General features: G+C 31.6%; 13 protein-coding genes and 2 long non-coding RNA genes across 37 annotated transcripts; 9 read left to right on the forward strand and 6 right to left on the reverse strand.

Moving 5' to 3' along the window:
- The first annotated feature begins 6,656 nt into the window (after positions 1-6,656).
- Positions 6,657-66,192, forward strand: LOC121127922 (uncharacterized). Of its 10 annotated transcripts, none has more exons than XM_040723503.2 (10): positions 6,657-6,787; positions 8,515-8,637; positions 42,908-43,025; positions 61,607-61,721; positions 61,777-62,256; positions 62,327-62,483; positions 63,654-63,820; positions 64,248-64,613; positions 64,836-65,207; positions 66,026-66,192. In XM_040723503.2, exons 2-10 carry the CDS (start codon positions 8,515-8,517, stop codon positions 66,099-66,101), a joined length of 1,974 nt encoding a protein of 657 aa, XP_040579437.1. In that variant the 5' UTR covers positions 6,657-6,787; the 3' UTR covers positions 66,102-66,192. The 10 variants fall into 10 exon arrangements, with proteins under 10 accessions (XP_040579437.1, XP_040579438.1, XP_040579439.1 ...); XM_040723504.2 differs by having other exon boundaries at positions 62,330-62,483; XM_040723505.2 differs by having other exon boundaries at positions 61,807-62,256.
- A 4,407-nt stretch (positions 66,193-70,599) lies between these two features.
- On the forward strand, positions 70,600-103,213 carry LOC139907012 (uncharacterized). 2 transcript variants are annotated; one of them, XM_071892958.1, is made up of 6 exons: positions 70,600-70,758; positions 101,170-101,347; positions 102,063-102,523; positions 102,578-102,730; positions 102,852-103,009; positions 103,072-103,213. In XM_071892958.1, the coding sequence occupies exons 1-3, from the start codon at positions 70,722-70,724 to the stop codon at positions 102,442-102,444; spliced, it is 597 nt and encodes a 198-aa protein (XP_071749059.1). In that variant the 5' UTR covers positions 70,600-70,721; the 3' UTR covers positions 102,445-102,523; positions 102,578-102,730; positions 102,852-103,009; positions 103,072-103,213. The 2 variants fall into 2 exon arrangements, with proteins under 2 accessions (XP_071749059.1, XP_071749060.1); XM_071892959.1 differs by having other exon boundaries at positions 102,578-102,726.
- Positions 92,221-101,170, reverse strand: LOC121128450 (uncharacterized). Its single transcript, XM_071892957.1, is given in 9 exon segments — positions 92,221-93,464; positions 93,525-93,784; positions 93,854-94,144; positions 94,212-94,251; positions 94,253-94,679; positions 94,681-97,039; positions 97,439-99,525; positions 99,584-99,875; positions 100,544-101,170. Coding segments are annotated over 8 exon segments (6,192 nt in total). The 5' UTR covers positions 99,838-99,875; positions 100,544-101,170; the 3' UTR covers positions 92,221-92,990.
- Positions 102,783-104,164, forward strand: LOC121128452 (uncharacterized). The gene is made up of 6 exons (XM_071893111.1): positions 102,783-102,799; positions 102,852-102,959; positions 103,072-103,220; positions 103,297-103,461; positions 103,515-103,778; positions 103,831-104,164. The coding sequence occupies exons 1-6, from the start codon at positions 102,783-102,785 to the stop codon at positions 103,911-103,913; spliced, it is 786 nt and encodes a 261-aa protein (XP_071749212.1). The 3' UTR covers positions 103,914-104,164.
- Positions 104,165-104,363: 199 nt separating this feature from the next.
- Positions 104,364-107,242, reverse strand: geminin (geminin DNA replication inhibitor). Its single transcript, XM_040724036.2, has 3 exons — positions 106,718-107,242; positions 106,369-106,660; positions 104,364-104,698 (listed from the first exon to the last, which is right to left on the reverse strand). The coding sequence occupies exons 1-3, from the start codon at positions 106,775-106,777 to the stop codon at positions 104,493-104,495; spliced, it is 558 nt and encodes a 185-aa protein (XP_040579970.1). The 5' UTR covers positions 106,778-107,242; the 3' UTR covers positions 104,364-104,492.
- A 1,559-nt stretch (positions 107,243-108,801) lies between these two features.
- LOC121128051 (adenosylhomocysteinase-like 1) lies at positions 108,802-111,023 on the reverse strand. The gene has a single exon (XM_040723618.2). The coding sequence runs from the start codon at positions 110,479-110,481 to the stop codon at positions 108,946-108,948; it is 1,536 nt and encodes a 511-aa protein (XP_040579552.1). The 5' UTR covers positions 110,482-111,023; the 3' UTR covers positions 108,802-108,945.
- Positions 110,997-115,827, forward strand: alphaCOP (coatomer subunit alpha). Of its 3 annotated transcripts, none has more exons than XM_040723617.2 (7): positions 110,997-111,472; positions 111,522-112,173; positions 112,416-112,655; positions 112,727-113,074; positions 113,136-113,860; positions 113,920-114,142; positions 114,207-115,827. In XM_040723617.2, exons 1-7 carry the CDS (start codon positions 111,393-111,395, stop codon positions 115,644-115,646), a joined length of 3,708 nt encoding a protein of 1,235 aa, XP_040579551.1. In that variant the 5' UTR covers positions 110,997-111,392; the 3' UTR covers positions 115,647-115,827. The 3 variants fall into 3 exon arrangements, with proteins under 3 accessions (XP_040579551.1, XP_040579550.1, XP_071749276.1); XM_040723616.2 differs by having other exon boundaries at positions 111,182-111,472; positions 111,522-112,221; XM_071893175.1 differs by having other exon boundaries at positions 111,182-111,472; positions 111,522-112,215.
- A 900-nt stretch (positions 115,828-116,727) lies between these two features.
- Positions 116,728-185,252, forward strand: LOC121127646 (uncharacterized). Of its 9 annotated transcripts, none has more exons than XM_040723066.2 (22): positions 116,728-117,063; positions 128,654-128,894; positions 156,584-156,709; positions 170,183-170,315; positions 173,089-173,315; positions 174,235-174,358; positions 174,414-174,593; positions 174,657-174,807; positions 174,872-175,065; positions 175,120-175,209; positions 175,280-175,479; positions 179,912-179,972; positions 180,051-180,454; positions 180,530-180,785; positions 180,847-180,965; positions 181,057-182,043; positions 182,167-183,427; positions 183,478-183,781; positions 183,854-183,942; positions 184,006-184,198; positions 184,278-184,402; positions 184,782-185,252. In XM_040723066.2, the coding sequence occupies exons 1-22, from the start codon at positions 116,886-116,888 to the stop codon at positions 184,899-184,901; spliced, it is 5,763 nt and encodes a 1,920-aa protein (XP_040579000.1). In that variant the 5' UTR covers positions 116,728-116,885; the 3' UTR covers positions 184,902-185,252. The 9 variants fall into 9 exon arrangements, 7 of the variants coding, with proteins under 7 accessions (XP_040579000.1, XP_040579001.1, XP_040579003.1 ...); XR_011783434.1 differs by having other exon boundaries at positions 116,741-117,063; positions 184,278-184,653; XR_011783435.1 differs by having other exon boundaries at positions 116,741-117,063; positions 183,499-183,781; positions 184,278-184,653; positions 184,782-185,027.
- On the forward strand, positions 122,930-125,480 carry LOC121127647 (uncharacterized). Its single transcript, XM_040723070.2, has 2 exons — positions 122,930-123,127; positions 123,203-125,480. Exons 1-2 carry the CDS (start codon positions 123,055-123,057, stop codon positions 125,272-125,274), a joined length of 2,145 nt encoding a protein of 714 aa, XP_040579004.1. The 5' UTR covers positions 122,930-123,054; the 3' UTR covers positions 125,275-125,480.
- On the forward strand, positions 176,905-179,392 carry Mvl (solute carrier family member malvolio). The gene has a single exon (XM_040723071.2). The coding sequence runs from the start codon at positions 177,636-177,638 to the stop codon at positions 179,268-179,270; it is 1,635 nt and encodes a 544-aa protein (XP_040579005.1). The 5' UTR covers positions 176,905-177,635; the 3' UTR covers positions 179,271-179,392.
- Positions 185,253-186,139: 887 nt separating the features above from the next.
- Positions 186,140-188,588, reverse strand: SerRS (Seryl-tRNA synthetase). Its single transcript, XM_071893176.1, is given in 7 exon segments — positions 186,140-186,332; positions 186,387-186,516; positions 186,578-187,347; positions 187,350-187,629; positions 187,897-188,130; positions 188,194-188,264; positions 188,369-188,588. Coding segments are annotated over 7 exon segments (1,740 nt in total). The 5' UTR covers positions 188,505-188,588; the 3' UTR covers positions 186,140-186,213.
- Positions 188,589-188,629: 41 nt separating this feature from the next.
- Yod1 (Yod1 deubiquitinase) lies at positions 188,630-190,133 on the forward strand. Of its 3 annotated transcripts, none has more exons than XM_040723061.2 (3): positions 188,630-188,981; positions 189,054-189,224; positions 189,277-190,133. In XM_040723061.2, the coding sequence occupies exons 2-3, from the start codon at positions 189,072-189,074 to the stop codon at positions 189,940-189,942; spliced, it is 819 nt and encodes a 272-aa protein (XP_040578995.1). In that variant the 5' UTR covers positions 188,630-188,981; positions 189,054-189,071; the 3' UTR covers positions 189,943-190,133. The 3 variants fall into 3 exon arrangements, with proteins under 3 accessions (XP_040578995.1, XP_071749278.1, XP_040578996.1); XM_040723062.2 differs by having other exon boundaries at positions 188,675-188,924; positions 188,982-189,224; XM_071893177.1 differs by having other exon boundaries at positions 188,658-189,224.
- A 13-nt stretch (positions 190,134-190,146) lies between these two features.
- Positions 190,147-192,753, reverse strand: LOC121127644 (uncharacterized). Its single transcript, XM_040723064.2, has 5 exons — positions 192,419-192,753; positions 191,975-192,349; positions 191,015-191,829; positions 190,692-190,932; positions 190,147-190,629 (listed from the first exon to the last, which is right to left on the reverse strand). Exons 3-5 carry the CDS (start codon positions 191,220-191,222, stop codon positions 190,512-190,514), a joined length of 567 nt encoding a protein of 188 aa, XP_040578998.1. The 5' UTR covers positions 191,223-191,829; positions 191,975-192,349; positions 192,419-192,753; the 3' UTR covers positions 190,147-190,511.
- A 23,706-nt stretch (positions 192,754-216,459) lies between these two features.
- Positions 216,460-217,795, forward strand: LOC121128088 (uncharacterized). The gene is made up of 4 exons (XR_005868033.2): positions 216,460-216,599; positions 216,665-217,077; positions 217,139-217,426; positions 217,487-217,795. It is a non-coding gene; the product is annotated as an uncharacterized lncRNA (long non-coding RNA).
- Positions 217,796-228,238: 10,443 nt separating this feature from the next.
- Positions 228,239-233,127, reverse strand: LOC121128258 (uncharacterized). Its single transcript, XR_005868117.2, has 2 exons — positions 231,738-233,127; positions 228,239-229,605 (listed from the first exon to the last, which is right to left on the reverse strand). It is a non-coding gene; the product is annotated as an uncharacterized lncRNA (long non-coding RNA).
- Positions 233,128-288,358: the final 55,231 nt, after the last annotated feature.

Here is a 288,358-nt window from a genome sequence, read left to right on the forward strand (position 1 = left end):
TCTTTGCTCTTACTCTCCGTTTTTTATGAGCCTACTCAAATGTACCTACTCACTCAATACTTATACAATTACTCAAAAGAATAACAAGGAACACTGGAATTTTATTCTGAGTCCAACATGTATCCCTTCCAAACAAATCCGCAGTATTACTCCCTGTTTTTCATTAGATTTTAGCTAACATAATAAAATATGACAGATAAGCTTTTTTCCTCCGAAACATTCTTTAAATTGTCCGGGTTACCCTTTCATTTTTCGGTTTCTTCTTTATGCATACCGTACCGACGGAGCTTAGAAATTACAACTCTAGGGATACCCCCTCCAGAAGCTTAACAGGGTATTCATTTAGTCGTTCAAGTCTTCCCTCCTTTTTAAAAATATTGTTATATTTTATTCCATGATCAAAGCTACACCAAGTCATGAAACGAAGAACACGTGATCAATTTTTGACCAAATTTAGTTGGGTACGATAATACATTTTTGTCGACTAGGAGTACTGAAATTACAATATAAATAACTAACCAATCTCTATGAGTTCACACTTAATGCCATAGTAATGTCAACTGAGGTTGGACCAAGTACCTCAAAAGAGATATTTCGCTAGGCAAATGTCGTAGGCAACTAAACTTGGACTATAAAATTGATCACGTGCTCCTTTTGTTTTGCTCACAAAAATGAACAAATGGGCATTTGATGTAAAAATTTTTTAGAAATTAACGGGCGTACAAAAGAGTTGGGGTCTTTTGTAAGCGTTAGTTTAACTAATAAACTTTTTAGGACAGGAATAAATGGCAAAAAAAAAAAATAGGACAATCGAAGAGCTGGAAAAAAAAAAGAAAGGACAATCGAAGAGCTGACAAAAATGCAGTGTACTATAAAAGTTATGTATATATGTACAGGGGCGTCTGCAGGGTTATATTTTTGAGGGGTGCTTGGTTTTTGGATTCAAATAAAAAAATCCAAAATTCTAAAATTTTTGAATTTTTTTTCCTAATAAATATTCAAATATTAGATTTTTAAAAAAAAAGTCCTTATCTATTCACGAAAATTAAATTTTAATTTTTTTAGTAAAAAACCAAAAATCCCTTTTTTTTGGGGGCTGGAGGGGATACAACCCCTCCAGCCCTCTTCCTGTGGACGCCCCTGGTGTATGTATATACATAAAGCAGAACTATGAGTGTACTCAAAATCATAAAAATCTATGTAGATTTGGAAAACTCATGACTTGGCATATCAAATTTGTTCACGTCCTATGGATGTATTTTTAAGACCCACATGATAAATTGATTCTTGATATCATGATTAATTCATGCGATTTGTACTACTTGGTTATCTTTTTATCTACCGCATTCAAAACTAGATAATATTATACAGACCCACGATATCCATAAGTATTCGTAGACTTTTATTTTCTGCAAAATCCAAATGACAAATGGACAAAAAATGATATAATTACTAAGTAAATTAAGTGCCCTTTTTATACTTTGGAGCTAATTGTAAATAGTGTTTTGTACCAATAAATTTTAGGGGCTCCAATTTCATTAGATAAGTAGATGAGTTAATATCTTCTCCCAGTCACACAAACCACTTTAAACGAGAAGCAGTTATTATTAAAGTTAACTAGTACTTTACGTGGCTAGGTCTTGCAATTCCAGCATACCTATTGGCTGGATAAACTCAAGGGAAGTCAATCTTCATTTTAGACGCTTTTAGGGGGGACGGCTCTTGGTGAGTTTGTATAAAGCTTAACGACAGACGAGGGAGTTCTCTAGAGATTCGATATCGATCTTCTTCGTTGCTATTGAATTAAATAAATGGACAAGATTCCCGCTTCGTGACGTCAACGTTTATCAATACTACGTCATATATGTAGTATGAATGAGAATGAGCGAGGATCTATAAAAGAAAGAAAAAACGCGCCTTCAAAAAAGAAGAAGAAACAAAAATTCAGGGGTGTCTACTGGATTATGTTTGGTAGGGGCGGTTGGTTTTTGAAATTTTTTTTGGTTGGTTTTTTGAAATTTTATCGAAAAAAAATTTATTTAGGAATTAACAAAAAAATTTAATTTTCCGAAATAAAAAAATATATTTCAAATATTAAATCTTTATAAACGAAATATCAAATATTACATTTTTTTGGAGAAGATTTCAAAAATTTATATCTAAGCAAAGAAAATTAATTTTTATGCTAAAAAAATTGAAAAATTAAATTTTCTCGAAGAAAAATTAGAATAATTAAATTAAATTTTTAGAAAAGAACTTTTGAATATTAAATCTTCTAGTAAAAATACTTTAATTTTTTTTTGGGGGGGGGGGGGTATAGCCCCTCCAGTCCAACTCCTGCGGACGCACCTGATTTTGCAATTCCACTAACTGTAACTGCATGCTAATGACAGTTATTCGCTAATGTTTGACTCTAGTAAAACAAATGTAACTTGTACGAATATTTATGAACATGATAAAAAGTAGTTATAAATAAATGAAAATGTTATTGAAAATAGATTAGACATTGATTTCTAAATGACAGTCCTACCTCGTATTGGTGATTAGAAAATAATAATTATATTTAATGTTTTATTTAAAGTTAAAGTTTTTCCACTTTTAAGAAGAATCTATGGACAATAATCAAACGTAAATTTGTAAACAAAGTCAAGACCCAAAACTTTTTTTCATTTATAGAAACGGCAGTGTAATTATTTTATCAACCCTGGCCGAAAGAGATAATTACCTGTTTAGATCCTATAAATGATTTTTTTATGTTTCAAAAAAACTTTGTATTTTTTCTATCCCTTTAATATACTATGCATATAAATAAATACAAAACAGGTAAAAAGGGATTTTAGACTATGATTTTTTGAGGTAGTTGCTTTAAATATACAGAATGGGGATCCAAAACTTGCAGTAGTATTTAATAACGATTTATTCTGTTATTTTTAATTTCAACACTTCATTACGCAACCAAACAACAGCTGAAACAAAGATAAACAAGTTTGGTTTTTATCTCATGTCTCTATGTGTAAAAAATGCCTGAGCAACAACAAAAAGTTTAAAAGAGAGACTCGTTCCAGACTGTCTACAATAACAAGAAGTCAATTACAGCCAATAAGAACCAAAACTTCTGCAGGAAACATATAGCTGACTTCTGGTCTGCCTCTATCTGGCCCTCCTTCAGCTCTGATCTCTAATCCGCCTGGACTTTGCAGTTTAGAGCGTCTTGAAAAAGAATATCTACCACAACCCTCATCCAAATTCGGATTATCACCGAGCTGCCATCATGATAACAGGGTACGCTATGGACACAACCTTTATCGACAAGAGCAGCCAATGTGTTCGCAGGCTTTTTGAGGCTGTTATTGTGTGTAAAGGAAAACATGTGGAATAAAGAATAAAGCTAAATTGAGTATTTAAACATATTTCAAATTGGTTTTGAGTTGTCTTCTCTAAATTCAATAGAAATTCCGCTTTAATAATTTAGTCATACTCCTGCAAGTTTTAGGCTCTCACTCTATACGTTTTATGCACGTTTTAGAAATAAATATCATATTATTAGAAATGTAAAAATGCGCGCATGTTTAAGGGTGCAATGATGCAATTTCATAGTTTGTTTATACAAATTTGTATATCCCAATATAAATAATCAATATAAATTAGCATTATAATTAGTGATGAGACGATTCTAATCGGAATCTAGAATAGGAGAATCGGGTGTAATATCGATCTTTTGGACCTGCCCTTAGTACAAACAGTCTTATGGATTGTTTGTACTAAAACTGATTAAATAAAGAAGAAATTAAGTTAAGTGACGTCATCAAGGATCGAACTTATTAAGTTTTTAGGACAGATATGCAGTACTGAACTGGACCGTAACGAGACTGAACTAAAACGGACTGAAGTCTTTAGTCCTAACTAAGGATCGGCAAAATACTATTTCTAAGTACATCTAAAACTGTACTTTAAAGGCAAAAATCGCTAATAATGCTGTAACATCGGTTGACCTACGAGTGTGCAAGCGTACTTATTACGCTCTAGCCACTGATTGTTTTAGTTAAAAGATGTAAAATAGTCTAAAGATAATGAAGAATTAGAATCGGGAATTTTTACTGTAATCGGCCTCGGAATTATTATTTGGAATCGTCCCATCCCTAATTGCAATTACTCAATCTGACATAGGAATGGTCTTTGAATTCCATATTCAATCAAATCCGGATGTAATAAAAATACGTTTATAGTTTACGTTCCCTCAGATACCAATTTTTATTACATAAAATACTTTGGATATATCAAACATGAAGTAATAAAAGTCAACTTTTTCTTCCCTTTTTTGTTGTCAACTTCATAGACATTCAAGAGATTGAAGAATAAAGATTTTTCTTTTTTATAGGTATAAACCATAATCTGGCTCAGACATTTTTGTTCCATACGTTTCTTTTTAAATTCAAGTCATAATGTTTTTCAATCAATAAAGATGAGTACCCCTCAAAAACACTTTTGCTCAAAGATAAGCTAAAAATCTTCAATGATTTATCCAAAACAGGATCTAATCAAACACTGATTGCCTTGAAAAGGGATGTTTCAAAATTATTTATTTACACAAGTATAAAAAAATTGTATTGTTTTTTTATTTATTTTGTATATAAGAAAAATCCAGATATAATCAATTTTTCATCTAAAAAGTAGCAGTTTCCTTTATCCGGATTTGACTGTAAATAAGTTATATTTCATTCGCCGCGAGAAGTCACCGAATATTGAACCTACGCACATTGAATTAAAGACCATAGCATATCTTCAATACTTTGTCCAGTGAGCTACGTTGTTCCATACAAATTAAAACTGATATACTTTACTATAATGTTAGTCAAATGATGCTATTCAAAAGGACCTGTAATATTTGGAGTATACTTTATTTTATTTAATGACCGTTACATATTTAATAAAAATGCATTTTAACTAGATATAAAATTGATGATAACAGTTTGAGAACAAGATCAAACGTCAGATAAAGAAGGGATGATATCTTGATTTCCATTCAACCCCTAATTTAAAAAAATAAAAAATGCATATATATAAATATATTTACAATCTCTATAAAAGTTTTAAATATCTCAAAATTATAAAATGAAAAAAAAAAAAACACCTTAATTGGACAAAAATATATACATATGAACATGACATAAGGAGTCATCTCTATAAACGTTTCCTTAAAAAAAGGTCCACAATCAGTAGGTACATAACGAATAGTTAGTAGTTACCAATTACATATTCTTAACGGCCACAATATCTCATTTTATGAGTAGTTACTTTGGCTAGTAGATTTCGAATTTAATTATGTTCGAAGAAGAGTTATTGATAATAAATGTCCTTGTTTTCGTCACTTTCAAAAGGTCATGTTATCTCTCATTAAACCAGTAGATTCTTTACCTTCTCATCAATCCAGAGCTCCCAGCTGTGTTTTTTGAAGGAAGTAGCATATAATTTTCGGGAAATATTTTTATTATTTTTAAAGTTTTTTTTTATGATATTTTTTTTTGTAGAAAATACATTTTTTTGATGAACTTGCTAACCTTGCCAAGCCCCGGTTGAGAATCCCTGCCTCAATTTAAGATTGTGTTTCTTAAAATCTGGGGCTTCTCAAATTTTACTCTACTCAATACCCCAATGATTTCGTTATTTATATTCCATTATTAAGATACAGCAAAAAGTTCTCATTTCCAGGCTTTTTACATGACGAAAATCTAGTTTCTTCTGATAATGGGACATACCATGTACCAGTAGCAGGGGCGTCCGCAGAGAATGGGCTGGAGGGACTGTAGCCCCCCTAAAAATCAAGGAATTTTAATATCATTTCTAATGATAATTTTAAAATGAAGAATATTAATTTTGTCAAAAATTAAAAATGGTCACATTTTTTAATCTATAAAAGGTAAAATTTGCTTTATTTATTAAATTTTGCTCCTCTAATAAAAAGTAATGCAAAAAAGTTCTGTCAGAATTGTCAAAAAGTCATTATAGTAACAACATTTCTTTGGATATAGCAATCCTTGATGAGTAAATACCCAGCTAAATTCAGAATGATAGATATTGTATTCCGTGAATGAAAATTGATTTTGGTGTGGGAATTATGAATATTGAAGAAACTATATATTAAAAAAAAAAGTTGACTCATTATATAATAAACCCGTAGGATGAATAGAGGCACACAATTCTGATCCATCTTACCAATTGAAATCCTTTTATTTTAACTCTAAATATTACAAATGTATTCAACAAATTATTAGGGACAAATGCTACAAAATTGAAGTAATTAAAATTAAATATTACGAATGATACAAGGAAGGAAAATGATCATATCCATTGAGAGATCTATGTCATTCACATAATGTGACATGAACTATTACTTAAATTATACTGCACCTTACAAAACAAACTCACTAGCCATATTAAAAAGATCAAACCACGTTGTTAAACCGCAATCATAATTTAATAATAAGAAAATCTCATTATTAGATCTATGTATTAATGTTATTGTCAAACACCCATTTACGTCTATAGTTTTTTCTTTGTGAGAAAGAAGAAATTCACGAATAGGATCTCATCAAAAAATGGGCGAGCGCCGCAAGTCAAGAAAATAAATAATCCGACTCAAGAACTTTGTATTCTTTTAGTCTATTAAAAACATTTCGTGTTAATATTCTTAAATCGGTTTTTCCTTCAATAATAATAGTGCATTTAAAAGATCCTGGATTGTTTCTTTTGGTTCGTTCGTTTCTCATAAATACCTCTTCTTCAAAAGGTAGGATATTAAGAAACCCTGATTAAAAGGTGCATATTAAAATATTTGACTATATATCTGTTACTGAAGAAAATAAATAAGTTTTTCAGGATATAGAACCAGTTTGAAATTGTTTTTTTAGTGTTTTACACTGTAAAAAAAAAATGCCTAAATACAATTTTGGTTTGCCTCTTTATTACTAAGACATCTTTTGTATGAATGCTAAATTATTATAGATAGGCTTATAGATCTACTTATACTAGAACTATACTTTTTACGAGTCTTATTCAAGTATCCAGTCTTTACCACGACTCGTTTTCGACTACTGAAGACTGTATGAGTCTCAAAGTATGATTCAGTTATCATCATTAGTAGTATCAAAATACAACCCTTTCAAAAAAAAAATTACTCAAATAATAATATCAAGAATGAAGATTCAGTCTTATTTGGGACTTGAAGCTTCATTGAGCCTTAGTTTAAGTTAGTGCAGTTCTAGCGTAACTTTTTATAAAGGGACCGTGACTAAATATTGTAACCCCTCAATACTCTGTTTTATCTTTTAATGGAATAATTTTTTAATAACCTTTTGGGGTTCTTTAAAAATAAAAGTAAGCATTTCTGTCTAGTTTATTATTTTTCTTGTGGAAATTTTCAATTTGCTGGCTGTTTAATATATCAGTGGGACCATGAGTTCTTTGTCCCCATATTGGCCTCCGTTGATACAGGGGAGTCGATTTTTAAAAAAATAAACGTCTAATTAATTTATTTTGATCTAACTACTGTACTTGTACATTCTATGTATAATTATAAAGATGTTATTCAAGTATCGATTCTTTTCACTTCTAGTCCGAGTCGAACTTGAAGTTGCAGTTTAATTAGAATCAAGTGGGAATCTAATCCGAGTATTTGAGATTCCAAGAACCCAAGTCTGAATATCAAAATCAATCATTTAAAAATGTAATGAAATAATAATATTAATAATTGGTGAGTCACAATAGAGGTTCGAGTCATACTCAAATATTTAGCCTTTTTACTTCAAATCCGAGTCGAGTTTAGTATCAATATACATTATACAATAATTTTTTTTAAAATGTACTAAAATAAAAATAATAATTTCTGCGTCATTGTGAAGCTTCGAGTATTGTTCAAGTATCTAAAACTTTTCACTTCGAGTCCGAGTCGAGTTGGAAGTTCTACAGGAGAGTACTTGAGAGTAAAAGTACCCATGTCTGTTTAGGTTGTCATTATTAGTCTCTCAATTCAATCACATATTCAAGTATCAAGACTTTGAGTTCGAATCCAAGTAGAGTTGCAAGTCTTTGATAACAAATATTAATGAGATATATTTTGATATATATTAATTAGTGCTCTACATTGTAAATGTGTCATTTGTTACACCTCTCCTTAGTGTTATACAATAAGGACACAGTGTTATGGGTTTCATGACGTTGAACCAAGGAATGAATGTTCGTTACAAATTACACATAAGTACATAGGTACTTGAAAGGAATGTAAAATTTATAGGTATTAAATGATGTGAGCACATACATAGATGGGTAAGGCTTTTTGTTCCTTTTTAGTCAAAGCAAAATAATAATCATAAAAGTAATAACAAAAAACTAATTTTGAACGTGGGAGTATTAAAGGTAAATATACATATATGAATTTCTTTTAGAGGTCAAGTGTCTGAAATATTATTATAAAAAGTCATCTTTTTTATTTGATATAAATATATCTATTCTTTTCAGATGGAGTATTCACATCTTTGTTTAAATTTGGATAATTTTGAGGATTTAGACATACCGGAGGATTGCCCTTTTGTTCTAACATCCCCTCGTTCATTAGAGGCATGTCGACGACTTAATGTCAAAGTATGTAAGATGCCAAGAAATTCTATCATTTACGTTATTATGATCAGTTGATTATATTTTTGGGTAGTATCTATCATAATTTGAGATATGTTTTTCTTCGTCAATAGAGGAAATAATATGTTACCTCATAGTGTGTGTTAAAGACATTCCTTGATTTATATATGCTGAGATATGGGTATTATTGGGTCTATTATTATTGTATTGACACAGGGGTCCAATTCGATATAAGATAAACAAAATAATAGAATTGTGTGGTAGAATTAATTCATTTCTTTTAATATGCTTGATTAGAAAAATATATGTATCTGTTTTTCTATTTTATAAAAGAGATTGAAATCTCTTCCGTAGTTTGACACCTAATAAGAGATCCGGACATATACCAATATAGATAATACAAAGCGAGGCTCAAGATTCATAAGTAAAAGTGTGCTCACGATTTTGTATCGCCTTTTTCTCATTAAAATTGAAAGAAAAAAAAGTCTTACAAATTGAGGTCCAGATTGAGCAAGAGCCAGAAGGGCACTCATTGGTTTTAAAAACAAGTGCTCAAAAAATTGAATATTGAGTGGTGGTGCTTTAACTTTAGAAGATATGGTTCCATAGACGTTAGAATAGAGGGATCCAAGGGACGATTCTCCACTTTTAATACACAAAAACACTGAAAAATTGCATTATTATATATGTGACGTCATTTTATGAATAGAGCATGAACAAAATAAAATAAAATTATATAACCCCCAATTACATCAACACTAAATGAGCTGTAAGAAAGTTTGCCTTTGTAAAATTTGCTGTGGATTATATTTTGCCGTTTTTTATTTAATGTAATTACTTAGGTTTAAAAGAAACACGTATTATTGAGCACTTTTAGGCCATTTAACAGTAATTTGGATTGAATATCTATATCCTGATATGCAAATGCTGATCTGAGGAGATTATTTAGCGGGTATTAGGATAACACATAAGAAAAAAAAATTGTTAAATGTTATCTTATATACATTTCTAAAATTGATTTAAATCAAATAAACAACAACACTTCAAAAATAAGTTAAAACACACTGAATGTGTCTACAGAGGGTGGGCGGGCTGGAGGGGCTGTACCCCCCCAATTAAGAAATTTTTGCATTATTAAGATGAATATGAAAAACTCATTTACAAACCGATCTTGGTTATATCAATGTGATTATTATTTTATAAGTAACATTTGGCAAACTATTTTTAAATCGTGCATGAAGTAAGAGATGATTTTATCAGAGGTTTCACACAAGTCTTTGAGGTCAATAAATGATCATCCTTCATCGTTGTTAGAAAAAAATTCACAAATATGTTCACAAATATCCCTCAGATCAGGAAGAGTATAGATATTCAACTCAATTGGCAGTTAAATGATTTAGAAATTATCAATGATAAGTTTTTTAAAACTATATTATTTATACTAATTTAAAAAATGTTGAATTTTACCCACGGCAAGTAATATCACGTCAAATTTTCCGACGGCAAACTTTCCTAGATGTACTAAATATATGATTATTATTTAAATATATAAATCCAAATCCTCATTTCATGAAGTGAAGTCAGGTATTTTCCTACATTATAAATCATTTTTCTTAACAAATCTGTTAAGAAAGATCTCAAAGTCAAAATCAGTTTTGTATATTTTCTAAAGGGGCTTAAAAATGATTGAGTTATTCTTTTTTAAAGAGTGATAACATTTCTAAGGGGAGTGATAGGTTTTAATTTTGTATATGTATCCATTATGTAGATAGGCTCTTAAAATGATTGTTATAAAAAAAAAAGAAAAAAAAATTGGAGGAACATCTTCCAAAAGTGTTTCTTTTGTATAAAAATACATATGTCCCCTCAACATTTAGTAAAAAAACCCTATTTTAAGAATAAATATAGTGTACAGTGTGGGGACTCAAAACTTGCAGTAGTATAACGCAATTACTTGCACTAATATGGCTGAATCATATTAGTGACGAAAAACGTGATTTTTATGGAATCAAGAAAAGACAACGCAAAACCAATTTGTGATAGGTTCAAATACTATATTAAGCTATAATTTAATTAAATATGTCCTCCTTCATAAGCAATAACAGTCTTGACAAACCAGCAAACAGATTGACAAGTCTTGATGAAGAAGGTTATGCCCATGGGATACCACGCTGTCATGATAACAGCTCGGAGTGAATACAAATTTGGATGAAAAACTCTCCAAACTTCAAAGTCGAGAAGATTGAGATCAGGGCTGGAGAAGGGCTATATAAAGGCAGGCCAGAAGTCAGCCATATTGATGCTGCAGAAATTTTGTTTCTTATTGGCTGTAATGAACTTCTTGATATTGTAGGCTGTCTGGATGGAGATGCCAACGATCTCTTGGTAGTTTCTCCGATATTTTTAACACATAGAGAGATGGGATTAAAACAAAACTAGTTTTTTTGTTTATTTCAGCTGTCTTTTGGTTGCGTAATGAACCCTTATAATCAAAGATAGGGAGGTAAAATTGTCACTAAATCTACTGCAAAGTATTTATTTATGTACAATGTACATAGCTTATTAATGGTTTGGAAAAATTTGAGGATTCCAAAGTCTCTTTGTACAAATATAGTTTTCGAACTATTACCCAATATTTGATGTGTTTTTATTAGAAGCAACACGAGAAAATGTATTTAGTTTTAAAAATTATTCAGATATTAGATTCATTCTCAAAATATATGAATAATGGCTTTATCATTCTTATTTTGTCAATTTTTAAAATATTGAGTAATTGAGTTTACTCAACCTACTATTATTGAACATATATGTAGCTACGAGGAAAATCCGTAAGCATATCTCTAAAATTATATAAACTATAAAGTGTAGTTGAAGAGTAAGAAAACTTTAGATTCTATATCCAAATGATAGCTTTGCCAAGACGACTCTGAGTGAGCCCAAATGACTTCAAGTTTTCCAAGTCAAGTGCAAATTCATAAACATAATCGAATACTACACTTCTGCTTTTTAATTTATTTTAATCAACTTCAGAACGCAGTGGACGTCCAAATGAGGCGGTAACAACAGAAACATCAAAAATCCACAAAAATCTTTTTAAATACTCAAAAAGTGAAGTTGTGTGAGTTAGCTGACATCGTTAAGATATGAAGCGAATCTGTTGTTTTCACATTGCATGAACATTTCCCCTGTTCAAAGTGGATGCTCACTATTCTTCAAAGATAAAAACCATTTCGTCTTTGAATTCTACATTGCTTCTTGATGGGAAAGAATACAATACACGCTAAGTAATAGCTTGAAAATTATTTTAAGGACTCAATTCCATAAAATGAATAAAAATAATAAGAAAAACTTTAAAAAAGCAAATTTTGAATGAAAAAAAACGTGTTTTCATTGTTAAGCACTGTACTTTTCAACCCATGGGTTACATACATTTAGGGTTGCCAACAGTCCTTTTCAAAACGGAATCTTCCTGTATTTATGGAAAAAAGCTCCCGTCCCGTACTGAGCTGAAATGGGACGCACATTGTCCCGTAATACCAAAAAAAGGTCAGTAAAATGTCATTGGAAAATGAATTACAATGCACTTTATATGAAATGTTACGGTAAACGTGTTCCCTGGCCATGTCCTGCTCTTGGACCAATGAGCTGACAGCATATTCACACACGTGTATTATGACATAGAATACGCTCATCCCATTGGCCCATGAGGTACTCTTGCATGCGAAGAAGATAGTAAAAACAGCATGGCTGTCAGTGACTTGGACACTGCTCTACGCCAGGTCCAGCTTTAGAAAGTCATTCAACTCACACTCCTCCAAGAAAAAAAAAATGAAAAGGATGCAAAAATACCGTGAGTAATAGGAGAAAGCTAACACCTCGGTAGAAGAATTCACAGGACAAGGAAAAGTAAAGGAAATCCCATTGGCCGACCCTGCCAATGAGGTGCCCCTTATCTATTTTTCAGAGAATTGACAACTCTAAATATATCTACTTGAAAGTTTTGTCAAACAATGGAAAAAAGAAAATAAACCATTTTCCAAATAGACCCTTCATGATTTATTTGAAGGTATGTGAGTTCAATTATACTTCAAATGATGGGTGGGTCTCACACAAATCAAACCGTAATCATATATAAAAACAAAAAAGTATAAATTGTCGTCAAACTATAACATATTATTATATGTAGAGGTGGGAGTCCTGGAAGAGGATTGTAGGAAGTATATGTACCTTGTCATTTAAGGCCATCTATGTAAGCCATATTATTCCTCTGAGTCACATCCCCCAACATACTCCTTTTCCACAATTTAAAAAACTCAATAAATCTCCATATCGACTTTTTATATGTATATACTATTATAACTAGTGATGAGTTACGAATAAAACTCGTAAATTGGTCTTATGAGGTATACAAAAAAAAAAAAACAAAAAAAACTCGGCTTGTGTGTCAAAATATGATATATTTACTCTTAATTCATCAAAAATTATATCTCTTCCCTTTTTTTATTTTGAAAATATTAAAGTACGTAAAAAAGGTATTTTTTTATTTGGATTCAAAAAGTTTTCCGTCAACAAAAGGAAGAAGGATGCTTCATCCGAGAAGCTACATAAAGTGAATCTCATTGTTACTAATTAGAGAAGGGAAAAATCATTTTTAAATGACAAATTTTAAATAATCTTATATTGCAGCAGGATTATACATAAAATGGGCTTGGTTTAAATTTTTTTGATGAATTTTACATAAATCTATAGCTATTTCATAAAAGATTATTTTTTTATACTATAATTCTACATATTAAATTTTTCAAAAAAAAAAAGTCAAAAATACAAATAATATTCACAAAAAATCAAAAATCCACAGCTGTTTACAAAAAAATTCAAATATTACTTTTTTTGAAGAAAAAAGTTCATAGGTTCATAGCTATTCACAGAACATTAAATTTTTTGGAAAAAAATTAAATTAAAAATGAAATAAAATTTTGGAAAATTACAAATTTAAATATTAAATTTTTAAACAAAAAATTCAAAAATCCAAATTTATTCACAAAAAAAATACTTCTTTTATAAATTTTATTCAAAAACCCATATTTATTCGCAAAAATTTTTCACAAATCCATATCTATTCACAAAAAAATTGAAATTTTTTTTACTCTGCTGCATAATTTGCCAGAATGAACTTTTTTTTAAGAAAATAAATCTCTTAAAAAACATTTTTTATCCTTATTTTCACGTAAAATTCTTTTATCCTATCCAAAAAAAAAATCTAGAAAAAGCCACCCTCTGCAGACACCCCTGTATATAAAATATGGTTTTTTTTTGACTGACAAATTTAATAGTCTGCAAAAAGTGTAAGGTTGTGTCAGAGGCCTCCGTAGGGGGTGGACTAGAGAGGATGTAGTCCCCCTAAGTCAGTAAATTTTGTCTTTATCACACAAAAATTATCATGTAGGCAATTATTGTAAGTTTCATACGCATGAAAGTAGTGCGTATTCAAGCTATTAATAAGTATTCCATCCACTAGAGAGAATACCTCGTAATTTTTCGAGTTTGCTTTTTATAAACTCGAAAATAATGGAGCATTAAAATTCTGCTCGCGGCACATCACTAATTATGACTATTAAGAAGTGTTTATTCTCTTAAGAAACGAGAAAATTGAAGGTCGTGAAGATGGAGAGAGTTCCCTGGTTTTTTTTACTAATAAAAATAATACTAACACCTACGCAAGAGAAGAGACATAAACAAAAAAATCTCAAGAGGAAATTTAATCTTTAATATTATTCATACGTGGTATCTACTTATCAATAATAATATCATATATAGTATGATTGTGGATGATTCAAATCTGATAAAGTCCGATGCTCCATTAATAATTATCTTTTATACATACATTCATATAATATTAATATTAGGACTTTACTATCAGATTTTGTAATGATTGCTCAAGGAAAAAGAAAAGTGAAAACGTTTCATTCTTTTTTAAGCAGCAAAATGATGTCATACTTGAGATAAAAACGCAGAAGAAAAGAGAAGCAACTAATATGTAAATTGTATGGTCAGTCAGTCCATGTCGTATCCTTTTTGTCAAGGATCAATTGTTTAATTAATGTTTCATATCATCAATAGATATGAAAAAGAAGAAGAGTAAAAATACGCGGGAGTTTCGAAACTATCAGGGTTGCCAAATGATATAATTAGAATGGATATTATCGTAAGGAAAAAAGAAAAGGCGGGAGCGAAACAACTAAATTAAGATATTTTTTAACATCACCTCCCTGATGTATGATTTTGGGGGAAGAAAATTATTTTCTTTAAATGATCCTTTAATTGGTTGGATGGAGTTGCACTGATTAAGTATAAGTAAACATTATAGTATTACAATTACTCCATCTAACCTAGGAATCTTTTGATGAAATCCCTATATACAAAAAGTATACTTCTTAACTTAAGAATCGCCTGGGCGCGAACGCACCTTAAATTTAAAAGAATAATTTCTCTCTAATCCATGAGCTACGGCGATTCTATTTGCAACTCCATCTAAACAATTAAAGCACCATTAAATAAATGAATTACTACTATACAGAGGAGATCCTTTGACAGTTAAAATAGCATAAATACAACTCTAGTTATAACTAGAGTTGACATACTTGTAATGAAAAAATAACCTCTAAAAATAAGAAAAGGAAAAACAGTTGTTGCGTGTGCTCTTTCTTCTTTTTTGCTCATTATTTAATAGGTCGGAGTGGGGTTCATTTATACCTCTGACGTAAGGATTCTCCCCTATCTTTGGTGTAAACTGTTTTAAAAATGCATATTATATTAAATATATATGAGTTTAAATATAATTACAATATTGTCCCTGCAGAAATGATATTTTAAATGTAGAAGGTTCTCCTTTTTATAGCATTAATTCATTTTTTCCACCAAAAAATACTATACAAGCAGCTGATGTTAACAAGGATCTAATTTCAGTGGTAGTATATGTCTCTCTACTACCGTCTCCTTTGCTTTCTTATTTCCTTACAAATTACTCCATTCTATTTATAACAAAACTTATATATAAAATAAAAAGTGCCCTCTGGAAGACATCCTTTTTACTAATATTCGGTTGCAAAGGGGTTTCAAATTTTTGCCGGAACTGTCTTTGACGCATGTGTGTCTGAAAAAAAAAATTGATCATAGCCAAATAAGAGTTAATTCAAATTAAGCCAATACAGGTTCGGAACACTGATCATGGCAAAAAATACCATGTATTTTGTTTTCACTTATGGATTTTTTTGCTTATTTTACCATAAACAGTGTTCTGAACGTTGATTGGTGAAATTAGAATTAGTGCTTGTTGAGAATGGAGAACACTTATCATCATTAATTGAATTAATGGGGATTGCTTAATGTCCGGCACGACTAGTCTGCAGATACCCGGCCACCGTAAGACGCAAAACTAAATAGGATTTCAAACGATAATTATGACTGAAAAGATAATAAAATGTGAAAAATATCAGCTCAAACCAAAGTGTATATCACAAGAAAATGATGCAATCAACTAATTTGAACTCGTTGACAGAAATGTGACTTACTCTTAGTATTTAAAATTTGAGATCCTTTCATATTTTGATTTAAGAGAGAGTGCACAGGTGGCTATACTTGAACATTAAACTGTCCCCATAATAATCAGGAGGTCCCCGTATAAAGCGATTTCAATTATTTAAATTTTATAGTATGGTATTGATCGGATTAAAAATGAAGTAAATGCCCGATTAAAATTAAATTTTACAAGTTTCTTGTCTGTTATACATTATTCTAAATAACTTATCATGAATAAAATATTTTTATTGCCCTAACCATAATAAAAAAACAAACACAAAGCAAAAACATTAAAAAGTGGACTTTGAAAAATAATTTCTCCCATTTTACGGGTTTTAGTACTAAAAAGTCCCCCTTACAACACGGATTTTTCTAGTTCGTCCCCTTTTTTATTATCAATATGACATTTGGACTTGATCTGTTCACAATTTTTCTGTTTATTTCTGAAAAAAAAAATCCGATCAGGTGCTCATTTATCTTTTTTTTAACTAAAAGACGAAAATTCGTTCAGTTTTTATGAACAATTAAGTTGGCTACAATTGAAAGTGAATGTCTTTATTTTTTTATCTCTCTTTAATTGATGTTTCGAAAGTAGTTCATTATTGTATATTGGAGATGAAAATTCAAAGATTATTAACATTTGTGATTAGCTCTCCGTGACTCACTCATAAGAAGTCAGCGACTCACCTTTTTGTCAAACCCAATCAGTTGAGAAACGCTCATGTTGAATGTAGACCAATGGATCATCCATAACAACACTCATTTCTCCGTATTTCTAGACCCTTTTTTACTTGAATTTCATTATTTCGATCAATGGCATCCGCTTTGGCAAAACAGAACATTTATTTTCGTTGATAAAAAAAAAATAATAACAATATTAATTTCCCTTTTTGGAAACAAAGTTATTAAAAATGTATGTACAAATTGCAACGCCTCTTTTTTGTTTTTTGTTTAAGTGTGGGACTTTGATCATATCGATATCTATCTTTTTGCGTCATCTTGGGGACTAACATATAAACAGAGACAAAAAATAGTCTCCCTTCAACTTTGTTGCGGAGGTACATAATAGATGAAGCAAAAAGTTCTGAGTCTTTTATCACTTTATTTTGACAATAAAATTAACTTAGTTAGAATTATCGATTATAGATTGATCCAAACGGGTTTCTGGCTAATTTTCTGTCCTTGGAAAATGGATTAAGGGCTCACATACCGATCCAACTCGATAATTTCCATTATTTTATCAACATTTTCGACGTTCATATTACCAGAACGGAATCGTTGGAAGCACCAATTTACTGTTGGGTCCATAAACAGCAGATTTTTATCGGTGCCTGCTCTTCCTTTTCACCTACGTCGTAGGGATACTGAAGAATGTATCGAATTTTCTCTTTTGGAATCCTGTAACAGACAACTATCTTCACCAAACAAAAAACTGTAAATTAACATAAAATGTATTAATCATGAGATATAGCTCACTAAAGACGTCTAGCGAAAAGCCCTCAGAACTTTTTACTTAACCTAATATCCTATTTACTACCATTTAATATATACCATGAACACTTCTCAGAGATCTTAGATTTTATTGAGTTCTAGGTATATTATAGTTGTTTTTTGTTGTTGATAGATTAAGATGATCATATTTGGTGCCTATCTTTTAAACACTCCTAAAACTACCCACTTATTTATCTTTAAAGATGATCTAAAATTTGGCAAAAGGTGTTTTCTCTATGTATATCGCCCAGCAGATAATACAGTAAGCAAAACAAATTGACTCCCAATCCGGGCCACTCTAAGCCACACGTATGGGAAAGAAAGAAAAACAAAGACGGAAACAAAGGAGTACAGTATTATTAATAACTTTTTTTTGTATCCCCAATGACGTGAAAAGTAAAAGCTGGACAAATAAACCATAAAAAACTACGTTCTTTTGAATACATTCCATCACAACGCCTCCCAAAACGTGACTTCTTTGCTTTTTTTTGCGTATAAAAAAACATTCATCATATCATAAATATATTTAAATAGAAATGACGTACTGAAAATAAAGGTACTCTGTTGTATTGAAATCATCCAAACTCAAGGATAAAACAATTACGGTTATGTACGAGTTTAAAATGGGTAAATTTCCTTTTATAGACATATTTTATTATTTTGATTATTACAGATGCACCATTTTTGGCATCTTTTTTTTAATCATTAAAATAAATTAACTTAAAATAGAGAAATTGGCAAAAGAATGATCGTTTATATATTTATTTATTGATACTCTCAAAGACTGTTCCGGTCTAAATATGAAGGAATTAGGTATCATAAATATATTCAATTATACGATTTCTTTCAATCTTTTTTGTGCAGTTTGTAAACTTATTTCTTTAGAAGGGTACATGGGCCTAGCTACCGTATTTATTACGACTAGTGATGTGTAAATATAAAAAAAAAGTATATCCACGTTTTCACTCAAGGCGGAGCTCTGTGTAATCACAACTAGCCCTTCCTGAGAGATAACTGGCGTGACTGGAGGAGAGGGGCTGTTGGACTCCTCACAGGAGTGTCCAGTCTAAAGAGACTTCCATCAAGAAGGAGTTGACTAAGTTCGAGTCTGATTACATAGTCAAGGCCTGCTAGTGATTTAGGCCTCGTATTGAGGAAATTATTAGGGCTGAGGGGTCATATAATGAATTAAAGTTGTACAGAGTACTATTTTCAGATGATTTTGTTAAAAAAATGTCTTTATAAAACCTCTTGTTTCAATTTTATTCTGGACAAACTTTTAGAATTTTTTTTTAAATATTAATTTTTTTGGAAAAAATTCAAAAATCCACAGCTTTTCACAAAACATTAACATTTTGGAAAAAAAATTTAAATATTAAATTTTGTCGGGAAAATATGTCAAAATCCATAGTTAAAAATAAAAATTATTTTCTTTGAAATTTTTTTCTAAGTCTATTACTTTTCACCAAACATTAAATATTTTTGAAATTTTTTTTTTCATACCTTCAATTTTTTTTGGAAAGAAATTCAAAAAAATCACTAATATTAATAAAAATTAAATTATTGGAAAAATAATCAAAAATCCATGGTAATTCACAAAACTTTAAATTTTCCGAATTTTTTTTTTGAAAATCCGCAACTGTTCATAAAATAAAAATAGAAAATTAAATAATAAATATTAGAATATTTTTTTGAAGTATTAAGTTTTAGAGAAATTTACAGCTCTTCCAGCCCACCACCCTGCGCACACCCTAGGGTACAATAAAGGTAACGACGTGTACTATAAAAAATATTGTGCTCCTTACACACTAATAAGTTTGAACTATCAAGATAGGGCAAATAATTAATATGAGAACCAATATTTTGCAGGTTACCAACTGTTACTTTAAAATATATATATATATATGCTCACGACGATTTCAACCATTTTCACATCCCTAATTATGATCATAGGAATATGCATAATGCACATCCCACGCAGAAACAATCAATCATAATACATTTTGATGAACAGTATTTCTATTGTTACCTGTGTATTCTCTATTATAAAATTTTATCACAAATATGTATAGAAATTATTGAAAATAATAAAAAATATTTTATTATTATCTTATTATGATAATAGAAATATATGTACAGGGACGTCCGCAGGGGATGGGGCCGAGGGGCAGTAGTAGTAAATTATGCAACAGGCCAAAAAGTTTACTTTTTGTGAATTGCTATGGGGTTTTCGCGGGTCATACAGCCTACCATTAACTTATACATATCAGTCTAACCTTTTATACAATATATCAACAACATCAATGATAAATAAACAAAAAATAAAGAAATAAGAAGTTTACCTCATTATATGTTGACGCATGTGTTATTTTTTATTCTTTTTTAAAATACTGTGATAATATTTCTGATTTATTCTAACTATGTACCTGTAGCCTATTATAACTATATCTTATTTCGATAGCTACATGTAATAACAAACAAACAAAAATTGAAAATCTCTCTGGGTTTAATTACCTATATGAAAAAAAATCAAAAAAAAATCGTTATAAGTTTATAATCAATAATAAATAAAGCAAAGTCAGGGGCGTTCGCAAGAGGGGGGCGGCTGGAGGGCATGTAGCCCTCTCCCATCCCAAATTAAGGATTTTTTGCTTTTTAACTACAATTTTTTTTTCCATAAACATTAATATTTGTAATTTTTTATAAATAACTGTGGATTTTCGCAATTTCTTTGAAAAAAGAAATTTAATACTTAAAATTTAATTTTTGAAATTTTTTTCCGAAAATATAAATATTTGAAATTTAACTATTGAAATATTTTTCCAAAAAATAATTTCCTGTAAAAACTATGGATTTTTAAAAAAAAATCCCAAAAAGTTAATGATTTAAAAATTAATTTTTTTCCAAAAACTTTGATTATGTGTGACAAATTGCTATGGATTTTTCAATTTTTTTTTTTCCCAAAAATTTAATAATTGAAATTTTAGACTTTGTGATTAGCTGTCGATTTCTGAAAAAAATAAAAATAAAAATATTTGAAATTTTTTTCCCAAATTTTTTTTTCGAATAAAAACATTTAATCACTTTTTATGGATAAATAAATGTCTATCAAAACTATTTTATGCACAATAACTAACAAATACTTGTCAGTATCTCTATTGACTAAGTAAAGATGTGTGACTTAAAGATGACCAAATATGACAATGCAATATTGCAAAGGTCATTTTCATACTATATTAGATCTTTTTTGCATTATCTGTAATCGAAATTAGAAGAAAATTGAAAATCAAACCGCTCTAGTATACACGTTTGATACATGTGGTAACCTACTTTAAGTGTCTTTCTAATTAATCACAATTGTATCTTTTAATTTATAGTCCCAAATTTTATTTCATAGATATTTCCTTTATATATACGACTTTTTCTTGCAATTTTAAGGATTTCAAATAATAAAATAAAATGTAATACCTGAGCGTCCTCAGCTGATGGGCTGGAGAAATTGTAGTAAATTTTTTTGTTCAGGAATAAAATATTTAACATTAAATTAGGGGTAAACATTTTTGTGGGAAAGATTAATTTTATTGAAAAACAAAAGTAATTCTGGCAAATTATGCAGCAGAGCAAAAAAGTGAATATTTGAAATTTAATTTTTTGTGAAAAGTAACGGATTTATTAAATATTTTCCAAAAAATTTAAAATTTGAAATTTTATTTTCATATTTTTTTCCCGAAAAACTTAATTTTGTGTGAATAGCTGTAAATTTTTTTTTTTTTAGAAAAAAGGTAATATTTGAAATTTTTTTCAAAGAAATTTTATTTTCTATGTAAAGCTATGGATTTTTGAATTTTTTTTTCAAAAAAAATTAATATTTGAAATTTAATTCTTTTATGAATAGCTCTGAATTTTCGATTTTTGTTTCCCAAAAAAGTTAAAATTAAATTTTTTTTTCCCAAAAATTTAATTTTTTGTGAACATCCGTGGATTTTTGACTTTTTTCCCCAAAAAAATTAATTTTTAGAAAATAACAATCGAAAAACAAAGAGAAAAAAAACTGTGGATTGCTGTTAATATATTTTCAATATAATTGAAAATTATTATAAATTAATATTTGGCCCGTGCCCACGTGGCTAATTAATATTTTCTCGTCTATTTTCCCATTCATAATTTATTAATCAAGTTGATCATTAAAGACTCGGTTCAAATCGACACCATTGGCACAACACTAATACTTACGTCTACTCCCATATGACTCTTTATGGCTCATTACCTCCTTTTAAAATGAACCTCCGTGGGTTTAATTACTTAATGCTACCAAATTAGAAGTCATAAATTGATGTGAATTTTTTTTAGTGCTCCTCATTTAAACACCATTTTTTCTTTACTGGAATGACTCATATATTATAGACACCTAAAAAAATATATATAAATGGGTAATTCTATAACAAATTTTCACGAGAAAATTGATTTAACTCTAATTATCATTGAAAGTATTTATACTCAAAAATAACATGAAATATCTCTAACTCAATCTAATTTTCTGAGTTCTGAGGTCTTAAAGATGAAACAATTATCCTTTCGATGAATCTTTGACTGGAATTATTATTGATGATATCACATACCAAATCGGAGAAAAAAAAAAAAATTTCTGTAGGAAAATTGTCATGGAAAAGCCCATATACGAGGGTTGTCCCAGAAGAAATGTCAAGAGTTTAAGAATCATATCACTGTATTAGAAAGTAAACAATTTAGTTGTTTACTATTTGTTTGACAGCTATCAATAGTGAACGTTGTCAGTGAATTTGTGAACATGGAGAAAATTGGTCATTGCTATGTGATACAATACTTTTATCTGAAAGTCCTCAGCACAACCAATATATAAGCTGAAAAAGATTCTACTCTAAGTGAGGTTTCAGAAGTAACTTTGTTTACATAAGTATAGTTTTAGATAGCTGAGTTTAACCAACATCAAAAATAAAATTTAAAAAAAAACAAAGTATAAAATTTCAGAAATCCACAGCTACTCATAAAAATTTAATTTCTTGGAAAAAAATTTCAAAAATCCATAGCTGTTCACCAAAAATTCAATTTTTAGAAAAAAAATTTCAAAAATTTAATTTCAAATATTAAATTTTAATAAAAACACATCCAATATCAGAAATCTAAAGTTACTGATAAAACATTAAATTTTTTATTAAAAAGTTTGAAAAATTCATAGCTGTTCCCAAGGAATTCAATTTTTTGAAAAAAAATTTACAAAAGTTTGATTTTCAATATTAAATTTCTTGGAAAACAATTTTCAGAAATCCACAACTACTTTTAAAAAATTAAATTTATTGGAAAAAATTTCCAAAAATCTATAGCTATTTGCAAATAATGAAATTTTTTTTGACAAATTTTAATATAAAAAAATCAAATATTAAATTTTCTAGTAAAAAGCAAAAAAAATCCTTATTTGGGCGTTGGGGGAGGGGGCAACAGTCCTCCAGCCCAACCCCTGTGGACGTCCCTGATAATTAATTATTAATAGATCAAAATTAAATGATAACATAAATTAATAACTTATGTAATTAAAATGACTGATGGTCTAATTAAATAAAGTGCAATGAGACTTATATTTTTTTTATATTGTGGCTCGTACAATCTCCTTATACAAAAAACAACAACTTGTAGATTAATCCAATTAATGAAAGATAAATAAATAGATAATATATTGATTGTTGACATTGACAAAAAAGTATTTCCTCAAATTGGATAACTCTTCTATAAAAACATTATATGTAATTGAAAATAGTAGGGGTTGTTATTTTAAACGGTTTTTAAGCCCTGGGTGCTATCTCGAGATAACAAAAAATCTATATTATCTTAAGAAAAGGGTTGTTTTTTTATCATCAAGAAATGTAATAATTCAACATATTATTAGAAAGTTAATGTTTTGTTTAACACAATTTAAAAAAATAAATAAATGAACATTGAAACACGGGAAATCGATCTTGTATAATAAAAAAAATCAACTTATTAGCGAAAAAACAAACTTGACCTCCAGATTCTAGGAAGCTGGTCCGATCAGAATTAATTATAGCCTTAACTATGTAACTTAGAATTTGGAATAACTTTTATTGATTGTTTAAGGGTTGTATCTATCTCTGTTTGTGAAATAAATACCCTGGTTATGCATTTTTCAGAGCGGACAAACATGCATGTACAATAATATTATATCAAAGTAGATTATGTCGAACCATTTTTCGGAAATATTTATTTTCGAAAAAACAGAATAACACACTTAAAAATATGTTAATTTATGAAGGTTACATTCAAATCTATTTCTTTTTGTTAAAGAAAACATAGCCATCCAAAATGGGATATTTAATTGGTTGTTCGTACCATATTAGATAATACTTAATAGAAAATTGGCAAGTGTAGTGTTTATTGGTAAAAAATAGAACCTTCGATTGTAGTATCTATAGTTTATTTCTTCCTTTAAGAAAGATAAATATTTCTGCATTCAATGAAGCTAGCAGAGTGATGAAAGGGAACCCAAAAAGACCTGTCCTAACTCCTGTGAAGCCTCCTCTTAAAAAGAACTAAATACAAATACTAAATACAACCTTTATTAAAGATCCTACTCCGACATGACCCATCGATCGAAGTGTTTGAATGCCATCCCACTCAATATATTTTGTAAATTCATCCCCCCCACATAAGCTGACAGAGTTGAGACGAAATCCGATAAGAGCCTCACTTGCTCCTTTGAGACTTCTCCTATTTGATTTTGAACACCACTCTTTTGGGTCATGAGTGATGGCGTTTAATAATGAGGTAATCTCATAATATTTGCTATATTGGCTGACATTAACGTTTCTCAAATGAAGCTTGCCCAAATGAATACTTGCTCAAATGAACGCACGCCCAGATTACTACATTAAGAGCTTTGTTAATATGAGCTGCCTCTCTTATATGATTTTGGGAGGGAGAAACTGAACTAATGCTATAAAGATGAGAGCCTTTTACATTTTAATTAGTATTAGTACAGGTAAATTTACATATTTATTGATATATAAATTATTTTATTATACATTTTACAAACAATTTACACCAAAAATAAGTAATAGTGCTTACTTCAGAGGTAGAAGTTAACACCACGACGATCAATTAAATAATAAACAAAAAAGAAGAAAAAGCACACGCAACAACTGTTTTTCCTTTTCTAATTTTATAGGTAGTTTTTCATTAAAAGCTACTTGAATCTTATTATCTCACGTGGGTCTAATATTTCAAGACCTAAGGCCATTACTGCTATTCAAAATATATGGAAAGTTTATTAACAGCTGTTTGGATAAAATATAATATAATAAAATATTTATTACTTGAGTATATCTATTAAAATTTCAATGCCTAAATATATTGCTGAAATATCTGTTTGCACCCCTTATCCATGTGGAACTTCATTTTAAAGCCTTTTATTTACGTATAAAATACTTTTAAAGCATTTATTATTATTATTACAAGTTCCATTCCAAATGTTATTACGTTTCTAATCAACAAAATCTCTAAAAAAAAAATTTTAATATATATAAATATGACAGTATAGACTAAAGTGACATATTTTTTTTTTTTTGACGAGAGATGAAGTTTTTTCATTAAAAGGAACACATTACTCTAGATCACGACTCCGAATAAAACCTTCTAAATACCATGTTATTGTATGACAACTATATTTTAAAAACATTATTTTTTTTTACAAATATACTCTCAAATGTATGTAGTGAAATCTTTTACCTAAATATACTGTCCAATTGAAATACAGTGTAATATCGTCATACAGGTAATTCAACATATGAGCCTTCCTTTTGTTTCAATTTTGCCTTAAATTAAGAGCCGAGGATAAGCCACAAATACACTTACAATGATCAAAGGAGCCTCAAGAAGTCCTGTTTTTAGTTGGGGGATTGAGGGTAAAATTACAATGATAATTCAAAATTTATTTTCTAAAACGAACCAAATTTAGAAATTAAAATTAAATATCAAAAAAGAAAGAAAAAGGCCTCACATATTTATCTTTGCCATGAACCCTCTCACAATAAAACCAGCCCAGGCTGCACACACAACTATAATTATAAACCATACTAAGTTATATGAAGGTTTTCAACTATTTAATTAATTAATTCGTATACAGGGTTTAACGAATAAATTAACACACATTTACTTTATCAAGAGCAACATGTCATAGAAAATAAATACATTGGAAATAATACATTTCATATCAATATATATAGTCAGGACAAGCAAGAATATTATTTACTTCATATAATATTGGATTCACGGACAGCCTCTAATATCTTTCTGAAGTCCTTGAAACCATTTTTGATATAGGCTTTGGACATAATGATCAATTTGTCATTGACTAGGGCTTATTTCTTAATTAGTATTTTTCCTATCTCTTTGACCGTTATACGGTGCCGAGGACCAATACATCGGTCTTGCAGTCCTAGGGTTCTAGCTATCTTCATAATTTCTTCCCTCCTGGCTAGGATTGAAGAATATAAGAACTAAGGAAATAATGAATGATAGCTAGAATGTATAATAATACGTTCTAGCCACACTTCTCCTATGTTTAAATTCAGGTATCTTGCCTTTTTGAAGGAGCGAATGAATTCTGATGAAACTTCATCTACTCAAATGACGTAGTTAGTTGTACATGCATTGAAGCGTGTGAATTGAAAAGTTGTAAGAGGCTTAATAAATGAATATGTACATGAAAGGTTCTAAATAGGGAATTGCAGATCCTTTCATTGCAAAACCCATTTGTGACCATTAAGGAGCCACAACATGACCAAAACATTTTTTTCTCCCCATATCAATACATTTAAGCTGTGGAGCTTTGACTTTCTCAGAAATTATTTTCTTAATCTTTGTCATTATAAATTGGGAAATTCCATTCTGCATGACTCAAGGATCTACTCATACTTTAAGATATCCCCCAATAGCTAAATTTTTTAATTATCTACTAACAGTGGAGTTATTTCGCGTCCACGAATAGACCAACATTGCTTTAATAATATAGAAAATATCTTCAGAATAAATCATTCGTCTTACTCTCTGTTTTCCATGAGCACACTCACACGTAGTTACTGAATACTTAGATGTTCTCTCCTCAAGAATCAATGAATATTTTTTTTAATATAACGTACTGAGCAAAAGGGTACAATAGTACTTCCTGGCTGAACTCTGGTACTCGTTGCTTCACCTCATCTAAAGTCACATTAATTAGTATTTATTTTAAATAATGTACACTCCATTTCTTTATTTTTAAATATGAGTTTACCTAAACGCCTATAAGATTTCATTTATTTTTACTACTGTTTTATTACAACCAGGGGCGTCGAAGGTCGTGGAGGGGTTGTAGTCCCCTAAATGAAGGAATTTTTATTTTTGTACAAGGAAAAATTATAGCTCTGGAAGAAGAAAATGTAAGCAAAAATTGTCTCAAAAATTCATAAAATCAAGCCCACCCAAAAAGTTAATCCTGCGAACGCCTATGACAACTTCACACATATACACTTTCTTTCTAAATATAACATACATGCTTAATTGTTTTGTCATTTCTTAGATAAAGTATCTACACTCAAAAATGACTTACAGATACATATATACAGGCAAACTTTGCTTTATTATTAAATTATCAAATAAATATGAGACACGTCTTATTTGGACTAAAGTGACAGATTTATGTATATAATGACACGTTATTTTTGTAGTAGAGGTTGCGCGATTATGTAAAAATATTATAATAATAGATGTACAAATAATCAGTGTTGCCTAATCAGTGCTCTAAACGTTGATTGGTTGAAGTAGAACTAGCTCTTGTTAACCTGTGAACTATTACCAACAATTATTGAATAATAAATTTTAAGTTTTGAAGAATGGGCCTAGAGTTGACCAATTTTACCAGCTGATTTTGGGCAGTTTTCCTGTTTCGTTTCATATGAAAGGTTGCGTGATATTATATATGAACGTTAATAAATATAAGAATACAAATGTAATCCAGACTCAATTTTGAGAAAAATCATTCAATTAGGTTGTTCCGAAAGGATTAAGACTGCTCCAGTAGGACAAGAAATTAAATTCAAATTTTAAAGAAAGTGCTCAATCATGTCACATAGTCTCATCTGGCTCGGGTAAGGTCGTAGCAATAGTTCTCCAACTCCCACAACTGCCTGGAGAGCTACTCTTCGTTCAATAACTTAATCACTTTCTCAACACCACGTGTGAGTTCTTCATGGCTACTTGAGCAAGTGCTTCAGCTTACGGAAGAAAAATCGGTCACAGAGATTAAGATCCGGGCTGTAGGGACTCTGTTTGATCGTTTCCACCTCTCTCCGTGTTAAGAACTGCCTCATCACTAGCTCATGCTTGTTGGGCTAAGAGAGAGAATGGGGTATCCAAACGCAGAGGATATTTTTGAAGTGAAGATCATCAGTCAGGATTCTAAAATCCGCTGTGGGTGGTAGGGAAAGCTTCGCTGAGAACTTTCGAATGTTCAATCAGGGTTTATTCTTCACCAGGTCCTTAACTTGGGAAATGTTTTTGGGTGTCCTTGTCTCCCGGTCTGTCCTTATGAGATACCTTTCTCGAGCTTAAAAGTTCCATCCCGGATCTTACCAGCCTACTGAATGATGGTTACACGACTAGGGCAAGGTAAATGATAGTAAGGTGAGTGTGGATCTCAGATACTGTTTGACCCAGTTTGCAGCTATCAAAAAGTATAAGGGAAAATTGTTAGTCTTCATCATCAGCGACGAATCCAGAAACATGTGGTATGTAGGCATTAACTATTTAGTCTCTGAATAACTATGGAATGTTTTACATCATAAAAGACAACCTAATACATGGCTTGCTTTTCTGTGACAGGCCACATAGGGATATATTTTATAAATATTTGTACCTACTATGCAGATAATATCAAGGGGGGAGGCTGAGAATCGTTTTTCATGTGCAATAATTGTAGTGACGTTGTAGTTTTATCATTTTTGAAAGTTAAGACATTTAATTATGTTATATTTTTTTATTTCTTGGTAAAACAAATTTATCTCCTCTTTCTTCTTCCTTTGTCATTATTAATGGGAAATAATGACAAACTGAACGAATAAGAAGACGAAAAAAAAAAAAAAAGAAGTGAAATCCTAATGTCATGCATGACAAGCATTACATCATCACCCCCCCTCCTGCTCCACTCCACTATTGTTATCATTATTTATTCTCCTGCTTCAAAGGACCAAGGGTTCTTAAGAAGGACACGTGCTATAAATACAACATTACTTATAAAAATGGTAGAAATTCATTTTATTTCTCGGCAAAGATCCAATAAAGGAGTGGTTCCTAACCTTTGTACCTCCATTAGGGGGCATTTACATACCACATGGCCAATTAGGATGGAGGAGTAAGGCCTAAAACCACGTATATCCTCGTTACAGAACTTAAACCGACACGTAATAACCTGCAAAATATGCAAAAATGGCATGAATGACGTCATAGGAAACAGCATACAAAAAATTTTGAAGAAAAAGTGAATCGTTAGCTTGGGATAATGTAATATATAAAAAGTAAAAAAAATATAGTTTAAAAGTTATCATAGAAGCAGTTGCTGGGAATTGCACGTATTAAAGTATCTATCGACATAATTATTAATTTATTAAAATAAAATTTAACTTGCTATTCAATCCTTAATTTATATTGTTACATACATAAAAAAAATTTAAAAATTAAATTTCAAATATTTGATTTTTTGTCTAAAAAATCTCAAAAATCCATACCTTTTCACCCAAAATTAATTTTTTTTTTTGCAAAAATTTCTTTTACAAAATTCAAAAGAAATTTCAAATATTATATTTTTCGAAAAATTTTCAAATATTTGTTTCCTCTGCTGCATAATTTGTCCAAATGAGAAAACCCATCCCCTGCCGACGCCTCTGATCTGAATATATTTGGTTCAGCTGTTATAAATAATGAGTGGGATTTTCTTTCTCATAAATGTATGGATGGTACTGAGGACGAAGAAGTATCACGACCAAGACATAAGCAAAAATGAAAGAATATACCCCAATTCACTGAACAAAGGATATTTTTACCTAGGAAATAATATTCTAAAACGTCCAACTCTTTATCTTTTAGTCAGTGAAATATATTCTACTAATTCTTACTACGATATATTTAGACTCTTCATTGAAAATGTTGTTGGACAAACGATCTTCTATATCTATCCACAAAATATAATTTTGAATGCCATTGTAGATGAAATACTAGTTATGGTATTTTGTTTTCAGAATTTGCCAAATATACAAATTTAAGATTATATTTGAACAAAGAAGCAGACTGTTCAACAATATTAAAGTATGAAATTTTTACTAGAAAGGGAGGCGGGGGAGAGGATACTGTTTTCATTTTCAGACTATTTATATAACATATATATATATAACACATTCTTGGGGATCAGGGTGCCACCACTCCATAAAAAATCCATTGGCCGACCCTGGTCTGTCCCAATAGGTAAAAGAATAAAATATACTTAAAGTTTTACTAAATGTATTCAATAGGATATGAGTGTTGTTAACTGGGATATTAGTTTACAAAGAACATCTTGTGGCATTAAATATTTCGTTAGTTTTTTCATATCCTATTTGAGTAGGAGGATTCTTTATTTGGTTATTAGACTCGGGATATCTGCGCCATCTAGCAGCTTGGAGTGTTTTGCTAGTTTCTTCATGTTGTATTGGTAATCTGAAGCACTTAGGCAAACCTAAACGGATTTTGGAAAGAGCATTTTAAAATATTGAAGAGTTTTTCAAGATCCGAAAATAAGAATAAAATGAATAAAAACGGATTTTAACCAAGGTAACTCTGAGAAATGGGAGTTATTTTATGAAATTTGACAAAAAAATTAGTTAAAAATGATTAAATGATCAGAATATTCAGTGAGCGAGGTAAAATCGTGGGCCTGACTTTAAATCAATATAGATTACTTAAGAGGGACTATTTTAAAATCATGGGTTGTGTCATCAAAAGTACAGGCTATTTTTGTTAATGAACAACAATGAAAAACTTTCAAAAATCAATAGTTATCAACATGGAGGCGAAAAAGCAAAATGTACAAGACCTTCATCAAGAAATACTGCAGTGCCTTTAGGCCAAGGTTGGAGGCTATGATAGTAGTCCAAAGGAAATCATTTTGGAAAAAAGAAAGAAAAATTTCAATAAAGAAGTTCGTTATAAAGCCTCAATCTTTTTCATCTTTGCAAAAGTTTACCCTATATATTCGTTATCAAAAAATCCACGACTTAACCTCACGCACTGTAGAAATATATATTACCAGAACATGATAAAGCTTGCAAAAAAAGTTTGAAAACAATTCATATACATATATACTCGTAAGTATATTTACTACATGGAATGTCTGAAATTCCTACACTTAAATATAGTCGTGATTATTCTCGTTTATTCCATACAAATACATAAATGTAATTGTTATTACTGGATTACATTTATGTTTACAATTTTTTATAATTACAAATGACAGGAAATTTTGAATTCTTGTAAGCTTGGTGAGTTCTCATTAATCAAAAAATACAAAATTACGCCATTTTTAACACCTTTAACGTAATATGTAATACAAACATAAATCAAACAACAAATCTCAGAAGAGATATACCGAGTGGTCTATTAAAATCTGAACACTTTGAATTTGAACTTCAACAAGATATCATTTATTAATTAACAATTTTAACAAAATTAATACTATAAACAGATAAGTATTTGAACTCTCTTAATCATTAATATTGCTGGTCTAAGCTAGCAATGATGGCTTCCAGGCGGTGGAAGGCCATTCACCCGCTGCAGATGTAGTCATCTGTCTTGTCGTTCCAGTATATGCTTAAAGGGTATTTGAGGGCCTCAATGTATGGATAACGTTGACACCACCCAAAAGGTGTAGGGGAGGGGGTTGCCATCAGGGCTGCAAAGGGGCCAAAATTGTCAAAAACGAGTTCAAAAGTACTCAAAAGAATCATCCAAAAGAGTCTTGGAACCGGGAAGATGGGTTTCATTCATTGCTGGTGCCAAAAGGGGCCTCTCCACCCTCACAAGGCTCTTTCGACCCACTTTTTTTTATTGTTCTCTGGACATTCTTGTGTGAAGTCTCAAAATATCTTGAATGAGTCCTCATGGACTTTAGGGGATTGGCCTGGGTATTTTCTTTATCTCCTCTTGGTCCAGTTTGGCCTTTTTGACAGAGCCCTTCTTCCGCTCCAACGTTTCGAACTTGCTGACAACATCTGAGAAATTCGTCGATCCCAATTTCTTGAAGTGTGATTTTTTTTTGAATGGAAATTCGTCGATCACGTTCAAGTGGCATTTTCTCGACTTGTAGGAATACTAGAGAAGTTTTCATTTGGGAGGGGTTTTTTTTTTTTTTTCAGTTCAGTATTTACTAGTTATTGAATCGAAAATTCGGTTCCTGCTCTATATAAGCGAGAATAACCGTAAACCTCGGTTTCGAGGATCCGGACCCGAAAAATGGTAAGGACTGCATTTAAAAAAAAACGTATCAGTAGTGAGTTAGTGTGAATTTTTTCCAAGGTGAGTCATAAAGGACAACCTCAAGTCTAGTTCAAGTCAATTTGTTGTTTTGGAAAATTATTCAGTGAAATAAAGAAAATCGAAAATTTATGAAAATTACAATAATTATTGAAAGAAAAAAAAACTACATGGAATTAATATCAAACCCCTAAGATCCATTTTTATATAAGAAAGAGCCTTAAGTCTAATCCTATTCAATTTGACACGAGTTAATTTGAAGGGGAACCTTGGAATATAACAAAAAAACAAAATATCTACAATATTCACTCCTAGCAACGAAAATTGAAAAATGATGCAAATTAACCAAAGCGGAATTGAAATCAAAACCCAAAATTAATCACTAGTAATTAAGTAAATAATTGCTAGTGGTTTAGTTTTTACTTTGAGATCTACAATGAATTTATCTTTAAGTACAAAATTGTACTTAATTCATCTTGGTTTGTAGTCATACGAAACTAATATTGTTTAAATCCTTTTTTAACTTAAAGGAAATCTGAAAATTAAAATTGTAATGAATAATTTCAAAAATGTTTTTAAAGTTTCTGCATCTTTTTAGTCTAAAATATGAGAAAAAAAACGATGCTCATTTTCAGGAGCCTATAACTTAGTCATCCATAATTCATAGTAAAGAGAAATAATATTCATAGTTGTTGCATAAAAAACATAAAACCTATCATATTTTATTTTTGGGAGAGTATATGGAACAAGTCTTTGACTTATACAGATTTTTTTTGTATAAATGACAAATTTAACAAAAAAATTGAATACGAAATATTTTTAATATGTTTTTTTGTCTTTTTATAAGCCGAGTTACGAAAAAAGTTAGTGGTCGATTTTGATGAAACTTTGTATGAAGGTTATATATGTTAATAATAAGAGCCCATAAAATTTTGAGAGGTCAAAGGCAAAGTTCAAGGTCAATAAAAAAAAGTTAAAAATGCATAATTGATTATGACTTTTGAACAAATTAAGATACATAACTCAACTGAATGCTAATTTTTAGGTAAAACTATTTTAGGTGGAGGTTTCCACTCTACTAAGTACCCTTTAGGATTTCCAAATTGTCACAACAAAAAATATAAATAACATAATAAAATTATTTTCAACAAATTTAACAGCAAGAAGTCAGGGGGGGGGATAGATCCCTCCCCCTCCGTAGTAACGGGCCTGATCATGGGTCATTTTATATCAATAATGATGAAGGATTATCAACGTATCCAGTAGTAATGGGTTTCTCCAATTTAGTCTTGGACTCGACTTTGACTTGATTCTCAAAGTTTCGATCTTGTCTTAATATCGGTATTCCAAAGTCACGATTCTCTCTTGGGAAGATAGCTTTGACCACAACACTAATATCCTTAATCCAGTCACATGAAACTGAATGGTTCATGTATCAGTTTCCTCTGGGTCAATGCTTCGTAAACCTTTTCTCTTGCATCCTAAGCCCTCTCCTGCAACTGACATGAGGTTCCCCTAATAATTGGATACAGCATGGAAACTTGCTTCCAATCACTCAAGACATCTTCCAAATTGAAACCAGGTTCATGACTAGGACTTTTCTTTGAGAGAGGCCTCTTGACTTGCTCATAAGTTTCAAGTTATTTTCTTTTTTGGGTGACTTTTTTTTATTAAGATGAAATTGAATGACCTTACATATTTTTTATAAGTAGAATATATTAGTTACGCTTTGTCTTCTTCAGGGATTAATATTATCTTTTCAGAATAGGTAAACTCTCTGATGTATCTATGTACATCTAAAAACCTTTAACAACACTATTTGCAATCAATCTGATGTACATATTACTCTATTTGGAATTCAACAAATGTATTGCAATATTATGCATATCTTGCGTCTTAATAGAATTTATACACATATATATATATATATTCACAACATGACACCATATCCTCTCAAATAAGTACAGGGTGTCATATAATAAATTTCTTTTTTAAAAGACAATATAACAAGTTTTATAAATCAGAAAAAGTTATATTTTCGTTTCATATTGATGCCACACATTTAAAGACTTTTTTTTTCACAGTTTTGAAAATCATATCAGATAGGTAGAAATGTTTTTTTGACCGCAAGGAGGAGGTGGGAGCAAGATATATGATACACCTGAATGAAGACTTTTTTTTAATATCAGCTGCCTATTTTATGATTTTGGAGGGAAAAAATGAATTACTTATAAAATCACATTAGAAATTCATATCTATTAATTGTATTATACATTTTTAAATTAATTTAAACCAAAGATAGGCGAGAATTCTTCTTTTAGAGGGAGTTGTTTACAGAAACGCGACTTATTAAATAATGAACAAAAGGAAAGAAGAGAACAACCGTTTTTCTTTTCTATTTGCAATACTTAGTCTTTTCTTTACATCCATCCCTTCTTAAACTATAGATGACGTCCCCCATTGTCCTTACAAGGAATTTTGCTATTTTAATAGACGGTGGTTTTGTCATTTTTTTGTTTTTTTGTTTCTTGAAATTACTTTCCATTAAGAGATTTTAAAAGAATGATCATTTGTTAAAAAAAGATGAAAAATTTAATCAACAACATACAGAGTCGTGCAAAATGGATAAACCACTACTATAGATTAATTTTTCGAGGTATAGTGATTACAATTTGTAAATTTGCGATGTGTTCACGACTGCTGACTTTTTAAGCTTTCGAATGAGCTATTGCAATCGCCTCTATCATTTCTGTAAACAAAAACGGAAGCAAAAATAAATCAGATTGCTGCTTTGACTTGCGCCGACCACAGCAAACCTGAAATTTTCAAGATCGTTGGGATCGAGAGGCACAACGTCTAGATGGTCAGAAAGCTTATAAAATAGGGGAAAACCTTAAAATCAAGCCCAGTAGTAAAAGGCCAGCCAAACTGATCCCAAAAGTGTTCAAGAAGGTGTTTGAGGCCAAGCCCACCATGTCCTTGGCCAATTTTGCTAAAAAGAAGTCAGTGGCTTACTCCACCGTGCCCAGGGCAATCAAGGCCGCCAAAAGAAAGACCAAGAGGTACATGGAAAGACCATTAACAACTCTACAACAACATCATGTCCATGGGGAGAGGACCAAACGCCTCTTTAATGACCTGATAGCAACTGTATAATATTCTTCTCAGATGAAAAACATACACTGTCGACCCTGTCTTCAACAAGCAGAACAATAGGGTTGTTTGCTTTGAAGACACTTCTGAATATCTTCGCCATGTGTCAAAGACAAAAAAAACTGTCGACTGAGACAAATGCTGCTGATTAGGTTCAAGACTGTGTACAGACTGACGGTGGTTGACTACTTGGAGATCTTGAAGACCAAGGTACTCTTATATATCCCCAAGATCACCAAAAAGTCGGGCAAGGTGTCTTACGTCTTCCAGCAGGATCCGGCACCTGCCGTCACTGCCAATGTTGAGCAAGCCTGGAGGGAGTTTTGGTCCAATAATTTCTGGCCTCTCCGGAGCCGCTATCTGAATACTTTGGATTACTCTTTCTGGTGGTGTGTCGAATCTAAGGCCTACAGATCACGGCACAAGAATGTCAATGACCTAAAGTCCTCCGTGGAGAAGGAGTAGTAGATCATGAGAAGGGACTACATTGCCAGATTGTGCTTCAGCTTCCAAAATTCAAAAACATAAATAAAATCCTTCATTGTGAACTTAATAAATGTCTTTAAGTAATCTATCACGTATGACTTAATTGAAACTCAGGAGGTGCAAAAGCTGAGGAAGATCAAATTATTAGTAAATGGCGATTTTGCAAAGTCTCAGAAATAAATCCTGTTCCAAATACCCAATTGGGACAAACTACATCAATTTAAAATTCTTGCATGATCCTGGATCTTATGGCATTAATATCTGTAGAGTTATTCGAGTTCAAATAATTTTGCAAATTTCAAATCATAAAAATGAATTGAAAAAATATTTTTTTACCTATTAAAAATTGAAGAAATGAACGGATTTTTATAGATTGCCGCAATAAAAACTCAAGATCTAAATTGGAATTAGTTTAATTTATAAAATATTATTTCAAGATTATTTTTCGGCCATATTAATTTTCGAAGCCAAACGGACGTTCCTCAATACCATAACGCATGATAGAAATTAACCGTATTTCCAAAAAAACTTTAGAATCTTGCCTCTAGAATAAAACTGAAGAAATATATAATTTTATCTGGGAGCCATACAGGTTATTTTATTTAGAATAAAGGCTGAAGCAAGTTGGATTCTGTTTTTAAAAGAAACTTCTAGTGAAGGCTTTGTTTACATAATTATATAGTTTTATGTATATAGATCATTTAATTTATGGCGAGTATTTTTAACATGTAATCTTCTTAAAATATATTGATTGTTCAAGAGAATTTATATTTAGAAACCAGGCCTACCTTGCGACTACGTTTATAACTTAATTGCTCTTAGTTTTGTGTCGTTCTTTCTTAGGGACTGGAGACTGCTGTTCAGTCTAAAGAACGTGTTCCAAGGACTGATTAGACCGGTTTTGAGACTAGATATTAGTCCTAATATCAAAAAAAGTTCGGTCCCTGATGATGTAACTTAACTGTATTTCTACTTTGTTTAATCAATTCTGGTACTGATATTCGTAAGGACTGACGGTCTTAAGGATCGGCCTCAAAGAGTAATAGTATGAGTCCTATGACTGGACTGAACGTGAGCGAATAAATAAGGACCTACACAAGTCTAATTGACATGCATTACATAAAAGGAAGATATTTTTAATTTCTGTACTATGTAAATTCACAAGATGACTCCATATTATCTCAAATAAAAAAGTGCAGAGGGTCATTATTGGTTCATAAATGAGTTGTTAAACCATAATAGTTTTTTTTTGGTAACCCATCTCTTATTTTCATGCTTTATTAATAATTAAGTTCAAACTAGTACGTATTGCGCTGTTGTATGTATTTTGATATAATTGTATTTTTAGATCCTGTCAGGATATGTGCATTAGCTATGTTTCCTTTTTGCCATGCTTTAAGGCCATAATCATTTTCTTGCATAATAATAATAATAATAGTCGTTCTAATAGTCATAATTTGCTATGAATTATGGCTTGCTCACCACATCTTTATGAATGCAATTCGGTTATTAATAACGTTCTTTTCAACAAAAAAAAAAAAGTATGAACATAGGGGACAAATGACATAACACTGCATTGTCTTATGCACTTTTATATGTGCTCACATGCAACGTCGTTCACTACCCGTGCGTAACATTCTAATTAAAAAACTTCTTTATAAAGGTGGAATAGGGTTTCAGGGTTTGAAAGAAAGTGTTCAATGAATATGGTTATTTACTGAGCCAAGCATTGGGTTTCAATAAGACTTTTTCAAACTAAACTATTTAATGGGGGTGTCCCCTTTGAAAGGGTTTGTTTGCTTTTTATGCATTTAATATTGCAAATAATGATTCAACCTTCGTCCTTGTGAAAAAAAAAAAAAAATGCATTACCCTAGGATTTTGTATAGACCCCTCCCCTCCCTCTAGGAAAGAACCTACCACCTAGTTTGAAAGCCTCTCGTGAGAAATGACAGTTTAATGACGGCCCAATAATAATACAGAAGTGTGTAAATAATAATTATTGGAGATGTGTTACCAAAGGGTTTACTGAGTGGGTCCCAAAGCTTACAATAGTATTTAATTACGGTTTTATTAACGTTGTTTTTAATTACGAGGTTCTATTAGGCAACCAAACGACAGCTGAAACAAAAATAAAAGAAGTTTTGTTTTTATCCCATATCTCTAAATGTATGTAAATATGTATAAACAACTACAAAAAAGGAAATTCGTCTGCGATCTCCACCTAAAACATGTCCGTGCCAAAAAGGTTGCAAATACCGTTGGCATCTCCATCCAGACTGCCTACAACATCAAGTAATCCAATACAGCCACATACAGCCAAGAAGAACCAATTTTTTTCTCTACAGAGTAGGGGTCCAAAAATTGTGTAGCATTTAATTACAATTTAATCGCTTTATTTTAAAATACGATGTTTTATTAAGGAACCAATTGACAGCTGAACCTTTGGCATCTCCATCTGGACTGCCTATAACATCAAAAAGTGCATTCAGGACCGGCCTTCCCCTACAGTCAAGAAGAATATAAAATTATGTAGCAATAATACGGCAGATTTCTGTCCTCCATTCAGCCATGATCTCAAGCTTGGGGTGTCTTGACTAAGAATGAAGCCACATCTCTCAATGATATTTGGATTTGCTCTGAGCTTGTAAATAATTGGTTTTGAATTGTCCTTTCTTGATTTAATAAAAATAACATTTTTTGTAATTCAGTCATACTACTGGAAGTTTTGGGTCCCCACTCTGTATATTTGTATAATGTCATCATAAGTCAAGCTTACTTTATCCCGAAGAATGACAATGGAGGCATATTTTATCCTAGTGTGTTGGTCTATGAACTAGAACCTGCACGATAGATTTGTCTCGAAAATTATCTTGGATGCTAAATTTCCAGCATACATTTTCGCCTGTTGGAGATTTTTCCAAATGAAAATTCACACTTGAGCCAAAAAAATATTGCTAAAAAGTTTCAATTGAGTGGATATCGAAGTTTCACAGCAAAAAAAAAAAAAAAAAAATTCTACTTATCATAATATTTTATAGTTTTTTTATGTATAGAGGTGAAAAAAAAATTATGATGAAAAAAAATTTAAAAAATCACCTAAGTTTTTTTGTTTTTTTTGTTGAGCCGGGGACTTTTGCTTTCATATATTATAGGTTCGAACTTTACCTCTAGTCGCAACTGCTGTAAATGTATGAAAATTCATCTATAAAATAAATGAATATTTCTGAAAATATTCGACTCTATGATACCAAAACATATAAAAAAGGTGGCGAATATGTCGTGCGGCCAATATCCAGGAGGCAAAATTACCGGAAACGAAGATATTTGTGGCCAAATTAACTAAAACAAATTAGGCCTAACTGCATAGGGAACCAGTTACAATGTACGTACGCAATTTTTGGCCATCCTCCCTTCACTCCCTCCCATGTTCACATTTGGCACAAATAATGTTTGTACTTTATTCCAACTTGTATTGCAATTTCGTTTTTTTTTTACTTTTGACATAGCCTCAAAGTATCTCTATTCAAACAGAACCCTCGGAATAGGGGAAGGCAGAGGCGAATTTTCTACCTTCAATAGGTAATGCAACCATTCCTCTTTTTTAAGATTAAAATCTAAATTTTATGATGATGTCATAGAAATATTTAAAATAGCTTAGTTACTTTGTATTTGCTGTTATATTGAACAACACGGAAACGGACATATCATATTAAAAATCCTGCTTTTGTCGTCTAAAGAATAATTTTTTCTTGCATTTTACAAATTCAAACTCATTTTTGACGCAAAAAAAAAGTAATGGAAAAACAACTTTTATGTATTCCATAAATTATGTTCACAAAATTTACGTTAAAAAAATATTTTTTACATTTTTGCATCTTCCACCTTCATTTTTATTCGTTTGAAAGTAATTTTCTCCATTTATAGACAAAACACATAAATATTAAATCCATTTATAAAATATCTTAATATTATTTGACAATAATTTATTAGTTATTTTTTCATTTAAATTTTTTCTTCATAATGAAAAATTCATATGAATTTTTAATACTACAAAAATCAATCTGTAGACTACAAAAATGTTTGTTTTTTTAAGTTAAAAAAGTCCCTTTGTGTATTATTCAACATAAAAGTAATAATAAAATAATTATTCAACGCTATTTTCAATAGCGTTATGACTTCATCATTCCTATTCATGTATAAACTTTTATCTTGAATTGAATTCTCCTGAAACAGAAAGGCTTAAAACTCGCATTTAATACTACTTGATACCAATGATAAACAATGATATTTAAATTAAATCAAAGTAATATGCGTAACACATTTTAGGGTCGTTGAAAAGTCAGTGCAAAGTCCAAGAGATGGTACTATTGGCACGCATTTAGGTTATGTTTAGTTAGTAGCATCTCTTGGAAGAACACACACAAACTTTCAGTCAGATCGGTTTATATTACGGCAACTGTCTTTTGGATTTGCAAGGAATAGTATTCATCGACTATCTGGAAAAGGGTAAAACTATTACAGGTTCATATTATTCAGTGTTATTGGACCGTTTGAAAACCGAGCTGCAAGGAAAAAGGCCCCGATTGACCCACAAAAAAGTTATTTTTCCATCACGACAATGCACCAGCTCAAACCTCAGAAGTTGTGGTCGCAAAATTAATGGAAATAAGGTTCCAACTCGAGTTGCCCACAGCAATGGCAATCTCATGCAACTTCACTCTTCTGTCATCCATCACCATATCATGGATTTTATCAATGATTTCTGGAGTAGTAACCTCAACAGAGCGTCCAGAAGGTTCAGTGTCACTTGTGTCCATATGGGTACTCCAAACATTATGAAACCACTGATAAACTTTTCTGGTTGAATGTGCAGAGTCCTCATAATGTTTATGAAGCTTTTTTTTAATCTCCTGACGTATTTTGTCTTTCATAAAGTAATGTTAATCAACACACGAAATTATTTTTCCTCCGTTTTTTTGAAAATTACTCCATTTCCTCGATTCAAATGAATGCCAAATCTGGATGAAAGTTCATGTGTGTTCTTTCAAGAGGTGCTACGAACTAAATGTAACTTCGATACACGCCTGTAGTGTCCTCTTTAAGACTTTGCATGGACTTTTCAAATGACCCTCGTATATAACAAAACAAAGAAATTGATCGATATTTTTTTTATAGCCAGTCCTTTTATTTTTTGGTTCCATTTTGACATCCAATAGTTCACTATTTTACATAATATTAATGGAAACATGTTTTTCATTATGTTAAAAATTGATAGTTGGACGACATCAAAATTGTGACGTATGTAAAAATGCTCAATTCAAAAAAATATGGGTAAACAAAGCATATGCTCTATTTTTATCAAAAAACTATGACATCATATGGTGAAAATACAATGAAAAAGCGTAGTATGAAACCTGCCAAATTTTTCAAGAAAACTACTATAAGTTTAAACAATGTCGTTTTCAAGGTCAAAGGTTGGGGGAAGAGAAATATGACGTCAGACTTTATCGTGTTTCCTTCTATTTTTAGTTTATCATAATAAATAAATATTATGGTTAGGGTTTTTTTTTCTTCTTTTTCTTCTTCTAATGGTAGATTAAGACAAAAAAAATTTAGAACATTCTCTTTAATGTCCTATCGATGATTGAGGTAATTGTTCTGTGATTATGATGGTTTCTACCTACCGTTTAGTGTTATTATATTTTCATTGCCAGAGACTCATACCTTTCATTCATGTTGTCGACAGTTTTACAAATAAATAAAACAATGAATAGGACTGCCTTTTAACATTTTCCAGACCTTATGTGTGTATGTACTATTGTATTAAAATTAGTGATGGGACGATTAATGGAAATCGGGTTCAGAAAATTGGGTGTTTTTTTTTCTGGAATCGGAATCAGGATCGGCATCCGGAAAATAATCTTAAAAATTACAATTGCAATTCTTATTTATTACTGGAATTTAACTATGTATAATCTTTCTATTTTCTATTTCAAATTAAGAAATTTTTGCTTTTTTACTAGGTAATATAATATTTGAAAAAAAATTTCAAAAGATTTCATTCATTTTTAATTTCTGAAATTTTTTTGAGAACAGTTAGGGATTTTTGATTTTTTTCCCCAATAAATTTAATATTTCATATTTTCTGTGAGCAGCTGATATTTTGGAAATTTTTTGTGTGGATGTTAGAAATTTTTTTCCTCATTTTTTTTATTTATTTTAAACAGTTGTGGATTTTTTGTAATTTTTTTTTTAAAGTTTAATTTTTTAAGAATAGCCAGTGTAAATAATTGTGGATTTTTGAAAAAAAATTCAATGTTAAATTTTATATTTTTATTTGAAAATTTAATTTTAGAATTTTTTTTTCGAAAAAATTTAATTTTTGAATTTTTTTTTTTAAATTCAAGAACGTCCCCCCTCCAAAAAAAAAAAAAAAAAAAAAATATATATATATATAATCCTGTTGACGCCCCTGATAGCAAAATGTTATTCTTAAATATCATTTAAAATATTAAAGGATCGGAATCATCGGCATTCGGGTGATGTATTATAATCAAATCAGCATCAGGATTTTTCTTTTTTTTAATCGTCCCATCACTAATTAAAATTAAACCTTGACAAATCATGTATGTGCAATATTGTATATATTATGCAGAGAAGAAGTGAGTACTAATGCCATACAAACATAGAAATTGATAATAATGAAAGATTTTTGGTTGAGCTGTTTGCAAAAAAGAAAGAAAAAAAAAGTAGTTAATAACTGAGAATTGTTTTTTTTCAACGAAGAACCATTTACGTTCATACGTACTACCACGAGTCTGTCATAATTGAGGTTTACGAAGCATGTCATTCAATGGCTCCCAGCCACACGCCCAAACTTTAATCAAGGGGTTATTATGATAATGATTATCTTCTTTTTTTTTTTTTTGTGGTTTTTGAAGTCCTTTTTTATTACAACATATTTTTACTATTTTCATAGCCAGTTGATTTGTTGCCAGATAAGATTGACGAAGCTCGGATCGAAATTTTAAAGGACGGTGGAGAATTGACCTACGAAACTCTTGCTATTCTCAGAGATGCTGAGAGTGAAAGACGAGGTAAGTACTCTTTGTTTGTACTTGGGCAACAAATATATAACATTAACAAAAACAAGTGATGTGTCAACACTAAAGCAATCTGGAACAGAAATTAAGACAAGGGGATTTAATTTCATTTTTCTTCCCAAGATTTCATTACCATATTTATTTGAATTATGAGCTTTATATCCTAATTTCTGGGATGGATTTAGTTACTTCAGAATATTGACTATAGTCTGGAGACTAATTAGATATATGAGACTTTGGTGTTAGGTCCGATATGATGGAATATAGTTTACTTTCTTTCTATAACTGATTTGTAGTGCCTAACTTTGATTTAAAAGTAAGATATAAAAATCGTCCAAAACAAAAATTCCTTTATTTGGGTGTCAGGAATACAGCCCCTCTAAACCCCTTACTGCGGACGCCTCTGACTAAGTATAGCAATGCAATTACTTTTGAGGAAAATCATCGCAGCTTGTTTCTGTATGGACTGGCCACAAAAAAAGGCTAATGTTCTTACAAATTCATTTATAGTTTATTTTATTTTTATTTTTTTGCAAAGCTTTCCTTCAGCAACCTCATTTTTTACTCAATTCCTTCAAGAGGGAAAGTAAAAAAACTAGCCCAGCTTAATACTTGATTATTCATTGTGTCTAGAATTCCAGGAGTAACCATCCATACCCAATGTTAATTGAATAGTACAATATAAATATTTGCAATTATTGCGTAGATTCCAAGAATAAATTATGTTTGTATATTAAACTCTTTGTCACTGAATTGGGATATTATATAACCCAAGATTTATTAAAAACTTAAACCCTTAAATCTACATTTTGTCACCAATACTTTGCGGTATACCCCTTAAAAACTAAATCTGATTATATTCAATTCTTTATTTATCTTCAAAATCCCTAGTTAAGGAGTTATTCGTATATTGAGTAATTTTAATGGAGGTTTAGTGAATTTAATTATCCATTTACTTAAAAGTCGTTCCTTTGTTTTTCCTTTTAATTACTTGAATTCTTCAGAACGTGATTATTATAATCGTTCTTTTGTTTATCATGTAATTAAATACATAATATTTTGGGGGTTCTTTTTACACATTTCACTAACCGTGTTATAAAAATAGGTTTCACTAACTGAGGAGTAATATGTGGTTGAAATGGCCCTTAGTTAGGCTTTTTAAAAGTAATTAAGGTTTCAATTGGTGGAACAGTTACTTGAGTTGATAGTAAAAAAATTAATAGCCTATTCCTATAAATTAATTATAATTTATCATATTTCTATGTATGCACATGTTTAAAAAACCACAACAAATTAATAAAAAAATATTAAGAATTCAATGTTCAAAATTTTAACAAAATAGGTTGAGTGATTAAAAACTAACCGACTAAGAAAATAACTGAGAAGATAAGATAGTTTTTTAATTTCGAAATTGATATAGGAGTACAATTGGAGTCGAGTCGAAAAACACTATCCCTAGAAACTTAATTATCAACTTATTAGAAACGGAGTAAATCCCTACTAAACCTCCTCCAGGTGCATCCGCAGAAGGAGGGCTGGAGGGACTGTAGCCCTACCCACAAAATATTAAGAAATTTTTGATTCTAACTAGAAAATTTAATATTTAATTTTTTTCCAAAAAATATAGTTGTCCGTGAATACCTAGAGATTTTTGAAATTTTTCTACGAAATATTTATTATTTTAATTTTTTTTTTATATTTTGAATTTAATTTAAGAAATTTTCTACAAAAAAAGTCAATTTTTGCAAACAGCTCCGGATTTTTGAAATTTTTTTACAAAAAATTTAATACTCTGTAAAATAGCTATGAATTTTTGAAAATGTTCTCCGAAAAAATTAATATTTGAATTTTTTTTTCAATATATATATATATATTTTCAATTTAATTTTAGAAATTTTTTCCAAAAAAAAAAAATCAAAAAATTAAATTGTCTTTAAATAGCTATAGATTTTTGAAATTTTTCTCTGAAAAATTTAATATTTGAAATTTTTTTCAAAATATATATATATTAAATTTAATTTTTTCCAAAAAAATCATATTTTGTTAACAGCTATAGATTTTTTGAAATTTTTTTCAAAAAATAATCAATTTTTTGTGATGGGCTTTTCAATGCTTTTTTCAGAAAAAATAAATTTTCCAATTTTTTTTGAAAAAAAATTCAAAACCAAGCCCCCCCCCTAAAAAAATAATAATATATATATATATAATCCTGTGGACGCCCATGCTATCCTAAATACGATTACCCCAGATAATAAAACATTTACATAAATAGGTGGAGCATTCTATTTATTAATGATTTATGTAATTAGGGAGTATACAGACAATGTTTCATTAATTAGTTCATGATATATGGTAATTATGTATTTGTAGCAGAGTAATCAAATCATGATAACTTTTGCTATGATGTTAACATGTATAGAGATGTCACAAAAAAAATTGACATCATGCAATATTTGCCTTACTTTTAATAATAGGTCGGAAGAACCTAAAAAAATCTCTCAACCTTTTCTGAAAAAAAGAAACATCAGAAATTATTGGGTGGCTTCGGAGCTTCTCATTTACTAGGAAATTGATTTCTTTTCTTTAATCAATAGTTTCAACACATTTAAAATGCAATACAAAATTCTTAAAAACACACGACTGAACATCATTTCTTTAAAAACAAAGCATTATAAATGAAAACTTAATTAGTTGTAGACAATACATAAAAACTAGGTAAAAACTTTTACCCTTAGCAGGAGGTTGATCATCTTTCCCCAAACTTCTCCTAAAAAATTAAGTTCTTTCCTGACCAATTTTTCGAGCCCTGTAGGAATCCTGGACTTATTTGAACGTACGGAATAGAGGACAAGTTGGACTTTAGTAATGATTAGTGTTGAAGTTTATATAGGAAGGGATGACATCACAACACCCAGAAAAAGGGATCCTGAGAAAGAATCCCAAGTAGCTAGGTCGGGATGTTATCTTTATTTTTTGGGACATAGAATCCAGGAATTATTATTTTTTGATATGGACCATAAGAGTTGTTCGTTTAGGACACCAAGTGTTTTTATCCTTGAATGGAATGATACACAAATATATTGTCCTGAGGGATTGATGTGTATTATCCTTGCGTTGATCACTCCAGTTAGACTATTCTTAGGGATACTCATTTCCTGGATGTTTCTGGATAAGATAGTAAAATAATTAATACCTAATGAGAAATTTAAGTAAATTATTTTAAGAGATAAAGTTTAAATTCTCTCAAATCGTGAATTTATAAAGGATTGTTAAACACAATAGTTTAAAAAGAGAATTTACTAGCAATAAAATTTATATTATACTTTTCATTGTATTTTATTTTATGAAAAGACACAAACATCTTTTGGGCAGACACGTTCCCTAATACCAATCCCTCTCCCTAAGTTACTACGCAAAATCAATCTTTCAAAACTTATTTAAGATCTTTCTTCCAATTCAAAAGAAAGGTTAAGAAAGGTTATTTTTATTTGTGTAAGTTGTACCATGAGATACACTTACAAGGGATGGAACAGGAGATATGATTAGATACATTAGTCGTCATAACAATACGTAAAATAATTGGAATAATTATCTTCAAAATTTGGATATTTTGAAGCTTTTCAAGAAATTAGACAATCAATAATATTGAATAATATTGCATTGTAAGAATTAAAAAAATATAAATGACTGAAAAAACCTTGAAACCTACATTAATAGAAAATATTTTATTAAATATTATTAAACTTCTAACTTTAATATACTAAAAATATTCATATTGTACCATTCAATTTTGATATTTTTATTTGATCAGAAGTACAATCTTTTTAATTACTTTGCCAAATATGATCCCTCTTTTTTATAACAAAATTTCTCACAAATACAGAGAGTATTTTCCCAGCAATGATATTTGCTCTGTAACTAAAACTATGACCAAATCTGCTTTCTTCTTTGATGTTATATTTTTTTAACACTATTTTAGTAAAATTCTTTTGACGTAGCTAGTGAACTGGGGTTAAACTTTAACCCAAATATTTTGCAATACGTAATTATCGTATTTTAGTTCAAATTCATGAAAACTTAATTAAAAATTGTAAAATGTACAAATAATTCCAATAAAATATATTTGACAACAAAAAAAATTGAATTTGAAGTACAGAAAATCCCATTTCAATAAAAAAAAGTTTTTGTCTTCCACCTCTATTTGATGAGTAGTGTCAACAGAAAATAAAAATTGATTGTTTCCCAAATTTATAATTAATTTTCGGAGGATATGGTTTTTCCAAATGTCTTCTTAGAAATTACTTAAAAATAAAACTACTATATAAAACCTTTGTGAGGATGCAAAGAGAAACACACACCTCTATTACATATTCTAAGAAACTCAATATTAGAAGTTTCTTGATATTTGAAAAATAAGTCTAATCCCCTATAAACTTTACAAAAGATAAGAAAAAGGTAATTTTATGACGACTAATGTAATATTATTTCTTGTTCCTATAAATATCTTTTGTAATTCATGATACCTATAGAGTGTTTTCAAGTGACGTCAGTATTGTTGATGTTGGGCCCTGAACAATCAAGGTGTATAACAATGAAAGGTTTTTGTATTAATATAAAGAACAATGGTGAAATATTAGATGGGACTAATCAATAAAAGGCCTTAAACCTTACAGTCTATCAAAAATATATTTTTATAATACCTACTTGTATTATATATCAGACCTTCAAATGTGTTAAAAATTAACTATTATAAAAACGTATTACTTTGATTTAATTTAAATATCATTGACAAAAAATAGTACTCAATCTAAAAAAAAAAAAAAAAGAAGTCATTTGATAAAGTTTCATCAAGATGTATTGGTAATATGTCCATTTTTTGCTGTAAAAAATATCATTAAAATGAAATAAAAATACTCTATACTATTTTGTGTTTGTGCTGACATCGTTTTATAAAAAGGCAAATACGATAGTCACATACATCAAAATGAAAAATTTACTTTGTTCCATTGATTCAATCTAATTAAAGGTGTTTAATCATAATTAAATGACTAATATATACATATGTGTATATGATGGCTAAAAGCAAGGTGTCCTGTAATGTATTCTGTTATATTTGCATGGTCTGGTAATATGTGTAATAGGTGTGTATGTATTTTGTTTTGTTTTTATTTCACTAACATAATCCTAAAGCCAGCCCACAACCTCAGTAAAGATCATTTATATATGAAACATATATACTTTTTTTTATTAGGCACTATTTGCATATCTCTGTATTTTTTGTTTGTTTTTGCATGGTTTTTGCTTATGCATAGACGAGCAGAAATTAATTAAATATATGTTTCTAATTAGTGTGTAACTAAGAAATACGTTATTTTCTTATTTCGAATCCAACCCTCATTCCATTCTCAATTTTTTTCATATTATGATGGTACGCATGGTCTGCATTGTTAGTTAGTTTTTTTGACATATAAAAAAGTTGGACATTTTGGAGTCGTCTGCGATTTCCTTGTTTTAAAAAACAAAAAATCAATTATGGGGAAAATTATGTAAAAACTATTGAAAGACTTTTTTGAGTAAAAAAAAATTATAATTGCTTAAGAAGAAAAAATAATTTCTTAAAAGCGTTTAATTAATGTTTTCCCCTTAATTGATATTTTGTCCATTTTGTTTAATAGAAGAAAAACGGTGATCACAACAAAAGACGTCAAACCTTTGTATTTGATAAACAATGCAAAAATACGTCGTGGACATGTGTACAAACATAAATAATCGAATTGAATGAGAATTGCATTTAGAATTTGAAAATAACGGTTAGTTTTTGATCAAAGATCTATATATATTGTAAATACCTAATCTATTTAGATTTTCTCCAAATATGGTAAAGAAGACTTTTAATTATGCCTTTCCTATTATTGCATTTAATGGAGTACAATGCAGATACTAGTGATGGATTGGAGCATTACTCTAACTCGAAAAAAAAACTTGAGCTGGCCCGAAATATTTTTTTGAAAAATTTGACTTTACTAAAACTCCAAAAATTGGAGTAGTAATATTTAGTCCAATTACAAGATTCAGTACTCAAAAGAACTCTAAAAAACTACGCTCCTTTCTTATCATTAGAAGAGTTGGGGAAAAAATGTATTAGAAATGAAACACGGCTCCATTACATATTCTGTGGAAATCCTCTAAAACTCGAATTCGACCGAATTCGAAAATTTTGACTCCAATCCCAAGCTTCTATTTACTTAAATACAAGTATCTTGTCATTTTTATAGTTAAATTATGACTTCTATATTTTTTGGATTGGTTTCTCAAAAATAAATTGGTAAATTAATTAATTAATTAGTCAAGTACTGTGAAAGGTAATAATGAGTAATTAAATTATTAAACCAAAAGCGGATTTGAAATAAAAATGTACTCATTTGGGATTAATTAGAAGGCTTAATAGCTGACACATTAATATTTTCTTCATTACATACTCAATATCTTTAATGTCTCAAGGTGGGCTTCCAAATAGCTCTGCTTTAAACGTTGTAATCATTTATGTAATACTAATGTAGAAAAATGCAAGGTCGTCCGCAGAGACTGTAGTCACCCAAAATAAGGATTTCTTGGTTTTTAATATATTTTTTTTTGTCACGATGAAAAATTTTTGCACAAAAATGGGGGTAAAATGTTTTCTTTTTTTTTTGCAATATTTATTTTCTAAAAAAAAGTCATTCCGTTGGATTATGCAGTAGAGGAAAAAAATTTAATTTTTTGTGTGTAGCTGTTGGTTTTGGAATTTTTTTTCCAAAAAAATTAATTTTTCTATAAATGAAATTGAATATTTGAAATGTAATTTTTAAATTTTTTTTCCAAAAAATGTATTTCTCTGTGAATAGGTAAAAAAAATTTATAAAAAAATTCTAAAAAATTTAATATTTGAATTATTTTTTCATAAAAATTTAATTATTGAATTATTTTTTCATACAAATTTAATTATTGAAATTTGTTTTTCAAAAATTTTATTTTTGTGATGAAAATGGATGTTTGGAATTTTTTTTTTAATAATTTAATTTTTAGTGAATCGCTATAGAATTTTGAATTTTTTGCCAAAAATTTAAAATTTGATTTTTTTTTAATCGAAAATTGAAATTTGTTTTTCAAAAAGGAATTTTTTTTTGTGAATAGATATGAACTTTTGAGAAAAAATTCATAAATTTTTATTTTTTTGATTTTTTTAAACAAATTCCAAAAACTATAAAGAAGAGAAAAGAGAAGAATAAGGCTGCATAGTCTACTTTGTTATTAGATTGAATTGTTCCTTTTTTCCCTTGACCGTCCTTTGCCTAGAGCCTAGAGACCTTTAGTTGTAACTTAATTAGACTAAAAAGGAAGGAAGAGACAAAATTGTTTAAATAAAAAGTAAAAAAAATTATGTATATGAATTATGTTCATGATTTACGTAACCTCGATCGGAAAATATAGAATATAAATACCATTCGCAGATGATTGGAGTTATGTATTTCTGTTTTAAAATAACTTTTATAATTCTTTAGAGCATAATTATGATTCAGATACTATGAACTATGGTTTTAGTTAATAGTTTATATTTCTGATGTATTCTAAAGAAAAATACATAACCCTGTTCGAAACGTTGACTTCAATTAAATTCAAGGTTGTGGCCCGTTCATGTTTGGCAGTTTTATCGGTCCTGGTCTCGGTTCTTTCGTTTCAACGGTTTCAATTTCGGTCTCGGTTTAGCTTTATAGGTCTCGGTTTCAGTCTTCGGTCTCGGTTCTTTTTTATGCAGACTCAGTTTGGAAATAGGCACTTAAAACAAAGAGCGTCGCTAGAAAATTCGGGCCTCGGAAATGATATTGGATAAAAACAAGGCCGCAGCTACCTTATATGCGTAGTACCCCTATTTCCAGTAGGGCCCCTCAAAAATAAGGTTTCTGATGAGAATAGTTTTCAATGTGAGGGCTGTGAAGGGAGGCTAGGGAAGGGGTTGGGTTCTTGCTAAACCTCATCTAAAGTCAAATTCATCATTTTTTATAATGTATTTACTTCCCTTTTCTTTTTTAATATGGGCTTTAGCTACACACACTCACAGTTAAGTGTGAGTCCTCAACTCATATTATATACAACTCTATACATCATAGAGTTGACATACACGTCTGTGAGATTTCATTCATTTTTAGATACTGCTTTTATAAACTCTATAGTCTTTTCTTTTTCAAAGTCATGCGCACGCTCGATGCTGCCTTGTTATTTCTTAGATCAAATGTGTACGAAGATTTAAGATATATAAAAAAAGAACTATTCTTCTACGCATGAACGGAATTGAACTTTTTACATTACTAACAGGAGTACCGGACATTACACTGAGTTATTAGGGACTGAAAAAAAGGCAAGCATTGCATTATTAATGAATTTCCTTTTTTTTTTTAACACTAAGCTTTAGCTGCACACGCTCGTTTATACGTTGCGTGGACAAAGCGTAGACCAACAGAACCTTTACCGACAAAATGTCGAATGGACAAAATGTTGAATAGACTAAAAGTCGACCAGACAAACGTTAATCGACGGAAAGTCGACCGTAGAATATAAAATAAGGGTTCCTCCAAAGGATATTGCAATATATCCATTTAGACATTTTCCATCTGAAACATAACCCCCCCCCTCCCACTCCTATATAAACTACCAATAAGGGTCCTTTCCAACCTCCATATACAACTGGAATGTTGGTGACTGTTTTCGGGTACCGTCGAGTCCCAAAATGAGATTAAACCAACCACCACTATTTAAGCAACCACTAAAAGCCCTCCATAACCCCTATTTATGTCCCAAATATTGGGACTGTTCTCAGCTACAGCCTGTCTCAAAATGGTATGAAACCAACATCCAACTTCCTGGCTATAAATTGAGGTGTTGTGAGTGGCAAAAGAAGTTAACTTATCACAAGGTGGTGGGTTTCATCCCTTTATGGGACCCGGCGATACATGAAAACATCCCAACTTTTGGGGTTTGTGAGGGTTCCTTACAATTAGTTTATGTCGGGGTGGTGGGGTATATATGTCGGGCGAGAAATGTCTGGAGTAAAATGTCGTAGAAACTGTTTATCATATTTTGAAATTTAATATTTTCCGGTCGATATTTTGTCCATTAGACATGTTTTCATTCGACGTTCTGTCGGTCGACATTTTGCTGTTCGACATTTTGTCCTTGTAGCCGCTTATGAATTGTTATTGACGAGATCCATAGTCATACAGTCCTAAGATATTAAGAACACACACACAAATTTGAAGTCGACTGACAAACAAACAAAATTTAGTTTTATCAATAAATATTTACTAGCCATAGAGACTTGAACTATTGAAAGTATGTATCACCTAATAATTATCCTTTAGTCATTTTAATTAATAACGTCAGGAATTACACCCCTTCATTTATCGACCATTCAAGTAAGATTCTATTTTTACATGAAGTTATTATCATAACTCCTTCTCATATTCTTTATTTCAAATGATCATCTCATTTCTTGATTACAACTTGCACAATCTACTTAAAAAGTTACAACTTGTGCGTACACGACATAGACCAATTACAGTGTCAGGAAAGTTTTGTGATAAATACATACAGGGATATATTTGTTTATGAAATGAAATTATCACAGTAAGGTCATTTGACATGAACGTCAGTGACTAACATGTTTTCTTTCAAAAAACAAAAGGACAAAATTTTGGATTCCCAAAAAAGAGGACTCAAGGCCAGAACAATGGCGGTTTTTTAACAAATGCTATTTTGGAATTTGAATTTAGGAATTTGAAGAACATTTGGAATCGGTATCCATACTATGTAATCTTTATGTCAGTCAATTTTCAGCATTCAAAGGAACAGATTTTGCGTTTTATGAACACAAAAAGGGTATTACATGCGATTAGGATTTTATATCAATTAGTATAAATCAGGATACTTCTTTTAGAATTCGTGTCGTTTAATACTGAGTCATAGATAAGATTAATCAATAACTATTCTCTCAATAGTTATTAACAGTTGGCAACTATAAAAATACATAAGGCTAGCTACCATGTGTTTTTCTGTTTTTTTCCTTTCCCTTTTAACATTCGATGTCAGAAAAATGTCGATAAAAAAGCTAGTCGTGTTTGTTTCATAGAGATTTAAAAAAAAAAAAATAGAACGATGATGCGAAGAAGGAGTTAACGCAGTCTTAGTTGGCTGCCAATACATTTAAAATTGTAGTTGAAATAAATACGAATTTTAATTTCATATATGGTGCTTCAAACATGTTCGACCTCACTGTATCTTACGTTTGATTATATTTTTCATTATGGAACTCTTCAGTTTATATAGAAGTTTGGATGATTCTATACATGATCTGGAGGGATAAATTACTATATTTTAGTCAATATAGTAATGGGATGAATCTTAAAAAAAAATCCCAATGCTGATTTGGATACGATTCTAGAAATAAATCCAGATGCCGATTCTTTAATATTTTAAATAATAGTTAAAAAATACAATTTTCCTATAAGGACGTAAACAGGATTATATTTTAGGAGGCTTGGTTTTTGGATTTTTTTAAAAAATAAATCCAAAAGTTAAAATTTTAAGGAAAAACATTTTCAAAATTTAAATCTTTAAAAACATTTTCAAAATTTAAATCTTTAAAAACATTTTCAAAATTTAAATCTTTAAAAACATTTTCAAAATTTAAATCTTTAAAAACAATTTCAAATATAGAATTTTATATTTAAAATTTTTCAAAAAATCTTCAACTATTCACAAAAAATTGCAACATTTTCAAAAAACAATTGCTATTCTCAAAAAAATTACCCAAATCCACAGCTGTTCACGAAAACAAACAAAAATGGAAAAAAATTAAAAAACCTATTTTATTCTTAAAAGTTTTTGGAAAAAAAATTAAAAAATCTATAGCTGTTCACAAAAAATAAAAAACTTTGGAAAAAATTTCCAATATTTAATTTGGTTATATTTAAAATTTTTTGAAAAATTCAAATATTAAATTTTTTGGAGAAAAACATCAAAACTAAATAGTAATTCATTGGGAATTAAATTTTTTGGAAAGAAATTTCCAAATATTAAATTAAATTTCAATTAATAAACTTTTTCACCAAAAAAATCAACTTATAAAATTCATATTTAAAAACAAAATTCCTTAATTTGTGGGTGGTATTTCTTTTTTCATAACCTCAAAAAGTAATAAATGTTTAATACCAATAATAAATAATAATTGGAATCGCAAATTAAACATTATTGTCCAAATGCCGATTCCGATTAATCGTTCCATCACAAATATTTTCTACTGTTATGGTCAACTAACTTTCGACTTCAAAAAATTTCCCTTGCTTTACTCAGAATAACCCCTCTATGTATTTTATCTCACAAACCATTAATAGTGTTGTGTGGGTCCTTATTTATTCAGTTCAGTCTTAGGACCGGTCCTATTTGTCCTTGGAACTGGTTCTTAAGACTATCGGTTCTTCGGACTGTCAGATTAAAAAATGAAAAGTTGAGTAAACGCATCAAGGGCCGTACTTTAAAAGTTTGACTGAGATGCCGGACAGAACGGAATCGGGCTGAGACTGAAATTTAGTCTTTGGTCCTAAAGAAGGATCAACATAACACTCACAATTAATATTATGATCGTCTATAGAATATACAATTATGGCATTGTCCTCAGGCCAAGTACTGTAAATCCATTATTTAAAATCATTCATCTCATTTTTTGGTTGCAACTTGTACAGTTTTCTCATACAAGTTGTAACTTGCATATAATCGCAACATATACAAATATAAGTTGTATGAGGAACGATGAATCCCTTCAATGATTTCCATTTAAGTAGATAAAACAAACAATTTTTAGATGGATCCTAAAATTAAGAATAGATTCAAAATGTTGAGACTCGGAGAAAATGCATCTTAGCAATCCTCACTTATATATATATATATATAAATAAGAATGTGATTAAAAAAATTATTTTCCTTTTGCCATAAAATATATCCAAATCCAATTGCAAAATTACCTTGTTAGAGCAACAAAGGTAAATTTGAATGCATGTGAATTAAAAGTAGATTTTTACAGAGAGATCTGCATACAAATCCGGAGTAATTGTTGTATTGTACTATTTAAGATATTTATATTATATTATAACTTTTAAAGGTGCTGCTTCAGAAATGACGAAAATTAGATTTTAATTAAAATCAAATGATGTTATCATTTTACTAGGTACATAAGAAAATCACGCTTTTGTATCTTATAAAAGGCCATGGACCTATGTACTTATATGTATGACGTCTACCAAGATGCATTTCTGCTATTATTTTATTGCATGTAAAAAATCATTTTGAGATTTAAGTAGTTCATATTTATGGATGCGTCCAAATACGGAGCATTTGTCAATGATATTTTGTACTTTTTGTATACATATCTTTTGACGAATAAATATTGGAGTAAAAATGGACTTTCACCTCATGGTCGCGGGCTTGAATTGTCTTTAAGTTTCTTATTAGGGCTATCGCATCCATCATTGTTTTCCTTTGTGTGTGTGTATGTTTTAGAAATAGATACATAACTCTGCCATTGAATACATATGTCCCTTATCAGATTCATTTTTTTAAGTCAAACATATGTACGTATATATATATTAATATCTCCTCATAAGCCTTTTGACGTACAACCCCACACAATCATTTAAAACCATTTATCACTCTTGCAATTTGATGATGTTTCCTTTTATGAATTGATGATATGTACGGCCGTTCGTTCGGAGAAACTATAAAACCATGATTGTCCACCATATCGAAAAAAATAAGAAAATATATGCTTACTACTAATACTTATCATACAGTGTGTATTTTTATTCTATCTCTCAACTGTACATCCAATAAATAAATTAAAAAAATAAGGCCAAAATCAGTTTATAGCTGGGTAGCCGATTCTTTATTTAATACGGAGTGTCCAGTTTTTCTACATGTGACCTCCCCCTCATCCTATATCTGTTTATAGAACAGTGATTTATTGAATTTTAATTAGCTTTTGTTAAGCTATAAACCTTTCCCAACAATAATTATATAATAATAATTCCGTAGTCGATTAGAATTGGCTAACTACCAACTTATTTTCGGCCTTTTTTCTGTTTTTCTCTTTAGGAAAGGTTTTCTGATACAACAAAGTAAGCTATTTGTAAATAGTAAAGAATTTTTCACAGCTAAACAAAATCTTAACCATTGATAAGAGAGGGGAACACTCATTTTGTAGAAAAAAAGAATTCAAGACGAAAAAAGGAATTTATCTTTGAGTGCAAAATCCAAAAGGGATCTCATTTTTTCTGTCAGTCATCTGAATTCTGAAATATCTGGGATTATAGTAATTCAGAACTATTATCGTTCAGAGTCATTTTTTACCCTTAAAACAATCCCAAATTAAAAGTAGTATTAATAAAACTTATATTAGATTGTTTTTTTATGATTCTGTACCTTGTTCTGAACTCGATATATTTTCATTTTTGGGTTAAAAATGATAAACAATGACACTCTTCTTTAGACCCTTATAACTGATTCATAATGCATAGTGATGAGGAATATAATAACTTATATTATAGAAAAATATTCAATGTATAATATAAAAAAGATCTAACTAAAAAATATGCATCTCCAAGGATTTTTTTTCACACGTTCGTGAATTAAAGTTCAGCCAAGTACAACTTTAGTCCCTAGACTAAAGTCCTCCTAGACTCATTACGTCATGTTAACAAAAATATTGAGCTATTATTATTATTTCATTCTTTAGGAGAGAATATCTAAGTATTGAGTAGCTACGTGTGAGTGTACTCATGAAAAACAGAGAGTAACACCAAGGATTTATTGGGGAGTTATATTATATAACAGTTAAGCAACATTTATCTGTTTGTCGACACCTCATTATACCGGGTGATGACTGGTACTACCGCTAATAACTAAATAAAACATAATGTAAATTTTTATGTTAATGACAAAGTACACCTATATTGGATGTTGCAACTGTTCCTTCAGAAACAAAACCAAAATGACGACTTAAATGAGCCCAAATTATGAGATTATTCTTCAATAACTGTAAATCATTAATTGTTATTACTGAACAAGTTATACCGAGTGGTACTTTTAAGTCTGAACACATACTAATTCAATAATTAATTAAGGTTGAGAAATTGAAATTAATAAGCTACAAAACAAAAAAATAAATTGGGCTCTCTAGCTTAAGTACAAGTTGAGAAAATGACACTTGAACGTGATTGACGAATTTTCTTTTGCACATTCCAAGCAGTTGGGGACCTCCTGGGCCACCTAGTATGCTTTCAGCAAGTTTAAAAAATTGGAGAGGGAGAAGGGCTCTGTTAAAAAGGCCAAGCTGGACCCGGAATAATTAAAGAAAACAGGCCAAGCCAATCAATTCCAGAAGCTGTGGAAAAAGTGGACAGAAAGAGCCTTGTGAAAGTGGAGAGGCCACTCCCCCCCCACACAGCTCTGATGCCAAGCCCCTCGACTATACCTTTTGAATGTATGTCGAGAGGAAGGCCTGCAGTGTCCTTCATCCAAACATTGCGGCTCTCAATGCCACTTTCAGTCAGCCCTGGGACACTATGACGGAGGACTACATGTCAGACCTTCCACCGCCGCCTGGAAGCCATCATTGCGGCTAAAAGTGACTATATTAATGTTATTATTGAATTACTTTTATTACCCTTCTATTGTTAATTGATCAATTATATCTTTTTGAAGTTTAAAATTCAAAGTGTTCTGGTTTTAATGGAACACTTGGTAATTCAGAGCCCTTTTACGGGTAAAAAAGTAGAAAACTCAACAATGGGTTGGTGGAAAATACAGTATAACTTTTTATGTTGGGTGTGTAAGGCCGTGATAAAGGTTTCGTGATTGAGTCCTCTTTCTTTTCTTTTTTCTTTTTTTTCTAAAGAAATATGATAAATTTTATATCTAGGTATATTATGTTTTTATTCCTTTTTAAAACTTTATTTTATTCCGCATATCACAAGTTATTTGAAGCAAGACAGATTAGATGCATAGCTTCACGGTCTTGACGTTGTTTCATAAGTGGAGATTCAAAGTAGTCTTGTCTTCTCTCCTTCGTCTTTTATTGTCATACAAAATAATCACATAATTTTTTCTTACGAAATGCCTTTGCAAATGAAGGTTCTTTTTCCCCTTCATTTTATAGCCATCAAATTAAATATAAATTCATTTCAAAGGATTGTTTATTCAATAATGTTCAAATTATATTAAAAAGTAACTATTTATTAGTGGTGTTGAGACTCGGTCCAAGATTGATTTTTTACTCTTGGGGTTTTAACAGATTTTTTTAAGCCGATTTGGTTCGATATTGCACCCCAGAACGCGATCTGAGACCGTCGATTGAAATTTAATCATTTTTATATCGTGGAACGATGTTTTGGGTCACAATCTATGGACCGATTTGCTCCCCACTCCTTATTTATGAATTGTACAAGTATTTTTCATAACCCACTTTTAACTTCATGAGACGTTATGTTATGTCAGAGACGTCCCCCATAAATTAAGGAATTTTTCTTTAATCCAAGAAATTTCTTTGTTGAGAATGAAAAAATTTTACGCAAATATAGGGGGATTTTTTTTTTTTTTTTTTTAAATATTTTTTTTCTTTTTACGGGCAAATTATGAAGCAGAGAAAAGAATTTTATATTTGAAATTTTTTTGGGAGTAGATAAGGATTTTTGAAAAAAATTAATTTATTGTTTATAAATGTTGATTTTTTAAATTATTTTGCAATATTATAAATTTCATTTTCGAAATTTTTTTTCCAAAAAATGAAATAAAAAAATAAAAAAATTCCAAAAAATCTAATTTTCAGCAATATGTATGGATTTGTGAATTAAAAAATAATTTTTTTTTTTTTTAAACATGAGGATTTTCAAATTTTTGTCCCAAAAAATGTATTTTTTGTAAACAGCTATGGATTTTTAAATTTTTTCCCCAATTTTTTCTTTCCTGAACAGGTGTGGATTTTGGAAAAAAAAATTGAAATTTTAATTTTTGGATTTTTCAAAAAATTCCAATAAATATATAAAATAATCAAAATATATATACCGGTAGTTGCATAAATACGCAGACTATTTGTGGGAAATAATTAAATGTGTAATAAAATTCGTATGACGTATTTTTTTTGTGAATTATATAATAGAGAATTTATTCTGGTATAGAATTTAATATAATTACTGAATATAACCCCCATCAGCTGCTATGCCACCCTCCAAGCGCCTGCAGAAGGCCTTGCAAACATTGAGGATGTAATGGTCTTCCATGGCTGCCCATTCCTTATTGACGCTGGTCTTCAATGAGTCCAAATGCGTGTGGTGGGTAGCACAGGCTTTCTTCTCAATTTGCCACCACACACTGTAGTCAAGGGGATTCAAATCAGGTGATTGATGTGGCCAAATGTTTTTGTGAAGGCCTCCTTCACCTCATCCACACTGATTTTCCGTGGTTTGCCGGTCCGAACACCCTCCTTCAGATCTGGTCTCTCCTTGACAAGCTTCTGGACCTTGAAGACAGTAGTCCTGGATAGTCTAGTGTCCTTGATTATCTCCATGACAGACCTACCGGGCGGTGAAGAGTGGCAACCATATGACGTTTGGCCTCGTCATTCTTCGTAAACGACTTTGTTTGATGCGAGTAAGAACAACAAAAACAAAGCCAAAAGATTTACCGAGTTACTTGCGCTGAAATTTTTTATTTCCGGTCACGGAACCTCGAGATATAAGGGTTTAAAAATTGGTATGCGTATTTATGCAACTACCGGTATATATATATATATATAATCTTGCAGAGCAATTTCTCTATAAAATCGGTTTATACCAAAGATAACATAAACAAAACTAAAAAAGTGATGTGACCAGCCCAGATGAATTGTCAGTCTTCTCGTGCAGACCACTAATAAATATCTACCTAAATCCTTGAGTTTGTTATAGAGACTAGAAACAATCCTTTATATGTATTTTAATTGATCACAAATGTTTATAACAAGGTTAATTGAAATACAAGGTTAGACCATCATGTAATCGGGCTTGCTGGAATTTTCAATCTGATGTATTGTACCGACTGCTGGGCAAGAAAGGTAGATTATGACAAAACACACGCAACCACTCATAGTGTATGACGTCACGATTGCTAGAATTTTCAATTTAATGTATCGTACAGATTGCTGGGAAAGATAAACAGATTTTGACAAACACGCAACCACTCATCTAGTATGACGTCAATATTAAAAGCGGGGTGGAAGTCAAAAATCTGTCGTACACGTGCTATGATGGTATAACCTTGTATTTCTATAAACCTTGGCTCGAAGTAGTACTATTTAAAAAATGATAATGAAATAAAAAAATAGTTTAAAAGGATAATTTTTCTTATTTTCTGTTGCTCGCTCTTTTAAATGCTCTACTAGTTCTCTATACATTTTATTTGGTACAGACCAAATTTTAAATAAGACTGATCCATACTTAACTTCTTTATAGGACCAAATTATCCCTACCCACTAAAAATCATAACGGTCTCTAAGGCGTTAACTCACTAACACCAAAATGTACACTGACTTTTTTTGTCAGCTGTCGATTTTTCTCCTTCTTTCCTCTAATGAGTGCTCTTAACATTCATTGGTTGAATTAAAATGAGCTTGTGTTAAGCTGAGAGCAATCCTGAACAGTTATGGATCAATTAATAGTTCTATAGTTGAGACTTAGCTCAGAATTGACCTACTACCATCTGATTTGGGGAATTTTTTCTACGTCCCTTGGGAAGAGAGGTTGCGATATACAATAAAGGTAACGACGTGCCAGATCGAATTTTTTGTTAGGACACCTTCTGAGCTAACTTCTTTTAAAGAATGAATTATGTAGTCAGGACCACTCACAATCGTAACAGTATCCACGACGTTATCTCACTAACTCAAAAATGTACAGTGTCTTTTGTCGTCAGCTCTCCTTTTTCTTCTTCGGTTTCCCCTAATTAGCGCTCTGAACATTGATCGGTTGAATTAAAATGAGCTTTTGTTCAGTTGAGGGCAAACCCCAACAATCATTCCATAGTTGAGCGGGAAGAATTATCTAACAATAAACAACTGATTTTGAACCTTTTTTCAGTTTCTGTTGGGATGAGAGGTTGCAATATAGAATAAAGTCACGATGTGTCACAGACCGATCTACGATTTTCAGACAGAAACCCAACACTACTATTTATGAAGATACATTGCTCTGTATGAATATATCTATATGTTATACTAACATATCATATCAATGGTGAAAAGTTCCTCTTATTTGCTCTAATTCCCCCTCACGGTAAATTCTATGTTTGTCACATGTATTGACACACTCCCTTCCTCACTCACACCGAGTATTTCACCTCAATCTATATACACCTTTTCTCTTGATAGCCGATAACATAATTATAAATGTGTGTATGTTTTATATCCAACTAATCCAGATGCTGAACTGAAATAATAACAATATTCCATTCATTTGTAGAAATTCTAGAGACTTGCCGGCAGTTAAGACATCAACTCATACAAAGAGATTCCCGGATCTCCAAAAAGAAACAATTGAATGGCATCATAGCTTCCCATCCAGAAGTCAGATTCAGGTAAACGTACTTTGTATACTTTCCTCATGACATGAGACATATTATATATGTGTAGGAAGAACAATTTATTTTTTCCACGTTGTAGTTTACGATCCGTGTTCTTTGACAATAAAGGAGACGTTAACAACTTAATCATCGACGACAGACCTGAAGCAGATCAATCCATGTATTCCTCATATCACTCAACCACAGAAATCCTTATCGATGATGAGGAAGAGGAGTTTCGTCGCAGTCGATCACGCTCTGGAATAAGTAGATTCTCATCCTCTCCTCCATCTCCACCCACCATTCAATACCCATCCCATAAAAAACACAACAAATTGCCACCCGCCTTACCTAAAACAACAAATGACTTCACGAGCAGAAGTAGAACTTCCAGAAAAACACTTTCAAATAGTCTTGCAACAACCCCAACTGAAAAGGGCTCTCCCAGATTTAGAAGGATGGAGAGAAGCTTTGATAAAAAGACACAAGGATCCTTTTCTCAACCTCGAAGTAGTTCATTAAATTCTAAAACAAAGGATCTACTCAAAGGGTAATATATTTTTTTCTTTCCTTCCTCGTTGATTATTTAATATTCCAAGATATTTATGTCAATATGTAAGTAGTATAGATGATATTCCTGACCATGATCGAAGAATACTTGAGCGTCTTGCTCTTAAAAAAAGAAATAAGGAGATGCTAAACCGTGTAGCTGATGAGAAGCACAAGGAATGGCAAAAAGAGCGTAGTCATTCTCTTGAGGCAAAGAGAAGTCAAGAGGTAAAAAAATAAAACAATTATAATTTTGATTTCTATGAAATCAAAATTGGTTCAACCACATTATATGGGGCATTCCAAACCAAATCAATCACTCAAAACAGCGCCATCTTCTATTTTTTTTTTCTTCTCAAATTGGCACATATTTTAATATTAGGAAAAAAATTCAAAAATTTCAGCCTTTTTTGTCCTCTTGTTCAGGATTTAGATGCTTCTAAAAGTTTGAGCCTTAACGCCACCTACCATATTTTTAAATTGCTGTGTATTGAATGTTTTTGAAGATATCGATCTACTATGAAAACCCATTTAATAGATCATTGTTGTATCCTTTTGTTGTATAAGTAAAAAAATTGGCTTTTACCCATAACGTCACGAGGTCAATATTTTGACCTCAAAAAAATCACTCAAATTTTTATATGGTAATTTTTAATATTTATTGAACATAAGGAATTGTTTTTTAGAGATGAATTTGATTTCACTTAAATACTACAGATGAAAATCTGTGTGTAGGTAAAACAAATTTTTGAATATATATACCAAATATTATATCCGAGTTTTTGCAATATATATGCTTGGTTTTTAGAATGTAGTAATTAAGTGGAATCGAATGCACCTCTAAGAACTTATTGTACATGTTTATGATTTATTAAAAATTAACATATAAGAATTTGGGTGCATTGAAAAAGGGACATATTTCTTTCATTTTTTTTCGGTCAAAATATTGACTTCATGATCTTATGAGTAAAAACTCATTTTATTAGTTTATTCAATAAAATACATCAAAAGGATACGATAATTATCAATTAAATGGTTTTTATAGTAGATTGATATTTTGTAAAACATTCTATATACTGTGATTTAAAAATAAGAAGCCTGTAGAAGCCTCTAAAATCCTGAACCGGAGGGGGTGGGGAAGGCTGAAATTTTGGACTTTTAACTAATATTAAAATATGTTCCAATTTGAAAAATATCCAAGATGGTGCTTAGAAAAATGTGGTTTTTTTTTATTGATTTCCCTTGGAATTACCAATATATATATAATTTAATTGATATGATTTAAAATTAAAGTAGATGGGAGTTTCTTTTCCGTTAAGTATATACTGCAGTTTCAAAGAGTTCTTTCAATTGACAAGTAATATGATATCTTTTTCTAAATATTTCTAATATTTGCAGATGATGTGGAGTAGTTTCGTCGAGAAAAAACGGCGCAGTGAATGTGAACAGAATGAAATCCGAATGATGGAAGCTCGCAAGAAAATGGAAGAATCACAAAATCGTCTTAGATTATTGATTCATGAGAAAGAGCAAAGGATACAATTAGCTCTTCAGGATTCAAAGAGGTATTTGAAACATGATTACTAGATGTTACAGTAGGGGGGGGGGCAAAGGGAGGGGGATGGAAGAGCCCCAAAACTATTTTATTTTGAATATGTTTTATGTGTGAAATTATGGTTAAAATGACTTTTCTGAGGTAGCCAAAATATATTGTAAATATATCAGAACTGTAGTTTAAAAAAATGTCTAGATTGTGTATATTTTAATGGACATGAACCTGTAATTTACTACGACTCAAAATCATAATAACAAAGCTGTATTCGAGTCCACATTTTCTGAGTCCGAGTCCATTTGGTTCCAAGACGAAGTTGAGTTTATAAAGAGAGACTCAAGTCTAGAATCATTTACTACAGTTCTGCGATCCTATGGACTTGGACTCAGAGAAGGTGGACTCGAATACAGCTCGTTTGTACATACCCTTTTGTGTTCCAGAGCACGATCTGATCAATATTTGGAATGGCACACTGGGGAAGAACAAAGACGAAAAGCGGTTGAATCCGCTCTTCAAGAATTATTAGTACGGGATACACGCTACAGAAGGGATTTGGCCGCACATTTAGAGAGTCGTTTGCAATCTGTGGATGCTCGGAGAGAACTTTTAAAGACAAAGGAAGCAAAATTAATTTCTGAAGCGAACTCTGAAGAGCTTGATGAATATAAAAAACGGAGAAAGTCCCTGGAATCCGCAAGAAAGGAGCAAATAGACTCCTTGAGACAAGCTATTCATTCTAAAGATATGAAAATAGCAAATTTTAATGAAACAAATGAATTCCGTAAGAAAAAAATCGATACAGCCAAGTAAGCAATAAGTTGTTTCAGATTTCAATTATTTTATTACTCTTTTTAAACAAAAAAATGGTCATAAAAAAATCATTGTCGCAAATCTTTAATCGTTGATATAAATAAATATCAACATTCTTTAATTACATTTTTTTCAAATAAGCCTTAATTGCACATTTAAATTTTTTATTGAGTTTCATTACTTTGCTTTATTTGTTTTTATTTTTTCAAAATAAAAAGAGTCAAACGAGGAGTGAGACTGGAGCAAACCCAAGCGCTCAAACGAGAATTAGAGGCCTCAATGAACTGCTGGCGCAAAAAGGTACTAGAGGTTCAAACAGAGTCAATTAAAAAAGCAGAAGAAAACGTTCATAACACCTTAGAAGAGAAGAGACACAAATTAGATCTGGAGAATCAGCGTCGATTTGAGCGACAGAAAGCACGATTTGCACAAGTGCAAGATGGTCAAAGACGAAAAGCCGAAGAGGTGATGAACTCCATCGAAAAGAAACAAAAAAGAATGGCAAATTATCATAAACAAAGAGAAAAAGAATTGCACTTTGCCAAGGAAAGGGCACGACAGACCTCTGAGCTTCGACAGGCTCTAATAAGGTGGGATATATTCTATACCGAGTGGTCCATTAAAATCTGAACACTTTGAATTTTAAACTTCAATAAGATATAATTAATTTATTAATTAACGATAGAATGTTATCAAATTATTACTATAAACAGATCCATGTTTGAGCTCTATTAATAATTAATGTAACCACCCTTATGGGCAATGATGGCTAGAAGGCGGGAGTGGAAGCACTGTCATCTGCTGCGGATGTAGTCCCCCGTCATGGGGTCCCTGTGCTGGCTGACAGTGGCTTTGAGGGCCTCAGTATTTGGATTATGGAAACTACTAACCTTCCACTCGACATGCCCCCTAAAGGTGTAGTCACGGGGCTGACATCAGGGCGGGGGGGTCAAAAGAGTATTGTAGGAACGGATGCGATGGGTTGGGTTTGCCTCTTCATCCTCACAAGGCTCTTTCAAGCCACTTTTTTGATAGCTCTCAAGACAGTCTAGTGTGAACCCCAGGGATCTCTTGTATGGGTCTTCATGGAACTTAAGAAGATTGGCCACGCATGTTTTCTTTAACTCCTCCGGGTCCATTTTGGCCTTTTTGACAGAGCCCCTCTTCCGTTCCAACGTTTGGACTTGCTGACGGCGTAGACGGTGGTCCTTGAGACGCCCAACAGCAAATTTTCTGGACTTGTAGATAAGCTAGAGAGCTCACGTGTGTTTTGATTTGAAACCAATTTTTCCTGCTTCAATAGATCAAAACCATCATAAAATATTAAATTAGTAAGTGTTCAGATTTCAAAGGACCACTGGGTATATCTAATATGTTACGTATTACAAGCAGATTTTTGCAATTTCAGTTCAAATGCTGAGGACGAGTATGTGGATGCACTTATATCACGAGTCGTCTGCTGCCAAATATCCGAAACACTGTAAAAACAAAACATACATTCTTATTCATCACAATTTTTTATACACTGCCTTATCTCTTAAAAGGATCATAGAATAAAGATTAATCTAATACTTATTATTATAATTTTTATTATTATTGAAAAAAAATCTAGCGTTCTCTACTAAAAAGTGTTAGGCACAAACAAACGCAGATGTTTCAAAATATGGAACAAATAGAATATGTATAAAGGTGTCACTTCCATAATTCAATACATTTATTGCAAATAAATGTTTATAGTAGTTAGTTAGTAGTATTTCTATGTGTAACACACATAAAATATTATTACCCTAACATTGAGAAGGGTTCACAATCTTAACAGATCAAACTATTGTACCTACTACATACATACTCATAGTCAGTAGAGAGTGGCTCTATGAAGGTACGTAATTTAATTCTTATATTAAACCGTGACAGACTTTAGTTATTCAACTTATAGGCTATAATATATGTACATGTGAAGTATATATATTATGCAGTTTTTGAGTTCGTCACGATATAAAACAAAGTCATCTAGCTAGAGGAAACTGACGACAGGTGGTCATGATGTTGGCCACGGTGGCATCTCATCTTAATGCAATAATAGTAGTATTAAAAATATAATAATACATCACACGCGCGTTGCTTCTATACCCCCAGCTGGATTAATCATCATACTATGTACTATTTACAAGTTACAATATACTCACATAACATGTTTCTCTCTCGGGATCCCTTAATATGTTTTCACCGGGAAATCCTTTGTTTCATTTAAGAAAGTGTGGCAAACTTTTTTATAATGTGTGGCAATCCGGCTCTCGAATTAGTAGCGGAGTGGGCGTGTTTCTATTCTAAAGACAAGATTCTAAAGTTATCTTGGAAACACCCATGGTTAATAGAAAATACCATTAGACCATCATGTAATCAGGCTCCGTACACTGGATACATTTGCTCACACGTCATACTTACTCTTTCTATCTCGAAATTGGAGACAGCCAGGGCGGAAAGTTGAAATTTGCACATTTCTTTAAACGCCAAATACTCAACGGATTATGAAGCTAGAGAGCTAAAATTTCTATATTAAATTCTACATTGAAGAATTTTTTTCAAATCGGGTTATTGCAACCGGATTTATTACGGAAAACTGAACATTTTTAAGACTGTTGTTAAATCGTCAATCACTTATTATTTAATATACTAATCGTCCCAACCATAAAGTAAGATATGTTGCGAATATTATTTTGCATCTTTTTGTTAAAAATAATGATCCCTCTAAAACATTTCAATGAAAAGTTATTTAAAGAGAAACAAAAAAAAAGGAAAACCCAACCAGGTATTAAAATACCGAAATTTGGTTTATTCAAGCATGAGAATCACGTCACTTATCTGATATGGTTTTTAAAACTTTGTAAAACAAAATTTTAAATATGTACTATCATTATGAAACAAAAATAAAACTTTTTTGTTTAAAAAAATATATTTTATTGTCTTTTGGAGAAACAAAGTAATATTGCCGCAACATGTATAGTCCACCAAAAATTAGGTTGTTATCACTTGCTATTTAAGTTCCCTATTTGCGAATTGGATCTGTTTCAAGTGATAAGCATAAAAATAAATTAGAATTGCTAGTATATTCTGGGTAGGACTAGTTTTAAATCGTTTATTTCTTCTACAAATATAAAATAAATACTTAAATTTCACAAAATTTATTATTTACCAACGGGATCCCGTAATTTTTAAAATAAAAACCCGGGATCCTGCTAATAACAATTTCCCGGTAAATGAGAGACCCTAATATTTATATCCCTTTTGAGGTTGTTGTTGTCGTTGTTGTGAATCAGGATCATGGTTGAGACAAATCTCTTCCAATCCCCTTCCCTGTGAGGTCCCCCTCCTCCCTAAATAATTACCTATATTTATAATTATATATAGTATGAAAGAGATTATCTGTTCGTAGAGTACATATGTATTACATACATATACACCAAGAATTAAGTACCATGTAGTTTTTTTATCTACTAAATGAGTAATTACGTGTCGTCCATTCGTTCTAATGCAATCCATATACATTTGTGAGGGGTATTACCTTTGTGAGGGGCATACACAGGGAATGGGCTAGAGCGGCTGTACCCCCCTTCTAAATTAATGAATTTTTGCTTTTTTGCTAGAAAATTTATTTCAAAAATATTTAATTTTTTCCAAACAGCTGTGGATTTTTGATAAAAAAAATTACAAAAACTATTTTTTTTGTGAATAGCTATAGATTTTATAAATTTTACTCCAAAAAGTAAAATATTTTTTGTGCATAGCTTTGGATTTTTGATTTTTTTTTTTCAAAAAGTTCTAAGACTGAAGACCCCCATGTTTGTATATTAGGAATGTAGGAGCTAGTGAGGAATGGAAAAGTTTCATTTGTATTTTTAGATTAGTCAGTGTTAGGGGAGTGCCCAAGGCTCCGCTCTTTGACTGTGCCCTCCGTGCTGGATAGGATATCGAAGTTTGTACAGTAATTTCCACTAAAAAATGAGAAATTTGTATAAAAAAGACTACATTCATAATTAAAAAGTATTTACTGTTGTTGTTTTTTTTTGTTTTTTCTAAGTTCATTTTAGAAAAATAAGAGTCCACAGTTTATTTTCTAGGAATATGAAGAAAAAAAATAGTTTTTTATTAATTTAACCAAAAGAGGACGTTGTTTGGTTTATTTTCTAAAATAGAGAAAATATTTTTTTATTTAAATCAAATCTAAAAAAAGGCCTCGCAAAATATCTCCTGACATGGACTTGAGTCTGTATTTTTACAAAATAAAATACTTGACTTTTACTCAAAAGTTTGAATTTCAATTTTTTCATTGAGTTATAAGTATCTTTTATTTTCTGAGGAATTGAACTGTATTCAATGAAAATATTCGAGAACTTGGAATTCTGAGTAAAGATTTGAGACTTGACATGAACCTGCAGTATAAGGTCCACCAGGTACGGAATGTTTTTGCAGGGGGGCGGCAAATTATATTATGGTGATGTGAGTAGGGGGACAGGGCCGTGTGACTATGTATATGGATTTCAAAGATATACATCCTATGTCAGATGGAGTAAACGTAATACTATAATGTTTACATATATTTAATCAGTGTAAGTCAGTATGAATTTTAAATGGAACTTTAAGAAGAAAAATAATTTATATAGTTATATTTGTGGATCAGGAATAAAACTTTTTAGAATTATGTACATTTTTGACCAATTACCCCTTTAAAAAAAAGGCAAATTGATTTTTTTCTACCAAAATTATAAGAACTTAACTTTCTTATAAAAGAGGAAATTTGTTGATTGTAATAACCATAGAGAAATTTCTTACTTTTATGATATTATCTATGTGATAACTACCTGGTGGGACGAAAAATCTTTATCCTTCGTTTTTGCTAGATAAATCATTTTTTTTGTGAATGCAGTAAAATTGTTCCGTTCAAATACTAAAAATAAACAAAAAAACAAAACAAAACTAGCTCTTCCTAAGTATCTCAGAAGCCGAGAAAATCCCATCTGAACGTGACCAACGAAGTTTTGGTCTATGCACTTTTGGATGCTCGCAAGAAACTAACAGAGGAGAACTACCCAGACATGAACGTGGTATTCCAGTAGGATCCAAAAGGGCCCAGAAGTGCTTGGGAGACAACTTCCCTTTCCAGCCAAAGAAAATGTTGCCCCCTACTCACCAGATGACAAACCCATTAGACTTCACTTTTTAGGTGCATTTTGAGTCCAAGGCCTGCACCGTCCGTCACCCAAATATCAACAACCTCAAGGTAAACGTCAATCAACACTGGAATGTCATGTCTGAGGACACCATTCGCAATAGGTGCAAGGCCTTCCGTGGCCACCTGAAATCCATCATTGATGCCAAGGGGGGTCTACATTGATGATTAGTGTAGCCAAGGCATCATATTAGTTATTTTTATTTTATTGACATACCCAATTACAGTTGGTTGCTCATATACATCTTGATAAAGTTATAGATTGAAAGTATAAAGATTTTTTCGCCCCACCCGGAATAGAAATTCTATAAAAGTGGAGAGGTCCCTATGTTCCCGGCTATTCCCCCCTTCCCTTTGGTTATTCACAATTTGGATACTAACTCATTTATAGATGATATTCGATGCATCCTTACTTGGAAAAGATATAATCAATACTAGTTAAATTAAGTATTGATCAAACCACAAATGAAAAGAGGAAAAAATGGAAATGACATTTTTTTCTTTTTGAAAATCCAACTGACAATTTAAAAAAAAAATATTATTAAATATTTCCCTCATTCTGTAATACCATAATGGTACATTCAAACTAAAATGACGTCAGATGTCGGTGTTAGGCACGCGACATTTATTATAAAAGGGAGAGCGGCAAAGATTCCCTCCTTCCCCCTTCTCTTCCTCTTCTTATTTTTTCTTCTCTTCCTTCGAATAATAAAAAAAAAAAAATATTACGAATGTACGGGAAACACATTTTCCTTCAGTGTTTCACCCTCATTCAATCCGAGATAGGAAAAATAAAATAAAAAATATAATATTGTTTGTGAGGAGTGTGAGTGACTTTATCCGTAAAGGATTTTGGATATGACTTGGACCTTGGAGAATGAAAGGACTACTTATTTTCATAGCTCTTTTTAAAGGTAATTCAATCATTGATTCTACGGATATTATATAATAGTATGTTTTTAGAGTCATGTACTAATAGGTATTAATTATAATACTTGAATGGTTGTTGAATAATCTTTAGTAACATTTGTATTCGTTTAAGGGGTTTTATATTAATGGTGTGCGTGAGAGGAGTTGAAAGATCAATTATTTCCCGTGAAATTACATTGATATTTAGTTTCCGATCTTCCATCATTGCTGCTTAAGTCATTGATTATCAACCGGGGATTCACAGTGCAGGGCGGCGGTAGGAATATATCGGGGCTTGGTTTTTGGCATTTCTAGGGGGGAGAAATGCCAAAAATTTAAATTATAAGGAAAAAATATTCACAAAAAATTTCAAAAATCCACAGTTGCTCACAAAAAGTTATTCAAAAATCCATACCTATTCACAAGAATTCAAATATTTTGAAAAAAAAATTGAAAAATTGAATATTTGGAAAAAAATTTCAAAAATTCACATTTATTCACAAAAAATAATTTCAAATATTAAATTTTTTGGCTCTCTTGCATAATTTCCCAGAATTATCTTGTTTTTTTTTTAAGAAAAAAACAATTCTTACCCAATTTTCACATAAATTTTTTTCATCATCACCAAAAAAAGTTCTAGTAAAGAGTTAAAATTATTTTTTTGGGGGGGACTATAGCCTCTCCACTTGCCCCTGGCGGATACCCAAAGTCATCAAAAAAATGTATTTTTATTAAAAAGGTCATCAAAATATGTATTTTCTAATGAAAAAGGTCATTAAAGAAATGCTTTGCAACAAAAAACGATCATAGAACCAAATATTAAACCAAAGTAAGGTGTTACACTCCAAAAAATGACCTCTAGGTACTCTTCGGTACAGATAAAAAGGTTGGGAATCCTTGGACATATTGTGACTTTTAAGGAGTGCAGTAATGGTGCTAAAAAGTCGGACCACACATGAATAATACCCTAATTAATAATGAAAAATGACCCTTTACGTATTTTTCCATGCAAAAAAAAATACAACTAATGAGGATGGTGTGACGAGTTAGACAGATGAAGGGGAAATGATTGAGTACTGAGAAGAAGCAGTATGAAATATTAACATCAATGTTTTCCTAAGAGTTTCAACTCTCTCTCTCTCTACAGAATTGATTTGAAACTGATTGCTGTTTCTTTTTGCTAAAGGTTAATATTTCCTTCTGATTTTTTTAATAACTATTATAATATATATGAACAAACCTTGTGTAAAAGAGAGAGAGAAGAGCAGAATAAATACTCTATAAACTTGCTTTCACAAGCCGAATACATTTATGTAGTAGTATTAAATGTACATACCTCTATCAACCTAAATATTTTGTTTATTTCTTAAGTGATTCACCCTAATTTTTTTTTTATTTTTTTTTTTTTACATAATATATGTTCTTTCAACAATCATTTATTTGTATAGCTATGTAAGTATATATGTATTCCCATGTTTGAAGTCGAATTTAATCAATCACGATAAGGGAACTTTTGACTCATTTCCGCTTTCCCTCAAAACCTCAATGACCCATCAATTTGATAACGTTAATTGTAAAGGAGTTAAATCAATTTTTTTTTTTTTTTTTTTTTATTAAATTACATTAGGTACAGGGATAGTTTGTACCGATTAAGGTACAAACATTGTACTCCGTATTTCAATACTTTTCAAGCATTGAATAAAAATGTCGGTAAACGACAATTTGCATGCACTTAGAGGAAAGAGGTAGCTAAAAAATTAGATGATTTTTGTTAAAAAAACAACTTTCCGTCTTGCTTTATTTTATAAAGATCGATTTATTTTGAAGGATCAGAAATTTTAGAGGTTATATCCAATATGGTTATTACATAATAACGCTACCAATTAACTATAGTACCGTTTTTAATGCGTCAGTACAGCCCGGTATCCTCAAGATAACTTTAAAACGAGACCTATATCCAAATCGGCGCACACCTAATTCTTGCACAATTATAAATTAAACCATTGTTCAGAACGATAATCTTCTAGAGGAACACATTGTAAACTAGGATGGGCTCTCGGTAAAGCATTTTTTCACACCACCAATTTGTTTATAATTTTAAAAAATATCGTGGACAATCTTATGTCCTACACTTTATTCTAAATCAATGTCTTGTCCATGTACAGATCTCGGCACTTACAAATCATTAGTTTATGCGTTATGAGAATTTATTTGATGACGGGATCTTATTTGCTATGAGTCTTTTTTCTGCAAATAAGGATAAATAGAATTGTTCTAATGTTATTAATTACACATTGAGACCATTATACTTCATTTATCAAGCTACGCATCGTAAAGTTCAGGCTATCGTGCGATATGATCGATATTTTTTATAAAATAAGTTTTCACAGAAATGCCAAGACTACAGAATAGAGTGTGAGAAAACTGAACTACCATACACCACAAAGACACCCTAGTAATTGAGGTAGAAAAAATAGATTATTTGTCCAGTGAAGTGTACCAAGGGTGCCAGATGTCTAAAATCAGTTCAATCCATCCAATAGTTTTGGAATTTGCACATACGAGACAAACAGAAGTATTTTTTATATATGTATGTATATTTATGTTAAAGGGCGAAGGTTCGGAGGTACAGAAACTAAGTGCTTTCCATTGTTAAGGCACTGCAGGATGGGAAAATAATGATAATCTTTACGACGTGCTACAATAATTATCAGTTGAGTTATTAGGGAGAAGAAAAAAAAATATTTTTGATTAGTTTTTAGTTCTCATGACGAACTTACTGTGCTCTTCAAGATTGTAGCTACTACAACATGATTCCTTTTGCTAGTCTAAAGGACAAAACGATCAATTGAATGACAAATCAAAAACAAACAAAAAACATACTCTTATGTTCTCAAAAAGTTTAAGCATCTATTAGAATGTGATATTTTGTTGATGTTGTAAAACTCTTTAGTTAGTTTTGTTTGTTAGATGTTTTTTTGTTTGTTTTTTTTGGACACATATATCAAATGTCAGCTGAGTATGACAAATTTCAATAAAAACTTTTGACATTATTCGTGATGAGTATTCATATACTATTTATAAATAAAGACATTATTTTAAGATATAATAATAATAATAATAATGTAATAATTGCTAGTGCGATTTTGTAGAAATTGCTTTTGTACTTTTAATAATAGTCATTTCAGTATTCATACAGTAATGGCTTGGTGTACGAGTTTGATTCGTTCCTGGGCGGAGCTCGTAAGTCAAAACAATTGATCCCATAAAAAAAAACAATATTGCTTAAAGGAGCTCTCGCAAGCCGTTGCCAACTCATGAGCAGCTCGTATCTATAAAAAAAAAACCTCGTATGGGAAGGTATTTTTTTGCTTAGAATCCAACTCGTATGCTGAGGCACTCGTAGCTGAAGGTAAAACTGTATATAGTCAAAATGACAGGGATTTTTTTCTTTAAAAAATAAATAAATAACGTTGTATTGGCAATATATACTATTTATTATTTTAGACATTGAGAAAATGCAAACATAGAAAGATGGATACTTTCAAAAGTTATAAAATAAAAAAGGTTAGTTGCTCTCAGCTGCTTCCGGTTATTTGAGTAATTAAAGTTGAAGAAGGTAGGTATATTTTTTGGGGGGGAGTCAAAAAAGTCGAAAAAAAAGGGCTTGAAGTTCGTACCTACTATTAATGATACATTTGTAGTCGTGTGGTTTATCTCACATATGTTTGATCCCATCTGCTTCCATCATCCTTTTCAGAATCAACAAAAATGATAGTTTGGGACATATTATCTTAATAGTAGTGTTGTTATTTTTCTAACTTGGTTCGGTCTTCAGTTATTTTTTTAGATCGATAAAAAACTCAAAAATATTGAGTCAAATCTAACACTCGTTTAAGATTTTTGATGGGTTCTTATAATATATAATTAATTACGTCAATTTCACAATATTTATTAGTGATAGGAGGATGAATAGGAGTCGGAGAATCGGGTGTTTTTTCTGGAATCAGGATCAGCATCCGGGAAATAATGTTCAATTTGCGATCCGATTCTTCTTTATTACTGGTATTAAATTATTTATTATTTTTCTAACTTATGAAAATAAAATAGGCTCCCCCCCCAAAAAAAAAAATTAAGGAATTTTTTCCTTTTAAATAGAAAATTTAATATTAGGAATTTTTTTGAAAAATTAAATTTTTCAAATTTTTTTCCCAAAAATGTGATATTAAAAATTAAGTTGTCGAGCAAAATTTTATTATTTAAAATATAAAAGTATCATAATCGACATCAATAATTTTTTCTAGAATTTGATTGAAATTCGCATCGGGATTTTCTTTTTTTTTAATCGTCCCATCAGTAATATTTTTGTATTATTTACTATCTCATTCTGAAATTTAAAGAATAGTTTTCTGGGATCTGAAAGAGTGATAATTTACTGTTAAATTAGATAGACTTTAGTACTTTTATACTTTAATAGTGATCACCGTACGACATCAGGCCTTTGATTAAAAGCTTTTCAAATTTGTCGAAAAGAAAAAGTTTTATCTATTTTTTTCCCCGTCTAGGTTTTGAGTAATGTTTTTTTAGACTGATATTCTGGTCCTGACTGCGGTCTCTAACTACAGACTGATGTCTAATTCGAAACACAACAATTTCCTTCTTTTTTTTTTCAAATAAAAAAAGGTAATTTTATGAAATTTCTTTCGTTTTTTAATCGTCATTTTTTTTTTTTGTGGGATAGATCAAGACCGAATTATAAGATTTCTAAACCAAAACTCAACACTTTGTTTTATTTGTTCCAGCACTACGTATAATGGCAGTGAGCTACTAACGCATTTAAAGTGATATTATACTAAATTATTATTGAAGCCGATATTTGTTGCATCATAACGTCATGAGAATGTTGACAAACACAATTACAAGATGACTGATTTAGTCAAATAGCCAGTATATTTTACTTACTTTTTAAAATTTCATGCCTTTTATTTTTTAGCGCAATTGTCAAATAGATTCTTTGAATTTTGAGTGCTATAAAAGTGTGATTTTTAGTGCCATTTTTGTCTTAACTATCTTTTTAATAGAAATTTTCAAGATCTCCATAATAAGAGAATAAGAAATTAATAGATTAATTTGAAAAGGGACGTTATCGGGTTCAATATAAGTCTCTGTAACCAAATAAAGGTTCTAAACTACACCTAAAATTCTTGAATATCTTTGAAATTTGAATACTAAGCCTACAAAGGACTCGAATATGTCTATGAACTATTGGGCTGTAGATATTTAGGAAGTAAAAAAAAAGGGTTTTGTGTTCAAGATTGTTTTTATGTTGACGCACCTAAGATTATTTTGGATCTTTCACGACTACTTTAAAAATGTCTTAGATTCGAGTATAACTTGTACATTTGAAATCTCAATTTTATTAAAGCATACAATTTTCTGAAAATTATTCGAACTTGTCCAAATATTATTTGAAAAATTTGACTTAACTTCAACTGGAATGATCAAACTCGAAACGTTCGAATAATAATTAATCAAATTTCTACATGGTATCAATCAAAAGGACACTAAAAAACTAACATTTATTATAATATGAGTTCATGGATTAAATAGGAGAAATATTATGTGGAAATTCTCAAGGCCAAGTTGGGAAATTTTGAGTCGAATCCAATACCATCAAGTTTAAAATCTATATTTTCTTCTTAAAATATATAATTATCTTGAATGGCACTTGGTTGAGAGCTAACCTCCGAATATCGTCATTTCTTGCTATATGAATCATTTTTATTAAATAATAACCCCAATATGAGCTCTGTACCTCAATATGTTTCTAAGTCATGGTCGATTATGCATTTTTAACTACAATTTTGTTTTATCTTGACTTTGACCTCTCAAAATCTAATGACCTCTTACCGTGACCATGTATAATCTTCGTACCAAGTTTGATCAAAATCTATTTGTAACTTTTACAGTAATCCTGGTGACTAACAGACAAACACAGGTAAAACATAAACTCCGTTCAAATTTGACAGTATTAATGTAATATTTACTGTATCATCAAAATGTTTAGAGGCATCACATATTGAGATAATTCCCTGGTAAATTAGACCAGCTTAAATACAGTGATTCCCAAGCATTTCATCCATAAGATTTTTTTAATAACTGCCAGCCTATAAAATGTCCTCAACCAAATATTGAGTACTTGGAGATGTATCGTAGACCAGCAGTCCCCTGTCTAAAAGCTCGTAAAATTTGTGAAAAAGAAAAAGTTTTTCTTGTCAATTTTTTTTTTTTGGATATCACAATTTTGGAATTAACAATTTTTCTATTCAAAATTGAGTATTTCTTTTAGAAAAATGTATTCTTTTATAGTATCAGCATAAAGTTGTAACTATCTAAATTTGGCAAATATATCTCAAAAATTTGGTTTCTCGGTCAAATTTTCTCTTTTTTTTTTTTTAAATCTTTTCTTAAAAGAAAAGTTACTTGTCAAATTTTGTCACTTTCAAAAAAATGTAGCCCTCAAATTTTATTTGTCAAATATGACATTTATATAAAAACAAAACATTCTGTCATTTATATGAGAAAAAAATTCTATCAAAATTGTCAAAGATTTGACTAAAAGTCGCCCCCCTCCCCCCACACACACACACCGCCAAAAAAAATCCAGTTCACAGCCCTGTAGAGCAGATGGACTTGGAGAAAACTTGGTTGTGAACCACTATCCTAGAAACGTGACCGGTCATTTAATTCCCCGTATACTCATTTCCTGTCTTTTCATTCCTAGTAAAATTTATCCTTGCACATTTCAACCTTACTTTGAAGAGGTATATTTAGTGACGTCACAAGGCCAAAACTAGTTATTAGTTTTTGAGTAGGGCTGTACAGGGAGGCCTGGGCAGTTTATGGATAAGAAATGGCGTCATCATGAATATTCAATAGTGAGTAGGAATGGAATGCCGATCTCTGGATATTGTTCATACCTGGGGAAGTAGAAGTAAACCCGTCATTACTCTTCCCTGCGATCGTCAATCAACTATAACTTTGCTCGGGACCCAAACTCCCTTCTCCATGATCACCTACTCTCACCTGCTTTAAGCTCAGCTCAGGATTGAAAGCGCATGACGTCTCTACATATCCATATTGAAATGGGGGAATGAAATGTCTGGGGATGAATTGTAGAGGAATGAATTTACTCGGAATGAAATGACCTAGCACCCCCTAGTACAAAGGCAATATGAGCTTGTCTGTTTTTCATATTTAAAACTATTATTCCTCTTTTGAATAAGGACAGCTGATGTGTGTCGCTCATACAATCATCATTACATAAGAGGTAGTTGTTCCACAAACAATCCACACGCAGGTGTCCTGGTTGTGGAGATGGCCGCACACCAGGAGGGGGTCCTGCATTTATGTTTGTTGTCAATAACATAACGAGGAAATAATAAGGATAGCAAATAAATATATTTTAACACCTTTCATGTTGAGTTGTTGATTGAGTCATGATTGATAAAAGGAAATGTTTCAAGGTTTAATTTATGACCTAAATGCATAATCACGAATGGATTATTACTCTTTGCCTGCAAGTGGGTATCTACGTACACATGTTCATGCAATTGGATTAAGTATCCCTTGTTTTATTAGTGAGTGAAGAGCGCCATAAAAAGACTGTTGTGGATTTCTTTCATGGAGAATGCAAAAGTCATTACTTTTTAATTTTAAGTATGTTTATATGATATTTAAATTTGAAAGTCCGCTTCTGTCTGAAGTTTTTTTTATTTTCCAAGACCTGAGCTATAATTACCTATGTACATATCTTAATTACATATTGCAGTATTTTGTTAATAGTTTAGTCAGTTCATTGTATTTACATAACATTAAGCATGGTTTTTATTTTCTTACTCACTATTTAACAAGAAAAAGGTGTAATTTATACAGATATCGTTAAAAAAAACCTCCTTTCAAATGATTATTGATTATAATTCTTTACAAATGTCAACGACTCCTGGATATAAATAATATGATACAGAAATGGATAGATGTTTTTTTTTTTTTTGAAGCCTTTATCCTTATTCTTGAAGAGAGAACTATTTTTTTCCACAAATTATTATTTTTTTTAATAAAACTGCAATTTTTTTTAAATTGTGAATTTTTTAAATTTTTACCAAAAATATTAAAAATATTATTTCGAATTTTTGAAATTTTTTCAAAATTATTATTTTTTTAATAAAAAAAAACTGAATTTTTTAAAAAACTTTTCAAAAAAAACTGAATTTTTGAAATTTTTTCCCAAAAATTATTGTTTTCTTTTGTTAAATATGGATTTTTTAAATCCTTTTCGAAAAAATCTAATATTTGAATTTTTTTTCCAAAAAATAATAATTTTTAGATTTTTTTGTAAAAAAATCTAAAAACCAAGTCCCTTCCAAAATATAATCCTGCGGACGCCCCTGAGATATATTTGGTTCCTACATCTCATAGCTGCTCGCAGCTAATTTAATGAAACGTCTTTTATATTTGTATACTGACAGATCATATTATTTACAATTACGACCATAGGTATGTATGAGGGATATACATTGACGTCACCTTTTTTTTAGAGCCCCCCTCCTACTCTAGAACTGAGTGAGAAAACATTCAGTAAATTTAGTTCTATTAATATGGAAAAATTACATTAGCAACACAAGTTCAGGACAGTTGGCCTTGATACATACTTGTATTGTTTAGCAAAAGCCCAGTGGACTCTGGCTATCCACATTTGTCCGTCAATTTAGTTCACATGATAGAGAAAGAAATATATAGAGGTTATGTTTACTTGTCTACCTGTCATAGTTAGACAGATCGGTAATAAATATTCTGATCTTGAAAAGTTTAATACATGTGTTGAATTTGTAGATACGTTATAATTCAAAGGGAAAAAAATAGAACTTGATTTGACTTGATCTAAATGAGCACATCTCTAATCATCATTTTAATGTTATTTGCAGGAAGATATAATTAACCTGTTTAAATTAATGGCTATTTCGGCGTTATTAATACATAGACAAATAATTAGTAGAACAATAAAAAAGAAACACCAAACTATTTACAACTATTTAACTCATAGACACTTTTAAATCCACGAGTTCGAATAAGATATCAAATATATCTATATATCATACCAAAGTTAACAGCTGAATATATAAATACACTTATTTACTCTTACTTTTTTTTATTAAAATTAATCTTTCCTTCGAATTTTTAAATCAAAATATGTATTTGCCTCTTTTTTATAAGTAAAAAAAAATGTTTATTCTAAAAAAAAAAACCCCGCCATTATAAAAAGTTTCATAATAAATAAATAGTAATTAATCTGTCAGTAATTGTCATCTGAAGCAAGTCAACCATTAAAAAAAACCTCGCATGGTGTCTTGAATACCCCTCGTTAAATGTAGGGTCTGTTGCCTCCTTGCATCATTTTTGAAAGTGTAAGTGTACGGGCCAATGGCACAGTTTAAGCTTGAATTTAAATTGCGGCGGGGGGGGTACTAGATATTAGATATATATTTATATCTATACTTGTGCAAAGAGACCATCTTAAAGATAGCCAATTAAAAAGATTTTATTAATATTTAGATGTAGGTATATGTGAAAATTCTAAACTAAAACGATCTATTATAAATTATAATTATATAATAGACAAATTTCTATTTTAAAACCTCGTTGAATAAAAACTTTTTTGGTTGTTTTCTGTCCATTTGATGAAAATATAATCAAATCTGCAGCCCCTTTTGACACTCTTGAAAATACAACATATAATTGACCATGTGAAAATACTGATTTTGGTAAATATAAGTCAATTTTTTCAAATGTTTGACCCTGTGATTTATTTATTGTCATTGGCATTGCTAACTTGTCATGCTCCTTCTGCAACCATATTGTAGATTAAAGATACATACTAAGATAAACCCGCTAATCCTCCTCTCCTTTTTTTTAATTCGTATTTAATATACGTTCTACCTTTTTCTGTTAGTACAATAATTCGTTCTTTTAATTTATAATTTTCTTGGTTTATTTTCGAATCAACTACCCATACCTTGAAAAACCTTTGAGGCACAGGGAACAAATCTTGTTTTATTAAAAAAAAGATCAACTTATTTGCGAAAACCCAAAAAATAAACATGCCCTTCCAGAGCCCATAAATCTTGTCCTATCAGATTGAAACATAGCCCTACGTACGTTACTTAGAATTCTAAAAAACTTTTATTTCATGTTTAATGTCTGTATCTGTCTCCGTTTTTGAAATTTTTATCATTGTTTTTCCACGCAGGCAAACGGAAATCAGACACACGCATAAATTATTTTTATACTATGTAGGATAATCAATTTTGAGGATGAGGAGGGCTTGACCCTACTGCAAACTCTGCGTATGGGCAATGGTTCCATAACTGAGATTTAAAAATGACACTTTTAGTTCCTGTAACATGTTAATTCGCAAAAAGTATGAGGACCATGCCCCCTCCCTATTGCTCGGCCCCTGGTATGATTACAGGACTGCAAGTATGCACCCCTTAAATAGTCCCTTAACACAAAATCTACCCCAAATCATTGACGCACCAATAAAATATGCTTTTTGATTAATTAATTAATTCCATGCATTTATTTAGTTTCCTATTTCTTGTCCATTTTGCATTCTCTTAACTGATGTCTGATTGTATCAGGCAATTTTTCTTAAACCTACATACATACATTATATTAGGTTGCTCTGAAATGCTTGAGACTGCATTACATTCAAAAGTGTAGAAAAAAGTACTCAACCATATCACATAGTCTCCTCCGGCTAACGTCGTGACAATGGTTCTCCATCCCCCATAACTCCCTGGAGAGCTCCTCTTCGTTCACTAACTCCATCACCCGCTGAACGCCGTATGTGTGATATTCATAGGTATGAAAATCGTAATCCCAGGGGATGTGCTTCAACTTACGGAAGATAAATCTGTCACAGAGATCGATAGGACTCCAAAAACTGCTATCTGTGGTCCTGGAAGAGCTTAATCAGGGCCTAAAGCACTTCACTCGCTCATCATTGTTGTTTTGAGAGAAAAAATGGGGTACCCACATGCTGAGGATGTTTTTGAAGTGGAAATCATCAATCAGGATTCCAAAAACCGCTGTGGGTGGTTTTGTTCTTCACCAGGTCCTTAACTTGGGTGATGTTGTTGGGTGTCCTTGTCTCCCAGGGACGTCGTCCTGATGAAACACTTACTTACAGCTTAGAAGTGCCATCCCGGATCTCACCATTCCACCGAAAGATGGTTGCATGACTAGGGTAGGCATTAGGGTGAACGATAGTGAGGTCGGTGTGGATCTCAGACACTGTCTTTTGTTGATAGGGTATCGAAAAGTAAGAAAATAAATTGTGATTTTCCATGTTCTGAGAGGAACTAATTTAATGAAGAAAGAGGATCTCTTCCGACAGTTGTGGGAGATGGGTAACAATTGCCAGGACGTGATCCGAGCCGGAGGAGACTATGTGACATGATTGAGTACTTTTTTTTAATGTAATTTCACGTCTTACTGGGGCAGTCTCAATCATTTCGGAGCAACCTAATATATTATATTATTTGCAATGTACCTCTGCACACATAGAGAGCTATGTTTTCAGTTCTTCATAATATTTAATATGACATACTTCTTAATAATTTTAGTCCCCTATCATAGAAGTATATACAAAATACATATTATTTAGGTAAAGTCTTTAGGAAATGTCCCCTCTCCTGTTATTTTATTTTTCTTCACCACTCTTATGGATATAGTATACAACTATTCTAAAGTTTTGTCAGCTCTTATATATATATATATAATTATAGGATTTATGTATATATATGTATGTATCTCTAATGAGAACATAACGTTGCTACATATAGTTTTTATTTTATTTATTAAATCAATACTTTCTTAAGGGTGAATGTGTGTGTGTTTTTTTTCAATACTACCATCTGCAAATTCTCTTTTTTCTCTCTTTTTTTTAATTGTTTGTACACATGTACTTATGGTTCAACAAAAATAGGATGGATGAGCTTCATATTTATATATGTATATATTTTTTGTACACATTAGCAAATCCAATTAATGAAAGATAAATAAATAAGAAAAGTTCCTGCGTGTCACTGACAAATTATTATTATTATTTAATCACAATCGACTAACTCTTTTATATTTAGTCATATTATTAAAGCTGTAAATTCTAAGCATTTTTTTGCATGTAATGTTTTTTTTAAATATTCCTTTAATTGGTCAGATGGAGTTGCACTGATTAAGTATAAGTAAACATTATAGTCAGTGCTGAAAATCCAGTGTATTTTTTAATTGGCCCGTTTTTTTGGAAATTGGTAGTCTGAATAATGAATTTTCTTTTCCTTCTGCAGTTGTCATTATTATTTAATTCCTGAGTAGTGAACAACCTTTCCTAAATAGATTCAATTATATTCAAAACCGGATTGAAAATTCGTGTGTGCTCATAATAGACGGAGGGTAACCCTGAGGATGTGTTGCAGGGTTATAATAGTAAGTCCTCGTTGGACTCAAAGTAGAATTGGGGATGGTCATCAGAGTAATTCTAGTAAATGTCCTTGTGTATATCCTTTTCTCCTTCCTCCCTTGTCACAGCTGACTGTAGCTGATCTAATTAAACGTCATGAGCATTATTCTTTCCCTCCTCCGAAACAATCTTCAAATTATCAGGGTTACCATCTTGATTTTCGGGTCTTTTTTTTTAACTGGCCAATTCTAAGCAAGATTTTCAACATTAATAATAGTACTACATTTACTCCATCTGAAATTCATTTCATTGGTATTAATTTGGTTGAGGCATAGAAGTATATCAAAATTGTTGTTTTTTCTCCCATTTTTTGCCCCCTTGAGTACTACTTATTTTATCAATCTTTGCTGAAATTTGAAAATTGACATTTCATAAAAGGTAAGCATACTATATTCAGCCCTAATTTTACTCTTACTTAATTTTCTAGCAGTAGTTCCCCACATTACCCAGAACAATAAGGGGTCTACTAACAGACATACTTTGCATTAATAATATATAGGGGATGCCCAAATTATGCAAATAAGATTTATTTTCATTTTGGGCTCTTATTTGCATTTTCGACCTTTATTTGCATTTTTTACCATTATTTGTATTTCCCCCGCCATTTTTAGATAAAAAATATGCAGTTATTAGAGTAAAACGAGGATTGAGTGCGAGTATTGGAGGAGAAAGAGAAGAAGAGGAGAGGATAAATCCATTGGCACCATGAATTTTAGAGGGAAAAGTACACGGATAGTCAAAAATTTATTAGATCCATCTCTCCACCAAAGCTATTTAGATTTTATACAATCCATTTTTTCTCTATAAATATAAGCGGGCATTCAGTAGAATTTCTTTTAAATATATTTACATTTATTCGAAGTTAAAGAACATCTTCCTCAATAGACAATGCCTAAGATAGTGGACCCCTCAGTGCTCATTAACGAGCCTGGTGGCAACAAGATTTGGACTTATGTGACTCAAAAAAAAGTATTTTCTATGCAAGCTTTACAACTTTAGAGCGAAAGCCAACAGGAATTCTATTATAGAACAGCATGTTCAGTGTGCCAGGCACAAAAAGAATGTAGATTTAAACAAAATGGGAGAAAAGCTACACAGAAGGGGCTCTACGTCATCCTTTCCAACCATAACTGCGATGGCGTCTTCAATACTAACCTAGTGAAAACCTTGGTCTCTGCTAATATCCTCCTTGACAAGATCAACAACATGGAGCTCAAAGATTTCTTGGAGAAGTACTCTAAGAGGAAGATGCCTAGCAGCACCACCATGACCAGGACAATGGAGAAAACAAGCAAGGAGGTAGTGTGCAAATCAAAGAGAAACATAAGGATAAGTTATTGTTTATCTCAATTGATGAAATCACGGTCAGCCTGAGTAGGGCCATGTGTGTAGTGCTGGCAGGATCTTTGGATGGTGCATACCTAGAAAGGCCATACTTGATCAACGATGTCAATTTAGGCACCACTAACAACCGCACGTGCAAAAACTTTTCTCTGTTTGAGCTTCTTGGAACCGAATTAAACTACGATAAGGCTTCTCACAGACGGGTTTTCCTACTGTGTTCAGGGGGGAGGAAGGTCTGAAAGAGATGTACACCTACCACTTGAATCCCAAAGCTTGCCCACAAACTTTGGGGCATACAGAAAATAAATCCAGCATTTGAGAAGATGAATCTTATTGGTTCAGTGCTCTTAGGCGAGAATAGCAACACCGAAGCAAGCTTCAACTGTTCCCCACGACATCCGTGGACTGTGAGAGGGCCTTCAGTGTTTTCAATGGACCATGTGAGGGACCAGATGATAATTCAATGGAGCAAGGATCTGCTTTATTGAGAAAATTTAATTATATTATTTGTTTTTTAACTATTTAAAAATGTTTATTTGCATTTTTGGCCTTTTTCTGCATTTCTATTTGCATATTTAGCTACATTTTTATGTATTATTTGGACATCACTAATAATATATAATAAAAGCTTTAACAAATCTTCAGTTCTACTCTCTGTTTTTCATGAGAACACTCACACGTAACCACTCAATACTTAAATCATTTTTTTTATAAATATGATGTGATGAGTACTTTTTAGGTTGCAACTACAAAAATACCCTTCCATTATCATACTGTTTACATCATTCCTTATAACTTCACTAGAAATCTTGAGTATTACACTCCGTCTTTTATGTGCACTCACATGAGCAGTGATGAAAATTCAGTGTAAATTGGGCATGTTAAAAAAAAGAAACCAAAACTCAACATGGTAACCCTGATAATTTGAAGAATGTTTTGGAGTAGATAAGCTACAATCAACTGTGACAAGGGAGAAGGAAATAAATAAGGGTACAAAATATTTTAGGGGCTACAAATTCTTAGAATTTACAAATTTTAATGATATGTCTAAATAATATAGACGAGTTAGTTAAATTTGGTGAAATAATAATAATATTCTGCCATTTTTTGGTTTCTTTATTTTAGCCCACTGGGAGGTAGTGTTGTTTCGGTCCTTATTTAAGACCGCTGTCCAGTACGGCCACATCCAGTCCAATGCCACTTGTCAGTTCTTAAAGAAGGTAAAATTGATCCCTCGATACATCCTTGCGTTGCTTTCATATTTTTAATTATTCTCAAATAGGATATAATAAATTATATAACTAACTAAAATTATAACATGTCTGTATTATTTTGTGTTATAAACAACATGAATATTTATTCCAAAATATGTGCAATGCTCTGAATTCATATCTCATATGTCATATTTGGCTTAATACACCATGGACATTTTTAGGAAAAATTTCAAAGACTGACAGTCCTAAGGACCGATTGGAGCGGTCTTAGGACTGGACTGGGCCGAATAGATAAGGACCAATACAACACTACTGGGAGGTCATCTCATTTCCAATTCTACTCATTGCCCCATTCCGGTATGTATGATCAAAAGAGGTACAAAATGTCATTGGTTGAATTCTAGACTTTGAAGTTTTTGATTCAGATGTCAAAAAATTATATTCTTCACTTCTACTCTTTCAGTATTTATTTATGCTTAGCAAAGGCTTGGGAAAAAGCATTTTTGAGACATGGAGTACATTTAAATCAGACAAAATATGTATTATTCTAATTTGAAAGACAATGTCATTCAAAACACCAATGCATATACAATATTTATTCACGCAGAAAGAAAATGATAAAAATAAGTAGACGTAGTACTGTGACATGTCTCCCTTGGGGATGATACCATTGCCATTCTGTTTTCCTTTACAGCAGGAGTCAACCAAGGGTAAATTTTGCTATTTTTAGAGAGTAAATGTTTTTATAGAACCATCATTAATAAATAAATATATAACTTGTGCTAATGAATGATCTCTCAAAATTGCTAATATTTATTTAGATAAAATATTTTTTTATCAAAATTACACCAGATTTAAAAAAAAAATGAAATTTTTGTTTGTCAAATAGTTAACTTTTTTTATGACAAAAAATGAAACAAATCAAATCATGCTTTTTATTGAAAATATAGGTCATCCAAAAAAAATCAATTTACACTCTGTCAGTCAACAAATGTTAAAAAAATTGGTCAAAAGTATAGGAACACAACACTTCTCCCAAAAAAAATAATCTTATTTCTAGTCCATGTCAAACATATTAAATACAATGTGCTCAGGCTAATCCAAACCATCTTTAAATACATCCGGAACCATAAAGAAAACATTTAACTCGATTATTTCAATTTTAAAGTGAGAGGTTGAGCGTTGACTTTAAGTTAATTGCGCAACTTTTAATTCAAAACAAGTATTTAGGATGTAGGATGCCTGCATGAACACTGTCATTGAATTGGCTTGCACAGAACACAGCCCAACGTACATCAAGAAAATGCTTAGGTATCCAAAGAGCACACTCTACGACGTCTACAACCGCTGGAAGAAGGAGAAGGCAAATAAGAGACAAGTTCAGAAGTATTGGAGTGATAAAAGTCGTACTCCCAGATTACTTGTAGGCCTAAACGGTCCGTGAAGACATCTCCTGCGACTTTGATTAACAATCTTGCTAAAAAATGCCAAGTAAGCCGTGCAACAATTTCCTGTGCGATAAACACTGACCTGAAGATGAAGTCATGTCGCTTCTACAAATGATAAATCCTTACAGACAAATTGAAGGTAACCAGGCTGCCCACGGAATAAAATTTCTTAACGATTTGAATTCCTATGGTAACCGAATTATCCTTTATTCTGATGGGAAACAATGGACCGTCGACAGATCCCACCGCATCCAGTACGACAGATGGTTGGCCACAGAGAGAACTAATTTTCCCCACGTCTTTAAAACCAAGTTTCCGGCCAGCATCATGACCAATAAGGCCATTGGGAACCACAGCAATGGCATTCCCCCCATCTTCTTTGAGCCAAAAGAGAGGGTTTGTGCCGACAGGTACTGTGAACTTCTACTCACCAAGTGATACCTTGGATGAAAGCTGAGGCCAAGGGTGTCAAGTTCCTGTTTCAACAAGACTCGACCCCTTTCACAAGGCCCGCAAGACCTAAAACTTGTTTAAAGAAGAGAAAGTATCTGTTTGACACCCCCACACCTGACCCTCGAACTCCCCCTATATGAATCCCATGGAGTTATATAGGAAGGGTTCTGCCAATTCAAAGAACAGCATCGATTCCTTGAAGGCCTCCATCATTTGTGACAATGGGACTTTTATCTACTAGATAGAAGAACTGGAGACAAAATTGAGACAGTTTTTGACTGGAGTCCACAAATTATGTTTATTTATTATTTTGCGTTTATTGATTTCCCTTGGGGCCCAGCAGTTCAACTATACAACCTTTGGGTCAGTGTGTATTATAGCATGTTAGAAGGGTTATATCCTGGCATGTTTCTTCATCATTCATTTGTTTTATCGTCCGACGATAATATAAATTGAAACGAAATTGCACACGATGATATTTCCTTGCAATAGAATTACTAACAATCATATTTCTTACAATAAAATTCTTTCACGATGATATTATCCACAACGATTTTGTCTTACATTGATAATAACCACAACGATTTTACCCCTCAGCGATATTATCCCAATGTCGTTGTCGGCAACCTTTTTACCACAATCTTATTACTGAACACCATTTTAAATGTAGAAGGCTCTCCTCTTTATAGGAGTAATTAATTAACCCCTCCCCAATAGCATCCTATAATCCTATAACAGGCAACTGATACTAACAAGGGTCTAATTCAGTCACACCATATATCTCGCTCCCGCCTTCTCCTCGCCCTCTTACAACCATCTTTAGTTATTGTTATTATATATAATCGAGCATTAAAGTAAAAGGACTACAATCAACAGCTGACTCAACTATATCTCCAGTCTTTCTCTCTCGTAGTCCTATCAATTCAAAGCTGGTCTGTTTGGTGAAATAAATTAATGTTTTGAGATTAGAAAAGGAAAACAGTTAGTAGAATCTTCCTTTTTTCTTATTCATTCATTCTTTCTCGAATTATTGTTGTGCTAACATCTCTTCAAATAATCTATTGATTGCCGAGTACCTTTAAGTTTGTACAATAAAATAACTTTTACTCAATAGTACCATACGGCTCGCTCCTGCTTTTTACATACACTCTCTCAATGCCCAGCCCTACCTATCATACAACCATCTTTCCCACTCAGATAATGTCAATTCTAGATTTACAACTTTCTATCTCATTGTTTGTTCATACAAAATAATCAATTCCTTGAAATTACCTATGAACAGATTACGACTTTCCACTCACAAAATCCCAACTTGTACTGTGAACGTACACAGCGTGATAAATGATAAATCATATTAATATATAAATTAATCAATAGACGTGTACAATATATACTTGCTGTAAATATATATTTTGGTATGGAGTAACAGTGTCTCAATTATCGTATCAGTATAATCCTTTATAACGTGACTCTCCTATGATTTAATTTATTATTGTGCCTTCTTAATATATATACATGATCTTAAAGTTTAATTATTTTTATTAAATGGTAAAGAGATTTCTAGGCCAGCGTTTTTTCTGTTAGATCTCCTTTCAAAACATTTTAAAATTTCAATGCACCCTAAGGCGTCCGCAGGACTATAATTGTTTGGCTTGGTTTTAGTAATTTTTTGAAAAAAAATCCAAAAATTAAAATTTTGCGGAAAAAAATCCAAAAATTAGATTTCAAATTGAACTTTGCGCAAAGAATAATTCAAATATTAAATTTTTGTAGAAGAAAATTTCAAAAAATAAATTTCTTATATAAAATTTTTTGAAACTAAAAATCAAATATTAACTTTTTTAGGAGATAAATTTCATATGTAAAATTTTTTGAAATCAAATATTAATTTTCTTAGGAGATAAATTTCAAAAATCTATAGCTATTGACAGAAAATTATTTTTTTTGGAAAAAAAATTTGGAAAATTAAATTTTTTAGGACTAAATTTGACAAATTAAATCAAATTTCAAATATTAAATCTTTCGTAAATAATTAATTTTCAAGTAAAAAGCAAAAAAAAAAACTAACCTGCTACAGATGCCTTCTTTTTTTTCTGTTTTTTGAAATTTATTTCATTCTTCATTTATTTATCCTAAAAATTTTCCTTAAAATTTAATTTTTGTCCATAGCTATAGATTTTTGAAATTGGTCTCCAAGATATTTAATATTTGATTTTTTTTTTTTTTTCACAAAAAAATTATTTTTTTGTTAACTCTGTGAATTTTTTTATCTTTTTGTGAACGGCTGTGGAATTTTTTTTCGATAGTTGTTATTTTAAATGACTGATAATATGGTTAAACAAAGCATCATTAGACATAGAAATTGTAAATTGTACAATAAATTAAAAGTTGTACAATCAGTTACAACTTGTACACTTCATATAATACATAATTAATAGTTTTAGTCTGCAAATCATAGTCTGAGCTCGTTATAACTTTTGACTGACCTAAAGGACTCTATGGAAAGAGCGGTCAAGGGGAAAATAAACAATTCAATCTAAAACACAGGGAGGAATATGTTCCTAACGTAGTTGCCCTTATTCTTCTCTTTTCACTAGGGGGAGACTCCCCCTTCACTCCCCCCCCCCACACACACACTGGTTGTGTGCCTAGCTGGAGGACCATGTAGCAGCTTCTAATTTTAAGCCAATCAGAATTAAGAACTACTAATTCCTACATTCCTTGCCTTGCCTAGAGTTCCTTTGACTGACATAATTATTTCGGTCTGGACCTGTCTTGTAGTAAAATTCGATCTACATTTTAAATTATGCTCCACTGCTTCAAACAGCAATCTAACTGATTTTTTTTTTTCACTGTATTTGGTTGTCAGTTGTGAATTTTTCTGCGTATTTCACTCTAATAAATGTTCTGAATGTTGATTGGTGGAACTTTAATTATCTCTTGTTAAGATATGACCAAATTCCCAACAGTTATTGAATAATAATTCTTAAATGAGATGAAGTGGAGTAAATGGCTTTATTTTACCTGTTTTCATGTTAGCATCACATATCTTGGCTATCAATTTCCACTAGGCAGCATTTATATTTAATTAAAAATAATCTAGAACATTTCATATAAAGAATAAAAAATGACTTTTTGACCTCATGTCTGGGGTCTAGTGGGGGTTTCAGACTTTTTCACTAACAAAATTGATAACTTTTGTAAAAAATATTTAGCTTATTTGTATTTAAAGACTTCCTTACATTATTAGCTTACAGTTTTTTAAAGATTTAAAAAAAAAACGGAATCATTATCAATTTTATAATACGAAGATTTCCCATGTTTTATTTTATTTCAAGAAAAAAGCAATATCTTAATTCGAATTTTCAATTATAGTATACTTAAAGAAGAATCCTTATTTATTTTTTTAATCAACAGAAAGTATATATATTATATAAAATCCAAGTTTAAATATAGAATAGTAATAGCGGCTCTACATACTCAATTAGATAATGCCCTTTTTGGAAGTGATCCAATTAAGATTCCACTCTGAATTTTGGATATGCTTGAAAACATATACTGAGACATGTTATACCAAAATTAAAACAAAATCGGTTTTACTGTATGGTTGGGGGTAATTTTGAATGTTGAACCAAAGCGCCAAAATTTTATTTTTTATTAAATAAGATTATGATTGAATATAAGTTACAGTTTGTGTTCTTGAGCATTTTTTGACGTAACTTTTGTTAAAATACCGTCATTTCGAGCGGAATTATAGCCTTCTAAACAACACCAGTCCTACGCATTAGACCCAACTTAGAGCGGGCCTAAAATGCCCAGGTGAGTCAAATAACCCTAATATTTAATACACTCTTTTATTTAATATAGAAAATCCAGCTGTGATGATCATGTCGTAAATTGCACAAAAAGTCTGTATATTTGACGTGGAATGACCTCAGGTTAATAGAAATATTTCTATTAATCTTAAAATGATCCATATGCATATTTTACTTCCAAAAAGAGAGCTTAATGAAGGAAGGTTTTGGCTGGTAGTTTTTCCCTAGAAAAATATGAACAAAGGATCATTAAAAGCTGTTTTGTAATCTTACTAGACCCCAAACTTTCTATATTTATTTCATACCAGTTTTGGTTGTCAGTTGTCGATTTTCCTGCATATTTCCTTTTAATCAGTATTGCAGACGTTGATTGATTGAACTCTTGATTCGTTTTGAATAATTTCCATCAGTCATTGAATAATAATTCTTTAATTAGGAAAGTTTGGCCTTTTTATTGATTTTTGGCCTTTTTTATTTTGTTGTTGGGAGAAAGGTTGCAAGATACAAGTCAGGCAACGAATCATGTCCTGGACAAAGTCTCAACACTCATAATTAATTAATTAATTTACTATGAACATTTATAGTAAAAATAAATAAAAAATGAGCAAGCCTCAAATCTGTATCAATATTTTATTAATAACTATCAACGACTATGAATTACTTAATTATCAATAAATGCTAATCAAAAATATCAATAATAAATAAACTCTTAAGATAATACATACGAGACCTTTGCCTCTATATAGATACATTTGAAAAGCACAGAAACATGATGAGATGATGAAAGCCTAATAATGAGTCATTCATAAATAAATATATATATAAATAAATCTATAGTTTATTACAACTTTACTTGGAGGGATGAACTTTACAGACACAGACAGAATCATAGTATCAATATTATTACAACAAGTACAACAACACTTTGCTTTGTGTGTGCGTGTTTCTATTATTACTGTTACATTTTAAAAATATTACTGATTCATTTTCTACCTTTCTTCATGTGGTCATATCAGGTATAATGAGTATATGTATAGGATATGGCACTAATCTAATGGATAAAAATAAGTAGTAGGTTTATAGATACGTATATAATAAAATAAACTTTTATAAAAGTTGAAGTCACTTTCAACAATAAACGAAACTTAAATTTAAAAAAAAAATGAGTTACTGCGTTCCTCAGCAATTTCTTAGTAGTACATATTTTTTTGGTTTTGTTTGTTTGTTTGAGGTGATTCATGGTGACAGTCAGGGGAGTGTTTTGAATGTTTTGTATTTTCTAATAATGTGATATGCAAACAAACATTATAAGTATATACTATCCTTGTAACTAATTCTACTACATCATTGGCTATTAAATGCTTCTTCAAATCCAAAAATTTAAATTCAGACAGGAGGTACAATGACCCCTCCAACGATTGGAAGCTGAGAAACCCCGGATCCAATCAAATATTCATCCAACTTCCTTGCTGCCTGTCTTCCCTCAGTGATTGCCCATACCACCAAAGACTGTCCTCGACGACAATCTCCTGCAGCAAATATCCCATTCCCCACGGCGTAGTCCTTCGTCTGAATGTTCCCTCGGGGATCCAACTCTATATTCAGGTAGTCCAATACTTTTTTATCTGGTCCTAAAAAGCCCATACAGAGTAAAACCAACTGAGCAGGATATAGTTTCTCAGAATCAGGAACTTCAGACATGACCCATCTTCCCTTATCATCCTTTTCCCATGAAACGCATACTGTTCGTATTCCAGAAATACGGCCATTTTCATCGCTTAGAAATTCCTTGCTCATGGTACTATAGCGTCTGGGGTCATTTCCATTTTTAACAATGACCTCTTGATGACCATAATCCACCTGCAATAAATGTACTTTTCATTATTTGTTTCGTTTGTATGTAAGTTTATAATCAAATACCTTAAAAATTCTAGGGAATTGTGGCCAGGGATTATCCTCCCCTCTTAGTTCAGTAGGTTGTGGAAGAATTTCAAAAGTTGTAATTGATTTTGCTCCTTGTCGCAAGGAAGAGGCGATGCAGTCATTACCCGTGTCACCTCCTCCAATAACAATGACATCTAAATCCTTAGCATCAATCGTTTTCACTTCATCACCTAGATTTTTTTGCTGAAGTTTCTGAAGAAACTCCATGGCGAAGTGTATTCCTGTTGATTTACGCCCTGGAAGTATTTCAATGGATAATTAATAAAGTAGTTAGAACTATTATTATTTTTTTCCCAACCACAAACCTGGAATAGGAATATCTCTGGGGATAGTTGACCCAGTACAGAAGAGGAGTGCATCATATTCTTTTTTTAACTCCAGAATATTACTCTCATTAATTGTACTATTCACTTTGAAGTTGATTCCCTCCTCTGTCATAAGATCAACTCTTCTTTGAACAATTTCTTTTGATAGCTTCATAGAGGGAATTCCGTACTGTAATAGACCACCGATTCGGTTGTTCCTTTCATAAACAGTTACATTGTGACCAGCTTTATTTAATTGATCTGCTGCAGCAAGTCCGGAGGGACCAGAGCCTAAAATACATAGAAATAATTATAACAAGAATATAATTGTGTAAAATGAATACTAGACTTTACTTACCAATGATGGCAATAGTTTTGGAAGATCTTTTGAGTGGGGGGTTGTGCCTTGATCCACCCATTTTCAAAAGCTTTATCAATAATAGCACATTCAATGTTTTTTATGGTGACAGGAGGTGAGTTGATACCCAGAACACAGGAGCCTTCGCATGGCGCCGGACAGACTCTTCCTGTAAATTCTGGGAAGTTGTTTGTTTGAAGTAGGGTTTTAAGAGCCTCTTTCCATTGATCATGGAAAACTAGATCATTAAATCGAGGTATAACATTTCCCAAGGGACATCCATGATTATTAGAATGGCAAAAAGGCACTCCACAGTCCATACATCGAGCTGCTTGAACTTTTAAGCTCTTCCTAACCTTTGGAAAGTCATATATTTCATCCCAATCTTTAGTTCGTGACTCTGGATCCCTATAGTTGTCATAAACTCGTGGATATTTCATGAATCCTTTTGTTTTGTCAAGGGCACTTTTTTTTGGGCTCAATCCTCAAATCCTCTATATCTTTAATTATTTCTTCCTCGTGTTCATTTAAAGGCGGCTTTGTCGCCTCCTTCTGTTTCTCAACACTACTTCCTCTCCTTTTATTCTCAATGGCTTGTCTATACTCCTTGGGATACACTTTAATAAAGGACTCGAAGGGATTTCCACTTAGAATTGCCGCTGCAACCTCAGAGCCCGTTGCCTCAACAAAGTCTTGCAGTGTTTTTAATAGAAATGATTTGTCCTCATCTTCCATGGATTTTGGCTCAACCAACTCAACCATTTCCATATTACACTTAGTCTCAAATGTTTCATTTCCCTTTTTTACAACATAAGCAATCCCACCCGACATTCCAGCAGCGAAATTTCGTCCTGTTGTACCCAAAATTATAACTCTTCCACCAGTCATATATTCACAACCATGATCTCCTACTCCCTCAACTACTGCAACAGCTCCTGAATTTCGAACACAGAATCTTTCGGATGCAATCCCTCGGAAAAATGCTCGTCCTGACGTTGCGCCATATAGACATACATTTCCAACAATAATATTCTCTTCGGACTTGAAACTTTCCATAGAATTTTTTGGTGGAAAAACAGTAATGTGCCCTCCAGAAAGACATTTACCCACATAATCATTTGAATCTCCTTCCAAAATTATGCTTACTCCCTTTGCTAAAAAGGCTCCCAAACTCTGACCACCAGATCCATGAAGTGATATGTTTATAATATTATCCCTAGGTAAACCAGACTCATTGTACTTCATTGCAATATGATAGCTTAATGTGGCGCCAAATGTTCGTTGTGTATTAACTATGGGATATTCTAAAGATATTGGATTCAAGCTGTCCGAATTGATGATGGTGTCACATGCCTTAATAACTTCATTGTCGAGGCGCAGATTTAGTTGAAAGTCCTGAGGTATAGAACCTCCATGTTTTTTAGGGATTCTCATACTTTCTGCAGAGTGAAGTAAGGAGTTAAAGTTCAAAAGGTGAGTTTTAGATGGAATCGGGTTTTCAGTGACCTTTAAAAATTCCGTATGTCCGATCAAATCATTAAATTTAGTACATCCTAATTTAGCCATAAACTCTCTTATTTCCTCAGCAATCAGAAAAAAATAATTCACAACATGCTCTGGTTGGCCTTCGAACTTTTTGCGTAGAATTGGATCCTGTGTAGCTATACCAACAGGACATGTATTCAAATGACATTTTCTCATCATGGTACAACCTAAGACTATGAGAGGGGCTGTTGAAAATCCAAACTCATCCGCTCCTAGGATTCCAGCAACCATCACATCAAATCCCGTTCTTAATTGCCCATCTGTCTGAAGTACAACTCGGGATCTCAAATTATTCATAACAAGTGTTTGATGAGTTTCAGCAATTCCTAGTTCCCAGGGAAGACCTGCTCCTTTGATACCCGTCCATGATGAAGCACCAGTTCCTCCATCATGTCCAGAAATAAGTATATGTTCTGCTTTTCCTTTTGCAACACCTGCTGCAATCACGCCCACGCCTACTTCTGAGACCAGCTTCACAGATATTCTCGCTTTAGGATTAATGCACTTTAAGTCATATATCAACTGGGCCAAGTCCTCAATTGAATAAATGTCATGATGGGGTGGTGGAGAAATGAGGCCAACACCGGGAACAGAGCGCCGAGTTTTTGCAATTTCCACTGTAACTTTATATCCTGGAAGTTCACCTCCCTCTCCTGGCTTTGCACCTTGAGCCATTTTAATCTGGAGCTCATCAGCATGAGCCAAATATGAAGCAGATACGCCAAATCTACCAGAGGCGACTTGCTTGATGGCTGAGCGTCGTGTGTCATTCAAATATCGCTCTTCATTCTCCCCTCCTTCTCCAGTATTAGATTTACCTCCCAATTTATTCATAGCCACTGCCAATGTACCGTGTGCTTCAGCACTGATGGATCCAAACGACATCGCTCCTGTTACAAAACGTTTAACGATATTCGATGCAGGCTCCACTTCTGAAACATCAACAGGAGTTCCTTTCGAAAAATCTATTTCAAATTGACCACGGATAGAGCATTTCTTTATCGTTTCCATCGTAGCATCCACATACTTTTGATACGCATTTTTATTTTCATATTTTGTGGCCTCCTGAAGAAATGCAATACTTGCAGGATCATTAATATGCTCTTCTCCTCCGGATCTCCAGTGGAAAAATCCTGGATTTCGAAGAACTCGTGAATCCAAATTTGAATGGAATGTAAGAAAGTGTCTTTGGGATGCCTCATTGGAAAGAGTGTCAAAAGTGACACCTCCTATTCTCGTAGGTGCTCCACGGAAACACTTGTCCACCACTTCAGTGGATATGCCTGTAACAAAAAAAAAAAATGTGAATGAATCCCTATGCCTGCTATTCTTATTATTCAGGGGCGTCCACATAGGGTAGGCTAGAGGGATTTTTACTTGATTTTTTTTTTTTGGTCAGAATGAAAAAAATTTATGCTAAAATACGTGTAATTTTTTTTCTCGAAAAAATAAAAACTTTTGTGAACAGCTGTTGATTTTTTCCAAAAAATTTTATTTTCTGACAACAGCTCCGGATTTTTGAAAATTTTTTTCCAAAAAATTCAATTTGTTGTGAATAGCTATGGATTTTTGAAATTTTTTTCGAAAAAAATTTAATATTATTTATTTTTTTTCAAAAAATTCCAAAAACCAACCCCTCTAAAAAAAAATATATAATCTTGCAGACGTCCCTGATATTGTACCTAATGCCTCAAATATTTGAGCTCCCTTGTATGATTGCATCGTGGATATTCCCATCTTTGCCATGACTTTTGAAATACCTCGATCCACAGCCGCAACATAGTTCTGAAAAGCTTCCTCCTCAGAAATCTCAACTACCCCCTCATCCTTGAGCATTGCAGCAATTTCAAGAACCATGTAGGGACAAATTGCATCTGTACCAAAACCAATAAGTACACATAAATGATGCACTTCCCTTGCTTCTCCAGATTCTACAATTATGGCACATTTACTCCTTAGTCTTGTTGCAATGAGATGATGATGCACTGCTCCAGATGCTAAAGCTGCACTGACTGGAATTCGATTCACTCCCACATTTCTGTCCGATAAAATAAGTAACTGAACGCCTTCCTTTTTCACAGCCTCCTCTGCTCTATTGCAAATGTTGGATACTATGTCCGAAAGGCTAATTTGATCATCGCTAAGATATGTAATGTCAATTACTCTCGACTTCCAACCCAAAATGCTGGTTCTCTTCAGATGTTCCAAGTCATTTACAGATAGGATAGGATTTTTTAACCAGAGACGAGTACAATCCCCGGGATTTAGAATGTTTCCCTCAGGTCCAATGGGACATTCAAGCGACATGACTATTTTTTCTCTGAAAGGGTCAATGGGTGGGTTTGTGACTTGTGCAAAAAGTTGTTTGAAATATTCATAGATCAAGGGTTGCATCTCTGAGAGGCAAGCAAGAGGCGTGTCATTTCCCATGGATCCAAGAGCTTCCTTCTTTGTTTTAAACATAGGTAACATCAGCATTTCAAGTGTTTCGATATTGTATCCAAAAATAGGTAATCGCCGATCACCTCGCCATAATTTTTCCAGGATGTTCTCCTCTCCATAATCAAAATTGTTGTTAAAATCGTTTTCATGAAGATTAATGGGGCGTCTCCTTGGAAGGGATGAGATCTCTGCAGCGTACTCACTCCCTGCTTCTTTTATAATCTTCAAATCTATCGACTTATTCAAAAAATCTCCATGAGGACGAGAGCTAGCTATACTGGACTTGAGTTCATGATCATCAATTACTTTTTGTACATCTGTATCGACAAGAAGGATTTTACCAGGCTGGAGTCGTCCTTTTTTGATTATTTGAGTCGGATCTATGTCAATAACTCCTACTTCTGAAGCCATAATCATACGATTATTTTTCGTAATGTAATATCGAGAGGGTCTGAGGCCATTTCTATCCAGAATTGCACCTACGTATCTACCATCAGTGAATGTTAAAAGGGCAGGACCGTCCCAGGGCTCCATATAAAATGAGGCCCAATGATAAAAGTCCTTTTTATTTGAAGGCATTTGGTCGTCATTCTGCCAAGCCTCTGGTACAAGAGTCATCATTGCTTCAGGAAGACTTCGATCACCCACGTGGACTAGGAATTCAACTACATTATCAAGACATCCCGAATCAGACATGTCTGGCTCTACAATGGGATAGAGGGTAGATAAATCCTCGAAATCTGGAGACACCATGACACCCTCACGAGCCTCCATGAGGTTAACATTTCCTCGAAGAGTATTGATTTCCCCATTATGAGCCAGTACTCGATTAGGATGAGCTCTCTCCCATGATGGAAAAGTATTAGTACTAAAGCGAGTGTGAACGATAAGCAAATGGGACTCAAATTCAGGGTCCATCAAATCAGTAAAATAATTCCATATTTGACATGGATTGAATTGTCCTTTATAAACGATCGCAGTTCTAGATAAAGAACAAATATAAAATCTTTTTCTTGAGTCCTTGCAAGCCGGGATGTAATGAGTTGCCGTTTTTCGAAGGATGTAAATGTATTTATCAAAGCACTTGTTCTCAATGCCCTCTTCCTCTGATGTCACAAAGACTTGAAGTAATTTCGGCTCACTAGCCCTAGCAACAGATCCGAGACTGTTTGAGTCTTTGGGTACTTCTCGCCAATGAATCACTCGGAGATTTCCTTTCAAGGATTCGGCATGTTTCTCAAAGTCCTTTTTTACGTCAGATTCATCGGATTCATCACAAAATATGATTCCAGTAGCATAAAGACGAGGAAGTTGAACATTCACTTCACTAAAAAAAAAAAATGAACGATAAATTTATAAATCACTCTTAAAAGCAGTTTGTGTACCTTAATTTCTTTTGATAATAGTCCTTGGGAATTGCAATTAAAACCCCTGCACCATCACCAGAGTCATTATCTGCAGAACATGCTCCTCGATGCTCCATTCTCCGAGAAAGCTCCGCAGCATCTTCGAAAATATCATGTGAGGTTCTTCCATCGATATTTACAATGAATCCCACTCCACAAGCATCCTTTTCTAAAGCTGGGTCATAGAGACCTTCTGCAGAAGGATACGTCCAGCTTTTCGAATCAAAAGGCATGTTCTATATATTATTTCTTTACTCTCCGAAGAACGGCACTATAATTAAATGAAAGCCCGTTGAATTATGGATTAGATTGCATTCATATTTAGGTATTTTGTAGAGTTTTATAGTCAAGTATCTGGGTCAATAAAGTTTTTTGTTTTTTTTTAATTACAAGGAGTCGAGGGTGAAGTATATTGTAGAATATAATATAGTTTAAGCTGAAATACATGCAAGGAAATGCATGTTTGCATAGAGTCTACTCCTTGTCCACATACACAGAAAGGGAGTGCGGAAGGAAGGAGAGTTTACGATTGCGAGCTAGCTAGCAAGCTGAAGAAGGCTGGAGACATTGATACGTCATTTTACCGAACAATCAATATAATTAAAATGAATACATTAAATCCAGACATACACAGTACGCTCATTTGGATCAAATATCACTGATAGGCGTTCATAATATTTTGAGTAGGGTTTTAGTAGAATTTCTTCTTCTACAGGCGTCCCCTCCCTTCTTCTTTACTCGCACACTCCCTTTACGGTAAAAGCAAGCACGTGCAGTCCTGCTTTCTCGTTCCCGTGACTTACGAAATTATGGCAGGATTTATAATTATGTAATGTTGCACTGAATTAAGCAATATTAGTTAATTATATGTACAAATATCTTAACATCCTTGTTAATATCATATTATGTATGTACTAAAATATTAAGGAACAGACTTACCTATCAAACTCTTTTTATCCCTACTGATACTTTATATGGTGATTACTATGGTATAAATTAGAATCTACTATCAGAGTTTGACACTTTTGTAATGTTATATGACTGCAGTTCTTCTTTGGTTGAGAGGCAATGACGTAATGACAATATATTCATATATGTATAATATGAATTCTGTATCGATGTTGCAACGACAATCTTCACTTTGAAATTGAACGCACTAAGACCGGGGCTGGAATGCTCTCCTTCACTTCCTCCTCCCTTCTTTCTCTTCACCACTCGCCTTTTCTTGACATTGTGGTACAAGTACAAGCCCAGAGTTGAAGGAAGAAGAATGTATTTCTTCTCTCCCTGGGCTTTCTTTTTTAGCAGGCAATACATACTTAGAATTAATATTCACCGCAAAGTCCTCTTCCATGTACATTTTTTTAATATAATATGACGGATCGATAATATAGAACATGTATTAATAATAATCATATAATTTTATAAGTCATTACATGAACTTCTTTTATAGGGTTCAAATTACTCAGGTTCATATAATAGTGAATTATGCAAATAATATCAATGCAAGTAGAATCGCAGTTAGCATAATCATGTACAATAATTATATATTTTGTATCTTACAGTTTCCATATCGACGTGTCTTTTAGATTGGGAATATGTTGGAGACTATGAGACTCAAAGGATTGGAGCACCACCTTCCAACAATTCCTACTACTATAGAGTATCCATCAAACAAGATGGTATTTCTCTCTGGGGGCATTGCTATAAGAAATATGGAAGCTCTGTCCTTTTGAAAGACGTGTACGTATTATTAGAATCATTCCCATCATATTTGTGCGTCATGAAGGATTTTTTGTATCATGGAATACATACTAAAATGTAATGTCAATTTGCCAATTTATGAATGAGGAACAAGAGCAAAAAAATATTCAATTTGAAAAGATTATTTATAATTAATTGTGCGTTTTGAGAAAGACAGAAACATAAAATCTGTATTTGTTGAGTGACAAGCAAGTCCTCAAAAATAAAAATCAATGCTTTTGAACTTGAGAAAAACACAATCCCTAAAAGTAGGTCAAACTATATATATTTGGACCCTAGTAACAATGATTGATTTAATATTTTTCTAAGCTATTTATATATATATATATTCAGTAGTTAATTACCTTAATTTAAAAGGGATTTTTGTAATAATCTTACCTTTATTGAAAATACTTCAAACTATTCTCGGAGCTCACACTGTATACAATAAATAACAAATAGTAACAAACACACAATGTCAATAATATGTTAAGACGTCAGTTCAATCTCTTTAGCTCCCTGTTACTGAAAAAGGTTCGAGATACTTTTGGTTAAACTGTACCTAACTACGCTATAAATTTTCTGGATGATATAGGTTTTAGTATTTATATATTGATTGATGAAAATATATTTGAGAACATGACGTTTTTCTGTTTAGGGTGTTTTTTTTGTTTGTTTTAATATTTGCAATATTCCTATTATTTTCATTTCGTAGAAATGGTTGCTTCCAATGCATTCGCCTAGAGAAACTCTCTCCACGCATAGTTCGAATATGGACGACTGAATGGAATCGATGCTTTAGTCTCGAAAATTACGCCAAATTCTATTGCCCCAAAGAAGAACTTACTGCACCTCATCAAAAACAAATATTTCTCTTTCGATCCACTGATGGTTATGGACACTCCAATTTCACTCCATCTCTCTGTCCTTTCTCAGGAAGGTTTTTAATTGACTCGAATAATTTGGGGGGGAGTCAAGTCCTTGTTGTCAACATGCCCCAATGGAAATATCATACGGGTGGAAAAGTATTTCCCCTCCAAGATACTGGAGGGGAGTTCGACTGGTTTGGTGGAACAAGAGATGGAGTGTCTTGGTAACTGGGAGAATCGGGATCAAACATTTACTCTTTTCGTTCTTGATCGACTTACTAAGGAACAAGCGAAATATAGATGTGCTGTAAGGGTATTCATTAATAGTTATTTTTGCATTGGATTCATGTTTTTACTCTAGAGAATTGAACAAAACAACACATCAGAGGCTCTTATCACATTATCCTCAAATGCTTCCTGTCCCGAAAAACGAGAAGACGGTCAGATATATGCATTGAAAAAAAATATTGCATAAACCTCTTCCATCCGTTGTTGCTAAAGGATCGTCATGTAGGTAATGAAATTTCCATCACTGTTACTCCTATTATTATGGGAACTATCCGAAAATGTTCATGCCAAATGCGTATTTTTGAAAATATATAGCAATTATTAGCTCTACATTCTTATGTATCTAGGTTCCCTTCTGCACTTCTTGGTCAATGGACTAATATGAAAATTGACAAATACACCATCACCTACAAAGATATCGATCTCATGCAAATTTTTCTTATCATTGTGTCCGAGTATCACCAAGAAATTCGGATCGATTTATCATTTATTTAAAGTCTTCGTGGTAAGCTACAAATTATGTGATAAATAATTAACTACTTCATATGACTTATCCCTATCTGTTAGTGGACATGAATGGTATGGATGTCTTTGGATAGTTCAGCGCAGTTCAAATGTACTCGAATTTCAAGTTGGAAAAGAGCAATCCACGAATCCTACTTTAAAATTATGTAATAATGATCAGTTTCTCAAAAAAACTTGGTCTATTGAAGCTAGTAAGTACAATTGATTACCATTTCTTTCGAATTATCTCGCTATTTTTATGTTAAAATACTTTTGTTTTTCTTACAGGACATACCAAAGATAAAACATCATTATGCCCAGTTGCTGGTATATATACTGGTCAAATACCAGATGCACCAATACTCTGTGCCAAATTAAAGTCGGATTGCAAGAATCAAGAGTTTATGATGTATAAAGTCACGTTTTGTTCAAAAATAAATATTCTCTATGAAGGTAAATGCTAAGATTTAATTAATATTCGGAATAAACCGATAACATAATTGTAGAAAGAGAGTATCAGTGTCTTGGCCAGTGGACGGAGGGCAAAGATGGACACATATTTACTTATGTCAAGAGAAGAGATCTTCGAAGTTATGAGTGCTTCGTAGGGAAGATGGAAAACGAAAGCATTTACCTAATTGAGAGTGGATCGACTTGCAGAAGGGGTCTGCAAGTCAAAAAATTTGGAATGGAGCTTAATAAAATTCAAAGTTGCCCAAAACTTTTCGAAGAACCCATCGGAAATAATGAAATCTCTGACTATATTAAAAGTATTTAAGTTCTTATTCAATAAAACAACTTCCATTACATTATCTTTCTTAGGTTCTCATTGTGGCATACATCCTCAAGTATTACATTGGCCTATACTTGTAATTACTATCGTAATTGGTTTCGTATATTTATGAAGATATTGTACATTTATAGCAAAAAAGAATCTAGTCCTTATAATTTCTAACTACCTAGTGGCTGTGATACGTTTTTAATTTTATCTAAATTGTGATTTTAATGAACATTAAATGTTAGCTTTAAAAAAATATGTTTTTAATTAGTATTAATTATAATATATAATGATTTTATTTATTAATTTGTTAATTACTAGCTTGATGCAATAGTATTTGCAGAAAATGCAATAAAAATATTTACAGCTTTTACTTAACCCAAGTATTATATGATTGATCATACTTTAATTTGAATGTTTTAAATACTTATTTTTAACTATGAATTTGCATTAGGTTTACTTTACACAAAAGAATGAAATTCTAGATTACAATCGTTATATAAAAGTACGGTTATCTCTTTCGACTGATAATATATAAAAATTATGAATCAAAAATAATTTAAAAGATTGAACAATATTAATATTTTAACTGCAATAGTTTTTAATTTGCTAAAAAATAATACAACATTTTCGGGTCCAATTTTAACACAAAGTTGAGGAACGTGGGGCAAACATAATTTATAAATTGCTCCCATTGATTCATACATTAGGTTTCTTCTTTACTTTCCATGACAAGAGATTTCATTTCACCGACAATCTCTTCCGCTGCTTTTAAACTCTCTTGGAGGGAAGTAACTTGATAGTGAAGATCTGCATTTTCAATATGGAGTCCTTCATTCTCATTAAGACTTTCATTTAGAGCTTCGAGTCGTTTTTCGGCTAATTCCTTCCAATAAGTTTCGTCTTCTGTTTCTGAAAAAATTTAAAGAAAAAGTATGAACTTATTTCCATTCTGCATTCATTTATAACGATGATCAATAAAATTTATACTGTCGAGCAAGAAATCATCTTACCCATATGAAGAGTTTGTGATTTTTTTACATTAACATCCATCGTTTTTTTTTTTTGGTTTTTTTACGATAAAATTCCATGATAAATGGACCAGATATGGAAGACAATATAAAGAATTATCAAAAGAAGTAAAGTAACTTTTCCCTTTTTTCTATTTATTTAAAAATCTAAATAACTATAATTTTAATTAAATTGATAATATCACTTTTGATATTGTAATGCTCATTTGTTTGAATTTCCATGGAATTATGTTTTAAAAAAAAGGTGCATATAAATTTTTTTGAAGGAGATATAACATAATAACAAATGTTTACTATTTGCGAGTAAGTCAATATTACTTTGCTTTAAATATTAGTTTAGATGATCCATAATTTAAAAAAAAAAAGTAATAAGGGAGGATCTGCTTAATTTTGAGGACAAAAAACTAAAGAAAAATACTAGAAAATATGCTCAGATCTTGCATAATTATTTAATCTTTCGTTTTATAGATTTTTTAATATTTAAATCGACTTAGTTTAGTATTTAAGTGATACAATAATACAACAAATACGTCAAAAGTCTTAATTGTTGCCGAAACTAATTTTCATGGAAATTTCTACATTTATTTATCACACAAAAATTTATCATACCCTGATAAAGTGTAAAAACGAAAATGAAACTTGCCAAAAACTTAACTTTACAGCAACAAAAATAAAGGAATTGTAAAATTATATATAATTAGAACGTCTAATATTACGTAAATCCGGTATGAGAATTATAAGTATTGAAATTTGAAGAATAGGGAAAATGATAATGAATAAATGAGTCATTTGATAAATAAATGTAGTGTGTCTACATAAAAGCAATCTGAACAAAAATCCAGAAAATGGGAAAATCCCAATACATTTTTTTACTTCATATAAACATACTGTCCAATATTTCATGGACATAGCATTCAAATTTGTGGGATGAGTATATATATCCAAGATTTGATTTTTTTTTTAAATGCTCCTTTGTTTGGTCAGATAAGAGTTGCACTGATAACGTATAAGTAATATGATAGTATTACAGTCAATCCATCTGATATAGGAATTGCCTTTGAAGTCGCATGTACATTATGTATTTTGCCTTCTCTAGGTACGAGAGACTATTGAACCTACACACATTGAATCCAAGAGAAGAATTTCCCCCGAGTGCGTTTGAGTCAATTATAGGTCTTATATTCAAATTTGTGGGATGAGTTGATATAAACAAGATTTTTAGGTAAATCTATGAATTGATCAGTCTTTTTTTGTGACGATCCTTTTTTTTTTTTTTTTTGCTCCTCCAAGGGTAATTTGCAATACACCCCAAGGGTTGGTTACTAAGAACAATTTGAGGATGCTTTGTGGAGGAATACAAATGTAATCCAGGCTCCATTTTGAGAAAAATCCCTCTAGCTTGCTTTCGAGTTGACGGGGCACATATTAATAATTATTGTAGCGGGAAAGATGAGAATATTATATTTTTTTAAATAGAGGAAATGATTCTAAAACTCCGTATGAATAGTAAATTTGTGTAGAACAAGTATTTTCTCCGAGAAGGAAACTCACCCGAATACATGAAAGCTTCCGCTTCAGCGGCTTCCATGTACTTTCCAGACAGACGAGTTTGAACCTCCGAATCTGTCATTTCAATTGCCTCACATTGAACCTCTTGGTCCGTCACAGAAGATGATTCCAATTTTTTAGTTGTGGTTGCTGTTACGGGATCCTGGTAGATGACAAAGTCTTTTCCTTGACGAAGCGATCCCTGGCTACGAAGAGAGTTGATGGCAATTTCGTTCAGAGTCACGCGTCCAGAAGTCTTGCCCGAACTCTTTCCAACTCCTTTTGTCGGCTTCTTCTACAATAATTACATTGGACTGTGTACAATATTATTCCTATTTAATAAATGTCTTACCATTTTCAAAGAGACTTGCGAGTCTATGTTTTCCGCATTCTCAATAATTAAATCCGACATTCCTCCTTCCTTTCTGGTTCAGCTTCTCCTTCGCCACAATTTTTACTTATTACTTTCTTCTTCTTCTTTAATTCAAATTTGGAGGAGGGAAAAAAGAAAAAGGGAGAGAAAAGAAGAAGTAGCTGCTAGAAAAGAGGCTAGATAGAGCAGAGAGCTAGCTAGAGAATTAAAAAAACAAGATACTTAGAACCTCTAGGTATCCTGGAAAAAAGGAGATGAAACGGAGCTAGCTGTAACTCCTAACAACTTATAAGTTATAAAACGTTCAAGAGTTACATTAATTCTACCTATGAATTCTTAGATACCTAAGACTTCATTGATTATACATACCATGCAAGGAAGTTTATCCATTTAAATTTTGTTTTGGACTCCAAAAATATCGTAGAAGAAAAAATTTAATCGCAAAATACCAACTTATGCTGCAGGGCAAAAATTTTAACTTTTGAAATTTAAAAAACCCCCCCCATAAAAAAATAATATAAATATAATCCTATAGATAGTAACTAAATACTTGGGCCATTGAATATACTATCACAGGATTGAACAGTAAAAATTATCAATACAATAGTAGTCAAATCAAACAGAATTGGGCGCACTAAATAAATCATTTTTTTTTCTTCAAAATTTGGATATTTTGAAAACTTCTTAAGAAAGTAGACACATTAAGATCAAACAAGTTTTGTAACAAATATAGTTTACTAAAATAAGCCGGGAGTATCAACTATAATAGAAAACATTTTATAAAACAATACCGAACTTATCTTTGATTTACAAAAAAATATTTATATTGTACCTATCATTCATTTTAGTAGTACAATCTTTCTTATCAAAGTTCTATCGCTTATTAGTTATAACTTATAACTTTGTCGAAAATGATTTATCTTTTCTGTAACAAAATGCATCGCATTTTCCATGCGATGATGTTTGCTTTGTTACGGAAACTATAACTAAATTTGAATTTAAAAAAATATATATTATTTATTAAGTCCCATTTCCGAGTAGTAGCAGTAGCAGATAAAGATTGATTGCTTTCCAAATATACAATTAATTTTTGGAGTGTGTTATTTTTCAAAAAATTTTCATAGAAATTTTTACAAAATATATAATAAATAAAATATTTTGATTGGTGCAGAGAGGCATATTTTAAGAAATTCAGCATGGTATTTCATGAATAAGTATAATCGGCCCTATTTTTTTTTAATGACCTTTATCAATTAATTTCTCTCCATGAGATTCGATTAACATAGCTTAATTTTTTTATAACCCTGAGAACTTGTTTTACAATATATGGCAATACAATTATCTGGAGTGAAATTGGGTTTCCAACAGCTCTTAATAAATAACATATTAACTAATAAGTATGTAATTTAAGTTATAGCTATAACTTAACATAGATATTTATTATATAGAAGGGAATGTTAAATATTACGAATAATGTATAGGACACATAAAAATACTTTTACCATGTTCCTATACCTTCTGTTGTGTAATCTTGAATCTTTTGTCACGTACCGTAAAAAGGTAGAAAGAAAAAAAAAAAGAAAAAAAGAGGAAAATATACCAACTATTCTCTTCATATCCTGATGATTTTATTTATTCTATTAATTGTTGATTATAAATAAATTAAACGTTCTGCGAGCTAGCTAGTAGTTAAAAAAAATACTTCAATTATAATTTATGATAGTATTTTATCTCATATTACCCACTATTTAATTAATAAAACATTGTGCATACATATTAATTTAACTAATAATACTTCAAGACTTTCGGAAAGAGGGGTTGAAAGAAACAATTAGTTTAAAATACAAAGTCTTATATGATTTTTACGCTCATTGTAGAGTTGAAAATCTACGTTTCTGTAGCTTCTTCAGCATCATATATATTTCATATGAATGATTGGAAGTGTTTTTATTTAAAATAATAATTACTTCTTTGAAATTTTGATTTTATGAATACTTTTACCGGTAGGAGATAAATGACATAAATTTCCCTGATATGAATATAAATTATTATTCAACTTTATGTTTGTGTAAAGTTATTTATTTTCATTTTTTTAACTATTAAAAATCTATTAATAACATATTCAAGATAAGATAATTACTTCGAATCAAATTCTAAACCAACATAAAAAAATGCACAAAATAAAAAAAATATTAACATACTTAAATTTAATATCTGTAGTAGTTGGGTTTAAAAGGCCCCATTTTATTTAATCCCATGTATTTTGCCTGTTCATCAGATAGTTCCGTTAAATGCGAATCAAATGTTGTTAAATGAAGACTAGCAACAAACTCATCCATCAACTTAGGCATTAAATATACTTCCGATTTGTATCGACCTGATGGGGCATTGTACAACTCTATCAATGCCAATGCTTGAGTACATGTTGAAATAGAAACAACATTGCTTGGCACAGAAGAACAAGACAAATTGACACGTCGGCCCTCTGCTAGAAGAACCATTCTCTTTCCATTAGGCCAAAGTATATGGTCCACTTGTGGGCGAACCTTCTCCCATGTTAAATCTTGAGTTTTAAGAGAAATTACATCAATTTCCGAATTTGAATGCCCCATATTACACACGATAGCTCCATTTTTTAATTTATCCATATGTTCACGAGTCACAACAGACTTATTGCCAGTAGCCGTAATAACTATATCTACATGCTTGACAACTTCAAAGAGTCTTACAACTTGAAAACCTTCCATACATGCTTGCAAGGCACAAATGGGATCCACCTCAGTAACAAATACAATACATCCCATGGCTTTTAAACTGGAACAACATCCTTTTCCAACTTGACCGAATCCGCATACAACAACCTGCTTCCCACCGAACATCATATCGGTGGTTCTTTTGAGACTATCTAAAATAGACTCTCTACAAGAATATAAATTGTCAAACTTAATCTTAATAATAGAATCGTTGACATTCATTGCAGGTGCTAATAATTTGGATGCCTGTGACATTTGATACAGGCGATGCACACCAGTGATGCTTTCCTCTACGATACCTTTGAGCAATTTAAAAGTGGAATTATACTTTTTAAAAAGTAAATGGGTTGCATCTCCCCCATCATCCAGAACTAAATTGGGTTGCCAATTGATGAATGAGATACATTTATCAATGCACCACCAAAAGTCTTCTTCGGACTCGCCTCTCCAGGCAAACACAGGAATATTATTTTCTGCTAAAGCCGCTGCAACTTCATTTTGAGTGGAATAGATATTGCATGCAGCCCAACGGACCTGTGCACCTAAAGCAATAAGTGTTTCAATCAGTACTGCAGTTTGAGCATTAATATGGGTGCAACCAACAATCTTGGCACCACTCAGCGGCTTATCATCTTTAGCTTTATTACGAAGGGCCATGATGCCTGGCATTTCCTGCTCTGCAATCTCTATTTCTCGCCGTCCAAAGGCATGTTGGCTAATGCGTCTCACACAGAAATCAGATATTCCTTTCGAATTCTGTTGTACTTTATTCCTCGGGGATAATTTTTCTTCGTCAGAGCTACTTTCTGAATAGGATCCGGAAGAGACACTGTCTTGGCTAGACGCGGATGTGGATCGACTTCGATACTTCTTTCTCGAGCCAACTACTTTTGTAGGAACGGGGTTCTCATTTCGACCAGCATTCTCCTGATATTTCTCTCCTAATCCTGATACGTTCGTTGGGATTTGCACTGGAACTGGGAGGGACATTTTACAAAATATACTCACAACAACTATATTCAATAATTAATAATCTCAGAGACTTGGACTAAATTAATTAGAGGATTAATTAATGAGTGAGAGAGACAGAGAGACAAGCTTTAACCTGAGAATAATTTATTCCAATTAGACGAAAAAAATTGTAACTTTTATACTATGAACATAAAGTTCGTCTATCACTACGATCATTCCTATGTGGCATAAAGCTAGCTTTGAAACAAGGTAGCAAGACGAAGATCACGTGATCCATAGTTGTACAAGGTAGTAGTCGTAGCGACATTTTGAAGCTCGCTAGGGCGGCCGTCGAGTAAACTAGAATATTACTCCATAACTAACTGTACAACCTTCATGAATGTACCCTTTTGACTGAATTAACAAGGTTAATTCTGGGAAAGGAAGGAAAAGTTGTATGGGGCCTTACAGGCAAAGGAGAAAAAATGATATAATGACGTCATCTGTGGTATAATAAAAAGTGACATCTAGCGCGGGCAAGAAGATAACTCCACGACTATGTTAATGTATTTCCTCAAGCAAACACTATTTTGTTTTAAAGGTTTGAAGTGGCATATTTATTACACGATCTGCGCTGCGTAAACCCGTTCCTTTTTTCCTCTATCTAGCTAGCTGGTGTAGACAGTGGTAGTAGATGTGAGTGCGTGTCTCTGTATTTCTATCTACGTGTATTGGATGTAGTTCTTCACTTGCTGCTTGAATGGAATGAAATGAATAATTCTTAATTGCTTATTGGTTGGCTGTCCGCTCCCTCTTCGGTCTTTTTTACTGCTGTGTGTATCTACTAATCGTAATCTAGCACAAAGTTGTGACGTTGTCACTCTTCCTATTCCAAAGTTGAGAATTCAAGGAGTTTAGAAACGGGAGTGATCCTCTCTTCAACTAAGGTTATGTTAACAAAGTTCGAGACTAAGAGTCCAAGGGTGAAAGGCTTGGCCTTTCATCCCAAACGCCCCTGGATTTTGGCCAGGTAAGGCTTCCTATGTTGTTGATGCAATCCTTTAATCTCCTCCTTTCAGTCTGCACAATGGAGTGATTCAGCTCTGGGACTATCGAATGTGCACTCTGCTGGAGAAATTCGATGAGCACGAAGGACCCGTGCGGGGCATTGACTTCCACAAGCAGCAGCCGCTCTTTGTCTCCGGTGGAGACGATTACAAAATCAAAGTTTGGAATTACAAGCTGAAGCGCTGTCTGTTTCAGCTCTTGGGACATTTGGATTACATTCGTACCACTTTTTTCCACCACGAGTATCCCTGGGTCCTCTCCGCTTCGGACGATCAAACCATCCGTATTTGGAATTGGCAGTCTCGCTCCTGTGTCTCTGTTCTCACAGGACATAATCACTATGTGATGAGCGCTTCTTTTCATCCCTCCGAGGATCTCTTGGTCTCAGCCTCACTGGATCAGAGTGTTCGTGTTTGGGACATTTCGGGTCTTCGCAAAAAGAATGTGGCTCTAGGTCCAGATGATGTGCATCATTCTCTCAAATCCACTGGAAGTGCCGCTAATAATACAGACCTCTTTGGAGTGGCGGATTGTGTTGTCAAGCATGTTCTTGAAGGACATGATCGGGGAGTTAATTGGGCATCTTTTCATCCAACGATGCCTCTTATTGTTTCTGGTGCGGACGATCGACAAATAAAGCTCTGGAGGATGAACGAATCCAAGGTAGATCTCAGGCTAGGAGGAAAACATTTGGGTATAGGGACGGTAGGAGTAAGTTTTCTATATACTAGATTTTGATTTTTTTTTTTTGAAGATTTGGTTGATTTTAAGAATTGCAATATAGGCAGGATAGGCGATTAGATATCAGGTATTTAGGGTGTTGTACATATACCGATGTTAGATAGAAAACACTTTATAAAAATACTTGAAATGTGTTTTGTATAAATAAATCTATTTTTTTAAAGGCATGGGAAGTCGACACTTGCAGAGGACATTATAACAACGTATCTTGTGTACTTTTCCATCCGAGGCAAGATCTAATTATCTCTAACTCTGAAGATCGAACCATCAGAGTTTGGGATACAGCCAAAAGAACATGTATTAATACATTCCGTAGAGAACACGATCGATTTTGGGTTATCAGCTCACATCCAACGCTTAATTTATTTGCAGCTGGTCATGACTCGGGCATGGTTGTATTTAAGGTAATGCCATTATTTTACTCTCGAAATAAGTCGTTTTTCAAAAAAATAACATTTTGCCTTTCATATTTTAGTTGGAACGTGAAAGACCAGCATATGCCCTACATGGAAACATTCTGTACTATGTCAAGGAGCGATATTTAAGAAAATTAGATTTTACTACGTCTAAAGACAAGCCTGTTATGCAATTAAGAGGAGGAACTCGAAGCCCAGTTTACTCTTTATCTTACAATCAAGCAGAAGACGCTGTCCTCTGCTGCACTCGTAACTCAACTCTTGAAAATTCTATCTATGATTTATATTCAATCCCAAAGGATTTTGATAGCTCTAATCCTGATACTCCCGAAGGAAAGCGGTCGCCAGGTTTAACTGCAGTTTGGGTAGCCAGAAACAGATTTGCAGTATTAGATAGATCACATTCCGTGAGTTAAAACTAATTTTTATATAATTACATAACTCATTTGCATTTCTATAATTTATTAGCTCATTATTAAAAATTTGAAGAATGAATTGACAAAAAAAATTCAAACCCCAAATTGTAGTGAAATTTTCCCTGCTGGTACAGGAATGCTTCTTCTAAGAGATAGCGAATTTGTAACACTGTTTGACGTTCAGCAAAAGCGTAACATGGGTAGTGTTAAAATTCCCAAATGCCGTTACGTTATTTGGTCGAACGATATGTCAACGGTTGCTCTTTTGAGTAAACACGTCATCCTCATATGCGACAAGAAACTTGAACTTCTGTGTACCATTAATGAAAATACTCGAGTTAAATCTGCAACTTGGGACGATTCTGGTGTTTTGATTTATACCACTTCCAATCATATCAAATATGCAATTACGAATGGGGATCATGGAATTATTCGAACTTTGGATCTTCCTATCTATCTGACAAGAATCAAAGGAAGTCAGGTATTCTGCCTTGATCGTGAATGCAAGCCTCGAATTTTGAATATTGACCCCACTGAATATAAGTTCAAGCTTGCCCTTATTAACCGTAAATATGACGAAGTTCTGCATATGGTTCGAAATGCTAAACTTGTTGGCCAAAGTATCATAGGTTATTTGCAAAAGAAGGGCTATCCTGAAGTAGCTCTTCACTTTGTTAAGGATGAGAAGACAAGATTTGCTCTGGCATTAGAGTGTTCTGATATTGACGCAGCAATGGAGGCTGCAAAAGCTTTAGACGATAAGGAATGTTGGGAAAGGTAAGAAGGTCGTTTTAAGTTTAATTAAGAACGTATAAGAATTGTTTTTTTGACTATAGTTTAGGAGAAGCAGCTTTAATGGAGGGAAATATTCAAGTCGTAGAAGTTTGTTATCAAAGGACAAAGAATTTCGATAAATTATCCTTTTTGTATCTTATCACTGGTAATCTCGAAAAATTGAGAAAAATGATGAAAATTGCTGAAATTCGGAAGGATACGTCTGCTCATTTCCAAACAGCACTTTATTTAGGAGATGTTCGTGAAAGAGTTAAAGTTCTAAAGGTATAAATATGCGGATGTATTTCGTTTAATATTGTAATACATTGTTTTCAATTCCTTCATTTAGAATTGTGATCAAAAGATATTGGCTTATCTTACTGCCAAAACACATGGTTTGGAGGAAGAAGCAGAGGAAATTAAGGCGTCCTTGCCCGAAGATACTAAACTTCCTGAGCCAAATCCTGATGCTAAACTTTTACAGCCTTGTCGTCCTGCTATGCCAGATGATTCTAACTGGCCACGACTGACCGTAAGCAAGGGTTTCTTCGAAGGTATTAAAGCTGTTAGATCCAGTGGAGTTGGCGGAGGTGTTGTTAATAAAGCTGGTGTTGGGAAATTGGCGATGGAAGAAGAGGAGGAAGTTCCTCTAGATGAAGGAGCTTGGGGTGATGATCTTGGGTTAGAAGAAGACGATGAGAACGAATTTAAAGATGCCGTGGAAGACGGAAATAAATCAGAAAATGATGCTGGTTGGGACGTTGACGACGATGACTTGGAACTCCCTGCTGATCTTGATCCCTCTCCCTCAAAAGTTGTGGTTGATGAGGGCTACTTTGTTCCACCAACAAAAGGGAAAAATCCTACTCAGTTATGGTTAAATAACTCTCAATTGCCTGTCGATCATATTGTCGCAGGATGTTTTGAATCTGCATTTAGACTTTTACATGATCAAGTTGGTGTTGTAAACTTTGAACCCTATCGTTCAAATTTCATGGCCAACTTTTCACGTAGTCGGACTTGGTTTCAAGCTCTTCCTGGTTTGCCTTCATTAAATGGATATCCTCAAAGTAACTGGAGAGACGGAAGTTCTAAATCAGGTCTTCCTGCTGTTGGAGTTAAGATGACTGATTTAGTAAGTCGTTTGCAAACATGCTATCAGTTCACTACGAGTGGAAAATTCGGAGATGCAGTTGATAAACTTCGATCCATTGTTTATACAATTCCTTTATTAGTAGTAGAAACGAAACCTGATGAAGCCGAAGCCCAAGAAATGCGAACAATTGTTAGTAATTATTTAGTGGGCTTAATAATGGAGTCCATGAGAAAAGAGCTTCCGAAAGGAAGTCTCGAGGAACAAAAACGTCTTTGTGAAATGGCTGCATATTTTACTCATTGTAATTTACAACCCATTCATCAAATACTAACATTAAGAACAGCATGTAACCTCTTTTTCAAATTGAAGAATTTTAAAACTTCTGGATCATTTGCTCGCCGACTCTTGGAACTTGGCCCTAAACCCGAAGTTGCATCTCAAACTAGAAAAATCCTGCAAGCATGTGATAAGAACCCTGTCGACGAACACAAGGTCGAATATGATGAATTTAATCCCTTTGATATCTGTGGTCGATCTTTCACTCCTATCTATAGAGGTCAGGCTAAAGAAGATTGTCCATTTTGTCTCGCTAAATTCAAACCTGAATTCAAAAACGAATTATGTAATATCTGCAATGCTGGACAAATTGGAAAGTCAGTTCAGGGCCTTAAAATCCGAAGGAAGATTCGTTAAATATTACTATTATAATAATAATTTTTTTTTGGTTATCATTCATTATTTAGTTAATGTTATTTTAAGTATTAACTCTTTTTAAGTTTATTTTCTATGAAATATATATTGCGTGCTTTTAATCGTTTGTATCAACTGGTCGAATTTTAAGTTCTAAGTGAAATAAATATTTCATGCCACCAAAGTTATATCTGTCGATATTTAATTTACTCGTGTCAATGTTAAGACAATTTTTTAGGCTTCCAATTTATTTTATTCGATTAGTAATTAGATTTGCTACATTACTTTGAATATAATATTTTCATGTGACGGTAACCCTGTTGTTGATGTCGGCCATTTTTGGGGGCTAAACAACCCAAATTTTACAACCATTAAAACTTTTTTTAATGAATATTAAGGAAAATAGTGAACTATTACAATGGGAAGATAAATATATTTTTCTCTAAATTCATGGGCCTTGATGGATTCAAAAGAATTAATTGTTCAAATTTACCATTTATAAGGATTTTAAGTACATATGACTGATTAAATTTAAATATCGGGGATGTTCATTGGCATCAATTATTATTCAATGCAGGTGGTTTTTTTTAATAATATAAATGGAAACTATCAACTATGAGACCACAACAAGGCGTCTCTTTCAATTATGATGTCAATGAAAACGTTATATTCAGCGCATTATTCGCATCAAAGTTTCGTTGAATCATAAATGATAGTAGACACTAACTTAGTCTACTGTATTTATGTCATATTTTATAAAAAGCGTAGCTATACTTTTATATTTGAAAATCCTACGTTATGACATTAAATTAGATTTTAAATAGGGAAATTGGTTTTTCGTTTTTAATTAATATATTTAGGAAATGTAATGGAACTATTTAATAAGATTTTTTAACCATGGTTTTGAGGGATACACTATGAATATAAAGTTGGTGGGAACATGCAATCGAACTCATTAAGTTCGACTTTCGTATCTAAGTACAGTGGAATTTATAATCAATTGTGTAATGCACGATCTATCCTTTTTACCTAACCCAAAATAAGACAAAGAATGAAAGATAGAGAAGTGATTTAATCGTTTCTTGTTTCAACAAAAAACGGATTATCGAGTTGAACTACTATAAACGACGCCTATATAATTTCTGTTTCTTCTGTTTTGGTGGTATAGAAGCAGCCAGCCTTTTCTCTCCAATCCATAAATATCCACCGAAATCCGATTTTATCTACGTCATCAAGACGAGTATGTCAAATTTATCTCTCTTAGGAGAGACTTCTACTTCCATGTCTGATTTGTCGAATGGAAGAGGGCCTGCTACTTTGTGTAAACCCAGCTCTAAGTCGGCTCTTCCCGTAGACGCTCTCCACTTTGCAGTATGGTATGGGAGAACAACTGAAGTCAAGAAACTCATAATCGAAGGAGGTAAGTCGCTACTTTCATTTTTCTTATCATAGCAATAATATCCGTTCAAAGTATGGATCTATAATAATTATTAGCATTGTTAGCTGATAGGGATGTCAAAATTGTCTAAATCCTCGGCGAGTGTCAATCAAAAAGAAAAATAAATGTTGACAATTTTGATAGACGACATATTATCTGATATTTGCTGACATAGGTCACCATAAACTATAGTGATACTGCCTTGCTAATGACACAAGAGTGCTAATATCCTGCAGGTTACTAATATGCACTTTTAAAAAAATGAACGCTCTAAAGGGTCCACAATATTCACATCCTATGTATTGATTGATCGATTAATGAGTATCCATCATATTTCCCCTTGTATAAATATTTTGTGAATTACAGATTTTAAAATCCTATAGTTCGTGACTTGACATGCGATAGTAATCTGTAACGATTGTGTAATGAGGAAGTATTTTTTGAGTCATGTTGTCTCTTTATATTGATGTGAGTCTTAACCCATAAATACATGATGTCTTATTTACGGGACAACCCATTTGTTATAATGTAACAAATGTAATTATTAGGTTTCTTTCTTGGATAAGTATAGACTACGAGCTGTAATTATCACAAGATGAACTGGGTTTTGATAGTTTTTGAAGATAATCATTCTTGTAATTACTAAAAGATAAGGGAGGCTAAAGTAATATGGATACCAACTACAGATAGCATTTATGTGGCTTAAGGAAAAGAGGTTTAATATAATGAACTTAATCAATTAATTAGAAAATATATTTGGTATCATATTTTCTTAGTAAAAATATTTTCTAATTTGGTGTTTTTTTAATTTAAATTTTATTTTCTATTTAAGACGATTTTTAACATGCGCCATTTGTCCTTTATAAAATTGACATTTCATGAATTTATAAAATAAAATAAAAAGTCGCTGGACACCTTATTTTTTTATTAAATTTTCAAAAGTGCCCCGTAGAGATCTTAAAAAGAGGATATGTCTTGGGTTGGCTACCCTAGTATGGAATCATTTCCTATTATATCTAAGTTGGCTGTTTAAATCATTCAGATAAGAGCAAAATCCGAATTACATTAAAAAATTTACTCCACAAATAGCTTCTCATTAGAGCAGCATAATACCTTAGTCTCCAGATAAGATCAACTTTTAATTTACCTCACATACCTGTATAAATTCCAAAACTATCTACTTAGAAAATTTATACAACTCATATGAAGTTTTTTGAACATGTTTCTCTTACATCACCTTTAATTTCACCCAGTGATGAACTTATGGAATATATGTTCATAGATATGCTAAATGTTACCATGAGTTAAGTAAATACAATAGAGCCCAGTCACCGTTTTACCCTTATTATAGATAATTGTGATAATATTGGGCATTTATGCAAGTCTCGAATTAGTTATTTAATTGTATATAATTAATTTGAAAAGGTGGATTTATTTTATAGCTGACAGATTTTGTCAATCTTTGATATCCGTCTTAGGGGGGTTCTACTGTAAATATCTATGTACACGCCATGTATATATTTCTTTAAAAATCGAGTGAGTTTAGATTCACATTTTCTTTGAAACCGTAAAGATAATTTGATTCGGGTTTGAATGTGCCTAAAAGCTGTGCTGATAGAAAAACATCAATTAATAGCTTAAAAGTATTTTTTTTTAAATGAACATGACGAATAATTATAGGTAAATACTTGAATGCAGAGATGAATATTCGAGTCACTTGAGTAACAAAATTCAATTCGTTGGTGTTTTGACTCAAATCAAATAATTTGGGGAATTTTCAACAGGAAACGAATTTGACTAAAATTCGGTATATGGTTTTTAATTATTTTTTTTTACAGTAGACTAGCTCAGAAATGAAATTTTAGATCTGTAGTTCATCTAACTATGAGTTTTGAGGTCTTAGCAATGAAGAAATTAGCATTTTGATTAATTTTTCATTAGCGATATCTCGTAAACCAAAGCAATAATAGATATAATTGTAAAGCTATTATTTGGCTTAATAAAACTTTTTTTTTTGTTATAAAAGAAAGAAGTAAACCATAAGCTTATTTTTGACCTGAATTTTTTGAAAGTCTTAGATTTTTTTTAAATTGGAGCCATATAGTGGTAAAACCTTAATAATTAAAAAAAAATCTTTTGAATGGTGCTAATGGGAGTAATGTGGAAATCATTTCATAACTGTAACGATGATTGCTTTATCAAGCCTGATAATGATCAAATAGTATGTATCTAGTCAAAGACCTGTTAGTTTTTTTTATATCTCACGACATATATTGTTCATCATTAAGCTGTTATATAACTTGAAATATATCCTATAAATGCTCATAATACCTACTTATATTTATACTGCAATGTATATGCAATACAATAAACTACCTCTCAAATAATTATGATAAGTCTAAACCTTCTATTTGTACCAAAAAAGGATATCATATTATTTTCGTTCTTTATAACGCTCAATTTTTAATCTATATTAAAAAAGTAATGTTTGTCTGTATGTATGTTTAGATTGTGTACGGTCATGATTTTGATTGTATCTTAAATATGAGTTGAGAACTCATTTTTAACAACAAGCGTATGTAGTTAGAGCTCTGCCATGTAGCGTTCTAGAAACTAAATGTCTCCTTGACTCATCACGTGACATTAGAAATAAATTTGAAGTTGTTATTATTATTATTCTTGAGAGATTATTGAGTAACTACATGTGAGTGTGCTCGCGAAAAAACGGAGAGTAGCACTGATGATTTCTCTGAGAGTATTCTTCTATATTATTAAAGCTTTGTCTGTTCGTCCATGCCTAATAACTCCGGGCAATATCAGGTACTACTGCAAGTACATAATAAATATATAGTTCAAGCTTTTGTCTTGTGGTATAATAATGACCGATTTCGAGCTAATTTTTCCCCAATATGTAAAGTTAATTCAATACAGTAATTAATTACACAATTCAATAAATATAAAATGACTTGATACTTTAGTTTAATAGTATTTGACGCGTTAATTAGGAAATCTGCAATTAACTTTTTGATTGTTTTTGTATTCTAATACTAGACTTGAAGTCATTTCTTGAGGGGGGGGGGATGAATTGAGGAATACACTAAAATAATATCCTCTGCAGTGTGCAATGTTAATTTCAGGTGTTAAAATTTACATTTTATATTCATATGAGCTAAGCTTCTCAAGGGGTTTCTTAAGATATGTAACGCCTACGTTGGTGTTGAACTTTTCGAAAGGTAGAAGATAACTATTTGAAACGTGAGTTATTACCAATGTTTCCAAAGAACTGGAGTTAATTGAGGTGTCTGATAAAAGGGTTGCGGCCAAAAAACGTTGGGGGTTATATCATTGTGTACATTGTCAATGTGAGGTAAAAACTTTGGGAGTAATATCATCGTGAAGCAATAGGATAATAATTAATTTCATTTCAAGACAATACTATCGTGTGCAATTTATATTATATTGGGACGATAAAACTATTGAATGATGAAGAATCATGCCAGGATAGAACCATTCTTATGTTATAATTCACTCTGGCCCACAGGTTGTGTAGGTGAATTGCTGGGTCCCAAGGAGAGTTAAATTTATCCGCCGCTGCTTCCATCAAGGAACCCTTGTAATATCCCCAAATACACCCCTCAGATTGTACAGGTGAATTACTGGGCCTCCAGGCTGTTTAATCTCCACTGCCTCCCTGTTTCTATGCACCAAGGAACCCTTCAAATATGCTAAAATACACCCTGGCCCACGGGCTGTGTAGGTGAACTGCTGGTCCCTGATGCAAGTTAAATTTATCTGCCACTACTTCCCTGAGTATGAAGGAGCCCTTTTAATGTACGCAAATACAGCCTGGACCCATAATGTAATAATTTTTTCAGTATTTTTTTTCAATCCAATGTATTCAAATTTAGAACTTTGAGCTCACTCCCGTGTTAAATTTTTTTTTCTTCATTTCATTTATCAATGTTTTATGTAGGAGTACCAAAGAGTTAACAAAGTATTCCTTTGTATTTATTGAAACGTCAAGCATGGAGATATCAAACGGATTTGGGCTGGACAACCCGTGGGCTGGGGCCTATAATAGTATATTAGAAGTGTTCCTTGGTGCTTAGAAACACGGAGGTGGTGGAGGTTAAGCCTGCCTCGAGGCCCAGCGCTTCACCTTTACAACCTGAGGGTCGGGTTGAATTTTAGGATATTAAAAGGGTTCCTTGGTCATCTGGGAAGTGGAGGCGTATAAATTTAATTTGCCATGGGGCCCAGCAGTTTACCTACACAACCTTTTGGCCAGGGTGTTTATAGTATATTAGAAGGGTTCTATCCTGGCATGTTCGTTCATCATTGAATAGTTTTATCGTCGGAATATAATATTAATGGCAACAAAATTGCAGATAATAATATTGTCTTGCAATGAAATTACTCAATGATACTGCTTCATAATGATATTACCCACAACGCTTTGTCTCATAATGATTATGTACACAAAGATATTACCCCATTTTGTCCGCAACCTTTTTACAGTGAACCGTTAATTGATCTAGGCCCCTGTAGGTTGACTGTATATCGCCTATTTGCAGATCCATGGCATTCAAAACCGCAAAAATTGCAAAACATACATTGTGATTTCAACAAAATTCCTTTTCTCAACCTTTTATATGTGTAATTGGTAACCTCTAACCTAAAGGGTAAACTTCAGTATAAATACCGAATAGATTTAAATGTTTTTGAAACAAAGAAAAACGTTATAAATACCTAAAAAAGTATTAAGATACTTTGAAAAGTGGATAAAAAATCGACAAATCATTGATTTTCTTCAGGATTGGATTATGTCATGTAAAACGTATTTGAAATTCGTATTACATTTTGCAGATGATAAGTTAAGTTATTATATATATTTCCAAACTTATTTATTCACGTAGATTGTTTCAAACTATCAAAAAATAAACACTTAAATAAAATCTTAGGTGAATGTTCCTAAAAACTTGACCTGTTGTAAAGAAAAAATGACTAATTACATATTCATTGTTAGCAAAAAATAACCAGCTCAGGCTCTGTTGTCCGTTTTTGAAAGTTGGAGGACCAATAACTGTAATAAAAAGGTGTTTTTTTTTAATATATGATAATTGAACATTCTCAAAAAGAGAGGAGGCCATGACCCACTCCCCTTTTCTTTGCGCCCCCTGCACATATGTATAATTATAATCTGACATTGTATTTACCTAAAACAATTTTTTTTTGTTATTGTTAATAATATAATGATTGAGGAAATAAGAAAATAAAATTTATTTTAGTAGAAGATTTATCGTTGTCTAATACCTTGAGAAGTAAAACTGCCCATTTTTAAGTGTGCGATAATATAATTTGCATGTTACAACTGGGATATAATAATTTGTACATACATATTATACAATGTTGTCCTATGTGATCATTTTCACATTTCTAGTAATAATAAGTGTACTACTAAATATTGTCCTTAGTGTTATTTATAATAGTTTTGATATTTTCAACTAAATTTAAAAAAAAAAAAAACATAATTTCCATACATTCCAAAACTAAGTTGTGTGCTATGTTGTTTCTTTTTAATGCATTACTTTGTTTGCTCTTTATTATTATTTTTTTTGCATTAATTTTTATTTGAAAATTGTATTTACGATTTCGTCGTTAGTGTTATTATAATAATTGTATGTTTTTATGTAATTAATGGGAGTTTCCCCATACATTATACTCAGTGTATTTGTAATTTAAAACCACTCAATGGAATTTTATACGTTTGTAAAGTTCTCAACTCAAGATACATACATACGTAGGTATAACAAAGCTGACACATAAATGAGTTATAATAACCTAACACATGATAAACTTGCACCGAGTAGTAATAATAATAAAAATAGTATGAAGTACTTTGAAGTCAGTGTTGTTTTCCTACTTCTAACTCCAACTACTTTATTTCTCTACGTATAATTATTTTCAACAAATATGGTGCGTGAAAGAATTCCTTTCTATTTCCTATTGGTATGCACTTTATTGCACTTTGCTATTTGCAGAAAAGGTTTGTTGCAATTTGTATTGCTAATACTACTACTACTAATGGTTTAACACCATTTGAAATGTTAAATATTTCCAGATCATAAAATATGGCTAAGAAATAGCTTCACTCCTACGTGGTTAAACGATTTAGGACCTTCATGCTCCCAGGATAATAAAATAATCATATCAGATTATGATATTGTACAACTTGATCCCAGAGTTTTGGACTACGCTTCAGAGATTATTTTACCGAAAAAAGAAGGAGTTATTGAGTTCAAATCGAATCCTTCTTTGTTTCAATGTACTGGATCAGCAAGTCGTACAGTTGAAACAACAAGATCCCCTCTTTCAAAATGGATTGACCCTTCTAACTGGGCGAATCTAGAAACCGTTCCCCACCTCGAAAAGATTCCCTGTTGGTACGAAAAAGTATTTTTAAATTCCCCTTTTAAAATGGAGTTTCCAAAAAAACCCATAAGTGCGGGAAGTATTGTGATAGACAATGAAAACTTTCAAACCACGTCAAGTTTTCGATACTTTGTTTCTCATTCTCCAAAATTATTTTTCTCTAATTTACCAAATAATGATTCTAAAATTAGTGGTAGTTCAATTTGCCCTGAAGAATCTGGGTGTGAATGTGGAAATGAACTCTTCCGCAAAGATGTATGTAACAATATTGAGTGTCAGTATAATTGTGGATCAGGTTTAAAACCCAAGAACCATTGTTGTTATAATATATGCGGTGCAATAATTCATTTTTCTACCTATGGTTCCTCTCAAATTAAAATATCAACTTTAGATCGTATAATCCGTTCGATTTATTTTGAAAAGAATGGAATGGTTGAATATCATATAAGTAAGGTGTCAAAATCAGAATACGAAATAGTATTTATCAACAAAAATGGTTCTATAGCCATTGCCCAATCTTCAGCTAAACGTGTTGAGTCTGCCTTGAAGAGTAATTTTCAAGATACATCAAAATATTATATTTGGACGAATTACTCAGGGCTTGGTTCAGCTACTGCATCCCGAGTCAAAAAAACATTTATGGGTATATTTGTTTTTTGTATTATTGTGGGTCTAATCTATGCAGCTATTAGAGTTTACAATAAGTCAAATAGCTCGCTTAAACAAGACCTTGGTTCTTATAAGGATTCTGCAACTAAACAATTGAATCAATTGAGGGAAAGAAGTAGATGGGGAGGAGGGTCTGGATTGTTGGATAGTTTTACTCGATTTAATAATCCTGATGTTGAACTAACAGTACCTGGAAATGAAGAGCTGGAACAGTCTGAGAATGCTTCAAATCTTCCTTCTATTTCATTTAAAGAACTAACGCAAAAGTCAGGTCATGAACCGTCGGCCCCTTCGTCATTTGAAAATGCCTTATATGATTCTCAAATCAACGACGTTCATGCTTCTTATGAAGAAAAGTGTGAAATAAAAGAGGGGACTCTACATGAAGATAAAGGTATTGATAATCCGGCCTACATCGAAGTTTCTTTGAGTAATGACGAAGAAAAAATATGTGATAGAATTGGCATTCAAAATCCATCTTATTTAAAAGGTGAGAAAGATGAAAACAACATCAGAGATCGATTGGGCATTGTTAATCCATCATATGAATTTGATTCAAATGTTACTCATGATAAACTTGGAAATACGCTCTGTATAGATAACTCCATGAATGATGAAATTAAAGACCCAATCGGAATTGAGAATCCGACTCACACTGAAGTGCCATCCGAGAAGGACGACGATAAAATAAGAGACAGACTCGGGATAGAGAATCCTACTTACTCAGAAGCTTTTGAGGATGACAATGATAAAATAAGGGACAGACTAGGAATAGACAATCCAGTATATTCAAAAACTAATAATAATGATGAAGAAAACATACGAGATAGATTAGGTATTGATAATCCGGCGTATACGGAAACCAATCATAATATTGATGGGATTAACGATAATAGTGGATTAGATGATGAAGGATCTATTCAAGGAAATATTCTACAATCTAAACAACCAGATGTAAATTATTCTATTGAAGTTGACATTCAAGAGGAACACAAAACTCTGTCCAGTGACGAGGAAATCGGAACGGAAACGGAAAGTGACAAAAATGATCAAATTGATAATCCCTTTAATAATGATAAAATGTCTGACTAATTATTAGTCTTCAATTACAATATACAATATAATATTATTCGATTCTAAGTTGGCTTAAATTGTTTACTTTACTTAATGTTTTAACTATATTTGGCTAATATGTATAGTTAAAATATAAAGCACAATTTTATAAATATTGTCTTCTATTAATCCTTTATTTTTTTCGCTATGAATTCTTAAAATTTAAGAGGAAAAAATTAATGTTCGTTCAGTCGGGGAAAGTAATGATTTGCCAAAAAATAAGAATTGTCATAGTTTGTAAGATTTTTTATGATGACAAACCTTAGAATGTTAATATTATAACCATAACTGTAAAAGTAATTAGGTTTAATTATGAGAGATATGCTATGCTGTATGTATGAAGTGTCTTTGTAGCATTTTATGGTATAATTACTATAGTTGTCAAAAAATATCGATATCAAAAGGTATGGATATACAATATCAATACATATCGGTAAAGAACGGATAGCTATTAGAAAAGGAAAAACGGATGATATCTGTGCTCTTTCTTCTATTTTATTCATTATTGAGTAGATCGCCGGGGTGTTAAGTTAGTGCTATGCAGTAAGCATTTTCGCTTATCTCAGGTGTAAATTGTTTAAAAATGCATACTAAAAAAAATATTTATGATTTTGAATATAGTTTTAATATTTTCCATCCAGATAATGCTATTTTCAATGTAAAATGGCCTCCTCTTTATAGCAGTAATTCATTTCCTCCTCCCTCTCGAATCATATAACAGGCAGCTGATAATAAGAAGGGGCCTAATTCAGTAATACCAAATGTATTGCTCTCACCCTCTCCTCGCGCTCTTACAAAAGTCCATCTCTACATATTGGTATTGATACTAATAGAAAAGAAAATATCTATACGCTCTAAAACTGGTAATTACAAGGATTATTATAAAAGAGAAACGAGTGTATTTAAAAATGCACAAGGATACAATTGTATAGGAAGAGTTAATTTTTACACGCCGAATGCGCTAATTTCGCCCTTCTTTAGAGACCTCATACGTCCTACGTTTAGAAGTGAAAACGCGCGTTTTTATGCGTGCGAGGATAAAATTGTACAATTTGCATGCACAAGTTATTATACCCTAATTGTAATTTGTATAAGCAAATTGTATAGTCATATCCTTGCACGGTTAAAAATGCACTTATTTTCACTTCTCTAGTTCGATGTCGTATGGTTCAAGGTTAATAGAAATACAAGGTCATGTAATCGGGTTTACTAGAATTTTCAATTTGATTTATCATACCGACTCCTGGGCAAGATTGACAGATTTAGACTAAACGCGGAACCGCTCATAGTCTATAACGTCGTTATTGCTATAATTTTCAATGGTTGTATCGTACCTACTGCTGGGTAAGAAATACAGATTTTGACAAAACACGCAACCACTCATATACTTAGGCGTTTATATTATTAAGCTTGGTGGAAGTCAAACATCAGTCGTACACGCGTTATGATATAACCTTGTATTTCTTTAAACCTTGGTACAGTTGTATTATTTGAGAAGGGAAAATAAGCGTATTCTGCGTCTGAAAGTTAATTTCTACTAGCAAATTTATTGATTCAATATCATAAAGATTATTGGGCAAGCGTATGGTATGATACTTTGTTAAATATCGATATATCATGATAAAATATAGATATTGTAACATCCCTAGTAATTACAAATCCGCTGTAATTTTTGTAAAAATGTCTCACAGCCAGTTTATGTAGGGCATCAGTCATCACTTGTCAGTAGTGTTGGGATAGTAATCGTTGTTTAGTAATATATTACTTTTCTTGAAACACATAGTATATTGATATTACTTTGCTAAAACAATAATATTACAAAATTCCTTTTTAACTGAGTAATATGTAATACTTATTATTTATTACTTCATTGAATCCAACATTACTTAAGTTATTAGTAAAATGCATTAATCTAATCAGCAGACGATAAAAAAAAAGTAAAAACAACTCATCATCTGATTGTAGGTATAACAAATATATATATAGTAAAAATTTGTATTTTTGCCTTTGTCATTCAGCTTTGTCAAAATCTACTTGGATGCCTTTGTATTTTTTAAGTAGTAGACACTCTTGGTCAATTTTAGGGGGAGGCTTGAGAAAAGTGTTTCAGACCCTGCTCTTAACTGGGCACTTGTACTGGATGTACCGGGCGTTCCATTGAAATCTGAACACTTACTAATTTAATAATTAATGAAGGTTGAGTAATTGAAATCAATTCATATTCCGATTTGACAAGCCATCAACAATTAGTTACAAAACAAAACAAACCTGAGCTCTCTAGCTTACGTACAAGTCAAGAACATTGCACACTTGAACGTGATTGACGAATTTCCATTCGCGCACTCTAAGCAGTTTGGCGCCTCCAGGACCGTCGTCATCAAATCCAAAACGTTGGAGATGAAGAAGGGCTCTGTCAAATAGGACAAACTGGACCTGTAGGAGTTAAACAAAACAGCCAGGCCAATCCCCATGACCATGAGGGTCATGTAAGAGCTCTAGGGGTTTAACACCAGACTGTCCAGAGAGCAATAAAAAAAGTGGGTGAAAAAAGCTTGGTGAGGGTAGAAGGACTACTTTTGACACCAGCAATGGATGAAATCTATCTCCTTCGTTGCAAGACTCTTTTGAATCAGTCTTTTGAACTCTTTTTTGACATTTTTGACCCCACTTTCTGGAAACCATTATTGCCTCTTAGGTTGGCTACATTTATAGTTAAGAGAGCTCAGACACGCATCTATTTTAAGTATTAATTTTGTTAAAATTATATTACTAATTAATAAATTATATCTTGTTGAATTTAACCCGAAATGATTTTTTTAAAATGTTAAATATTAAATAAGAAAATTCATTTTCAGGAAGTAAAAAATAATGCTTATTTTTTTAATAACAAAAAAATCATTCTTAGAAATATATACAAAACTTATTCGAAAAAGGATGTACATTTTCTTAAAAAGGATAAACTTGGGTGGAAAAAAAAGGACCCCCACATTTATTTTCTAACAAAGTGGATTTTTTTAAGGATCCAATTTAATAAGTGAAGAAATGAAAAGGGGTCCGCACGTATATGTTTGCCCCAGGCTCAGCTCACGATGAAACCGACGTAAGCTCAACTTAAATATTGACATGAGTTTCTACAATAAAAAGATATATGTAGTGGAATATTATAGTTAAAAGATAAAGGCCTTATTATTTAGATGTTAATAATATAATTAAGTGTATAAAGTTTATTTTACTCAAACATGCGGTTTTGAATTGATTAGCTAAGCCTTTCCTCATTAGCGAAACAAAAATTTATTTCATTTTGTATTATATTTCTAACTTTTAATTGCACAAAAAGTTAATAATTACGTTTTTTCAGGTCTCAACATAGAAGTCCTAAACAATCATGGGCAAACCCCTCTCTTTGTAGCTGCTTATATACAAAATTATTTCTCTGTTAAAACACTTTTACAATTGGGAGCAAATCCCAATGGCCGCAGTGTTGCAGGCTACACACCAACTCATGCTGCATGCTATTCCGGTTCTAAGAAAATCCTCAACAAAATATTGGAGGCCGGTGGGGATTTGCGTCTTCATGATGAAAATCACTGCACTCCCATGTAAGTGTTGATTTGATATTTAATATTAGTGATGGGACAATTTAAAAAAAATCCCTATGCGATTCTAATAAAAATTCCCAATTCCGATTCTTCCATATTTTAAATAATAGTTAAAAAAGATCATTTTTCTATCAGGGCGTCCACAGGATTATATTTGGGGGAAATCTCCAGCTATTCAAAAAAATAAAAATAAATTGAAAAATTAAACTTATAGCAAAATATTTTTGAAAAAAAAAAAAAAAATCAAATATGAAATGCTTTGGAGAAAATTTCAAAAATACAGAATTTTTATTTTTTTGGAAAACATTTTGAAAAATTAAAATAAATATCAAATATTGAATTTTTTGGAGAAATAAATTTTAAATTTCTACTATTTTTTTTTTTTTTTCATAACTTAGAAAAGTAATAAATAGTTAAATACCAGTAATAAATAAGAATCAGATTCGCAAATTAAACATAATTTTCCTCATCCCAATTCGATTAATTGTCTCATCACTATTTTTTATGTATGCAGTTATTTCCAATATTCGTCATATAATTTACAAACATGTTTACTCACCAACAGTTTACGCAAAAACAGTCTTATTTATAGTTCTACGTTATGTTTGAATACACCCCAATATTCCATAGACAGATTTAGCTCAATTATTTGCCTTGTATTGATAATTTGTGCAACTTTTAATGAAATAACTAAAATTAATGTTAACTACAGTCTATAACTTTCATTTGATTCATAATACTAAATTGGACTCTTAATAAAGTATCAGTTTCCAAGGGCGTCTGCAGGATTATTGTTTTTGGAGGGGCTTGGTTTTTTGAAAAAAATTATATGAATTTTTTTCTAAAGAAAAATCAAAAACCCATAGGTGCTCATAGAAAATTAATTTTTTGGAAAAAAATTCAAAAATTTTTTTATTTTATTATTTTGAAAAAAAAATCAAAAATACTAAGATATTCACAAAAATTTAATTTTTTGAAAAAACCACAGCTGGTAAATGTATTGGAAACAAATTTCAAATATTTAATTTTTTTTAAACAAAATTCAAAAATCCATAGCTATTTATAGAAAATTATCATTGTTTTTGCACAAAAAATCAAAAATGAAATTGCAAATATTTTTTTTTTTACAAAAACAAATCAAAAATCAAGAAATATTCACAAAAAAAAAAAAAATCTTCATGCCTATTTTTACGCAAAAATTTTTCATCTTCAATAAAAGAAATTATAGAAAAAAAACAAAAGTTCTCCTGCGGACTCTCATGGTTTCTCATCATTTCATTGTGGTGATATAATTAATTAATCGAAATTGAAGATACTTATTTGTATTTGTGGAAAAATACAAGAAATTTTGAGAAAATTATTTCAACTTGCTTTTGTGTTTACGGACCACATTTGTTATATTTAGATCAACTCACAAACTTAAGTTCATCTTTTAGATAAATATATTCATATACAATTGTATTATTAATTTGTGAATCATGAATAACTCGGGGGGTTTAAGGTCTGCTAATATTACGACCATGACTACTACTAGAAGTTATAATATGTAGGCAGTCGTAATTAAATCTCTCCTAATTATGTCTTTCACTTACAAATTTCACCTAATGTGAGTTCGGTATGCATGATATTGTTCAGGTTTTTAATTTTAACTTCCTCTTTTAGCATTATGTATAAAAAATATTTAACATATTCTTTTGAAATGAGGATGAACATTGAACATATAATATATATTATATTCTTTCTGAATGATAGGCTTGTTTTTGTTTTTTCATCCGGTTTCTAAGGCCAATTCATTAGCAGGGTCTTCTTTCTCCCCTGTCTCCTCGTTTCATTTCTTATATTTGTATATGAACGAATATGTAAACAATTATAATAATAAATAATATTTATTAATTCCGTGTAAGAATTAATATGACCTTTTACATACATTGCTCACATCTAGGAGTTATATTACACAGAGGAACAATTAGGGGAGGGAAATTTTGTATAAATGAACTCAAAACAATAATCGAATTTATCTATGTGTCCAGAATCCGAAACTTATTTCATTTTTTCTCTAAGTCATCTGAATTATCCAGAATTATAGTAATTCTAGACCATGATCGTTCAGAGTCATTTTTACTCGTAAAACAATCCCCAATTAAAAATTTACACTTTTATGCTAAAAAATGATGAAAAACGACACTTTAGACTCATATAACTTATTCATAATATATAGTGATATCATAGCTTGTATTATAGAAATACATCTATTTGGAGTTTTGTTCTATTTTGTAGTGATCCCATTTTTATGGGTGATGTACTAGCAAATAATCAACATTACCATCATATTTTTTCCCGATTTCAATGCAAATCTCATGACGTCATGCCTCGTAAATGGAAGATCGAGGCAATCGGAGGAAGCTACTTCTAACTTGATAATCCATCTCAAGAGATGTTCGAATTCAGATTCCGAATTCCACGAGGGATGAAGGGAGTAGAATTCATGTGAGGGAAAATATCCGACTTCATAGGGGAGTAGAGTGGAATGTGATACTAATATCGAAACAATAGAGCAATCCATTCAACATGACTAGATAATTTTAATATTTATAAATGGGATCACTTCAAAAATATGAAGTGGAACAAAAATCCTTGGAGATGCATATTTTTTAATTAGATCTTTTTTTAATCAATAAAAACTCTTTTTACACAAGTTTTATTAATCCTACTTTTAATTTGGGGATTTTGTTAAGGGTAAAAATGACTCTGAACGATAATAGTCCCGAATTACTATAATCCCAGATATATCAGAATTCAGATGACTAAGAGATAAACTGAGATCAGTTTTTGATTCTGTACTCATTGATAAATTCGATTATTGTCTTCAATTCATTTGTTCAAAATAAGTGTTCTTCTGTGTTAGTTGTTATTAGTTACTTATATAAGTTGTATTCACATCTTCAGGTATACAGTAAGTCCTTGAGTTACGAACAATATTATATTATGTGCTACTCATCTAAAACTGTTTCAGAAATCACTGTTGTTTTAGTCATTCATGCTGTATGCAACACATTTTAAAATGTACTCTACAAGACATCCTTTTTATTAAGTAATATAATTAAACAATTCGGCAACTTAAATAAAATATGTTTAATGCTAACAAAAACGTATTTAAATGACACACAATGATCAAATATTTAAGTTAAGTACACATTTGATTGAAGTTAAAAACCTGTATATTTACTTGTATATTGTAATTACATTTGATAACAAGCTTTGAATTGTTCAGTTGTCGATGTTAGATGTATTTTTAGTAAACTGTTCACTTTTTGTCCCATGAATTCGGGTTAAACCGGGTCAATAAAAATTTCGTTTTTATTGCACAAATATCCTTAATATTCTTGGTGTACTGAATTGGAAATTAGTGTTGTTTGGTATGCCGTTACTACACATATATAATTGATGTTGTAACTGATAACGTTTCCCCAAATTTCCGAGTTAAAAAATTGCCATTTAAAAAAAAAACAAAGCAAGAATGAAAATCGTATTGCATAACGTCTTCGAACTTGTAAAGTAACCCATCTAGAGGGGGGAGGGGCTCTGCAAATGAATGTAAATTGCTCTGAACCAAGATTACTTCGACCACGCTTTTTAATGACGTCATAAATTATAACTGGCACCAAGAGGAGCTATATATCGCTCTCCTTGACTGTTGCTGTTAGATTACCGCTGTTATAGCAAAGGATGTCAAAAGCTGCCTGTCTTGCCTACCAGTCTGTACGGTATATCAAATTAAAATTCTAGCAAGCCCGATTATATGATGGTCTATAAAACTTGCTCTGAACAACATTTTTGTTTTATATTTTTAGTCGAAAATGTATCTAAATAGCAAACCTAATTTCTGTACCGTAGCCGGTGTCTAAATATTGGTATCGTGACAATACCATTGAAAACATAAAAAATCAAAATCTGGATAAACAAGAAATAAAGATGACGTTCCTGTCATAATTACTTTTTTTCTTTACAAAAACAACAAAAAAACAACAACATTGGAAGTATAGGATCAAGCGTCTTTCATGCTCGTAAATAGTTTGTCATTATTCTTAATTTAGGATTAATTGATTTTATTGTACTTCCAATATAGTCAACTTAGGATAATGACGTCTTACTGGCTGATGTCTACATCCTATAATAATTTCATTAAGCAAAGAATGTTCCATTTATTGAAGGGCTTTTCCTTCTGATTTTGACGTGTATTTAAGATTTTGGACGGCATGTTACAATTTTAGAACCGATACATTATGGATAAATTTACTACTCTTCAATTATCTTAAAGCTGAATGGATTCTCGTATTAGGGTCATTTGAGTTCATATGACCTTTCTAAAAGAGAGACTTAATCAAATAAATGAGCTATTTATGACAACAAACATTACCAAAAATAGTTGAAATGTTGACCTATGTACTATTCCAAAACACTCGCTGATATATGTACATAAGTGTCTCGCAATCTGAAATATTACTTTAATTTAAATTAGATGAAGAAGCCTGCACTTGAAGATCTTCTTGTTATATATTTATTGAAAAATCAGTAGCATTGATAATTAAGTTTATTGGAAATTTGAGTCTAATAACAGCCATATGTATATACAAGCAGAAGAGTATAAAATATGTCCTAGAAAGCAGAGCGGAATTGAATGGCTATTTACATTAATAGTGCGTTTGAATATATTGCATTACCATACAGGTCCCATAAACTGACTTAAATATGTATTATGTTATGCATTCATCTTTCAAGAGGGGATATTATGATAATAGATAAATATATACATATATGTATATTTAAATCCTGATCTGCTTTTAGCTTTTAAATACCTTTTACTCTTTCTCTACTTTTTAATTATTGTAAACAAGCTTTTTATAGGCTTAATCCATGTGTTCAATTCTACTACCCGTTGTCAAAGTTTATTTTGGTGTAGTATAAAAATGAGTAAGCTACTAAAAAATAGTTGAGCATTACTTGGCTAGAGATAAGTAAAAATATATTTTAGCACGCTTTGATGTGGTCTTAAGCACTGTGTGCTATGTCAAGAAGCTCCACAATAAAACTCAAGTTTCTCATGCTTGAAATGGTATAACAACCTTACACCAATTTGAATCATAGGAATTCTTGACAGACGCCAATGATTAAAGTGAAGTTAATTTATAGCTTAGTACAGTGGTTTCCAAAGTGGGGTCGCGAGATAATTTCCGAAAAAGAGGAATATAATTAACATAGACATTATTTTAAGTGGTATCAAAACTTAATTAATGATGAATGTACATAATTTCTATAAGTCTTAAGGATAATTTTAAAAAGTATTTCCTTTACGATATTGCTCCACAAAAACATAAGTGGATACGCCCTTGTTACCGCCATAGCACTGTCGTCTGCACTTATAATATAACTTTTATATGAACAAATACTAAAAGCAGGTTTTGATTATGAAAAAATTGACTAATTCTGGATTTCTGTGATGAATGAGTTAAATCAGGTTTTGATTTACTTACTCAATTTGGCTCTAATTATTTATGTGAGAATACATTTTCCGTATTAACATATATTAAAAATATATAAAGATTGTGGCTACACGTGCAGGATAATCTTTGAGTTACTGTGTGCAAAATTAAATCTAGACTATACCTACTTTGCTCAATGCAGAGTGACTTTGATTTGCTTATAAACCTCTTTGCACATCCACAGCCTATAACATTGTTTATTTGTGAGTCTCAATTTTGACTTTATTTACCGGAAAAGAGACAATTGATAGTATGGAAATGATTCCAAGTAGTACATATATTGTTGAGCTTATATTTACAATAGATTAGATCATTTCTTCGTTGTATTTCTTACATTTTTCCATTTATGTAGTATTAAAATCTTTATTTCTGAGCAATATAGTTAAATAACTTATATTATTTGCCTCTGGTTTTATCTTTGTAGGATTTAGATGTGTTCAAAGTCATTTATTGAATAAAATGCACTCCAAATTTTATATTCACCTCTCAATGAGAGGTGTAAGGGGCGTACATTTTTTACCCACATATTTTAAGGGCCATCAATTATTGAAAAATAATAAATGCAATATTTTCTGTAATAAAATCAGTCCCAGGAGCAAAAAAAATATATTCTGAAGGGTAGGGAGCATAAAACATAATTTAAGGGAGTGTCTAATCAAATGAAGATCAGAAATTTATAATTGCATTTCTTTTAAGCAGAGGATATTTTATTCAAGTAAATTATAAATCCTTGGATATCTTTAAACCCACGATGAATGAAACATCATTTCCACAAATCTGGAAATGAAAGTTGCTACTTCTGCGTTGCAAATTGCATCACTAGTAGAGATGATCATCTCTCTCGTTCATTACCATTGATGTACGTTTTCAAGTACCTACTTAGTACTTACTTCGCTAGAAATTAACATAAATAATTATTTATTTTGTTTACGTATACATTCACACACACACACACACATCCTAGCTCCCATGGTAATTAATGTACCTCTGTTGATAATCATTTACTTTTAAAATATTATGAAGGATACGCACATATATTGTACATCATCAATTGCTGCTTGTAATGCTATATTCACATGTAAAAGTCCCATGCATGTGTTCATACTTCTGTTATGTCTTTTAAACGATGATTAGGTTTTGGTAGTTCTTCATCCCAGGCGAAACTGTATGTAAATTCTAATATTATGTAACAAATAACAATGCACTTCCCCTACGTTTGATTGCTCATAATAGTCAGTTCACATTCCAAATGATTTTGTATGTCAAATAGGAATTTAAAACTTGGCAAATGAGTACCGTTCTTGCCTTGCTTCTCAAAAAGGTTTTCTTTAGGATGGATATTATACTACCATCAGAGGCCTCAAATGAGCGGATTTTCTCAAAATGTCAAACTCGTGCTCATAAGCGTAGGAGATTATAATTTTTTAGGAGCAGGGGAATAAATTTTACGAATATATATATATGTTGTGTACAAGTGGCGATATCTCTACGAATTGCAACTTGTATAAACACATTGTACAAGTGGAAATTTCTTCGTCTTACGAGGGTCGTTTGAAAAGTCCTTGCAAAGTCCAACAGATGGAACTACTAGCGTGTATCGAGGTTAGGTTTAGTTAGTAGCAGCTCTTGGAAGAACACGCTAACTTTCAGCCAGATTTATCTCTGGTTTGCATTCGTTTGAATCCAAGAATCGACCGGAAAAAATGGCGGCTGTTTTTTGTATTTGCAATAAATAATCCACATTAACTATCTGAAAAGGGTAAGACTATTACATGCCCATATTGTTCATCGTTATTGGACTGTTTGAAACCCGAGCTACAAGAAAACGCCCATTATTGGCTCTCAAAAAGGTCATTTTCAATCACGACAATGCACCAGCTGACACCTGTGCGATCGCGAATTTAATGGAAATAGGATACTAACTCGAGATGGCCATAGCACTAGCAATCTCACGCACCTTCACTCTTCTGTCATCCATCATCATATGGATTTTATCAATGATTTTGGGAGTAGTAACCTCAAGAGGGCGTCTAGAACGTTCAGCGTGTCTTGTGCTCATATGGCCACTCTGAAAATTTTGAAACCACTTATAAACTGTTCTAATTGAAGGTTCAGAGTCCCATAATGTTTATAAAGCTTCTTTTTATTCACTTGATGCGTTTTGTCTTTCATAAAGTAATGTTTAATTAATTCTTTTTCGTTCATTTTTGAAAATCACTCCACTTTCTCGATTCAAACGAATGCCAAATAGAAAGAAATGGACCGATCTAGCTAAAAGTGTGTGTTTGTTCTTCCAAGAGATGTTACTAACTAAACATAACCTCGATATGCGCCAGTACTCTGCATTCTCTCGGACTTTGCACGGAATTTTCAAACGATTCTCGTAAAATGTATTATATAATAGCAACATTGGTCATTCTAATAACAAACTATTAATTGATACAATTATTTCATTATGATCTATCAAAATTACAGAGTTATGTATTTATGAGTTATATAACTGTGGGCGTTTGAACTTTATAATGCACCACGTAGTACTTATATTTTAAAATTATTTATTAAAAATGGCATCATTAATATATCGATCATCCATAGAATGTTCAATTATTGCATTATTCTCATCCCAAGTACTATAAACCCTTCATTTAAGATTAGTCATCTCATTTTTTAAGTTGCAACTTGTACAAGTTATGGTTATTTCGAGATATCTAACTTCAGTTAAATGTCAATTATTGCTTATGCTTTCCCACTATGACAAAAAGACCCAAGTTGCATGTATTTTTAAGACATTGAGTATTACATATATAGTTTTGAAAAAGATTACTTCATTTTCTAATGAAATATTTAATATAAACTATGAACTGATAAATGAAGCATTGTTCTATTTATATTCCACCACAAGAGATACATACGCTTGTTTATCTTTGGAGGCTAAATAAATTAACAAATATTGTCATATCTTCAAATAATCAAAATCTATGTAGGATCATATTGTCATGGTAACCTAAAATGAGCGCCTGAACAGACATTTTTTTTTAAATTTCATAAATGTGTATGCGTGTTACATTTAGTAGTATGAGAGACGAGAAAGAATAAATATATATATATATATAGTTTCTTCGGTTTTTGTCCTTACTATTTTCAAAAACTTTTTTTGATGTGTATGTATTGACATGAAATGTGAAGTCCCCTGTCTTTGGACGTGTTGCTTGTACAATTTGACATTTATTGTTAATAATATTATACCTTGGCCCTTCAAAATATCAGATTTGCTGTAATGCATACATTTATTTATATTATGTTCTTTTCATACTTTTACTTTTGAAATGGTATTTATCTACGAAATATGTATAAACCTTGTACATAAATATTTCGTAGTTTGAAGTGTTGATCCTATTAAAAATGAATTAAAAGATTAATGATAATTTTCATTGTACATATGCGGTGCGTCAACATAAAAACAATCTTGAACAACCGTACCCCGTAATGATAAAAGTTTGGAATTTGATATCGCCGGATATTTTTATTTTGCATTTTATTCCTCTAAACAAGAAAATAACCATCAAACGTCTAAAGAAAATTGTCCTTTATGGACGCGTTTTGATTTAAAAATCTGTAAAATGTGGGAAAAAGGAAATTTTGATGTTGTTTCTTTAAAATTATTGATTTTAATCCAGTTACAGAATTTATATTTTATTATTTATTATAGATGAAACATATATTTTGAAACAATATTATAACAAGTTTTCTCCCATTTGCCTCAAAGGATGAGTATTTTAGTTCCAAGCATGGTACTAATAAATAAGTTTTCTTTTTTGGTACTCTGTATTATGCGCACATTGTTTTGATGTTTCTTTCCATTTTTATTACTAAAGTCTCATTTAGAAAATGTTAAATGTATTATCATCAAGTAATCTTTCCTTGTTCATTTGTCCCAAATAAAACAACCCTATTTCACCAATTTTTATTTATAGACTACAAAAACTGTCTATTAAAAATACTAGAATTTAATTATTTTCCTTAATTTATGGGGTTGATTTGTTTTTATTTATGCATATTTTTATTTTTAAATTAAATAATTTTGATGTTTTTCATTTAGTAGTGAAATTTAATTTTTCCCGATAGAAATAATCAATTGACTTTGAGGAATGACTACTGTTATAAAAAGGTCAGTGGCCTTGTTCAAATTGTGGATATTATTGTTTGAAGTATTTAATTGTATAAATACTTTTGACGCTTTTTTTTTTGTTTAAAGGAATAAAATGCAAAATAAAAAAAGATTCGTCTATACCAAATTCCCTACTTTTGTCATTACGCTACACCTTAATGTACATTTATGCAGGCCAATATTTTATAAAGATATTTGAGTCAATTATAGGCTTATTAATCAAATTTGTAGGAGGGGTTAAGATACAGAAGAATTTTAACTATAGTTAAGATCCTTTACTTGATGAAATATACTTCTATTAGCCCCTATATCGTCTTTTAAATCAAATCGATCCTTTTTTTTTAATTGAGACAATCAATTTTGGCTACTTATTTGCGGTGCTTCCAAAGGATAATTTGTTGATAGAAATTAAGGATCATTCGTCAAATACTAGTAAAATGTAACTCACTCAATTTTGAGAAAAGTCATTCAAGCTTGTTTTTTTTTTCTTGACGGACCACATATGTACTACTAGGCTTGAATAAACATTATTTTCATTACTAATGGAGATGTCGCCTTTATCAAACTCACGTCAAATGTCTTAATCAAAATTGTAATTCTCAGAGTTTGAATTACTGAGAGGTTCTGTGCCCACCAATATTTTTTTTAATAGTATTAAATATCCACCCTATTAATGATGAGTAATCCATAGTCCCTCCAACCAGGCCTCCCCAATAACAAAATCTAGGATAAGATACTGCTACTTAGTGTGACTGACAAATGGTACCTTTTTTTTCTTGACTCGAGACGATTTTTTAGTTACATACATCAAGTCGATTGACTCGAGTTTTGTGATTCTATTGATTTAAATACGGTGGCTCAATACAGATATATGATTTGTTCATACCGTTGGATCAAAGTCAAATCGTGCTAAATTACATCCAAAAAAAGTTGAGAGACTAACACTAAATATCAAATCAACTGTAGCTCTCGAATAGATGAAGGGTACAAATCTAAATAAGAGGTTGGAATTAGGATCAATTCTTATTATTAAAGAGTAAATATCTTTGATACTATTAGATGAAAACAGTTTTCCTACAGACGAACTAAGATTTAGTCTCTTTTGATATTGGGTGGCACTTAAACAAGATGGAGAATTAATTATAATGTTATAATTTTTTTATATATACATAGATTATGAGCAGATGTCGTCCATGTTGTTTAAAAAAAATACACGAATGAAAAATAAACGTTACACAAAGATTGTGACTAGGTTTGTACCGATGCTTTGGAATCGGTTTAATACTGTCAATTCCGCCAATACTTATAATTTTAATTTAGTAGACGTTGAGTTGATAATTTTGACTTATATGACGCATTTTTCACACACAAAAAGAGATGGTGGGAAATTACTTGTAAATACTTATCATGCCCACCTTGATCCATTGAAAGCAGAAAGATTATTCAATATTGCTAGTAATATATATTAGCAAACTAGGAATAAATTGAAGCCTGGGCACAGAGGACTTTTTTTTTCAAATTTAAATGATTTATAAGTAATTATAATCATAATTATGATTGACAAGTTTATGTTATTTCTTCCTTAACTCTTATCAGTAGAAAGTTAAACATTAAAAAAAAGTAAATCATTTTATTTTTTGTTAATGCACTTCATTTATATATAATAAAGAATCGGAATCTGCTTAAATTTTGGTATCTGTACATCCCTAATTGTGACACTTTTTTTAATCCTAACAAATACTGAATGGGATGTTAAAACTTTTCTAAAAAATTTTTTGAACGAAAAAAATATATCTTTGCCAATTTTTATAATTTCTACCTCATGCTTATGACACAGTTTTGCGAATATATACTGAGGTTAAGTTTGATTGTGGTATGATTCAATGAGATAAAATAAACTTAATTTGTATTTTTAATTAAGATTCTTTTCACAAATTTCTCAAAAATATTTATTAAATTTTCATTTAAACACTTTTTCTAAAATGTAATATAAAAGAATTAACTTTGTTATTGAGATAATGTACATAGTTATTAATTACTACCATTGCCGGATATTCTATGTACATATATTTTAGACTGAATAATAGTTTCAGTTTTTCTTAATTAATATATTTAATGTTATTATATAATAATAATAATTATTATTATTATTATCATATTGTAATAAATAAACCAAATTAGTAACCTTCCTTGTCTTTAAAGTACCTTATTTGTCTTCTATTATGTTTCATTTGCTATAGAACAAATGCTTACTACTTGAAGCAAGTCATTTTATTGGATGTTGTAACTGGAGCTTTTAGATTTCTTGATATTATAAATGAGTATGAATAAGTGCGTAGTTAACTAGACTCAGGATATATGTAGTAGCTTGCGGCTATGAATGTTTTGTTAGTTTATTCATGTCATTGAGATGAATAACCTGAAGTGCTGATCTGAAGGGAAAATTGATGCCCTGATAGGTGTTCACAAATATAAATTTAAGTGAGACTCGAAAAAGTATAATTAAAACTGCATTGTTTCTAATTTTTTATCCTCTAACTCGTCAGCTGTCGCAGATTAAAAAAATGTACCTTACAGATTGCATAACTTCAGTATTCTTATTTATTTTGGTATCTTTATGATTCATACCGGTAACACAATAATTCGTACCGAATTAGTTTTGAAAGTGGGTCTGATGAATTTTTTTTCTCTTCGGTTGTAAGTTACTTTTTCTGAGCCGATGTTTAGGACCTATTTTATCTCTCTCCCAGTTCTACGGGTTGTACACATAAAACACTTCAAAATTCATATAGAGTCATTCTGTTGATGTTCATAGTTTGGAAACACACATAGCGTCATCAACAAATCATCTATAAAATCGAGCTAGACCTAATTTTAAATGAAACTAGTGCACGCCGATTTTTTTATTTTATTTTTAGTCCAAATTTTTCTGTTTCTGGCCTACCTAACTTCTTTGAAGAAACATTTTACTTCAGTTCAACAATAAATATAACGATTTTACACCGGAATCAAACACTAATACAAATATTGTTTACTTGGTTGGTTGTTTACTAGATTCATAATATCTGGACCATCTTGCGGCTATTATAGTTTGCTTATGCCAAAGGCCCCGGAATACATTTGCAAGTGAGGGGGCGGGGCAAATTATATAATCATTACTTGTGTTTTTATAATTTTAGAGACATTATTCCTAAGTTGATTATTGTATATGAACGAGTATCCTTTTTTTATTTTAGAAAGTGATAATATCCTTAGTGTATTTTAACAATCGTCAGTGAAAATTGTTTGCAATGTTATATGCTTCAAAGGAATACAACAAATGGGGATAATTTCAAAATAGAATGCTTATTTAGGATATTTATTTTCGTGGTCCCTCTTGATTTTTGTATTAAAGCATGAAGATATGCACTTATGTTTGGTATATGTTTTTGTAAATAATAAAACCCCACGTAAAAAAAAATCCTCAAATTGTAACATTTTAATTTTTTTAGGCAAGACACTAATTTTTTGTTTAGATTGCTATAAAAATGATGCATAAGTGGGCGGAGGCGCCATTGGCTACTCCTCTATTGACTGTAGTGTTGATAAAAAATGAATTAATTAATCTTATTCTTAATCTAGCAAATGTACAGTTGTGTTTTTCACTATATATGTATGTCTGTATATTGTATACATAAGAAAATACATATGTATGTAGCAAAAAAAAGGAATAATTATTGAGGCTTCCAATATCTGCTTTACGAACTGAATCCAATTATCCATTTGGACTTTATATTACATGATTGTGTGGATAAAGTATACTTCTGAATAAGATAACCTTTCAACCATGTCACATACAATAATATGCTAATTCATTGCTTTTATATCTTATTGTATAAGTAATAATTATTACTTTTTTATTATATATCGATGGGATTATTACTATTATTCAATGTTGAATAAAACATGGTTAATGGTATTTGCATACATATTAGAATGGTTCTTTTTTTTGAAATCTTGTGAGAGGGAGGGGCAGAGTCCGAAGATGTTACTTTTGATATATAATGAAGAATTAGTAAATAGGTTTTGATCATATTGATCCATGCTTGGCAAGTCATTACCTTTATTGTATCAAGCAAACTTTCCTCCAAAAAGAAGCAGAAAAAAGGCCCCAAATCATGTGGTAGCGGGGATCAATGTTCTTCCCATCAGAGGCAACGACTCCCCCGCACATTGTTTGGGATTGATGTTTTGTGATGAAGGTGCCATGAACTTCCTCAATTGATGCTTCTATACATTTGTCGTTTTTGCAATTCAAAACCTGGTGGACTGTGAAGATCTTCTTGTCTGAGAAGGTCTTCATAGTCCACGCATGACTCTTCAAGTAATTAAGGACTATTTTGCATTTCTCAAACCTTAAGGCCTTCATCCTGTCGGTGAGGAGATGTTTTGGAGTACTGCCAAAGCGCAACTCCATCTGATCAGTTAAAGCTTGGTTGGGGTAATTTAGTCAACTTTGAGGGTAATGTGAGTGGATATTATTATAAGGAGAACTTTTTTTACTTCCTCGTGTTAAATGAAATAAACATCATGCCACTAAAGGGTGTCCGCAGGGGATGGGCTGAAGGGCTATATTTTCAAAAAAAAAAAAAAAAAAAAAAAAAAAAATAGGATAAGGTATTTTTTGTGAACAACTGTGGATCTTTAAATTTTTTTCCCAAATATTTAATTTTTTGTTAATAAATTAATATATTTATTCCATACAATCGCTGTGTAAATTTGAAATTTTTTTCCAAAAATGTTATATTTGAATTTTTTTCCCCAAAAAATTTAATTTTTGTGAACAGCTGTTGACGATTTTTTTTTTTTTTTTGATTAAATCTTTTGTGAACATCGGTCAATTTTTCAAAAAAAAATCAGAACCCAGCAGCCCTCCCCCCTTAATAAATTAATAATAACAATAATTATATATATAATTATCTTGCGGACGCCCCTGCACTAGTTTGTGGTGAATTAATTTTACTATAATTCATTTTGGAGTAATGCTAAAAAAAGTTACCCGATCCTAAGTTAAAGGAACATTAAAAAAAAAAAAAAATGCCGTGTACAATCTCTTAACATAAATTAATATTGCTGAAACTTTATATTTTTTCATTTTATATCAAAATAATTATTTTTGCCCGCCTCCTCCCCACATTTCAAAAAGTAAAACGAATAGTATAACCATTCTAATATGACTCTGCTATCAATGGTTGTGTAGGTGTTGAACCATGCTTTTTTTGACAGCTATTCTGTTAATATTCATTCCATGCCATAATTCCTTCCCCTCCAATATCTAGTAATTATTATCCTCTTTCGCTCTTGATCATCGTTGTCGAATGATACAACATCATAGGATTTGTTATTAGATACATTTTACCTTTTCATTCCTTTTACATAGTAGTATCAGCGCAGTCCATAGTATATATAATATAAGTATGTATGGTTGTAGCAGGTGCTGCTTAAATTACTGACTAATAACTACAATTTCCTTCTCCCCCTCCCTTTGAGGGGCGCATGCGTATCCCCCCCCCCCTTTTTGCGCGTGTGTGTGTATGTTTCTCTTTTATTTGTCAAATAAAATTTATATTATTTTTGTTGTTATTTGAAAATACATGGATTTTAAAGCGCTATGAACGATACTCGATGTTTGTTCGTCATAGAGTAAAGAACAGAACCTGTGAAAGAAAGGTAGTAGCTACTACATAAGCAGCAGCAGCAACAACAACAACAACCACCACTACGATCACCTGCTTTCCCTACTGAAGAGGGAAAAAGAGAGAGCTTAGGATTTAGCAATAACCCTTTTCTCATCTTTTAATTCACCCATTGATCCATGAGTGACACAAGAGCCCGGTTTTTCTTAAACTAACCGCTCATGTCTTTTGAACTACCACCTTAATAGCAACCATGTGCTAAATGACATGACATCATCACACACATTATTATCATTATTACTTTGTGAATAATTACACTTGTTGTACATACCTACTTACCTACCTATATATTTGTGGTAAAGTGTGAACTCATCATGAACAAACTCACGTGCATCAAATCCCTCAATTGCCTAAATAAAGAAAATGCCAATAGGTAAGAATTCAATCCCTCACTTTTACATCTTATTATGAAGGAGCAGTTCATTAATATGGCCATCAACTTGTACCTATTTGACACAATATTGCATCATATTTTAAACGTTTTTTGTTCAACACTTAAAAGTATTTGTTGAGAAACGTGCCTGAGCAATAAATAAATATATTATAAAATATGTTTCCCAATCTGTATGTGTGCTTTTGTATCCCCCTTCTATGAATATATAATTAATCAATACTTTTAACATCTCCACGCGATAAGTAGTAAGTAAGGAGTTGAGTCAGGGACAACCATCATGTCAGATTAATACAACTACTACTAATCTAAAAAAAAATATTGTTCCTTATAAATAATTAACTTGAACCATCACTTCAAAATGAGAGACTGTTGCTCCTTTATTTTGTCATAGATATTAATTGGTGCAACACTTATTTAGGTGCAGTGTCGTAGTTATGAGACTGGGGGTACTAAAGGGCTTCCCCCAACTGAAATATAAACATAATTTAAATTGTATTTCACAGAAATGGCAGAATTGCTGACTACATTATATATTCTTGTCCATATCAATCGTAAATGTGCTCCTCTTCAAATTTGTGCTCAGGGGCGTCCGCAAGATTATATATTTTTTTTCCTTGGTTTTTGTATTTTAAAAAAATTGAAAAATTAAACTTTTTTTGGAAAAAATTTCAAATATTACATTTTTCGGAAAAAAATTAAAAAAATAATCATAAATCCACAGACATTCACAAAAAATGTAATTTTTTGGAAAAAAATAAAAAAATCCACAGCTTTTCACGCAAAATTTCTAATACCAGTTGTTCACTAAAATAAATTTTTATTAAAATATTTCAAATATTAAATTTTTTGGAGAAAAGTTTCATTGTTATTTGCAGAAAAAAAATCCATTGTTATTTGCAGAAAAGTTTCAAAAATCAATTGTTATTTGCAGAAAATTAAATTTTGTAGTCAAAAGTAAAAATTCCTTCATTGGACTGGGGGGTGGGTGCTACAACCCCTACAACCCACCCTACGGATGCCCCTGGTGACTCCTACTATGTGTTATAATAATAGCATAATTGTTAAATTCATTTCCTTCTCAAAGAAAAATCCTATTTTGGTCTTGTGGTAATGTATAAAGTAAATACGCAGATAGAATTGAGGGTAGACTGAAGTGTATAAGGCAAGGGGGTTAAATATGTGTACCATATGCACACATGGGGGGGGAGGTAGCAAAAAATTATTAAGGTTAAAAACCTCAATAATGGATTAATAATAATATCATTCCAAACTACCAAAAGAAGAATCCTATAATCGACCATGGCCCCTCCTATAGCTTTGTATACCCTTCCTTGGATATAGGTCTGGTTACGGGACTACCTAGGTTCATAGACCTTTTTGATTAAAAATGAAAAAACTTTTTAAATTAATCATAATTGTATTTTGATACATCCAAGAAATTAAGTCATATCTATTATTTTCAATTTCTCACATTTGCTCTCAAGTCAATGTATCTACGGTGGCCCGAACTGCACATTTCCCTCGGGCAACGGATGAGATGAGTAACATCAGTCATTCACTTTTACAATAAATTATAGACACTCCTTTGACTTACAATGTTATAATATATAACTTGTCTTGGTTACTTCTAAGGTCGATCATTTAGTAGGAATGATTAATTAATCTGTTTTTTATCATTTGATTGAAAGTTGATTGGTTTTTGGAGCATTGTTTCATTTAAATCAGAGGTCGGCTAACTTTTTTAGCGTCATCTCAAAAGAACTTGTGGTAAAATTAATTTACCCCAAACTAGTGCAGTAATATATATTTTTTTTTTTTTTTTTTGGGGGGCTCGAGCCGCCCCCTGCGGACAACACTATAGTGTCATGCTGTTAATTTCATTTAATACTAGGAAGTCGTACTCCCATTACTCCTAAATTTTTCTGCTACCCGACCACTGATCTAAAGTTAAATAGAAAAAAAAAAGTTATTTGATTAATTTACAATAATTACATGTATGTTTGTGCATATCTATTGAATGTCTGCCTAAATAAATTCTTTCTCAGTGGAAAAGCAAATAATTATCTTCTGAATAATTTCATACACATTTCCTTTAATGAATAATTGAGTTATTGTGTCTTATTATGTATACAATCAATTCATCACATTCACATACCTACACCATTCTAATCTTCCAAATGTGTGATTACTTTTGTAATCTTTTCCTTTTCCAATCATTTTCTATAAAACGTTCACCTTCTGTTAACATTTGAGAAACAACAGTATTGCATTGCAAGAAGAAAAAAATCTCTCTTTACCTCTATGTATGTCAGTATGTACTTATTTATTTGCAGGGATCATAACCCAAAAAATACTTGCATGCACATTATATATACATTGGTAATCTCTCTCTTTGAAACAGTTATACTAAAGATATTTTGTAGTGATGTGACGATTCTAAAAAAAAATCCCGATTCCAATTCTTTGATATTTTAAATAATAGTTAACAAATACCATTTTTCTATCAGTGGTGTCCACTGGATTATATGTATATATACTTTTTTTCTTCTAAAAAAATCCCAACTATTTATAAAAAATTAAATTATTTGGGGGAAAAAAAGTTAAAAACACATTGCTATTCTTAAAAAATTAATTTTTTTGGAGAAAAATTTTAAAATTCAACAGGTCACAAAAAACAAAAATTTTTTGGAAAAAATTCAATATTATATTTTTTGGAAAAAAACTCAAACATCCCCAGATGTTCTCAAAAAAATAATTTTTCTTTCAAAAATACATGTTCATTCACAGAAAATTAAATTTTTTGAATTTTTTTTTTGTAAAATTAAATTACATTTTAATTATTAAATAACTTAGAAAAGTAATAAATAGTTAAATACCAGTAACAAATAAGTATCGGAATCGTAATTTTAATATTATTTTCCCGATTAATCGTCCCATCACTAATATTTACTAACATAATATGTCGTCATATGTTAGAACTCACTTTTTTTAGACATGGATTTCGGGGAAAGAGAGTCATGTTTGTATATCATTAATTGCTATTTAACTTAATAATTACAGTTAATCGATAGCAATGCTGCTTCTTCCTTCTTTTTTGTGTCCAGTTGTCTTTTCTTTTTCATTAATAAATGTAGGTATTTATTGGTGATGGGTTTCGATCTAGAAATCCTCTAGAACTTTAGGATTTTTGTTGACCAAACTAATTCAGTCCTTAACCCCAAATCGGTTCAAAGGTAAAATTCTGTAGCGAAAAAAAATCGATCTTGTGTAAAAATTTATATATAAATTGTTTATGAGGTCATATGTATGTTTATTCAAGTAGCGAACACGGTAGAAAGACGTCATACTAAGATTAAACTGAGATCGCTTGGAGAAACTGTCATTACCTCGCCCTTTTTGAAGACGGAACTCCGAATTCGAACGTCTCTTGATATGGATGATGTATTAAAAAGGGACGCTTTTTATTTATCTTCCTTTATTTCTAACTCATGGAAAACACAGAAGTCTACTTTTAATCAGGTCTTAATATCAAATTAAGAGCATATCTAAATTTTAAATTGTTATATTTTTTAGTGTTACGATTATTGAATTTCATATTGTGATATTTGGAATGATAGATTCTGAATTATTCGGAATTTTATATGTAAACAGTACTATAACAAATTGCGTACTTTTTTGATTTTCAAGGTTATCCAGATATTTATAATCTAGAAAATATTGGTTCACGGTCTGGGAGATCAGTCTAGAAAAAAAGCGTATAAGACCGAACTGAAAAGAAAAAAATTAGTATTGGACACTAGTATTAATGTATTGCAATTTCCTTCAACCTAAAAACTTCATGTACGAAGGAGGAGGATTCTGTTCGTGTCAATGATTGGTGGTAGTAGTGTGTGTTGATACATTAAATGTTTCAGTGACAACATGTTCAAATGTACTATTTACGGAAGTTGACTATCGTACATAGAACGACGTTTAAAGGTTTTATGTAGATATTCTTATACATATATATATTATATTTGTATGTTCAATTCCTCATGAAACTTGCAATATCATTCCTTTGGCATTACCACCCCTTCTCCTCCATGATTCCATATAGTTAATAATAACTATGTATCTTCTTATGTTATAGCTTCATGATCTGGGTGATTATTCATAATTACATTTATTGTAGTTATATAGTAGGCACATAATATATTTATTGGTGTTTTTGAACAACAAAAGCATTTCATTTGATTGATGGAGGAAGCAATAAATAAATATGTAGGGTAGGTTTGTTCTACGCCTTTGAAAAGAGGAACCAAAGATCTATTTTTTATTTATATTTCTTACCTCATAGATTTTTTTTTCTTACTTACAAAAAAATAAATTAATTAAAATAAAAGAAAAGTATTTTCCCATTATTTGAAGTCTACGACTTCTTCCACTATCACCCTGTGGTTCGATTTTTATACATATTTAATGTATATTAATGTCGTGTTCCAGTTGTAACTTGTACAAGCAGATTGTACAAATTGCAACAACAAAAAGAGGCTACATGAGTTAGTGTTGTTTGGTATACCGGTATTGATGCATTTAAAACGGTGCAATACTAAATTAGTGTTGGAGTCAACGTTATTTTTAAAAGATGCCCGCTGATGACGGAACTTTTTCAATTCTTGAGCCCTTTTACTTCAGACAAAATGTTCTTTAATAAAAAGAGCTAGAATATAAATGGTGTTTTATAAATCTTTAAAAAAAAAGTCCTCAAAAGCTAATCCCCACCTCCATTTAAAACTTCTGTTGTCGCTGTTGCAAGTATCTCTTAACGGTTTTTTAGTGTAAAAAAGTATCGAAAAGTACCAAAATACTGATACCTATTTTGGAACCCGAATCCGTACAAAAATATTGGTATTTTGGTCTGAAAAGTGCTAACAAAGATAGGATATATTTTTTCTGAATTTTTTATTTTTTAACATCGTCTCTCATGTAACTCTACGACACTTCTTCCAGCGATGCTCCCATCAAGGTAACCTGTACAAATAGTAGTCGGCGTTTTCTTTTCAAAATAAGTGTTCACGAGACATGTTTTAATTTGGCTCAATTACTCCAAATTGGATTGACTTAGACGCGTCAAATTTTAAGACGATAAACCTCTATATATCTGCTAATGTTTGAATCTATTCAAAAGTTACACTTTCAAAAACAAATATTTAATGACAGCTCTATACTCGAATTTGTCTTTAAAAAAAAACAACACTTGCATCAACTCACTCAAACGCCTCTTACATAACAACTGCACGTCCAAAATGGCTGAAACTTTGGTGAGTAACTGTCAACATATGCTAAATCTATACGACTATCTTATTTACGAGTGCAACAATGTTCACGTTGGAGTCGAAAACTTTTCAGACCACCTTTGTAATTCAATGATGGAATTTCTATTCGATATATATATTAATGGTATAAGTTTTGATCATTTTTATGCCTACTATTGCACGTAAAAGAGTTCCACAGTAGCTCATAAATAACTCATACATTTAGTACATATAAAAAAAAATATTAATAGACCAAAAGTAGCATCAATGTCCTATATATAGCTCTTAATAATATATACAATGCACCTGTTTTTATGAGAACGAACAAATTGTGAGTTTTAGACAAAGTACACAGACATCAAATGTATGAGTGAATTAATGTATCATTTATTCATGTATACAAGTATATAGTCAAAGTCAACCTTTATTAAATACATAAGGATGTACATCCTTAAGGATGAGAAACTGACTTTCCTCAAGGTTTTATGCAATTAAGTCGTAACTTAGTAATCAAGTAGGTTCAAAATATGCACATTTCATCTTCTTTATTGCTCAAACATTCTCATACTTGAAAAAATAGAAGATAATGAGGATGACATCGTATTACACATTGTTTTACATGCATCCAATTGTACATGTAGATATTATGTACATATTTTGTTAATTTGAAAATACCATGGAATGAAAAGGTTATTTTTTTCTTTTTTTGGCATTGTTCCACATTTGTGTACCGGTAAATTATATTTATTTATTTGAGTTGTTAGCACCATTGGTGTATGTTTGTGAGAGAGAAACAGGAGAGGTAGCTTTCCCTCAAATCAACTATGTACAACTAAGTTGGAGTAGATATTGCATTATTTGCTATGTGCGTACCTATTCAATGTTGATTCATCGGTTAATACGTATTATGTTCTCGCGTAATAACTTATTTCCTGTGTATTTCTAGCTTTTTCTTTTCATTCCATCTTTACATTCATACTTCATACATGACATTTATTATTATATTATTTATGAAGAATATGATTTCATTGACCACTGAACAAAGGTGCATGGAGCAGAACTAGGTAGGCTGTTGGATTCTATCAGACTAATGTAAGGTCGTCGGTCGCCTTGTTGTTGCTACTTTTATTATGAGGGAAGAAAGTATTTACATACACACACACACTTATACTATAGGAGTGAAAGGCTATGGCAAAGATTATAACTTTGATTGTGCTTTAATTTTAACTCCTCTATTTCATGCACAAAACAATTTACAGAGAGGGGAGCCAAGAGGGGACTAAACATGCAAATAAATCTAGTACGAAACACTATATAGAATTAGTGTTGTGTCAACTCCTACAATTATCCACAACGTTTAATGACTTTATTTTTCAAATTGGAAATGGAGTTGGAGCCCTGTTTATTCACATTTCCTCATCAAAGGATGTTTTGAGCTTTCTGGGCTTGTCCCACTTTTATTTTTTTAATCTATCACAATTAATATAATGAAGTCATTTTCATCTCTGAGGAGACGAGCAAGACGTGTATAACATGGTTTACCCACGAATTGCATGATTTTACAGTTACTACGAAATATTAGTTCATAGTGCTCAATTCGCCACAATATTACATGAAAAGTAGGGAAGTACTTTTCTATCGGTCCTTTTTCAGGACTGCAGTCCTGCTTATCTCTCTTATAAATTTATAAAGTTTGGTCTTGAGGACGTCCCTCAACTTTATTTATTCTTTTTTTTTACCCAGTTCAATATGTTACTAACAATCCCAGGAACCGACAGATTTTAGGAATGCTAGAACTGGTTATAAGACGGGATTGGAGAAGACCTGAGGTTAGATAACTTTTTTAGCATTACCCCAAAGGAATTTGTCGTAAAATTATTTTTACCTGAACTAATGTAGGGGCATCCACAGGATTATATTTTGAGGGTGGAGTTTATTTTTTTGGAATATTTTTGGAAAAAAATTCATAGATATTAACAAAAAGTTATTTTTGGGGGGAAAAAAGTTTCAAAAATCCAGAGCTGTTCACAAAAAAATTAAAAACTATATTTTGGATGTTACATTTTTTGAGGAAAAAAAATCCAAAATCCGTAACTATTCACAAAAAAATATTTGTATATATATTTGGAAAAATAATTTAAAAATTAAATTATTTATTAAAAAAAAAGATTAAAATAGATTCTATTAAATCTTTTGGGGGAAAAAATTGAAAAAGCCACAGCTTTTCATGGGAAGTTAAAAAAAAATTGGGGGGAATATCAAAAATTAAATTTCAAATACTACATTTTTTGAATTTTAATGTTTAGCTATTCACAAAAGATTAAATGTAAACCCCTAATTTCGTGTAAAATTTTTTGATCCTTACCAAAAAAAATCTATTAAAAAACAAAAATTCATTTTTGAAGGGGCCACCCCCTGCGGACGCCACTGTGGTAGCATGTTTCTTATTTCGTTTAACACTGGGAAGTGGTACTCCCATTAGCCAATTTTTTTTCTAAATTATCCGATTTGGGGTAATTTACCCCTGTTCCCCGACCACTGGACTTGACCGAATATATTAGGACCTATACAACACTATAGGGAAGTAATACACAAAGCACCTATACATTGAAAGTTTTTGATTAAATATAAATTAATAAATGGCCAGTAACGAATTTGCTTAGCTCCTTCATTTGTTTTCTTTGTCTAATTTTTCGAATCGACTCAAGTTAACAAAACACTGCATAAGAGACCATGTGTAAACTACATATTTACGCAAGTTTTTGAATTGTTCGCATGTGTTAAATATTATATGCACCCTTTCCTTTTTATACAGTTCTCGATTTCAAAACCCCTTCTACCTAAAAAGGTGCTTTATATAGCACCCTTAAAATAGTTTATATTTATCATCCAGATTTGAGCCAAGGTTCTGACGTTAAGGTAGGAAAAGGAACAAGGAGTCAGCTTACATACATAATCGAAATATTTTTACCACAATCTCATCATCATTGATTGTTTTTTTTCAAAAAATATTATTTAAATAAAAATCACGGTTGGCTGCTATGTTCAATGTACTTAGTTACTTATTGACTGACTACCATTATTATCATCATCATCAACAAACACCATCACCACAAAGCCCCCTCTCCTGATCGACCACGATCAAGAACACAACAAGTCCGTTCATAGTACTACAGTATATATTTATATATACTGTAGTACACAAATTAGTAGTTGTCGGGGCGCAAAAGCAGCCTAGCATGAAGATACAGGATGCCTAATTTAAAGTTAATTGTTCCTACTTAATCAATGAAAATGCCCTCTGGATAGTTGAGGTAGATAGCTATTCAAAAATACTTCTTAAGTTATGTATGAATAATAATCATATTAACTTTAAAAGTGACAATTCATGGGAGGGGAGAGAAAAAAGACAAAAGAAGTTTAGGACTCATTCCAATGGCTTTCTCTCTCTCTCTCTCTATCGCTGCATAATAATCAAATTAAAAGCCTGTTCAGAAATACTTATTTTGTACATATCTACATAATTGGCACGTCATTTCCCTTCTTCAATAAGAAGAAATCCGCTTACATATTGTGCCCTTTTTTTCTAATGCGGTGATGATGTACATACATTGTAGATCACTTTGATGGAAATCATCACATTACTTCCGTTTTTATATTATATTATATGTATAATGTATATATCATTTTGTTTTTAAATGAATGACTAACGGGGATATTTTTGTTAAATATATGTACATATTTATTATTATAAATAATAAATATGTACATTTATACAATACATAAGTGTTGTTAATTCCTCGTTCAGCACCGCAGTCCACCCTTCTAAGAAACAGTTGTTTAGTTGTTCAATATTAGTATACATATATTACTTACCTCCTACAAATTTATATAATTTTCAATGCTTGAATTCCTTTTACTCTTTTTGTTTCTTTATTTTTACCAACTGCTTTTTCTGACATACATACCTATATACATCATGGTCTTATACCACTACTAACATTAATTATTTACACTTTATTTCCTGTCAGTTGTTGATGTTTGCTCTACATTTGCTTCTTATTAATGTTTTGCAGAATCTTGACTCCTGTTGAACTCCAATTAGTTCTTGATTAGGCGCTGTAAATATTTTCTAGGGTTTTATTTAGTAGCATCTCTTGGAATAACAAACACCAACTTTCACCCAAATCCGTCCATTTCTTCCTGTTTGGCATTCCTTTGAATCCAGAAAGTGGAGTGATTAACAAAAATTGGACAAAAAAGTATTTCCTGTATTTATTAAACATTACATTATGAAAGACAAAACGCCTCAAGAGTCTAAAAAGATAAAGCTTGATAAACATTATGGGCACTCTGTACCTTCTATTAAAAAAAATTATAAGAGCCTTCACTTTATTTCTTGTTAGCTGTCGATTTGTTTTTTTTTTCTTTACCCTTAATCAGTGTTTTGAACGTTGATTGGTTGAATTCGAAATAGTTATTTTAAGCTCTGAACAATCATCAACTATTATTGAATTGGAAATTTCATTATGATTTTGGACCTTTTTTCTGTTTGGTTGCGTGATACAATAGATGTGCCTCCAATCACTAATTATTATATAGTGTGTACCTTCGATATAGATAATATCTTTTTTTTATAACTATAATTAAGTATTAAACAATACTAACTACTTTTTAAGATCCAAAATTCCCTCGTATCTTTTCCGATAATACAAGTTTACTTATAATTCGTCGGATCTGGTCCAAGACCCGCCCTATCTCTAATCGTGACCTACTCTTAATACATCCCCCTTTTTTTTTTTTTTTTTTTTAGAAAAAAAAAAAAGACTTATGTAGTTGGGACTTATGAATATTGATAAGTTGAAATCAATGAACCTATGAAATGAATTAGAGCTTGGACGACGACGACGTTTCACCTGATTTCTTACTTCCTATTCTTTCTATGTACATTGATGACTAACTTTTAAACCTCCCCTTCCCCCTCCCTATAACCATACATTTTGCATGAAATGAAAATGATGTAGTATGCAGTCGTCTTCCTTTTTATTATTTGAAGTAATTACTCTTGCTTTGATTTCCTGTAGACGATATAACATTCTACCTATTTATGTTCAATAATTATCAATATAATCTTAATCGATCTTAACCAATTAATATTATGAAATAACTAGGACGTACCCGTATTATATATTTGATTGCGAATTATTTTATTCATGCTTTCAATAACTCCAGAATTTATGTCGATAGACAACATAATAGTTAAAAATATATTTCTCCTTTTACCGTAATGAAGATATGTACATACTAAAACTAACTCGCTAATCCTCTTTCTAATTCCCTTTTTTAATTCGTATTCAATATATGATCTCCCTTTTTCCGTTGTACAATAATTCGTTTTTTTGGATTTTTAATTTTTTTAGTGTACTCTCTAATCGACAACCCATACCTTAAAAAACTTTGAGACACGGGGAATTTATCTTGTTTTATGAAGAAAAAAAAATTCAACTTATTAGCGAAAAAACAAACTTGGCCTCTAGAGCACATGAATCTAGTCTAATTAGAATTAAATATAGCTTCAAATACGTAACTTGAAATTCTGTACAACTTTTACTTATGTCTAAAGCCTGTATTTGTCTTTGTTTTTGAAATAAACACCCTGGTTATGCGTTTTTATTTGTGGGCATACAACTATAATATTATATTATAGTAGATTTTTTCCAAATTGCTTAAATGAGTTCATCACAATTGCGTGGGCCCAGAGCAAAAGTGTAGTTATAATAATAGGTTCCTTTCTTTATAGTCGAAGTGGCATTTGTACTTAGTTAAAAAATAATGGTTATTATTTATTTATGACTTTTTACTTTATTTGTAGAAAAGTAACGTTTTAAAAAGGACTTTTACTTAGAAAAATCACCAATTACAAGGCAATTTTTTACAATCAAGCGCGGAGCCTGGGGCTACTACCCACAATGTCTCTAATAAAACGCACTCTATTCAAAACAATAAAAAGTTTTAAAAAATGCAAATGGTTCTAACGGTTTCCTGGCTAATCTTCAGTTCCTGCTCAATTAAATAAGTGCTCATATCCTGGTCCAGTTTGATGATTTCCATTATTTTATCGACATCTTCGATGATTGGCTTACCAGAGCGAGCCTCATCTTCGACATCCATTTTAACAGAATGGAATCGTTCGAACCCCCGCTTTGCTTTTGCATTTCATATTGTGTTATTCACATCTCATATTATTTTGGCCGCCTTTTCACCTTGGGTGAAGTGATACTGAAGAATGTAAGGAATTTTTTCGTTTTTTACTTCCATTTTGAAATGTTGTAACACACAACTGGCTCACTAAACACAAAACTGTGAATAAACATTTTTTAAGGGTACGCTGAATCTTTAAGGATACTTTAAACTTATTTTATGCAATTTTATTTATCATGAGATATAGCTTACTAAAGACATCTAGCGAAAAATAGTCAGAACTTTTTTATTTAGCCTAATATTTATATATTTGTTGGTAGTTCACTCTTTGTATTAATATATACCTTATTATTTTAGTGATTGGGCATTGTGGCAATCTGATGGGGAGAAGCGACTTCGTATTATGGAGCTCATTGAAACAGCCAGACGATGTACCATGAAGCAGAGTGGAAAGGAGGCATTAGTAGAGAAAAATTTTAGCAGGTAAAAAGCTTACTTATTATGAGTCAACTTCATTGTGTGTTAAATAGTATTCTTTTCATTAGCTAATATTAGTCATAAAAAACAATTGGAACTAGCTATGTCTTATTTTTGCTTTAATGAAGGAATGTAAATGTTATACAAACTCGTATAATATTTATAATCCTTCCTGTGACTCTCCATCTCAAAATATTGACTAATTAAACTGATTAAGTATATTAATTAATCAAAAACCTTTCTTTCTGACTCGCTAAGTTATAATCACTGTTACTCAGGGTGGTACAATGTTGTACATAGCTTTCTCATATACTATACATATATTCTACAATTTGTATTGTAGGTATTTTCCTTTGAGCTTCACTTTTGTGACTAATAAATATACTCCGTTGAAAGTATATAACAAAAGTCGAATTAATAAGTCCTTAGTCACCATATTGACATAGTATTTATGTACTACATATGTACATTCTTTATGGAGAATCTAGGCCTGAGGTCGACAACCTATGGCGCGCGGAGGCATATTCACTGGTTCGCTCAAATTAGAACATATTCCTGTAGTTTGTGCATGTCTTATACAATTACTAAAGGATCCAATTAACATTTTGATAATTTTGAGTTGCAGCTATAAGTATTTTTTTTTTTTTTTTCATTAGTGACCAAAAATAAAAAATATATTTATTTCTTTCTTGTGGTAGAAGTGTCGATCTGAGTCTACGTTTACGGAGGGAGCATGTGTAATTATCGCCCCCCTTATCCTGCAGATTTAAAAAATTATATATTGGTTGAAATCAAATAATTTTTCATATTTTGATTTCACCAGATTATAATACATTCAGAAAAATAATTCAGGGAAAGTATCTTAAATGGGGTTCTGAACAAAATTGATAGGCCTTGAGGTAACGCACTATCACCCAAGTTATTTTTTTCCTATTTATTTAAGTTTATATTATAATATCAAATTTATTTCAATTGATATTATGATTTTTAATATTAAAATTCTAATTGGATTCAATTTTTATTGAAATAAGTTGTTTTTCAAAAAAACTGAAACACTTTATATCAAAAATAATTATTTTGATTGAGTTATGGTGAATGTTTTGCTCCACAAAATATAATATACAAGCTTTACTAGAATAGATAAGATTTTCTAACTAAATGCTAATAATTTTGAATGAGTACTCCAACTCTGGTAAATTTTACTATTTTAGGAGGTAAATTTTGGGATATAATGATTAACTTATTAATTAATATAACTAGTACTGTTTTTATTGTTTTTTTTACTTTTTTCTATCTATTCGTTTTCAATATAATCCTGTGTTATAAAAGGAGTAGATCTGGAAGACAGAAAAAAGGAAAGATGAATAACACACACACACAAAAAAAAAAGAGGTTAAGAATCGTTTCCTTAGATCTGGAGTACCCAAACTGTTTGAGCCACAAACCAGTTTAAACATATAAGAAATACGTACCGGCATTCATTTGATCTGTCTTAATCATTAATGTCATGGCCATGGTTTTTTCTGGAAAAGCTATTTTTTGAATATTATATTATATGTAGCTATTGTACCTTAATTATTCTGCAAAGAAGTTACTTTTAAAAATTAGGTATCCTTCGAAGTAAAAAAGTATCAAATTAAACGGTTTTCACGACCCAGAGGTTGGGGACCGATGATTCCTAGTCAAGAAACAAATTGTTCATAAGGGATGATTTGCTAAATTTTGAGGATAAAGAATGCAGAAATGTTCTAAATAAGTTATACGCTACTAATATTTAATTGATGTAATTGTAATGTTGATTTGGTCCAATTTTCATGGAATTCTATTAAAATTATTTTAAAAATGTACTTTTTTGCTCCACTCTATAATATATGCATAATATATATAAATTAGTTATTTATTCATTGTTTGTGTGTGTGTGAAAGTAAAACCATTTGAGGATTTGTTTTTTCTTAAGTAATTTAGAGGAAAGTTTCAATTAGTGAGGGCATACATACATATATTTGCACATAGATGCATGTTTTTCAGACATAATAGCTATGAATTATAGCCATCATTAGTTTGTTTTAATGAACAAGTTGCAAACTAAGATGGTGTATTTTTGAGAAACTTTTTTTTATTGAATTGTCGTGATATCATCTAGGAAAAAATAATCTAAGCATCTGTATGTATATTAATTTAAATATTTGTATGTAGGTACATTATAGTACAAAAAAAAGGAAGGGAATTAAAGAACCATAGCGATTAGGAAGTCATGTTTTTATGTCCCACTTAAGGAGGAAGAAGATATATTAATCATTTTCTCATTTTAATTAATTATTTTTTTTATTTAAATCCTTCAAATATTTAAGTGTTTTACACGCTAAGTTAATGTCCTTTGCTTCTTCTTTTTTTTTCTTTTTTTTAATGATTTATCCTCTAAACTACTTATTTACATACAAATAAAATATATTTATTTACAAGGTGTTTTTTAATGTTAACTAGTAACAATCCACATTAGGGTCATTTCAATTATTATCTCTCTCTCCTTCTCTTAAAAGAATGGTCTTATATTTATTTAAGTGATTAAATAGGTAAAATATAATATTATTCAGTATGTTAAAAAATAATTGACTTTTCGCAAAGATATCCCTAAATCATCAACCACTCCATAGTTATAAACGTTAATTGATTGAACTTGAATTAGATGTTGTTATACTGTGGACTATTGGGGTGTCATTTGGTAACGACTGGTTAGTTTCAAGACCTTTTTTCTTATCTATTTGGTATGGCGTTACGTCACTTTGACACATACTTACACTGTATTTTGTTGTCAGTTGTCAATATTTCTCCTTCTTTTCCCCTAATCCTTTTTCATAACATGGATTAGTTGAATTATAATTACATCTTGTGAAGCAATGAGTAATTCCCAACCTTTACGAGGGTAGTTTCTAAGTTTCCGACCTAACTACTCTTCTTTTTTCTTTGCAACATAGTCTTCTTGTTACTCAACAAATACCCTGAGCGATGCTCCCTTCTCTGTAGTGCGTCCAAATAGAACTCGCGTTTTTTTCTTCAAAAAAATTGTTCACGAGACACTTTGTTTTTGACTCAATTACTCCAAATTGGATTGACTTAGACGCATCAAATTTTTACTCATTTTTTACAACAAGCCTTTATATGTCAGCTATTATTTGAATCTATTTAAAGTTTACACTTTCAAAAACAAATATTTAATGACGACTCAATACTCTATTTTGTCTATTTTCATAAAAACGCTCTCATCAACTCATCCAAACGACTGTAGGATAATAACTGCGAGTCAAAAGTGGCTGAAACTTTGGTGAGAAACTGTCAATAGATGCTAGCTAGATAGGCGTGACTAAAGACTTTAAGGGAAAGAGGCGTCATATATATATATATGAATCAAGAATATTTTTTTAAATCTCTAATTATGATTAGTCTAAAATTCTGTGTATGCGCTTTTTCATCTCTTGCGCAGTTCATTTTTATCATGTCTTTTGACTTTGATCTCATGTTATTTAATACAAGTCAACGTTTCAGACAGGTTTTTCTATTTTTCTTTAAAATACACCAGAAACATAAACCATTAATTAAAACCATAGTTCATAGTATCTTAATCATAATTATGCTCTAAAAAAAATAATATAACTTATTTTAAAACAAAAATACATCACCCTAATCATCTGCGAAGGGTATTTATATTCTATATTTTCCGATCGAGGTTATTTGACTCATGAACATATTTTATTTAGATAGCTGTTGTTTACTTTTTATTTCAACCATCTTGTCGCCCCCTTTATTTTTTAGTCTCTTTAGATGTAAATAGCTTTTATTTACTAGTGCTGCCATCTTCATGTTGAGGTCGGAACTTTTCAGACCACTCTTTAAATAAAATAATAATTCTATACTTAGGAAGAATGGGCTTATTACCAGAAGGGGAGGGGGGCTTTATCTAAGTCTCGAAACTTTTCAAATTTGTGGAAAATAAAATTATTTTTAATTATTTGTTTTCGTCATAAGAATGCTAAGAATTATTCCTTCTCCATGTTGGTATGTATCTTAAAGTTTAGAAAATAACAAATATTCAAGCGCTGACTGTTGAACTGTCGTTTGCTTAACTGTCATGCTTTGGGCAAGAATCTATTGTCTTATTCTCTCTTCTTCTCTAAACCTTATTATCTCTTTTTCTAAAAGTGGGCAAAGATACATACCAACATATTGCGAGAATAATTCTTAGAATTTCTTTATTTTTTGTTTTATATGAAGTAGTCGTTTGTTATTCAAAAAATTCGATTTGAGAAAAATACTATTTGAAAGCCGCCATGGCCTCGAAGGGCAAAAATTTAAAAAATTAAAATGTTACGATACCCGTCTTTCGAGCCTTAAAAAGCTATATGAAAAATTTAAGCAAAATCCATTTATTGGTTTGTCAGTGATTCCCGGACACACACGCACACAGATATTTACATTTAATACGAGTATATATATATATATTAATTTTAACTGTCTACCTTCAATAATTCATTTACTGCTCAGATCAAAATTGCGATTTGAAAAACATAATTTAATATAATTTTTGATAATGTTTCAGCATATTTACTTGGTTGTATGTTTACCATCTTGTGGCTATAAATGTTTGTCAATTTGCTCATGTCCTATCGTAGTTGTTTTTATATTCTTTATTTGTTTCAAACTCAGTTATTTGTTTGAGTGCCTTGTGCTGAAAATGACGTATCATTTATCATTTTTTGCTTTAAAATATTAAGTATTCATAATTATACTGTAAAAATACTAGCGTTCACTATAATCAATCTTTGCATTAAATCTTTTTATTTTTGTAAATGGAGTTGATCCTATGAGGAAATAGACGAATTTTAACAATTAATCATGTTCTTTAGGGAGTCAATTCTTGATTATGTGATTAACCACTACGTTTATATTTGCTAACGTGAACTTCTCAAACGATCTCGTACTTAGATTCACATTTCCCCAGTCAGCATTATTAGAGCTGACTTTAAGGCTGTAAATCCTAGATGGTATGTGACTTTGTAAGACAAAAATTAATTCGGTCCAAGTTCAGTCTTGACTCGTTTTCGGTCTAAACACACAAAAAAATCGGAATTTCATATTTTTTTGGAAAATGGTTCACCATTTTGAATTTTCGGACCACGGTTTGAGACCGTGGTTTGGACCAATATCGGTCTATAAAAAATCCTTCTGCATCGAAGCTTAAAAATGCGTTCTCAGATGGAATCTCAAATATGTCGAGTTTTTATTCTCTTTCAAACTAAGTAAATGGAATTCAATATTACGTTTAAAAAAATGACTGACTTTTGGTAGGTTATGACATCTAGAATTTTACATTCATCAGTATCACTTCATAACACAATATATTGGTTTTACAGAAAAGGACAAACACATTTAAAAAAGCTGATTGTTTCTATTTAATCAAGGTAGAGTTGGCCCAACCTTTATTGTAACGGATATGAAAATTAAGTATTATTTAGTTGTACTTTTGATAATCTCTTAGCAACCCACCTGTTGTTTAGAAGCACTGAACTAGAACTATATCCATATTGGAGCTGAAACGACTCACAATTCCAGATTTGTTTAGTAAATTTACAACACAAAGCTTAAAAATCGATGCAATACCTTTTGGCTGTACATACTTTATGTAACGATGACAAAAGTGTAATAAATCGAGTTAATTAAGTAACTTATTTCAACATAACCTTTGATAATTTTTGTTGAGTGTTGGATTCGAGTCTTGTTATAACTAAAGGACTCGAGAGAAAGAGCGGACAAACAAGACATCTACAACAAATAAAATATAAGGGAAAGAAATCATGTATATATCTACAGCTATTGCACCGACTTTATATAGTTATTATTTTCTCATGATTCATGATTAAAAATGGTTATTTTTTATAAAATAGTTGTTAATACTTTGTTTTATTATCTCTATTGAAGAATTCAATAAAAACTTAATTTTTTTAAATAAATTGTAGGTTAAAAAGGAACCGAATTTACTTTTTAAATATTAAATACTTGAATGAATTTTTTACTTTATAGACTTAAATCATATTTTTAGGAAATAATACACTTAATTAATGATTTATAATTATATGTGAACAATAATCAAGACATGTGTTGCACAATTTCATGCATACTTCCACTTTTTTTTTGTTTCGATTTAACAGGAGCTTTAGTTGTTTTTATCTTGGAATGCTCAAATAAAGTAGGGATTGTATTATGTACTAAACGCCACCGTCCTTTTGAAGACTTTAACATAAACATTCATACTTCAAAGTGAGCCTAAAGCGAATAATTTAATTATGAATAATTAGAATATGGAACCCAGTGACATCCTTATAAAACTAATCATTAATTTAATTTTTATATCCCTCACATAATAAAAAATAGTTCATTACATTACTTGGAAAACTCTTTGGTGGGAATCCAATTCGTACGTTTGAGGATATTGATCCTCAACTTCCTTCTATTGCTGTTTTTTTTTTTTTGGAAAATAAGCCATTTTCATGGTCGATAAGACTGGATACTTTTTACTCGAAGTTGATCTATTATTACAATACACTGCACCACACGTTACCATTATGAAAAATATATTGCAATTAATAATTATTGCCTAATTATCATAAATAATTTAATTAAACGAACAAAATAGTACTTAAATATTAAATTGCCTTCAAGAACTTTAACATAGATCTGTTGGCAGCTGACAATTTTAAGCCAATCAAAAATATGCTCTTCTTCGAATCTTTCCTTTGATTCTTTTAGTTATTATAACTATCGAGTTTGAGTTTTTGAACATGGATTAGTGTCCGACTTATCTAATAAAACAAAGAATTTTTTTCTTCTTCATTGAATTGATGAAATCTAAGTTAAGCAATTAAATCAGTTTGACTACCTCGATAAGGAAGTGTCAATTCTTAATCAAATAATGTAGGTAATTTTATAAAATACTTATCTGAATAATAGAAAATTATAAACAAAGAAGAAAAACTAGGCGCCGATTATAATATAAGAAATTATCTCTCGCCGAAAATATGACAACAAAATTTATAAGGAATTACTCAAAAAATATAGAAACAGCTGGAGATGGGGTTAATCTATATTCGAATTCGTGTTTATTCGAGTTTTTCAAATAATATTTTGGGCGAGTTCGAGTAATTTTCAGCAATTGTCGAGTTTTTTTCTCGATTTCGAGTAATACTCGAATCCAACACTACTTTTGTTTCTCTCTTGCAGGTGTAGGGATAAAGTCCTTGTACTTTAAATACAGCTCAAGTTAAATAAATGATACTTTAAAAAGTATCTCGTATCCTTAAAAAAAAATTGCAATGACTTTCGTGTCGTAAGTCTGTAGTCCAAGTTTCCACCTTCATAGTTTATCTAAACCGTTAAAGAGTTAAATACTCATTAGTCCTTTTCAACTGATTCAGAACTCGTTTTTGTTTTGCCTGATTTTAACTGTGGCTAAATAATATATTAGAAAGAACGGTGGAACATGTTAAAACTGGCAGCCTCCTATACCCTTAAAAACGAAATTTGAACGGGGAAATGTTCATCAACGATAGAAAAATACTATTGATGGTGAAGAATAATATGAAATATAACTGATTCAAGGCGAGCGTCAAATTGTATTGACAGGGGGCGTGTGGGGGGTATTATTTTTGAATTTTTTTGGAAAAAAAAATTCAAAAGGCTACAGCTATTTACAAATTTTTTTTTTTTTTTGAAGAAGTTTCTAAACTGATAGGTATTCACAGAAATTAATTTTTTTTGGAAAAATTAAATTTTTTCGAACTTTTCAAATATTTAATGTTTTGAAAAAAATTTCAGATATTAAATTTTTTGAAAATATAACTTAAATATTAAATTTTCTAATAAAAAGCAGAAATTCCTAAATTTGTAGGGGGCTACAGCCCCTCTAGCCTACCCCCTGCGGACGCCCTTGATATGTATTCTGGTAACTATTGTTATTAAGTTAAGTTTTTTTTGTCTTGGATAGGTATGTTATAACTACTTTTGAGGATGAAATCTTTGATATTCACATGTACATATATACTCGTATATGTAGGTATGTGTGTACATTGGCATTTTCCCCTTTCTTAATCATTATTTTATTAATTATTTAGATAATATCGTAATGACTGAGATATTTCATATATTTGACTTCTTTTCCCCCTTTATGATACATTCTTTTAAAGGAAGTTCTTGTACATATTAACATGTACAATATACATAAAGTAACACAAGTTTCTTTTCCCTCCTCAAAAGATACGAAATAGTTTAAAGAAACTGTCAAAGGTTAATCATATTTTATGATTAATTTATTATTACTCCTCAATATTATGTATGTACATATGGCAATGAAGTCCTTTTCATTTGTGACAGAAGTATGTATGTATCATGATGATTAGGAAAGGAAATAGATGGTAATTATGGTGCGTTCATACCCCTAAAAAATTTCACTTTTTATTTCATTATTATTTAATATTAATAGCGTATTTTTATTACTTCATTATTTTGTAATCAAAATTCATTAGCAATTTATGCTCACAATCCCATGTGATGCAAACACACACAGGAAATCGTGACGCCCGTATTAATAATTCCATGGAGAGGAAAGGTTTTGCAAATGAGAGAAAATAATATATGCTATCGAAATTGAAAATTATTTGGATAAAAAATATACCTACATATTAGTAATTGACCAATATACTGATGAGTCGATTATATCCTAGTTTTAAAAGGCAGTTTCATAATAATAATCAACAATTGGCCAAATAATTACATTCCAGTTTTCCCATATATTTACAATTTCCCCCAAAAGATAAGACGACCACAAAATCAAAAGATGTCTTAAATAACTTAATCCTTGGAAAACCAGACATGTCAGTAGGAGCAGCCATTTTTGAAAGTTTCATTTCCTCCCTCGCTCTTAATTAATCCCTTTTGTTTCTGATAGGATAGACGTAATTATTTAAGACATTTAACCTTTAACTCAGAGGTGGGCAAACTACGACCCGTATGTCGCTCGGCGAATACTTTTTGTAGCTCGTCAAAATGTTTTCTAAAAAAAAAAGTTATTATATAAAGCACCAAATAAAAGACATGACGAAGCGAAGTCACATTTTGTCTAGTCTATGTCTCGTCAACGTCAGTAAACCAAAAAAAAACCTTTGTTAACGTATGCATTTCATTTAATCCGGTCTGTCGAAATTCAAACTTCTCTATGGATAAACATGTAGATCAGAGGTTGGTAAATGTGTCACGCCAAAGAATTGTCTTTTTTTGTCCCCAAAAAGCTTCTGTAATGTATTATAAATGTGAATCAGCTCAGATTTCTACAATTAAATAATTTTGAATGTAAAATAATCAAACACTGCAATGTTTATTCTATATCTCAAACTTTCCTCCTAGTATATAAAGGTCTAAAATGAAATGGTATTTCACCAGTTACACTCCAATTATTCAGAGCTTAACAACATCTATTTTAAGTTTAACCAATCTACGTTCAAAACTCTAAGAAATTGTAAGAAAAGTAGAAAATTGACAAATAAAAAAATTAAAAAAAACAACAAAAAACAAGGAGTTTTTGATGATTTGGGGATATCGTTATGAAAAATCAATTTTCTTTTTCTAATAAATATATTTGTTTATTTGCAACTCAAGTATTTGAATTCATTTAACTTTTTTATTTTGACCGTTCATTAATAAGTGAATTTAACCTTAACATTGTGCTTTGTTTTGAATTGTTACATTTCCCCCTAATTTGGGCCCTTTTATTGAAAAGTTTACCCATATCTGCTTTAACTGTTTGCAAAACCTTATTTGATCATTTATTGTCCACAGACTAAAAACTAGTATAAAACAAGGCAGGTAATTAATCTAATTAAACATCTACTTATTATTTACTCTATACAACAATAATCCAGCTCGAAAGCTATCTTTAGAAAAAATATAAGATGTCTCGAAATCTTGACAGATGAGAATATTTACTGCTAGTCAAATAGATTATAAAATGACCTAAGTGTCCTTGTTCAAACTTTTGTGTGATTATAATTATTGCCGGATTTTTATAGCTTAATTTCAAGAAAAATTTGGCCCGTTAATTAGTACCTTAAGAAACAATATCGGCCGACCCCTAATACACAAATTCTGATTTTTTTAAAATTTATATCCTAATCTTTTTATGAGGACGCATAAAATTTTGATAATACATATATGTTGTACCTACTAATTACTACCTACATACTTAGTTATATGCCTCTTGCTTTATTCCATAATAATCTTTCAATATCTGCTTTTCACTTAATTATAGACTCCTTTTTTTATTTATTGTTATATTCGTCCTTCCATTAATTATATTGGACTTTTTAAATCTATTTTTTTATATGGTAAAGTTGGTGTTACCTTCTAATCGGTATTTCTTCTATTGATAGGGTAGGTAAAAGTAAGTTTCAGTCAAAGCATTTTTGCTCTACTACAGGGGTGTCTGCAGGAGTTAGACTGGAGGCCTGTAAATTTTTTACATGAGAATAGGGGTAAAAAATTTTTTTTTTAGATTTATTTAAAAAAAAAAAAGTCATTCCGGCAAATCATGCAACAGATCAAAAAATATAATATTTGAAAATTTAATTTTTTGTGAATTGCTCTGGATTTTTGGAAAAAAAAATGAATAGCTATGAAATTTTGAAATTTTTCTTCAAAAAATTTAATATGTTAAATTAAATTTTTGAAATTTTTTGTGAATAGCTTTGGATTTCGGAAATATTTTTTGCATTTTTTTTCATTTAAATTTCAAAAATCAAGGCCCCCACCAAATAAGAAAAAAATCTATATAAATATTAATCCTCAAGACGCCCCTTACTACTCATCAGTACATATAGATATTGGATGCGGGATGTTATACAATACATTTTCAAAACGAGAGGTTAATCATACCAATTTTTTTAAATAGTAATTTAGCAAATTTGACATCCCCTATTGATAAAGTCGTAATATATTTATACACATTCCGTTGTTCTTAGTGATAATAGTAAGGTGTATAAAACTTAGTACGTTACATTAAGTCACATGTAATTTATTAAGACTGAATCGTAAAGTATGTGACAGTTTAATTATTCCATAGGAAATTATGTAATGCAACCAATGTTGTAAAATACAAAGGTAGTTACTGCATAGGTACATAGTTTGAAAAACATACCATTCAAGGTTCTAGAAATGGATTGTCTCCATTTTAATATATTTCATAAATTCTTCATGTATCCGTAAAATTAACTCCATAATTATTTACTATTATTAAACAATTCAATTTCAAAATTGATCCTTTGGATGAGAAGAAGATTTAGTCTTTCAAGGGGGGGAGTCTTTCCCCACTTTTACATAAGTTACAATTATTATATTCATAGCTAAGCCGAGTATATTTTGATTTAAAAAAAATATTGTTAGCTTTTGCGTAGGGGGGCTAAATATATTATTTGCATAAAAAATATTTGATTTTGGTCTTTCTTTATTATAATAATAAAGTACTTTTATTTTTTATTATTATTTTAGAAAATCCCTATTGAATATTATATAGAGAAACCAGCTGTCTTCTTTAATACGTACATCATGTACACTTTTTACATCCTTAAAATTGATTTAATCTTATACCTACCCTATACTATTTTCTGGCAAATTTTTATAATATGTTTTTAGCGTTAATATGCGTCATTAATTATATAACTGGCAGAAAATTAAAAAAAAAAACCCAAATTAATTCACTTTATATTGAAATGATAAAAACATTCCCTCCAAATGGCACATTAACTAATTAATAGGCCAGGCTTAAAATGTGTAATGTTATTACATATTATTTTTTCTTGTCCATAGCTTACATGCAGTAAATAGACAAATTAGATATATGTTCCGATGATCCTTTTAGGATTAACCCATTAAATTGTCTCGGCAAAGGAGGTCCTGGTCACTCTACAAATAACAGAAGAAAAAAATGTTACAGTTATTGGCTCCTCCACTTAATAATTGTGTGCAGAACCTGTCCTTCAAAGATGCATATTAATTAGTTAATTACTTTATATAATATACATATATTTTTACAATGTTTTTTTTTAAAGTTTTTACTCATGATTAAACAGAATATTCAAATTACAATGTGTACGTTCTCAGGCCCCTTATTTAATTATCAACTATAAAATGATGCTATTTTTTATTCCATTTTGGTCTTTTAAATTTACATATTTAGTATGTATTTACGATTAATATAACTGTGGATATTTGAACTTTATAATGTGCCATAGAATATTGATCAATTAATAATTTTCATTAGGAATGTATACTCGTTCAATCTTATCGACCATCTATTGAAAATCATATCATTGTTATCGTTGTTATATGTACTATAAAAAACCTTAATTGAAAATGTTTCATTTCATTTTTGGGGTTGCATTTTTCTACAAAATCGCAAGTTGTGCACTAGCCCAACCAATATAAAAGCTCAACTGCAGTATACTCTTCGTTTACAAAAGTAAAATTTTTGCTAGATGAGTTTAAATGAGCTGCTAAGACGAGCATCACAGTGGTCGACCAAATGAGGTGACGACTACATAAATTTTGAAGAAAATCCACAAAGTAGTGGCCGACTAAAAGTGCGATGACTAGAAGATATTTTAGGGATGTCGAAAAGTTAGGTACGTTGCATATTATCAGAAAGTATGGACATGAGAAAGCTGTGTGCAAGATGGGTGCCGTGTTTTCTAACGGTCGAGCAAAAGAAGTGTAGTGAATAAGTTTCATTTGAGTATTTGGTGAAGTTTTGCAGCAACAAAGTAGAATTCTTGAAAAATTATTTCAAAAATTCCATAATGTTTCTTTAAGTGATGGAGGTGAAAGGAAAGGAGATTATGTTGTTAAATAAATCTTTTTTTCACCATTTTTATTTCTTTGTTGGGCCGGTTATTTCTGGGACTGCCCTTTTCTATTTATATGTATGTCTTCTACCAATTGCCATTTACATAAGCATATTGTACAAGTTACAATTTCTATGTCCTCAAGCCCAGCCCCTTATATGATTATAACATCAGTCATTTTAATTATCAATTATTAATCTATGCCATCATTTCATGTTATAGATTATATTTACTCATTAATTACTTATTCACGTGTCATTGTATGACATTTGAACATTATAATGTACCATAGATTGGTACTTATCAATTAGTCATTTTAATTTTAAAAGTCAAAAGTTACGCCGTTCATATGTCGAATATCTAATGGAATTTAATCATTGCGTTATTTTTACAAATATCATTTTTTTATTACTACTTTTATAAACAACTTGTACACAACTAATAGGTACATATATACACCATCTATGATCAAATTAACATAGATCAGACAAAGATATTTTATTGGAAACTTCTGCTATACAATTATGCTTTTATTTTTCAGAAATTTTGGAGGTAGAGCAAGTTTGACAACACTTTTCAAGAAAAAATTACCAGTGAAAGGAGGTAAAAATGGAAAACAAGAAGTTGACATGGGAGAATTGGTTAAGAACATACATGCAATGGGGTTTGGCAAGGTAATAATTCGATAACACAGATGAACAACTAGGAGGGGGGTGGGGGGATTTATATGAATGAATTGAAGACAATACTCGAATCTATGGGCGCAGAATCCAAAACTTATCTCAGTTTTTCTCTTAGTCATCTGAATTCTGAAATATCTGCAATTATAGTCATTCGGGCCCTATTATTGTTCAAAGTTATTTTTTACCCATAAACCAATCCCCAAATTACAAATAAGATTAATAAAACGTATATAAAAGTGTTTTTATGATTAAAAATGGTTTTTATTGATTCTGTTTCTTGTTCTGAACTCAATATATTTACATTTTTAGGGTGAAAAATGATGAAAAACGACACTTTAGACCCATATAACTTATTCATAATATATAGTGATATCGTAGCTTATATAATATAAATACATCTATTTGGAGTTTTGTTCTATTTTGTAGTGATCCCATTTTTATGGGTGATGTACTAGCAAATAATCAACATTACCATCATATTTTTTTACGATTTCAATGCAAATCTCATGACGTCATGCCTCGTAAATGGAAGATCGAGGCAATCGGAGGAAGCTACTTCTAACTTGATAATCCATCTCAAGAGATGTTCGAATTCAGATTCCGAATTCAACGATGGATGAAGGGAGTAGAATTCATGTGAGGGAAAATATCCGACTTCATAGGGGAGTAGAGTGGAATGTGATACTAATATCGAAACAATAGAGCAATCCATTCAACATGACTAGATAATTTTAATATTTATAAATGGGATCACTTCAAAAATATGAAGTGGAACAAAAATCCTTGGAGATGCATATTTTTTAATTAGATCTTGTTTTATATTATACATTGAATATTTTTCTATAATATAAGCTATGATATTACTCATCACTACTATGTATTATGAATAAGTTATAAGAAGGGTCTAATGAAGAGTGTCGTTTTTCATCATTTTTTTATCCAAAAATGAAAATATATCGAGTTTAGAACAAGGTACAGAATCAATAAAAACACTTTCATTTTAATAATCATTCATTGTACTTGCTGTCTTGAATGTTCATACACATAATGAAATATATTTTTTAAACACTTTCAATTTCTTTACTTAAATAAATGAAACTCCTCCCTCCTAAGATTTGTCTGCCTTCACTTTGCTCTTTGTGAACAAGTACACAATGACACAGATTTCTCCTGATGTAACATGCATATATACATATACAGTATAATATGTTGTACATTAGTGTTTGAATGTTTATGTATGTAATGAATAATCACAGAATCATTGTTGGTTTTCACAATGATACTTACTTCCTTTTAATTTTGGATGAACCCTTGTCGTCATCTTCCATTAAAAAAAAGCGAAAACAACTAATTTACGTAATTAATTGTTTATTTAAAGTTTTGTGTAATTATATTAGAGCTAAAGGAATATAACTTTGATGAAAGTTTTCTATCCATTCTTATTTGTTTAGCCCCGATGCGGTGTCTTCAAAGTTACTTCACAATCATTATATAACATGGTGTTCTCTAGTTAAAACATGTACACATTAGCATAATTCACTTTTTATGAATTTTATTAGATTTAAATTTAAAAAAAAATTAAAATGGATTTACATGTTGTTGTAATACCTAAGCCATACAAGTTTTCGCATCAACGTTCTAGGCTTGAATGCCATACAATTTTTAATGCAGTAAAACCTCCCTAACTTGTGTAATTGCGGCAAATTTCTTCTAATATTACGAGTTATAGTGAAATAAACATTATAAAAATCGGCATAATATTTTGAAACTATCTTGATCCGAATTACTCTGGTATAGAGGGTCTTTATAGGACTAAGGACTGGAGTCCCGCCCAGTTTAGTCTCGGTCCAGTTCAGTCATAAAACTAATGAAGTAAGGTCATTGATGATGTCACTCAACATTATTTCTTTTTTTATATTAGTTCTAGTACTCACAGTCTAAAAGTACCGACGGTCTTGATTCATATAAGACTAAGACTGGACTGGACCAAAAAAATAAGGACTCGCACATTATTAGCTCAATACTACCTAGGGACGTTCCCAGGGGGTTAGGAATGTTTGCTTCTCGCTAAAATTTTTTTTGGTCAGGATGAAAAAACTTTACGCGAAAATAAGGGTAATTTTTTTTTTTTGTGAGAATTTTTTTCTTGGAAAAAAAAGTTTATTCGGCCAAATTATGCAACAGGGCAAAAAATTAAATATTGGAAATTTAATTTTTAATTTTTTTCCCCATAAAATTTCATTTTCTGTGAATAGCTATGGATATTTGAAATCTTCTTCAAAAATATTTGAATTTTTTTTTTTTTTTTTTTTTTTTTTTTTTTTTGTGAATAGTTGTTGATTATTCAAAAAAAATTCCCAAAAAATTAATTTTCTGTGAATTGCTATGGATATTAGAAATTTTTATTCAAAGAATATAGTTTATAATTTTTTTTGAACAACAGTAGATTATTGAAAAAAAATTCCATTTTTTTTTTGTGAATAGCAATGGAATTTTCAGTCCAAGGGTGGGGAAGAAGGGTTTTTTATTTTTATAAAACTTTTAGTAGCATATAATTATAAATAAAAGATAATTAATATCTACCAAAGGCATTGGTAAATGTATTTGATTCTAAATTAAGTTTATTCAGTTAGTTAACTTTATTTGCAATTTTACATGTCTCAAATTAATTAAAGCCCTCCCATACTGAGTTATGTAAGTCTTACTATACATGAATTGGGTAAAATAACTAATGCTTTCATTTTATGTGTTCATATTTATTTAGATCTACTTTGGAAATGGTTTGAAAGCAGCTGCAATTTCTACTATTCCCTATATAGATGCATCTGACTTAAGTCCAGATCGTCATTATCCAACTTATTCATCAGGTTCCTTTACAGAAATGTCAAGCAAGCTCTGGTTACATACAAGAGTGACAGTGAGATCTCTTTTAGAACCACCTCCCTCCGGTGCGTTGGTTGATATATTGATTTCAGAATTGGAAGCTCTTTGGTAAGGTTTTTAAAATATGTATGAACAACCTACTTACATAAACTAATGCCTTTTCGTCATGGAATATTTATTTTATTTTGTCGTAAATTGCTATTAAGATAGAGAAAGTGAATTACTTTTGATCAATGCCTTACTTGTTAATCAATGATCAAGTACATATTTACTAAAATAAATTGATTTTTAAATAGATATATTTACTATGAAAAGGATAGATGGAGTGTTAACACCAAAGCAATCTAGGATACAAATACGAAATTTCATCTTTATTATTTTACTTATTTATCACATTGAAAGACTCGACAGAAAACCAAATAATATTTCGACCTATTATAGGATTTTAATTTCATAATTAAATTTATATACTCTGGAATGTTAGCTATTGTTTAGAGGAGTGATTCTCAACTGGGATTCCGCTGTGCATCGTCTAGGGCCCTGTGAGTTTATCCAGGAAAGGAATATCTTTTCTAAAAAAAGGGAATCAGCGTCATAAAAAATTTAAAATAAATGGGTTGAAGAAAAATCCTGGACACAAATATTTGAGAAAAGTTACTCCCCTTCTCCCCTAAAAAAAGATTACAGCTAGTAATTAAAAGGTTGGAAATCACTGGTCTATAGCCGTCATTTAATTTATGGTAATATATTTGGCCTTTCAAACATATTCTATAGTTTCTTTAATTATGATTTTGGTTATTTTGTAACCTTAAAGGGTAATTTGCGGTCCCTGCGAATTATGAATAAGAACAATTTATAAATACAAGCAGTAGATAATGAGCGGAAGAATATAAATGTAATGAAGTCTCATTTTTGACACAAATATTCTAGCTTGCTTTTGTGTTGACGGTTCACATATATAATTCTTTTTCGGGGTTTTTTTTTCTGTAATAAGGAGTCACAAATGTTTTATTTTATTTTTTTACAGCAAATTAACTCACCCTCAAATTCTATTACTAATGGGAGTCTGCCAAACTAAAAATTATGAGGGATTGATGTTAGTTTTTGAGCATGTGCAGCTCGGATCTTTATATTACTGCTTGCATGAAAAGGTATGCTTATATCTCATGCTATTTTAATCCATCCTAGAGCCTTTTTTCGCCATAGGATTGTATGCCCAAAATTAAGAATGCTGTCGATATCATTCTTCAAATAGTCGATGCACTCATATACCTCCACTCACATGGATGGCTTCATTGCTCACTTACATCTCATGCTGTACATCTCGTCGGCCCTAATGTGGCCAAGTTATCTTCCTTTGAATTAGCGGTTGAAGATAAAGAAGAGGTAAAGTATATCCCTTAGATTTCCTCATATTTATATATTTATTCGGTTATTTCTTTTATGTAGACTAGAAGAAATCGTACATTTGATCTTTTATCAGATAAAGGATGGCAAAGTATATATAATTGGTTATGTCCAGATATACTCCGGGGAGAGCCTCCCTCAAAATGTGGAGATCTGTACAGCTTATGTTGCCTCATATGGGAAATCAGCACAGGTAGTTATTGTAATTTATTTGAACTCAGAGTTTATTCCATGAAAACAATACTTCTCAACTTTAGGGCAAGTTCCTTGGGGCAATCTTGATCCTGATGAAATCCTTGTTGAAATTAAACTCAAGGGTCATTCTCTTCCTTTAGATAAAAAGTATATTCCGAAGCATTTGATGATGGTCCTTGAGCAAGGTTTAAAGCTCCGAGGAGATGAAAGAGACGTGGATCTCCATGAGATAAGGGATATGCTTATTTTGACTAGAGTAATTATTTATTCCCTAGTTAAAATCTCAATTTTCTTATCGTATTATTTTTAGAAAGACGCAGTGAAAAATGAAAAGAAATTTAATAGTAATCAGTCGCATCAAAATACGTCCTCTTCAGTTCACAGAGACTCATCAACGACAGTAAGTTTTAAATTAATTGGATTTGATAATAAACGAATATTACCTAGCCGTATCATTTTTCCTTCATTAGGACTCTGGTGTTTGGCTTGGATCTGGAAATCAGCCAATGAGGAGTTATTCCTCTAGTGCCATTCAGAGATCTCCTCAATCTTCACATTCATCACATTCCTATAACTATTGTCATCATAGCGCTGAAGAAGATGATGGCAACTCTCAAAAAAATATTGATGAATTCACTGGTCTTCGAAAGACGTCTTCAATATTAAAAAGGTTTGCATTAATTCCTCATAAATTAATATCCTAATTTACTTAGTAATATTATGTACATTTTCACTCGATCCTTATATACAGTCGTGTTCGAAAGTAATATTACCCCACTATTTTTATATATAAGCGGTTAAAGCTCTATCCTAAATATGAAGACTCAGCCCCAAAATTAAGACAATTTTTTTCGTGATAATAATTGATGAAAAGCTATTATTATATACTAGCTCACTTAAGAACTGATATTATTGTGTCTTGACGAGGTTGAGGAGACACAAACTATTTATACAAAGGAATCCAGGACGACCGAGAGGAATACAGGAGACATGAATACATTACAGACATCAAACATATTTTGATATTTAATAGCTTATAGATTTTGAAGGTTGAAGGGATTGTCTTTGTAATAATGGATTCATCAAACTGATTAATTAACAACTCGGCTCAAATTGGGAGTCGTTCTTTACAAAAAAAAATCCAGGAATCCACTCAATAATATTTTTATGAGTCGGTTCAATATTTCATCACTTTAAATAGTGTATTAGTTGAAATTAATCAATGTATACATAATTAATTTATTATTCATATATAGATCTGAAAAAATTTGCCCAGATTGATTTGTATAGTAAGTATTCAAATATTGGCGCGGGATTTTTTTTAAACAGTGAGAAATTGCGTGGTTATTGTGTCATAAATATGTGGTCTCTTTTTAAAAGACAACTCCCACTTCAATTGATTCAAGCTTTTCATATCAATTTTAAAAATATCTATTCTTATATTATATTTATTGTCATGTTAAATATCGATATTTTGAAGTCGTTGATGAATTTTCAAAAAATATTCTTCTTTTAAAAAGAAGAAAAAAAAGTGATATCTTACTTTTTTCATATTCATGAATAAATATAGTATTTTCAATCTTTCTTCATCTTGTTAATTACAAAACTACTATGAGAGTATATTTTTAGTCTCCAATGAAATTTTTAAGTCAGCTACTTTCCTCCAGGCTTATTTAAGTGCATGACGTCATTTCTAATGATTATGTGCAGTCTACTTTTGCTTTACTCCTACTTTTTGATTGGATACTGAGCTTTTATTGTTTGTGTTGACAAACTCAAGTTGGGATTGAGTTTTTATCTACTCTTAACCTCGACTGTCAAAAAGGGAAAGGAAATATTTGAAAAAACATATGGTAGATAGCGTCTGTGTTTTTCTTGTTGCCAACTGTTAATGATTATTCAGAGAATAGTTATTAAACATTATATATTTTGAATTAATTATCTTATCAATGACAGAGTATAATATGATACGAATTCTAAATGAATGCCCTTGATTGATATAAATTAATATAAAAACCCTATGTATAACCTTTTTAAGTTCATAATACGTAGAATCAGGTGCTATAAATCACGGGGTTACCTCGTTAACACAAAAATACCCAACGTATGTTGTTGTCGGCTGTCGATTCCCTCCTCTCGCTTGATACGTCATGGCTATTTCAGAATGTATTCTTATTCATAAATAAACAAAGTAATTAGTTATTCTATAATTATGCTCCGTTTCTAAAAGAACAGGAATACAATTTCTTGTCGATTCCTCGTCGTTTTTAATATATATATATTGGCCATTATATTACTTATAAAATATATCGAAATCCAAAAATATAGCTACGCTTTTAATATAATATTTGTAAGCAATATTTTAATATTACGAAATATATATATACAATTTATTTTTAAAATTGTGAAGAAGTAATGTGACGGTGATGTTCTGGGGATACTAAGATATATATAGTAGTTGGTATGATAAACTTATTTGGACTTAATACCATATGATTTCGGGCCTTTTTTCTGTTTCTTTTTGGAGGAAAGGCTGCGTGATAAAAGTAAAGTAACGACGTAACAAGAGTCAACTTGTGAAAATTGATGAAAGCAGCTGAAAGGAAAATACACTACATCTTTGCTTATTTCAAAAAGCGAGCCTTGGAGGGGGGGGGAGGTATTTAAAGTTGAAGTGAATGTCAGCTGATATCGATTATTTTATCGCTGATTAAGGTATTTCCATTAATTTTGGAGAATGATTTAAAGGCCAAGCAGATATAAGTTAATACTACATGTCTTCATATCCTCTTGAAAATTAATGAAGAATAAAAATACTCTAGTATTATGGAAGAGCAGCCAACCAATCCGATCCTGAAGCCCTCATCGGATGAAGGGAACACGGAAGAAAGAGAAGAAGAAGAGGATGAGGAAGAACCTCCTACCTTTGATACCTATCTAGACAATCAAAGGATAATTATCCCTCACGATGATCAAGACGAACAATCGTGGAAATTTAGCTTCCAAAAATTATGGTCATTTACAGGACCAGGATTTCTTATGAGTATTGCTTATCTTGATCCTGGGAACATCGAGTCCGATTTACAATCAGGAACAGTGGGAGGTTTTAAGCTACTATGGATTTTGATGTGGTCCACTGTCTTGGGTCTCATGATGCAAAGACTTGCTGCTCGTCTTGGAGTAGTAACTGGATTGCATCTTGCTGAATGGTGCTATAAACACTATCCTTTTGTACCTCGTATTATTTTATGGCTAATGGTTGAAGTGGCCATAATAGGATCAGATATGCAGGAAGTTATTGGGACTGCTATTGCCATTTACATTCTTTCTAATAAGTATATTCCGATATGGGGAGGTGTCATCATTACGGTATTCGATACCTTTACATTCCTTGCAATGGATAAATATGGTTTAAGGAAACTTGAAGCTCTTTTTGCATTTTTGATCGCTATCATGGCCATTTCATTCGGTTACGAGTATGTCGTTTCTGGTCCTGATCAAATTAAGGTGATTGAGGGTATTGTGATCCCTTGGTGCTCAAATTGCGGGAAAAAAGAATTACTTCAAGCTGTTGGTATCATAGGAGCGGTTATTATGCCTCATAACCTTTATTTACATTCTGCTCTAGTCAAATCTAGACAAATAGATCGAACAAAAAAGTCCGCTATATCCGAAGGCAATTTTTATTTTTTTATCGAGTCTGCCATCGCACTTTTTGTGTCTTTCTTTATCAATGTCTTTGTTGTGTCAGTATTTGCTGAAGGTCTACATGGTAAAACTAATATTCAAGTAAATGAAACATGTCACATGAACTTTCACGATGAAAATATATTTCCACGTAATAATGAAACTGTAAATGCAGATATTTACAAAGGAGGAATTTTCCTCGGATGTACCTATGGTTTTGTAGCTCTCTATATATGGGCTATTGGCATTCTTGCTGCTGGACAAAGTTCAACTATGACTGGAACTTATGCTGGACAATTTGCTATGGAAGGCTTTCTTAATTTGAGGTGGAAAAGATGGCAACGCGTCCTTTTGACTCGAACAGTCGCTATTTTACCTACATTTCTCGTCGCATATTACCAAAATATCCTTGATTTATCTGGAATGAATGATTTGCTTAATGTACTTATGAGTCTTCAACTCCCATTTGCCCTTTTTCCCACCATTGCTATGACATCCAACCTATCAATCATGACACAAGATTTCATCAATGGGACTTTTACTAAAATATCAGCTGTCACTCTCAGTTTTGTTGTCATTGGAGTTAATCTCTATTTTGTTCTTGAGTATACAGCTGGGATTTTTGCTTGGTACAAGATATTGTTTCTTACAATCTTTGGAGCTGCATATGTGATTTTTAATATTTATTTGGCAATAGATATGTTTATAAGTATGGGTTTTTTTAAAAGACTTGTCACCCTTCCATATTTGAGAAGAATATTCCCAGAATATTAGATTTTATACAATTATTTCAAGGCTTACTATAATTTTTCAAAATGTGTCTAGAACATATATATATTTATATTTCACTATTATTTAAATTGAATATAATAAAGTATAAATTGATTGTTAATAAATTCTGTGTTTATTTAACTATTTAATCTTTGTTTTCTTCCTTATTGAATATATTCAATAATTTCGCTTTGATAGAAAAAATTTATTTGCCGGTATTGTATTAGCTTTTTTACATTTCTTTTTATGTCGAATAACTAAAAAATTTACACTTATTCTAATAATTTATAATCTTTAATAACTTCAAAAATAAGACAGATATCTGTAAATATATATATATATTTTTTTTCAATTAAAGGTGTTTGTTTCTTCTTTAACCTAAAATTATGATATAATCGTTATCATCTTATCCGGCCTAAGATAAAATGTGTCTTTCCTCATTTTTACTTCCTTGTTTATATGCAACTATTTTAAATTCAGAACAAGAAAAATATGTATATATATAGACTACAATAGCAAAATTTCGTGTTTTATAAAAGCAAATATAAAATGATTATTAAAATCCTGGTACATAAAAGTTAAAATTTTGTTGCATTGGTCGTGTTTTAATTTATATTGGTTTATATTATGAATTTCATTTTTAGGAAAAAATATGAAAAGACTTTTGGTAGTTTTCCGGCCAAAGGATTCTCGTCATCTCATCAGGTACTTTCATGTCATTATAATCATGTCTAACAAAGGCAAATTGACATGTTTTTTTTGTTTTTTTTTCAAATGATCTAGGATGTTGATTCCAATTACGACTATGTGAAAAATAGAGCAAAGAGACACTTTTTGAGAAATGGAAGTGTCAGTAAAAATGATTACATTCGTAAGACAGCCAATAAATCAGATGAAGATTTACGGAGACGAAGTTTAAGCTCTCTATACCATGCAACTCTAGTTGCATCTGATAAATACAATGGAATAGATTTGTTGTCATCATCCGAGCATTCCTCCTCTACAAGTGATTTATCTCCATACTATTCTGGAGATTCACTCTCTGGTGACATAACGTCTCAACCTGAAAAGAGAAGATCAGTATCTCCAGAGATAGGAATATTAAGATCTCGTTCTGTTCCTAGAACTAATTCCTCTACTATTCCAGTCTCTAATTCTGCTGCCGAATTTGTTGCTGCACATTTACAGTAGGATCTTTATTATATTATATTTTTGAGTTTGTTGTACTATTTTTTTTTTTTTTTTTTTTTTTTTTTATATAGAGAAGCCAACAAGCGAGGCTATGGTCGAACATTTTCCAACTTAAGTCAAAAGTCTCGTGAAAATTTAGATGAAAATACAGACGATCATTTCAGAGAATCCAAGCTGGGTCTTTCCTCTTTTAAGTCATCCAATAAATTTTCTAATCGTAGCAATGATATTAAGCCTGCAAGTCATGCTATTCAGCGGAATTCGCCATCTCCGATAAAAAATGTTCCCTCCTCCTCCAATCAGCTTCCTACTAAAAATAATAAAAAGGTTTAAATAATTAATTTTTACCTATCATATTCAGAGAGTTTCATTTTATATCCTTATTTAGGATTTGGTTTCTTCAATGAGTAAATTAAATCTTCATATACCTGTTCCAGCCTCGAAGCCTCAAGTAAGCTCTCTCGCTTCGTCCATTATTCACAAAAATAAGTCCTCGTCTGCCATTCGGTAAGTTATTTTATTTTTATCAAGTTATCTTATTCTGATTGGAATTGATTATCTTCGTTATTAATAATTTGCCCCTTTTCAAATAATGTAGAAGCCCTTTGGGAGCTTTTAAGGAAGCATACCAATCTTGTGCTGAAAAGTCAACTGACTTGGTAACAAGAAAGACAAAATCTTTGGCCTCTTTGCCTAAGCTCACAGCGTCGAAGTTTGATGCCAATACTTACGAACTTAAACCTGATGATATCGATGCAATCCGCATAATTGAAGAAAGTGGAAAGAGTGAAGCTCAATCCAAGTTGAATGAGCAAAAACGAACTCTGGGAAAGGCTGATAGAAATGCTGATCAGATAGGTTCTTCTAGCGGAAAGTCGTTTGTCAAGAGGTACACCTCGATTAATCAGATAAGAGAAAAATATAAACAAAAAAGTGAAGCTTTGTCTAAAAGTAATACTAAAGAAAAAGATAGTCAACACAAAGTTTTGATACATTCGTCAAACTATTCTAAAACCAAATCAGCAATTAACTTAAAGGAAGCAATTACCTCTAAAAAAGATAATGAACGTTTGGGAGAACTCATAAATTCTGGGTACCCAAAGAAAAGTAAATCTGTGGGTTCTTTGAGGTCAGTCTGGAACTCAAAGACTATCGGGAATGATGATGATAATATACAGCCTAAGAGTGCTGTCAGTAATAATAAATCTTACAGAAAAGGAAATGGTTCTGCTATAGCAAGACTTACAGGCAAATCTCATTTTAAATCTTATAGCCAGGGTATTATCCATTCTAAGAAAGAATCCGAAGTTCCAAAATCGGAATCTATTATCCATTCTAAGAAAGAATCCAAAGTTCCAAAATCGGAATCTTTTGAAGACCGACCCTATACTATGGAGTCTAAAATATTAAGCTCCAGAAACATTGCTCAGAAAGATATTGCAAATTACCGGTCCCATGATTTAAATAAAATACCAAATTCATTTAGCACGAAAGGTCCTAATCCTAATTCAATCATTTACTCTAATACAAGATGCAGTGATCGACAATCTCGGTTTAAGGGTGTCTATTCCTCCATCTGTGACAGGTTAGATTCAGCTAGAAGTAGACACATTCATTCACTTATTTATCCTCTTAAGTTAAATACATAAGTTAACATATATTATTATTATTTTTTTTTAATGTTCTGATTATTTTGAAATGATTGTAGGAAGCCTTCAGGGGATATTGTTAGGTCTGCAGATCGTGTTTCCAGTCCTCCAAGGTCTCAGTGGTCCACTAAAGGTGTTCAAAATCTGATTCAAAACTTAGAATCCATCCAACAGCAGAAGTTAGAAGAACAGCAACAAGTCCAGAACAACACTTTATATCAAACTGCTCCATCCGAATTTTTAATTTCTTCAAATAATCGAAGTAGCAATCATAATTTACCAAAACCAGAAGGAAAGGAGTCTATTCTTGAGTATAACAACTCTACTAACAACTTTGAAGCAAGCAATAATAATAATGATGCTATAGAAGATAATAATTTGATTTGCTTTGATGCTCCTGCAAAATCTGATAACCCAGACACAGTATGGAACAATAATGATATTTATGGATCGAATCAAGTTGCTAATTCGGATTGGACAAAAAATAGTAACTCTATGAATAACAATCAGAATAATATTTATACTACTCAATGTGACAATTTTGGTTCAGGGAATAATGAAATTCCAGATTGTTACAATAATTTTTCGGGAAATGTCGATACTCAAACGACGCCATATAATGACAATAGTCCTTCAAAGCAAGATATCAACAATGACTCTTATTCTCAGCCCAATTATCAAGACAATTATGTAAATCTTAACTCGGAAAATGATCTACAGTACAATTACAAAAACCACGGAGATGACATACAGCAACAGCAAATAAATAATGACTTGAATACGATTGACGCTCATACTCCGATGAACGATCAATACAATAACCAGGATGTCCATGGGAGTTTAGTCATAGGATCTAATAATCCCCAAGAAGAACAATTTGATAATGTTAATTCTGGAAATTCACAAGATTTACATTGGGATATTGATGGGAACGATCAATCGAATAATAATGTGGATGGAAGTAGTATGAATGTTTGGACGACTGTCAAGGAAAATAACTCAGTAGGTCTTTGTAGCAATGATTTGGAGAATAATTGCAATGTTCCCTATAACAACAATAGTATTTGTCCTTATAATGCTGAAAATCCATCTGCCAATACATTTCAAGACGTTAATTTAACTCAGCAAGAAATCGATAATCATACTAATGAATATAACAATAATAATCAATTTCTAAATGAAAAGTCTTCTGATGCAAATAGGGTTCCGTCTAGTCAAAATATTCTCAGTGTACATCAGTTAAATTGCTCTATAGATCCTTGTTCTTGTACTCCTCGCCAGAGTCCAATTTTAAAAAGTGCCGGTCTTTCTCCTTCTCATGTAAGTATTGGTGTATTTTAAAAAGATCCTTAGCTATTTTTAATATAAAGAATATGAAAAATAATTTACAGCCCTTTGCGTTGAGAACCTCAACTCCTAATGAATATAATAGCCATAAACTTCATAAGACCATGCAGGATGCATATACATCTGCCTTAGCCGAAGCAATCGAAGAAGAAGAAATAACTAGAGACGTAGAAAATAGCTCATTAAATAATAGTGAATGTTGGAATACGGCGGACTCTGATATGATACTTTTCCAGCAGCAGCACTCTGGTGTTAGAAGTTCTGCCATGGTTCGGCATATGGAAAAGAAATTAAAAAAGAAATCCAGTCAAAAGCAAATTTTAAAAGGTGAAATTAGCGTTTTAATATAGGTATACTTATAAATAATAATACAACATTCTTGACAAATTATACGGTTAGATGTGGAATCCAAACGGGAGACCAATAATGTTACTTTCAACTCTGAAGTATTAGAAATCAGTAATTCAGTCAGCACTCAAACTTTAGATGTACGTAGAGTGGACTCATCTCGTATGCGTTTTTACATATTATATACATTTTTTAAATCTTAGGCCGATATGTCATCTAGAAGAACCAGCGCTGCCTCAAGTTTTGTAAGCCAACCTGATACTGAAGATCTTTATTGTGACGATGAATTAAACCCTAGCTTAGAAAATGATCCTAATATGCAGTTGACAATTTCTCGTGCCTTAGAATCTGAAGATACTACTGATTTCCCTCAAACCCCAATATTTAATGACTTTGGTAGTGTGTGCAACAGCATGGCTGTTTGTTCAGTGTTAAAATCCAAATAATATATTATTTCATTTTTTTTAATTTTTAGATTCTATTTTGAGCATGGATACTCCTAGTACTGGACCCACGTCTCTTCGTTCAGAGTATAGCGAGGACAAGGATACTTATAACACTGCTTCCAGCAGTAGTGATGAGGAAGATAATTCAGTCTCCGTACGTTCAGCCACTCCTACTAACTCTTAATCATTATTTGTAGAAATTGTAGTAGTTGTACCTAAATTAGATGCCTCATAAAGCGGTTTTTGTACTAACCTAACCCTTCTAACCAACATATTATTACAAATTACAAACAGATATTTATTTTACTCACCAAGTACTAAAAAAGAGGTTTTGTGAATTTCACATCTGAAAAACTCCACATTTTTTGGAAGGTTATTTCATAAGACCAATGTATGTACATAAAAGTAAGTGCAATTCTTCTTCTTTGCTTCTACTCTTGAAGTACTGAGTATATCATAACTTATTATTCATAAGTCAATGTATATTACTCCAAAACTAAAACTCATAAAAGTTTTTTTTCTATAAATTATAGGGTGATATTGAAGTAGAAATCGCATCTGAAAATACTCGAGATGATGAGAATGTTAATTATCAGAATGGCAGTAGTATTGAGGATAGTGAAGAACATTTTACGACTACTTCATCGCAGTAATATATACGAATATGTATACATATACTTTGATTTTTCATTTCTAATGAAGTCATATTTATATTTTTTTTAATTAAAAAAATATTAGTTTTCGGACGGACTAAATCACTCAATTTAATATATTAAAAAGGAAGAAAAAGAAAACTATTGTTATTATCTATCTCGTTATGGTTATTTAATTTATTTAAATATTTTTGTCCAACATAAAATTATAATTTAAGGTGTTTTATGAAACAGAAAAGTGTTTAGTATAATATGTGCTTTCCAAGTTATATTTTTAAATATACAGTTTATTAATTCTTTCAAAAATATCTACACTGTTCAATAGTGAAATAAATTTATTGTTTTGTGAAACATTCTATTATTTCCTTTACAGTATCTTCGATTGTATGCTATGTATCAAATTTTGTTGGTTTGCACGGCCATAGGCGTTTGAAGAGTGCTGGCCATTTGCTACCCCACTTTTAGTTGCGTGATGTTGATTATTGTCAGTGTAATCATTTATATTAACTGTCAATATTTTTTTAAATCTTATTTGATTATGTCCATATACTAAAAATTTACGTGAAATATCAAATATGGCCATACCCATCATCACGGGAGGGTATGGGGCTATTTAAGTCAAACGAAAATAAGATATATCTAGGAAATTTTTCAATACTTTGGGGGAAAAGTCAGAGGTTGACTTGAAACATTAAGAATATTTTAACAAGCAGGAAGAAGTTGATTTTTTTTTCTGGTACGCCTTTTAGGATAATCAAAATATTTTTTTTAAGAAAAAATGTCAGTTTTTAACCTGCCCCCCCCCACACACACAAAAACAAAAAAAATCAAATCTACGGCGTGGACAAACAGATAATTTATAAAATAAAATATCAATGTGCTCTATTTAACAATAAATCCTCAGTTCCAAAATGATCACAGGAATTTTGGGCTGCCTATTTTTCTTAAGTGTTTAGAAAAGAATGGCCCAAATGGTAATACTAAAGAATTGTTTTAAAAAAATGACAGAATCAGTAGTTATTTTTTAGAAATAACAGGATTTTTTGATAATTCTCCCTCAAAAATCCGTATTGGTCTTGTCCTACTTTGTACATATTAAAACTATGGCCATAAAAAATAGTTATTAATTTCACCGTAACGGAGCACACACATAATAAATATGTAAGGTTCATCTCAAGTGATAAAGGGATTAAAACTCTTCCACTTGAATTATAACTACAAAACAATACTACCAGGTATTAATAAGTCGATCTTTATTATATATATATATATATATTTTAAAAAAGATCAATGAGTATAAGTAATTAATTAACTACTCTTCTTTTTTGTCAGATGTTTTCTTCGTCACACCCTCCTTTTGCTTTTTACTTTTCTTAGATTCAGCTTCATCAATTGGAGCAGGATTAATAAATGGAATTTCGTCACGATAGCCTATGAAAAAAAATAAAAATATTTAAAATAAATTTATATACAAATTAAACTCACTTTCAGGCATCCAGGGTTTAATGGCTTCAGGGACCTTAACGCAGGTATCCGTTTGGTGAGACTCAAGAACAGCACAAATAACTCTTGTTACAGCGCACATCGTTGCGTTCAACATATGGCAGTATTCCGTCTATAAAATTTAAAGAAAGTTATCATAACAGTTAAGACCAATAGATCCAATAAATACTAACAGCTTGATTCATCTTTTTAGTTTGTCCATATCTCACTCTTAATCGTCGAGCTTGATAATCTAAACAATTAGAACAAGACACAAGTTCTCTAAAGGCACCTCCTCCGGCAAACCACGCCTCTAAATCTATTTTCTTTGCAGCTGCATTGTTGAGTGCTCCAGAAACAATACAAACCAGTCGATATGGAATATTTAATAATTGATAAAACTCTTCTGCGTTGGCAATCATTTCATCGAAAGTCTCCCACGATTTATTATCGTGAGGAGATGTAATAACAAATTGTTCAACCTTTTCAAATTGATGCACTCTGAAGATACCACGAGTATCACGTCCATGAGATCCAACTTCTTGCCTGAAACAAGTGGAAATACCCGCATATTTAATGGGTAGGGATTTCTCATTAACCCATTCATCCCGATGAAAAGCAGCAATGGGTTGTTCTGATGTAGCGATCAGGTACTTTTCTTCGATATTTTTATCTTCTACGTTTTCGCTCCCTTTGCCAGTGACTTTGTAAAGCTCTTCATCAAACTGTGATAATTGAGCTACTTCCTGCATGATCTCTTTTTTCATAAAAAATGGCGTGTAGAGTGGATAATAACTCTTTTTGTGTAAGACTTGTAGTGCCAATTGAATCAATGCTTGCTGTAAAAACACAGCAGGTCCTGTCAAATAATATCCACGTCCTCCTGAAGTCACCGTACCTCTCTCTGCATCCATACCACCAATCATATGAATCAAATCTACATGAGAGTATTTTTTTTGGTCGTGATATCCCCAAAAGTCTTCTCAGTCCTATTATCCTTGTCTTCATCATTCGAGATAGGGACGGTTGGATGCAGCCAATTGCCCAATTCTCTAAGAGAATCATCTCTTTTCTTAGCTAATTGAGCTAAAAATTCGTTATTTTTCACCATAGCTTCATCAATGAGAACACGAATCTTCTTAATTTGAACAACTTTGAGGGAATCAAAGTCTTCTTTTTTCATTTTAATGAGATTTGAAATAAGAGATCGAGAAAGAGATTCATCATCACCGACAGTCTCTTTTTTCTGCAAAGAATAATTATGTTATTTAATATAACAGGATCAGTAGAATGCATGCATAGAAAAAAAACATAATCAGAGGGAGAGGAGATAAAATTAGGAACTGAGCTATAATAAGTTGAAAGCTTAAATAGATCAATGATGAAAAGTGCATGGGTATAAGAAATCTATAAGAAAAACATAATTAAGATGAAGACGAGGTAAAATTAGGAAAATAACTATAACTAAGAAGTTGTTCATAGATGAAAAACGCATGCAAACAAAAAAAAGTACCAGAAAGAGTAGTCTTTCAGCCTCTGAATAGCTATGCATGTGACGAAACCATCTTTTTAAATGTATATGGGCATCGTGAATAGGCTTTTGTTTCACTGTTAGGAGTAACTCATTGTCTAAGCTGGAGGGATAATAACCTGCAACATAACTATGATGAGTTAGATAGACATTTATGGAGAGCTGATGAGTTACGTCGAAAGGAAAGATTGACTTTGGAGATGATTTCTTCGTTAACTAGATAAGCAGCATGGGCCATTAATAAATAGAAAATAAAGGAAAAAATAGACTATTGAATACCTTCATTTTTTCACCGATGACCTTGCTTGCCATATTTTTGAGCTTATTCCAGTTGTCGGCTTCATGTCTAGCTATAAGAAAGAAACGAGTGGAGTCAGTACGTTGGATATAAATACTAGCAATCAATCATATCAATAATAATGGAAAGTGAATTAATTTTTTAGTTTTGAAATACCTTTTCTCCAATCCTCATCCATTTGAACGATGCTATCCACTATTTTCTCATCCTTGAATCGTAATTTTTGATTCTTACGAACCTTATCAGGATCTCCTCCCTTTTCTGGACGTAGAGTATCGATATCCAAAACCATGGTGTATATTATTTCCGCACAAACGAGGGTCAAGGAAAAGAAACTTCTGACAATTACTAATAGTAGTAATAACAACGTGGAATATATCTGGGAATAAAAGAAAGATCGAACCGGACTATTTCATCACTGTTACAACACCAAAAGATTCTCAACTCAACATCTCATTACTCATACTTACATCAATAAAAGAAAGAAACACACACAAAAAAAATAGCCGATAAAAAGGAATTAAAAATCAATTTATGCTACGACTTCATTATTCCCCCTTCCGATACGCATCTTCTATTCTTGAAAAGTTAAAGCATAATAACCAACGTTATTAGTTGAATATATTCGTATGAGTAGGCCTGTGGGATTGTGTGTTTCCTAGGTTGCGTGAGTTGTTGTGACAAGTTCATTGTTTGTATTAGATCGTCCTTGGTTTGTCCTTTGATCCACCGAAATTTCATTTGATTTGGACTCACAAATTATTTCTAGGTATAAATAAATAAATCATAAATGTGAGTTTTGAACAAATAATTAATCAAGAGTCCTGACCCATTTCCCAAGTGATCTCAACCCATATCCATGAATCTCCGAATCAAAAAGGCTTCTGATGGCTCTGCCGTGACACTTTCTTTAGAGGAAGATGCAACCCTCACGCACGTTCTCCAGAAGATTGATGCGGATCCCAAGAAGACGCGAGTCCTCTGCGGCTATCCACCCAAACCCATACTGGAGGTAAGCATGCTGGCCTTAGTGTCCCCATTTGTTTGACTTTCTCACTTTTTAGGCGGATCAACCTTTGAGCGAGTTGGGCGTTCGAAGTGGCGATGTTCTGATTCGTGAAGAGGAAGAGGCAGGAGTCATTGAGCGAAAAGAAGTTCCTGCAGACAATTCCTGTCTTTTTACATCCGTCAATTACTGTCTCAGTGGAGTTGTGGACATTAGCAAATGCGAGCTCATGCGAACTGTAGTTGTTGGAGTCATTCAAAGTCAGCCTCAACAATATGACGCGGCTATTCTTGGAAAGGATCCTAAGGATTACATTGCCTGGATCTCCTCTTCGGATGCATGGGGTGGGGCTATCGAAGCACAAATCTTAGCTGAATATTTTGGAATGGAAATAGATGTATTCGATACGCAGTCAGGTTTACTGACTCGATTCGGAGAAAGTTACAAGCCCGGGCAAAGAGCTCTCATCATATACGACGGAATTCATTATGATCCACTCTATGAACGAATTGGATCTAAGGAAAAAACTATTTTCTCCATAGACGATGAAGAAATTTTAGAAAAGGGCAAATCCTTTGTAGAAAGTGAGAAAAAAGCTAAAAAGTTCACAGATGTGGCGGGTTTCACTTTGAAATGTGAGGACTGTGGCACCAAACTTGTGGGTCAGAAAGATGCTCAGTCTCATGCTAAATCTACTGGACATAAACGCTTTGGTGAAGTTTGAAACTCTTTTTCCACCTCTAAAGTACTACATAAATACTTCATAGACATCATATATATATATCCAATTTTCCTAGGCTTTATTTCTTTTGTAAATGTTTAAATTATAATTATGAACGTAAAAGTTTTAATTTTCTTTAGTTTATTTTTTCTAATTGATTATCTTGGACAAATAAATATAGGTATGATTAATAATTACTAGCAATGATTTTTACTTAAAGGATGTAGAAATAAATTTTTCTTCACCATGGATAATTTATTTCATTATAAAAAAATATTCACATTATATTTTTAACACTAAATTGTCTACCAGACGTAAATTAAATAACTAAACCCGTATACTGAACATGTTATTACTTATATACAATTACTAATACAACATAATTAAATGAGACACACAAATTTAAAGGCACAAAAAGGAAAATCTTTTTCTGACAAAAGACACAGACTTGCATTGTTGGCATTATTTTTCATAATAGTAGCGTTCACAATTATCAATTATAATTAATATTTTAAGATATATATATATATGTACAGTTATTCTATAAAAATACGTATGTATACTAAATAACATCATTCCCTGTCTTTAGGAGAGCAAAGAAATGTACGACAGTCCGTCTCATTATTTGAGGCAGATACAAAAACATCCATTGTTTTCTTCCACTCAGGAGGTGCTATCTTCTTGGCAACTCTGAAAATACATTTATTAAAAAAAACGTTGCTAATATTTAAAAAAAAAAATGAGTTCCTTACATGATGAGAAATTCTTTTATTTTAAGAGTCCTTGAGTAGTCTCCAATTATACAAGCGGTCTTGATCCAACATTCTTGTTTATTCATTAAAGCACCAATAACAGTTGTGATTCCTCTACGTAGGACTTCGTCCTCGGGACTAGGCTCTCCAATACGAGAATAGACAGAGTTTTCACTTGGATCTTCAGCCATTGTATCAAAAGCCAAATTGACTCCAGAGTGTATCAGTTTCAAATCAATGACTATAGATAATTATTGGTAGCAAGCAAAGAAACAAATTAAGAAATGATTTCTTTTTTAAACATAGCAAAATGGTTTACTTACATTCTGATAGCCCCTGTAGTATTTTCTTTAGTCCCTCATAAGATCTAGAGAAATCAAAGTTTCCTGCAAAGCTGAGGGAGAATGTATCTAAAATCCCATGTTGATCCTTCTGTACATGACCATAGTAGATGGGGTGATGACCATTTCTGTATTGAAAGCTTGATGATACTTGAGCGAAAATAAACAAAATACCTAAAAATAGTTGCATTCTCCTATGTCACTTCCTATGAGAGTGAGTGAAAAAAAGATATTTGAATTTTTTCGCTTTCCTTCAACTCTGAACTCTGTTTCGTCAAGTGATTCGAAAAATATTCCTGCTAAAAATAACCAACAAACCTGGCAGGTCAAAAGGTGTGCGTGTAGGTCACCTAATCTATAACACGAAGCAAACAACAACAGTAACCATTGGTTTAAAAGGATTATTATCAATATATTGTAGCATCTTTTACTGATGTGTTTAGTCCATCAATAGATTAAGGATATAATAAATGATTTAATGGAAGTATAACTATACAGTCAATTTAAATAGTAATAAAAACACTCATAAATACATCATTTTTATAATTTAGTAAGTAGATTTTGTAGCTTGTCTTTCAACAAGGAAAATGTCAAATCCTCATGGTGGCAATCATATTGCTCACAGTCGTCAGAATAAAAAATAGAATTTCTCAGTGTAGTATAAACATCTGTTATTGACTCAGGTAATTGATTTGAAATTGTAGAGAGGAGAAGCGTTATGGCCGTAGCCCCTGTGACGGAAGCAGATAAACGCTTACCACAATAACAGGCTGCTTTGAGTAAACAGCCTCTGTAACCTGATAAAAGTAAAGGGAATGTTTTATACCACATCATTACTCTTACTCCACAATAACAAAAAAACAAAATAAGGACAGTAATTATGAAATTGCTCAAAAAGTTTAATCTTTTACAAAGGTGTACTAGAAACAAAGAAACAATTACTCTTAATGAAGATGGGTATACAACATCCCTAGAACTCCCAACAAAGCAGTAGTAAGGGTCTTTTTAGCCTGGATATATTGTCTTTTGATGGAGTCTGTTGTCGTAGATCCATCACTACGAGTCATAGCCTTGCTTGGTGTCAGATAATGCTGAAGAGTTAATGCACCGGGTATACCAATATCTGCTGCAACGGAGGCAATGCCCCTTAGGGGTACAACACCTCCAATGATATGTATAAACTTTGTAAAAGTATTAGAGATACTGCCCACAAATTTTGAAACGAAAGAAGGACGTTCCTGGAGGGAGGTTGACTCTGTTTCTGAGAGTAATCTTCCCCCAAAAGTGGACTTTAATAACAGAAATAATAGTACGACCCTGAAAATAAGGACTTTTTTTGCTTAAAACAGTTGGATTTAATTAGTGAATTGAAATTAATAACATTACCTATAAGTGATGACCATGCTTTTAGATTCTCCTCTTATTGAGGATTTCTTCAAGAGATGATCAACCTGATATCAATCCTTTGAATGAAACTTCAAGAAGAGCATCCTATTTCACAACTTTTCATATTACACAACATTTTAAAGGACATACATACATTTTAAGAAACTTCAGGGGCGTCCATAGGGGTTGAGCCCCCATTTTTAAACACGTAAACCATGATTTTTTTTTGCTTAATTGAACAAAACTTAAATGGAAAACAACACAAAACAAGGAAAAATCTTTTTTTTCAAGTAAACAAAAAAAAAAAATCCAGCTGGACCCAAAAAATTTGATTCTACATTTTTTCAAAAAAGTATTTTGTCCCTTCCAAAATTATTAAATCTCCCTTCAAAATAAAATCCTGAGGACGGTCATGTTGTTTCACTTCAGTTTTTATATATTCATTAAGCTCACTATCTGTCTCGTTTGCCATAAAATCATAACCATGCTTGGTTCCTTGAATAGAAAAACTTTTACCTTCGTGCAGTGGTTCCCAAACTGTTTTGAATCCAACCTTTGAAATATGTGGCTAGACAATTCACAACCCCTACACTTCTCATTGAGTTATGAATATAAAGTTAAACCCAGAGGCAAATAATATAAGTAATTTGACTATATTGCTCAGAAATAAAGATTCTAGTTCTAAATATTTTTAAAAATACAAACACAAAAACTACACTGTGAAAGTATCTTTGAATGTCATTGGTTTTATTTGGAAAATTCTTATCCACTTCGTAAAAAAAGTAAAAAAAAAAAAAAACCTCCATCTGTTAAAAATAGTAACAAGAGGAAAATTTATACTTTTGAGGTTAATTTTGTCACCACAATCAATCTAAAGAAGGAAATGAAGTAATATTATATTAGAAACATGTGTGTTTCTTAATCATTAAGAAGAGTCAAATGACTTTTATTCGGGTCTTGAAATCAACATTTCTTTGCTTTTGTCGTTCTCAAAAGATTAAAGACTATGAGGCAAATGCAAGAACCATTCAGCTGTTTGTGATTCGATTTTTTTTTTTTTTTTTTGAAAAGCAAATTCTGGTGTATTGCTTAAATTCGATCCAAGTGGAGAATAAGGCCCTCGTGATCAATTTTATTCAAATTTAATTGGCTACGAGAATACTTTTTTCCCAGCTTGACTCACGGGGGATAAATTACTCTGACTAAAAATTACTAGAGATAGGATTTGTGAACGGTGGCTCAATCATTGCTCGATTTGACCTATTTTTTGGAAAAACTACTAATTTTGCCCTATTTTTTGCGGAAAGGGCTCATTTTACTCTTTTTTGTATGGAAATGGCTCATTTTTCTAAACTGTTATGAAATAAATATAGAAAGTTTTGGTTCTAGTTAGATTAGACAACAGCTTTTAATGATTATTATTTGATGAAATTTTTTGACGGAAAATCCACCTGCATAAACCCTCCTTCATTAGGCTCTCTTTTTGGAGGTAAAATATGTATATGATCAAATCAGAGTTATAATTACATGATCGGATATGTGAGGGAGCCAAATTTCGACAACAGTCATATAAAAGGAAGGATAAATTTGGCGCAAAATTGACTGTTGAATAATTCCCCTTGAATCATGGAACAAATGATAAATTCTTTTTCGGAAATCTGTCGAATCCTGATTTTCCATTTATTGTCTGTGACGTCATCAAAATAGCCAGTACAATTCTAAACAAAAGCAAATAAATCTCTTATCGAAACACCTTATATATAGTCACCTTGCTAAGACCGTACTGCACCGATAAAATAAGGAACGATACAACACTACATAACGGCGTTTCTGTGAACTAAAGTACTTGACTTCGCCGTTTAATTAAGACTAAGTAAACAGTGTTAGTCTTAAATGGAAGTAATTGTACCAATTTAAAAAGTTAGTGAAGTATGTATTCGAATGTATAATTATTTTTTGTGGAAACAATAACAAATGTCTACTAATCATTATAGTATTACAATGACCAATTCGTCCATTTGGAAAAAAAATCTTCCTCCTTAGTACTCAAATGGTAGATCGACTTTAAATCTTGTTTGAATACCAAAAAGTTGACTAATTATTGGAAATTTTATTTTTCTATTCAGAAGTGGAAAGAGACGACAGGATGAGATAAAAAATTATGACTACAAATACATAATTACTCTTGAATGAAATTTCTCTCTCTAGAGTTCTTATTAAAAAAAAACAAACAAAAAAAAAACAACTTCTCAATTTTTTCATTTATCTCGGTCATAAGAATAAAATGAATTCAACGGAAAAATTCAATACTTTACTATTTCAATTATTCCATGTCATCAACGTAAATGGAGAATATAAATCCTCGGAAGACTAGAAATTCTACCAGAGGCAGATAAAGACTTTAAGCAAGTTTGGTTATTCTACAGTCAAATTACGCTAGGCCAATAGTCATCATAAAATAAATTATGATTCTCCTTAAAGCAAGTGAAAATAGCTTTTGAACTTAAATCATATACATCATGGAAATCACTGTCATACCATCTAAGTTTCAGGATATGATTTGTCTTTAATTCTTGGGCAGATGATTAGTTTTAGACTCAAAAGTTACAATAAATCAACTTTGATGGAATTGTTGATGTCACTTTGCAAGATTCTGTGTGATATGCAATAAAGAGCCTCAAAACCCGTGGGAAATGTGATAAATCGATTAATGTCATTCCCAGATTGAACCAAAATTCAGGAAAGACTGTGAAACTAATGGAGGAAATACATTAAAGTTCAAAAACAAAATAACGTTTAAATTTGAAGGTCATAGTAAAAAAAAAAAATCTTGAATAATATAATTTTATTTAGTCAAAATCATTTATTTCTATTATTTAATTCAAAAAATCTATAAATTATAAAAATAAAACTATACTCGTATATAAGTATACAGGGTGACCCATAAGTCTTAAGACAAGAAAGTCCCTAGATATTTATTTAATGAAGATATTTTTACACCATGGCAGTTCATTCCACATGACCAACATTTCCGACAACTACAGCTCTCTCACACTTTGGAACTGCATCACAGGCTGTACGGATGGTCTACTCTGACAAGCTCTCCCATACGAGGTAGGGACCACTCTTGCAAAGACTTTGCAGTATGTGAAAGTGCTTCGTCCTGCTGGAAGCAGTAAGACTCTTCCTGGTGCTGTTCCTGGATCCAGGAAAGTACTTGGAATCAACACGGTGATTGACCTTCACACCCTCAGGAATGAAGATCAAGGGTGTCTTCGTCCCGAAAGATGTGACCCCCGCCATAACCACCACCAATGCTGTCTAGGCTGTCTTTTGGCCATTGAACACACTACGTTCCTTCAGGAGAGTATCCTTGATGCTCCGACCCAGCATCTGGTCGTTGTGTCTGTTGTAAGCCAGCTCAACGGTGAAGATCTTCTAATCAGTCCAAATGATTGAAACGTGCGTACAATAATTGAAAAAATTAAGAAGCACATCGCCCGGATCAGCCTTTTAGCCATTGTAGCCCAATCAAAAGCTGCCTTTTTAGTAGATAATACGGCTTCATCCTCCCCTGACTATCCTCCGCATGGTTACTCGGGACACACCAGGCTTATGAGTCATCTTTCTCATGGAGTGCTTTTTTTTCTCAACAGAAAGGTCTTTACTCATAATTATTCATATAAATACACAAATAAAAAAAAGTCATACATATAAGGAAAATTGCTTTTGTAAAAACATAATTCAACAATATAGTTACAAAATTAATTTCCTATTATAGAACCTGAAAAAACAAAAACAAAAAAACAATCACATTCAAACATATACTATTAGAATATAAAATCGACTAAAAAATGTATAAAAAAACCTCTTATAAAATGTAGAAGACATGAAAAAATATAATGATAGGAACAATAAAAACCAAATAAGAAAAAAACATATTCTAGAATAAGTATCATAAGTTATTTGTGTCGTGTAACATCCCTTTAAATGTTTCCCCCAATTTCTGCAATTTTATTGAAAAATATACTGAAAAAAACTTCTCCAGGTCGATGGGTCGTTAACAACATGGTAGGGGAAGTATATCAAGGATTTTTGAATCCAATATAAAAGAAGAGGTGGAAGAAAGGATATTTTCGTTGCACTAGAGGAGACTGCAGATCATCACTGAGGTCAATGATGCAATTTTGATTGGCCCTTTGGACGGAAATTTCTGTGGGAGACCTTACCTTATTGACTTGATTGATATTGTGGGAATCGTGTTTTGCGCAAGCGCGCCCGCAAATACAACTTCAACTATCTGGTTCCTCTGTTTTCTTTCGGAGATAAACAAACCTTTATTCAGAAATCATACTTGATGGCCGATGGGTAATTTCGAATATACTTATAAGATATCTAAACATATTTAACATTACAACTTAGCTGAAAATTTACTACATATAAAAGCTTTACTTAATCAAAATATAGCTTTACTTGATAATATTTAATTAAAATTATATTAGTTATGATATCATTAAATATCTGTAACTGAGAGGGGAATTTCCTCCGTCATGAGTTCCTTTCATTGAACACAGTATTTTCTTCTCCCAAGATACTGGCAGATCTAGCAATGGTATATACTTTTTACAAATATTTCCCGGTTCCGCAGACTTCACAACACCATAATGAAATTTCATATACTATGGCATCAGAGGTATTTTCGATGCTTTTTGAAGAGCAAAAAAAGATTCTTCTACTTTAAAAGTAGGAATCCAATTTTAGATCGTGAACCTTAAGGATTTTTTCAGCCAGAGCAATGCTCTCAGGCTTCTCAGGTCCAGTAAGGTTTTCTAATAAGTGTCTTCTATGTTGGTTTTGTTGGATGATATCAATCGTACTATTATTGTCAAATCTTGGAGTTCTGGACCAAGCAATTCTTTGTACAGCTGCCCATTCAGTAGATATTGCACTGATGGAATAATTTGAGATAACAAAAGCAAACATAAGAATTTCATAGATTGATGATTTCGTGATAAAGCTTCTCCATTCTAATTGAGGCCTTTTAGTAATATCAACAAATAACTTACCGAATAAGAGAGGAGAAACTGGGGAGCCCTGTCTACAATTTTTCCCCAACTCAATCGGTCCACTTTGTATTCTGTTGATGGAGATGGATGATGCTCCATTATATAGAAGAGCACGTATGGGATTGAAGTTTTTCTTCAAAGCTCTGAGGATGAATGAATAGGAAATAGTGTCAAACGCAATGAGTGCACCATATTTTTTTCTATACCTCAAAGAATCCATCGAAGCTAGAATATTTCTAGAAATATCTGCAATGTTTATGTTCTTAAGAAAACCTTTCTGTTCGGGACCCAGCTTCTCATTTAAAATAGTTTATATTTGCTTAGATAAAGGACCTGCCAATACCGGGCCGTTAAAAAAGTTTCGGAACATGACTTTAATTGTATTTTGAGAGGTTTTGGTTTATTCTAGGAAAAAGTTGTTCATATAAAAAAGAACAGCTGATGCCTTACCTATAAAAACCTTATTTACCAAGTATCTAGGATAAATATTAACGAAAATAGAGCAAAAAAGGCAAGAAGTGCGCCAGATTTAGCAATTCTGATATTGTAAAGATCCTTGATGTCAGAAGAAGCACCGTCTGGAGGGTCATGGTTAAGTTCAACAACGATGAAGGCATCAATGATCGTCATTGAAGCGGGAGACGGATCAAATTAAAGCCTGAAATAGCAAAAAAACCTTTTTTTGAAAATTGCAAAGATGACGGACTTGGCGAAGTAGGCGTCGCTGTGCCGTTCCACGGTTTCCAATGCCGTAAAAAGCTGGAGGCAAGACTCTCTGACATATTGAGTGACACTTGGATTTGATTGGTACAAAAAGCTTTATAATGACATAAGGTATCACGGAAACCGAAGTTTGTTCTTCTCGGACGAGAAAACATTTAAAGTGAATCCTGTGTACTGTGTCCTGTAAAAAATGAAGTTCTGGCTAAAGGAATTCTGGGTTACGCAGAGGCCCGACCTGAATCACCTTGACTACAACATCAGGTGGCAAATTGAAAGCAAGGCCTGTAGACAACATCACAGTAGTATTTAGCCCCTAAAGCAATCGGTTGAGAAAGAGTGGCGATCAATGTCGAGGCACTACATTGTTAACGTGTGCAATGCGTTCCAGAGTCGCGTGGAGTATTTGATTGAGGCTTAAGGTACTCAGATTCATAAATAATGCTCTCTAATGAGTAATAAACAAGTTAAAAAAAATTAAAAACCTCTAAAAGTTCATTTAAAGCAGCTAGGTATAATTAATTGTTCAACGTTCATTATGTTCCAAGACTTTCTGACTGCCAGGTAAACTATAAGATTCGTTCAAAATCGTCAAGGGTCTTCAATGGCTGATTTTTGTTCCATTCCTTTTTTTCGGGATTAGGACTACTCTACCCCTGGTGAGGGATAGGGGAAGCTTGTCCTTCCTCTCCATATCATTTCCAAACCTTAAAAGATAAGGGATAAATTCTTCAGAATAATTTTTGAATAATTTTTTTGAATATTTTGGAGAGCTTATTGCAAGATAAATCAAGATCAAAGAAAATTCTTAATTTATTACTGATAGACGATTTATACTCTTTCAATTCCAAAATCCACTTTGTTATTTTGAAAACCTTTCTAATTGGGACAGCCAAAAATTCTAATACCTCCATTTCGTGATCAGAAGATGGTTCGAATCTGGAGGAAGCTCCCCTCAAATACGAAAAAAGAAACGAACATATTAAAACATGACCGATCCGAGAAGAACGAAGACCCATTATCCATGATATAAAATCACTTTGATTCAAAATACCAACAGTGTCTATTAAACGAGTTCCAAAATCAATTTATGAAGAATAAACTTATTTGCATATATTCCTGATGATTCAAGATCCACATTCATATACCTGATTAATAAAAGTGAAGTAGGCTTTTTTTCTTTGAATATTTAATATTGCCTGAAAGAATTGAACCCCTCTTGTTAAACCATTCCCTGTAAAAAAACATAGAATGATTTCGGCAGACAAAAGGAACAAGCTACGTCAGAAGACGAGCAAACTTTGGATTTAACATCCTGAAGACAGATTACATCACGTCTGCAAGATAATAAAGGCCTCTTTAGGGCGTGAAATGACCTCCAATTTTACTCCCCTTACGTTTAAGGACATCACTTTATTAATCCCGAGGTTCTTTTGTCTAACACTTGTAATGTTTTTTATTCTATAATAGAAAAAATCATCGACTTTCATTTGTGCTTTTTCATCCGTGTTTATTTTGCTAGTACTCATGACAAAAGAATTTAAAATCAATAAAAAAGACTACCCACATTTTATTAAGAGTTTCTTCTTTTTGGAGTTGATCTTCGACCTCATTGGCTCGATCAACCTGGGTGTCCTTATGGAACCCAGATGACCTCTCCTCGGCATGTAATCGACACTCTCAGTCTCTTTGTACTACTTGATCGTGTAGTGGACTTGGACAAATTGAGGCCTTTCAGCCCCTTGGTAATGCCCCTACAGCTCTTCCTTTCCTAATGAAGCGAAATGATGGCTCGCTTTGGGTTATGATGTCGTCGTAAGAGGATCAGGAACACGTTTTAAAAAAAATTAGGTAAACAACAAACAAAGATGGAGGTTGCTTGACCTTTACGCGAAGGAGGAAGGTTTTTTTAAAATTTCAAAGATATTATCAATATTCTTCAACTACAGATAAAAGGTCCTCGTTTGTGAGTTGTTTCACCAAGATTAAAAAAAAGAAGTTATTACCCGACTGCGCAGACTCCATTAATTCGCCATTTTATCTAATTTAACTCAAGGCGAATTCTGCAAAGGAAGGAAAAAGGATAAAATCACGTCAACATATAAGCAATCTCGGACAAAAATCAAGAAAAGGCTTTACATATACCGGCCCCCATATGGTCTTTCAAATAAAATCATTCAATTTATCATTTTTTTATTGTGAGGATGTATAGGCATTGTTCATTTCTATCAACAAATTATTCTTTCTACACCTTTGGAAGTGCTGTAAATTTGCAAATTAAGTAGCCAAAATTGATTGTCACTATAAAATAATGATACATTTTAGTTAAAAGGCCAAAATGGGGCCACTTAAATCTCTTAAATCAAATGAATTTAAATACAATTCTTGTGAAACTTACATCATCTCATTAATTTTAATAATAATCCTATAATCAGGGGCGTCCGCAAGATTATATATGTATATATATATATATTTTTTTTTTTTGGGGGCTTAATTTTTGGAAAAATAATCCAAAAACTATTTTATTTGGTAAAAACCACGAAATTACTATTTTAACACAAAATAAGTTCATCAAGCCATTTTTCATAATTTTATGATAAAAACACCCATTAATTGCACTTAAATAGTCAATGTATACATAGCTATATCTAAAAAAAGAGGCCTGTGATAGGCTTGATATCCCAGTTAAATAATTTCATAAAAACAGTGATCTATGAATTTCAAAGCCCTGATTTTTTTATATAAGTATATGTTGAACTATTTAAATCTAATAAATACTTTTTTCCCCCACAAAAATATGAGAAATGGTCGACAAATTGCCTTTTAAACTACGTAGCATTGTGCCTGAGCCTTTGCTTTCAGGTATCCAGTATTATATGGACTAATCAACCTATCCCCCCTATATAAAAATCCTATTTACGAATGGCCCTCGAATTTTGTCTCTGCTTCATCGGTAAAATTGCCCATTGCCGTTGCAAGTGACACTCTCAATCTTAACTTGTGATAAAAGGACTAACTGGATCAATTATTTAGATATAAAAATATATTAAAATATTTTAAACATTTCCTAACTGTAATTTTATATAACATGAATATAATTTTTTTTGACAATAAAAAGATATATTTAAAGAGAGAAGAAAATGTCAAATTATAAAAGAGAAAAAAATAAAAAAAAACTTTTCTCCTAAATAAAATAAAAAAAAAGGATGGGGGAGAACTTGGTTGAATTTAAAGTATCTCGTTACCAATCACTTGTACACAGAATTGAATAAAGGAAGAAAAAAATCACAAGTTTTTTTATATTATTGAGAGGGAAAAATAAAAAGTGAGATGTGCTTAACTGTCATTGTAATAAAAAGTTTTAATTAAAAAATGTTGGAGGATTTTGTATTGATTTTGCAGGATTCCGTAGTCTCTTAAGACTAAGTTGACACAGATGCATAATTTGAGCTCATTAAAGTCAATTCTTTGTTCTTGAGTTTTAAATGATAGTATACATAATTTGTGTCAACCTAAAAACAACCTTCATCAAAAAATCATGAGAAATAGAAAATCCCATTTCATAAACATATTTGAGATAAATTTAATTTAATTGGTCAAAAATTTTTCTGTCAATAGCTATGGATTTTTGAAATTTTTCTCCACAAAATTATAATATATGAAAGTTTTTTTCGAAAAATTTAATTTTTTATATACAGCTGTGAATTTTTTATTTTTTATTTCAAAAAAGATTAATTTTATGAGAATGGGATTTAAAATTATTTTCAAAAAAATATAATTTCTCGTAAATAGCAGTGAATTTTTGAAATTTGTTTCCTATAAAATTAATTTTTGGTAAATAACTGTGGATTTTTGAATAATTTCTCAAAAAATTAATTTTTGAAATTTTATTAGAAAAAAAAATTCAACGGATTTTCATCACTAATTATATGATTAGCCCAATTTTTTTTATCGATGTGACATTATTTATTTTGTTAAAATCAGCTGTAAACAGCTATTAGATGAAGGAAATAAAGACAAACTCTACTCCTCATCTAGCAATGATAAAGGAAGGTATTACTCCTATGTCGATCCTCAATTTTACTTCACTATGTTCAAGCAGTTTGTCTGTACCTATAGGGCTTGCATACGTTGCAGACGAAGTCTTCGGACATGGAAGTCCTCTCCTTCTCTACGGAGGCCTTTAGAGCGTCAAAATTGGAGTAGGATACAGTGTCTTATTCTCCTCAAAACTCTAGATACCGAAGTCCAACGGTGAGGAGTCCAACGATGATGGGAGCACTAGCCTGCCGGTCAGAACTCCACAAGGTTCTTTTTATCCAATCTTGTGTTGTCTTATACGTAGGCTGTTATATATATATTTCTGGCCTAATAATGAAAATGCGAATATTTATCTTCAAAAATGGTCTTATAGTTTTTCAAAGTATTCTCCAGCATGATTTACACACTTTTGCATGAGCTCAAACCAATTGTCAAAGCTCTTTTTCCACTCCGGTTGAGACACCTCCAAAACATGGCTTTTAAACGCTTCAACAGCATCTTCTGGCGACGAAAATCGTTGATCACGCATTTTATTCTTGATGCACGTGAATAAAAAGAAGTGATTGGGCGTAAAGTCAGGGCTTTACTGCGGATGACCCATCCATTCGACGTTTTGACCGGTCAAAAAGGCGCTGGTTTGAGCCGATGAGTGAGAGCTCGCATTGTCATGGTGAACAATGATTCGTCTTCATTTGTTCGTTTTTCGAATTTCTCCGAAGACTTCAGCCAAACAAATTGTGATGAAACACTCAGTATTGACCGTCTTAGGATACTCAACTGTCGCCACATGACCAGTTTTACCAAAGAAACAGGTGACCATTTGCTTCGAAGTACTTCTTCCTCGAACAACTTTCGTTGGATTTGGCTCATCTACGAAGACCCACACGGTTGTTTTGTTTTGGACTCATACGCATGGATCCATGATTCGTCACCTGTGACGATATTATAAACGTCTTTTGAAGCACTGTAAGCGTATTTTTTCAACATTTGTTTTCAACAATCGACACGAGCCTTCTTTTGAGCGATTGTCAAATTGTGCGGTATTTAACGTGAACAAACCTTTTTTACGGCCAGGTGTATTGCATGATCGAATGTATGCTAGAGGAAGAAATGGCCAAGGATGTCTTTATTTCACGGTATGTCACATGCCGATCTTGCATTATCACTTCACGCACAGCATCAATGTTCTCTGGCACATCAGTCGTTTGTGGACGACCTTCACGGAATTCGTCTTTGAGCGAGCGTCGGCCACGATTGAATTCATTAAACCAGTTTTTCACAGTACTATAGAATGGTGCATCATCGCTATACAAAGATTTAAGTTCGTCAATGCAGTCTTGTCGTGATAATCCGCGTCGAAAGCTGTGAAAAATAATTGCTCGAAAATGTTACCGACTAAATTCCATTTTTTTGCCAAATTAATTCTTTCAAGTCACTGTAAACAACATAACTGATGGTCGTACGTCAAAACATTATGAGTACGATTATGCTACAAAAATGTAAAACTTACCAAAGGAAATGTCAAATTACACTTGGCAACACTTAGTGTAGCCTAGGCCAGAAATATTTATAGCAGCCTATGTAAATATAAACTGTGCATGAGTCTCCTAATCTTGAGCACAAGATCAATAGGGCACTCAATATGAATGAGATCGCCAATGCGCTGCCTTTTTGCATCCATTTCCGTGGAGTAATGGGTATTTTTACACATCATTAAGAAAATGGTCTCTTATAATCATAATACATTAAATTCAAATGAATATTTATTAATCAATTAACAATTGGAATATCTCTAAGTTTGTTTAAGTTATTTATAAGAAAGTTTACATCAATTAAATAACAAATCTAGTAAAATGAAAAAATAAACAAAAAACAACAACACGTGATGACGTCATTTTAACGGCTCACATATTTTTCGGTTCTTTTTATTGGGTACTTAAATAATCAAAAGTAATTTTATTTCTTCACAAAACCTCGAATAACTATAGAAAACTTTAATATAATTATCTTAATTGCCAAAAAAAATGCAGACATTAATTAAATGATGTAAAAAAAAAGTTATTTCATCTTTCTTCAGATTGTTTTTTGCAAAAAATAATCTATCTAATTAAAAGAACATTAAAAAATTCTTACATTTAAGATCTGCTAAGGAGGTCAGGAATTCCATGTTTAAAATAACTAATAAATAAAGAAGGGGTTTGTGTAAAGAAAAAACTTAGTTTAGCGACTAGAAAAGGAATAACGATTGAGGCTTGTGCTTTTTTTCAAATATTATTTAATAAGTCATGGGTGTGTTATCATTTTCCTCTAAAAGTAGAATTCTCGTTTATCTTTGGTGTAAATTAATTTAAAAATGCATAATAATTGAATATACGTATATGATTTTAAATATAATTTTAAGTATTTCCCTGTAGTAATGCTAATTTAAATGTAGGAAGTTATCCACTTTACTGCTGTAATCTATCCCACTAAATCATATAACACGTAGGTCAATAGAAATACAAGGGTATACCATAATGCGAGTACGACTGATGTTTGACTTCCATCACGCTTTTAAAAATAGACGTCATGGTGAATGAGTGGTTTCATATTTGCTCAAAATCTGTTGTTATTGCCAAGGAGGCGGTACGATACATTAAATTGAAAATTCTAGCAATAGTAACGTCATACCTTATGAGTGGTCGCGTGTTTTGTTAAAATCTGCCTATATTACCCAGCAGTCGGTACGATACATCAAATTGAAAATTCTAGCATGCCCGATTACATGATGGTCCAACCTTGTATTTCTATTAACCTTCAGTAGTACTATGTATATGTCTCGCTCCTTCCTTTTCATCGCACTCTTACAAAGAACACCTCTTTAGCAAGCAGACACAGAGTTCTTTTTTTATACATACACACGCCTGCAATATTTCATTAATATGACTACGTTGTTATTTCTTAAATCAAAATATCCTTAAGATATACATCATGGAGGTAAATGCACGCGGTGTCTTGTTGTTATATAATCAGACATTAATACGTACAGGGAAAATAGGTTTAATTAATATCACTTTCTTAATAATCATTTTCCATATTTATATAAATAATTTCATTTCTTACAAAACCTAAAATAACTATTGAAAAAGCTGTATAAATCGATATATAATTATCTTAATTCCCCAAATAATTGCAGACATGAATTAAATGATGCACAAAAAATAAATTTCATTATTGTATGCAAATTGTTTCATGCAAAAAGTAATTTGTCCAATCCCCACATTTTAGGTATGCCATATATGGGGAATTTGATAAGTAAAATAACCCATAAATATAGAGGGGATGTGTGTAAAGAAAAAACTAAGTATAGTGATTAGAAAAGGAAAAACGGTTGAGCGTGCACTCTTTCTTCTTTTTGTTCATTATCTAATAGGTCGTGAGGCCGTCAACATCTCCCTCTCAGAGAAGAATTTTCCCTTATCTTTTTATCTTTGCGGTAAATTGATTTAAAAATACAGAATCAAAAAATACATAGGAATATAAATATAGAAGTAATTCATTTTCTCCTCCTAAAACCATTTAACAAGGGTCTTAATTTAGTAGTACCAGATGTCTTTCTCCTCCCTTCTCTTCGTACTCTTACATAAATAACGTCTCTACCCATTATTGCAGTGTTATTAGGGATGCCGATACTTCAACTCCTTTAAAAAAAACAAATCAATATGCTAAGAGACAAGGTATATCCGTTATAATTTTTACTAGCACACCAGGGATACTTGACCTAAAGAAGATTCATTTAATGGTTCTTCATGCCTGCCTTGAGTGATGACACAATCTTTTTAAAAATTTGTGACTCAGCTTTAAAAACCCTGATTTTCAGGAATTCAAAGTTATGTGTAAGTTATGATGGGTATGTTTTTCAAAACAAGGTAGGAATGTAGAGTAGATAACATATGGTTCCTTATCAATATTTATGCAGTCTGAAGGTGAAGTCATATGTTATACAAACTTATTCATATAAATGATATTTATGTCTAAAGTTTCACAAAAAATATTATAAATAATTCAAAAGAATTAGAGATAAAGGGGGAAAAAATAAGTTTCTGTATAAATTCTTATATATTTATGTATACGTCAAAAACACTAAAGAAATACATAATACGAAAAAATAATTTAAAAAAAAACATATAAAGAAAGTTTTCTTTTCTTTTTTAATTTATAAAACTTATTTATTTATCTATATATCTATTGAGGGATAAATATTTTGTCTGAACTGTTGATTAATTTTATAATTAAATAGTAATTTCAATGTATCACAAATAGTTTGTGAAAGATTTGATAAGAAAGGTTGAATTATTTTGAAAACTATACTTTAAAATTTGTATAAGGCAAATAAATCAATTTTAAATTGTACAGGTTAGGCCAGCAAAACGTGGACTGTTAATCAATGTTTATTTCTCATTACTACGAAAATTAAGTGGGATTATTTTTGAATATTCTGTTTTCACCGCCGTTTTTACATAAGCAAACTATACTAATCATTTAGTCATTTGATCATCATGAGCGAGCAAGAAGCAAAAGGCAGCGCATCTCAGATCTCCTAGATGCTGGATTGGATGTGATAAAGATTACAAATATTGTTAAGTGTTCTAGGAGCCTGGTTTTTAAGTTGGCCAAGATAAAAAAAAAAAGGAGAAAACCTCTCCTGGATGTAAGGAAGTGGAGGGGATAATTTGAAGGGGTATACGAAGTTTTTGTAAAGTTTGGAGAAGAATATAAAGTAGGATCTCCCTAAGTTAACTAATCGCCTCGCCAACGACTTCTCTGTGGCACCTAGGACCATCAAGAGTTCTATAAAGCACAATTTGGGATTAGTTTCTTTCACAAAGACCCCACATCACCTTCTGACAGAGGGCATGAAAGCTAGAAGGCTTGAGAAGTGCAAGAAAATCCTCACATGGATCCGCAAATGGGCAAATTATGTTTTTTTTCTCGGACAAGACGATTTTTACTTTTTATCAATTCCACAATCGCTATAACGACAGCGGGCTTGAAGAAACAAAAGAAGAGGTCCAAGGGATTTAGCACACCAAATATCCGGCCCAAACAATGGGCCTCGGGCTTGTCACCTCTGATGGAAATAAGATGCCTACGTTCTTTTTTTCAAGGCTGGACAGAAAATCGACCAAGATGCCTACTATAATGTGCTTAGGTACAACATCTTGCCATGGCTGAAGACCAACTATCTGGAGGGTGACTACGTGTGGACTCAGGATGGGGCCCCTTCGCATACGTCCACCAAGTGCCAAAAGTTCTGCGCAAATAAAATGTCTCGATTCTAGTCCAAAGAGATATATCCCTTCCTCAGCAGATTTGGACCCACTGGACTTTTCTATATGGGGAACTTTGGAAATGGAAACCAACAGGAACTCACGCCTAAATGGAGGACTCACGAAAGTCCTCCATAGTGGCTACAGCTTGTCAGAGGAGTTTGTCATCAACTCCTGCATGGCCTTTAGGTGACGTGTAAAGGCTCTATTTGATAATGAAGGTGGTCATGTTGAGTGACAAAAGTTTTTCAAAAATTTTGTCTACATGTTTTGTTAACATTATTTTTTAGACTATTAATGCAAATATAAAATTATTACTGTATTTTTAAATCCCCCTCTTGAGTCCACATTTCCTGCCCTATTCTGTAAATGGCGATTCTACTTTTTTTAGCAATGTTTTTATATACCAAACCTATATAACATCATAAAATAATAAAAAATTAAGAGGAAATACATAAATAAATATCAAAAATAAACATTCTAAGGAGTGGGGACCCAAAAACCATGGGCATCTACATCCAGAATGCCTAATGCCTCATACAGCCAAAAAGAATCAAAACTTCTGCAGAAATAATATGAATAACTTTTGGGCTGCCTCCATGGGGCCCTCTTCCAGTCCTGACCTCAAAACTCTGGACTTTGTGGCATAGGGAGTATTAAAGAAGAATATATGCTGCACCTTTTATCCAAATGTGGATTCGCTCCGAGCTGCTATCATGGCAGTATGGTATGCCGCAGTCACAGCCTTCATCGTTAAGAGCTGCAAATCTGTTCGGCTGCGTGTCGAGGCTGTTATTGCTTGCGAATGAAGAAATATTAAATAAGAATATAGCTAAATATTGTATTTAAAAAAATAGTTTTCAGTTAATATTTTCTTGCCACTATCCCATTGTTATTCTTTTGAAACATAAGACCTTTGAATAACAATATGCAATAAAGGCTGCTAAGAATCTGTTTATATATAAAAAGACCTAAAACAAATATGTAAAGATTATAATCTTAAAATAAAAAAAAATACATATAAAACAACAACCTAGAAACCGACACAACTAACAACACAATTTATAAAAAAATAATATTAAAAAGATAGACGATTCTCCAAACATTTCTTGAAACAATGTTCTGTTTCTAATTTTCTCTCCATTTCTTCCTCCGAGATCTCATAAAATCTGAGTACATTGATCACATCAGCAGTATATGTTTATAAGAAATACGAAACCATTGTCTAAAATTGTAATTGTCTCCATTCTTTTGCAGTTTTATTAGTCCATTTCTAAAGTATTCAAGTTATTATTAATTTCATTTTTCTAAAAGACAGCCCTGCTGGCCTTAACAATTACAGGACCCATGCAAAACATATTGCCCGTGGCCCAAATCCCAATATAAAAATTTGATTTTTTAAAAAAATATACTTTTTATTATAAAACAAATTCTGGGTCCCTTACTATTTTTCCGTGGTCTCTTTTTTTTTCTATAAATTTTTACTATATTTATTGAATGACGATATTTTTTTAGAAATAAATATTTTTATTTTACTTTTACAATGGTTTTTTTTTGGAAAGGCCAAGCTTCTTGTGCCTTTTAAAATAATAATGTCATAATGATTTTTTTAGAAAGTCATTCCATGCTAAAACTTCCAAAAAAAATTCAAAAAAATACCAGGAATTGTTTATTTAAATTGTCTGCGCTGAAGGGATTTAATTTTTTTTTCAAGGTCGGCACCACTGTTTTTTACTATGATGCCAAATTTGAGTCTGATCTCTAGATCAGTTTGCTTGCAACAGCTGGATAAGTCAGTTTACTTCACTAGTGCTCCAAGATTTTTACAATGAATCAATTAATAAATAAATTTTGAAAATACATCAACAACTACCATATATTTTTTCAGCTGTCGATTTTACACTTCCATTGTTCTACTTTATTGTTCTAAATATCAAATAGAAAAAATTGATTGAGTTGTTGCTTCGCTAATTAGAACTCCCCAACTATTTATGAAATGAGGAATGTTGTAATTTTGAGAAGAATGGGCTAACTATTTTAGGGTATGTGAAGGTTAATAGAAATACCATAACGTGTCTACGACTGATGTTTGACTTCCATCAAGCTTTTTAATATTGACGTCATAGAGTATAAGTGGTTCCGTGTTTTCTCAAAATCTGTTTTTCTTCCCCGGCTGTCGGTACGATACAATAAGTTGAAAATTCTATCAATAGTGACGTCATACAGTATGAGTGGTTGCATGATTTGTCAAAATCTACCTGTCTTGCCCAACAGTCGGTACAATACGTCAGATTGAAAATTCTAGCAAGGCCGATTACATGATGGTCTAACCTTGTATTTCTATTAACCTTGGGGTATTTCTTCTTTCCCCTTCGGAGAAAAGGTATACAATAAAGATTACAATGATCATAGATGCATGAAACATACATGATTTCTGTTTAACGATGGTTTCCTTAAATAGAAAAATAATTGTATTTATAAAAATATAGTATTTTTCCAGAACGGAATCGTTGGAACACTACTTTGATGTTGCATTCGAGACTGTATTGGGTACATAAACAACACAATTTTTTGGCACGCCTGCTCTTCTTTTTCACCATGGTCGTGGCATCAAATTTTCTCTTTTTGTACTCCCATTTTGGAACGCTGTAACACACAACTGGCTTCACCAAACAATAAACTGTACATGAACTTTTTTTAAGTGTACGCGTAACCTTTAAATATACTTGAGGATTTTTTTTGATGCAACGTATTAATCGTGAGATATAGCTTACTAAAGACATCTAGCGAAAAACGCTCAAAACTTTTAACTTAAGCTAATATTCCATATTTTTCTTCACCTCCAATAATATCTGCTGATAACTGAATAGAATCATTATCCATTTTAAGAAGCTTATTTTTATGTTGCTATAATATATGTATGTATACATAATCTCTAAAAGTAACCATTTTCATATTAAATTAATTCTCAAGAACTTTAACAATTGCAACGACGAAAGAATATTGAAATATATTATAATGTGTCTGAAAATGACGTTTTCTTTTTATTCGTAAGAAAAAGAGAAAAATATATAATTGAAAAAAAAAAATCTTAATATGTATTTATTTTAAATAATGAAAAAGTCATTCAATTGTAAACGGGGAGTGGAATGGGTACAGTTACATAATTGGATTTACATACATAACATATTTATATAATATTATTTTTTTCTACAGAGTGGGGGGCTCAAACTTGCATTAATAATTAATAACCATTTTATTCTGGTTATTTTTAATTACGAGGTTTAATTACACAACCAAACTACAGCTTAGTCCTTATTTATTCAGTCCAATCCTATCAGTCCTTGGGACCGATCCTTCCGACTGTCAGTACTAGAAGATATAAAAAAAAATGATGTTGAGTGACGTCCTCAAGGACCGAACTTTATAAGTTTTTAAGATGGAACCTTACCAGATCGAGAGTGAAATGGACGGGACAGCAGTCTTTAGTCCCAAATAAGTACTGACAAAACACAACATGTATATGGACTTCATACAAGATTCCTTGGTTTGATTGAGTAAATCTAATAATATATCGTTTGCTTATACTTAATCAGTGCAACTCTATCTAACCAATTAAAGGAACCTTCAAAAAAATACTCCTGAGACCGTTGGCATCTCTATCCTGACTGCCTATAATGCCAATTACAGTACCATACAACCAAGAAGAACACAAACTTATGCAGCAACATATGGCTTGCCTCCATGTGACCCTTTTCCTGCTCTGACATCAACCCTCTGGACTTTGAAGTTTGAGGTGTCTTGAGAATAATGTCTGTAGCACCTCTCATCCAAATTTGGATTCACTCCAAGCTACGATTATACTAGTGTAGTAGGCCATGTACACAACCTTCATCCTCATGAGCTACCAGTTTATCGAGGCTCTTATTGCTTGTAAAGGAGGACATATTGAATAAAAAATATAGCTCACTATAGTATTGAAACATATCATAAATAGGTTTTAAGTTATCTTTTCTTGATTCATTAAAAGAGAACGCTTTTCGTAATTTGGGTCTGTGAAAATATGAAGCTATGTCCAAAAAATATCTTGGTTGTATCTCTCAATCTTTTTTCCAAAAAGAGAAATTAAATTAAACTAATAAAATCAGTTGATAGTTGGCCAATTCTTTCCAACTTAATCCTAATCTTCTTTTGGTAGTAGAAAGTTGTTCACTTCAGCTGAACAAATGATAATTCGAGTTTAACCAATTAATGTTCAGAAACAAAAATACAGAACTTTCAAATCTCACACAATTGACATAAGACTAACGTATTTTCAATCAATCTCACACGCTCTCATGTCATAAACTATATTTCTTACACATGATAAATTAGAAAATTAAAAATAACATATTGAAAACCACAATGTTTAAATTGGAAATGCAATTACCGTTTGGTGAGTTATTTTTCATTTACTAGAACTTATTTAAAAACTGATGTCATGATACTAATGACGTCACAAAAGTCCTGAAAATATGGAATATGAAAAGGTTCCGTATTTTCATATTATTTAAAACCATTAGATACTTTTTTATTAACATTTTTTTGCTTTTTGTATTTTCTGTTCAAGTCCTGTCCATTTTGAATTTGTCGTAGATACATTTGCGTTGAAGCTTGCTCAAGGATTATTTTTTTAATAGTATATTTGTAGGATGATTGACTTGGATACACATATGAAGAGCATTATGACAGCACTCAACTGAATAATTTGTTCGAATAAATTCCACAGATACATTTCAAATACGGGTTTTCGTCTTTTTCATCTATGAGTGATGCCGATCCATTTGGATTCGAAATATTGAAAGAAATCGCCAAGCAATTCATCAGTTTACTCCTTGATTGTGCTCATGGATCTTGTGAATGCGTTGTGCACTTCATCAGGGGGAAGAAAAGCTAGGGGTTGCAATTGCATGCTAATCAAATGACTGTCTTCCTTCTTATACCACTCCTGAAGACCAAGGCATTGAACTTTTCGCGATAAACATTGACCAAAATGTTAAAAAAAAAAAAAAAAAAAAAAAAAAAAAAAAAATTTTTAGTTCTAGGGAAAAATCAATAAATTTGTTATTTAAAATAATAAGGAATCAGAATCGGTAATTTTTACGAGAATCCCTATAAACGCAAAAAACTTTTATATTATGGGAAATTATGTTGAATTTAATGGTTTTTCATATGACGTAAAATAATTAATGGATTTCTTAAATCAACAAAAAAAATTATGTTAGAGAAAAAATTAATTATTCCGTTATTAAAAAAATAATTGATATCCAAGGTGATATTACGAAAATTTTATTGTATATACCTTTGATAGAAACCAATTTTAATGTTAAATATTGGTCACCGTATTTTGCAACGCACAAAACAACAATAAATTTACTCAATTTGTAAGTATTTTGATTGATAATTCATTTTCGTTTGTAGAACTTCAAACTTACAATTTCAAATATTAATTTTTTTCAAAAATCCACAGCTATTCACAATTTTTTTGAAAAATCCATAGATATTCTTAATAAAAGTTAAATTTTTTGAATTTTAATTTTCACAAAAGATTAATTTTGTTTAGAAAAAAATATGGGAAATTAAATTTCCTATATTAAATTTGTTGTACAAAAAATCCAAAAATCCACAGCTATTCACAACAAATTACATTTTTTGGAAACAATTTAAAATTCTAGAAAAAAAAATTCCCTAATCTATAGATATTCTCAAAAAATTAAATTTTTGGAAAAAAATTTCAAAAGTATAAATTTAGAAATACATCAATAATTTTATATTTTTAACCCTCACGAACGTATATATACGAATGATAATATATTTAACTTATTCATGTTAAAATTCTAAACGATCTAAATCTAAATTACAAAGATTTACTATAAACTGTATTTATGTAATAGGTAAATTTCATTTGTAAAACCTCATTGTATGCAACATCTTTTGTTGTTTTCGTTCATTTGATGTTAATATAATCAAACCCGCACCCCCTTTTCACACTTTTGAAAATGCAATATATATGAAAATAATGATTTTAGTAAATATAAAGCAATTTTTTAAAATGTTCGACCCTATGATGTATTTACTATCGTTGACATTGCTAACTTACCCATGTTCCTTCCTCAACCATAATAAATATTGAAGATATATGTATACTAAGATTAACACGCTCATTCTCTTCCTAATTACTTTTTTTAATTCATATTTAATATACGTTCTGTTAGTACAATACTTCGTTTTTTTTGTTTTTTTTGTTGGTGAATTTTTGAATCGTCAACCCATACCTTAGATAAACCTTTGAGACACGGGAAAGCGATCTTGTTTTATGAACAAAATCAACTTATTAACGAAAAATCAAACTTTCCCTCAAGAGCCAAGGAATCTGGTCTTTAAATCAAACATAAGCTTACGTTTGTAACTCAGAATTCTACACAACTTTTATATAATGTCTAAAGTGTGTCGGTCTCTGTTTTTGACATAAATGCGTTTTTATCATTGTAATTCTAAGCGGGACGTACATCATACACTAACACACATAAATTATTTTAATACTATATTTTCAATAATAGGCAAAAAAAATAATGTTAACAACACATGCAGACAAGGTTTTTGTAAAACATTTTTCACTCAATATTCATTATCAATCCCACGTCGCCTGACGGTCATGTAGGAGTTGATGACAAACTCCTCTGACAAGTTGTCCCACCCCACCACTATCGAGGACTTCAGTAAGTCCCATTTGGGTGTGAGATCCTGTTGGTTTCCCTCTCCGAAATACCCCATTTAGAAAAGTCCAGTGGGTTCAAATTTGTTGAGGAAGGGGGCCATATCTCTTAGTACCAGAATCGAACCATGTTATCTGGCAGATCTTTTGGCACTTGGTAGACATTTGAGAGGAGGTGCCATCCTGACTCCACATGTAGTTACCGTCCGTGTAGTGAGTCTTCAGCCATAGCAAGATGGTGTACCTCAGCACCTTATAGTAGGCCTTCTGGCCGACTTTCTTTCCAGCCTGAAAAAATAACAGATGCATTGTTTGCACCAGATATTTGGAATTTTTCGCAATTGAAACATTTGTCTTGCTCCATCTCAGGATTTTCTTGCACCTCTCAAGTCTCCTGACTTTCATTCCCTCAGTCAGATGGTGGCATGGGGTCCTTGTGAAAGAAAACAATCACAAATTCTGTTTATATCCCTCTTAATGGTCCTAGAAGCCACAGTGAAGTCGTTGGCGAAACAATTCATCGACTTAGTGTATCCTCCTTTATATTCTTCTCCAAACTTAACAAGAACTTCGTATAACCCTTTAAATTATCATCTCCATTTCCTAACATCCTGGAGAGGTCTTTTCCTTTTTTTTTTCATGTTGGCCAACTTAAAAACCAGACTCCTAGAACACTCAACAATGTCCGTTATCTTTAGAAAACCAACTTTAGCATTTAGGGGATCTGATGTGCGCTTCACTTTACTTGCTGCTCCCTCTTGATGATGAAATGACTAAATGATTCGTATAGTTTGTTTATGTAAAAACGACGGCGGAAACAGAATATCAAAAAGTAATCAATAAACCTTTTCATAGTAATGGGAAATTAAACATTCATTATCAGTCCACGTTTTGCTGCTACCCTGTATATTTTTTTTGTGGTAGGGCCGTTGGCCTTTTATTACAATTTTTCCAGGATGTGATTGGTTTTTTTTAATATCGCAAATCTGAAAAACAATACAAGATGATGTTTTTATTTTGGTAACTATATCAATTCTATAAATGTGAGGGGGACAATGGCCCCTTGGTCATAATAGTTCCGGGAACTGGACCACACTGATTGAATCCGTACAAATATTCGTACATTAAATATCCATATACTTAAGTAGTTATTATCTATTAAAATAAGAAAGATATATAATTACGTTATTAAGTTCATTTTATTTTTTAACACATATTTGAGTATAATTTGAACTAAATAAAAAAATAAAAATAACCGAAAATATTTTACCCACAGCTTAGTTTGTACTTTTTTCAATAATTTTAAAATTTATTTATACATTTTGCGATTGTACGATCAGATCCCAGATAAGGAATTAATTTTTGTTTGTTTTGGAATTAAGATAAGAAATAAAGTGTACACCAAATTTTAAACGTCCATATCTTTTCAAACAAGTGGTTTTATCTGAAAAATTTAACTCTTTTTAAAAAGGTTTTTATTTTAAATTTTGTAAGTACTTTTTTGATAATGGAAAAATTATTTTATTGCTTAAAGAATGGAAATAAAAGTACAAAATATTGAAATGTTTTTTCTTATTTTGTTAGTAAATGACTAAAAATTTTCCACACTGACAATTTTCTCCAGGGTAATTTTCTCAGTGGAATTTTTACCAGAGCGTGCTTCCTAGAACCATAAAATTTTGTACTTTTATGTTGAAGTTGACTTTTTCTGTCTTGTCCAAAACATTTCAATGTTTTGTACTTTTTTTTTTAACCCCTTATTAGGCCTAAGCATATAAAATGTACAGTCTTGTACATATTAGTTGGTACAAGGTGGGCAAAAGAGGGACAATATTTCAGAAAAATTTATTTTAACTTGTCAATGTAAAAATTTTACATACAAGTAGTAAATATGCCTTTTTGACCCTTTTAACTGAATCACCATTGAATCAACTAGGCTAGGGCAAAATATAATAAATAGTATAATAATTATTGTATGCAACAAAAACATTAAAGTTTGTTTTGTTTAAATAAACAGAAACTACATTAGAAATAATAAAATACAAATTGCATTGAACGTACATACATATAATACATTTGAGGTTGTGTTGATTTTATAAAATTGTTCCGACGGATTAAATCAATATTATTTTCTATGTACGGATATATGGCGTTGGTGTTATATAAAGAAAATAACATTAAAATTGTATTTCCATTGACCCTTTGTCGTCAAACCTCCTCTATAAAGTTATACTTCGTCGAATAAAAGTTTCGAAGCTTATAGGAAGGTCTCTGCCTTTACATCCAACAGGGTACGCCATGTTCAAAACATATTTAATTTAAAAGTCAATTTTAAATACACTATATGTGGACTTAGGGTAATGATCATCCAGTTCTCTATGGTCCCATCTACCCCGTATTCCAGTATCCTCGAGCAGTCGTGGAAGAGGTGCCAGCTCGTTTTCTTTCCTTCCTTACAAAGAGAACAAATCTGTCTATCGTTTTCTGGATTCGATTTATTCGTGAAGAGGTTCGAAGTTGCCATCCTCTAGCACAACCATTTTTGTCTTGCGTTTGAAAAAGGTTTCCGCATGACTGTCCATGGATTATGGTCATTGACTTCCTCCCTGGACCCGGTGAGTCTTCTCTCAACTATTAATGATCAATGAGGGAGTAAAGGGTCGGAATCTTATCTCTGAATATGAGTTTGTCTTCATTTGGATTCTTTTGAGTGTCAAAAAATAAGCTCCATCCGGTTCTACGTCTTGCAATTATATTTCTCCTACCAAGGTAAGTCCACCTGATTTAAAAACTTAATCTAAACTATTACAGCGACAATTGTAATTAATAGGTTCATCAGGGCCGAGGAGTCTTAAATGTGGTGCAAAATTGAGTTCCAGGATCTACTCATAGCAACCCAATAACTACTTAGTTGTTTTTTTTCAAAACCGTCGTGACTTCGACTGGACACATAAATATTCTTTCATAAAAATCGTTCGTAAATTAGAGCCGATTCTTATTCTTGTGGCCCAAAAGTCTTGACTCAATCACAATTGTTTCAACCATGTCATTTTCAAAGACTTCCACACCACCTCCACAGGGGTCCCCCCCATACCCCAGTCATCGATAGAAGAGTTTTGTATGATTTCAGATATGTAAGGCCACCCCAATTTTTATTTATTCCTTCTATTCTTTGCAGGTTTTGCATCTTGTATCGTAAGTATTTCAGTAAATGGATAACCCTAAGGAGTATGCAAACATTCCACGCTTGAAGTTTATCGAGTCTATTATACATAAAGTTCGCAAAGAATTTGGAAAAGTTTACCAATGTTGTTATGAGGATTTTTTCATTCTGATCGAACGAATCCTTTTTTACTCTTTATTTCTTTAATAAGTTATAAATATATCTTTTTGAATATTATCATTTACTTCAGAAACTAGTTTTTTTGTCATGCACTTGAAAGTTTGACCGAAATATAGAACAATCAAATTGATGCTCATCATCACAGTCAACGTCCAGAATTCCAGAAAAAGTATTCTGCTATTAGTTTTAAAATATTATAATTAGTTAATATATTCTTTCGGATTTTTTTGTCAAAGATATGAAAATATTTAATAACTAAACGTAGAAGGTAAGAAAAGTTATCACGATTCTGATTTTTTAGAAACTTCGATGCCTTCTAACTACTACGGCATTCTGGAACGAAACAAAGAAACTTATGAATTAACCTTTGACAAATTATAATATATAATATATTATAAGGCAAAACAATTAAGAAAAAATAAAATAATAAACTTAAATCAATGAAGCACATAAATAAATAAATATTTGCAATACACCATTATTTAAAATTGTCAAAGAACATAATCTATTCTTTAGTGTCAATGAATACTGAAATAATCTTTCTTATATCCATTTTTGTTACATAGTAAGCATTTAGTGTAATCCATAATTTATTTATTGAATATTGACGTGGAGATTCTAAATCCTTATGATCGTTTTATATTTAAATATTATGACAAGTGATTTAGAAATTCAGAAAATGACTTCCGACTCACTAACTTTTAAAATGTGTTAAAAAAAATAATATTTTCCAATATAACTCTACTAAAGTTATAAGATCACCGATAATTTATTAACATATTTATTACATTTATTTATGTATACTATATGTAGGTAATAGGAGATCTGAATATGTTTTGCGGCTTTGCTGATAAAGATATCTAGAAAAGAGGACCCCCTTTAATTCATAGTCCAGGATAGTCTTCTACTTTTTTTCAATGATAGACGAGACTCACAAGAAATAATGGAATCGGAAGCGAGGATGAAGTGTCTAGCATGACAAAAATAATACTGCCTTATTAATGGAATCAGTGTCATAGATATGAGTTGTTTGTTGGTTATGCATATCAATGACATTTAAGGACTCAAATCAATGAAAGAGTTTTCTAAGAATATTAGGAGATGAATTTGAGTAAATTTTGGGTGAAGATTCCATGGAAAAGATGCAGATGAGTCTCTTTGTTCATCACAATACATTTTATTCCAATATTACTCCTCTTGATTATACATATCCTCAGTTATTATAGAAGTATACAACGATTCCATACAAGATATAGAGGACGTATGTGTATTTGATACCATGTATGATGACGTAATAGATTTGAACATTAAAGGACATCTACAAGATGACTGATACTTAAATGAGATAATATCCATCGAGTAAGGTGCAAGAACCTTTTCTAAAGAGATGAGATCCCTGGACATGATAGATATCCCAATGTCATAAACACATAGGAGTTGAATGGAACTATGAGTTGACTTAGATCCATATATTCGGATGTTCCGTGAAAAAGATCCATCCACATCATCCCTTTTGTCTTATAAGTAATTAATTTGATGACTAAAGTTTATCACAAAAACTGTTTTCACAAAAAACTGCTAAATCCTTTTATTTCTTCCTCCTTCACCTTCATGAAGTGGTTTGTTGTTTGACGTTTCGTTTGATTTCTCTTTCTCTCTTGCTTAGATATTATTGATTTAATAGACTATATTTAATTCCCTTAACCACGAAAAGAAGAAAAAGGATAAAGAAAATCGACATACATAGATTACGTAACAACAATTAATAAACATTGTTACACTCGTGACTCAGTCATGACTCATAACTTGATCTTTAATTCCACGCAGAGTCATCTAGTGTTTTTAAAAGTTAATATATCTTTTATGTACTTATAAAACGGGAATAAAAAAACACGAAAAAGCTCCTTTTTGTCTGAGTTTGAATGACCAAAATTTTTGGGGACCAAAATGTGGGATTGCGTAGCCAGGCGGACGCTGACAAACGAACAACCGACACCTATCTGCATACATTCTATCCACATCGGAATATTACAATTTGCAAGATTGGTAATGCGATGCAACTGAGCTACATGGCCCACACTTTCAAATTGGGAATTTTAACATAAATGAAATCAATTTCTATTAATTGATATGTAAAATATAGTAAATTTGAGTTATTTATATTTTAGTATTGATATGAATCAGAGAAGATTTTAAAGCTTTTTAGAAAATATTTTTGCATTCATTTTTCTCCCGTAACGTCTTTCATTTCCATAATAAAATAACATAGACCTCCTCCAATTTGATTGGAAGTGTAGTATGTACAAATATATAAATTGTTCTAGGAAAATTGTAGAAAATTGCGAGTATGGAAAAATTTCCTGTGATTTACTAACAAAATCGCATTGCCTCGTCCCAACACATATTTTGTGCAGTGGGAATGGCACAAAGCAAACTATAGACTCATAGGTTGATTAGGACTATGGCAGGGCCATTAAGAAGGTTAAAAACCACCGCCAGTACTTCAAGCAACATTAAGACTCTATCCAAATACTCCAAAATGAACCCCGGACCCATGGGTTTATAAAGGTAAATACAAATACACCAAGAAGTTAAAAACAATGCGCCCGGATTCATTTTGAAGTGTTGGAGATATTTTCCCACATGACAATTTTCCACCGGGTAAATTTTTTCTAGGGCAAGTTTCCGTGATTGCAAAATTTGATCATCTATTAATTTTGTTGACACATTTAAAACAGATGGACCTTCGGCCATTTTTTGATTGTACTTATTATGTAAATATTTCATTCGGTCCTAAATAAGGACCGATACATCACTAAAGATATGGAGTTAACTCGATAATACTTTTTTTCTGAGAGAGTCTACGAAATATGGATTGGGAAAGGAAATTTGTATTAGAAAACTCAAATAATCCCTTTGAGCAAGTAAAAATGCCTCTCATAATATATTTCCAATTCATTTGTTTAGTTATATATATTTTTAGTTTATTATAGTGTGTTTTAAATAATTTCTATGAATTTAAATTTGATAGTTCTTAGAAATAAATTGTCTTTTGGTCCGTACCAAAATTATACACACACGTATGATGGATGTGATAACTGATAATCCACATTTATTATTATTTTGCCCGTATCTTGGCTGGGTTGTAATTTTCTTTCTCTGTTAGAAGTAGAGATTGACAGATTTCTAATTAAATTATATATGTACTTTAACATAGCAATTAAAAGCTTGAGTTTATAGTTTTTACAATGCGTATATGTTACCTACATAATTAATTAATTTATGAAAGTCAAATAATGAGATATAATTTATGGTTTTAATGGTCTTCCTAAACTCTCATTTACAGATATGTTGACTAATATAATTAATAATGGTGTCAAATAGAACTAAAAGGAGATAAATTGATTCTGGTTGGGGTTGAGGCTTTGTATTGGACAATATATATCATATAAATTTTAGAGTTTTACTTATAAATATAAGCCTGTATGGTCTAATAAGTTGGCATTAGTAGTTACATATATGTGGGATGATCAATTTTAGGCAGGACTCAACCTATAACTTTTTTATTTGAGTTTGTAAAAAGAAACACATGAAAGTTACTTTCTGAAAAATTCCCCATGCACTTGCCCATTCTTTTCAACTAGGCCTTCATGAAGCCTTCCTCGCTAAAAGAGGTCATGAAAGTTTGTGGTTCCTGCTTGGTCACAGTACGTGTTTCTAAAAGAACATTGTGTTGATACATAAGCCATCCATTGATAATCTTCTTAGGTTTTTTTTCATCAAATGTTTCAGAAATGCTGTAGGAGATCTACATAGTACTCTGAGTTGATAGTGTGACCATTAGACATGTAATACTGTTAAATGATACCCCTAAAGTCAAAGAAGACTTTTTATTTTCATTGATTTTATGGGGGAATTACTGCACACTGGAAGCAATTGTTTGCAAGATTGAATAAAAATAAATGACTCGTATGACTCACCAAAAAGGCTTTTCCATGGTCAAAGTACTGTTTCTGGAAGTTCCTTGTCATCTTCAGATGATTGGCTTTGTGCTCTTCTGTAAGAAGGCGATGAACCCAACGTGTTTTCCTTTTGCTGTGGTGAAGTTCATCATGAATGATATTGAAAACAAGTATACAGGTAAGGTCAAGGTCAAAGGCAATCTACCTGATTTTCACACAACCGTAATCATGAATTATATTGAAAACAAGACCATCAGGCATCCAGAGCTGATATAATTGTATAATTAAATATCTTATATGATATAGGGTTAATATTCTTTTGATTTCTTTTGTCTGCCTTAACAGATTTTCTTCGATCATCTTCAATGCTCTCCCGGCTGTTTCTGAACTCCTTGTGAAGTTTGAAAATCCTTGATCATTGATAGTAAGTTCCCCATAAGCCCTAAAAGTAATTTGTATGTACCAACCCCATATTTGTCCCCCAGGGCATAGGATTTAATGAGTCCAAGGTGATCAGAGATTGAACGTCAAATATATTGCTAGGGGTTTTGCTGATTCATTAACTTTCGCAGGCTGTTGCACCATTGTTACTGTCGATATAAAAAAGGAATTATTGACTTACTGAAAATGAACAAACAATGAAAATATGGACGTAGTTCTGTCTAAACTTGATTCCCCTTACCCTCATGTCTGTAAGTTTATCTATATAAATTTACAATAAAAAATTTCATAGATTTTGAATTCAAATTGGATGCCTTGTGACGTACAAATTCCACCTTAATTATTTTTATGACAGAGGATAAAGTAACAATAATGACATATCTAGTAGAGATGTAGTGGTCAAAAAAAAATTATGTCCAGTTTGGTCTCATCCTTATTGAGATTACATCCAAATCGGACGCAAAAACCGTCACATAGAACCTCAGTCTCTACTTAATCATCTATATGAGCTAGTGACGTCATCAACAATCGCTATCAACATATATACAGGGTTCGGAAGCAAATGTGGGCTATTAATACATGCTAATTATGTCATTAATATCGAGAGGTTTTGTGATTTTTCTTGCATATTCCGAATGAGTTGGTAGAGATTATGTACATCGTGAAGTGCTCCAGGAGCCTCATTTTCAAGGTGATCAAGATGAAAAAGGATGGAAAGACCTCTCAAGGAAGGAAGGAAGTAAGGAACTGCGCCGACAACATGTCTGATTTTTGGCCCAAGGACATGTGGCCATCATCTTCACCGGATTTGAACCTCTTGGACTTTGCTGGGTGGGAAACTTAGAAAAGGGAGACTAACTGGACATGTAAACCCGAACATGGACTCACTGAAGGCCGCCATTGTGAAAGAGTGGAACAACTTGTCCGAGAAGTTCATCATCAACTCCTGCAAGGTTTCCCTCCGTTCAGGGCGGCCATCTTGACTGAACATGCTCACAATGGTCGTGTCTCAAACTTTTGTTTAAAAAAATTTGAGAATTTTTTATCAAAAAATAAAATTATTGAAATTTTTCTAAAATCAGTCATTCAGTCCACGTTTTGCTTCTGAACCCTGTATATATTAGAATAATAGATGCATTAATTAGGTCTATATTCCGAATAATGGCAAATTATTATATTCATTGATTCATCCATTTAGTGAGGCCTTTCTTGATCTTCTTCTTCTATATATGCGTGAACACTGAATCCCTTTTTAAATTGTGTACTCCACGTTCTACTGGAGAGGTCTTCTCCATCATTCTTCATTTTGGTCACCTTGAAAATCAGGCTCCTGGAACACTTTACAATGTCCATAATCCTAGCCAACTCAACTTCAACATCTAAAAGATCTGAGATATGATGCCTTCTGGCTTTTTCTCACTCATGATGGCGAGATAAAGAAATGTTTATGACAGTTTGCTTAGGTACAAAGGATCGTTGAACCAGAATATCAAAAAAATAATCACTTAATAATTAATAGTCTAAAATTTGATGCTTATTCCTGTATTTGAAGTTTTATTAAACTTCTTTGTTTACTTATATTAGTTTGTAAATAAACCGACAGAGTATGGCGCCGTCTTGCGGTAAAATAGTACAACTCCCTGATTGATAATATCATTTAATAGTAAGTAACATAGGTGTATGTTATTTACATAGAGGGAGCTGTAAAAAATCTTTTCACCATACCCCATTTAAAAAAAGAAAAAAAATAGTTTAAACAACAAGCAAAGGACTTGCAGATATTTTTTTAGTTTGCTCATACACTATTGGTTAACTGAGGTACTATAATATATGAAAATTAAAATTGTCTCTTTTATAGAGTACTATAAAATTTTGGACGTTTATCAAGCACAGCCAACAGAGACGAGACTGGACAGGACGAAACGTAAGATGTCATCGATTATGAGTTTCATATAATGAACAGATACGATACTACTGCATATCTGATATAATGAGCGATACACTAAATATATCTATGAGAAAAAGGCTGCTCATAAATCAAGTTGAATTACGAGCTTGCTTGTGTGAAATCAATATATTACCATTATTGGTAATTATTATCAACGTATTTGTATAGTCCAAAATGATAAATGGTTCTCACATAATTGTTATAGTATAATTGAAAATAATGTAGTTATTTAGAGAAAGAAAATTATAATCCGAGTATTTGTTTTAGACATTACTTTGAAGGCGTTCAAGAACGTGGCACGATCAAAATCGATCTCAAGAACTACATAACTGGATATAAGTATGGCCTACCAATTATCTTTATTGGTGTTGTGTTCAAAATCATTTAATTCCAGACCAAGGGTTTTAGAGGTTGATAACGTGATGGCATCATAGCCTTCAAAATTTGAGGCCAATACTGATATGCAAAAAGACTTTTAAATAACTCTCCATTTAATTATCTTGAAACTTCCCCAATTCTCCTTTTCAAAATATTAATGCTCAATCATTCCTAATGCTTCTCATTTTGAGAGTGTAAATATCACGATAAATAAAATATTGAACGTGTTAAAATTACTAAGTTTAAAATTTTATATCTTCGTGGTACTTTCTCAATTAAAACAAAATATATTTGAAATCACAAAACCCCTTTATTTTGAAAAAGAAATTGTTGAGGTTTGGAGATGATTATATTCAGAGTTTTTTTTTTTAAATACGAAGAATTGTTAAATTATATAAGAAAAAATGGAAAGATTGAATATCAGAAATCCTCAAATTTTGTTGAACGATAATCGAATAATTAGTCTACGTCAAATATTTTTACATAACTTATACCCAATGGCTTAAATTCACTGTATTTATTTTATCTTTATGAACTCAGTCCTCACACTGAAAAAAATAATTATCCAAGAAATCAATAGTAAAAACAAATGAACAATTTTAAAGCAAAACAGTTCAATATATTCACTACACTCGAATAAAAATTGGCATTATCAAGATTAATAAATAATTACATTTAATGTTTTAGGATCATATTGAACAGTATGAGCAATAAAATGCTGATTCAAGGCACATTTTTAAAACCCTCAGGTTGTAAAGTATCCCAATTTACAGGGTTGTCCGCAAGAGGTGTGCCCCCCTGAAAAAAATTAAGGAATTTTTGCTTCTATTATGATTTTTTTTATTATTGGGGGAAATTATGCAACAGAGAAAAAAATTTAATATTTGGAATTTCATTTTTGAATTTTTTGTCAATAGCTGTGGATTTTTGAATTTTTTTTCCATAAAAATTAATTTCTGTGAGTAGCACTGGAATTTTTAATTTTTTTTTACAATAAATTCAATATTTGAAATTGAATTTTGATTTTTTTTTCTCAAAAAAATATAATTTTTTGTGAATACAATGGATTTTTGAAATATTTTTCGAAAAATTTAAATTTTTTGATATTTTTTCTATTAAATTCCAAAAAATTTTGCTGTTTAATATAATTTTTTTTGTGTCAGGATGCATTTTTTTACACGAAACCAGTCGTAATTTTTTTTTTTTTTTTTGATAGATTTATTTTCTTAAAAAAAGGACATAAAAGAAAATAGATGTAATCTTTTATTTTTCCTTATTTACATAGCAAGTGTTAACAACAAACCCTCGAAAATTACTGCTTCTCCCTCCCCCTTTCATCTGAAAGATGAAAATGATGACTAAGAGGGAAAAGAAATTGTTAAACTTTTTTAGACTGTATGTATGTACACAAAAAATGATTTATAACAAGGGTTTTTTTAAAAGAGCAATATTTATTTATAAATTTTGTCAATGAATGTTTTAATGGATCCTTCCCCCCTCTTCCACTCAACCTTTCCTCCTTTCTTTATGATGGATGATTATCAAAGTGTAAGGAAATATATTGTACATAGATATATTATATATTTATAAACCAAAAGAAAAAAAATACTTTCTTTGGGAGCATGACGAGACAGAATACAAAATCCTCTTTCTTTAATGAGATAAGATTCTCATCAAAATATGACGAAAGAGGAAAGGAGAAAGGAAAACTTGGAGTTGTCTCCTTTTTATATTTATTATTATTGTTTATTCCTGTTTCCAAATAGTTTTTTATTTTATAATAGTATCCTCCCAAAATTCTTGTTGTTCTAATTTACATAAATTTCACATTTATTTCAACTACACACATAACTTATAAGGGTAAGAGGGAATCTTGTTTACATTGAATCTATTAGACGAAAGGAAAAAAAAGGACAATTTTTAAACGAACGTTTCACATTACTATAATTAATTCAATATATAATATGTGATTTTCAAAATTTATTTATCGATAAGGTAAACGTAATGTTGTGTTGCTCCTGATTTAGGACCGTGGTCCAGTCCGATCCCATCCAGTCCAATCCATTTGAACGTTCCTTAAATAAGGAAAATTTAGTGTTTGATTGGTTACAAAAACCAAAATGGCTGCAGTGGGTACAATTTTTTTTGTAAGATTCATTTTCTTAAAAAAAAGAAGATAATTGGGTAAAATTATACAGCAGATCAAAAAATTAAATACTCGAAACGTTTACGTAAAAAATTAAATATTCGAATTTTTTCCCCCAAATATTTATATCGCTGATATACACAAAGCGAAAGTGTATATCGCTTTGTTAAAGTGTAATAGTTATACGCTAGATGGTGCTAGAAGATTATAAAAAAAAACTTATTATACATTTTTGTGATTGTTTGACTCGGTATTGTTTGCTAATTTTTTTCTTTTCTTTCACGTGAACCTATATGTGGAAGCAATGGATACTTAACTTAAAGGAAGGGAAAGTGCTCGAGAGGAAATACGTTATGGGGTATTATTATGTTTTTACTTGATTGATTGATTGGTATATTACTGTAAATAAGAGTAGATTCTAGTGAACTTAAAGTTAGTTAAATATTTATTAATGCTTACCATACATCCATAAAATAAAATTTTATGAATATAAGGGAACGGACACGGACACATAACGGGGTATTTGTGCTACTACAGCAGGTTCTAAAACCTAGCTTACTTTAAAATTTATTTTTTTATAATTTTTAAAATACGAAAGTCTTCGTTTTCCTCATTCATTGCTTGATGTATCTCTTAAGATAAGGCGGGGCTATCTGTTAATGAGATGGTCTGTACTTTGCAGTTCTTTCATACATACATTGCACGTTCAGCGTATTTCCTTCCACTTGCTTAGGTGGGCTATATAAGGGCCAAATCCATATCCTGATTATTACACTATTCAGTGTTTTTTCATAATTGAGAAGAGCTTATACACCTTGTGCTATGGCAGAATCTCTGATTGAACCACAGAAGTCTTTTTACCATTGAATGACAAATTGATGGATCACCTTTGGTGATGGCCCATCCAGTCCCAGTGTTTTCGTCTTTAGCCCCATCTGTATAGATGATCTTGTCGGGGTTCTTATTCTGGCTTGTGTATGTATTTTATCACTATGGAACCGATGCCCACGACGTTTTGGAAGATTACCAATTCCATTCTATATATCATAAGAAATGCTTCGTTCTCCATCTTGATTTTGTTGCCTGTTCCTTAATGTATATGTCCGGAGGAGCAATACCCAAACTGTTCTAGTGAACTTAGTCAATAAAAATAATAATATTGGACGAGCAATAGGAACAGCAAATTTTTTTTATATAGGTTGAATAACTTTATCAATATTCCTAATAGAATAAATCATCATTATATTCCTCACTACCCAATTTTTAATCCTTCCTTTACTCTTTAGCTTTTATATCTTTTTGAATATTATCCTTTACTTCAGAAACTAATTTTTTTCTCATGCACTTCAAAATTTGACCGAAATATACAACATCAAAATGGTGCTCTTCATCACATTCAACGTCAAGAATTTCTAGCAAATATAGTTCTTCCGCTCTTACTTTTGAAGTATTATAATTAGTGAATATATTCTTTTGTGGTTTTTTGTTAAAGATTACATTTATGAAAATATTAAATAATAAAACGTAGGTACAAAGAAAGCACTATACTGATTTTTTTTAAGACTTCGATGCCTTGTAACTACTACAGGATTCTGATATACATATAGACACCTATGAATAAACCTTTGACCAATGAGAGTAGTCAAAAAAATCTTAAGTTTTTACTAGATATTTAGAAGTATACAATTGTAATAAGTGTAAATCGTAGTCAATTACTCAATTATCAAATATATTATAAGACTAAAAAATTCAGACAAAATAAAAATATAAACTTAAAACAATCAAGCACATATTTAATTACATATTTGCGCGACACCATTATTTACAATCAATAAATAAGAAAATAATCTTAATTCTTTATGTCATATTAATATGCTTTAAAATTGTCAAGGAACATAATCTATTATTTAGTGTCAATGAATACTGAAATAATCTTTCTTATATCCATTTTTGTTACATACTAAGCATTTAGTGTGATCCATAACTTATTTATTGAATATTGACGTGGAGATCCTTAATCCTTATGACCGTATTATATTTCAATATCATGACAAGTGATTTAGTAATTCAGAAAATGACTTCCGACTCACTAACTTTTAAAATATATTAAAAAAATTCATATTTTCCAATATAACTCTACTAAAGTTATAAGATAACTTATAATTTATTAACATATTTATCACGTTTATTTATGTATATTATATGTAGGTAATAGGAGAACTGAATATGTTTTGCGGTTTTACTGATAAACATTTCTAGAAAAGAGGACCCCCTTTAATTCATAGTCCAGGATAGTCTTCTACTTTTTTTCAATGATAGACGAGACTCACAAGAAATAATGGAATCGGAAGCGAGGATGAAGTGTCTAGCATGACAAAAATAATTCTGCCTTATTAATGGAATCAGTGTCATAGATATGAGTTGTTTGTTGGTTATGCATATCAATGACATTTAAGGACTCAAATCAATGAAAGAGTTTTCTAAGAATATTAGGAGATGAATTTGAATAAATTTTGGGAGGAGATTCCATGGAAAAGATGCAGATGAGTCTCTTTGTTCATCACAATACATTTTATTCCAATATTACTCCTCTTGATTATACATATCCTCAGTTATTATAGAAGTATACAACGATTCCATACAAGATATAGAGGACGGATGTGTATTTGATCCCATGTATGATGACGTAATAGATTTGGACATTGAAGGACATCTACACAATGACTGATACTTAAATGAGATAATATCCATCGAGTAAGGTGCAAGAACCTTTTCTAAAGAGATGAGATCCCTGGACATGATAGATATCCCAATGTCATCAACACATAGGAGTTGAATGGAACTATGAGTTGACTTAGATCCATATATTCGGATGTTCCGTGAAAAAGATCCATCCAAATCATCCTTATTTTCTTATAAGTAATTAATTTGATGACTAAAGTTTATCACAAAAAAACTGCTAAATCCTTTTATTTCTTCCTCCTTCACCTTCATAAAGTGGTTTGTTGTCTGACGTTTCGTTTGATTTCTCTTTCTCTCTTGCTTAGATATAATTGATTTAATAGACTGTATTTAATTCCTTTATCATGAGAAGAAGAAAAAGGATAATAAAAATCGACATACATAGATTGCATAACAACAATTAATAAATATTGTTACACTCGTGACTCAGTCATGACTCATAACTTGATTTTTAATTCCACGCAGAGTCATCTAGGGTGTTTAAAAGTTAATATATCTTTTATGTACTTATAAAACGGGAATAAAAAAACACGAAAAAGCTCCTTTTTGTCTGAATTTGATTGACCAAAATTTTTGGGGACCAAAATGTGGGATTGCGTAGCCAGGCGGACGCTGACAAACGAACAACCGACACCTATCTGCATACATTCTATCCACATCGGAATATTACAATTTGCAAGATTGGTAATGCGATGCAACTGAGCTACATGGCCCACACTTTCAAATTGGGAATTTTAACATAAATGAAATCAATTTCTATTAATTGATATGTAAAATATAGTAAATTTGAGTTATTTATATTTTAGTATTGATATGAATCAGAGAAGATTTTAAAACTTTTAAAAATATTTTTGCATTCATTTTTCTCCCGTAAAGTCCTTCATTTCCATACAAAATAACATAGACCTCCTCCAATTTGATTGTAAGTGTAGTATGTACAAATATATAAATTGTTCTAGGAAAATTGTAGAAAATTGCGAGTATGGAAAAATTTCCTGTGATTTACTAACAAAATCGCATTGCCTCGTCCCAACACATATTTTGTGCAGTGGGAATGGCACAAAGCAAACTATAGACTCATAGGTTGATTAGGACTATGGCAGGGCCATTAAGAAGGTTAAAAACCACCGCCAGTACTTCAAGAAACATTAAGGTTCTATCCAAATACTCCAAAATGAACCCCGGGCCCATGGGTTTATAAAGACTATACCAAATACACCAAGAAGTGAAAAACAATGAGCCCGAGCTCATTTTGAAGTATTGGGGAAATTTTCCCACATGACAATTTTTTTCTAGGGCAAGTTTCCGTGATTACAAAATTTGTTCACATATTAATTGGGTTGACACATTTAAAACAGATGGGCCTCAGGCCATTTTTTGATTGTGCTTATTATGTAAATATTTCATTAAGCCCCCCCACTGTATACCTTTTAAACTCCACTTATGGTCATAATTGCACTAGGAAAAACTGAAACTACTCTGGGGGAAAATTGCCAGTTAGGAAAATTGCCTGCATTTTGTTCAAACTTCAGTATGAATGATGACACATTATAAATTCACTTAATATTATTTATGACAAATATATAATCATATATGTTTGTTCCGTCCTCCAAGGGAGTACCTTCAAGTTTGAGTAATATTATTGCAATACAATTTCCTTGCATTTTTTAAAATTCAATCCGATCTTCAAAGAAATGAATCAAGAGGATTGGAAGGAGGGAGAGAAGAATAAATATATTAGGACCTCTTCAAATATAGTTGAATAATCTCCACCCTCGAGTTGGCTCAGGGATAGAGTGGGATTTCTAAAACCTACTTGGAGGAGCCTTGGATCCTTAAAAACCACCGCCAAAGCATCACATACATCCAAAGAACCCCTAATAATAAAGGGCAGAGGGAATTCAATCATATTTTAAGCGGCCCTAAGTTATTTAGTCTCCTGCCCCCTTCCTCTTCCTATATTTCAATATCGTATCTGTCAATTTTCTCCAGGGAATTTTTCCTTGCACAAGTCATAATATGACACTATTTTTCGGTGGGTTATTGGAAAACCCCAGGAAAGTAATCAGTTACTTAGAATTTGAAACAAAAGTAAGGGAGAGTTAAAAATTGAAGGATATCTATATCATAACTCATGAGATACGTTAGAAAGGTCAGGAGGTAAATTGGGATCGGTTGACCCTTATAAGATATGTACAATACATACTTATTTATTATTTTGCCTTTCAAAAACTATGTCGAGATCACAAACATAAGTATTAAAACAATGAGAACTCTGTGGTAGGTTACATTGTTACATGAAGGAGGAACCAAAAGGGAGCTGAAGAAAAAATGAATTATAGCAACAATTATTATTTATTATACCATATAATAAAGCCGTATATGTATGTTTATACACGATTCACGAATGTAGCTTACATACATATATTATGATAAAAGTATAGGAAAATATGTATACATTATACATACATCTAAATAATGTTCACTATGAAGGACTAAGCATCAGAGATAACCATGTCCTTCATGAAGATGTCAGTTTCACGTCACCACACATCCTCGACAACTTAGAATGCTATGAAATTCAATATACTTGAAGTTCATAATATTTCCAAACTCCATTTCTATTCTTTTGTGTAATAAAGCTGTAGATATATATAGAATGGGGACCCAAAACTTTCAGTATCATTAACAAATTATGAAGAATCTTGACTTGTATGGACTCAATAAAAGACAACTCACAACCAATTTGTGACATGTCTATATAGCTATATTTTTTATACAATATATCCTCATTCACAAGCAATAATAGCCTCAACACCCTACCGAACAAATTGACAGCTTTTGACATTGATGACCGTGTCCATGGCATACCACGTTGTCATATTGGCAGCTCGCAGTCAATCTAAATTTGGATGACAGGTGCGCAGACATTCTTCTCGAAGACAATCAAACTGCAAAGTCCAGGAGGTTGATATCAAGGTTGAAGGAGGGCCACATGTAGTTAGACCAGAAGTCACGACATTATTATTGCAGAAGTTTGGGGCATTTCTTGGCTATAATGTTGTTGGCTGTCTGGATTGAGATCCCTAGAATAGATTTGGACGTTAAAGGACATCTACACGATGACTGATACTTCCATTAAATGAGATAATATCCATCGAGTAAGGTGCAAGAACCTTTTCTAAAGAGATGAGATCCCTGGACATGATAGATATCCCAATGTCATCAACACATAGGAGTTGAATGGAACTATGAGTTGACTTAGATCCATATATTCGGATGTTCCGTGAAAAAGATCCATCCAAATCATCCTTATTTTCTTATAAGTAATTAATTTGATGACTAAAGTTTATCACAAAAAACTGCTAAATCCTTTTATTTCTTCCTCCTTCACCTTCATAAAGTGGTTTGTTGTCTGACGTTTCGTTTGATTTCTCTTTCTCTCTTGCTTAGATATAATTGATTTAATAGACTGTATTTAATTCCTTTATCATGAGAAGAAGAAAAAGGATAATAAAAATCGACATACATAGATTGCATAACAACAATTAATAAATATTGTTACACTCGTGACTCAGTCATGACTCATAACTTGATTTTTAATTCCACGCAGAGTCATCTAGGGTGTTTAAAAGTTAATATATCTTTTATGTACTTATAAAACGGGAATAAAAAAACACGAAAAAGCTCCTTTTTGTCTGAGTTTGAATGACCAAAATTTTTGGGGACCAAAATGTGGGATTGCGTAGCCAGGCGGACGCTGACAAACGAACAACCGACACCTATCTGCATACATTCTATCCACATCGGAATATTACAATTTGCAAGATTGGTAATGCGATGCAACTGAGCTACATGGCCCACACTTTCAAATTGGGAATTTTAACATAAATCAAATCAATTTCTATTAATTGATATGTAAAATATGTTTAATTTATGTTATTCATTTTATAGTATAGAAATAAATCCGAGAAGATTTCAATACTTTTTAGAAAATATTTGTACATTCATTTGTCTCACGTAACGCCCTTCATTTTCATACAAAATAACATAGACCTCCTCCAATTTGATTGTAAGTGTAGTATGTACAAATATAAAAATTGTTCTAGGAAAATTGTAGAAAATTGCCAGTGTGGAAAATTGTCATTGGAAAAATTTCTTGTGATTTACTAACAAAATCGTATTGTCTCGTCCCAAAACATGTTTCAGAACGAAACAATGCCACAAAGCATTTAGTGCCCATCCAAATAATTCAATAATTCAAGGGGTTTTCAATAGAGACGCTCACATTTTACGTTTATATTTTTCGAAAACGACGTCATATTTGTTATTGTTTCTGCGACAGCTGTGCTCGAAAATAATTGTAGTTTAATCATGGAGCAGTACATACTCGAGCAACGCTTGCAAACTATTAAAATTTATTACAAAAGTGGTGAGTCTTTGTTCCAAACTTTAAGAGCGTTCACGCCAATATATGGTCAACGTAATCGACCTGCAAAATCAACAATTCAACGTTTCTTGAAAAAAAATTGAGTTCACATACACGCTACATAATGTTCCTATGCCAATGAGACAAAGAAATGCAAGAAGTGTAAAAAATATTGCTGCCGCAAGCGCATCAATTCAAGATGACCCCAATTTGTCTCTTACGCGCCGTTCTCAATCGTTGGGCATCTATGTGACATCGTTGTGGCGAGTTTTGCGAAAAAATCTTGGCCTACACCCGTATAAAATCAAGTTGACACAAGAACTGAAGCCGCTTGACCACTTTAAATGTCAGGAATTCGTAAAATGGGCTGAACGAAAATTCGAAAATGATCCTTATTTTCAACGTAAAATCATTTTCAGCGATGAGGCACATTTATGGCTCAATCGCTTTTTTAACAAGCAAAATATGCGCTATTGGGCTGGAAAAACCCCACACGTGATTCATGAGGCGCCATTAAATCCCCAAAAAATTACTATTTGGTGTGGATTGCATGCTGGCGGTGTCATTGGGCCGTACTTTTTCGTCGACGATGACAATTGCCACGTTACTGTGAATGGAAATAGTTACCACGCCATGATAACCAATTTTTTTTGGGCTTGAATTGGAAGATATTGACTTGGGCGATATGTGGTTTCAATGAGACAGAGCCATTTCACACACAGCAAATGTAACAATCGATTTATTGAAGAGTAAGTTTGGTGAGCGTCTTATCTCCAGAAATGGACCAGCCAATTGCCGCCTCGTTCGTACGATTTAACACCTCTAGACTATTTTCTTTGGGGTCACGTGAAAGCCCTGGTCTACACCAATAATCCGTTGACGTTCGAAGAGCTCAGAACAAATATTCAACGCGAAATTGCTGCAGTTTCAGCTAATTTATGCGGAAAAGTAGTCGAAAATTGGGTTCAACGATTGGACTTCGTAAAACGTGCACGTGGTGGTAATTCAAACAACATCGAATTTCATTCATAAATTAACTTGAATGTATTTTAACGGCAAATAAAGAAATCGTCAATATCTCAAACCATTTTTGCTTTATTTAAAAAAAAAAAAAAAATGTGAGCGCTGTTAATGAATAACCCTTTACTTATATTCCCCTTTTAGCCAATAAATAAGTAAAAAAAGCATTTAAAACATTTTAAGTCTATTTTCTTATGTAATGACAGTCTTTTTCCTTTTTTAATAGGTAAAAACATATATTTAAAATTCTCAATTTGAGCAATTTGACAATTTTTTGCCTCAAAACTTTATAGATAAAATTTTAGATAAGTAATTAGTGGATTATTATATTAAAAAAAAGAAAAATTTCTTACTTAAGACCTTCCAGTTTTGCAAAAGTATTATTGCCTCATCGAAAAAGTGTCCAAAATTCTACTTAATTTTATGAGTGTTATGTGGAGAAACTTTATGATTGTTTTTTATAAATTATAGTAAAACATACATTAAGATACTTTGTAAAAAAATAGATGTAGTAAAAAAAACCCTATTATTTTGCCAATCGATGGCTTTAGTAATGTGTATATCGGACTTTATCAGGTCAATCAGTTAATGTTAAATGTCCTAATAAATATAAGATTTTGTACCGAATAACTTATAAGCTTATTTTGTACCAAAGAACTTATAAGTCAATTTTGTGATTGTTTGAGAGTGCGTCAAAAAAAGATACCAGGAAAGAGAAAATTCGCCATTTTTTGTTCGATACAGGATAAATCACAACCGAGGTGGGTGAAAATGTTAATAGTGCTTATGATCCTGAGACTTTAATAGCCAATCACGTGCAATTTTGGCATTTAAATTTATAATATAAAATTTAAGAGTAGGAATATCTTCCCACGTTCTCCAGACAATAAATGATAATTATTGGAAAAAAAAGAAAAACAAAAAAGTTAAAAATTAAGAAAAAGTATTACATATTGAGCCGTAATAAAGATTGAAAGTGCTAATACCGGATCAAAGTTTATGTCTATTGCATTAACAAATTGACTGATAACCTTACAAAATACTAGATAAATAAATGTAGTCACGTCCATTATTTCTTTTATTTGATCCATTACACTTTATTTGTGATTTTGAAGGCTATCTTGAGATTACTTATTGATTAAAGGAAATCGTATTTCAATTATACCAATAAATACTATTACTTTCTACCATTATTTAGCCAACTTGCTCCATCAATGTGGCAAGTTGGTTAACAAAATGGCCTATATTAGATTGAATATTACAGCTAAAGTGACCCTAACTATCATATACAATTGTCACCAAAAGTAGCATCTGTTTTGAACTTTACAAAAAAAGAGCTCAGATCTTAATATAATTTATACAAGTTGAGTAATATGACAATAAGCGGACAGTGAGCCATATGGACCTGTTCTCCATCTACATGGTGATTGCAAATACGTAATTTTTTTTTCGTGAATCAAATCGGGTTTTGAGACATTTTATTTTATTTTCTTTGAGAATTTTTATTCTTTTTATAAGTTTGAGGGAGCTTTTGACTTTTTATTAATAAAAGAGTATTTGTTTTTTAGAGCAACAATAATATGGCCTTGATTTGTATAAAACTTAATATTTTTTTGCTGATTTGTGTTATTGTTTATACATTGTTAAAAAATATTGTGCTTTTGGATGTTTCTATTAGATCAAATGGAATTTATAATACTTATATTCCATATTATAGCCTATAAATAACTAAAAAAAAAAGGCATTTAAAACATTTTAGGCCTTTTTTCTTATGTAATGACAGTCTATTTTCCTTTTCTAATCGCTAAAAATATATATTTAAAATCCTCAATTTGAGCAATTTTACAATTTTTTGGCTCTAAACTTTATCAATAAAATTTTAGATAAGTAATCAGTGGATTATTAAATTAAAAAAAATGAAAAATTTCTTGCTGAAGACCTTCCAGTCTTGCAAAAGTGTTATTGCCTCATCGAAAAAGTTATCTCAAAGAAGCAACAACGTTCTGAAAGTTAATTGTCGAAAATGTAGATACAATAATGGAAATCGTCGAGCCCGACCGTCATATAAGGACTACATATTTATTAGGGTTGGTACGTTACGTGGTTGTACCGTGGTTCGGTTCGGTACGTTTTTACTCTCGGTGCCGTACGTATATATACATATAATCACATATTCAGAATTTTGATATAATAAAATTTTGGTTATTATTCCTTTTTTTTATTATTCATTATTTGGTTTATAAATTGAACATAACAATATAAATAAATCAGAGCAATTGTGTTGGTTTTTTTTTTTTTTTTTACAAAATCAAGCATATATTTTGTTTCATAAATATCTATTGCGGCTTAAATATTGATATGATACCTACGAATCTGAGCCAAAAGAAATAGAAAAGGAAATAATTACTTATAAATGATAAAAATGCATTCCAGTTGACGAAAACGCAGCGGTATGGTGGAAGGATAATTTAGATAAATTTCCCTATGTTTCCAAGTTTGCTTCACAGCTACAGGTACATTTGTATTAAACGAAATAATTTTTTTGACAAATAAAAATATTGCGACTGCTAATCGATCTTATTTATTACAGGAAAATGTAGTCAAGATCATTTTTTTGCAAAAAAAAAATGAATGAATGATATTATATAATCCCTGTATATTTTTTATCAAGCTTTTTTTTTTTTAGAAAAAATAAGTATATTTAGGGATCATTGATTTGTATAATATATCGAAAAAACTTGAAAGCCTACATTAATTCTATTAAAAAAACTATTTTTTTTTATACATTACCCAATCGCGTACGTACCGTGAAGGGTGTACCGTGGTTTGCACCGAACCGTGGGGTTGGTGTACCGTTCCAGCAGTCCTTCTTTGTATATTTAAACATTACTATAAAAATAAAGTATTTGTTTTTAGTACACCTTCTTTGAAAATTCTATATTTCTAACTGAACGCTTAAAAATCTCGATTTAAAAAAAGAAAAAAGTTAATTTATTTGCATGAATGAGCAAAATTATTATAATTCAATAGAAAATTACAAAAGGCTATTTTCTATTATTTTACTGTTTCGGCCCACATGAGAACTGTCTCCTGTTCCGAACTGAGTTTTGTATGCTTTTTGTATTAAAAAAAGTATAAACCAGTTTTCGATTCCAGAGTTTTTAACTGATCTTGGACGGATACTGATGACTCAAACTTGACTCAGAAAATATGGATTCGACTTCAATTCTGTTACAAATAATAGGATTTCAACAAACATAGAAAAAATAACTATTTAGTGAAAGAGTTACATAATGCTTTTAGAGATAACCGCTCAACCCAACTCCTACTGTTACGGACTTTTTGCACGACTCATGAATCAATTCAAATGTATAGGGCATTAAAAATTTGTTAATTTCTAAATTGTTACTTTCATGTACATTTCCTGTACAAACTTGCTAATTTGTATAATATTTCTATGTACTTTCCATCTTTCTTTTCTTTTTTTTTGAATTTGTCTGAACGACTACGTCTAGTATTAATTTGTAACCATCAGTTTGTATCCAAAAGTATACTGAAATACGTGATATTATCCATATAATTAGTTATGCCTAGTAAAAAAAATCAACCACACACCTAGCCGTAGACATAAGTGGGGTTGCAAGGTTATGGGGGTCTGAATGAGTTACGCATCAGAGGTAGAGGACTATCCTGGGGGTCTACGGCTAGGTGGATGGGACAAGGTATATAAAATCGGAATAGGGGGCACAGGGGGTATAGGGGGTTATAAAGTTAAAGTATCTCGTAGTTTTAGAGGCTTATAATAACAAGATTAATATAAAGCCTGAGGGTTCTATCAACTTTTTCTTGAAAAGTTATATAAGTCCACTTATACCTTGTCCCATCCACCTAGCCGTAGATCCCAGGATAGTCCTCTATCCATGATGAGTAACTCGTTCAAACCTCCATTAAGGCCAATTTTCTAAAATCTGATATTTTCAAAAAATCTCATTACCTTCACCCTGCAATACAAATTTTTATTTATTATCCATTTAAATAACTTAAATTTATATATTTTATTTTATAAATCTAATTTCCACCTATATAGAAAGAATAAAGAACTTACATATCTAAGCCTAATCTTCGGTTAAGTTTTCCTTTATATTAAATAAACTTACCTACCCCTTTTTTTACGCTTCAACTAACCCAATTAAAAGGATTTAACTTAAACCCCACTGCATACATCAAAATTACACACTCATTTAAATTTATACTTGACTAAAATATAAAGTACCCCACTCTCAAATTAAGCACATAAAGGACAAAAATCAGCTTAGCTCTCCAACTAGCAAGCTACACTATATTAACCCTAAAAGGTAAGAAAAGAGATTACAGGCAAACTGCTCACAAGCATAAGCCCCCTTTGAAGGGCCCTACTTAACCATTATATAATCCCCCAACCTATGTAACATAAATAGATTTTATCAAATTAATTTGTTCACCTAGCTAGACAAAGTAGATAGATCCCTCAGGCTTTATATTAATATTGTTATTATAAGCCTCTAAAACTACGAGATACTTTGACACTATAAACCCCCATTCCACTTATACTGGTGGCCAGCAGTCCCCACCAAAATGTTGATTCCCTGAAGGCCTCCGTTGAGAAGGGATGGGCTGATATGTCCTATAACTATATCCTCAAGGTGTGCACGGCTTTCAAGCCCCCATACTGGAGGCCATAATTAAATAGGTATCCATGGAATCGGCATTATTGAGCCGATTTTGATACTTCAAAAAAGGCAGATTCTTGCCGATTCTGATACTGATTCCAATGCATTGGTACACTCATATTATTTATTCTGTTAAACATTAGAAGTCAAATACTTAATAGAAAAAAATATTATGAATGACGTCATTAGGGAGCGATTTTACCTTTTTTTAAAGGACCGAGAATTCCAACTGGACTGGAACAGAGATGGACAAAATAATCCATTCCTGCATAATCACCCCATGATTCTACCCGGGGCAATATGATAAATAGAATAATCTCCCCTCTTCAGAGTTTAAAAAAAATTAATTCCAATATTTTATTTATTAAATATAAGTGTATTACAACGAGTTGATCAATGGGTTGGTTTTTAATTAAATATTTTCCTAATTTAAACTTTATAATGTGAAGTCAGTCATTTTCATTCGCAATGAATTCTTTTTTTAATGACTCTGAACGAGCCCATCTTTATTCTTCACAACAAATAACATCGTCAAGAAAAAAAAAATACAATCTAAAAATATATTTCCAAGAAACTAAAATACTTTAACCATTACATTTTGAATAGCTCCATAAAAAACAACTATTTTAAAAGTTTTAAAAAAGCCTCTGAATTTATCCATGTTGTCTTTATTACATCACTTTCCCTAAATAATTTTCCCTATCTTTTTAATTGTAGCGTCAATTTTTATCCCTCCAGAGAATGAAGGTTCTTTAGTTGTGTAATAGTGGGCTCAATAGTTCCTTGTATTTTCCGGACATTCCGTCAAAATATGGACTATCTTCTCAGGAGAACCCTTGCAGAAACTTCACATTGTTTTGTGCGAAAATACACTTGTATCTATACCTACAGCAGAGTTTAAATATGGGTTCTGTCATTATTCCACGATTACTTTGACGCTACGGTTTTTTAATTCCCTTTCTATTTGCATCCCTTTAAAAGACCACACATTGGTTTATTAAACAATTGCTGTATATATCTCTGAAAGGCAGCGATGTAAAGTACATTCGAAATTGAACCGCTTGTCGTGAACATTTTTTGCCTTCTGCCAATATTTTTGTGTAATATTCCTTAATGGCATCCTCCCGTCGAAGTTTTCACAGAATGAATCATCATTAGTAGCAAGGTTAATAGAAATACAAGACCACGAGGGAAAATAAAGTTAGTATATTAACAGCATATAATACGAGATATTTATATGATTAATAGTAACAGTATATATTATTTGATGCCAATATTAAAAAACGTCGTGGAAGTGAAAGATCCATCAGAAAAGCGTTAAAGTATAAACTTGTATTTTTATTAACCATGATTAGTAGTAAATATATATTTTTTTAATTAAAGGCATAATTTCACGCTTATTCACTGAACCTTTTGTTGGTATTTGCCATCCATGATTATTTTCAATTTTTTATTTTACTGGCTTTGACCCATCCAACATTTTCTTCCCATCTCATCTAGGACATATTTCATATATAGGATATCAATTTTAGTAAAAATATTGTACCCTCCACATACAGATTTATTTTAGGCAAATAAGACCTAATCCACCGTAATTGTTTGTCTTGGAGAGGGCAGTTTTATTGCAATGTTTTTTTTTTTTGTCTAAACCAATAAATTTTACCATTCTCTATGAATAATTTTTTCAGAGAGATATATCTGGAAGAGGGCTTCAGTCTGTTTTGTTTATACTCTACAAGAGCTTACATTGAGTCATTTTCCCCAAAAATGATGAAATTTCTATTGGGAGTGGGCTATTATTTTTTTGTCTATTGGCGTTTTTTTTAACTTGCTAGGGTTTTGCCCTCCTGGTATTTTCTTCAGGTTTTTTCCTCCTAGTATAGGAGTGATAACTGAAATCACCCTTTATTGTGATGTTTAGAAAAGCTTCTCATGTCCTTGGGAAACAAATTTTTAAACATCAAGATCTCTTCATAAATATTGGGATCCCGTTAGGAAATATAAATACTGTTGAATATAAATATATGTTTTCACATTTTTAAAATCAAATTATAAATTTTAAACTGGTTCTACCTATAAAAACTCAACAAGAACTTAGCAAACTAAAAAATATTTATCAACCGCAAGGTGGTGTGATAGATATAGCATGGAAACGTAGCATACATTTGCCACAGGACCCTCTTTGTGAGTAACAAACATACATTTACATTAAATAATGTTATCATTAAGGGAGATCTATTATTTTGCGGTTAAATGGTGCCTTTCAATGTCGCTTCGTTTACAAAAGGTATAACTTTTTGGAATTCCGTAATGAACCCTGGTTCCGAAAAGTATTTTCAAGTGGTAGGTGGGGGGCAAATTATATAATTATGTCATCGGGATCGTTTCCAGGATCTTTTTTTTGGAGGGTTTTTTAGGACTGTGACTTTTTTGACAATTTTGACTGATTTTTTAAAAATATTTCTTTGATTGGTCAGATGGAGTTCACAGATTAAGTATAAGGCAACATGATTGTTTTAAAATTACTCCAGCTCACTTAGAAATCTTTGAAGTCCATATTCAGAAAGTTTATTTCCTTCTCTAGGAACGACAGAAACGCAAACCTACGCATATTGTGATAAAGAGAATAGTTTCTCCCGAGTGCGTTTTCCATTGAGCTACATCGTTCCATTTTTTTATGAATGCCAAATTTGACAAATATTTTTTTTAGAAGAGGCAAAAAACTTTTTTTATTTTATTTGTGATTTAAATTTTTTTAGAAGAGACTAAACTTGAAAAAAAGGAAAATTGATTTTTTTTCCTCCAAAATTATGAGATTTAAAGTTTTTTCGACATGGGGATTTTGTTTATTGTCTTACAAAAGTGGAGGGGCGAATAATGGGCCCTTTGATTCCTGGAGCACTGTTGATGAACTAGTGGATTGATTTTATTTTAAATGATAATGTCTGTATGTATGTTTGTCCTTCAATCACAGCTAAACCAATGGATGGATTTTCCAGAACATTTTCATGTTGGTTCTTATGCCTCCAAAAACAGTTGAAGCAACAATTTTTTGAGTATTCAGGGCCGATATATTAAATTTATTTTTTCAACATTTTACTTGTACAACCTCAGGGCCATTTCAGATATTTTTGATGCTCAGGGAAACATTAGTGTAAGAATTTAACCTGTCTCATTGACCAGCAGCCCACAACCCGTGGGCTGGTTTGCATTATAGCATATTAGAAGGGTTCCTTGGTGCTTAGAAAAGCGGTAGCATTACTATTTACACTGCCTTGAGGCCCAGTCCTTAACCTATACAGCCTAAAAACCAGGTCGTATATTGGGATATTAGGAGGGTTCCTTGATTATCAGGGAAGTGGGGGTGGAGAAATTTAACTTGACTCGTGGGTAGGAGTATATTAGAAGGGTGATTGAGTACCTAGAATCGCGGTGGTGGTAGAATTTCAACTATATTTTGGCCCTGTACTTCACAAGTACAACCTGAGGGCTGGGATGTATTTTGTATATTAGAAAGGCTATTTAATATTCAGGGAAGGGGTAGCGGAGAGATTTACCTTGCCTTGGACCCAGCAGTTTACATGAACAAACCGTGGTTGGAGTTGTATTATAGCATATTAGAAGGGTTCCTGTATACCTAGAAACGCGGTTACAGTAGAGTTTAAACTGTATTTTGGCCCAGGACTTCACCTGTACACCTGAGAGCCAGAGTGAATTTTTAGATATTAAGAGGTTTTCTTGATGCTCAGGCAAGTAGCTGTGAGACTGCAAGTTCGGTGTCTCACCCAGAATAAAGCAAAAAAATTTTAATCTCCCGGGCAACCCCGGGCAAACATACTCTAATGTTAAATTATCTAAATGATTTCCCAGAAATTTTCTGTATGTGTAAAATCCCCCGATAAATCCCGAAAAGACGCGATCCTGGGATATAAATACTAATATATACGTTTATAATGTGGTTGTCGTAGCCCACATTTTCATGTTTCGGATCTGAACCCTCTCACCCCTAATTAGTATATTTTTAAATTAATTACATGAATCAAGGGGATGAAATAAATGAACAAGGGTTTGCTTAATGTTTCTAAAAGGTCACTACTCTCATTGGTCTTTTATTCTACATACACCTACATAAATGCATAATTAATGGTCCTTGTTTTATGTTCTTCTTCGATGTAAGCACCTACCTAACTAACATACATATGTACATACACATGATAAAAAATGTTTCATAAACAAAATTATTTTTTATGTGTGTAAGTAACTTCTTTTTACCGAAATTAAAATATAAATATTTAATTAACAAAGCAAATTCTCTCTTTTTTACTTATATACCACTATAGAAAGGAGAAAAAAAACCGAAAGTTGGTTCAATTAACAAAGCAGCTATATGTGGTGTCTGCAGGCTCACATATGTTCCCATGCATTCTTAGTTCAATATACAATGTACATGGGTATAAGAAGATGTAATTTTCTGTGTAGGGCAGACGTTGTTGAGTTGCAACATATTTGTTTTGATTTTTTGATGAATTACTCCGAGTTTGTGTGATTTAGACTTGCCATATTTTAACACGCCATATCGTGGGGTTAGTGCAAAAGTGATGTAAGCGACCATTTTCTCAATCTGAGACATATTTGTGACCCGTCAACACAAAAGAAAGCTAGGATGATTTTTCTAACAATTTGAGTGTGGATTACATTTATATTCTTCGACGAATTATTCTCAATTTCTATCAATAAAATATACTCATTAACTCTTCGAGTTCGCTGCAAATTGCACTTAAATTAACTGAAATTGATCAACATAATTAAAGAATGATGAATGGATATATTTTATATAAAAAAACATATCGGGCCAATATCTTTAACTAAATAATAGCTAAAATACTTGGCTATCCCATCTCATCCTACAAATTTGAACAATAAGCCTATAATTGACTCAAATATTTCTATGAAGTATACGACTATTTAAAGAACGACAAAAATAAAATTGGATTATCTTCTTTTCTGGATTTTTGTTCAAGATTGTTTGTATGTTGACCCACCTCAAATGTAGAATAATAAAAAATGTGAAGAAAATTGGCGAATTTGTTGCAACTGACCCCTTTGTACTGAGTGTTACAATAACTGAAATCTATCCTTCCTGAGGGAGCTTTGAGTTTTGATTAAATTACAACAATTAATAGCAAAATAATCAATTATTTAAAGGATATCAGTTACAAGAAAAACAAGGAATCAACTAACTGACTGTCTTATTACACAAATAATGACTCGCAAAAAATATACTTTTACTCCTTGAAACCAGTATTTAAAGTATCGAATTCTAGACACATGAGATACTCAGGTATTCTACATACACGAGGATAATAACACATGGGCTAAAAAGTCCCAGGCTTCACACATAGATGTCACCTTTTTTTTAATTCACCTCATCTTACGTTAGTACCAACCTTCAAAACACAGCTGTCAAATTTTCATGGCAATTTGGTCTTTAATTTGTGAGTTAATTTTCTATGTATGAACCTATTTTTTTTTTTTTTTCCAAAACAATGGGTCAAAAATAATTTCGTGGTTTAACTTTACACTGCTTCTTGATGGGGGAAAATGTCCTTCAATCTCAGCAAAGTTTTAAAAAGTGTTATGAGGAATCCGCTCTATCAGAGACAACAATTAAACGTTTATTTGCTGACCTCACACATCGTCGTCGAGACGCCAATGATGCAGAACGCAGTGGACGTCCAAATGAGGTGGTAACAACAAACACATAAAAAAGTCCATAAAATAGTTTTGAATAATCGGGAAGTGAAGTTAGCTGACATCGTAAAGATATCAAAAGAACGCGTTGCTTTTATATTTTATGAGCATTTCTAGCTCTGTTCTAAGTGGGTGCTCACTGTTGACCAAAAACAAAAACAATTTCGCGCTTTAATTTTACACTACTTTTTAATGGGCGAAAATACTGTTCAAACTAAGCAATGGCTTGAAAAAGGGTATGGAGAATCCGTCCCATAATGTGAATAAAAAAAATTAATAAATAATAATTAAAAAAAAATTGAACATGAATTTAATTTTCGATGTTAAGCCATTGGTTGAAAAAAGAAAAAGTTGAACAAAAATAATTGATGTTTTCCCCCTAATGTTATACAATTGTGATATAAAACGTATGACTAAAATAGGTTTTTTGATGTGCTGGAAAAAAGGACTCCCTGCTGCATTTGTTTCACGTCTACCCTACCTATATTTGACGCTCTAACGAGTCAAAAATTTGCTTTATTATGTCCCCTAAATTTTGTATGTATGTAGATTATTTTATATAATATATTTTTTCAAATGAGTTACTTTATTTTTGAAAAGGAAAAAGAAAGTTCATTGTGTCCTAGATTCTATTGTTATCATTTTATGAAAAATGATAATAAATAAATGTATATTTTATGTTATATGTTCGTACATAACCATCCAAGTTGTGATTTATTTCTACCTTAAAATTTCCTGAATATTATGAGAATACATTTATATTATATATCCACGTAGAGAAAAAAATAATAAGGGGTGATTTACTGAGATGGTAATGACACATGCATAAGTTATAATCCTATTCAATTTTTGGCAGAGATTTGGGCTAGGGGAACAAGAAAGGGGGAGGGGGCGGAGAGAGGAAGTAAAACAATATTTTTCTAACCTCATGGAAAATAAAAAAATACATTGGATCATTAAGCTACGGAAGGAAAGAATTCTTTAGGGAAAAATGCAGAAATTCGTGGAATTTTTATTTATTTATTTCAGAGTTGTTTTTTTAGTAAATGTTTTTATGGATTTTTGAAGGAATGATTCGTAATTTTAGCTCTACTATTCATAATTAATTAAGACACCCTCGCACACTAGTCAACACATGTTTTCCCTTGGATTTTGCTAATAAACAGATAACCGTTTGTCCATTTCTAATCATAATATAGTATTTTTGGGTTACATTGTATAAGTTTGCCCGCACGTCATACTTTCTACCTCGAAATAAGAGACAGCAGATACTTGAAATTCAGATATGGCAACTTATGAATAATTAAGAATATTTTAATCGAGTTGGAGGAGAGAGACCAGGGATTTTTCGAGTTATTCGGATAATTATCAACTTTGAAGGATCATAAAATTAAATGGAAGGTCTCATTAAGTAAAAGAGGTTGGGAGCTTATCTCTTATGAAGTACTCCGGGGAGGTGGAGGAACTCAGAGTCGATCTGTTGACTTAGGGATGAGGCAGGAGAAGATCATTTATCTTTCAGTAAAGCATAACGACTTTTCATTATATCTACCATGAAATACTATAGTGAAATTACAGTATGAACGTAATAGGTATCATGGAGAGGAACTTCTATGTTATCAAATCCATTAACTCCTAAAACAGAAAATACTATAAACATTTGACCTGATAAGGCACGAGCTTGTACCGCGGTTTGGTTGGATATGTTTTTACCCTCAGTGCAGACTCACATTCCAAAGTTATTTCATTGTTATTAAAAGGTTGCTTTAATTGAATTTCAACTATTCGCTGTCGCTGTCTCCAATTTCGAAATAGAATAGAAGGATGACGTGAGGGCAAAATTATATAATGCACCCGCTTTTACTGCCAAAACAAGAAAATAACCTTAATAGACCAACATTTCTGTCTTTGAATTCTACAAAGAGCAAAATTCTATGTACTATCAAATATCAATAGAGATGGGATTTTTGTATGAGGGTAAAGTGAGAGCGTCACATTGGTACAACTGAATTAAGACTTTTGTTCATATCAGCTGCCTGTTTTATGATTTTGAAGGAGAAAATTAATTACTCCAATAAATAGGATAAATTTCTACATTTAAAATAGCATCTGTGCACGAAAAACATTGTAATTATATTTAAATTCATATATATGATTATTTTATAAAGCATTTTTTAAACAATTTACATTAAAAATAGACAAGAATGCTTTCTTTAAACAAAGAAGTTAACACCACGACGCCCTTTCAAATAAAGTAACGAAAGGCGACCCTTAGCTTGGGGAAATACAATGGTGCAGCGTTTTAATATTTTATCGCAATGACGTCACTAAGTTATTTTTCTTACTGACATATGTAGATAATTAATATATTGTTATAACAACATCTCTCTCTCTCTTTTTTCCTATTTCTTTGTAACCTTAATACCAAGGGTAGCGATAGACTGGGATAGCCACCGATTTTTTACCTGGTCAAGTGTAGTACCAAAAACCAAAGAGATTAATAAAGTCTAATAATAGTACTGAAATATCATCAAAAATTTATGAATAACCAAATATGATATATTTGAGCAGTATTTTTTAATATATTATCTTAAATTGAGAGCCTTTAGTACAACGTAAGGTAAAACTATGCATTATCAATGATAAAAAAATTAACTGGATATAATAATGTATTTTAAGGATGTAAAAGGGTCATCAAGAATATTAAAATAATTTTTTTTGGAAGACACAGAGGATAATTTAGCAGCTTTTCGTCGTTGATATGATGTTGATTATTTTTTCCGCTTCAGACTTGAAGTGGAATTTCATCAATTTCTTGACCTTACAAAGTCCCTGATATTGAAGGGGAATGAGTCCTCCTCTATTAATCAACTCAATTAAACTGTTATTCTCAGCTTCTTCTTCAGTGATAGCTTGAATATTATTGAAATCGAATGAACTTTCTTTAATTAAAAGATTCTTGCAGCTGGTATAATAATTTTTTTAGAGACCGACCTTGCAATGATGTAGTAAAGAATAACATTGAGAGCGGTATCTTCATTGATAAACCCATGTTCGTTGTTACAGAGTTCGTTGCAGATGTTAAACGCCAAATCTGAGCCTCATTCACATTCCAATTCGTTGGTGTCTTCAAATATTCCGGACAACTTGGTATTGTTGCGAGCATACAACTATAACTTTTTTTTAATCTTCTTGATAATCCTAATTGTTTCGAACTTTTTTGATGAGATGAATCCACTTTTGTCTTCGAATGGAATTAACAGGGAGCTGGTGGGTTGAAACGTGAGGCCGGATTTTCTTCCTCGGTTGAACCACAACACAACCAGGTACAACACAGGCGTTTGACATGGTTAATTAATTACCTTAATAATTAACTAAGGTATCTTTCAAAGAATCCAATTGGATGCCGCTTGAATTTAAATAGAACTCACGTTATAGTCAATTGTTGAAGAGAAGAAGAAATATTTTCTTCTACTGGTACTACACGGGAAGAGTAGAAAACAAAAGTGGCTATTCCAGTTATATCGCCTTGTTTGCTTAATACAATGTCGATGGCAATATCCGAATTTGGATATTGCCTATGCAATTTACTTTAGATAGAATGATTTGGAACATTTATAACCACGTTTATGGACTAGGATCTTTTGGTACAGTTGAATGAGAGATGAAGACCCCTTCAGTATCGCTATTGCAGCCTGAGAAGTTTAAAACATCAACTATATCATTAAAGGCTCAAACTCCTTCCTATATTCTTAGATAAGTGAATTATGATCACCATGTTTCCTTGAAGTGGTCTACTCGTTCCCATTATCCCCCCTCTACTGAATAATGAGTAGCATATCGTTACCTTTATTGTAACCCACAACCTTTCCTATGAAAAGAAACAGAGAAAATCAGTTAGTAATTAGTCAATGCTTCCCACCTTTGGAAGGATAATTCATTAATTACTAAGAATTGTTTGTAGCTAACAAAGAGTTCAGTATAATTCTACCAATCAACGCTCAGAACACTGATCAGAAGAAAGAAAAAAAAAAAAAATGACTGCTAACAACAAAATACCCCTTATATTTTTGTGTGGATTCCCCGAAAATTCCCCCTTGGAAAATTCCCCTCCGGTAAATTCCGACCTATATTAATAAACCAATTTAAAGTTCAACTATTACATCTTTCTTATTCAATGGATTCGGGGGTAGGTCATTTCTTTCCCTAACTTTTCGGATATTTCAATTGTAGGAAGATTAGCAGCTACATCATCATATACGTTTCTTAATTACTTGGAAAGAATTTTTCTCTCGAGTATCACATGTTTCTTGAGCCCTTCTTTTGATATTAGATGTCATAATGGTCATTTGTGCCTCAGTTTGCGATGGAGCGTGTGTGATTTGTTCAATAAATTCATCATTTTCGTTGATCTTGATTGTTGCCTTACAATGAAGGCCTTTTCGTCTCAATATACATTCAAATGTTCTCAAACTAGCAGTAAAATCCTTCTTATAGACATAGGTATATAGTGGTAGTCCGGGATTTTCCATCAAATTGTGTAATATATTTGATTAACAGAACAGAGGATAACCACGGACAAACAATAATGTGGAATGATGGTACCGTCGTTTTTCCTTCCAAGTTGTTTCATGCCATCCAGTACTCCGGAAGTTTTTCGAACATGTAAAGGATGAAGACAACGTGATCCGCATAGAAATAATTCAACAGCTTGCAGGTAATCCCCCACCTTTTTAACGAACGTATTGAACTTGAGGCCCCAGTCTGCTCCACGATGACCTTCTGGGACAATTCCGCACGGGGAGTGCTGCTATCTCAATCATCTTATTGTTTGCTCATGGTAGCGACTAGGGCAATGTTTTTAATAGTAATCGACATCTAATTATACATTCTACGACATTGTTCATAGGAAAATTGTAAAAAAAAAAAAAAAGGTCTCGTAACCTTTAAAAATTTGATAAGAGAGGTGAGTAAATAATAATGGCACTCATAGTCTCGGAGTAGTTAAGAGATATATAATAGATGATGTGATGGACTTATTTGGATTTCTATTGGATGATTACGGGCCTTTTTTGTTTCTTTTTGGAAGATATGTTGCATGATAAAGGTAATGGACCTCATAAGAGCCTGAACGGAAAGTGTTTAGAAAAAATGAACAGATGAATCCAAAAAATGTAAGTATTCCCTTTGATGCTTTGATTTTACTTGCAATGTTTTTTTTTATGTTCGAATCAAATATTGTTTACATTGTCTAAATATTCACTAATTTAATGAATATTTGCTCACAAAAGAGATACAATTATTAAATTTCGCTCCATTGGACATTCTTCTCTTGCTACTTCAATGCACTTGAGATAAACATATGTTGGTTTATAAAGAGGTTCACAGAAAGTTCACGAGGGGTGTCTACAGGGGGTGGGCTGGAGGGGCTGTTTTTACTTTTTACTACAAACTTTAATAGTTGAAATTTAACTTAATTTTTCAATTTCTTTTTTTTTGAAAAACTTTATTTTCTGTTAATAGCCATGGATTTTTGATACTTTTTTTCAAAAAATGTAAAATTTTAATTTATTTCTAAAAAATTAAACTTCTTGTGAATAACTGTTGATTATTCAATTTTTTTTCTAAAAGACTTAATATTTTAAAATTAAATTTTTTGTGAATAGCTGTGGACTTTTGAAATTTTATCCATAAAATAAAAATATATTAAATTTTTAAAAACAAAATTTAATATTCTGTTTATAGTAAAAATTTAATTTTTCAAATTTTTTCCAAATTTTTTTTATTGTTTGATTCTTTTTTTTTAATTCTAAAAACTAATAAATAAATATATATATATATCCTACGGACGCCCCTGTCCACTGATCAAGAAAATACAAATTCGGGCCCAGAGATTCCTTCGTGGCCTGTAACGCTCAATGGATTTCAATCATGTATGCCCACTCATTGACCTGGATAATAAAATAGAGTCATGATACCCACTCATGCCATTGTTGCTGCTAGTAAGTCCCTGAGGCATTGTCTTGAGTTTGAAATTGTGAAAAAGAGTGATCAAATTAACTAAACATCAAAGTTTATGTACACATTTTAACTTTCATATATAAAAAAGAAAATATGGTGCCTTTAATCTTTGTTGTTTTTGATGACATTAAATGATCCCTAACTTCTTGTGTAAATTGATCGTGAAAACACTGTAGACTATTCTACATTTCATTGTCTGATGTACATATATACAACACCATTATGACATTTAAGTCAAGTTTAATTGGATTAGTTACAATCTTATTTGATGAGGATCACATTATATTTATAATAATAAAATATTTATTTACATAGATTGAATCCTCAGCAAATGACATGTTACTTGTTTGATTTCTTTTTATTGAGTAATTCTCTATATACATATGTACCGGGTTGCCCATTGAAATTTGAACACTTACTAATTGTATAATCAATACAGTTTGAGTGATTGCAATTAGGTAATACTTCGATATATTAAAGCATAAACAATTAGTTGGAAAACAAAACAAATCTGAGCCCTCTAGCTAACGTAAAAGTAGAGAAAATGACACTTGAGTGTGATAGATGAATTTCCTTTTATGTATTCCAGCGGTTAACTTGCATCCCAATTTCTCTTACGCAAAGAAGAAAATACATGACTTCTTCTATGAAGTTTGGTGCAATGAATACAAAAAGATTATGCCGTGAAACATATATATGTCATGCTAAAATAACCAAAATCGAAGGCTGTTAAACTTGGACGTGAAAGCATGATAGTAATTAAATCTTGTACTGGTCATGGGCCTTTTTTGGCCCATCCTTGTACATGGAAGAACACAAGTTCAACGTGCAATGTGTGTTTAGAAGAGGTACAAAGTGCAGACCACCTAATCACTAGCTGTCCCACTCTCTCATATGAGATACATCAAACAATGGAAAAAGAAGACGAAGAACTTTGTGTTTTAAAATTAACGAAATGTACAATAATAAAAAAACATTATTGAAAATAACATATACCCCTTTGTGTGTTCGTGTTCATTGCCTTATTGTTTTGTTATAGTGGAGGTATATATAAGGTGCACGAAACTTCGAGTAAATCCCTAATTAAAATCAATGGATGACTTGGTACCGAAAAAAAAAAAAAAAAGATCAAGAATCGGCAGAGAATGGGAGCGAGTAGACCACTTCAAGGAAACATGGTGATCATAATTCACTCTTTTAAGTTGATACCATGAAGTACACACTTCTATAGCGAAACTGAAGCGGTCTCTTCATTTCTTGCCCCATCCGACCAGAAGATCTAGTTCCATAAACGTGGTTATGAATGTTCCAAATCATTCAATCAAAAAAGTAAATTACGTTTGTAATATCCAAATCTGAATAAAATCCGCATTTTCATTTAGGCTACAATGAAATAGGAAAAGACGGGATATTATATCATAACGTTTAATTAATTATCTACGTCAGTAAAGAAAAAATAACTTTGTGACGTTATATAAAAAACGATAGCTTTCAAAAATAATATTAAAATGCGGAACTATTGTATCTCCTAAAGCCAACGGTTGCGTTTCTCACCCTTAGATGAATGAATGCATCAGTTATGACTTATGTGCTTTTAAAAAGATTCCAACACAAAGATCGTCTCCCTAGTGATTACATTAAGTAAAAAGTACTAAGATAAGAATTTTTCATTAACAAAGTTGAACGGAGCCTACGTTTTTGGCGCTACTTCTATGTTGGTCACCAGGATTACGGCAAAAGTTACAGATCGATTTTGGTGTAACTATGTTCGAAGATTATATATGGTCACAGTCAGAGGCCATTAAATTTTGAGAAGTCAAGGTCAAAGGTTAATCTAGCATTAAACGTAAAAAGTACCTAATTGACAATAACTTTGGGAGATATTAAGGTACAGAGCTCAATCTAGTGCCAGTACGTAGGTTTAATTAAAATACTTCATATAAGAAAATATCGAATACTAAGATTAAAGGTCAAAGCCACAAAAAAGGTCAAAAATGCAGTATTGACCATAACTCTTGAACAAATTGAGATTCAAAACCTGAAATCATCTCTTGAGTAAAAAAATAGTGCTGAATCAGCATGTTAACATAATCTCTACAGCAAAGGAATATTGACATCATCTCTAGGGCAAATTGTTATTATGATAAGTAAGTTTGCAATCAAATTCAAATTGTTGAAAACTATTAATGAATTTCAATACACTTTGTGGCACACAATACATATCGAACACATAATAAAGTATGAATGCAATATGTAAGGTTGAAGAAAAAGTAATTTCGTATTTACCGCTCTTTTTTTTAAAAGCTAAGTATATCTTATTCATTATTGGACTCATTGCATCATACGATAAGGTGTTATAAAGAAGTGAGTGTCTACTACAAACGCTTATCAGACAGTATTGTGCTTTCCGGATCAGTCGTGAATTATTGTGTGTCATATTTTACATTTTTACTACCTGAAAAGGAAAAACTCGTCCAATGCGACCAAAAATTTGAGATGTATACGGGTACGATACTCTTTCAGATTGTGTTACACAACAGTGGTTCGAGCAATTTTTTCCTCCAGCTAAATTTCTCCCTCTACTGCAAACAACTCGACTGTTTCAAGCTGGCAATCGAACAGAAGCTGACAGCATTGGTGAATAGGAGACAACAAAACATCATTAAGACAACGCCAAGCCACACAATCCTTTGATGACGCACTAAAATCTCTGTGAAGTTCTTATGCATCCACCTAACAGTCCAGACATGGCACAAATGGACTACAACCCGTTCCTGTCTTGGCGGTACAAATTTGGCCTCAATAGAGGCCTGTGAAAATTGGTCGTCTGAGTTTTTTGGCAATAGCGTCAAGGTCTTCTACGAAAAGGGCATTATGAAGTTGTATTCTCGTGGGCAACAAGTTATCAAACAAAACAGGGTATACTTGGCTTGAATTGAATGATTGTAGTATTTCTTATAAAGCATTGAAATAAAGAGAAAAATACAAAATTAATTTTTCTTCAACTATTACATATAATTTCATTAAATGCAACATCTTGAACATCGACTATTTATTACTTTGAATTAGAGAAGAAATGAAAAAGGGTCCTAGGTGAAAGTTTGTGCTCTACAAAGTACATTTTCTAGTCTCAAAAATATGTTTAATCAGTAGCAGACATATGTTGGTATGTTAAAATTAAACGAACAACAAACAATTTAATCAAAATGTTCCCCGTCTTCCTTTATATTTTTCTCTCTCATCGGACTATTCAACTATATTAATTAATTATCAATTAGCTCCCTTTGGTGATATAATCTTATTATAAATTAATCCTTGATTAACTTCTAATATTTTATTTGCAAGAAAATAAATATCTCTAGGCTCTAATTTAATTATGGAAATTTTGCAACTGTTTAATTTTATAAGTATTATTGGAAAAGAGTCTCATAAATATAATTAGCTTTTAGTTTGATACATATATAATGAAAAAAGCTGGGGAAATGCACAAAAATAGATAATTATATAGATGTAAATGCATTTGTGCTCAAAGATTATTTGCTTCCCTCTAATTGGCTCTATCATCAAGTGAGCTAATGAAGAGAAATAATTATCTCATCAAATAAATGCAGATAATTACTTTTTTTAAATCGTCCTTTATTGAACCCAATATCAATGGTATAAATTAATAAAGAAAATGTAACACATAGTTTGATAATTTTTACAAACAACAAAAAAATTAAAGGTAGTTGAAATAAATAGAAACATTAGTAATTGATAAATATGATAGATTCGTTGATCTAATAAAATTGTTCCGGTGTATTAAATTAATAATATTATATACTTACTTTTAGCCTGGGAGCCTGCCACGGAAGGTACAGAAAGTTTAACACCCTGACAATACTTATGTCACCTAGAACACTGATTTTTTTGTCAGCCTGACCACCTCTGCTAGGTTTGACCTCCAGCCACCCCTGAAAATAGCCTTTGGATGGTTTTTTTTAACCATAAGGTACATGGACAAAACTTGCACCAATCTATAGTACTATGTCAGGACATCATAAAAAACCAAGACTGACAAAAATATTTTATCGTAAAAGTAGGGTCAGAATTCCTCCACCCCCCCCCTTCAAAAGTTGCCGCAATAGACTTTAAATTTACGGTTTATTTCAACCCATAAAGTATATAGACAAAACTTGATTCAATGTATAGTACTTTTTCGGGGCATTATAAAAAACAAAACCGTTAACCAATTTATGCCTAGAAAAATTAAGTCAGACCCACCTAAAAGTAGCCCCCCTAAATTAAAGCAATATGTTGATAATGCTTTATCAGGGGATAATAACAATCCCAATTTCACCATATTTTCAGGTACACATTGTATTATAAGCTTACAATCTAGAGCTATGACTAATTTTGTCGCCCGTGAATTTACTTCGTCCTTGATATTCTTAGTAGCATGAATTATGTATTCTTTTTCAGGAACTCGCCTTATTATCTTACATAAAGGCATGATTACCATTGCCTCCATACGAATTATAGTGTGATTTTGTAGATGCTTACTTAATGCAGGAGGACATCCCACCTTAAGCTTACAATCTGAGATTTTATCAACTATTTCGATAATTATCTCATACTTCAGCCCTAGCTATCCCAGTATTAGGAGCCCTACTTTTAAGTATACTATTTAACATAAAAATATTTTCTATTACCTCTCAAAGGAAACTCAAGGAAAACCTTGCCCAGATAGCTTATTCACTTGATTATTTCACTTGATTACTTCCTTCTTATTAATTATAGCCACCCCTATAACAATTTTTCAGATGGTTGGCCACTTAAGTAGCAATATTTGAGCAAAACCTAAAAAATATTGGAGCTTATCCACTTTAAGGCATTTTGGTATTTTGTTAAGAATTATAAGATTTGGGTGAGTTGAATTGACCTTCAACCACTTAATTTTTCATGCTTTTTCTTAAGGCTTTGTGTATCTCTTTATTTATATTGCCTCCAGTCCGATCATTGAGGGGGTAAAGGGTCCAAATCTTATCTCTGAAGATGAGTTTGTCCTCATTTGGATTCTTTTAAGTGTCAAAAAATTAGCCCCATCTAAATAGTTCTACATTCTAGTTTTTTGGCAATATCGTCAAGGGCTTCTGCATAAAGGGCTTTATGAAGTTATATTCTCGTGGGCAAACAAGTTATCTTATAAATCCAAAAAAAGCTTCATAACTAGCTTGAAAATTAAAATTAAAACAAGTGGGCAGAAGAGACAGCAACATAACTCCTGAGGTGTGAGCTAGTGCATTGCCGGTATGGAAAATGACCTTTTTGTGGGCCTATCATGGACGTTGTTCTTGTAACTCGGGTTTCAAACGGTCCAATTACGATGAATATTATGTACGTGTAATAGTTTTACCCTTTTCGAGATAGTCGATGAGGATTATTCCTTCTGAATCCAAAAGAAAGTCGCCATAATCTTTCTGGCCGATTCCTCGATTCAAACAAATACCAAACAGAAAAAAAATAGACCGATCTAGCTGAAAGTTGGTGAGGGTCTACCAAGAGATGCTACTAACTAAACATAATCTCAATACGCGTGAGTAATGCCATCACTTGGACTTTTCAAACGGCCCTCGTGTATACGTATATACGTTTTCGAAAGCCCTACGCTTCAATTTGTAAACTGAAAGTAATAGATCCACTGGTTAATCATTACCGAGAGGGGAAAAAGTACTTATATTGCAAGTCTTAAGTAGTTGCTCACATGTCCTAGTCTTTGAATATTTTCATTGAGTCCACTTCAATTCCTCACTCCACCGATATAATTCGAGTTAATTTCAGATCCATAATAAGTATGAGTACTAAGGTTGTTCCTGAGTTCAATATAATTTTTTTATAAATTTTATTTAATCATGAGGGTGTTTAAAAATCCAATTAAATAGTTAAGCAGGGGGATTTGAGATTGTAAACATTTTTGTGAATAATTAAAAAAGGGGGTTTATTTAAAGATAGAGTTGGCTTTTGATTATTTGTTAATCTTCTCACGAGAGGGAGTGATGGTGGATTTATAATATTTAAAAAGTCATTGTTTGAGCCATAAAGATTATTTTGCATATCATGACTAACTTTTTTATCCACTATCAACTTTGACTGTCTAAAGGGATAGGAAAATTTGAAAAGAAATATATGGGAGTTAGTCTTTAGTATTTTTCTTGTGGCTAACTTTTAATTATTATATATCTTGAATTGATAATCTTATCAATAACTGCGTATGATATGACACGCATTCTAAAAGAAGGCCCTTGATTGATAAAAATTAAATAAAATTAAAAATCCTATGTTATATCTTTTTTGACTTTATAACACGTAGAGTCCCCTGTTTTAAATTATACAAGAGTCAACTTATGAAAATTAAAAATAAAAACTCAAAGGAAAGTACACTATGTATATGTATTTATGTTTATTTTAAAAAAACGAGCCGTGTATACTCCAAACATTGAAACGATTAAAAAGTTGTTTGAAATCCAAAAAAGTCTCAAGTCTAAACTTTTGAATTCAAGTTAAGTCGTAAGTCATGGCTTTCAAGCCTGGGTCTAGTTGCAAGTCTCATGCAGGTATCTCGTAATATTTATAAATTGATTTTTTATAAAATACAATAATGTTTTATTTTGTTTTTGGAATGACTTTTTTTGAAAAGGCCAAATCTTCTTATAGCATTTTCTAATAAATTGTGTCCATACTTAATTTAATAATGTTTCTTAGAAATTCTTATTTTTCTCTATTTGTGAAAGAATTTTCTTTTAAGTAAAGGTCAGTTTTATTGTTTCTATTTAAAAATCATCTATTTTCATCTTACTCAAATGTGAAATGACCTTTTTTGGGAAATACATTTAATTTTTCCACAAGTCATTACATAAATAATCAAAAATTCGACTAACATTCCCCTTTCTCAAACGCTAATAATTACAGAGAGGATGACCCCCCCTCCTCGCAATGGTGACGAACTTATTTAAATGTAATATACTGTGCATATTTGAGCTGTCGAATATACCAAAGACTACTTTTTAAATGCGTAATTTTCATCCAAATAGTCAATAATTATATCAATTTTTACATGAACTTCAATTAGATTATAAATTACTGAAGGAAAGATTAAAATCTTTTCAAGAACAAATTCAATTCTACTTGGCGCACTGATTAATAATCGGGATTTTTTTAAAATCTGGTTTTCGAGAATTTTCAATTTGAACTTTTGGAGTATTTTTACCTTTTTTATTGTTAAAGTTAACTTTTTAAAATTGAAATAAAAATCATGAATTTACATAAAATTAGCACATACATTGAAAGGTATTTACTTGATTTTGAATCCTCTCATTTCAATACTGTAAAATTTAAATAATCGGAACCTTGTCAATAATTATCCAGTAGCCTTTTTAATCCCATTTTTAAATGTTTTGCAAAACATAAAATAAGAATCCCTCTCCCACAAAATAAAACCCTGTGAACGCCCCTGTATGGGCTTTATTTGAAAAGGAATAACGCCGTAGCTTTCTTTTTTTTTTACGTCAAAAAACAATTTATTTGATACATGAATAATTAGGGTTTATTAAAAAAAAGAGTTTTTGGTTCTAAAAGGTCCATTTCAGAAGCAATATCGATTTGTATATGTACATATTTTTTTTAATGTTCCTTTAATTGGTCCGATGGAGTTGCACTGAAGTATTACATTTACTCCGTCAGACCTAGGAATCTTCTTTGAAGCCCTTATAGATAGTTCTGTCTCGAGGAATGACTGGGGCACTAACTTACGCACATTAAGTTCAAGAGAATAATTTCTTCCGAACGTGTTGTCCATTGAGCAACATCGATTGCATTGTATATATTTTTTTTGAAGCTGACATTTATCGAGGTTTTGTGCTCTAATTCTTATATACTCCGTGGTAATTATGTTTATTGTATTAAAAAGAATAGAAAAAAACATACAAATATAAATGGCCACACAAGTTACAACTTGTACAATATCCCAACTTGTACACGACAACCACATAATGGCACATCATCTTTGGAATGAGTAATTTAAGCACTTAGAACTAACTACTTATTCGTAATCTTACATTAGAAATTGTCATTATTAGTCTATATTTTAATACATATACTATGGATGAATATACGAGAAATACATACCTAGTACTAGTGAATAGACCTATAAAGAAATGAATATGATACAGTAGTAGTTATTATTAGTGTTGATACTCGGTCCGAAATTGCAATTTTTTCTGGATCGGTCTTAAGGGATTTTTCCTAGAGTAAGATTTCCTTTAATTAGTCGGATGGAGTTTTACGGATTAAGCTTCATCAAGTCATTATTATTTACAATCGATTTTGGATTATAAAAAAGAATTTGTTTCAAAATTTATTAGCTTTCAGATGCTTTGTTAATGGTTGCGATATGTCAAGAAACAACGACAATGGAGGTAAAAAGGCAACAAATTGCAAATGTTTACTACTCCCGTAATGCTAGGTATAAACGGACATTGTGAATTGCTCTCCATAAGGTTGGGAGGCTTATTAACAGAGGCAAGAGCTTCTTCAGGAAGAAAGAAAGTGGAAGGCACAACAAAATCGTCAATGAATACTTCTTGACCAGTGTGGCCTTTGAAATTGAAGCCTCATCAACCACCAGCAAGAGGGCGTTGTGTAAGGACCTCAACGTCAGCGAGGGGGATATAAAAAAGGCAGTCAAACCTATTGTTATGTCAGAAGATGGCGTAAGGCCATAACAAGCCATGCTTGCTGGAGTAAAAATCTTACCAATTTCAGTCCTTCAAACTTGCGGCCTATGGAATATGGAGATTCCTGGACAATAATGCCTGGAAAGTCCACCACTCCAATGTTGATTCCCTGAAGGCCTCCGTTGAGAAAAAGTGGGCTGATGTGTCCAATGACTACGTCATCAAGGTGTGCAAGGACTGGATGCCGTGATGGTTGCAGAAAGATGATTTTTTTTAATAAATAATTGTTGATATTATGAGGTATAATTGTAATACAAAATCACTCCTGATACATATGTCGTTCTTGATAAAGTTGATTCAAATTTTACTATCAAAAACTGCAAGATTTACTTCAGCCTACTGTACACATAAATCATAATCTATATTTCCTTCTCTAGGACCGACCGACAATTGAACTTACGCACACTGAGTACTAGAGAATAATTTCCCCATAGCGGGTTGTCCATACAGCTAAGTCTTTCCATTTGTTCAATTTAATTTATATTGGTCAGATGGAGTTGTATGTAGACACTTAAGCACTACACTTAAACCACCTACCCTTAAAAATTGAAGTAAATATACATGTTATATGTAAAAATGAGCAAAATGTATGGATAAATAACTGTTTTAGGATTATAAACGGAAAAACGGTTGTTGCATGCATTGTTTTGTGAATAGCTTTCGATTTTTGATTTTTTTCTCAAAAAATTTAAATTTTTCATTTTTTTTCTTCAAAACACCCTGTCCCTGATAGTCCTTCTCTAAAATGGAATGAACGCGTTGTCTACTGATCGTTCCTAAATTTCCTTGGATACAAAAAAAAACTCGGAATCGGACCAATACCAATTTTTTTCGACCGAATTTTACTACCAAACTGGTTCAGACGGAATTTGAACCAAATATGTTAAAATTACAACACTCTCAGACCGGTCTAGGATTACCAGACAGAGGCCGAACACTAGTTCTTATATGAGAAGGAGTTACCTTATTTTTTTAATATATTCTTATTTTTTGTTAAATATCCATTAATATATAGGTATGTATGTATGTATAATACCTATTTTAAGTAACGAATAAGGTAAAGCCTTTCACAAAAAACTACTTACTATGTAGGTACTTATAAAAATGGGAGAGCCTCTTCTTTCTAAATAGTCCCATTAATAATATTAAAAACTAAATGATGATAAAGATTACATATATTTAACCACGGAGCCTTTCCCCCCTCCCCTAATTTAAGGATGACCATAAAGAAAAAATGAATAATAATACTAATATATACCTATTAGCCTGTGCCGAAATGATTGAGACAGGTTTGTTTGAAGGAAAAGGAGAAGAGATAGCTACAAAATTCTACGAGCATCGATTTTTTCATGAACTTTATGATGGAAAAACATTCCATAATTATTCAGAGACTAAATAGTTAATGCTTACACACAACATTTGTGCATGTTTCTCCATTCGTCACTGAACATGGAGACCCACAATTTTTGGTAGTACTTTTGTATACGCTACAAACTTGGCAAAACAGTGTCTGAAAACGTAGTGTTTAGTAGGTGATGAAGTTAGTAGAGGAAGAGGAGCTCTCAAGGCAGTTGTGGTAGTTGGAGAACCATTGCTACGACGTTACCCGAGCTGTAGGAGACTTTGAGGCATGATTGAGTACTTTTTTACATCTTTTGAATGTAATTTCTTGTCTTATTGGGCAATCTCAATCATTTTGGAACAACCTTATATATTAGAGTGATCCTTATTTTGGACATAGGATAAAAAAACTAGGTTTGGCATTAGTCTAAGTCAAGGATTCTTAACATGTGGCCTGCAGGTCAAGTCCGGCCAGGCAAAAATTATTTAATACAAATATAAAAGTAAAAAACGGGTCAAAACTATCTCCATTATTTATTTGAATTTATGCATTTGATGTAGGTATAATCATCCTAAATTGTGATTTCATGGCAAAACTGACATTAAACTCTCTTTGCGCTAACTTTGCTATTTAATAAATACACTTTTAACTTTTATCCAAAATGTGAAAATCAATTCATTATTTGAATTATCTTAATATATCCTTTTTTTAAATTATTGCTCTCTATTATTATTCAAAAATCGTTTTAGTCAATAAATATTGATGATTTATAGGTTGTATTGAAATAATAAAGTATTTAATATTAAATTAAAGTACGCTGAAAATATTAGTAGTCATTTCAAATTGTCCGTCACTCTTTTAGGGTATAAGTCCTAGCAGAGTAATAGTTATGAAAATATCTTCAAATTTCAATTCCAAAAAAGCAGGCCAACTAAAAAATACTACGGATTTTCATCACTAATGATGTAAATCCGGTGTGTTTTTTACCCGGCCTGCTTTTTTGGAATTAGTAATGTGAAGAATGAATTTTCTTTGCCTTAGCAGTTGTTGTTATTATTTAATTCCTAAGTAGTGAACATCCTTTCCTAAATAGAGTCCGCAAATGATGTGTACTATTAAAAGAAATAAGCCACGCGTCTTCTCAGCTAGGTGGTGTTGTATTTTCTTGTAATTAAGAAAAAAAACAAAAAATTTAGGTGACATTAAATATACATAAATACGGACTGACTAATTTATAGCTACGATATAAAACTCCCCCCCCACCAAAAAAAAAAGTCATTAATAAAAAAAATAAGAAAATGAAAGTTGTCTTTTATCTATAAAAAGTCTTCCAATTTCTAGGCTAGCCTCAAAATTAATAAAAAGATATTGAAAATACTGATATTCATTTTCACTGAAACCTGTAGTAAAATATTCACTTATACACACACTATCAAAGTTTCAATCCCTAACTTTTGAAACTTATGAAAGAAACATTTTGCAGTGTTCAAATCAAATTGAAATAAGGTAATTTACCAAAACTTTGAGATATCATTAGTTATTTGGTGATTTATGTGACCAAGCGTTAGAGTGTCTAACATGCCTTCTCACATCAACATGGTGGAATATTATCATCCAAACATACAAAATCAATAAATTATCGCAAATTCATACTAAATAATGCAATATATTTAAAATGGCCGAGTGTTTGGAAGAACTTAAAGTGAAGCCAAAGCTATTTTTGTAATCCTTAGACTTGCCACATTCATATTTGATTGTGCACTTTCATATTAATTCATTTCTAAAATAGTGATCACTCTAATATTTTCAAGGTATAGTAACGATCTATTTATCTATCTATAGTATGGACGGCAAATAAAACTGAAATTCCTTCTTGGGTCCTTTTGTAACAGCTTTATTCCCCATCAACCTTCTCATCATTTCATCTTATTTTCTTTACAGTTTAATAAAAGTAGGATAAAGATTTTATCATCTTTATTTTTGGCCTTTCTCTCTAGCTATTGTCTATATGTATCTAATGTAATCATGCTTGACCTTTAAAAGTATACCTACACTGGTGCATTAGAGTAGGGGTTCTCAACTTTTTTGTAACTGAAAGACCACTAGTGACTGTCAAAACATTTCTGAAGGACACCTTACCTAATATATACTGGGTGTAAACTTGTGATTTAATCTTACAATCGTAAACAACTTCTTTGTTCATTGTTCAATTTTGATATATTCAACCCCAAATACGCAATATTTTACATTGATTAACATAGTGTGGACTCAATATATCCAACTTCGGCATCAAGAACGTCCTCTTAAGGCACTGTAAGTACGAGTAATAAACTCTTTGGTCTTGTTCCACCACTGATGGTTAATGACTTTCTTTATAACTTTTAAATTCTAATGACGTCGCCCAGAGACCTTGGACTGGAAACCCATAATCTACGGGACTAAGGTTTGGGCTATATGGGGTCCCATGCTATTGGACTTAAAAGCTACATATTCTTCACGTCACTTCTGGGTAGACTTAGACGTGTGAGCAGGGGCCCTGTCCTGTTGCTGGACATAATTTCTGTCCGGGACAATCTTACTTAGCAAAGGAAGTAAATTTGATCTATTTGTTTTAAAAAATAGTCAGCTATATTAAACCGGATAACCTTTGGGAAATCAGATTAGTGGCATGGCTTGGCCATTTGAGGTTAATAATCCCAGTTACATGAAGCTTGCTGGATTTTTAGTCGTAAAGTACGAACTGATTCTACAATTTTTTTGTCTATAATCAAGTACCAATTGTTTTTGTTTTGCACTGGATCGATTGTCCATGTTTCTTCATTAAAATAGGTCACTAATCTTCCTGATGATGACTTAAGGTTGTTAAATAGTCATCAGCAACGTTGGAGATGGGTCTCTTTAATAACTGGACTCAAAAGTGGTCTCTCCGGTCTCACAGAGAACTTTTTACTCTCACTCTATATCAACTTATTTACTGTAGAGTGTGACACGCCCATCTTTGATGCGTGCATCTGGATAATCACGAATAGGTTCTCCATAAATTGTAAGTTTTAGCCTTAGAATGTTAATTTTTTACTTTCCACCAGATCAAGGCTTTCGATGAAGGTTATGACCATCCTCAATACGTTTCTTATCCGATAAACACTCTTACAGGTGACATTAAGCTGCATTGCTATTGCAGATAAACACAAATCCATGCTAGCCTTCTCTCATGTATAAAAAGTACATATGGCTGAATATTTATTTACAAGACAATTTAATTGGAGCTCCACAAGACCTTTCAGCAGCTATTTCAAAGCTTTATACTTTTCAACAAAACAGTTATTAAGTAGAAAACATAACAGATTTATGCAAAAAATAATAAACTGGGTTGTAGACATGTTTTGTTCCGCTGTCAGCCGTAATGACCAAAATACATATTCTGCTAACCCTCAATGACACACTTGGACTTGCCTCTGGAAAATAATGAGAGAAAGTTTTGATGGTTAAAGGCAATATAAATTTGATTGTCCATTTTAACTAAGAGAAATATTGACTGGGAGCTTGAAGCTGCTGTCTGCTAATAGTTCCATCCGTTCATTTTACAACGCAGTGGAGAGAGCTATGTCTTCTGGAGCAAGATCCACAGAGAAAGGGTCCAATATCCAAATTCAATGTATTTATATTTTTTTAAATCTATGGTTATACCCAATACAAGAACCATGTTTCTCGTTTCTCAGCCTCCTTCAATATACTTTGGCTTTGTAACAGCTGATATCTTATCTCCTTTAGGGTTGACATGTTCACTTTCCTATATAATAATATTAAAAAAATTAGTACGACTAAATCTATGGCACAATTAGGGTACCAAATTTATTGATGAGACTCTGTATGAGATATTTTTTTTTCATTTCAGTTCGGTCATAAGTGATTTTTTATAGATCATCCACGACTAAAATATCGGTCGTGTCTGTGGTCTCTGATCACGGCAACAAAATTTTAGTCTTTTTAAAATCGTAAATGGATTTGTCGGTTTTATACCACTTTCAGTTATATGAGCTGTACATATGAAACACTTTAAGCTCATATGACGTCATTGTACCAATGTTCATGGTTTGGAAACACACTTGACGGCATTAAAAAATCATTTGTATTATTATAAATACATTGGAGAATTTTAAATGAGACCGATTCAGACTTACTTTTTTATGGAAACAATTTTGACGAAATTTTCTATGTAACCAATAAAAATAATTTTTTTTGTTGGTCATTCACTCGGATTTTTTCGTTTTTTTGCATGTAAATTAGTAAAAAAACTAAAAATAAAATCAATGTCTTTGAAGTTCAGAAAATGAATTATGTTGTTGAAAATTGATTCTTTTTTTTTTATAGATACCAAAATTCATTCAGATATTTTTTTGTTTTTATACATTTTTTTTAGTTTAATAAGTAGAATTAAAAAAATATTACTATAAATTTTCACAAAGATACAATCTTGGCGTCATAACAGATTTTATATAGATATGAGGATAAAATTTTGAGCTCACTTTGCATATCCAACAAAAAAAGTTAATAGTACACCTTGTTTTCGCAAATCTAAAGTGCGTGAATATGTGTGAAAAGAGCCAAAAATTTTATCCAAAAACAGAGTCATGCCAAAAGTAGACCTAATGTTCATTGTCAATTTCTCACAGATTTTCATTAAATTTAAATTCTTCATCTTAGTAGGGATGGTAACTAATTAATGGAAATAAGCAAATGCAATCTTAGAACAACTTTTCTTATGACCACATATGTTGATAAAAAAACAGTAAAATCACCCGCAAAAAAATAAGTGTTTTATTAATTAATTTTCAAAGTAATATGACAAAAATCCGGACTAACTTGATAATTAAAGTACTTTTATACTTAAAATAATCACTTTATAATATTTTAATACAATAAAATATAGCTTTAAGGTCATATTAAAGTTAAAGGTCACAAAAAAGGTCAACACACATTATTTTTATAGATTACTTAGAATATGATCGTGCATCAGAAAATAAGGGACAGAATTGAGTTTGATTCTAACACCCCTCCCTTATCTCAGCTAAAGACACGCAACCTTTCCTACAAATTTAACGAATGCAATATTCATTTCAATAACATAATGAAACACTTCATCTCCTCATTCTTATGTACGTTGAGAGTCCTATACATAGTTTGATATATATATGTATATTGTACATTGTGAGATACAAACCTACTTTGGAAGGCTTATCATAAGAAGATAGAAACGGAAATCCAGTGGATTTCCTCCAAAAGAAAAAAAAATCCCATTTCTCACCACCAAATATATATATCTGTCTGTGCTCTTCTATTTTAGGTTGATATCTTTAAATTTATGTGAGTCATATTACGATTATCATTCAATGTTCCCCATGAATCTCTATAGAGAAGCAGTATATGTATACAAAAATATAACAACGCGAGAGAATTGTTTTCAATGTACATTGTACAATACATAGCAGTTCTTTCTTTCCAAACGATTTAACATATGAATCCCTCTATTCCATCACCACCACAACCCTCACCAGGAGCCTCATCATTACACACAGGAAGGATTCAACCCTCCCACCTTCATAAATTCAATATTACTTTTAAAATTATATATTATATATATATGATCGTAGGGGAGACCGGTGTCACTTGATACGAGGGTCGTGTGAAAAGTCATTGTATAGTATGAGAGATGGGACTACTGGTATGTATCGAGGTTATTTTTAGTTAGGAGCATCTCCTGGAGAAAACACACACCAACTTTCAGCCAGATCCGTGTATTTCTTTCTGTTTAGCATTCGTATGAATTGAGGAATTGGCCAGATAGGTTATAGCTACTTTCTTTTGTTTTCGCAATGAATAATCCTCATTGACTATCTGGAAAAGGGTAAAACTATTACAGGTCCATATTATTCATCATTATTGGACCGTCTGAAACTGAGCTGCTAGAAAAATGCCCATGATTGGCCCACAAATAAGTTGTTTTCGATCACGACGATGCACCAGCTCAAACTTCAAAAGTTGTGGTCGCAAAATTAATGGATATAGGGTTCCAACTCAAGATGTCCATAGCACTAGCAATATCATGCACCCCTATTTTTCTGTTATCCATCACCACATATTGATTTTATCAATAGTTTCGTGAGTAGTAACCTTTACAGGGCGTCCAGAACGTTCAGCGTCACTTGTCAATTTTGAAACCACTTATAAACTGCTCTAATCGAAAGTGCAGAGTCCTTATAATTTTTATCAAGCTTCTTTTTATTCTCTTGAGGTATACAGTAATGTTTAATCAATGTTTGAAAATCTTTCACCTTCTTCATTCAAAGAAATGCCAAACAGAAATAAATAGACCGATCTGGCTGAAAGTTGGTGTGTGTTCATCCAAGAAGAGGCTACTAACTAAACATATCCTCGATACGTGCCTGTCGTGCATCTCTTTGACTTGGATCAAATGAAAATTATAATCGAAAAATATAATTTATGGTAATTTTTTCTGTACACCTCTGTTTAAGACATTGACCATAGCTAAATTTGGCCAGAGCTGCCACTGATTGTAATTTTCTTCGTACTATTAATTATTTTTTATTCTGTTATATATTTACGCATTACAGCAGGCATGCTTGTGGCTAGAGTAAGGCTCTAAAGAGATTTAGGAGAATAAATTTCTCCGATATAAATAATAAAGTTTTTTCCCGGTTCAGTTCAGTTCTTTATATCCTGATTTTGGCTCTTTAATTTCAACTGTTTCGGTCCTAATGCCGGTTCTTTTTTATAAATACTCAGTTTGGTAACAGTAGTGTTGATTTCGTCAGCTATTGACAGTTTCGTCCCGTTTTTGTCATGAATAAAAGGTTTGGTAGACGAAATGATTTCGTCTCGAAGTTAGGACTGGGTAACAGGTACGTAAAACAAGGGATGTTGTTAGAACATTTGGGTCCAGGAAATTATATTAGATACAAATAGGGCAGCATCTACCTTATTAGCAGAGTGCATAGTCACCCTAGTAGGGGCCTTGAAAACTAAGATTACTTAAGACTATGATTTTCAAAATAGGGTCATTGAGGGGAGGCTAAGGGTGGGTGGGGGGATTTGATTTTTAGTATTATGGATATATATATATATATGTAATTCTGAATTCATTTTTAAAAATTGCGAAGAAATAATATGATAATAATAGTCTCGTATTACTTAAGAGAAAAATAGGAGTTGGTATGGTTGACTTATTTGGCTAACTACCATATGATTTCGAGCCTTCTTGTGTTTCTTTTTGGAGGACAGGATGCATGAAACAATAAAGGTAACGAAGTGTTTCATTTACATAAAATTATGTAGCTGTAATATCAAAAGGTAATATAAATATACCAAAAAACTACAACGAACTAAAATAAGCACAATAGCCGAGACCAATACGCAATATATTGCGCTCTCGGTTCGACTTTATCGGTTCCGATTCTAGCAGCTCAAGAACCGGAACCGCTAGACCGATAAATGCATAACCTTCAACATAATGATCTTTACTTGATATCTTAATCTGCTATATACAAACTAATGTTAATAAGTCAACATCTCTGAGTGGTCTTGTTTTATACTCCTCAAAAATATTAATATTTATTTTTTTAATGTTCCTTTAATTGGTTAGATAAAGTTGCACTGATTAAGTATGAGTAAACTTTATAGTATTAAAATTACTCCATCTAACCTAAGAATCTTTTCGTGAAATCCCTATATATAAAGTATATTTCTTTCTCTAGAAATCACCGGGGCGCGATCGTTCACACATCAAGTTCAAGAAATTAATTCCCGAGCGTGCTGTCCATGAGCTATGGCGTTTTAATTTATTTTCCTGAATATCTAAATCTAATTTGATTTTTTTCCTCCTGTTGCAACAGCCCTCATATCAAGGGGCATTTGCAACATTTAACAAGTTAAATTCAAATGCAATTTTGAGAAAACTACTGACCGGTATAATGTGTAAGTATACTTACACAGCACTAGACGTACCAGGGCATGTTGAGTTAGAAGCAAGAAACGTTGCAATTGTCCTTGGTCTTCCCTAAATATACATTTCTGTCAGGGCTGAAACAATATTTATTTATTCAGCATTCTATAGAAATATTTTTCCCTTCAACACAAAAGGGAAAATGATTTTGTTAATAAATCAGTTAGGAAATAGTGTATTATTTATATACATTGGACCATTGGGTAAAGAGACAATATGAATATATATGTGTATATTTAATTCAAATAGCTATAATTTATAATACACATTTTTTTTTGTGTAATTAATGCATTTGAGGAATTATTGTACATAAATTATGTTTTTGCTCATTGATTGTGTATTCTCTCTCTCGATGTAACAAGTTGACCAATACGAATGCTAATATGAATTGATAGAATAAGTCCTTTTTAAATTTAAGTTGGATAATTTTCCTTTTTTATAATGCGTGACGATGAAGCTGTAGATAAGTTCGGGGAGTGGCGTGGCTTAATTCTAGAAACAAGATTTTCATTTTTTATTAAATACAGCCGGTTGCTATCATGCATTGAAGAAGTGAAGGACGTGCGTTTGACGTCGAAAATAATCATTTCTTAAAATGGTTTGACAGATTCAATTAAAATTTACCTTTAGAGTTCTTAATGGTGTGATTAATAAAAATCAGTTAATTGCTAGAATTTTTAATATAGGAAAATAATTTTTTTAGTTCCATTTAATAATTTGACATTTGCAAAGTTATTTGAACGCGATAATGATATTAGATTCCCAAAATTGATGCCATCAGACTTATTTTAATATAAGAATTAGAAATTGTTACAGTTTTTATAAATCGAGTAATTGCAACGGGATTTTTCTGGAAACCTCAACACTTTCAAGGTATTTGCGAAATAGCCAACAAATAATATTTGAAACAACTAATTATCAACAATTATAAAATAAGATATGCTGTATATTATATTTTTCATCTTTTTGTATGAAATAACTATCACTCTAAAACTGTTTCAAAAAATATTTATGGAGAAAAAAACAAGGAAATAAAATGTAGGGTATTAATTGATTGACATACCGAAGTTTCATGAAATATAGACACATTTTAAAAATTAGCATTAATTTTTGAGAAAAAAAAAACTTACTCAAGCCTATAAGAAACTCAAAAATTATACTTGGAAATGCTTGAATATCAGATCATTATTTTAATGTACTCCCCTGGGGAATGGAACCAACGAATATGTTCAGATATTTTTCATGAATAATATTAAGAAAATCTATAATCATTCATCATAAAGTTTGAAGAAAATATGAGCAATTTTCTCGAAGGAAGTTTTCCTTTCACGTATAAATACATATATCAGTTTTTATAACATACTTTTAAATTATAATATAACAACTTGGAGCCAACAAATAATTCAGACCATGTAGGTATTACCTGAATTCATATAAACACGACTCCTGTGATTCTCGTTTGAGTGGAGTTAGGCGTCACTTTGTAACGGACTCTCATTTAATTGGCACTTGTGTTATCATCATAAAACATGGATAAAATCATACAATTTGCTGAACACCGGAAGCAATTCTTCAAAGGCTCTGTCCGACTCGTAAAACGGTGCACCAAGCTGGATTGTAAAGAGTTCCAAAAGATTGCCATTGCAACAACCATTGGATTTGCCATCATGGGATTCATTCGAACCCTACTCCTAATAATACAATTAAAACACTCAATAGAATGTAATCTCTTACAAAATTTTGAATTTTGAAAAAAGTTTATCGTCAATTGTTTATAATAATATGAAAAAAAAATATATATAAGAATTATTATGTGGCATTAAAAAAATAATACAAACACATATACATATTCCATTATTCAATCATGCAGTGGCCAAAAAAGTCTGAATATGTTCCTATCGGCCATTTGGTGGAAGAATGAAATATGGTTATTGATGAAGAAGGCTTCCTGGTCTTCTTATCTGCAATACCAATGTTGATCCTTAGAAGTTGGTGAAATATAATGGATTCGAAAACTTCCTTGTTCTTCCAGAGTAGAGTGGTTATTTTCCAAATTGCAAGACCTAATAATTAATATTGATATCCACGAACTTCTCAATGCACATAATCAAGCATTATAATAAATAAATATACAAAAACAGCAATAGACAATAATCTACTATAGGCCTGAGTTTGTATAAAAGTTGAAAAAAAAAGGAAGGACTCCAAAGTCCACTTTTTGGATGTTCAAGATATATAACATTAGTATGTCTTTGATTTTAGTGACAATTAAGATTTAAAAGGTGATTTAAGATGATGACAGTTTATCTGAAATGCACTAAAGTAAAAATGTTTTGTTTAGTACACTGATCTATTTGCTTTATTTTAGTAAAATCACAAAATTACGGCGAAATATGTGGTGAGTAAATCTTTTTTTATTGGAAGAAAGGTCACACAAAATTCATAAATTCAATTACACTGATTTATTTGGCTTTTTAGAACAAAAGATCCATAATGTACAAGGTTCACTCAACGAAGAATTAATTATGTAGGCACATAAATACTTTTGTTAAAACAAAAAAGTTGGAAAAAAATAAATAAATGAAATAGTAAATAAAGTTAAATAAAACCAAACAAGAAACAATATAAATATATGGGCAAAGTGCAGGCCTTTCAAAGTTAATACAAAAAAAAAAGAAAAAAGTTTAATATTTCATTTAGTGTAAATATTTGAAAAATTCCCTTTTAATAAATTCTTTCTATTTTTATGTATATCGTAATTTATTTACTAAGAAAGTAGCTGAACCCAAATGTTAGATAAATAAATTAAATTCTATTAATTAATTTAACATTCTATATTATATTTGCGGGTCGTTAATATAAAAGCAAGCTAGAACGATTTTTCTCAAAATTGAGTGTGTATTACATTTGTATTCTTCGATGAAATTTAGTCGACTTCTATCAACACATAGTTTTGAAGACACAAGTTTTGGCGAAATACCCTTACTATGTATAGATTCCGGCCTGATTTATACTTTGGGCATTGTTCAGAAATTTGGTTTATGCCGATTTTATTGGAAATGATTGAAGTTATTTTTATCTTTTTCGTCTACTATCGCACTAAATCCGGGGGCGCGTAACGTTTATTTCGCTGTACTTTAGCATAAATTACATATCGTGTTATATCATTTTTTAAAGTACATAAAGCTTTTTTATAAATAAGAAAAAAAATGTTTATTTAATAACTTTTTTTTTTACTTCATAAAGAAACCTTTCCGGACAAAAGGGGGGTAATTTATTTTTATCCTGGACTTTTTTTAATTAGTAAAACGGATTTTTATTTACCATTTGCAACTTTTGAGGGGTCAGAATGCGTAATAGCTTCATTTTGGGCTCCCGAGATACCCCCTACTAGACAGGTTCTGTTTTTCTGTGAATCTATTCCCTACAAGTTACGTCAAACTTCACTTGAATGTAAGAAAACAATTATGACGGAAGCAAAAAGCATTAACTTTGATTTGATAGATATAGATGTCCTTATTTGTGATAGGACGATAAAAACGAATCCCAATACCGACTCCGATACCATTCTAGTAAAAATTCCCGATGCCAATTCCAAATTCTTTAATATTGCAATTAAAAATTAAAATATCATCTTGATATCAGGGGCGTCTACAGGATATCATGCAGTTGACGTCCCCATTGTAGAATAAATCAAACTTTGGTTTTTAAATATCCGGCTTTTTTTTTTTTTTTTTTTTTGTTTCTCTTTAAAAAAATTTTCATGTGTAAGAGAGATAGTTATTTCTCACAAAAAGAAGCAACATTTAAGTGACAACACATCTACTCCTAATTGTTCATTATTAGATAAATAAGTAACTAATTATTGGCGATTCCGTAAAGCTCTACAAAATTTGGGGTTTCCCAAAATAAATCCCTCTCCAATAACCTGATTTGGACAAACTGAGGCATGGAATTCTTGAATTATAACAAATCTGATGTTATTAATTTTAGCTATCTAGCATACGAGGGTCGTTTGAAAAGTACGTGCAAAGTCTGAAAGGTGGCACTTTTGGTACGTATCGAGGTTATTTTTATTTTAGTTAGTAGCATCCCTTGGAAGAGCACACACCAATTTTCAGTCAGATCGGTTTGTTTCTTTCTGTTTGACATTCGTTTGAAAGGAGGAATCGGCGGGAAAGATTATGGCGACTCTCTTTTGGCTTTGCAAGGAATAATCCTCATTGATTAACTGGAAAAAAGTAAAACTATTACAGGTGCATATTATTCATCGTTATTGGACCGTTTGAAAACTGAGTTGCAAGAAACATGCACACAATTTGACAACCAAAAAGTCCTTTTCAATCAGGACAATGCACCAGCTCACACCTCAGCAGTTGTCGTTGCAAAATTAATAGAAATAGTGTTCCAACTCGAGATACCCGCAGCGACGATAGCAACTCTCTGAATTGTAAGACAGCTTTAGAATCTTGCTTTTAGAGTAAAGCCACTCCCATCTCAGTTCTACTTGTACACCCAGATTCCCACGCTGTATAAAAGTAATATATGCTGCAGCACCCTGTATATTAAGTTAAAATGACCAACCAACCTCTTTTTACATCCTGACAATCGACTTAATTTATAACAAAGTTATGTAATCACATTCTGTTTTTTCCTCCGTTCTAATGTTGATTGTTTGTTTGCAACTTGTACAGTCTACTTGTACAAAATTCCAGCTTGTACGCGTCATATATAAAAATATAATTGGAAATGTGACATCTATTTAGATCTAAGCTCTGATTATTATGTTCTAAGCCTCGTAAAAGTTGTAGAACTAATGAGATATATTAATAAATTAATTGTATATCCAAACATATGTACCAATGTACTTTTAGATGATATAATTATTATGCCTTATTATTATCAAAGCCCTTTTCATCACACGATCCCTCTAATCACTCATAATTATCAAAAAAAGAAGGGGAATGAAACTTTGAAATGGCTCAATTAAAAAGCAATTAGAAAGGTTCTCATTTTAGATCTTTTAAGTGGTATAATTTTATAGGTATATTTTAAAAAGATGGATTAGTTCTTCTTGTAAGCGTCAAAGGGACTTTTTTTGTGCGTGTGTATATGCTAGAACATCCCTCACTCCCATTTTTTTTTATTCCTTTGGAAAAGGCTTTAAAAGTTAAAATAAAAACTCGGAGTTATGACTTTTTTTTTACCATTCATAATTATGACAAATTATGATAAATGGTTGTTGGAATGGAAGGGGCGAAAGAACAAATTACAAATGAAAAACCTTGTTTTCAAACTACTTTAGGTAGTAGTTATTTCATTCATTTGATATATATGTATTTAGGTATTTTAGTTGGGGGAAGTCAAAAGAATAAATGTCCTCAAGGCATAGATGTCATTTTTATATAAATATATCGGTTTATAAAGTAAATAAATTTTGGGCCAGTGGCTATCCATCTTATTTTTATAAAGGGCAATTTTTCTCTCTTAAATATTGATGAAAATGCTAAAAAATATTTAAATACTTACATATAAGTTATCGAGAAAAAATAAAATCATTTCAAAATATTCTTTACGACATAAGTTTTGGGGTTTTCACAAAATAAAATTCGGTATTCTTAAAATAAAAACATTGAATTGGAAAAAAAAAGAAGAGGTAAAGAAGATGCCAAAAAATAAAAGGAAAAAGAAACTTAACTCTAACTTAACTAAACCTCGATAAAGAAATAATTGCATATAATTCGTACTTAAAAAGTATTGACGATAAAATCTAGATTTAAAAGAATCAGACACCTTTTTATAAATCCACTAAGAAAGGGTTAAATAAAGAATAATCCAATGGTTGAGAGGTGCAAAAAAGTTATTACCGTTTTTTTAAATGTAAATAAATAAATTTGAAAAATATTTTTCCCGAAAAAACAAAGCATTGAAATAAGATTAACTTCAAGCATTCATCTTTTCAGATGAGGATTATGCTTCATATATTTAGGGAGAACCGATGAATTATACTGCCTGTAGTAAATTTTCACATAAAAATATTAACTCAAAAAGTCATTGAATTATACTTTTTTTGGAATATTTATATATACACTATACAGGGTTTTAGAAGTATAATTTTATGGGATAATTCATCAGTCAAAAGTTTATATGTAGGAAAGATTAAAAATAAAATTTAGTTGCTGTATTTCTGAGTTTACTTAGTTAAAATTACTTATAAATATAGCTGCTGTTGTTAGCCAATGCATCCAATAAACGAGAGAGGAAAGGGATTGCATGCTCTAGGTATTTGTCTCTCCTTAAGTTTCACCCACACTTCGTCGATGGCATTGCGGAGAAATACCAAATTCTGATAGGAATGAACCTTCAATTTAGGCTCTAGATATCCCTATACAAAATAATAGAGGAGGTTGGGATCTGGATACAAAGGAAGCCATATTGGTTATTCCCAAAATAGAATGATTTCATTGAGCCATATCTGAGATCTTCGACCAGTATGAATTAAAGCTCCAATCGGCTTGAAAACAATTTTTTTACTATCTGAGGAATGTCTCTTAAGCCGCAGAAGGACAATAGGTAAATTTTTTGAACCGCATCCCATTTTTTCTCGTCACTAAAGATAAGGATGAGCTGCCGCGTATAAATTTCCAACAATTTCTCAGACTTCTCAATTCCTTTTGACATTTATAGCCTCTGTGAGTTTCTGAACGCAACATAGCTTCGAAGGTTTCATCTTCAAATAATTACGGACTGATCTATGCATTGATGGCTACAAAGTTTCAATTTCTGAAGCCATTATGGACATTCTTTACTGTTTGATAATTTTATAAATGGACCTTTTGCGTTGTTCCGCAGGATCCTTGCTTGCCTTGGGCGGGCACTTCTTGGATTTTAATCACAGATACTAGTCTTACAAAGTCTCCAAATTTTATATTCAATGGTACTAAGCAGTGGCGTTGGTAACCCTTTTTTTTGTGTGTGTGTGTGTTTCTGAGTCTGTTTTTGGTGATCTCACACATGGAATCCAAAATGGTGGAACAGATCAGTAGGAAATTTAGCAAATACACTTATAAAATGACCAAGCATGTTCCTATGTTGTTGTTTTTTTGGTCTCTGGGGATATTAAAAGACTCTTATTGACTCCTCCTTTTCCATTTCTCTTTCTATATCTCTTTCCTTATCTCTGTCCTTTTCTTTTCTTTTACCTTCATTCTTTGTTTCCATTTCCCTCTATTCAGTCCTGTAACACGGGTAACCTCTGCTATTATATTTACAAAATACACCTATTGATATAAGTAATTTTATAACGGTGTTGATAATTTTTGGGGCTAGTTTTCCCACCTCCCAATGAGGAAAATCAGCAACACGACTGGAACTAAGGCTGATCGAGTCACCTAGGCTCCAGTAAATTTGGATAAGACTATTTCTTTTATTGTTAAGAGCTTCAACTGCCTTTCTTAATGGATACATGATGATTGCGTGTGGATTTTTTTTGTTCACCCTCTTCGATATCTTTTGTAGGGACTTTATCTGGAATTGAGTTTAAGACAATCAGATGACAGCTCCATAGATTCTGATTTTTTTATTTTGCTCTAATTGTGGAGTCTTTAAAACTTATGAAAAATCCTGTACAATTATAATTATTTATAGAATATGAATTACCCCTAAAAACCCATCTAATCTACTTTCTTAATTAAAGTATCACTTTTCAAAAACTGGTCAATATTAATAACCTTTATTTTTAGAATGCAGCGTTATAAGATTATAATCAGAGTAATAAAAGTTGCACCAATGAATAAAAGCAAAATATAGCCTTTCACTTTCTTTAATTAACCAGCAAAAAATAACAATGAATAGGAACTGTTTCATATATTTTTTTAAAGAAAATAATTCTCAGTATAAAGGTCTTGATTATAATTATATATAAGTGTATCATATACTATACAGTGAGAACAAGCAAGTTGTAAGCGTTTCATTTATTTCTAGTTCTTAAAAAACAAAAACAGACAAATACGCAAAATAGAGTTTAATTCAATTTATAAAAATATTTGGATTAAAAGTAACACTAAATGATTTAATAAATTGGCCTTGATTGATGGGTATTAGGTGGGAATACGTATAATGTAGGTACATATAAACTGATCAAACTAATTCATTCCTTAAATAAAATTGACCTTCTAAATTCAAGCTTGTTATGCCATGTTTCAACCTTAATCATTTTCATGCCAATGACATCAAATGCTCACTTTTCAAAGTTTGTGTATGGCATTATCTTACAAAAAAAAAAAAAAAAAAAATGGAATGACGTAGCTCAATGAACAACGTGCTTGGGAGACATTATTCTCTTGAACTCAATGTGCGTAAGTTTGTGCCCCTGTCATCCCAAAGGAAGGAAACTATACAAAACATATGTACATGGACTAGTGATGGTACGATTTATTGGAGTCAGTTTTTATTCTGGAATTAGGATCAGCATCGGGAAAGTAATTTTTAATTTGCGATTCCGATTCTTATTTATTACTGGTATTTAACTATATATTACTTTTCTAAAGTATGAAAATAAAATAACCCCCCCCCTCCGCCCCCAACCCAATTAAGAAATTTTTAGTTTTTGCTAGAAAATTTAATGTATTTTTTTTTAATTAATATGTGAAATGTAATTTCAATTTTTTAACGAAAAAATTTAATTTCAAGTTTTTTTCTGCAAAAAAATTAATTTCCTGTTAATAACTATGTATTTTAGAAATTTTTCTCTAAAAAATTTAATATTCAAATTATATTTTCAATAAATTTTAAATTAGAAGTTTAATTTTTACGTTTTTTTTTCAAAATCTATTTTTTTAAGAATAATTTTCTGTAGATAACTGTAAATTTTGAAATTTTTATCCAAAAATTTTAATTTTTTGTAAACAGCTGTGGATTTTTGAAATTGTTCTCCAACTTTTTTTTTTGAATATCTTTGTATTCCTACATCAAATATAAATGTAATCCTATTATGTTAACTTATACCAGTGCATCTATGACCAATAATTTCAACTTCTTTTCCCTCATCCATTTCTTGATTGGAAATTTTCTTTTTTAAAAATTTAATTTTTTTATGAATACTAGAGAATATAAAAAAATCTTAACGTTATGGATTATGGCCATAGATTCCAAAAATATGATCTGCCAGTATATTAAGAAAAAGAAAACGTAAATTAACGTGTTCATTGGTCCCCCTGACAGCTTGAAAAATGTTTGGGAGGCGAGCAGTTTAGATGTTATGACATTTCCTTAGATTAGCTGTGAGCAGCTAAGAGAAATAAACACAAATTCCACTCCATATCTAGTAATTATATGACAGGAACTATAACAATGTTCATCCTCAATTCCCTTCCGAGTTCAAGAAGGATTTACACTAATAACTCCTTCACAAATGTTAGAAGTTACTCTTCGTCTATCACGCATTATTGATTACTTTATGTATAGTTATTGTTCTCTCTTCACAAATAAAATAATAAGGATAACAGCTTTGGAAAATAAAAAAATCACTTCAAGTTGCCGTTTTCCTAGTTTTTAATATATTGTATTATATACATCGAGTGATGTAGGACGTCACTGGGATATTAAGTAGTATGTGGAAATATAACAATAAACTCGTATTTGATATGGTCATATTTTCCAAGCAATGAGTTGGTTTCGTCAATTCATATATACCTATTTATACACGGAGAATGAATATCCCCTGGTTAATAACCAAGCTTGTTTATTTCTCGGGAAAAGTGAAAAATAAGTGACATATGGCAACACTGCAACTGAAAATAATTAAGGTTCAAATTTGAATTTTGATTTCTAAGCTCTGAATTAATTTATCAATTTATTTATAATATATATATCTATATACAGTGATGAAAGCGCAATATGCATTAATTTAAGGTGGGTTCACGGGTTGCTTTTTAAAATAAACAAAGACACAGTGTATTCTCCTTCCAGATTTTCATTAACTTTGATAAGTTGACTCTTGTATAAATTAAAAGAACCTGTCTCTATGTATTATGAACTCAAAAAAATATTTTTATATTAATTTATATCCATAAAGGGTCCTCGTTTAGTTTGCTTCTCGTTTCATAGTCTGTCATTGATATATATTTTGATAAAATTATCAATTCAATGAATATAATAATTGATAAATATTCTCTAAGTAATAACTAACACATGGCAACAAGACAAATACAGAGGGTTAGCTTGCATATGTTTTGTTTTTTTCAAATTTGCCCTTACCCTTTTGACAGCCGAGGCTTAGAGTGGATAAAAAGCAAACCCTGCTTATAACATCCATCATTCGTGTACATAAAATTACTTATACGAACTTTGCATATGATAATCTCTAAACCTCACAACTCTTCCTTTAAAAATAGAAAGGTCAATTTAAAAGTCTAGGAGACGGCACTACTGGCGCTATTGAGGTTATGTTTAGTTATTTGCATCTCTTGGAAGAACATGCACTAACTTTCAGCCAGATTGGTCTATTTTTTTCTGCTTGGTATGCCTTTTGAATCGAGGAATCGGCGGGAAAATATATTTAATAATATGCCTGGAATACTATTTTTTAATAATACATCTCCTATAAGGAGTTCATATATTATGTACAATGTATGTATAATAATATATATATATGTCAAGATATCATACTTAAAATAAAACTTTATGCTCCTTATATATCATTGAAAGATAAATTACAAAGATTAAATGAGGTGTAAAAAGAAGAATAAAAAAGAAAGAAAGATAAATTTCTCCTCTATTACAATTTCATTTTCTTTGAGTAAAGATTCAATTTAATGCATACAAGTATAGAGTTATAAATAGTAAGCATTTTTGGTACGTAAAAAATGAAGTTAGAATCAACATGGCAGCCCTGATAATTTGAAAAATGTTAGGAAGGAGAGCAGCTATGCCTAGTGTTGTAAATCCCTTGCATTTTTGGTATGAGAATAAAACAAACAAAAATATACATGGTAATAGTTTTTTAGAATGTTAGAAAGGAAAGCAGCTTAGCTTTAATGATTTTTAATTAAATTATCTTCGAGTAGTTATGAGATGAAAGAAAAAAAACACAAACTTCCACTCTGTATCAAACAGGGCCCGTATACAGGAATTAATCAGCTGTTGAACCTCAATTACTCTCCGAGGCTAGCAAGGACTTACCTTTTAACTCCCTAATGTTATGTATGTCATTACTTTTGATCCGGTAGATATTCTAATTCCATCCTTCCATCTTATTTTGTTTGTGTCCCAACATTGGTGACGAAGATGGGATATAGTCAAGTTGATCTCCTTGCTGTGGGATCATTGGGAATCAAGCCTTGGCAGACTTGGGAGTTTGTGTTCGTCGACAGAGATAATTTTAATCCGTCTCCAAAAGTAGAGCTGCATTAGCTGTGCCCCGTGTGTGGGGGGAGGTCGTGGAGGATAAAATGAAACTATGGTCATTGAAAAGAGGTGAGGTGTTTGTCCCAGTGAGGGATCACATAGGTCAGTAGGGTTTAATCCCCAGGATTTCCTGTTCACTAATGTATCTACTCTCCCGTTCACTCCCTTGCTTGGTGAATGTGTACATATGAGAAGGTTATGGTTTCTCCCCTGGATGGGCCGATGGCTCGTAATCGTCCGATGGATGATGGTGCACTGTTGAGAAGATCGTGGCTTCTCCCCTGGACGGGCCGATAGCTCGTGAGCGTCCCCTGGATGATGGTGCAAAGTTGGAGAAGGTAATTTCTCCCTGGGATAGGGAGGGTGCTCGTGTCCCTCTGCTTTAGGGTGAAACGTCATTGAGTAATGGCTGTTTCCTTTTTCCAGTGTACATGCTGAGAGCACTGCATGACAGAGTGGATATAAAGTTAATGGTCTGAGGTATCACTGGGGGGGGCTGGGTTTAGATGGAATTGTCTTGCCAGTATGCAATTGATTCGGGCTATATGTGAAGCAGTATATATAGATATATGATAAAGTACTGCCATTGTATTTATTAGTATACATATTTTGTATACCTGGTAACCGTCAGAGTAGTATAAAATATGTGCTTGTACAATATAATACATGGTGTTATTCCTTCACGATCGTTCTCTTCATTTCTCTTGGTACTTCTGGATCTCTCCTGATATATATTTGTGTCTAATGATCTTGTGTCAATTAATGATCTTGTTCTCTCAACATGAATGAAAGATTTATGAAAACAATATTATTCAGTTGGGTTGAAACACTACACTTTCATATTGGCAGATTTAGAAAATAAAAAAGAAACAACAAAAGTCTAGAACACAAAAAGATGCTAAGACCTTACAACTTTATACATATAAATAGAAAAAGGCTTGAAGTTATCCGTCAGTTGATGACAAATACCCGGGTAAAGATTCAAAGAATATAAACTGGCATGTTAAAAAAATGATACAGAAAGTTAAAATGACAATTTGAACAATGTTTTGGAAGGTAGCAGCTTCGCTATCATGACGTTTCATTAGATTATCTGTGTGAAGCCATGAGCGGAAGGACATAAACACAAATCCCTCTCGTTATCTAGGAATGTTATAAGAAAGAATTTCTCCGATTTTGATCCTCAATTCTACTCTGAGTCCAACAAGGACTTGTACTTATAACTTCCTAACAGCTGCTTAGTCATTCATCAGGACATACTCGTGGTTAAACTTTATACTTAGATCCTCTCTCTGGAAGAATGAAATAATAAAGATAACAGCTTTATACTAAATCACTGAAAAAACTTGCCTGCTAAATAATCCTTAGTATTTACAATCCTAGCTATGACTATTTATTACATTATCTGCTAGTGGCTATAAGAGAAATCCCACTTCATAACAATAAAAAAAACAATGCCGATCCTCTATTCTACTCTAAGTCCAACTAGAACTTTCTCAAATTTAAAAAGATCAATCCCACTCCAAAGAACTACAAAGAGATGAATCCTCAATTCTATTGTTTGGTTATGAGCAGGATCCGAGATGAACAATCTCAGTACCCCTTTGGGACTAAGTTGTGTTCTATGCCAAGGAGTTTAACTGAAGTCATTAAACATCGACTTATTTTAGGGCTGAAACTTCAGTGAATTCTCATCTCGAAATTCCTACCCCTCAATTATTTATTCATAAAATACTATACCTCATACAATAATAAATACAAATTAATATTTGGTAATTATGAACAAGCTCAATAAAATCAAATCAACATATATGTCTAATTTTTGGGTAGGGCATTCAACAGTATTAAATTATTAGCACCAGTATTTACATCTGTAAAACTTAATATATGGTTTAAAAGTGTTATCTAATTAATCCAATTCCAACACACTTTTATATATATATATGCATATAACCCTATTTACATATGATAAACCCTTCACTCTTGCCCCCCCAATCATAGCTATTGTGGGCGAGAAGAATAGAGAGTAATGTTCAGCCATATTGAAGAATTTTATTTTTTATATTGGTGTCTAGCTCCCATACGAGTTGTCAAACATACTGCCTCCTTTTGTGTTTGCAGAACTTACATTTAAAACTTTGCAACAAATCTAAGTGATACTTTTTGTCTTTTATGCACAAGTAATTACTTGATACTTAGATGTTCTCTCTATAATAAAAGAATAAAGAGATCAGTTTTTGAAATCAAACAAGCACTCCTCGGTTTTCAGATCCTTTTTTTTATTTTTCTAAATATGATTTCTTTTTTCTTTCAATTAGAACTGAATTAATAATAATTTACCATTTGAAAGTCCTGTTCTTCGAATAATATTAGTTCTTTTTTTACATGGAAATACACACATCAAAACTAAACACTTTACAATTTATGTCCTTATTATATCAATTTCATTTTAAAAAAGACGGATTTGACTCAACCAACACAACAAAACAAATATATTTATAGGATCAGTAATATATAATCGATTTCTTATATAGACCTCTTCAGAAATATTAATATAACAATATTCTTAACTTATTTAGTTTTCCCAAAAAAAATAAAAACATTAAAATTTAAAGCTAAGAATATATAAATAATATATGTATACGAGTAGATTAATAATAAAATATTGAAATATTTTCCCCCTTTATACGAACGTAACTTTATATAAATTCATAATTATATTTAAAAAAAAGTTATATTTTTAAAAACAAAACTGTTTTACAGTAAATTTAATGAACGTCCAATTTAATGTATGGTCATTCCAGTGGGTGTTTTTGACTAAAATGGATTGATTCACCATTTTCCTTGAACCAAAAGCAACTTCATTATATATCAATTTCCCGTCTTAATTCCCGCCCTGCTTCGATATACAAAATAAAATTATATATAAAAACACATAACTAAAAATCATATTTTTATTAATATAACACTTTTTTTTGTATTTTAAGTTCTCAAAATGTATTCAAGCAATATCCAATGATCCTACCGGATCACTAATATGTTAATTGCACTTGGACAACACATTAATAAAAGCGTGGTACCTTCTTTAAATCTAGAGTTACCCCCGGTAATTAAAAGTGCGAGAGAGATATTAGGATTAAAATAAGGATTTTACAGAAATAATACAGAACAATGTCCACTGTTTAAAATCCATTGTGGGAGACTGGAGCAGGATGAAGAAGAAATAAAGTTCAAGTCAATTTTTTCCTCAGTAAAGAGCCTAAAGGATATTTGCTAATGGCATATAAATAGCCAAACACTAGCTTGCAACAAGTTTACAAGGAAATTTCGGCTTTGTACCTTTAAGTATGGAGAAATTGACACCCATTTGCATATGTTTACTTCATGTCACAAGACAAAAATATTCAGGAAGTTGGCGTCTAAAATTTTATTAAAATTAGGCCTGGAGGAGAAAGCATGAACTTTCTTGTTTAGACCAATGGAAAAGGGTAACAGATCAGCTTTGTGGAGGAACCTTTTGTGTTTGAAAAAAAGTTTTTGTTTGTTTGCAAGAAGGAAAAATTTATGAGAAGTATGGATAGCTTAAAATATTATTTAACGATACATTGAATGGTAGTAGGGAATCAGGACGTCGGACTGTGGAAACTTTTGAGAAATTAACTTTTAGAGAACACCTATAGCCACCATTAATATTGGTAATAGGGAATCAAATGTACTTTTTAATCATCCTAATTGAGGAAGTGTTAACACCTCAATTTATGTCAGTGCTACTTGTCTTGTTTTATTTGTTTGTGAAATTTTACATTGTAGCTGGACATTGTCTGTTCATGGTATATATATGAACAAACAATATTTAATTTCAATTACTCAACCTTCATTAATGATTGAATTAGTAAGTGTTCAGATTTCAATGGACCAATTACCCACAGCTTTTAAACATTTAATTTAATTTCACACAAAAACATTCAGAACACTAATATATGTTGATCAAGGGAAGGAAAAACATTGACAGGTGATAGAACAATTATACCTAGGTGGAATAGTGCTATGATAATCAACACATTTTAATATTCTTTTGCTCCTTATAAATGTTCTGAATGTTGACTGAACCAATCAACAATGCTCCTACAAAAGTTGAAGAAAATTGGTATACACCAATAGTTTTATGTCCTTTTTTCTTTTTGGACGAGGAAAGGTTGAGAGAACCATTATAGATTACATTACAACAAATATATTTCTTCTCACTCTTTTAACTATTATTTTTTAATATTTTTATGGTTTAGAGATTATTGATGGAAAATTAATGTTGAACGACAATTTGCCCACCTAGATTTTAATTAAATTTCTTTTCAAAGGGCTTATACAAACAGATCTTTCCTCTATATATAAAGGTACATATATGGTCGTTGGTTTTTTTTTTTAATAAAATGAAACACATGGATGCTCTATAAAAGAGTTTGTAAAGAATAAACATGTCTTTCATTTTTCTTCACCAAGGAGTCCTAAGGGAACTTTTTTTCTCTCAAGAAAAGACTCCTGAAGTGGTTAATGCCTCTGGGTATGGAGATATAAAATAATAAATTGCATATTGTTGATGCAAAAAAACAACAACCTTAAAGTATTAAAAGATGTAATGAAGGTGAAAAAAGATGAAAATAATGTGATGATCGAATAGGGAGTGTCTTTTTGTAGTTGGAACCTTAAAAGGTATTTTTAATTTTCTAAAGCTGTTTTAAATTTTTTTTTTATTCTTGAAAAGAGAAACCTAGTGACGGAAAGATGAAAAGTAACACTCACCTTCGGACGCCCCTGTATTTATTCACTTAATCTCATAACTGCTTGCAGATAATTGAATGAAACGTCATTACAGCTGAACTGCTTTCCTAGAAACCATTTTCAAATTGTTTGAGTGACCACATCAATCATAAATTTATTTTAATTAAGATACTGACAGGTCATGTTATTTTCAACTATGCAAATCAGATATATACAAGGCTTGCCAGAATTTTGACTCCCACTAACTTTAACAATATTAAATAAAGAGTATTGTGAAAAGATATTTAGTTATCCAAGTTGAAAATATTGCCTCAACGATTTATAAGAAATAATATTACAGACCAACACAGCAAAAGAAGTGCAGAAATGGTATTAAGACAAATTTGAGCACTTTTGGTCTCCCTCTTCAACTGATCTTAACCCATCTGATTTTGCAATGGATATCATGTTGGAAAGGTAGGCAAATACAGGGGCATGGTTTTTGAACTTTTTTTGTGCAAAAAAAATCCATAAATTAAAAATTTTTGAAAAAAAAAAATCAAAAATCCATAGTCATTTATAAAAAATTAATTTTTTTAGCAAAAAAATTAAAAATTAAATTTCAAATATTCACGTTGGTAAACATTGTGTGTCTAGCTGCAAGTCAGGGACAAGAAACTCATGTCAAGTCCAATAGAACAAGGGCAAGTACATTGAAAAAATATATTGTTAAGGATGGACAAAATGTAGTGAAAAAGAATAGCTTTGATATTAGAAAACGATTTTTTTTTTGTATATTTGTTCATCTTTTAGTACATTGTCGTGATTTTGAAATCCGTTCTATATGATGAATTCCCGTCAACTTTTGTGTTAGTTGGTTAGAAAAGGGCCCCTGCCCATACCCTCCCATAATAAAACAATTGTATATATTTTTATTTTTATTGTACGGGATTTTATCTACACTAATGTTTTATAAATGTTGAAAGTTATTCTATTTTGCCCCACCACAATAATCATATAAGATGCAGCTGATGTTAACATGGGTTATAATTCAGTCGTACCATAAGTCACACTACTCACTTGAGAACTAGGTTTCAAGATTTTTTAACACAATAATTCAGTGAATATTTGCGTTCAAATGAGCTACAACTTACAAAAATTGTTTCATTCATTGTGGAGATGGAGGCAAAAAGTGAAAGTATTGCCAATTAGGTTCGCACCCAGCTCATCAACAAGACAAGAAAAAACATCTGTTTCATACGACAGAGAGAATCATATTCCTTAATTACTACAGTTATTCAGCGCTCTTCGATGAAAATAACTTCCAGCGACATTGCTATTAAAAACTCTAATTAGTGAACAACTATACTACGGCCCTCGTAACACACGAGAGCAGAATTTATTATTTTTACTAGTCCATTTACTTACATGCACCCCCAAATAATGAGCCTCGGCCCCATCATTCAAAATGATTGAACTTGTCAAGTTCATATGTTCGAGTTAAAGTCGAGTACTAGAAATATGCAATAAGAACCACTCACACAAAATAGGTCTCCCAAGCATTCGTCTTTACTTTATAAACCCTTTAAATCATATAAAAAAAGTAAATAATATATAAACTTAGATTTCTTGAAATTTTGTAAGGACTAGTGGAACGAAAAGCTAAAATCTCATTTTTAATGTTCATCGATAAAAACAAACAAAAATAAAAAAAACTCTGTTCCGTTCATTGAACGCACACTCCATGGAATGCCGCTCAATTTGTGGGTTCTGTTCACAAGCCTGGTAAGTTGTATGGTATTATTAAGCCCTTATAGAAAGTATTCATACATACTTCAACACAAGCCATAACCTCAGTGTAATTTAATTTTTTAATGGGACTCTAATTCAAGACTATCTTGTACAATGCACAAAGATATGTAGCGACCAAATTTATGGATATCCACAAAACGATAAGTACAAATATATATTTATTTATTTAGTATTGGTGAGAAAAAAGAACCGCTTACAAGAGGTCTGGAATGAAAAAGTGGTCTCTTGAGGGTCATTAACGACAGAAACGTGGAATATATTTATTTACAAGTACATATATCCATGTATACCTAAACATATTTTGAATATAAAGGAAATATGTATAAACTCGTACGTAAAAAAAACTATTTCCTACAAGAAATATGATACCATGTAAGCTGTAGTTGGCGCTAATATGGTATTAAGGTATTAAATTTCCTTTAATATAACACATAATATCGATTTTTGGAGTGCAGTACACGTTTTAGAATGATAAATAAATATACTGTTTTTATGTATATAGACATAAGGCTTGAAGAGCTCTTAAGAAAGCATAATAATATACTTTGCTATACAACTAGTGAATTCCATGCGGATGACTGAAATCTGTGATTTGAACTAAATTCAACCAGAAAAGTGATAGAGGTCGGGACTTGGACTCGAGCCATACTTTGAAGACTTGCGACTAAACCTGATGATACAATCAAAGACTTCAGACTTGACTTAGACTCGAAAGCCAAATACTCGAGACCCGAATTGGTCTCAGAAGTCATTTTAATTTTGTCACTTAATATAAAGTTTTCTTTATGGTATATATTGTTTTTTCTTGACTCAATGAAAATATTCAAGCCATTTGAAAATAACTTTTTTTAACGACATTCTCTATTTTTAGAGTAATTCAGAAGTTTGAATTTTAAAATTATGTTAATGAATTTCAAAAGTTTTATTAAAGTTCATTTTCTCATTTGATAAACAAAAATATAATCCTTATTTTTCATTTTGAAGAAAACAAATTGGAGCCCAATGAAATACTCAAACGATCAAAACGATTTGGAGGTCAGTAAAGTGATTTCTG

Source organism: Lepeophtheirus salmonis, chromosome 13 (assembly GCF_016086655.4).
Source record: "Lepeophtheirus salmonis chromosome 13, UVic_Lsal_1.4, whole genome shotgun sequence".
NCBI lineage: Eukaryota > Metazoa > Arthropoda > Copepoda > Siphonostomatoida > Caligidae > Lepeophtheirus > Lepeophtheirus salmonis.

Bases quoted from the DNA above. Each gene is read 5' to 3' on its own strand.
- LOC121128452 (XM_071893111.1), top strand. The intron at 102,960-103,071 runs GTATCACCAAGA...CCTATCTGTTAG, and splicing joins TTTCTTATCATTGTGTCCGA to TGGACATGAATGGTATGGAT. The intron at 103,779-103,830 runs GTATTTAAGTTC...TATCTTTCTTAG, and splicing joins AATCTCTGACTATATTAAAA to GTTCTCATTGTGGCATACAT.
- alphaCOP (XM_040723616.2), top strand. From the start codon at position 111,393: ATGTTAACAAAGTTCGAGACTAAGAGTCCAAGGGTGAAAGGCTTGGCC. The intron at 111,473-111,521 runs GTAAGGCTTCCT...TCCTCCTTTCAG, and splicing joins CGCCCCTGGATTTTGGCCAG to TCTGCACAATGGAGTGATTC. The intron at 113,861-113,919 runs GTAAGAAGGTCG...TTTTGACTATAG, and splicing joins GATAAGGAATGTTGGGAAAG to TTTAGGAGAAGCAGCTTTAA.
- LOC121127644 (XM_040723064.2), bottom strand. From the start codon at position 191,222: ATGCAACTATTTTTAGGTATTTTGTTTATTTTCGCTCAAGTATCATCA. The intron at 190,933-191,014 runs GTAAGTAAACCA...AATTATCTATAG, and splicing joins ACTACAGGGGCTATCAGAAT to TCATTGATTTGAAACTGATA. The intron at 190,630-190,691 runs GTAAGGAACTCA...ATGTATTTTCAG, and splicing joins ATAAAAGAATTTCTCATCAT to AGTTGCCAAGAAGATAGCAC.
- Yod1 (XM_040723061.2), top strand. From the start codon at position 189,072: ATGAATCTCCGAATCAAAAAGGCTTCTGATGGCTCTGCCGTGACACTT. The intron at 189,225-189,276 runs GTAAGCATGCTG...CTCACTTTTTAG, and splicing joins CACCCAAACCCATACTGGAG to GCGGATCAACCTTTGAGCGA.
- LOC121127647 (XM_040723070.2), top strand. From the start codon at position 123,055: ATGGTGCGTGAAAGAATTCCTTTCTATTTCCTATTGGTATGCACTTTA. The intron at 123,128-123,202 runs GTTTGTTGCAAT...AAATATTTCCAG, and splicing joins CTTTGCTATTTGCAGAAAAG to ATCATAAAATATGGCTAAGA.
- LOC121128051 (XM_040723618.2), bottom strand. From the start codon at position 110,481: ATGTCCCTCCCAGTTCCAGTGCAAATCCCAACGAACGTATCAGGATTA.
- Mvl (XM_040723071.2), top strand. From the start codon at position 177,636: ATGGAAGAGCAGCCAACCAATCCGATCCTGAAGCCCTCATCGGATGAA.
- geminin (XM_040724036.2), bottom strand. From the start codon at position 106,777: ATGTCGGATTTAATTATTGAGAATGCGGAAAACATAGACTCGCAAGTC. The intron at 106,661-106,717 runs GTAAGACATTTA...TAATTATTGTAG, and splicing joins CGCAAGTCTCTTTGAAAATG to AAGAAGCCGACAAAAGGAGT. The intron at 104,699-106,368 runs GTGAGTTTCCTT...AAATTTTTTCAG, and splicing joins GGAAGCTTTCATGTATTCGG to AAACAGAAGACGAAACTTAT.
- LOC121127922 (XM_040723503.2), top strand. From the start codon at position 8,515: ATGGAGTATTCACATCTTTGTTTAAATTTGGATAATTTTGAGGATTTA. The intron at 8,638-42,907 runs GTATGTAAGATG...CTATTTTCATAG, and splicing joins GTCGACGACTTAATGTCAAA to CCAGTTGATTTGTTGCCAGA. The intron at 65,208-66,025 runs GTGGGATATATT...TTGCAATTTCAG, and splicing joins CTTCGACAGGCTCTAATAAG to TTCAAATGCTGAGGACGAGT.
- LOC139907012 (XM_071892958.1), top strand. From the start codon at position 70,722: ATGAAAGGACTACTTATTTTCATAGCTCTTTTTAAAG. The intron at 70,759-101,169 runs GTAATTCAATCA...TGTATCTTACAG, and splicing joins TTTCATAGCTCTTTTTAAAG to TTTCCATATCGACGTGTCTT. The intron at 101,348-102,062 runs GTACGTATTATT...TTCATTTCGTAG, and splicing joins TCTGTCCTTTTGAAAGACGT to AAATGGTTGCTTCCAATGCA.
- LOC121127646 (XM_040723066.2), top strand. From the start codon at position 116,886: ATGTCAAATTTATCTCTCTTAGGAGAGACTTCTACTTCCATGTCTGAT. The intron at 174,594-174,656 runs GTAAAGTATATC...TCTTTTATGTAG, and splicing joins CGGTTGAAGATAAAGAAGAG to ACTAGAAGAAATCGTACATT. The intron at 175,480-179,911 runs GTTTGCATTAAT...TTTCATTTTTAG, and splicing joins ACGTCTTCAATATTAAAAAG to GAAAAAATATGAAAAGACTT.